Here is a 288,358-nt window from a genome sequence, read left to right as displayed (position 1 = left end):
AAGATTACTGTCCTTACCTACCTATATAGCTACCTGCATAAGACATACAAGACATTCAAAAAAAGAGAAGGCAGCTTAAAGACTGCTGTCTACCCAAGATCTGCCGTAATATTTTAACTTAACTTATGTTGATTGTACATTTGGATTAGTTTGCAAATAAAACAACTGCAAGGAAAATTTTTGGCGTATAATATAAACTAGGAGTATAGGACTATGGTAGAAACTTGACATAGGACTGAAGAGGTAAGTGAGGGTCCATAAATACAATATGTCCTGTAGTAGAGGTCAGCTATTTTATGCATACTGAGTAATACTAACCAATCCTAAAACATGAGGAAACATCCAATTTAGATGATTTACCCCATAAGATGTCGTCACCTGTTAGGTCAGATCCTTTTGATAATGTTACAAGAACAGATCTATTTTTACCCAGCTCTGTTCAAATATCATTCACTAGCTCTGCAAGTGCTTTGGTCCAAAGCCTGAATGAACAGGTGTAAGAACATTATCTGACCAAATATGAACTCATGTATTTTCTATATTGTACATGCTCACACTTTTATTTATAAAATGAGTTCACCGTCCCTGGCATTTTACTTGCACCGTTTCTGTCTCATCTGTTGAAATTCAAATGAAAGAAAGCAGCACCAGTATCTTCTAAACTTTCATGATGAACTGGCAGAAGTAAAAACTAAGTGAAAGATTAGAGGTTTTGTCCTCCTAGCTGATTTAGTGAAGGTACATAAAGTTTAGTTTAGTTTTCGATTACTTCAGGAGTGAACCAAAATAATTATTCACAAGTTTTAGTTTTGGTCTATCTTGCATCTTGGGATTTTATTTTAAAGTTTTTGCCTACCAAAACTACAGAGAGGTATAAGAAAACTCGTTTAAATTCTCTGTAATGTACTTTCTAAAGAGAAAGTAGAATACCTCTGCTTGAGGTGGAAAACTTTGACAAATAGCAGCCAAGTGACCGAACCATTTCTGAAAGGAAGGTTAAGGGAAGAATATGTTGCTTTATTCCTTTAAAAATATTCTTGAAAGCTTGTCTCTGCAGTGTTGTAGTTTGGCCTGGGAGCTGGGGGGAATGGGGAAAGGAATGGGAGGCAGCTGGATGATGAACAGGAGGGAGGCATGGAGATGGTGCAAGAAGAGGGGGCGAGTGAGGAGGGAAGCTGGGGCTGGAGAGAAAAACAACTGAGAAGGTTGTAAGCTGGGATTTAGGTGGGCAAAAAGGAGGACTGGTAGCCATGGGGATGTAGAAGAGAGTTCACAAGTCAAGGTCAAGGATGGAGACTGCTTGGGAGGAACACTGAAAGAGAGGCAGATTGGGCAGGGTCATTGAAGACAAGGCAGGGATGAGGTAACTGGTATACATCTGAGCAAGAAACTGGGATGATGTGTCAACCTGGGAGTTGTTGGGAGACTGACACTCAAGCAGTGATCTTGGAGGGAAGGCAAAGGGAGAGACTGGGACTGATATAAGAGGCTTGCTGGAGAAAGAGGAGGACACAGATGGATAAGCAAAAGGCATGGGCCTCCGACCAGGAGCTGCTATTACAGAAACCCTTATGCATCGATAGGGACAGATAGGAAAGGCCGGGTATTGTGAATAAAATCCAAGAAGAGTGGGTGGGAGTTTTAACTGCCCAAACACATTCTTCTTCCGTGACAGAACCTGCTATCCCTGAATTACCTTTCCCATCAGCCAATAACGGTAGTAAGTGTTACCTGACAAAGTAAATAGCTTGCAATCTCTTCTGCTGGTTCACTGGCAGGAAGGCAACTTGTCTGGCTCAGGGACAGAGACCTGTGCCTTGGGTACGGAAGTCTTGGCTTGTGGACGCATGGTAGGCACCTGTGACAGGCACGCAGGAGTTGCTGTAGTGATTTAGTGTGGCATTTCTGTTCTTTTCAGGTTGTGATTTGAGAAGAGTCTAGGAAATTACACACAAAATGATACTTTTAAGACTGCAAAATCAAATGCCTCAAAGTCAGTAAGTAGCTACAAGAGTCTGCCCTGAAATCAGAGTGATTGATTTCCTAATGCACTTCTTTCTCATGTGCATCCCTATTGAATTTATTCCATAATACTTCTGTGACATGATGGGGCTTTTGTACCCTCTCTTTGTTATCCACACTAATTTATGACTGACATACCCAGGAGCTGCTATTTCAGAGTACTCAGTGTTTAGTACTGCAGATACTCAAAGTAAAGCATCCACATAAATCAACTGCAAGCTGACTTTTCAGCTCTGCTACAAATGAGAACCCACAATCTCAAGCCACATATGGGAAGATGAGGAATATGCAATTGCTGAAAAACAGTGAAAAGTGTGATTTAAATGGCTTGGCTGGCACTGCAGAAGAATTCCATGGCAAAAAGCCACATTCATTTGCTTTCGTTATGATACCTTCTGTTTTCTTCAAGTTCACCTTTAATCTCTTGCCAATTTTTGCAACAAATGATATAGAGGGAGGAAAAGAGTGCCCAGAAAGGGCAGCCTCCGTCACTACATTGTCTGGATTTTATCCCAGAGGAAATCCATGTAGTAAACAGAGTAAGGCAAGGGCCCCAAAAAACTGGTATGTAATAATATATAATTATATAATGACCTTAACTTAGCGTACATAGGTAATCCTAAGCACAGCATCGCATCACAAAGTCAGGTGCTTTTGGAGCTTGGCAAATACTTAGAAAAACAGGCTTAGTGTTTTGGCTTCAGAGTTTTGTGATAACCAGGCCATGCCATATAATGTGTGCTGTGATGCTACTGCTGCTGGAGGGTTGGAACAAAAAATAATGACATGAGTCTCTCCTTTTATTTTGCAAGTGCATTTTAAAATATAAATATACTCAGAAAGATGATTGCACCTGACAACAGTTTTCTATATTTATACCTGTTACTCTCATGTCAAGTGTGTTCCATTTACCCAGCCTAATGACTACTGTATCTGCTTCTAATCCAGCAAATTCAACCTGGGCCATACAAAGTTAAAGAATATTCTTACAGGACCATTCCAAGCTGGGTTTTATAAGGGTGGACAAGTGCTGGTAGAGGAGGGGTGTTAGCTTGTGTATTTGCTCCCATGTTCCTCTGGGGATCTGGACTGCCCACATGCTGTTGTTATCTGTGACTCTTTTGACCTGATGGGCCGCATGTGGCTGGGTTGGTGCACGAATAGGAATGGTAGTTCTGCTCAGCACCTGAAGAAAGCATGTTTTTCCTCAGCACATTCCCAAGTCTCACTTCAGCGGGCAATATACTCCTGCCTGTGGCAAGATATTGGCTGTTGGCTTTGTCCTGTAACTTGATGCAGTGGGAGGATCAGCCACCTCTTCCAGCCGGTTCTTGTGGAGGTTAGGTCCAGCCTGGCCACTGTCAGGAACTGTAAATCCTGTGGTCAGAATTGTGGCAGTTGGCCTGTTAGTGTAGGCAGAAGACTAGCAATAAGTTTTCTTCCCTCCAGCTGATTCATCTCTGCCATTCCACCAAAAGCAACACTTGGCTAATGTTAATTAAGTTAGAAAATAACCCCTGAACTCCCTGGAAGCAGACAAGCAGAGTAATCAGGTATGCATGCCATTTTATAGAGTCACTTCAGTGCCTGTAATTGTACTTTAGAAGAGAAACACCTGAGGGAAAGTCATTGAGAAATTACAGTTATGTAGATAAATGTCATGCTTTATTTTTAAATCTAAAAGTGCGACACATGCCAAAGATGTGCTAAATTGCTATATTAGAATGACCAATGCTGTGTCTGCTCAGGGCAGGAAGGTACAGAGAGTTTTTTCAATAGTTAATTGGTAAAAGTTTTGTATTTTTAAAGGAGAGGAGAGGGATTTGAATGTAGAAGGGAATTATTTTTAAGGGGCAGATCAGAGACGGGGGACTGAGCCACAGGAGTAACAGGTCCCAAGAGAGGTGTGAGTGTGGAGTATAAAAACCTCAGGAGAGTGAACAAGGGGAGAACTCAGGAATTTTACTCTTTTCTGATTTACGGACACTCTGCCTTTTTCTCTCCTGGAGGTGTGGAGCCCTGGTTGGTGTTTCTGAGACTATTGACAATAGATTGTCTTTACAGCTACCTTCCTCAGACTCTCCAGCAATGGTACCTAAACCTCCTGGGACCTGTAGCCCTCTTGCTGGAAATTACTGGTTTGCATAAAGAGGGGAAGGGTTCAATGTTAACAGCAGCACTTTGCTGTGGGTGGAGGAGCGTAAGCCAGGTATCAAAACAACATTCTGTCTTGAAGGAAAGAAACTGACCTTCACTTTTACCTCTCCTGCCTGCAGGTACCATATTTCAGGCCAGTGTTTGCATACAGCTTTGGGATGCATGAAGTATATAGGTTAAAACATATTCCCAAGGCATAGCTTTTCATCATAATGATAAGAAAACGTAGAGCCAGAGCTGCTTCAATAAAGCAACACCAAATAGAGAATTACCTCTGTTATCTTTCACCGAAGTCCCTGTACTGGGAGGGATTTGATCATTTGCCTAGAAGGTGCTTCCTCTGTAATTGTTTCCCAACCATTGAACTTTTGGGTGGGAATTTACCCTATCAATGTGTTTTTATGCCAGATGCCACATTACATTTTTAAAAGGCAAACACCTGTATCCTTAACAGGGTGGGTTGCTGCTTCATTGCCCTTCCTGTCACTGACATGTGATCCTTGCTGTTCCTCTGTCTTTCCATGTGTTGTGGTTTAACCCCAGCTGGCAGCTAAGCCCCACACAGCCGCTCACTCACTCCCACCCAGTGGGGATGGGGGACAGAATCAGAAAAGTGAGAAAACTCGTGGGTTGAAATAAAGACAGTTTAATAGGTAAAGCAAAAGCCATGCATGCAAGCAAAGCAAACCAAGGAATTCATCCACTACTTCCCATCGGCAGGCAGGTGTTCAGCCATCTCCAGGAAAGCAGGGCTCCATCACGCGTAACAGTTCCTTGGGAAGACAAATGCCATCACTCCAAACATCCCCCCCTTCCTTCTTCTTCCCCCAGCTTTATATGCCAAGCATGACGTCACATGGTGTGGAATATCCCTTTGGTCAGCTGGGGTCAGCTGTCCCAGCTGTGTCCCCTCCCAGCTTCTTGTGCACCCCCAGCCTCCTCGCTGGTGGGGTGGGGTGAGAGGCAGAAAAGGCCTTGACTCTGTGTGAGCGCTGCTCAGCAGTAACGAAAACATCCCTGTGTTATCAACACTGTTTTCGGCACAAATCCAAAACACAGCCCCATCCTAGCTACTATGAAGCAAATTAACTCTATCCAGCCAAAACCAGCACACCATGGTTTAAGAAAGACCTGCCCCTTTAAGAAAGACCATGCACAAAGACCACATTTTAGAAAAGCAGGTAATCAAATAAACAAGTACCCAGTAGAGGACAATGATATTTCTTTCTTTAGCTATTATTTTAGTATTTTCTTCTTCATTGGGAATTTTACTCCGTTGTCATTTTAAAAGAAGCTTGTAGGAATGAACAGAGGCTTAGGATGTCCCACAGGCATTCTGCCTGACTATGTGAAGAATGTTCACTATCAGTCAAGTAGTTGAAAATAAAAGGAAACCTTGTACTGAACCTCATTAATGTGTAATAAAATGGACTAGCTTGTTATCTTGGAGATACAAACCACTCTACTCTGTAATAGAGAACATCTGCAAAACAGAAAGAGAAAAACTGTGTGCTTGTAGGAGCAGCATTTGCTCCTACAAATAATAATAATCCTGGTTATTTGCCATAACCAGGATTGCTCCGAGGCAGCGGTGCCTGTGCTTTCAGCCTGGGCAGTCACATAGCTTCTGATCGCTATGTGATAAGGAAAGGCATGGCCCTTCCCCTGTCAGGTCAGTGGCCGTGGCTATGTCACGTTCTCAGAACCTACCTGCCCTGTCATCTAGCTGCCACACGTCGAGGTACCTGTGAAATGAGTCATCTCACTGGAGGCTGCGTGTGTGCCCTGTTATGTGGCTAATGCAGGTGACTCTGTCCTGTGATCACCGCACAGTGTGTCATATGGCCAGAGGTTGCACATCTATCCTGGCAGACATGCGTACACAGTCCCGCCTTGTGTCTTTCTGATGGTGGTGGGACCTGCCTTCAGGCTGTAGGGGAGATGAAGGCGAGCGGTGGAAAGACTGTGAGGTCCTTAGAAGAAATGGCTGGTGCAGGCTGCCCAAGTCGTCACCTGGTTTGTGGCTTGCTGCTTGTCCACATTTCAGGGACGCTCTGGAAGATGGTGTTAAGACTGGGCTGTGGCCTGGATGAACTGCTTGGCATGCTGCATTCAGCTCATGAGCTCAGCACCCCTGCACTAAAAACACTGACTCACTAGCTAGAATTTCATCCATTAGTGTAATTAAAAAGTAAAGAGAAATGAAGCAAGGCTAATGAGCCTTCTTTAATAATCTCAGTGGATATCTCTAAAACAGAAATACAGGAATCATTTTGGTTTAGAATAATTAAACTTTAAGTCATTGACGTTTCAAAAGTGACTATGTTTTGCAAGTGTAACAAGCTGGGTTTAACCAAATTCCAAATTCCAAAGCAGAGGTCACGACTTGTTATCAAACACATAAAGTCTCAACATTTTTTCTCATGTTAGGAGTGCAAACAGATGTTTTGAAGGAGTAATACATTCAAGTTGTTTTGTAAGCAGGAGACTGGAAAGGGAATGCCTGTCTGGTTTTGCTTTGTGTCTTCTGAGGAGGGAAGGTAGGCCAGCAAATGGAACAATGTTCAGATTTTCCTGAAATGGGGACTGACATGAGTAGGAAAATCAAAGTATATATGTGATTTTCTTAGTTTGCTTTTCCTCTATATTTTTCCTCAGGTTTCTGCTTGGATACATAAGCAGCCTGCTTTTTACTGATCTAAATCTCAAATTTCACTTTGTTGTTATGCAAAAAGGCTACAAGTATATCAAAACCTGAAAAGCATACTGGGTTTGTGCTGATGTGTAGGTGCCGGACTCTCCCGTTTTTATCTGAATCATGTTGGAAAATAATGTATCAGAAACTGGGAAAGACACACTTATTTAGTACACTTTAGCAGGAAACCTCATCAGCAGACAGGTTCAGCTGGGAAACTATCACCCAGAGTCAGGCATTGGTTAGGAACTAGCACAGTGCCTCATCTGTAGTCCTGGAAAAGCTTCAGGCTCTTACCCCTTCCCCCAAACTATAGGTCCATTCAGTAGCTGAGGATGGCTCAGCTCTAGGACCATGCCTACTGCAACAGTAACTATAATAAAGTGCTTGAAATCGTGGAACTGCCTGCTTAAACGTGATTAGCTCTAGGAATGGTTGGATGGGTTTGCATGAGATAAGAATAGCAAGAAACTTTGTAAACGCGTCAGTTCCCTTTTTTATTTTATTACAAAGTGTACATATCTGGACTTCCAATTCCGCTTGGGAGAAAAGGCCAGGTGTTTTTTAGGCTGTCCAGTGTTACTGGAATTGGATGCCTTGGGTGGGGATCTGCTGCCATACTGCTTCCAAAAGGGTCTGCTGATTTTCTCTCTCCTGCTCCTGGCTGCATGGTGCTGCTTCTTCCCTTATGTGGACTCTGGTGCTTAGCTGCCTTTATGCTGATTCAACTCACTGGAGCAGCAGAAAAAAAATCTGCTTTTGTCTTTTATTTTTTAGATTAATTTTCTGCCTCTTTAGTAAGATGAATTGATTCATTGAAAGGCAGCACAAGGTGAGAAGGAGGACCAGATGACTGAGAATGGTATGAGAAATTGCTGAGACCCCCCTCCTCTGGTTGCTGCAAGGTGTTAGATATACTCAGCTTGCCTTGTCTTGGGAATTTCCCTATAAATATGATCTGTGTGAGTATAAATACCTTGTATGTTGATGTGGAGAAGGTGGTTCTTATTGATTCTCCTGAAAACTGCCATGTGCCTAACTGCACATGCTGCTTTTCCCTCAGTCCCTTGGTTCTGTGGGGACTACTCAGGGTAGCACGAATCCTTAGAACACCGTGTGTGTATGTGGAGAAGGAGATGTGGGTTAACAGGATGATTTTAACAGACCTGAGTGCAGAGCATGTACAGCTAAGCAGGCAGGAAGGAATGGGAACCTCAGCTGGGGGATAGAGAGGTGAGGGCAGGAACCTTTCAACCAGAGCATTAGCTTTGATCAGAGCCCAAACTTTTGTAGATGGACAAAGGTGACGTAATATTCCCAGGAGCTGGAAATTACTTCATCATAAACACTCCTCTGAGTTTGACTCACAGAGAAAATGACTTTAGGTGAAATATATTTTGAAAACATTAGGGGGAGGATTTGGATTTTATCACTTCTTCTATTTAAAAGCCATAAATCCAAAACTTATTTCTGGCACTCCAGAAAAACCAGTTTGCTTCCATAATGTCACAGAAGTGATGTAGGAGATTGCCTCTGGATATCTGTTCTGTAGAAGTAAGCACTAGCATTAGAGTTTAAAAAGCATGGTCTCCTTTCCTAAAAGGCCCATTTTAAGAGCTTGATAGGTATTGCTATGTGATGGCTTCAAGGGACTGCCATCGTAAAAGGCAAGGAATCCTTGTCTCAGCTGAATCTGGGGACGGAGGGCTGGCCCAACAGGTGCTCAGTGCTCTCTCCTCGCTGAGAAACAGGTACAAGAAGTGCTATAGGAGCAGAGTGTGGCAGTGTGCCCTGGCAGGCAGGTTGTGTCTTGTAAGGATGCTGCTCCCTAACTCTACAGGATGACGGCCATCAGTGGCTAACGCTGGACGTTAAGTGGCAGAGAAACCCGATATTTGTCTGAACTTTCACACAAGATGGGATAATACATTAAGTGATTTATTTGTATTTCTGCCCATTTAAAGTAGTGTGTAAGTATGGCAAAGAGCTAAGAAGTTGAACTTTATCAATAATAAACCCTCCTCTAGCACAGATACTTAAGCTTTTTCTGTAGAAGTGGGAAGTAGGGCTGATGAGTGCAATCAGGGCTGAGGCGATAGCCTGAGCTGTGGAGTGTTTCAGAGGAAAGCAATGGAGCTGGCTGTAGCAATGACAAATTAATTTCCACCCTCTGGAAAGAATCACTGACTTCCCCTCTGTGTCTCTGGGCCAGGAAAAAGTACCCAGAACAATGAGATTAGAAACAGATGGAACCACTGTTATGCTAGGAGTTGAAAATTCTGTTTTTTCAGAGTTTTAGGAAGAGGGATCAAACATTTTTCAAGTTCATTGCACATGCAAGGTTGCAGTGCTATGCACAGCTGATGCACATAAGCCTTTCCCAAATACTATAGACATTAACAACAGCTCTCCAGTAACTGAAAGAGGATACAACTTTAGCGAGACTGTCAAGCATTTGTAGAAGCAGACAGTTTGAAAACACAGCAGCTTTGCCTCGCCAGGTGGCTAAGTTTGCTTGATTGCGTTGACAAGAGAGTAAAGCGGTATGATGCACTGCATAGTTTGTTCCAGTTACCAGATGGGACTGGTTGGTACTGGCTGAACAGGCTCGGCTGTTATTGCACCTTTCCTCTCACCAACTTTTATCTTCATTCATCCAATTTTTCCTTGCTTTATAAATAGCAGGAAATGGCTCCCTTAAACAGCTCCTTTCTACCTCTAACTGTGCTCTGAAATACTATGATCTTGCAATGACTATGAAGCTACTGTATTATACAGTGCAAGCGCTACCATCTGTCAATAAAACCAGAAGAGTGGAGCAGCCAGAACCTAACAGCAGGGACAGGACATGCAGGTAAGGCTTAGAAAAGCTGTCCAGCAGAAAGTGGAACAAGGACTTTAAATCTGAGAGCTCGAAGGGAAAGAGAAGCAGGGCCATCTGACATAGGAGGCACTGCTAATTGCAGTGGAATTGCTAACAGTGGAAACATCCTCTGCACTTTGGTAGAGTCAGGATGAAAAAGGTGTCAGGGAACAGGCAAGCAGGCAAGGAAGATGTGGCCATTTTCCTGTCTGCACCTCACCTCTTTTGGCCTGACCTGTGCATGCAGAATTCTGCACAGCTTCCTTCCTTTATTGAAGGTGTCTAGGAGAGCAATGGAGGGGCCTGTGCCACTCTCCCAAATGCTCCATGTCATGTTCAGAATAGGCAGTTCAATTGCTTTTGGGGGTCAAAACCTTTCTTGCCATCATGCATATGACCCGGGCCCTTGTTCATCCTCTGTCTGCCTAGTTCTTGAATGTAAGTAACAGAGCATGTGGGACACTGCTGCTGAGTCTGTGGGCTCAGAGAGAGATCAGGTGGGGACATGAACTGAAACAGCAAACCAAAATAATCTCAGAAGAGTGGGCAGCAAGCGTCAGTTAAGCTGATGGTGGAAGTATCCACCCACCGCAGGTGAACTGGAGAAGAAAGAGAGGAACTGCAGAAAAAATGTGAGGAGTGCTCGTCCAAGGCAGTGGCTGCCAAAGTGAGTCGTGATGTCCAAATTTTTTTCTGGGTCATATCTTCCACAGTGTAATACTAGCTACGTGTCAGTGGGGAATAAGGCATTAATATTATGACCTCTTTTTAACTTCTGGTAATCTCAGTATCTTCTCTGCATTGATAGGGTTTGTGTGCATTGTCTAGCAGAGTGCTTGACAGCCAAGATCTTCCTTCATCTACACTAGATTTTTACTAATAAAAGGTGATGATCCTTTTATGGTGTGCCAGCCCTCCTCAGCATATTGCTGTCTGATGCCACTGAACTGGGCTTTCCGCAGTAATGATTGGACTGGGCTTGATTCCTGTTTCTAGCCTGTTTTATTATTATTTTATTGGTTTTCAAATTAATTGCAGAAAGTGCCTGCAGATTTGTTCTTGCACAGTCTGGGCACTCTGAATACAGTGAGCAGAGACTCACTGGTAGTGCTGAGAGAGGAATCAAACCCGTTGTTTATCTCTCTTGGGAGAAAGACAAAGCAGAGGAATATATGTGAGGGGAGAGGGATAATGAGGGGGAAGGGGACAAAACAACAGTCTGAGCAGTGTGTGCTGACTTCCAATTGTTGGAAACATCCTGCTCAGGTGGCATATGCATTTGATGAGGTCTGTGCTTGCAAATGCTGTAACTACCTGTGCATATCAACTTAGTGTAATCTTTTGTGGGGTTAATAGCAGTAAATGATCAACTTAGATTTTCCAGATTGTCTGGAGGTTAAATTTCTTTAAATCCCTTTGAGTGGAGGTAAAGCAAGTGCCTAGCTTGGGCTCTGTGCTGTGACCTGTAACAGGATCTTGCTGGAATACACTAGCATGGGTGGCCTTCAGGAAGGAAGGCAGATGTTTATTGATTTGAGGGGAGTGCAAGGGGGGGTAGAGGGAAGTTTAAAAATTAACAGAAAAAACCCCAGCTTTATAATTCCAAATAAGACCTTTCAGCTGTGACTATCAGCAAGCAAATGAAGAACAGACCTGCCACAAACCATGTGAAAAGCACATGAAGAGAAGTGATACTGGAGCATCCTGAAGTCTGAGCAAGTTTGCATGCTCTAAATTACAATACACTTACACTACTAATATGTGTGAGGTAGGTGTAGCACAAGAGTTGTGCAACCCAACAACAACAGTGGGTGCTTGGAGGCACCTCTCAGGTGGGCACGGTGATGGCCTGGGGAACAGTGTGTCTGGCCGTCACAGGTGAGGTGGCAGTCGGATACAGATCATCAGGTGTTCCTTATTAAGTGCTGCCAGAAGCCGAAGGAGTGGAGACGGGAGGCTGCCAAGGGCAGATCAGCATCAGAGAAGTTTTGCTAAACGGAGAGTAACATTAGTAAGTGAGAAACTGGAAGAGCGCAGGCCCTGGAGCAAGGCAGGTAAGCAGGGTCGGACAGGCAGTGCAGAGCCCAGCCAGCTCACCTGCTGACAGGGACTCCCTCAGTCCCCTCCCTCCTCACACCCCTTTGCCGTTGCAGCTGGTATCTCCATCTCGCGCAGCGCTGCCAGGTTTCTCCTGCTCCATGACTCTGCACAGGCGGTCAGTTTGAGCATTATCTGCTTGCAGGCTGTATTTGCCATGTGGGAGTTGCAGGGGAAAAAGCCCATGGGATATGCATCTCCAAACCAAGGACTGTGTGTGCTCCTTGTTTTCCGCGCACCCCCATCCCGTATGCCAGTCTCCCATGCCGCTGTCTGCCCTTTCTCCCCAATGCTGTCAATGCTCTGCATTCCCTCTCCTCCAGCCAGTGGCTCTGTGAGCTCCTCCAGCCCCCTTGGCTGCTCCAGCAGTGATGCTGTGCATCTCTCCCGTTGTCTTCTCCCCAGGCATTCTCTCCTTTCTTTTCTCCCAACCTGCACTCCAAGTTGTCTCTTCAAGGATGGGCAAGACTTGCAAAGCTGAGCTAGCTCAGCTGCAGTGAGATTGAGATGGCATTAAGGATAGGGGGTGTTAATGGCTCCCTTGAAGAATCCTGGAATATCATGGTAATGTGGAAGTGAAAAAAAACTCAGGCCAGCAGATGTAGCCTCTGTTTTCTTGCTTTCTTTTCACATTTTCAGCCAGTAAGAATGAAATGTTCCTCTAAAATGTGAGGATTGATCAGAAGAGATGTCCAAAAGTTGCAGCTTTATATACAGACAGGCAGAGAATTGCTGTTGAGCAGAGTACTAAGTCTTGCTTTCCTTGCCTAAGATGTTTTGGATTTTTTTTATGTAGCTGGCAGATGCTCTTTACTTGCACTCAGCTCTTAAAGTAAAGCTGGTGTCTTTCCATCTTGCACAGAACTATTACTAACACAAGCTTGGAAGCGGAGCGGATTTGATACACCATGAAAAGTTGTGCAAATCCCTGTTTTTCTGTGTAGGGAAGCTGAGGCACAGACAGGGTCAGTACTAAAGGTTACACAGTGAATCATGTAGCAGAACTAAAATTAAATGTGAATTTCCGATTTCAAGTTTTCTGCTTGCCTTTTAGCTCATACTGCTGTTTTGCAATGCTGATAACACCGTTGTGATGGTTTTTTTGCTGGTTAGAGCTGAGGTATATGCATTTCTGTGGTTACTTCAACCTGATATACTTACCAAAGTTGAGTTGCTTGGATTATTCATATCTTCTGCACAGGTTGATGTAAGATTAATATGGTTACTAATCTTATAGGAAGTTTGTGTCCTTGTGCACAGAATTTTATAGGATGCTTTTTAGTCATTTGCAGGCTACAGCCTTTTTTCCAATATATGGTAAACCTCTTAAATAAAAAGGTCTTCTGCAGCTAAGAGTATCAGAAGGAATCAGTGTTCTCAGCAGAAGAGATGCTATCCAAAATAGTTATATCAGAAGCTAGGAGGAATAAGACTTAGAGAATCTTATTTAAAAGAATTTGTCATGTAAATCAAACTTACTGGATATGCATATACAGGCTGGATCCCTAGCTAGAAAATGTATTTTGGTCAGCTGAAATGTTGACAAAAATAATCATCGTGATGAAGTTTCTTGTGCACTATGTGTCCTTAATTTCAAATAGTTTTAATCAACATTTTTATTTCTGGAATGGATCTTTCATATAGTGCCTGTGCTACCATTTGCAATCGGCCCTGCAATTGTGATAACAATCTTAATAATAATAACTCTCAGATAATGTAATCTGAGATGGATAGGTAAGTTTGTATGTAAGTGTCCTGTACTTGATTTTAGTGAGGCTTCAGGACAGTACTTAGGCACATGTGTAAACACTTTAAAATACTGTTTAGACATCACAGTCAGTATGGTGGCATATACACTTTTTTGGAATGTATTTTGGTTTCTTTCTCAGACATTCTGTGCACTGCATACACCCTGTGCGTCTAGTAAGAGACAGCATCTAAGAAAAGAAATCAGTCTTCCTTAATACAATGAGAATAGCATCTGGTAAGTATTAAAGAAGCTGTCTTCTAGTTCACAGAAATTAGAGATAAGAAAGAACAGTTAGTTGTTTCTGACAAAAGAGGTTTGTCCTATAATGGATTTTTTGGTGCTTCAGAACAGAATTCAAGTGGTTGGTAACAGCATTTAGCAGAAGCTTCTTGTGGATTAATTTCTTCTCAAAATTCACAGTTTTCTCATTATTTTCAGTAACTACGTAATTGTTGTGTACAATACATGGGATCTCAGAGCTGTCTCATGGGGACTAGATCAGTTTTCAGTTCTCCAAGTACACAATGGTAGTATGATGTCTGAGCTATGGGACCACTGTAGTGTCCTTCAGAAAGCATGTTTTAAATGTAGTTAAGCCAGCTTGGGTGTCAATTAATTTTGTAATTTAGATTACACAAAAGAGTGATTTTACAGAGTGGGGAAGCCAGATGTCGAAATCTCATTGACTTTCAGAGAAAAGTTGTGAACATAACTTCCCTTTGTGCTCTTTTACAAACCTAAGTGTGGAGTTCATGTAGTTTTGCTTTCTTTCCCCCTTGCTCATATGATCTCTTTCTGGTGCTAATCAGAACTATTGTTCTCACATGGGCTGGTCCTGCAGGGTGGTGAGTTGTTAATTGAACGGTGCATGTTGTCTGCTTTAAACCGTGTACAGTATTCCAGGGGTAACCAGGGATAAGTGCTCTGAAGTCGTTTTCCTGTTATCGTCCCTATTTTATGAAATGGACAGCCTCCTAAGCCTGTCCAAATAAACAGAATTGAAAAAGAAAAATACTTGTTTTGATGGCTGGGTGTTGGAGATACATGTACCAGTGCTTGTTTTTCTTTCCCTGGGCATGATGAAACAGTACATGGTAGCCACCTTATTTTGCTTGGCTGTGCTCCTTAGTTTCTCTTATGTGGATGCAAAATAATAAAAAAGAACTTAAGTCAGATCATGTTTGTGAACTTTTCATTTAAAACATGTCCCAGTGCACAGATTTGTGCCACGCAGTAGAAAATATGAATTACAGCTAGTTTAGTTGTTTTGATATAAGGTTCCACAGAAAATACTCTCACAGTGAGTTTTCCTTGAGGTCTTGCATACCTTTTTGGCTTCCTTTTCTTTCAAGCATTGTTTTCAGTCCAGTTGCTTTTGTTGAACCAATTTTCAGTTCAACATAGAAACAGTTTGATCAGCACAGTTGAGGGACAGGCAAAACAGCTGCTGGAGGGACAGGGACTTCCTAAGTCAGCCTCACTACTAGATCTGATGTGTTGTAAGATTGGGATCAACGTCATAGACCAACGTGGCCACACAAATACAGGTACTGTCTTATCCTTGTGTCATTCCGTGTATTTCTTAAGTGCCACTGTCAACTTAATCAACTGGTCCCAGCTTCCCATTCATGTCCATGCTGTGCTTCTTCCATCGTGCTGTCAGATCTGTTTAGGCACTTGGCACACATAACAGGACTGGGAATGGATCCATCTGAAAATAACCATTTATTTTGCTGGGTTGTTTTACAGATGGATCAGCTCTCTGATCCAAAGTTCATTGCTTGGTTGCTCAAACAGCTTGGCTGGCAGAGCAGAGAGGGAGCTAAGATGGAGAAGTTGTTCAAACCAGCTGAAATAGTGCTGTTGCCAGACACAAAACCCATCTCTTACGGCTCTGCCGTGAACTGCTTGTTTTATACCCTCTGCATCTGATGGACCATAGACATATCTTGCTGTCCTTTTGCCTAGATCATTCAGTCTTGCATAATGTTGACTGAGGAAAAAAATCCTGGTGTATGTTTTTTAAGAACATTGTTTCATCTCCTCCCCCAAAGAACCCTGAGGACTTTTTCACAGTCCTCTTAAATGAAAGGTGAAGTGATGTCCAAGAGATTCAAGCCAGCTTCCCGCACTTGCTGTTAGCAGAGGAATCCAGCCACAAGTGATGAAGCAGCATTATTGGCAGAGGAGCTACTGGACGGTATTGATGAATCTGCTTGGATGCAGTTTCTGAATTTTGTGGCAAGTGATAACATGCTGAATGGCAAAATTCTCCGTTATTCCTTGGTTTCTCTTGTCTGGCTATTTTTTTTTTCACAGTAGGCAGAACTGAAGGCACTTCAGTAATAGCCGTTTGACACTGGAGGATATTTAAAGCTGTAGGCTTGATTTCCCTCTGACCCATAATCATTATTGGAACTGAAGAAGGTGGTAGATAGAGGGTATCTTCCAACATCAGAAATATGTTTAATCATTCAGGTCTGTGGTAAGGAGTTTAAAGATGTGATTACAGTTAGAAACTACAAAAATTGAGTTATGCTAAAGGGAGAGCATAAAAGATGCATTTTAGTAGCTTACAATAAATGGAATAGGAAGATGGAAGATTTTCTCAAATTTTCATTGCCTTCATTGCTCATCAAATAAGGTAGAAGTATTTGATTTAATTTAAATAATTCTATGGGACCTGATGAGATGCACCCCAGAGTCCTGAGGGAATTGGCTGATGTAGTTGCCAAGCCACTCTCCATGATATTTGAAAAATCATGGCAGTCAGGTGAAGTCCCTGGGGACTGGAAGACGGGGAATGTTGTGCCCATTTTTAAAAAGGGAAGAAAGGAGGACCCTGGGAATTACTGACCTGTCAGCCTCACCTCTATGCCTGGGAAGATCATGGAGCAGATCCTCCTAGAAGCTCTGCTCAAGCACATGGAAGACAGAGGGATGATTTGAGACAGCCAGCACGGCTTCACCAAGGGCAAGTCCTGCCTGACCAACCTAGTGGCTTTCTATGAAGGAGTGACTGCATCAGTGGACAAGGGAAAAGCAACCCATGTCATCTATTTGGACTTCTGTAAAGTATTCAACACAGCCCCCACAACATCCTTCTCTCTAAATTGAGGAGATATGGATTTGATGGGTGGACTGTTCGATGGATAAGGAATTGGCTGGATGGTCGCATCCAGAGGGTCGTGGTCAATGGCTTGATGCCCACATGGAGACCAGTAACAAGTGGTGTCCCTCAGGGGTCCATACTGGGGCCGGTGCTGTTTAACATCTCCATCAGTGACATAGACAGTGGGATCGAGTGCACCCTCAGCAAGTTTGCAGATGACCCCAAGCTGAGTGGTGCGGTTAACATGCCAGAAGGATGAGATGTCATCCAAAGGGAGCTGGACAATCTGGAGAGGTGGGCCTGTGTGAACCTCATGAGGTCCAACAAGGCCAAGTGCAAGGTCCTGCGCCTGGGACAGGGCAACCCCCGATATCAATACAGGCTGGGGGATGAAGGCATTGAGAGCAGCCCTGCGGAGAAGGACTTGGGGGTACTGGTGGGTGAAAAGCTGGACATGAGCCATCAATGTGCGCTTGCAGCCCAGAAAGCCAACCGTGTCCTGGTCTGCATCAAAAGCAGCGTGGCCAGCAGGTCGAGGGAGGGGATTCTGCCCCTCTGCTCTGCTCTGGTGAGACCTCACCTGGAGCACTGCGTCCAGCTCTGGGGCCCTCAGCACAAGAAGGGCATGGAGCTGCTGGAGCGGGTCCAGAGGAGGGCCACAAAAATGATCTGAGGACTGGAGCACCTCTCCTACGAGGCCAGGCTGAGAGTTGGGGTTGTTCAGCCTGGAGAAGAGGAGGCTGCGGGGAGACCTTATTGTGGCCTTCCAATACTTAAAGGGGGCCAGCCTATAGGAAGGATGGGGAGAATCTTTTTAGCAAGGCCTGTTGTGGCAGGACAAGGAATAATGGATTTAAACTAAAGAAGAATAGATTTAGACTAGACCTAAGAAAGACATTTTTTACAGTGAGGGTGGTGAAGCACTGGAACAGGTTGCCCAGAGAGGCAGTGGAGGCCCCATCCCTGGCAACATTCAAGGTGAGGTTGGACGGGGCTCTGAGCAACCTGATGGAGTTAAAGCTGTCCCTGCTCACTGCAGGGGTTGGGCTAGATGACCTCTAAAGGTCCCTTCCAACCCAAAACATTCTATGATTCATTTTATGATTCTATGAATGTGAGTCTTGTATTCTTGGAAGAGTTTGGCATTTGCACGGTGTGGGTCCAGTGCTCTTAAGTTCTCAATACAATGCATTGGCTTCTCAGAAATAAGCTGACGAGCTGAAAAGGGAGAAAAGTGGTTCATGCACAAGCTGGCAGGTGTAATTTTGCTCCTATTAACCCTGAAATGACACCTTATGTTTATAATTGATTTTTTTAAGAAGTGGTCTTCAGTTTCTTGTTCCCTTTTAAATTACCTGACCTATTGCAGGTCTATCTAGACGCCTGTGTCAGCATGCAGTTTTAAGACAAATAGTGGCTGCCTAAGATTATCCACACTGTTGAGGATGAACTTGAAACAGTTCTGGGGTTCTTTATATGATGGCAATGGATCGCTTCATGTTCAGTATGTGGTTTCCTATACTCCCAGGTTTTGTTCAGAATTTCTGCCCACTATGTCTTTGTGCACTTAATTCTCCCTGAGTGTAGTACTTTGAACGTATCATTTCTGAATTGCGTCCTACCTGTTCTGTGTTTTTTCAAGGCCGTTTGGAAGTCTGTTTGTTTCCACTGTGGTGCTTGCAACACTTTGCAGCTTGTTATCATTTGAAAGGTGTCTTCGCTACGTTATCAGCCAAGACAGTAATGAAAACACAGAATAAGACCAATGCACCTCTCTAACATGAAACTCTAGGTATGTAAGGTACTTTTAGAGTGTGAAATTACTTATACTAATCTTCTAGTGAAAATTTCTCTTTGAATACAGTTTTCCAACTTGTTTCGCGGTCAGCACACAAAATCCGTAACTTGACAATATTCCCATGTTTGATTATGGGAATGTTGTGCGAGATGGTATCAAAATCCTTAAAGCAACCGCTGTATCATCTCCATGGTACCTCCTACAGCCACAGGGTTTTTTTCCTTCTAACCACCCTAAGAAAGGGCTATTTGCTATGTGCTTGTTGTTCAGTTAAGCAGGCTATTTATTGAAAATAGAAGTATCGACGCAAGCAGGTTTTGCTAGAATGAACAAAATGTAAGGATTCCTTCAAAGCACATTTTTTTTTTAATAAAAAAAATTAGGAACCAGTCAAATAGTTGGGTAAATAAAATTCTTCTGCATAATCTCGCCTGCCCTCAAAGCCTGTGGTGCTTTAAAATACAGATCTCTCCTGCAATTACATACTTGGAACTTTGAGGTTTCTGAGAAGAGAATACTGGTTGTTTCCTACCAAACTGGAAGGAAGTTACAGCTTTAATGACTGTGTCTGGATTACAGGATGTAACAAGAAAAGTCTAAGTAATTATAAATTCCCTGCTTCAGAGGCATCTTGGAAGATCTCTGAATAAAGACGTAGTTTGCAGCAGCTGCCAGAATTGTATTTCTCCTTTTGTTTTTTTTTTTTTTTTTTTAAATTTCAGTTTGTAGAAGTAGAAGGTCAGTGTGTCTGACTGTCAGGTAGCTATGTGAGGAGTTCTGCGTATATGCAACTTCAAAACCAAACGCATATCCCTATTAATTGAACTCAATGTATTCTGCAATACAGATTGAGCCATGAAATATCAGTGGCAATGCATTGTCTTCAGTAATATGAGATATATCTTCTGTTTCTCTCCTAGAGTAAGTTGATCTTTCTTTTAGCTTAGTAGCACCAATAAACAACATGGTGAAAAACTGTCCGTTGTAAACAAGGTCACCTTCATGGTGACGGGCTGTTTCAGTTCCTACCTCAGCACAAATACTCTGACTTTGCCACCTTATTTCCTTTTATTTATTTTCTTTTTTAACCCCTCTCCAGTCTTATGGTGATAGATTCACAGTTAGCTCTTCCTGACTTCACGTTTTCATGGGTTAAAAGACATTCTAAACATTTTCATTTGCAGTACACTCAAAGCATTAGATCCTTGTATCTCTTTCTCTTCCACTGAAGGTCCTTTGCCAGAAGACCTTGATTTGGTGCTACAGCAGTGCAGGATCATGGAGTTGCTTTTACAAAATCCAGGAAGGTCTGTTTCACAGGATAGTTTTGATTTCTGCAAAGCTTGTTTGGTGGTAAAATTAGAGCTCACTTAAGGCTGTTGCTGCAGTGGTGCAGCACAGTGATATATCAGTTGCAACATTTCCTTAGACTAAGATTAACTTAATGGTTAACTTGAATGCAACAAAAATGATCAGAAGTCTCAAAAGCACAATCTGTGGTGAAACACTGAGAGGAACAGGTTTGTTTAGCTTAGCGAGGAGAAGACTGAGGGGAAGTATGATGACATGGCCATCCAGCCACCAAGCCAGGAAACACGAAATTGTTACTCTACCCTTAACTGGTTTAGTGGTGGACTTGGTAATGTTAGGTTAATGGTTGGACTGGATGATCTTAAAGGTCTTTTCCAACCTAAATGATTCTACAATTCTGTGATTCTTTGAATAGTCTTCAAATACGTGAAAGGTGACTGCAAAGAGGAAGAGGATGAGCCTTTGCTTGTATCATACTTCTTGGCTTTTGAACCCAGTCCGGCAAGGTCACCACATTTAAGATTTATATTATGACTAGTGCTGCTGTGAAGTTACTGGTACTGCTGTCAGTCCCTGAGCCAGTGGAGCTATCAGAGTGTGTTTTGCCAGCTAAAGCTGAATTCTTATCTGCAAGCTGTTGCCTTCTAAGTGAGTGAATGCAGGAACCTCAGCCTGCTGCTTGGCTTGGCCGCTGAAGGCAGGTTCTGCTATCACACTTGATTAATCTTTTCCTTTCACCTCTCTCTTCTTTCAGTGTGCTTTGGGAAACAACTAGTGTTAGCTGAGCTGCAGTTGAGGTTTGGGTTTTTTTTTTTTCTTTTCCATGGTCAGTTGCCCACTAGAATTTGGTCTGTTCAGTCACAAAAGCTAGTTAACTTTTAGTGAAAAATGAGAGGAGAAAATAGTGTAGGAAAGTACTGTGGCTGTGCCCGTAAGGTATAGATTCAGGTGCAGTTGACAGTTACCAGCTTGTGCTAGAACTCATTTGATGGCTTTCTGCCTGGAGAGATTGCAAAACTGCCTAAGTTTTGCACAGCTGATCAGTAGTAGTCTTCTTTATTGCTAAAATAAAGAATGAGGCAACAGAGGGGGGCTGATAACCTCTGCTTTTGTGCACAGGTGAGGAAAATCTTCCTGTTGGGTGGCACCCTCTAATATTTATTTTTCCTCAGGTTCTAGGAGGTAGAGGCACATGCCTCTACTTAAGCCTCCTGGCCCTCATTCAGTGACCTGGCAGTTCTTATTCTGGTGAAAAATTCTGACACAGTAGGTAAACTGTAGAGTCCTGTAGGACTTGCACCCTGGCTCCCTGTTTACTGTTATTTCTCCTTGCTAACCCTGAGGGGTCCCAGAGTTCAGCAGCTGAATAGTTGCAATGCGTTCAAAGTTAGAAGGGCTGATATTTTTTTTTTTTTAAATCCAATATTTTGAAAAAGATATTTTGAATGTTCTGAGAAAGCTTGAGCAATTGTTGTTTTTCCTTACGGTATCCTTTTCCAGAGTATCCCCACTCTGAAGTCTGCAATGACCATCAGGTTGCCCATTTAATTAACCCAGTGGGTCTTCTGACCAATTAGTGATTTGGTACATGTCTGGCAATATGCCAGAGTTTCAGATCAATGGGGTTTAAGACAGGGTGAGCCTGCCATTATTAGATATATTTACAGAAAGAAGCAGTCAGCCTTTCTTAAAATTCCAAATAATTTCCTTGCAGTGGAAGAGTAAGTTGCAATTCTACTGTAAATCTTGTAGGCTATTTTTGGTGTTCAGACATCTGCCATAGATTCAGGTATGGTTTCACAGCGAGCTTAAGACCACGCTGCTGTTGAAAATAGTGGTTCTGCCCTGCAAATACATTGGTAAGTTTTCATGTGGATCATCCAGTTGTTCCGAGTTAGCCCCTGGCTGGATGAGTGCTACAGCTGATGTAAGGGCAGGAGCAGACAGGGAGGGAAGAGCCAGTGGAACCTGTGGAGGACACAGTTCACGCCTTCTCATGGCAGCTGAGTGTGAAACTTCAGGCTCAGGACCAGGCTTAGGTCAGGCAGCAGGATCTGTGCCAGCACTATGTGCTTTGTCCAGTTCCTGCCTTCAACTGGCAGTGCTGTTTGTCCTGTTTGCCTAACGTGTTGTGAACTGTTTCTTTCATAAGATCATGGGAACTTGTCGCCTTCATGTTTTCAAATTCCCATTACCTAGGCTAGATGAGTGAATGGCTTTACTGTCTCTCTTCTCTTTGCTTTTGGATTGACTCCTCTGTCAGCCTTGAAGAATTATGTTGTTCTGCAGCAATGCATTCACTTTGCCCTTGCTAATTCTCAGTGCTGTGACATGCCAGGTTGATTGAGGTCTCCTGGATGGTCTTCTCTATCAGCATACCAGGATTTTTTTCCCTTGCTTTTGCTCTTTCTGGTTTTTAGAGAGAGAGATCAGAGCATTAAAAAAAGCCAAGAGTGGTGGGTCACCTTCTCTGGCTTCATGCAAATTGTGTCTCCTCACAGCCTTTTCTATAGCTGACTTTAGTGGATTATCTGATTGTCTCTGCTGACAGGAATCATGTTAATTACAAGTGACTCTGAGCGATAAGGTTCCGCAGGTATCTATTGTCAGACTGGGCAATCACATTAAGAAATCATCAGATTAACTGGAAGTGACTGGAGTGAACATGAGAAGCAATTTATTTGTTTGTGGGTTGCTACTTCAATCCATTACATTCTTGCTGTGTATACATTTACAACAAACAAGTGGCTGCATATCTACAGCTAAGGAGGACAGCTCTAGGGCCCACAGGACTGTAATTCCATGGACACATACTAGCTAAGCCAGTCTTAAGCGGAGTGAGTCCTGTGGCTCCCTGTCCTCAGGCACTGACTCGTGCCCTGAAGTTTGTACATGTGGGGAGAAATAGGTGGAAGATGTATCTCTTGGGATCTGACTTGAGCAAAACAAAAGCAAAATCTGTCTTTCAGCTGGGTAAGTTGCCTAGTCCTGCTTATTGTAAAACTGCAAAAAATATCTGTGTCTGCCAAAAGGAAATGGAGACATGGGATGGGAGAGAGCGGGTGGACCCAGGAGGTGAAGGACTACTTCTTTCAGAGGTGGAGCCAGCTGATGATAAAACAAAGTGTTTGTTGAACAATGAATTAAGGCAAGTGGTGTCAAGTCTGTCCTAAATACCTTCTGGGCACCAGCCCCATCTTTCAAGCAGCTTATTCTAATTCCTAAGTCTCCCAGTCTGCTGTTTGTGCAGTTGGGGAACTGACCCACCTGAAAAAAAGCAGGGTTTAGGTGGGGATTGGGTGTACAGTCAGTTTGGAACCTGTTCATCCTGGGACCTCCCAAACATCTGCCCTCATGAAGCAGAGAACAGGATCAAACTGCTTGTGGTGGGAAGAAGGTGGGAGTTGTTTAAGCTAGCATTGCCACTAAAGAAAGAGATCAGTAAACCGAAGGAGACACCCGTTTGTTCATATGAGAAGGGCAGTTACTGTTATAAACACTCTGGGGGTTGTTTTTGTTGGGTTGTTCTTTTTTTTTAACAATTGGCTTAAAATTCTGTATCTTGAAAAGATTTCTCTTTTTCCAGTGTGAAAGCCAAAGAATCCATTCACATGTGCTGAGAGTCTGTTTCATAACTCACATTTTCAGTCACTGGGTTTGTCTTTACTATTTTTAATTTTCTTCTATAGCTGCTGTGTTTCTTCTGACTCTCTCTACTTAGTCATATGAGTCTATTTTTTCTACTTATTCTATTTTTTTCTACTTTGTTTCATTCACTGGAGCGCATGATATGTTCTGTTTCATCCTTGCACTAGAATGATTGGGTTCTGTTAATCTTACAGGGTAAAAAAAGAAAAGGAACAAGAAAAAGGCTATGATTTGGAAAGTGAGGTTTATGCTCTAATATTTGGCTCTTTACATGTGTGAAATTCTCTTTGCTGGTAATGGACCCGTCATCATATAATGGAAGAAGTAGACTGAGATCAAGATCAGATAAGAGAATAGTTCCCTAATTACTCTTCTCAGTACTTCTCTGTAGTAGATAATCCAACTGTTTTCTTTTTCAGGAGGATGAACTGTCTTTGCTTTTCATGGTGGTATTCGTGAGGCGTGGTGGTAATGGTAATGGCATGATAATGACTTGCCATATGACCTCTTGCCTTGCAGTGGTAGAAGAGGAAATAGGGCCAAGAATTCCTGGTCCCCAGCCCTTGATTTAAACTTCTCCATCTTTAAGCATATTTCTAGGCTCTGTCTTGGAGTTATTTTGCTTGCTATTGATGCCACTGGTTAAAATGACAGAAAGTGAATGTTGGAAGTATGGGGGATGTTTACAGTCAAATGGGATACAAGTTGGTACCCTAATCAGTGCACTTACACTTGCTACCCACAAAGTAATTTTTCTTTTGATATCCTGTGTGAGGGATTGATTTACACATACTACACAATTCTGGTCAGCTGAGCAGTTTCCTGTAATGGTGAAGAAGCCAAAATTGACACCATTCAATGTGGATCCATCATGTGACACACTCTTACCTATCATGAGACCTATCCGCGCAAAATAGATATCTGGTGTAACCATATACTGCTGTGAGCTGTGCAGAACTGGTGTCACACTCTGAAGTCATCCATTATTTTCAGAAGGCTTTGCTTGTCCCATCTGCCTAGGCTCTCAAAAATAGGTTTGTATTAATAACTTTATGGTAGGCATTTTGTGTTGAAATACATTCCTACTATGTTGGGATTTTCGTCCATCCAATAAATGTCCACCATGATAAGCAATAGAACACAGTGCTCACTAAATTTAGAGGAGAGATTCTTAGTCTTAAATTATTCACCAAAATCTTATTTATTTTGTCAGTATCAGCTAGCTTCTAAGTAGTAAATGAATTGCTGAGTAGATCTTAAGAAGAGCCTGTCAAGTGATCGGTATTTGAATTCAATAGCTTCATCAAGAACGAGATTCCAGCAGAAATGAAGGAAGTCTTTCTTCATTTGTCAGTCTTTATAACTGAGACTGAAGCAGAGTTATAAATTACATCTTTCCTCTGGTGGGAGCTACTCATGGTGGATAAGTGTTTGTTACGCTATGGCGTTATCCCTGCTATTGATGTTTTTTCATGCTCACTCACTTAGTCAGACTTCCTGTGCTGCTGATTTTAATTCCATACGGACGTACAATGGCATAAGAAGTCACCTGTGCTGGCGCAATGAGAAATCTCTTATGAATGGATTATGACAAAGTTGTACTTTTATAGCAACTAGAGAAGTTATGAAATTAACAATTGATTGCCTCGCATTTTAATTAGTCTTTGCACTGTGACAGGAATATTACTGCTCTAATTCTCTGCCTTGCTAATGAGAGAAGACTCAGCTACTGGGAGAGATTCTAGCATCAGGTCCTATCTTCATTACTAAGTGCTAATTCTGTATTTAACCTGGGTTTTCCCCTTCAACATGGGCTGCATTGTTGAATCTAAAGCAACTGTCAGAGCCATACATGAGAGCTCTGTCATAAGCTACCTTGGTGGCTTTTTATCAGCTGCTAGTGCCATGCAGATTCACTGAATGCGTGTATGCATACAAAGAAGTAATCAGTCTTTTAACACCTACCTGGAAGCCTTCTGGGCACTCATTCCCATATACTACTTACCTGTGCTGGCTCACTCTTTGCATCATTGGCCTGCAATGGGGGACATAAAACCTTTTCTTAATATCTATTATCACAACCTGCCTATGATCTCTTAATTTTTATTCATCTCTACATTTTAAGCAGCAAAACAGTGGGCCCTCAGAAACCCAAAAGTCTTTATACCAATTGCTTGACTGCAGGAACACATCAGATGCTTGTTGTCAGTCTGAGCTGGAGAGCGCAAAACCTGCTACTTTAATAATGAAGGAGGAACACCGAACATCAAGCTGCTGGTGTTTGACCAGAACATTGGGGATCTGAAGATCAGTGTAGAGAAGAGATAAAGGGGCTGAGGGATAGTGGCTGGAAATCCAGTGGTAAAAATTCCAGTGATGAAATGGGCTGTACACTGGCACCCCTGGGAGCATGGGGCAAGTGCAAAGTTATCTGTGTTTAACATGGCATCTGCAAGACTGATCTACCCAGGCAGCCAGCAAAGGGATGGGGGGTGGAAAGAAGGGGAGGTAAGTGGCCTTACCCTGCTCTGGATAAAAGGTCAACTTTGATTTACAAGATGTATGTCACACAAAGAATATGAGCAGCACAGATTAGGACTCAGCATCTCAGCACAGGAAGATGGAGGCAGTTGTCTTTATTCCTGTTTCAAAGGACGGTTTGAAACATAAGGAGTGTGCTTCATCTTGAAAGCTCGCCTTCAGCTTTCTGTTTGGAGGTAACACCATTGCTCATTTGCCAATGGATTTCCCGCTTTCTTCTTCCTTCATCCTGATCACACTGTTCAGACTGTTTGGCTCAGGTATGAAGGGGCAGAAAAGGCAAGCAGGACTTTATTGTTGGGTAGGTTTTCCATGTGACCACAGTTGTAGCTCTAAGTTGGTAAAGTGGTTTTTCTGGGGTTGTAAATGCAACTTCCCTCTACTAATTTCCGGGATCCCTTTTTCATTTGTGAACTTCAGAATAGCTGGCAAATGGAGAAAAAAGAGGAAATTTAGCACGTCACACCAGGTGAATTAGTTGACTTCTTCCAAATGAGAAACATTATAGACAGACTTAAAACGTTGTGTCCACCTCTTCATCAAATCTAAACTGCCAGGTGTTTGCATGCTTCCCTACCTGTTCAAACCACTTGCCTGTTTAGACAGCCTGTAGGTTATCACATACCAGACTATTGCCTACCTGATTTAATTTCTTTCTGGAGAGGAATAAGACAGAATTTTTCAACCGCTAAGACTTCCAGACAGTAATTCTTTTGTAAGAAAAACATCTCTTGTCTGCCTCTGTAGTTTGCAGTCCCTGTACCATCACTTGATTACTTGAGCTCCTTCAGTGCAAGATAGAGAAAAATTTCGGTGGTACAAATGGAAGGTGTCACCTCATACATTGTAGATAAACTGGTTTTTTTCTTCCATTGTAGTATGTAAGGTTGAGGTCTCATAGTATAGCACAGCAGATCTAAAGGTCACTGTCACGTGAAAAAGCTAGTTTCTCTCATTTCTCCCTCTATTACCTTCTTCCTACTCTTCCTCCTGTCACCAGCTGCACAATTCTCCCCTTCTTTCCCAGCACTCCTCTTGCCCTTGGTGGGCTAGTTCAGTTCACTGAACCCACAAAAAACTATCTCAACACAAGCAAGTGAATATTCTTCTGAGGATTTAGTGAGCCAGATCAGCTCAGCTGAGCTGCCAAGCCACACAAGGGATGGAACAGGATGGACGGAAAGGAATGGCGGAGGAGGCAGCCCACCCCTTGTAGCAGCAAGATCTGGCTCTTAGGTCTGGCCAGCTGCAATGTGAAACCTTACCTGAATGGAAGCTTGCAGAAAAGGGCACAGCATAACCACCGCTGCTATTGTGACTTCTACTAACTGGCCTACCCACCTCCTTTACTTCAACAACTGTTTTGAATAATTAGAAGTTAAATTTAACTCCGAATTTCTTCCCTGGGGATAAGTCCCTCTAAGAATAATTCTCACCAGACAGAAGATTAATGGCAGAATGAGCAAACAACAGGAGCCAGTGGACCTCAAAAAGAACAAAGATGGGACCAATGTGTCTTCTAATCCTTAGGAGTGGGTCCTTCTCTCTATTATGTTTGCACATACTTTGACCAAATTAGGGCAGCTACTTTTTTAGCATCAAGGATTTTTAGTGCATGTTAAAAAAAAAGAATGTTTATTTTTGTAACATGCACATCAGGATTGTATCTGCATACAAAGCAACAACCCCAGTGCACCATACCACAGCCCAAACATGTGACTTTGTCTTACTTTCCAGGTACTCTGAGTGTGTTAGGGAAATTGTGTTCCTCACCATCTTTGCTCTGGCAGCTGTATTGCTTGCTGTGGCTATGTAGAGCCTCAGGACAGGCGGGAAACATGACGGAAGTGTGCTAATGTTGCGAGTGTGACCATACCGTAGTAAGGTAGGCTAGCACATGTGGATAAGGTCTGCTTAATTACCTCTGGGATTCGCAAAAGTTAAGACAAGGGTTTTTTGCATTGCACAGCAGGTACGTTATTTCTCTGCCTGACAAGTGATGCTGGGAGGATAAATCATTTGTGTAGCGCTTTGTTGCTACAGTTACTATATCTTGAACTGACTAACTCGTCAGGGTGAGCTACCAAAGGGGTGAGTATGGGCATAGTTGCCTTTCCATACAGAGGTAGCTTTTCCAAGCTGGAAGTGGGGGAGGTGGTGTGCAGTTTGAAGGTGTTTGTATTGTAATCTGTCCCTGCCACACTGCTGATGTCCTTGCTGTTTCTGTGAATAGACTTCAGCACATTCCTGTATCAAAACAAAAAGTGCTCATTTAACAGTTAAAATCAACTGTGTTTTATTATCTTCTGTAGCACTGTTCTGCTTCCAGCCTGATGCCCTTGGAGGATACTGCTTTAGGCGCATTTTAACTACAGGCATTTCTCCTCTGCTAGATTCTCAGCAGGCAGGGATTAGGATGCGGTACTTGGCTGAAGCTGTCCTGCTGACAGATCGCAGTGACCTTGCTGTGACTTCTGTTCTGATCTCACTGGCACTGCTGGAATTTGACACACTAGAACATGAGATACTGGCTCCATTATGCCACTAATTGGTATCCAGAGCATTGTGTTCCTGCCTCCTTCACCATCTGATGTAGGTGGCAGATAGTTCTAATTTATATTTGCCATGTAATTTAGGAGGCTTAAGTCTCTATCATCAGGCAGTTGATGCCCTTATCCTTTCATGTGGCTGTCTTTATCATATGCAGGTGTAGAGCTTGACACAGGCTTGCATTGTAAACATGGTTGGTCTCCTTATTGCTGGGTGCTCTTCTGGAATGGAAGGAAATTGTTTGTTTACTGAACATGGATAAAACACACTAACTATGTTTCTCATGCATCTTCAGAGGTAGATCTTAAAATATTTTCTTTATTTGTCAAATGTACAATAACATAATTTTTTTTAATTTTTATATTAATTTTATTTTTACAAGGTTATTTAATTTTTGGCCTGCATAGATTGGCTTTTATTTTTGTCCAGCAGTAGTGTGGAAGATAACACAGTAGGAAAATTCATATCCTTAAGCAAAATACTTCAGGGTTTGCTCTGAATGGCAGTTTTTGCTTTTATAATGACTTCTTTTTGTCCAATAGTTGCAAAGCTGGGCAAAAAGATCAACAAACTGAAACAGAAAACAACTCAACATGAGATGATATCTATAGTACTTTTTTTTTTCCCCATGGACAAAAAAAAAAAAAAGACAGTAGTTTTTCAAAGTCGAGTTTTGTCAGTCCTACAAGTTGGAATTTCATGCTGTTAATTTAATCATTAGGGAAGTTTATGACCCTGAAGAATATGACTTGCAAATGGCTTGGTATCAAGAGGGAACAAATAACAAATCTGGCCTGGAGGGAGCACAGGGAGTAGTTGTAAGCAGCAAACTACCTGACACAATTAACAGAAAAATAAGTTGTGGATTTATTACTGCAGCTCTGCCAGCTGAAAGTAATATTTATTTCTGGCACTGATTAGACACCAATGACTAAATCTACAGGGGGACTGCAGCATTGTCAAAGTGGCACATACCTTGCAGGGTCTCGGCTCCCTGTGTGGAATTCACAGCCTGCTGTTAGACCCCGTGGCTCCAGGCAATCCGTGGAAAGGCAGGTCTCTCACAGTAAGATGCAAAGCAGTCTGCAGCTACCTAAAATATCAAACATAAAGTGCTGAATTGCACAGCAAGTTTGAACCACACTTTTTTCTCCTGGCTCATCCTAGGCTGTAGGAACATGCCTAGGTTAAATGAGAATCCATATCCTCTTTTTAGGTACCTAAGTGCACCCTTTAAAAATGGGGTAGATGACCAGTGGTGCGTAGAAGTTAGAGCATGGATAGGCTGTGGATGGCTGGGGACAATTCCCTGCTGGGGAGGCTCTTTCTCATCCTTGATTCAAGGACTGTTCATACATTTTACACTAGCCTGCCCACAAGACTCAGTCCTCCATCTGAAGAGTCCTGTGTGGGCACAAGAATTTCCAAATCTCGGAAACAGGGTAAGGGCAACTGATAGGAGAGCTTGCAGGGCAAACCACAGAGCAATTGTCAGCATAGGTATGAATGCAACTCACATCCCTGAATTGGTTTATTATAACTGTGCCACATTTCTCCTTTCTCTGAACAGGGAATAATTGGCAAGCTATAGAAGAGAACTTCTGATAATATTGACAAGGTGAATTAATGACTCATAAACTGTACTAATGAGGCTATTCCAGAGTGGAGTTCAAGCCAGAATGTTCAAAAAGAGTTTAATGCACAGGACATGTTAAGGACCAAGCTCTCTCTTATACACTTTCATCTCACTGATTATTTTTAATGGCCTACAAAACCTGGCAGATCTGAACAAGCATATACTCTTTATTGGGAAACACTGAAGATTGATTTCCTGATTTTATTGGCTCCCTTTTTGAGTACAGGTGCACACCACTAAAGGCAGATCTATTTCTTCAATAAAGATGTGGCAGAGGTAGGCTGGTAAAAATAATCTCTTTTCCTTGACCTCAGTCACATGACCTAAATTGGGGTTAGAAAATCCCACAGCAGTGGTTATCGTCTGCTGAGTACAGCAGTTACAGTTCACAGTGCTTTTTTATAATGATCATACAGCTGAATTTAAAGCTTTAGGCAACAATGTTGAATGATGATAAACTACTACCCAGTAGTTTGGTGACTTAAGAAAGGACTATACATGCAGTTTACCTACTTGTTTTTCCTAGATCATATTACGGTTGAAGAGCATGTTGGTCACTATGCTGGTTTCCTGAAGAACAACTAGTTGCTTTATGACTTTTTGTTATTGTTACTTATTGAAACAAACTTACTTAGGTATCTTTATGGTCCCCTTTTCTATTGTGTCCAAGCTTCTGTATCTGTTGAATTCTCCTCACAATTTCCTTGGCATTTCTCACATCATCATAAGTATTGGTAATATAGAGGAGAGAAAGCTCCTTTTTTTTTTTCCACAAAAGAAGAGTCTTAATCAAGAGACAGTTGCCAAAATCATTATAAATTGAAGGATTCTTTACCAGGCAACATGTACACAGCAGTGTTTAGTAGTTCAGCAAGGTGCTACATTCAAACCTATCAAGACATCACAAGATGGCCTGATTTTTTTCTCAGAGGCTGGTTAGACTTTTTTTCGAAGAGATTAGACCTCTCAGAGGTTAGGACCTCAGGCTGTGGTTCCACAGTATGAGGCATCTGGTGGCAGTGCCAGACAAAGGGGTTCCTGCTTTCTTCCCCTGCCTCCACATACTCTTTCCTTCCCCTGCACTGCAAGGATCTAGCCCCTCAATCAGCCAACACAGAAGTCATGAAACAGATCGAGGAACTAATCCATGTTAAAAAATAACCTCCTTTTTTTTTTTTTTTTTTTTTTTAACTCAGGCTGGCTCCTTTGTGGAGTTCACGGCAAGGTCTCAGGAGTGGTGTTTCACAGTGCAGCTGTGAAGGACCTGCTTGGCTAATGGGAGGAGAAGGTAGAGCTCCAGGACAGGATGTTTCTGCCAAAAAATTATTACTGTGGAACTATGGTCTCAGATTTCCCATCTTCCCTAGAAAGAGCAAAGCCTTTTTCTTGCCTCCTTACTGCCTCTTTGGCCTTACTTAAAAGGGACCTGACACCTGCACAACTACTATTTAACCATTTTTTTCAATAAGGCCACTGTGAGAGCATTCAAGGTTCACTCTGTGAGCAGACTATTTTATTCCACTATCGACCACTTAGGTCTTGAAAGCACACAGATTATTCCCTACTTCCTACCTTCAGTTGTTGCTGAAACAGTCATTTTTATTGAATTGCTTAAGCATAGCATGGCCAAAGGTTGGGAAAGCTATAAAACCACAGGTAGCTAAAAATTCTCCAACCTAAAGACATGTTTGAGGAGTGATAACCTATCATCAATAGCTTTTCAAGTGGAATGACAGGTTCTGTTAATCATTGTGAACAGTCTGTTCTGAAGAGTTCAGATATTGTCACCAAGGAGTGGTCCACCCCTCATTAGGGTGATGAAACTGCCTTACTTCAGAGGGCTGAGGCCAAACCTTCAAGGTACAACCAGTTAGCCTGCATTGCTGGGGTGTGGGACCTTCCCTGCACCCTAGGGAGGAGAGCAAACCAAAGGTGGTGCTGTCTAGAAAAGCACAAGTTGCCTCACCAAATGGCAGTTTCCACAGACCCAATTATAATCCCATGATCCAGGGGAGAATCCCCCACTTCTGTATGGACTGTAAATTCATAGAATCATAGAACAATAGAATGCTTTGGGTTGGAAGGGACCATTAGAGATCATCTAGCCCAATCCCCCTGCAGTGAGCAGGGACAGCTTTAACTAGATCAGGTTGCTCAGAGCCCTGTCCAACCTGACCTTGAAGGTTTCTAGGGATGGGGCCTCCATTACCTCTCTTAAGTACTGATCATAGAATGATCATAGAATCATAGAATGGTTTGGTGTGGAAGGGACCTTAAAGATCATCTAGTTCCAACACCCCTGCCATGGGCAGGGACACCTTCCACTAGACCAGGTTGCTCAAAGCCCCATCTAACCCGGCCTTGAACACTTCCAGGGATGGGGCATCCACAGCTTCTCTGGGAAACCTGTTCCAGTACCTCACCAGCCTCATAGTGAAGAATTTCTTCCTTATATCTAATCTAAATCTACCCTCTTTCAGTTTAAAGCCGTTACCCCTTGTCCTATCACTACACACCCTTGTAAAAAGTCCCTCTCCAGCTTTCTTGTAGGCCTCCTTCAGGTACTGAAAGGCTGCTATAAAGTCTGCCTGAAGCTTTCTCTTCTCCAGGCTGAACCACCCCATGTCTCTCAGCCTGCCTTCATAGGACAGGTGCTCCAGCCCTCTGATCATCTTTGTAGCCCTTCTCTGGACTTGCTCCAACAGGTCCATGTCATTCTTATGTTTGGGGCCCCAGAGCTGAATGCAGTACTCCAGGTGGGGTCCCACGAGAGCAGAGTAGAGGGGCAGAATAGCCTCCCTCGACCCGCTGGTCATGCTTCTTTTGATGCAGCCCAGGATACAATTGGCTTTCTGGGCTGCAAGAGCACATTGCTGGCTCATGTTGAGCTTCTCATCAACCAACACCCCCAAGTCCTTCTCCTCAGGGCTGCTCTCAATCCATTCTCCGCTCAGCCTGTATTTGTGCTTGGGATTGCCCCGACCCACGTACAGGACCTTGCACTTGACCTTATTGAACATCATGAGGTTCGCCTGGGCCCACCTCTCAAACCTGTCAAGGTCCCTCCGGATGGCATCCCTTCACTCCAGTGTGTTGACCGCACCACACAGCTTGGTGTCGTCGGCAAACTTACTGAAGGTGCACTCAATCCCACTGTCCGTGTCGCCAACAAAGATGTTAAACAGCTCCGGTCCCAATACTGACCCCTGAGGAACACCACTCATCACTGCTCTCCACTTGGATATTGAGCTGTTGACCACAACTCTTTGAGCGTGACCATCCAGCTAATTCCTTACCCACTGAGTGGTCCATCTGTCAAATCCATGTCTCCCCAATTTAGAGATAAGGATGTCGTGTGGGGCTGTCAAATGCTTTGCACAAATCCAGGTAGATGACATCAGTTGCTGTTCCCTTGTTCACTAATGCTGTAACCCCATCATAGAAGGCTACCAAATTTGTCAGGCACAATTTGCCTTTAGTGAAGCTATGTTGGCTGTCACCAATCACCTCCTTATTTTCCATGTGCCTTAGTGTAGTTTCCAGGAAGATCTGCTCCATGATCTTGCAGGGCACAGAGGTGAGACTGACTGGCCTGTAGTTCCCTAGGTCATCCTTTTTTCCCTTTTTAAAAATGGGGGTTATGTTCCCCCTTTTCCAGTCAGTGGGAACTTCACTGGACTGCCATGGCTTCTCAAAGATGATGGATAGTGGCTTAGCAACTTCATCCGCCAGTTCCCTCAGGACCCACGGATGCATCTCATCAGGTCCCATGGACTTGTGCACCTTCAGGTTCCTTAGATGGTCTTGAACCTGGCCTTCTCCTACAGTGGGCGGTTCTTCATTCTCCCACTCCCTGCCTTAGCCTTCTGTGACTTGGATGGTGTGGCTTGAGGACTTGCAGGTGAGGACTGAGGCAAAAAAGCTGTTGAGTACCTCAGCCTTCTCCATATCCCGGGTAACCAGGTCTCCCATGTCTTTCCAGAGAGGACCCGCATTTTCCCTAGTCTTCCTTTTATCACTGATGTACCTATAGAAGCTTTTCTTGTTGCCCTTGACATCCCTGGCCAGATTTAATTCTGTCAGGTCTTTAGCTTTCCTAACCTGATCCCTGGCTGCTCAGACAATTTCTCTATATTCCTCCCAGGCTACATGTCCTTGCTTCCACCCTCTGTAGGCTTCCTTTTTGTGTTTGAGTGTGTCCAGGAGCTCCTTGTTCACCCATGCAGGCCTCCTGGTGTTTTTGCCTGACTTCCTCTTTGTTGGGATGCATCACTCCTGAGCCTGAAGGAGGTGATCCTTTAATATTAACAGGCTTTCTTGGGTTCCTCTTCCCCTTCCCATGGTACTCTAACAAGGAGATCCCTGAAGAGGCCAAAGTCTGCTCTCCTGAAGTCCAGGGTAGTGAGCTTGCTGTGCGCCCTCCTTGGTGCCCTAAGGATCTTGAACTCCACCATTTCCTGGTCACTGCAGCCAAGGCTGCTCTTGAGCTTCACATTCCCCACCACTCCCTCCTTGTTGGTGAGAACAAGGTCAAGCATAGCACCTCTCCTCATTGTCTCCTCTATCACTGTCTATAGAGGGCCGCAATCTGCTCTGTCTTCCTGGTTGGGTGGCCTGTAGCAGACGCCCACTATAATGTCACCTGTCCCTGCCCTCCCTTTAATCCTGACCCATAAGCTCTTGGTTGGCTCCTCATCCATTCCCAGGTGGAGCTCCATGCACTCAAGCTGGTCACTGACATAGAGGGCAGCATCCCCCCCTTGTCTCCCCTGCCTGTCCTTCCTAAAGAGCCTATATCCTTCCATTCCAACACTCCAGTCATAAAAGCCATCCCACCGCGTCCCTGTGATGCCAGTAAGATCATAGCCCTGCAGGCGTGCGCACATCTCTAACTCCTCTTGTTTATTCCCCATGCTATGTGCATTTGCATAGAGACATTTAAGTTGGCCCCCAATTAAGCTGACTTACTGGCTGGAGTGGCTGGAATTCCTTTGTGCTGCTATTCAGGTGCTCTCTTGCTGACCTGTGATCCTTCTCCAGGCTCTGGGCATCTATTACTGGCACTGGTATTAAACTGGTAGGCGTGGGATGGATCGAGGTTCCCCTCCGCTGGCAACTTCAGTTTAAAGCCCTCTTCACCAGCTTGGCTTGACTGAAGATGGTCTTTCACTTCTCTGAGAGATGGACCCCATCAGTCCCTACTAGACCAGGTTTCTCAAAGTGAGTGCCATGGTCTAAGTATAACCCCTGGCTGTGGCACCAGTCCCATAACCATTTGTTGATTCAGCAGCTCCATCTGGGTGGAGGCATCGGCCACTGCCGGGGTAGATGGTACAGACCCCCCAGCGGAGCTGCAGCCTTTGCTCTCAGATGAGTGCCCACCATTCTGTCTTGAGGGTCAGGCAGGATGAGTGCCCTTGACCTGTGCCGATGGTCACAGAACGGTGCCCGGTTGCTGGGTTATGTGCACTTCAAATCTCCCACTCAGCCAGTGGAACGCTCCTCCTTGGCAGAAGGGCATCCTCGCCCTGCGCGCCCTCCTGCACAAACTGCTGTGCCATGCCCTGGTCGCAGTGCTGCCTGGGGCTGCCTTTTGTGGGAGCAGGGCGTGCCCACTGTTACTCCTGGCCCTGCCGACGCCTCGTCAGCTGCTCTCATGAGAGCTGCCAGCTCCTGGCAGGTCTCTGCACTCCCCTGGGGTTTCCTTGGCTCAGAAAACCCCCCTGTATGCTGCGATCCCCCGCTCTGCTGTGGAACGTACCTGCACCGGAGCTGATCACCTCTGGGAGTGACCAGGCCTTGGTACCATGACTGTTCCTGCCCAACATACCCCCTCCTGGGTCACCCAGCAGTACAAACCTGAGCCAGGTGATGGACAGGCACATAATCACATTTCTGTTGAACGCATTCTGGTGTGGATATTGGCTTTGTGTGTTTATTCAGGCTTTACAGTGGCCATGCAAAGATGGGCAGTGCTTGATCTGGCATAAAATCTGCCAGTGCAAAATTAATCCATCGAAAGTGCTTTATTGCATTTGAACCAGCAAAGTGAATTTATACTGGATGAATGCCTAATGTGCCATGGCCATGGCACTGCCGGGTCCATTTTCTGTTGCCTTAGAGGAGAATTTACCATACTGTTGAAGATTTGTAGACCAGAGAGAGTGGGACCAGGTGAATTTGGGTCAAGAAGCACTGTGGACAATTCTCGGATAGGTGGAAAGGAGCTGGTTTTGGAGCTGATAGTCAAGAAGCTTCATGAAAACTATGCTGTGGGGAACAATACAGAACAAGAGATCTCCAGATTCAAAAAGTCAGCTGCGGGAAGGCCTCTTATGAAAGCAGAATGAAAGCAGAAGTTGGGTCTGTCTTGTATTACAGAGTGCTCCCTGCTGTTGAACAGCTATGTCCCAGAGTAACTTCTCTAAGGGATACTGCTTAAAACACCCTACTTCATTGGTTTTATCAGGTCAGGGGTGATGTAGCCCATTACTGTTATTTGAGTAAAGAGGCGTGTGCATCCGTGTGTACGAACGCAGGCAAGACTGTGTCATCGTCTGAGAAACTTAATACCTAAGTCTAGACAGGCATGATCTATACTTTGAAGGTTCAAACAAGAAGCACTACTAACCAAAAGAGTTTAATTACTATCCTTGGAGCCTGGTTCTCACCCAGCACTGCCTGGTATCAGCAGCTATCTGCTGTCTACCATTCCCTACTCTCTAAAAATAGACTGAGATAGAGACCATATAAACTGGAGGCATTAAAAGGCAGGATTATTTTTTTTTCAGGGGAAAAAAGCAAAGGTGTAGCTTAAAATGCAGACACAGGAGCAGAGAGTTTGGCATGTTACCTTTAGAGGAAAACATTATTAAACATTTACTCAGGCCCTAGAGGTTCCCAGAGACATTTATCTAGAAAAGGAAGATAAATTAAAAAATAAAGTCAGGAATAATTTTGTAAGTAAGCTAAGTATCTCACAAAATTACTCAACTTGCCTGGAAAATGTTGCAATCTCCACTTCAGGCTGGCCTGCTCCTCCCTCCTCGCAGGTGAATGCTCTTGGGAGTGGTGATTTGACCAGCTCTTTTGCTGGGTAAGCAAGGAGCAGCTTGGCTGAGAAAATATTATTTCTAATGCTCTGTTTGTAACCTTGAGAAGATCTCCACGGCAACAGAAGTTGCTGAATAGAGTTGGTCATGACATTTTGACAGAAGAAGTTTTCCACTAGAAAATGCTGTTTTAATGCAGAAGTGATGGGGAGAAAGATTTGATGTTGACAATATTTTGATCTGAAAAAAATTGGGGAAAATCTGAAAAATGTCTGGGAAGGAAGAGTTTTTTTCTTTTTTAAGCCTGCTGCCTTCCCTTCTGAGACCTTTTGTGTCAGGAAACAAGGCTGCCATCTCTTCCTTTCCTATTTTGGGACTAGTGGTTGAATTCCCAGTTCATCTTCTGTTTTTGACTCTTTATTGTTAATGCTTTTATGAAAAGGTTCTAAACAAAACAGGAGATGAGAGAAGCTGTAAATCTTCAGATATCTAAAGTATTGGGTTTTTTGAAGTTCTATTTTAGGAAGGAGAAATTCTGAAATAAAAGAAAAATAATACAGTCGAAAAGTGTACTATAATTACTTGCCTATTCTGTTTCAAATAGTTGATTTTATACCATATGGCCTAAAACCTCAGATTAAAACTGTCTTCTTTGCTCTTCATGAGTTATCTTCATCCCTTCTCTCTACTTCTAGACCTGAACTGCTGGATGTAGTGATGGCCAGAGACGTGTCACTGCACATCATATCCTCTCACAATATTAGTTTCACTGAGGAAAGGTCTTGGGACCTGTAAGCACCAACCTAGTGATTTGTCTCTTTTCCCAGTGACGGCTTCTTAGGAAACCAGTGCAGAAAATGGTATGGGTAATAAATGTTTCTGTAGAGGCAGTTTTCACAGTTGTTCTGCTTCATGACTCCTTCCTTGCCCATTCAGTATTAAGAATATGAATAAAAATGAAACCATTAATTCTTTGCAGTCAGAAAAGACAGGGAAATAGACACCTGTCTCCCTCACTGTCTACAGCAAGAATGTTATTTTTAAGAGCTTCCCATAGGATTTTTGGAAATGAATTCGCCATTTGAGATCACTAGTCAAATTTGCTGATTAGTTCAGTCACTTGACTGCCTGCTCTCACTAGCTGCCGTATCAATACCACCCCTCCACACACTGCTGTCTGCTGCTGAGATTACATTAGCCTTCCCCTGCGCCTTCCTCTTCTTCTCCCACACTTGCTATATCTCTTTGAGGATTGTCTTTTTCAGGGTTTCACAGTTGAACATGGGAGTATAGCTGCACCATGCAGGTCCAGGTGATGCCTGCACTCCTGGGTTAGTGTCGGATGAGTTCGCTCTGGGCTCACAAGTCTGATGAGGTGGTACAGGGACAGACTGCTGCTGGAAACACGGCAGGTCTTCCTCCACAGCAGCGGACTGTTTTACAAACATGTACTGGTTCAGTCAGCTGTAGTAGGTGTCCCCCGGCTGGAAGCTGCTAGCAGTACTGCAGCTATGTTGAAGTGGTACATACAACAAAATCCATCCTGACGTCTTTATCCTGGAGAAGATGGGAAGCAGATATTTTGGCAGCTGTCAGACACCCAGATACCTACTCCTGCACCTGCCTGTTGGCCAGCACAGTCAGGAACCGCTGCTGCTGCTGCCAGGGAAGAACACAACTCCCTTTCCAGGAGTCAGCCAACACCAGCAAACTATACACATTTGCACGGTGTGGGCTCGTCTTATGTAAATTTGCTATGCAGGAATGTGCCAAGTCTCTGGAGGTGATCATACCGTGTAAAAAATGCTGGGAATGGTAACACAATTTGTCAAATAAGATATCTGGAGAAAGTGTTAAGTTTCTAACTGGAATAGCTAAGATGAACAAAAGGATGGAGGTGAGCAGAGAGAGAAATAGCTCAAGGTCATACAGCATGTTAGTAGCAGAGCTGGGCTGAGCGTCCAGCATCCTAATTATCAGGCCATTTTCCTATCACCTAATCCATAGACTCATGCTTTAGATTCAGGGGGCTTACGTCTGCTTTGGATACATTTTTCCTGGAAAACATCATCTCTACTTACCTCAAACTACATCACACCCCAGTGTTTGCACTTGCTGTGCTGGCTGCTCAGCATCCTGACTGGTGTTAAAACTGGCAAAGGGGCAGACGATACCCCCTTTGTTAAGGCTGACTGACGGAAAAAGGCACAAAGCCAACATCGAATGCCAACTCTGATAGGAGACTGACGTAAAAGAGGCTGAGGAACCATATAGGACTGCTGCCCTGCTTATATAACCTGCAATATTTTTTTGTAAATGCTCAAACTGATGTGCATTGTGTTTTGGCATGTGTTTGTCAGTGCCCTTGTTTTACAGCCTTGCTGAAGACTCATTGACAGATGGCACTCAAGAGAGTGCTTTTTATAGGTGCCAGTGTCCAACTCAGCTACAGTTTCTGAAAGCAAAAGGTGTTTGGGGGTGGAGGGATCTGACACACTGCAAAAGCATTTTGTAACAGGTGCTTTAATGGTACTTCATACTCTTCAAAAAGGGGAGGTATGTGGGAGATGAATGAAGAACATTGACTCTCATGGACGTTGAGTCACCAGATGATTCTGGTAAAAGGTGAACAACATTTATGAAATAGAAGAAAGGGGAGGCAGGATTTGGGCAGTGCCTATCTAACCTGGTATTCTGGAGAATGATTTCTTGTCACAGCTTGACCCAGTTCTTACCTGGAGACTAAGTGTATTATAAGTGAACCCAAATGTAGGCTATCTAGTGCTTCATAGGACCTTTCTCCTTTGTGGGACAGGGACCTTGGGGGCTGACAGTTACCCCAGTGCATGCTGTGCCCTAACCGATGGGGTGCTTTCCCATGGGGGCCAAACATGGTGGGCAGAGCTGGGTGCTGGTAACAGGCTCCATCGACAGTCCCAGACCGGGTTAGTGATGACCCAGGTCCAGGATCCATCCAGGGTGTCCATCTGGGAACAAAAGGAGACGGGGCCAGAGACAGGGTTGGAGACAAGGCTGCAGTGTGGATCTGAAGTCCATGCAGGAGGCAGGGCTAGAGGCTGGCGCTCCTATGGCATCGCTAGCGCAGAGACTGATGGCTCTGGACTGAGCTGAAATGGGGTCCTGGACCATGGGCAGGGCAGCAGGAGAGGCCCCAGGTGAGGTTCATCAACACCAGTAAGGCTTCTTGGTACACTTAGGACCCTGACACTTACAGAAGAAGGTGTGGTTTTGCTACAGGATGACTCACGTGCAGTGACTGTCCAGTTTTACCAGAGGGTGGAAACAGAGGTGGTTTCAGCTGCAGGAAATGCAGAGTACTTTATCTCTACTTATGACTTTGCAGTTAGATAGATAAAAGTAAACAATGCATTCCTTATTCTGATGTCATTAAACCCTTTATTCAGTAGAAGTATCTGGATCTCAGCGTACTGTTTCTCGCTCTGGGGCTAAAGGATTTGCAGGCTCTGACTCCGTCCCACATTTTTGGGAGCCAGGACATGGCAGTCCAGCCATCTCTGATTCCCAGTCTTCTGTCTGGCATGTATTCTGGGTAGTGGGATTCAGGCTTCCAGTTGAGGTGTCTGGGGACAAGTGTTCTGGTTTCAGCTGGGATAGAGTTAATTTTCTTCCTAGTAGCTGGCATAGTGCTGTGTTTTGGATTTAGTATGAGAATAATGCTGATAACACACTGATGTTTTAGTTGTTGCTAAGTACTGCTTATGCTAGTCAAGGACTTTTCAGCTTCCCATGCTCTGCTAGGTACACAAGAAGCTGGGAGGGGGCACAGCCAGGATAGTTGATCCAAACTGACTAAAGGGCTATTCCATACCATATGATGTCATGCTTAGTATATAATCTGGGGGGAGTTGGCTGGGGGGCAGCGATTGCTGCTTGGGGACAGGCTGGGTATCAGTTGGCGAGTGGTGAGCAATTGCATCACTTGTTTTTCCTGGGTTTGTTCCTTTTCTGTTGTTGTTGTTATTTTCCTTTTCACTACAATTTATCATCATTATCATTATTATAATATTTTATTTTATTTCAATTATTAAACTGTTCTTATCTCAACCCATGAGTTTCCTCACTTTTGCCTTTCCGATTCTCTACCCCATCCCACCGGGGTGGGAGAGGGTGAGCGAGCAGCTGTATGGTGCTTGGTTGCCAGCTGGGGTTAAACCATGACAACAAGATGGCAGGCAGGCTGAAAAACAAGCATAGTCAAGGGATTTATTAACGACAGGCACTTTGCTCTTTACATGTACTACGGAGCTATACATATCCCTGAAACAATGCAGGTCCATAAAGTACCTTTTGTGGAAGTCTGTGGCAGAAACAAATATAGAATCCATGTATTCTTGGAAGTGTTCAGCTGTGGAATGATCCTTTCTCTTCTGGAAGATATAAATCTATTTTACCACACAGTTTACAACTTCTGCAGCAAAAGAACCAAGGCTGAAGAGCCAATAGTCTTCTGTGGAAGGCACCTCTGAGTAGGATCTTGTGTGCACTGAATGAGGTACAGGGTCTTTGCAAACCAATGGTGTGTATTCCTGCAGTGAAAGATTATACTGTAGAGCAAATATATCATAAAGCAGGGGAGATGAAGACAAGGTAATGCAAGCAACTGCGCCATTTCCTAATTCTTTTCTGCAGCCTCAGAATTTTTTTTTTGTTTCCTATGACAGGTTTGTTGTGTGCCACTTTACAGGGCTTAAAAGGCAAATAGAAAATGCTTCACAGTATGAGGCCTACTTTATTAGATTTTTAAACACTAAGAAGTGACTTCACCAACATGGCAATGATATTGATGCCCTGTGTAAGCCATTTGAGGCCTTTAGATTAATTGGATGTATTTCCATCCTTCCTGTCCCCCCTCGCCAGAGTGGAGGGGGTTAGTTTGCCCATGTCGTGTTTGCTGCAGCAGGAGAATGGTGAGGTGCCTCCTCTGAAGGGCACCATGTCCTAGAGGGCTTCAATCCTTCTGCCTTTGTAGACAGCTTTTCCCTGTGCACCCTAACCTTTTTTTCTCTGTTCTGAAATTCAATCCTTAAGATTCCTGTCCCAGGCTACCCTCCTCCCCATCTCCTCTCCTCCCGTGTACGTGAGAAAAAGGTATTTTCTTACACCAGGCTACTCCCTGCTAAGCTTCAAACTTCTGTCCCTAAATATGGGGATATAAAGGTTTCCAAAGAAAAAGTTTACCTGCATTTTTTAACATGAGTTAAATGTGAGCAAAGCTGGCTTTTCTTTGGATTCATTCTTACACATTGTTGCACCATTTTGACTGATATTTTCTTAAAGCAGATGTCCAGCTGGAAAATTTAAGCTATGGGGATGGAGATCTGGCAAAGTATTCTGAACTAAAAAAACACCATGGAATGGGAATTGTCAGACAATGCTAATTATAGGTGTGGCAAGCAGCTGTAACAACCAACCTGGCAATTTCTGCTGTCTCTCTCTCTCTGTTTTGCAATTTAATGCTCTTACACTCTGTTGCCTAATTTTAGAGCAAATGCACACTAGCAATTCACAACCAGGTAATGCTTGTAACCATCTGGAACAGAGATTATCTTAAAATGGGAAGTAGAGGAAACACTTTTCCATGTGGTTGTGACGCTGTCTGTTCCTGACCTCTCTAACGACTGGAATTTAGGGAAAGCAATCATTAGAGGGAGGAGAGGAAGGAAACGCAGGGGGAGAAGGTGGAGCGGGACAGAGTGCCAGAGCATCAGAGCCAGCAGTCAGTAGGTGCACAGACAAAAGTAGGACCAAAGATTTACAGTGAGAGAGAGGCAGAGTCAGTGTGTGGATAAAACCAGTATAGGGGAGTGTAAGGAGGACTAGGAAGGGAGGAGAATGCAAAAGATTACTTTGAAGAAGCAAAAATTCCAAGAATGGGTAAAAGAGAATAAATAAAGGCTATGATTTGAGACTAACAAAAAGCACCAACAAACATGCACGGTAGTCCAGTCCTGTTAAGAGAAGCTGCTATCTGTCCCTGAAATTATGACAAGGAAGATCAGCTGCTACTTTTGAATTAGAATAATAAGTATTTTTTCTGAATAAAGAGCAGGTGGAGGAAGTCTCTCCACAAAGTATTGGACTGAAATCTATGCTCTTTGTACAAAAAGAAGAAAGATAATTTGCATTTTTGTAGCTTTTTTTTGGTCCATTAGTACATGAATCTTGCCCAGTGCTTTTACTCAGCCCATCTTACCTGTGTCTACTTTCTGCATATGAAATCTGTGAGGAGGTTCTGCAGGGTTTTTGGTGAGAAGAGTCTTCAGAGCTCAAAGATGCTTTGTGTAGCAGCTCAGAAACGCCTAACTATGCAAGTTTTAGGATGTGGCAACAGGTTTAACAATTTACTATAACTTCATTGTTTTTAGTATGGTCCCATAATGAGAGAAGTATTATCAGACTGACCAGCCTGAATGATAACGACAGGCATAGTTTTGTGTCAACTGTCATTAACAGTTGTTCATTCACTTTAATGTCAACCCACTTCCAGATACCGTAAAAATAGGTTACATTACATCTGGATGGAGTAAATAGCATGACAAAAATTTGTGTTGATGTGTTGTGTGACAGTCACTCTCAAGACACTATCATAGTTCATCACAGTAGTAAGGTAAAGCAACAGCATGATTTGGAGTGGTTTGAGGAGAGGAGAGGAGAGCAGAGAGGAAGAGGAAAGGGAGGGGAAGGGAAGGGAAAAGGAAAAGAAAGGGATATATTGTAATAATAGTTACATTTCCTTCAGAAGCTACACTGAATTTTGTAGATAATGTTTTGCATGGCAGAAAATCACCAAGTCTCTCTTGAATATGAAAACCATAAAAGTTCCTTTAACAATGTTCATATTCACAGCAGAACCAGGAATGAAGTTAGGCAGGACTATGTGGGAACCCACCTGGGGTCATGGGCACTGGTGGCCTCAGAAATGATGGGGTTATGCTTGTAACTAGAGGAAACACACCATTTAGAACAGAAGTTTGTATCTCTCACTTCATTAGAAAAGGGCAAATTTAATCGTATGGCAGAACTATGCATTATAACACTGTTTTTGAAATATGTCAGAAAAGAATGTCTTGCAAATCTGAAAAAGTTCTGAACAATGGAAGTCTTGGAGAGGAACAATACATGATTGGCTTGGCTGCAGTATTACACGAGCCGTATGCTGGTTGGGGTGTAACTCTCCTGCTGTGAAGTTAAACCATGTTTAATACCCTGCTTGCTCACAGCATTGTTTTTCAGTCCCAGGAAAATAATTTAAATCAACTTTTATGATTCTGGAAAAAAATCTGATATTTAGATTGGCTGAGCAAATGGAGATATTTTTGAACTGGCTTCAATAACTTTCTGTAAGATAACAGTTGGCTTCCAACAGATAAAGCTGCGTAATTAGTCATGACTGAAATCAGAACTATATAGCTGAAACCTGTTGTTTAATTAACATTCTCCCACATTTGGAACTATCATAGTTCTGACTCTTCATGAAAAAAATAATGGCTGAATACCTGTAAAATCCATTATGTAATAATAGAAGTGCTGCTAGCATTACATTAGCAAATTTGGAGAGCTAGCTTTGCCAGTCCTTTCTGGATTTTCTTGGGAACTTTTCGTCTCAGGCATCTCAGGCATCTCCAGCTGTAAATTTTACTGACGATTTTGCTCCCACAGCATGTTGTAGCTTTCATCTCAGTGGATTCACTGAAATGAATTAAGTGCCATATTTAAGAGATTGGCTTTCTGTTCTTAAAATATTTGAGTTTTGGACAGATTGTCTACTATGTTTAGGGAGTTCTGACCTTTTTTTCCCACTTCAGACTCTTATATAAGGAGCTTGCATTGCTTCCTTCGCAGCTGAAGATGCATCATGTAAGGCATTTCTCTGAAAGCAAAGCCAATGCCTTTACTGCGGAGCATGCTCCTGATTTAACAAAGAACAAAGGTGCCTGGTCACACACTTACCACTCATCTTTCATGTCTTGAAATAAGGACAGTATCTTTGGTTGTCATCTAACCAGTTTTCTGAATTAGCTAGAATGGCATTTCCTAAATGCTCATGAAAACTTCATTTAGGATCATGCACTTCTGAATAATATGTTGCTATAAGTCTAGGTGATTTCCAAAATCAATGGGTCTGTGTTCCTCATGGTTCCTCCTGGTGCAGTCTTGTTGTTGCTCCAGACACTAAAGCTGTTGTCTGAGCCACCATCATACCCTTGTTTCTGATTGTTGCTCAGCCATATGTTGCAGGCGTAGAAGTTATGATTTCTGTTATCTCATTTCAGGGAACTGGATTTGTGAGTGTTTTGGTCTCTTTTTTTTAGTAATTCTGAAACTTTAGAATTATTTAATTACTTGTTAATCAAATAAAACCTCACTCTGTTTTAGATACTTAAAAATTAAATATCCAATTCTAAACTGGCCTTCCTGGGCTTTCTTTGCAGTCAAAAGAGAGGGAGTTTGACATCCAGGGAGCAATGAATGTAGTCACAAGCTAGGGCAAGATGGCTACTTGTCTTGAAGAGGTACTCAGTATATTCATTGACTATACATAGAGTCAGGAATGACCACCCTACACTTCAGCATCTGAGTTTTAAACTCCTGGATTAGAAAAGATGAATTCTATCCTTCCTGTCACAAATAGGTTGGGGTTTTTTTGTTTGTTTGTTTTTTGTGGTGATGCAAATATCTTGATGCTTCTTGTATTTGTTATTTTTCAGTGAGAAAAACATAGTTGGAGTGGAAATTCCAAGTCTTGGTTAAATTCAATACATGTATGGCAATTGTGCATCTGTATAACTGGAGTACTCCATCACTCTCTTCAGACTAATCAAAACAGGAAAAATCATTCAACTAGGATGAAAAGAGAGATCATATTTCACCAGGTTATGTGCTAAGAAAATAATACATTACGGTGGGTAAAGTATCTCAGAAATGTGAATAAAATGAGGTATTTGGTTTCTGGAGCAGGCAATGGAACAGAGAGTACAGTATGACAACAGAAGTTGATCTATTTGCTGCTGGGAATGTAGGATTTTTCTTCTTCAGTCAGCTGTTTAATTGGTTTTAACACTTTAAAAATGCAACTTCTGATTGTGTTTTGAGCTGTGTTTAACTTTGAATGGCATAAGATTAGGGAGCTGAAACACCTGTAGGTCTCTGAGGCAAACATCTAGCTCACACGCTGGTCACTGCAGCCTTTGTGGAGCAGTCTGGAGTTGGCAGAGCGAAGAGAGAATACCCCTGCCGTGGTTTAGCCCCAGCCAGCAACTAAGCACCACGCAGCCGCTCGCTCACTCCCCCTGCCCCGGTGGGATGGGGGAGAGAATCGGAGGAGTAAGAGTGAGAAACACTCCTGGGTTGAGATAAGAACAGTTTAATAATTGAAATAAAGTAAAATAGTAATGCTAATAGTAACAGTATAATAATGATAATAACAATAATAACATACAAAGCAAGTGATGTACAATGCAGTTGCTCACCACCCGCCGACCGATACCCAGACAGTTCCCGAGCAGCGATCGCTGCTCCCCGGCCAACACCCCCCAGTTTATATTTTGAGCATGACATCATATGGTATGGAATAGCCCTTTGGTCAGTTTGGATCAACTATTCTGGCTGTGCCCCCTCCCAGTTTCTTGTGCACCTGGCAGAGCATGGGAAGCTGAAAAGTCCTTGACTAGCATGAGCAGTACTTAGCAACAACTAAAACATCAGTGTGTTATCAACATTCTTCTACTAAATCCAAAACAGAGAACTATGCCTGCTACTAGGAAGAAAATTAACTCTGTCCCAGCCGAAACCAGGACAAGCCCATGCCAGACTCCTTATCACACTGGAAACAATCTGGTTTTCTGTTTAGTAACTGAAAACCATCAGTTCCTCTTTCTTCCAGGTTCCTGAGAAGTGAAATAAAAATCAAGGAGTAGCTGGAGGCGCACTGGCCTTGAGAAAGCTGGAAGTGCAAAAGGGCTGTTGAGTCTCTGGTCATTTTGTGGATTTGTGGGGATCACTCACTGGGCTGGGATAATGAAAAAAGAAAGAGAAGTGCTAGCAGAGAATCTACCCAAGAGGAGAGGTGGGATCTGGATCTGCCCCAGATGGCAGGGTTCAGAGATGGTCATCCTAGGGCAGGAATGAGAATGAGAAACCTCTGTGAGAGGAGGAGGAACAAAGGACTCCTGGTGACTTAAAACCAGTAGGAGAACAACAAGAGGACTTCACGTAGAAGCACAGGGTATGTCTTCACAGAATAAGCGTTCCCTTCACAACCAGGGAAGAAAAGAGCTAGACCTTCCTGCAGAGGAATTCCTCAGCTTAGAGGTATTTAACATTACTTGATCATTCTTCATGGGGAAAGAGAAGGTCTTGAAACTGTTGACAGCATTACAGAAACACATGCCTCTTACACTGAAAAAGTGGGTATGTATAGACTGCAACCATAGGTGTGATGATGAGTCAGGTAGCCATACCTGGGGGAGCTGAACTCCAGCTACCTTGTGTAAAATCGCAGCAATGGTAGGGGCTTCACTACAGGGTGGGAGGGCCAGCCTACTCCATGAACCTGAGCTGGGCTGTAGCAACACCTTAGGGAGCCTCTGCCATGAGACACTCACCATCACAGGAGGGATGACCCTGACCAGATCCTATCACTGCAGTGGAGACATAAGTAAATTCCTAAGGGACCAGCCCAGATATAACGACCAGCCCAGCTATAATAGGTAAACAGTGGACACTAGCTATTAGCTTACTATTTTTTAACTACATCACCCCTTCTTCTGAGCTAGTAAGGAAAGCTATCTACACCCCCTGTCTTTACAGACTTTGATAAAAAGGTGATGGTGCTTGTAGAAAAGACTGAAGGATCCCAACAAAAAATGTAGTAATGTGGAGAAAGCGAGGAAAAGGAGCTGGATCTAGGGAGTTGTCACAGTGAAAGATTGTGGGTTTTTTTCTCTTCAGTTTTTGTTACATGCAGGAGAAAATTTAATATGTGCAAGCTATGTCTTTTGACTGAGTTACTATAGGTCATGTAAATTCTTTCTTTCAAATAATAAATTATTCAAGATTGGGATTTGGAAAGTCCTGGGTATGGTATTTGCCTCTTTCTCCAGTGGCAGAGGCCGGCTACAGGCACTTTAAAATACCACAGAATTTTTTTGCACTGGACATTTTTTCAGAGCAGTGTACTTCTAACCAGCCCAGATCCCAGTGGGATGCAGTTGTGCTTAAATGGGAATGCTTACACTGACATACCTTATTCTGGTCTGAGAAGAAAAAACCCTCTCCCTGTATAGAGCTCTTTGATGCTATACATGGGGTCCATCTTCCCAAATTTAGGCACATATAAATTAGTCGGGTGTCCTGGGCTTCCTTTTAGTCAATGGGAGAAATAGTACCTTCAGTATACGTGTGTAAAATGTCTAAGACAAATCAGAGAAATCACCTTGGAGGTGTTAGTCCCTCTCCATTGACTGTACAGGGTACTTAACACAAATCAGATTTCAACATACAACTTTCAAATGTCTAAATCGGAATGAGATAAACCTGACCATATATGTATCTGCACTGGAACTTGAATCCTTGCAGCCACACCGGTGCAAAATCATGTATTCAACCAGCAGAGTTGTATGGGTATGACTTTCCCTCGCTAATGTAAACCAAAGCTTACACTTAAGGCACATGACAGAGCTTTCATATGCTGTAGGTAGGGACTTTGCTACACTGTAGGAACAGCAGGCTGCATACTGATGTAGGTGGGTTTGCTAACTGTGTGGTAGAAATATTACTGTGATAAGTATCTGGTCGCTTTTTAGTGCACATCCAAAATACAACAGCTGATAACGTGTGTTTGAGCTAGTGGTATAGAATTAGAAGCTGCCGAGATAATGCTGCTGATAGTTAAGCTTGCCAAACACGTTCCTCTATAAAAGCAGCAGTATGTTTCATCCCAGTGTAAGTACAGTTGATTCTTGACTTGAGTGAAAATGTTCTGATTTTTATGGAATACAGAATAGTGAATTTATAAAAAAAAAACCCATGGGCTTTCCAAGAGAACCTCACTCCACCTCTGCCACCCCAAATAGTGAAGAGGTGGTTTACAAGAAGTGTTCACCATAGATTAATTTTCTGTGGCTTTGGGAAAAGCCTAGGCTTGATTTTGGGGAGGCATGTCCATTCTTTGTGTTTGGGAGGGGCTTTCATATAGAAAGCTGTTTGCAGTGCACTCAGGCTTTGGAGGTGGCCTTCACTTGGTGGAAAAAGAGCAGTGTGGATCTCATGGATTTTGGCCGCAGTGCAGGCAGTGTAGAGGGCATTGGAGAGCTGTGTGTTGAGGCAGGTATACACAGCAGCCTTCACCTATAGCGCAAGGTGCTCTCTGGGAGGAAGAGTCTTTCACACTGTGTGGAGAACGTACTGTGCCGTTCTGAGCTGGTGCTCTGGGCAGAGGCCCCAGAGTGCCTGTGCGTTATAAAAGATGATTTAAGTGAGTGGGCTGTTCACCTTTGATGGTAATAATTAGGAATACTGTTTGAGATACATATCTAAATATGTTCTCAGTATTATTTCTTTATCAGTAATCTAAAATTTTAAAATGAGCTCTACAGCTTGGTGAAAACCGAAGTGCAGTTTTAACCCTGAAGTGAACGTCTATCCCAAAGTTAATAGTATTAACAACCTTGTAGCTGTATATCAACCCTTTATATCCTACTAGTCCAGTTTATAAATGGTTACTTGCATGGCTCAATATGAATACTATTTGTGTCTGTAGTCAGTTCCTGAAGTGTCAGCACATGGTTGGGTTACAAGGGCTTGAAAAGATGCCCCTGAGCTAGTAAAGCTTTTCTGAGCTTTACTAACTGTTGGTATTTGTCCACATGTGCGAACTTAGACCACTGCAGTTGCAAGGTGATGTGACTTAGGTGAAGCCTCCATGAAAGACATTTAAGTAGGCCACACTACCTCATATTTGGGGTAGTCCGAGAGCATGCCCATGGATAGCTGGCATGGTTAATCTGACAGGCTTTAACTTGTTAAGGTGCCATAATTTGTTCATATGACTGAGACCAAAATGTTTGGCCTGACATAGGCCTAGGTTGACACCCTGCCTTTGAGATAGGGTCAGTGTACTCTTCCTTGAAATGGCAGAGAAGATCCCTTCCCATGTGTATGTGCAGTTTTTCTGGTCCTTTTTATTTCTGGGTGTGTGTATGTGGTCATCACAGCACACACTATCCGGTGCACGTCCATGCGACTGCATCTTAAGGGAGCTCTTCTCTCAGCCTGGACAACATGGAGAGTTTCCCAGGGAGCACTGGTACAAAACAGGTAGGCAGGAGGGAGTCCTGGCTGTGGCTGATGTGGCAGAAAGTTGGCATGTGGACAAAAAATTAATTATGTTGTTGCCTGTAACTTTGTAGAGTGATTATTCCTTTAAAGATGTGCAAAATCATGGTTAAGCACCATTATGAGGGACGAATCTTATTATTTGATTTCTTTTAAGGTTTCTTGAAAGGTCTAAATGGGAGCACTTGGTGGACCGCATTGTGATGCTCTCCCACTCTGCCTGCCTACATTTTCTTCTTGTAGAAAATAGAGTTTATGGTGGAAAAAGGATGAGAAAACAATCTGTACACTTTTCTTTCCTTGCAAGCTGGATGCCAACAAGTGGCCCTGAGTCTTGATACGCCCCAGGTCAAGACAAGACATGCCAGATATGCATACACCTGAGATTTGCAAAACACTGCCGGTTCCCACAGTATAGACACATCTTGAGAGAATTCTCTGAGCAGATTGCTGAGGTAGCACAAGCGCCAGAAGTAGCATATTTATCTGGACTGAATAGGAGCAATCAAGGGCTGGGGAAATAAAAATTATTATACAGTGAGTGTATTGTAATAGCAGAAACTCCTTCAGTTCCTTCCTTTTATCTGCTTAGATCAAGCTGTCTGGAAGTGTTTCATGTCTTTTGTTGCATCACATGAGGAAAAAGATGAAAAGAAGAGAAGAATGCTGTGCTCAACTCTTGCTCACTGGGTTTATGTTGAACTCACTAGGATCTGATGCAGAACTCTTTTTTTTAAAGTATACAGACCCTGAAATACAGTGGAAGTTATGCTTCTAAAATTCTCAGCAAAAGGCTGGGCTTATTTATGCCTTTTTCCAAGGTGTTGTGCAAATATACAAGTTTACTGATAATTATCGTGGTTAGGTTTTTAGTGAATGCTTAGTTCTTACTGGTCAAGAACAAAAAGACTCAATTATGTTTACAGATCAGGCTGCTGGTGACCTCCGCTTTCCGTTTTGTCACGTTTAACATGCAGTTTCAATGTTTTGAATTTTTGCTTAGCAGGCTGAGAGCTGCACCGTAACTCTTTTTAAAATAGTCTTCATAGCTTAAATGTTGATCAGAGTTTCTGTTGGGGAGGTTGAGATTAAATTCTGCCAATATAGCTTTACATGGAGCAAAGTAAGAATTAGGACAATGTGAAATATGTCCTGGCGTTGCATCAAAATGAAAATACAGAGTGCTACCAAAGCTAGACTTGTGTGGGGCACCACAGAAGTGTGTGTTGCGTAGTATCCAAGGAGTAAGATTGTTACCTTGCAAGGCAGAAGACAATTGAATAAAACCCACATCAATCCACATTCACTATTTCCCGTTAGGAATCACTGGATACTGCTTTTCTTAGCCACACTTTATGAAGCACATGTTATGATAATTGTCAAGTGCTGTGATACTTCTTCTTATTTGGTAAACCTTGTACATGTGGATGAGATACTGTTTTTCCATGGATATGTTTATACGAATTGCAGCCAGTGCCTCTACCTAGAAAACTATGTCAATGTAATGCAACGTTATGTAAGTTTTGTTTAGGTTCTTGTATGCTGCATGTCACAGTGTTGAATGTCTTCCAGAAGTGTTGGGATTGTCATCTGCTACATATGGTTTTCTCTCTCCCATTCTTTCCAAAGGTGACTTTTGTGGTCTTTTTATTTTCAGTATCTTTTAAAATAGTTATTACATTATCTGTACACAGTTCTGTATGTATTTATGTGACTCGCATTCAGAGAAGATAGTGAGCTTTGTGCGGGGGATAATTCCAGTGGGAACTCATCCAAAAGTCTGAGGCTGGCCTGAGAGAGCTCTGTTTTCTGCAGAGCTTTTCTTTGGAGATGGATAATCCCGCTGCACCTGCAAGATGAAGCTGCTGTCTATTTTTCCTCATTCTGTCTCTCTCTGTAGGTGACCTTTCACATAAGTATCAAGGGTCCCAAACTTCTCCAGTCCCTTAGGGATAAGGATACAACACTGAAAGTAACACTGCAAATTAAATACAGGTCTTAGACCTGCACCCATTCAGGAGTGGTTCTCACAGCAGCTGTATCTTGTCCTTGCACATTTGCAGTGAGGATTCTCTGAAATATACAGTGGTGAGGGGGAGAGCAGAACCCAGGTTAGAGTGCTCCCAGGAGGACCCTGCATTGGAAAGAGTGTTGCTGTGGGACATTTCTCTTCTCCTTTCTTTCATTCTTTCCAGCTTTTTCAGGCTGAAGTCTAACACTGGGTCTTCAAATTTGTGTGTTAAGGCTGAAGCAGTGGCTGATATGTTTCACACAAGTGATTACTAGAATAGTGCAAGCCCTTTTGACCAGGTATTACTGATGTGTAGTGTTTTGTCTTTGGGATTTTTCCCCAGCTGGATATTGCTTTTGAACTGAAATGATCTGCATGACTCTTAGGAGCTGAGCTGTCTGGAAAATGTTTTGATCAAATTCCAACACAGTTTTTCCAAGTGTGTTTCTTTTGCTAGCTACTTCCTGATGCTGTTTATCCAAAACACCACCTGCTGTCAAGGGCAATGCTGGCCATTTGAAACGTCTCCATGTCCATGAAGCAGCTGTACCTATCAGGCTTAATTTCTGCAATGAATTACCAAGTGTATGTAATTTAAAACCCAGTCGTCTTCTCTGCCCTCCTACCACCACCAGTCATCTCGTTTCATCTGCAAGCAGTGATGGAATTAGGTTGCCAAGAACCTGGAAGGTTTGCTTTCTCTATACCAAATTTAACATAATATATGTATGGCTTATGCAAGAAGGACAGTTTTTCTGTTTTCCTGCCATATCATATAACCCTGGAATCTGCTCTCTTCATGAATAGCAACATTAACTATTTATTTCAGTTTATTTGGAGAAGAAGAAAAAAAGGGAAATTAAGACTAAGCTTGGGAGGTGTGTGATAGGAAGATACAATTCTCTAATAAATATTTTAAAATTCCAAGAGAGTCTGAACTGGGGACTGATATGCAAGAAAACACACAAGATTTACATATGGTGTGGATGTCCAAGAAGTCTGAATCAAAGTGAAACTGAGAATATAGTTTTGCATTACAGTGGTCTGTGCTATATTTGGATCAAGCAGAGAGGGAAGGGAAGAGAAACTTCATTATCTGAAAGTACAAGAAAGTACAAGTGGGTTCCAACATCATAATAATTCCTGAAATAATTCTTTTTCTTTCTTTTTTTTTGTTCAGGAGATCCTCAAGTACTGTGGAGTAATGGAAGAGTGTCAATAGTGGAATTGAACATAAGCTGCCAGCAAGCTGGATGAATGGTGTGACTGTCACATCCACTGAATGTTCTGGAGCTTTCCTGACAAGGTTTTAATTTTCTGCTAGTGCAGATTGATTTTATTTTGATTTTTTTTTTTTGAGACGTTAGAAAATTTTTAGCCGCTAAGCTGTATCAGCAACCGAAAAGATCTGTGAGGACTAATGTAACTATTTGTTCCAAACAACCTACGTAGCTCTTTTTTTTCTCATTTTGGCAAGTATCCATGAACATATTTAAGTTTTAGAACACCTTGAAGTAATCATTACAGCTGTATTTGACCAATGGATTGCATGGACTGCTGACCATCTGTAAGTGATGACATCTTTTCAGTACAGACAGCCCAATCACTGTAATGTTAACAGTTTGACCCTCCAAAGAATCCTGACACTAGCTTAAAAATCATGAGACTGGGAAATTTAGGGGACAGCATTTTTAAGTTGTATTTTATAAGTCATATTGTCACTGTCTTCTGATCAAATATGACCATCTTTATAAACCCATTTTTCCCCTTCCATTCTTCTCTCCATGTTCCTATATCTCTTGTCAACCAAGTTTGTGAAACAGCTTTTTGCAGAATTCTGTTAGAACAGAGTATTGGGTCTTGGAATATTTCTGAACAACTCTTAATGGAGAGATTAAGTACTGAATTTGGTAAGGCTGTTTCAAGAAGGTTTTTACATTATTTGAACAGCTCCAAGACTTGCTAACCTGGCTCCCTTGCAACAAAACACTTGATTTTTAATATTTTCTGGGGTTACCACTAGATATTACATCTGGTGTCAAAGTCTGTGACACTTGCTTAGGTCTGTGAAAATCTCTGAACTTCACTTAAATAAACACTTAACAAAAATATACATTGCATACTTGGCAGTGGAGAGATGCCACAGTTAGATGTCAGAGCCACCCTATGAAAAGGGACTCACCATGCATTCCCAAGGGGCACATCTTATTAAAATAAAATACAAGGAAAACCAGAACATATCAAGAATAGTGGTCTGTGTATTTCAAAGGCAACAAGATATGCCAAGAAAAACATTGTAGTCATGCTTCCAGCTTAAAACAACATTTGAGAAACATTTTAAAAAGCTTTCTACTTCAGTTTCAGTTTGGTGCCAGTGTGGGTTTTCAGGCTTACAGAACCTTTTTTTTTTTTTAAATCTAGACACAATATAGAAACTACAGAATTAAGAAAAAACATTCCTAATATTGGAACCCGTTTGTTATCCAGTCCAAAAAGACGTAAAAAAATAGGATGTCCTGGAAGGGAGAGAAAGAAGAAAGTCCTAGAAAATAGCTTAAAAACCCAGAGCATCTACATTGGATGCATTTATATGCAATAACAGATAATGTATTTATCCAACTGGTATTTGTCGAAAACGTAAACAAGAAATTAGTCTTTCTTGCAATAGCAATAGCTAAATGGTAAGCTGGTGATGAAAACCCTTGTTTTAGTTACCTGAGATCAGGCATAACACTCTAAGCTGCAGTGGAACATACACTGTCTCTTTAACAACATTACACAGCAGCTTCTGCTGGCTACATACTCTATAAAATCTGTTCTGCTAAATATTGTTCCTTGGAGCAATTATTAGCAGAATAGGAATGGCACAGAGTTGGAAAAAACAAATGAAAATAAATGTTTTTTTCAGACCACATCGTTACAGATAATCAGTGAAAACTGTGTGAACAGTAAGGGAATGGGTGTGAAGAGTAAAAGGGACAGGAGTAATGCTATCTGGCTTTAGGTGACACCTGGCAAAAGGTGACACCCAGAAAACATAGCTGATTTGGACAGGAATGAACTACAAACCAGCCAAACTGAGTAGTGCTCCGAAGGGAATATAAAGGCTAGGGTTTCTGATCAGTCCTGTGTTGCCATCTGTCCCTGCTCTAAAGAGCATAGCAACCCTTAGTGCCTCTACACGGCTGCCTGCTTAGGCCATTACCTGAGCATCTGGTTTGTTCTGCTGGATTTCAGTATCCCCACCAACGAGGGGGAGTACGGAGCTCTAGAAAGTGAATCTGTATAAATTAAAAGAGTACCCTAACCCAGCTGTCAAGCAGGAGGGGAAGGAGGGACGCTGCACTGTTACTGCTCCTGTGCAATGTGCTGTCCACCTGGGCCCTCTTGACCTCTCCAGTTTTCTTCTCTTTCCCCTTTGGCTGCATTTATCTTGCGGCAGCACATTTTGTTTCTTTAGCTGTCTCTGTGTGATAGTTCAAGCTACAAAACTGGACATTATTCTATGCAGTTGGTTCCATATACTTCCAAAGACTAGAGGATTGTGCTTCTGGGTTTTAGATAGTGACATTTGTGATGGGCTGGGAGACATGGGTTAGAGCTGTGTGTTCAGCCCCAGTGGAGCAGAAAGCCTAGGACACTCCAGACCAGCCAGCTTCAATAGAATAAAACTAGCTTGTCCTATCTCTACCAGGTTTTTTTGATGTGTTAGATAAAACAACCAAACCAAAGCTTTGGAAGGGGTCAGGAAATGGAATTTCTATAGGAAGTTCTATAACCAAACTAAAACTTTCTGAAAAATAATGAGTTAAACACATTTCAGGAAATTATTTAGCTCTTAAAAAAATGACATCACATTTGGTCTTCCTTTCTTTGGAAAGTGTCTGGAGTTTCTTAAGCTGCCTAACGGGAAGCAGTAAAAGCCTAAGATCGTGTAGGCTGCTATGTCAGGGAAAAATGTAACTGCCCTTTAAAGACGTATTTCATCCTGCCTCTCATATTACTAGGCTGTTTTCTGCACTGGGTATTTGTAAGTTACATTGATCTTCAGAAAACAAAACCCCCAAACAACCGCAAAGAAAAACAGCTGAGTTAATTTCAAAACCTTTTATTTGAGAAATAATGTATGAATAATACAACGAGTGTCATATGAATGCAGTATCAGGTAAGGGAGGGAAAGCACATTTCCCCAGCATTAGATACTTAAGGCAGGCATCCATCTTAGCCAGCCCAGCTGTTGAATCCTGTGGCCTCAGTCCCCACATCAGCCAGCCAGGCTCCCTAGGCTTCCTCTGTAGGTGGCAGAGAGAGAGACACCTGGACAAGGCAACAGAGAACACCTGAGTTAAGGGAGTCCCTATTAGGAACCTCTCCCTCTCTGCTGGATATTAGGAAAAATTTCTTCACAGAAGGGGTACTCAAACATTGGAACAGGCTGCCCAGAGAGGTGGTGGAGTCACCATCCCTGGAAGTGTTCAAAAAATGGGTAGACATGGCACTTTGGGACATGGTTTAGTGGGCATGGTGGTGTTGGGTTGATGATTGGAATTATGATCTTAAAGATCCTTTCCAATCTTAATGATTCCTAGTTTTTACTTTCATTATAAATGATCCAGCCACCAAGCCAGGAAACATGAAATTGCTACTCTACCCTTAACTGGTTTAGTGACGGACTTGGTAATGTTAAGTTAATGGTTGGACTGGATGATCTTAAAGGTCTTTTCCGCCCTAAACAATTCTATGATTCTATGATTCTATATGGTGAGAATTGCTTGCTTGGGAGGTGCCTAAAATTGGGTGATGCTAATTATCCTTTCTATATAAATTTTTAAACAACTAATACATTGCTTGAAGTCTTCTATGAAATATCACAGAGACACTTACTTTCTGTTGGTTTCATTTCGCAGGAGTATATTTTTATTTATTTCATTCTCCTAAATTGTCCTTGCCTAGTTTTCACATCCCATTCCTTGCACCATTATGTTATGATCATCGGAACAACACTTTGTGATTTGGTCTTATCATAGGTGAATCAAAACTGATGTACAGTGGCAAATAGTGCTTACTAAATTTAAACATCAAGGTGAACTGTTACTTACAGGCAAGACAGCTTTTTTGTTATGATCATTTATTTATTGCACTTCTGGTGTACTGGGAGCTTTGCAGCACATATTGCTAGGTGTGCTCTCTGCCCTTTGAATACTGATATTTTGGAATTCTCCTGAGAATGAAAGGCTGGTTGATGTACTCTTGAAGCTTGACAGATGATATTCTTATTTATCTTTTTAAACTGAGAAAACAAAATGTAATCACCATTCTTTCTGAGCATCTGGAAAAATGTGTATAGCAGACATAAGCAGTTGCAATTCCCTTCCTCTGTTAATCTCACTGGGTAGGAATATTTACAGGTTTTATGATCTGATTGCCTTCTTCATGCAATGTAGTTCACCACCACAGGTGGGGATAAATAATGCAGGGAAGGTACCGTGAAAGGTAAAGTATACCTTCTTCTTCAAGGTGGTGTGTTTATCTGTGTAATAAACCTGGTTCACAGCTTCCAACAGCTATAGCCAGCCATTAATAATGTAATTTATGTCATCCCATGGGGGACTCATAGCAGAGCAATTAGGACACCTGGCTGCAGAGCCAGAGTCATGAGCACAGGCTGTGCTCCATATGTGTGCTGACAGTGGTTCCCAAGGGATCCTGCTTTAAATGAAGGCTTAGTCACTCAGGCTGGCAAGTGGAAGGTGGACACGGGTGATGCCAACAGGCTCATGCCTGTCCTTGCTGTTTTCTGCAGAAGTGGGCATGCTTTTAACTCTACCCAGGTCTCATCCCAAGATTCGGGGGGATGGTGGATGTGTTGTAGGTGCATATCACTGCCCTCTTATGGATGGAGTCAGTGGTGATCGGGAATGTATTCTCAGTCCCCCACAGCAAGGTGCATGGTATGCTTCAGATTTAGAAAGCCCCTGTACATCAAATAGTGGCAGCCCTAGCTTTCACAGCAGTAAGATGTAAGAGCAATATGTGCTGTTGCTCTGCCATTCTGGAAGCGGGACAAGCACACCAAATCACACAATCGCTACACATTTATTATAGAACAGTCATTATAATTTGGCAGAACACTAGTCCAAAGCTAACAACAATTCTTAATGTGCCTCAGGATATTCTGTTGGGCCCCACTGGATGCAAGGGCATCCGGTCAACAAATAATGTCTTTACCATGTTCTGCTGCACAGACCCAAAGCTTTGTCTTGCTGAAGATGGCCACCTGGTACCCCCTAATTCAAATGCACAAGCTGTCCTTGAAGCATGTTATGAAAGCAAAATAGATTAGGAAAATGGTATTATTTGCAAGCAAACCAAATAGCAGTATCAAATCTGGTGGGGTAGCACTGTGCAGTCAATTAAAACCAGGATTTAATAATTTCTGTGTTAAGGGAGAGAGAGAGTGTATTCTTCTTAGCTGGCAGTAAACTTCCCTGTCTATATTTTTGGGCTGCTGCAGTTTCAGTCTCTTTTTTAAAATAAAGTATTATCAAGCTCCAGCTCCATTATACTGTTTGCGAACTCTTTGTCAATCTCTTGGAGTCTGTTGGAGCTCTGGTGTCTGTGCTGGATCAGGCCTTGACCACCACTCCTTGCGATAAACAGCTGCTGTTTTTCTCTGTACCTGTGCGCTGCTACCTAAGGTGCCCATCAGTCAAGGGCAGTTACGTGCTGTAGCTCCCAGTCTGGCAAATTACTGACGCTGAAGAGGGGAGATCCTGCTGCTCTCCCCTGCTCTGTTCCTCCCGCTTCAGGCTGCATAGTTCTGGCTGTCCTCTGCACTGTCTCTAGGATTTATCTAACTGTACAGTGGCCTCACTCAACTTGGCAGCGCTGAAACAACCTCAACACAAAGTATAACTTTTTGCTGCTTAGCAAGTTGAATTGGCTTTATTGTGCAGATAGAGCATCAGAAGTAACACAAGAGAGGAGCTGAGGCTGTGTGGTTGGGAATGGGGATACAGACAAGGAAGAGGGAGAAGGAAAGTGGAGGAGCAGGACCATTGCATCTTAAGGCAACCAGCTGTTAAATCTCTTCCGCTACACATCTGGCTGTACTCACAGCATCTCAGTACCTCTCTTTCTCTCTCACCAGGCTACCTTATGCCATGCCCGTGGAGTAACAGTGGTCTGCTATTGCTGTTTTACAGAAGACACAGAGACAATCAGTGGGTCTCCCAACACTATGCAGATTAGCTGAGGCATGGCAAGGAATTGAAGTCAGGTGTCACAAACCAGAGGTGAGTGTCGGAACCGCTGGCTATTCCTCCTTACCAGAAGGTGCAACTAATCTTTCTTCCTGCCTCTTTATTCCTGCTCTTATATAGTAACTCTACTTCTGCTTATGAGCATACAGGGGTATTTTAATACTCCACTGCAAAGGCAGAGCTTTGGTATCTTTCTTCTGTCCTTTTATCCATGATCTATTGCAAATAATCTGCTAGCTAGGGAGTAAAATGGAAGTTGCCTTCCATTTGTTGCTGCCCTGCTGTAGCCGGACTAGTTTGCTGCCAGAATCTTCTAATTTCTAAGCTACATGTGCTAGCACTTGGAATTCAAAGCGTAAAACCATGTTCAGCTTATTTGTATCCAGGAGTGCTTCTAATTGGAGTTTTTATTAAATTTTTCTTTGTAGTCAAGATTGGAAACATGAAAATATATTATACCTTTCGAAAGCCTCAAGCTAACATGCACCAAAGATTAGCTTGTTTCTACAGAATAATCATGTGACACTGAAAAGTCACTGTGCAAACTGTACATGACACTCAGGGACATGTTTAAAAACAGTGTAATCAGCTTTCAGTCTGGTCTTTCACTTTGCATGCTTTTAGAGTAAGTCAGACAGAAATATTCTACTCACGGGTCTTGCTGAGATCTCTAACTACCCACTTGCAAAATCTTTTAGTAGCATGGTACAAAGGCTCCAACAGCTCATATAGTGTCTTGAAAATGAAGAAACGCACTGGAGCTGAAAGCTTCTGAATAATGACATATTAATGTTATTTCATATTAGTCCCAAATATTTTTTTTTATTGGCTGCATTTCACTCAGTGAACGTAACCTCTTCTGCTTGTGGAGTTCGTACAGACAGACTGCGCTTTCCTTGTTCATATTCCGTGAGTATGTTTGCAGTATGGAGTACTTGGTATCCACCATACAAGCTGTGCTATTTTGCTGCGATTAGTTACTTAAGTCATTTGTTATTATTTCCATGACCTAATTGGGGGAGAAGAATTCATAATTAGCAGGGTGAGTTCGGCTTTCTGAATAAGGCAGTAATTTGTGGGATGGGATTTAGCAGGGAAGCAGAATTAGGACATTTTCCCTTTTCTTAATTATACAGGTCTTGTCCATAGAATCAATCCTAGAAAACTAAGTTACTCTTAACACTTTAGGAAGGGAACATAATAATTTTAAATACTGTATTCTATTTAAAAAGGAATGCAACTGTGCTCTTGATATTAACTGTGAGAAATACTGTCAGTACAGAGTTTGGTTTATGTCAGTCCGTATACAACATGTGTATTGTGTCTATTATGTACTCAGATATCTTTGATCTGTGGGCTGTGGCTCTCCTAGACAGCCTTCAGTTTGAACCTGTAATCAGTGATATAGCTGTGGGCAGAGGCTAAAGGTTCGGTACAGGGTTCTAGTTAGAGCCACTCCTTGCTGTTAAGGCAGCTTTTCTGTATTACTTCTGTGGTACATGTGCTGAAATGAATTAGGAATTTTGACAGGAGCCAGGAGCTTATTCCTACTTCCACATTTGGTAGGACTGGAAGTCTTTACAGGGATACATTTAATGTTAAATTCATGGTAACAATGAGAGTCAGGACTAGTTGGAGGCCTCAGCTTCTGCTGAATCTATATGGGAATATTATACTCTGGTTGGGAGTATTATCCTTAAATCTACGCAGATCAGTGTCAATCATGTAGTTTTAAAAATAAGCTCAAGCTTCAGTATTGGGTTGATTTTAATAAGCGTAGTCTCTGGCAACTCAAGTTTTATTTCAATCTGTATTTGGCATTCAAATTGCGTTTTGAACTCTGGCCAGTAGAAATGAGAGACTGAGACTGGACTCAAAAGTGACAGGGCAGTGTGTCTAGCCTCTCACTGGTCGGTGATGAGCATCGGGGTTTGAGTAGGGCTTGCAGGGCAGTCTTGACCTCTGATGGGCTTATACAGAAACAGTAAGTTAGACGTCAGGATGAATTATCTTCAGGGGGTGTTTGTTGCTCTTCATGGGCTACACACAGAGACTAGTGTGATCTGGCTTCCAACTCAGATGTCTGCATTAAATACCTACTGCTAGATGGGATGAATCAGGTCTTTTTTGCATGTTGGCAGTAGCACTAATGAGGATCAATTGCCTGAATTTTCAGCACATCAGTAGTACTCTAGTACTACTCTGGAATTTACTCAGATTATTTTGATCAGTGGTTGCTCTCCTTGTCAGTTATTTTGAATAACATTTTGAATCCTTTTGACAAATATGGAAATACTGTGAAAATGGGAAAGCTGGAGCCAAGGTAGGTGAGTTCATTCCAGCTTTGTTCAGGCTTGATCTAATCCTGAAGAAAGTGCCTTTCCACAAGATGTTGGGTGGAGACACCCCAGGTTCTGTAGCTCAGCCAGTCTGGCTATTTCAGTTGGAAAATTTTATTTCTTTTATACTTCTGTTCAGGCCAACTTTATGCTTGCTTCTCCTTTCTAACAGATGTACAGGTTCACCTGGTTCCTATACATTTGGTAGAGTTTTTCCAATAAGTTCAGTGGATGTGAAAATAGTTAATAAGCAATACCTATCATGCCTTTCATCTTTCATCTGCATACTCTGAAGTCAGCCACCTCCCTCTTGTACAGAAGAGGAAATTGTAGTTGTGAAGGGGCTTGAACAGGAATTGAGTCTTGCTTCTCTGAGGGTTGGGCTTGGCACAGAATTCATTAATCTGCAGCTCTGGCTCAGGCAGGCATTTTCCTCGCTCTTTCCTCCTCCTTTCCCTTCCTCCTCTTGGCTGCTTATCCTTGTCTGGCTCTCCCTCCACCATGCTAGCACAGTTGTGAGTAGGACTGCAGAATAAGTTGGACTGGGGAACAGTTCCATCTTAAAAAATTATTATCGTCTTGGAGGTACAGATTATATTTCAGCTGAATCACTTCCTTAGGAGTCTACATAAATGTTTGTGCTGGGAGGACAATGCGAGAACCAGGATTGGAGGGGAGGTAGGAATGGCTTCAGCTGGCAAAAGCATCATGGCTGCCAAAGCCTCTGTCCCAGGAAAGTGCTCTGAGAGCAAGGGCAAACCTGACCAAGTGACCTGGCGATGGACCTGCTTTGAGCAGGGGATTGGATTAGCTGAGCTCCAGAGATCCCTTCCAATCTCAGTTAACCTGTGGTTCTATGACTCAAGCTTAAAAGTTGTTTCAGGCATCCTTTGACTCTGTCATGCTGTTGCACACATTTCTTCAAGAGCGTGAATACAAAGCTAAGATCAAAGCTGTCCAACAGAGATAGAGGCCCTCTGACCATCTGGTATGCTCAACATAGTAAAAGCCAGATCACATCCACCCAATTTTTATTTAGTAAGAAGAACACTATTACAACTTTTCTTTATTCTTTTCTGCTTTGTCCTAAATAAGAATTGCAAATGTGGCACTGTGTAAAGACTGTTGTATTTTGATTTGTTACAGCTTAATTATAAATGATGGGAAAGCTGAAAGGATGATGTCTAGATAGAAACACTAGACAACCTCATACCTGCACCACTGTCAAACTCTCTGTGATGCCCATGCTACTGAGCCCGTTCTTCCGTAGCCAGTGGCAAAGCAGGCAGTGCCTTCTGTGGTGCAGGACTATCTCTGCACAATTTCAATTAAAAAAAAAATTCTTTTTAGAATTCATGAAAGTATAGGTGGGAGACCTAATTCTAAAGTTTTGCTATGTTTAAGTGAGAATCAACTCCAACTATGCAAATGAAACAGGAATAAATCAGCTCCAACCTAATATAAATGTACCCAAGTGGGTATTTGTAAGAAATGGTGCAAGCAAATACAGCTCCACTTGTTTGACATGTAGAATGGGATTCATTGATGGATTCAATGGTGTGGAATAAATACTTTGCAATACATGAGTCATCCCATTCTAAGGTAGATATAAAAATTAATTCAGACGAGTTGTACTCCAGAAGTGCTTCTTCACTACAATAAAACCGTTGTCTAGACAACTAGCTCAGTTTTGCATGTTTACATTAAAGCCATCAAAAGTTTTAGTGAGATGAATCTCATCCCTTGTTTACTACAGGCCTCACTTGTGTCCACGTTTAACATAGGGATCTGAGAGCTTCATCCTATTACTGACATGAGCATGTTTAGCTCTGCCTGGATCTGATCTGTACTGAAGAGAGGGGCTTGTGGTGAGGAAGGACAGAAGCATACTGACATGTAGAGCCATGGCCAGAGCCAGGCCAATGGGCACATCAGCCACGCAGGGGCTTCGTGGAGGGTGTCATAACTTGGGGAGCATACAGCCAGGGTGACATGTCAGGGCGTGCCAGTAGCTCTTGCTGCCCAGACACAGGGCCTGCAGGTCCCTGGTGGCAACTGGTGGGAGTGTGAAAGGCAGGAAGAAGCTCCACGGTAGGATGGTCTAGGAGAGGGATGCTCCCAAATCTTCTTGTGACATCTCTGCCCGCACTTCTCGCATGCCAGCAAGCATTACATATGACACAGGGAGAGGCATGTAAGTTGCATTCCTTACAAGGTGACAGCAAATTATTATCTGCAGCATGTGAGAGAGATTTTAGAGAAACTGTAATTCAGAGAACTATAGTGGAGGGTCAAGACTTCTTGGGCAGCTCAGGGACGTAGTTGCAAGAATTCCCTGGTGGCAGACCTGATCCCAGCTGAGATCTCAAGACAGATGGCCCTTTTCTCCATGCCAACACAGCTGTTCATATCACCGTGTGAGAGTCTGGGCTGGGAAACTGATGCCACTGAAATATAATGTGTTCTTTATTATTTTGCAGTGTGGTTTGCTGCCTTATGTGGCTCTGCTGCTGGATGTCTGTGGTGAGGTTCACACAGCAACCCTTGCGCAGAGCTGCTTTTTAAAGGCTCAGCATAGTCTACTGCGTAGTCTCTTAGATTTCTGTTTATGTCCTGTCAAGCAGCTCTCGCTAGTGGCACAAGTCTTCACACATGTCCTTGACTACCCTTCGGCCGGTCCTCAGAGAAGACCCTACGTAAGGAGCAGCCCCTGTCTCCTTTGAGTGCGGTGAGCCAGGCTGGGGTCACAGCACCTTTGCTTGTTGTCAGCGACCTCACTGGCGAGACAAATCAATCCTGAAGGAGGCCTTGCTCTTTTAAAGGAAGTCAGTGAGCCTTTGCACATTACAGGTTGGCGTGATACATATTGGTTATTTGAACTAGGGAGGGAAAAATCCCTTGGGCCTGTTGCCCAGGCTTTATGAGTTTATTTGGGGATGGCTGACAGCTTGCTGTCCCCAGCTCTGTGCCTCACCCTGGACGTGCAAGGTGCCTCTGAGTCAGCTGCTGCATCACCTCGGTTTACATCATGGTTATGGTCTGTGGTATAATAGGGCTGATTCATGTTGATTCATCAGCAGCTCAAATGTCCGTGTGGTCTGAGCTAGGCACAAGGCCGGGGCATTATTTTTCTCCTTTTGTCCTATCTATCTAAGGCATTCCTGCTCTTCACCGCAGCCCTTAGCCAAGCTTGAGGATGAGGAGGTTCACTGTTCTGCAGAGCGTTGCTAGGAATCCTTCCTTCTCCCTCCAGCACCCTCTTGCAGGGGCTTTCTTCGGTGTTCACTTTAGTTGCAGAAACATACTGTCCGACGTGTCCTCCCTCGCTGTGCTGCCAACCTGTGCCCGTCTGCAGGGTGCTGCTGCCTTCGGGTTCTTGATGGCCCATTGAGGCAAATGCTTGAGAATTTTCCTTCCCTTGCTTTCCTTTTCACCTCAACAACAGGGTCCTAACCTGTTCCTGTCCCTTTTAACCAGTCATGCAGAACTGGAGAAAGCTCTGACACAACACCGTTAAAAATATTGCAAAATGTTCCTGCATGTTCTATACAGCAGCTGCAGACAAAGCTCACAAAATGCCGTGTTGTTATGTCCTGCAAGGAAAAACATTTCCTGTTGTACACTGACTGCTTCCTTACTGCCAAGAAAGCTCCTTCCTGACCCACCGGCGTTCTCCGCAGGGCGCGGATACCCTCAGCGGTTCTCGGCCTCACCCTACCGCTTTCCTCCTTCACCCGATGCTCAGCCTTCCATTCCCATCCCCGCTTCATCCCCCCGGCCCTGCCTCTGCGACTGCATGCCAGGCAGCAGATTGAACCCTATCACTGAAGTGATCAAAGCTGAAAGGAACTTTCTTTCTGAGGGTTGTTTTTACTCCTGATCGCTGCAGCGATATAGTCAGCAGCACAGACCCATCATGTGGTTAGCAGGCAGTGCCCGGCAGAGAAAGCGTCTCTGGCTGGACAGGAATCTCTCTGGTGGCTTTGCCTTGCAGAAGACAAAGTTTTGTGGAACAGCTCCTGCCTGACAGGTGTCTGTCAAAGGGGCTTCAGTGTAAGAAGAGTGGGAGATCCAGGGGATCTGCTCAGTGAGGCCTTAAGGAGGTGGTGGAGCGGGGTGAGAAGAACAAGAAAGGTGGAAATGAATGTCTGAAAACGTGGTGGGTCCAGACAAGACTGGGAGTGCTGTCAGAATAGAGATGGGGTAAGAGGAGGCTTTACTGGAGAGAGAACTGAGCATCAGATCAAGGAGAGGGGTGTTGAAGGGAGGTGTCATATCTTCTCCTAGACAGATAGAGCTAGAAAAAGCCCAGACACATTTCTAGGCACGCTGACTTTTCAGTGACATGGAGATGGGCTTGTGTGCCTGAAAATCTGTCTGGTTCTCCCCCTACCCCAGATACACAATTTAATAGAAACTAGGACCTGTCCTTACAAATATTGCCTTGGTTATATCCTGAGACCATCACAGCCCCAACAGCCACACTTTTACAGCCAGAAGTAGAGACAGAATGAAATGTGGGGAACCAGCAGCTGGAGGCAAAAATCAACGGTAGCTCTTCTTGCTGGCTTTCTCAAGGTTATGTTAAAAACAGGCCTCCTTATGCAGTCTCTGCCCAGCAGTAGATTTTACATTCTTTAGGGTTCCTGGAGTTCAAAACAGTTTAATGTCTAAAAACGCTTACCTATTTGTAGCATAGCCAAGTCCTGCTCAGCTTTCTCCAAAATCAGTAGAACTACCCAAATAGTAGAGATGAGCAGGATCACTCCCTTCCTGTTACCTTTGTGCACAATTTACCCCGATCTTTACTGGATAAACTGCCTCAAGCTCAATATGTCCATCAACGCATGTGTCAGAGCTCTATCCCCAAGCTTGCCACGGCACAGACACTGTGTGAAGGAAGTCCCCTAGCATATGATAACATACTGCCTTCGTGTTTCTAGTTTGGTGAAGGGTAAGCAATGGTATATGATTTCAGGAAAGACTGCTGATTTGGAATCTCTTCAGCAAATTGTAATGTTCCCTTAGACACTATCCTTAGTCTGAATACATTAAGCCCACTGGCGAAAAGATAGCCACAATTTAAGTTAATTGTACCGTTGCTGGAAACAAAAAACGAAGAAAAGAGTTCTCTTTGTAGTCAGTCCTCCCACTCATGGGATCAGCTAGTTTCATATCCTCACTATCTCACACCACAAACCAGCAGGGAGAAAACAGTAATTCTTGACTCTCTTTTATTGAAGTGGAGGAGGCAAGGGAAGGACATTTTTGTGTTCTGTACAGCTTTATTCAGCAGCAAGCTTGCATTTAACTCAAGTGTCTCACAAAAGATTATCGCACGTATCCTGAGAAATATCGGCAGTGGAACAGCCCCTTTATTGTGAAGAAAAAAAATGAGGCAAAAAGAAATGAAAATGAGGGAATTAGTGTCAGGATGTTCTGGCTCTAGTTTTAGGCTTAGTTTATTAGAAACTGTTAAATGGGGAGGTGAGCTGTTTTCAAAAGGCTTTTTGATAAAATGCAATCAAATGGTAAAGCTTCCAGACTTTTCCCTCCCATTTACAACATAGGGCTGTGGAATAGGTAACCAGGCAGTATTCAGTCTCATCAGTCCTCAAATCTGGAGAAAGTGAGAGAAGGAGAAATAGGCTGTTTGCCTCTGAAGTGCTAGCAGTTGATTCCAAAGTATCCCTGAGTTTGTTGTTGACAGGAGAAAGCTCTTCTTCAGGTGTAAGGACAATGTCTTGGGCATTATGGACTTCACCTCAAATGCAGGCAAGAATTAGATATTACTGTGCAAAGAACTTTTCCCTGGGCGTTCAGGAGGAATCTTCAGTAGCTCTGTGCCTATTTACTCCCAAAACAGGGGTTTCTGTGTGCTTTCTGGGGACAAATGCTGGTGAAAGCAAATGCCAAACCATGGCACCACATTAAGGCCAGTAGAGCTGCTTAAAAAAGCAGGCTGTTCCCCCTTCCTTCTCTCCGTCAGTCATTCGTGTCCTTACAGAAACCTCCTTATAATTGCAGCACAAGCATTTGTATGACCTTGTGGGGAACTATATTGGAAAAATTGCATATTTTTTTTCCCAGGGGCTGTTTTTCAGCTGGATCAGTTCCCTGATCTGGTTCACCATGTAGCCACACAAATATTTATGATGGCACAGTACAACAGGATGATCTGGGAGAAGATGTGGGAGTAAGAGAAAGTGGGGACTGCTTTATTGGCAATCGTGTTCACTTAAAAGAATACCAAACTGTAGCTTAAAGAAGGAAGGAATAGCAGTGGGATGACACATCTGAGAAGGGAGTTGAGGCATGTGCATTATTCCCCAGAAATGAAAACACAGCTTCAAATGTCAAATGGTTCAATTACAGGGGGTGAAGATCAGCTAACACAGCCATTTCCAAATGATGCAATCTGCAGGGTGGGAGATTTTCAGTATTTCAGTCACTCTGAAACTTCACTTTGAGGGAGCTGGGAAGTGGAAGATGCAGATGGTAGATCAAAACAGCTGCAAAAGCAGTAGATCTGCATGTGGATGACCCTCTACTCCCACATGAGCTGCAAGATCTGAAGTGAGATCCTATGTGAGATTGCTTTGGATAAATAAATATGCTGGTGTCTGTGTGTTTGTGTGTGTGCATGGGTACAGGTTGGGATTCTGTGAGGGGTTCTTATGTGGTTTTCTTCTCTTGAAGGTGCTTGTTGTGGGTTTCTTTTGAAAAGGGTTGTCACTAGAAGGGGAATATAACCCACAGATTTATTTACCACTATTATCTTACTAGGCTGTGCTACTTGCAGCAGCCTTCTGGGCCCTGCATGCTGCAATGGCACAATAACCTGGCCAAGACCTCACAGAAAGATGACGTGGGGCTCCCTGTCCCATGTTGCCGGTATTCACCCTGACTTCTGTCACCTGGCACTGGGGCTTGTCTGGCCTTGGGACAAGTGTCCTGTCTGTACCTGCCCACACCCCCCAAAACTGACTTTGCTGCGCCTTTGATGGGCTCTGGCATTTGCTTTAATATGTCTGGTTTTTATGCCAAAACATCCTAGTTCCAATGCATCCAGGTGGAGGGGAGAGAAACTGAATAACTTGTTCTCTGCTTCCTGAGGCTCTACTGCATTCCATAAAACCCTTCAGAGATAACTCCCAGTGCAGAAGGAAGCTCACAACATGCTTCACCACTATTAAGTTAATGCAGTTGCCAAGTCTATTCAGAGTCTTACAGCTACACGTGTGCTGAAACGCTTTGCTGGACAGGGGTCTAAAAATGCTGGGCTATGTCTCTGCTGCAGTCTCAGGCACCAGCTCATATCTGCTCTTTTTCTCCAGGACTCAAGAAATAACTTAGTCACATCAAGCTAATTTTGAACTTGTTACCTCAGCTGCCTACAGCAGTCTAGCTAGAGGGGCAAGGAGCTCACCAAGAATTTCCTGTCAGAAAATCAAGGTAAATTAGGCAGCGCTGAGCTCCATGGTGCTGCAGGTTGATGGCTGTCTCTGCCCCAAAAGACCACGGTTTGGGCCTTTCACACTGTACAGTATTCTTGGGGTAGTCATACCATTATGTTGTAACGGGCTGTGCTTCTTACATACTACTGAGATAAGTTTTCCCTGTTTACACCTCACCTGTCTTTTAAAAGATTTTCTACCTCACGATTGCATACAGTCTCATAGTTATACACGAGGTAAGGTAAGGGCATTTCTGCTCTGCAGTCGGTGTTGCGGGAGGATGGCCTATGTGCAAGTACTTTGATTCTAGACTAAATGCCAAGTCTGATGTGGCATGGCGGTTCTTATATTAGCATTCCCAGGGACACATGAACCAGTTCCTTTCAGAGATGTTTTTTAATGAATGAAGTTCTGAATATCCAAGTGACTCTTAATTATTCACTGGTACTTTATTTCAGTAGTTGCAGTTTCAGTCAGTGTCTCCCTAGCTTTTAAGTGAATGATGTTGTTATACCTCCACTTCTTCAGAGGCTCTCAGGATCTGCGGTGAGATCAAAGATGTCAACCACTCTGTGATCTTCATTAAAAGGGAAAGATGACAGGGAGAGGGCTGGCTCAGGCAGTGAAAAGATCTTTTAAAAATCTTTGTCTCTTCAGACTGTAACAAGGGCACAATGATCCTCGCTCAGTTAAAGGATGCAGGGTAAGAAGCAGAACAGCGCTGGAATCAGACAATTTGGTAGTTTCCTTCTTTTGCGTGTGGGAAGGTCCTTTCCAGAGCATTTACAACTTCTTTGTTTCCCCTGCATTTAACAACATTGTAGGAAACATGATGGGAAGGAATGACCTTGGGAATGGGTTTACAGTTCTAGCTGCTGCAAATTTAAGGACAGGATTGCTGGAATAATAAAGCTATGAGTGAAAAGGAAGCAAACATGTTATCTTCATCAATTCCAGGAGCAGAAGGACCAGGAACTTTTTCTTAATGATTCTGCACCTCTGCATGTCAGTGTCGGTGTCCTGTGGGCAACCCTAGCCCTGAATGCATCTGCCCAGCCCCCTGGGGCTCCCCCCACCCTGCCCACAGCCCAGGACCCCATTTCAGCCCCCTGGGACTGTTGGTCCCTGCTCCTGTGATGCTGCAGCAGGGATGGTCTCTAGCTCCCCACAGCCCTGCCCAGCCATGGGTCCCACCCCCGAGCTGGGTCCACCGATGGGTCCATGTCCCCATCGCCAGGAAGGTGCCCAATGCCCGGGGCTGGGGCTGCCTTGGGTGTCCCAGTGCCCTCCTGGGAGCCCTGTCCTGGGCTCTGCTCTGCCAGCCTCCCATGGGGAGCCCCCAGAACCCTGGTCCCAGGGAGCCCCCGGCCCTCATGGGGAGCTGACAGTCGGATTTCTTTTGCTGGAATTCAGCCAGTGCCTTTCTGACGACTTTTTCCTGGTGCTTTCTCAGATACATGAATACATCTGAGCTGACTAAAAATATTCTTATCTATTATTCAATAATCTCTTCATCTTTCACCTTGCTGCTGGGTTGCTTTGTAAAACTTTAACAATAAGCTCATTTGATTGAAGTGGAGATAAGGAGTCAGCTCATATGTGTAGATTTTTGCTGGAGAACAGTTTGTGAAACCCATGTGTATTTGGTCTGTCTGCTTGTTTCAAGACCTATAGACAATACTGTAAGAAGAGGTTGCTTGTTTGTTTCCACAGACATTTCGAGCACGTAACGTAAGACAAACATGTTCTTTAACCTTTATTTAAAAATATCTATTGCAAAAGCACTGAGCTCGACTCTAATACCCAGGAATAGCAAATGAGCTGTTCACTAATGTGAAGCAATGCTCAAAAGAGAGTGTTTTCATTACTGTATTTTTTTTCATTTGAATGATTCTTTTTCACCAGTGTCAGAATGTTTGGTGAATGCATTTGACAATATTCCCTTAAAGAGTTTATGACAGCCACGTGTTTGAGGCTGGAAGAGGAGGAGGAAGGGGGGAGTTGCCTAATGTGAGAAGAAAGAGCAGACCGCAACAACCCCCTGCCCTTCTTATCCCGTTTTGGATATTGCAACACAGTTCTGGTTTTAGAAATATGCAATTTCATTTTTTGCCCCTGAAAAAAAAGGGAATGCGTTTTTCAACGTGATTGTGAGGAGGAACTGTCGTTCTCCAGCCTGCGCAGCCTGTGCGTGCTCTGAGCACAGGCATTGTGAGAATGTCCATCTCGTGAAGATACTGGTTCAGGAGCGATAAGGGAAGCCTAACTCTAACCCAGGGCATGGTAGTATGTATGCTCTGAAATGTGAGTCTACCTATGGTAGGAAATTTCCCTACGAAGTATCTATCTGAGTGGTTGCCCTAGTAGAAATAGGTGGATACCTGTCACCTTCTGCTGCTTTCGCCATGGAGGTGGTAGGTGCGATAGCAGTGGCTTCTCCATGCTTGCCAAAGAATCTCTTTCACTTGAGATATCCCTCCAAGTTTCCTGTGTAAGCAGGACTGAAAAGTAAACCATCTCTTTTCCTAGTCCTTCCCTGAATCACAGTCCTGAAGGAAGGGAAGGTTAAAGGCATTTAAAAAAAAGTCTTGTTAATTAAAAATGAATTAAAAGTATCTTATTAAGCCTCTTTGGCCTTAACTATACTGAGAAAATATACTGATTTAGCATGTAACTTGCACAAAACACAGTTGTGTTTAATAACACGGTAGCTTGTCACAAATTTCTGCCCTTGCTCATTCCAAGGACAAAATGAAGTTTAACAGTGGGATAGTTAGAAAACATTTTACCTCATACATTTTAACACTGCATTTTCCCTGTATAGTGTTGAGCTTAGTTATTCTAATTTTATCTTCAGTAATGGGTTCCTAATTTTATTGTTGTGGCTGTTGTTCCCTCAGGGCATTTGGAAATTAGATTCAGCATTTAAAAAAAACCTTATCCGTAACAGACTTTTAATAATGAAATAAATGAAAAGAGTATTTGTAACTATAAATCCTGAATACTTTGACATGGATACGTGAAGAGTTGCTACCATTTGTTCAGTGCTGAGTTTTCGAGCCCTGTTGCATTTAACCACTTCTTTGTCCCAGGGATATTCCGCACAGATCTGGAAATCTCCATTCAGAAGAGCCAGTGGATGACATGTTTTCCACCCAAGCATTTGCCAGATGTGGTAGAGTCCACAGGAAACATTTCAAAACACAAGAGAACTGTGTAGCCAGTGCAGCGTTACAGCATTATGAACTGTTTTAGCTTCAAAACAACAGGAGACATTTCCTCTGAGATAGAAATAGGTGCAATTTTTCTTTCATTTATATGGAAAAGTTGGCTGCTGCAGATCTGGAAGGAGGCACGTCTATGGCTAGGTAGGGCTCTGTGGGTTTCCAGCAGCTGCTCTTCTTCACCTGTGTAAAAAGGTGATCGGTGTCTCGCTATGTGTGCGTTCCCAAGAGATGGGCTTTTCTCTTAGGGAAACTCTTCTCTGTGTCTCATCACTGACTGTGGCTTGTCTGCTCTGCCCTGTGCCTCCCCAGCATTTTTATCTGAACCATTCAGGGCATCTGGAGGCAAAAGGAAAGCCCCAGAGCAAGTGCTTTGGGATGGCTGGGTGCTCACTTCCCCTGATACCCATAGCATCAGCAGAGAAGAATCAGCAAAGTGTCAGCGGGGCCCACACTTGCAGACTTCTTGATTTACATGTCTGTAGATTACTCAAATAGGATAATGTGTTTAAAAAAGTACTATCTTGCTGGGTCTTGTTTGCCAAATATCAGCCTGGAGCAAGTTTTTACAGCTGAGATACAAGGCCCGATAGCAATGTTTATGATAGAAATTCTGCCAGCTATTTAGTGCCAGCAACACACTGGCCACTTAGTCACCAGAAGACTTTGTTGTCAAAATGACTCTTTCTTTTGCAAGCGGGAATGCGTTTGGGGGATGCTGCTTGGTGCTTCTAAGAGTAAAGACTCCACGCTGGGTAGTGGTTAGCCAAGCCCGCAGGCGCTGCGTGCAAACGTCCCCACGCAGCTGTGCCAGTAACAATAACGGCTGGCGCTTACGCTGCACTTTTCATCTTCAGACTGGTTCGCAGAGGGGGTGGGACCCGCTCCTCACAAGCTGGGGTTGCTGCCGGCTGCAGAACTGCGATGGCAGCTCTCCCGCAGCTCGGGGCAGGAAGGGTTGCAGCGGTACGTGGGACACATGCTGCCCGTCACTCCCACGTGTTGCTCGGAGAAAAAGCAGCGTGTGCCCTAAGACAGGGTGCGCAGCACAGCTCAGGCGCTCATCGCTTGCCGGGGCTACCATGGCATGCCTGCCTGGAGATAGGACTCCTCCACCAGGCTAAATAGACAAGGATCTCTTTATTAGAATATTTTTGCTGGGAAACATGCCCATGAAGCACTAGGGCACTATGGCTTCCTAAACTCTTTTGACTACCCTGTGTGTCACTGGGCGGGTTTTTGTTTCTCTTAAGGCAAACACTTTTTGATCCTGATCTCATTTCCCAGACTTAGATAACTTCTTGGTAAAGAATACCAAATATACAAAATTACATAGTATTTCTACAGTGGCGTTGCTAAGTACCATTCAAGCCCCTTGTGCAAAAAAAGTTGATGGGGCAAGCTCATGACAGGGGACTTTGCCCTCATGGAACTGCAGGATAACCTTTCTGCGGGTATGCCCTTGGGACTTACTCAGAAACAGTGGTCTCGTGTTGGTATGGACAAAAGCTGCCTAGAATAAAAAGGAAAATGTATTTGCTGAGCCATTCTTGGTAACACAACAGCTTGTACAGTAATGTATTTGTTGTCATTGGCCTGGTTTGAGCAGCAGGGTATGTTCAGCTCATATTCAATCATATAAAAAAACATGAAAAATGACATTGTGATCCAAGACCACTGAGTTTCAGCTTACATGGTACATCGCCTGCTTCCAGTTAGGCTCAATTCGAAGAAAATTATTGCCAGTTGTGTTTCATTAGTGTACCGAAAAAAGGGCTGCATTTTTGTTTTCCAGAAAGTTGCTGAATCACATCACTGCAGAATATATTCCTCAAATGGCCTCTCTCGAATGATGCAAAAAAAAAAAAAAAAGGCAAACCTGTGTCAAAAGATGAAACATGTTGTATGGGTTAGCTAAGGAAAAGGAATATTATCTTTTTTTAATGCCTCGTGCTGCAGGGCCTGGGAATTGAAGGGCATAGAGTGTTCTTTTTCTCTCTTACTGCTGCATGACCTGTGCTTAACTATTTATGTTGCAAACCTAAAACCTGCTCTTGCTCCCCAGGAGACAAACGCTGAAGTATTATTAGACCTTAGTGCATGGGGGGAAGAGCTCTTAGTATAATTTTAATGTATAAATATTGTATGCTTTATGCCAGTTCTTATTTTTTTACAGAAATGTAAGTTAGCTGGTGCACACTCTGGTGGCCAGTCTTTCTACAAAGAGAACTCACAGGTGCAACGTGGTAAATAATGCATATGTATTTGCCATGTGTTGTGCACCACTTTTCCATGTGTAATTGTTCTTTTTAAGTTGAGAACACATACACTACTCAGTCAAGCATCTTACGGAAGTCCTTGCTCCCAAACAGGTATTTTTTAGTTGCTACTCTTTTGACCTCAAAGGCTGAATCTGGGTTTGTTTGATAAGATCCAGTTTCCGTTAAACTTTTTTGGTCGCAGCTCCGTATCTGTTTTAGAAAGAAAAAGAATAAGAAAAAAAATCTTACCCTCTCTTTTGCTGGACTGTAATAAACATGGTAAGGCAAAGGCTGTTGGTACAGATTCGTGTCATGCTCAGCAAAAGCAATTCTGACTAGGGCAGGCCTTCTGGGCTTTACAGTTGTACAAATAACTACCAGCTTTCTGGACCTACGATACAGGTATACATGGGTTAAAGATTTTTAGAAATTTTTGTGTATGCATGTGTAAATTAGAATAAACATAATGTTCGATTTAGGTACGTAACCTCTACTGACAATAACTAACTCGTCAATAGTTCTGTATATTCTGTCTTCTGAATGAGGTTTTAATATTGGTTCGGCTTAATACTGCTTCTCTTCTGTTGTCTGTGACATACAGTTATACATTTTCAAGTTATTCTTTTTGTTCGAGAGGAAATCCCGGGATTTTCTTAGCGCGCGCTTCCCTTACTTCTAGGCAGTGCTCTGTTACTTCAGACGTTGGAAGATTAAATTCCGCTCAATTTCTAAACAAGCAAATCTCCATCCTGCAATGTGCTGAAGTGCCAGGCCACCCCAGTGACTGCAGAAAGGGGAAAGACACCGAGAGATTCTTGACCCCTGTGGGGCTGAGGTGTGAAGCTGAAGAAGAGGAAAGGAGGAGAAGACGGTAGATGTGGCTCTGCAGCCCTCTTGCCCATGCCTTGGGAGGCAGGTGCTACTGCGGCTCCCCATTGGCAGGGTCACTCTCTCTGGTCCTTGGGATTGCTCCCTAAAACATGCTAATCCTCTGCCTTTGTCCCTCCTTTCTCTCAGGATTCTCACTTAAGGTTGAAAACTCCTGTCACTCAGGAAAAGAAGGCGACCTGCTCCCTCTATAGGCTTTCCTGGTTGTTGCTTTCATGAACCGGCCGTCCAGGGGATCAGAGCTGCATGCAGGCTTTGAAGGCTGGCAAAAACTCTGAAGTGAGACATATTTTGCATTTCTTTTAAATTTAGAGATAAATTTTCAGTATGAATAAGTATATGTGTGTGTACGCACGCGCGCGTGTACATACACACATTCTCCAACACTTATATGTTTGCAGCTACTTTTCCTGCACAAGTCACATACCAAGCCATTTCTACTGTTTGGTCTTAGTCGTTTTTAAACCAATGCATGATCCTTTTGTGTGTGAACTTTCTGTTTGTTAAAGGTGTATGATAACACCCTTCTGGCTGCATTCTACCCTTATTAGTGGAAGAGGCACCCTCTGAGCCGGCAGTTCCATGAACGCCGGCATGCTTCCTCCCCAGCGCCCGCTATCCTGACTGCTTTCTGTCCCAGGGCCCTGCCTCCTCAGTTGCCCCAGCACTGCGGTGCCTGGCATCGTTCTGGTAAGAAAAGCAACCTGTATTAAGAACAACCCTGTAAATAAAAAAGATTATTCGTAACTGGGACCAGCACAGTGACCTGCTTTACAGCACAGCCCCAACAACAGTTGCAGAGCAGCAGGAGTGTGAAGAAGCAGCTGGAGGCAAGGCAGGGATGGGAGACGGACGTTCCCAAGCCGCTCTTGCAGCTGAAGTCCCCCTTTGTGAAACTGCAGCTGCCAGCGTACCTTTGCTCTGGCACGGATATCAGAGGGAATTCCCCTGCAGTGGCTGAAGTAACACTTTAGGGAAGAACTGACACATCGGTGGGTTATATATTAACCGTTATAGATGACCTTTCAGAGAGTGGCAGAGTAACAATCTCACTGAATTACTGATAAAGAAAAATGGCAATTTTTCCATTATGCAGAGCCCAGGTATTAACTCCTAGGAAAAGACTGCCCAGCTCTTTACACTAAATTACACTGTTTTCAGTTCTTCCATGCTTCCTTAAATGTGAATAGATTGTTCAGATGTTTTCAATGCTAAATAAATGCCTCTGGCTGTTTCTTGTGGGGAGCTGAGGGGAGAAGGCAGGAAATGTTTTAGCTAAAATGATGCAGCCATTTCCAAGGAAGCATCAGAAGAACAACATACAAGTTTGCTTGAGTTACAGAAAAAATAATCTTAGCAGTCATTCAGCACTGTGCTCACTTTTCCTTCCCAAGGTCTGACCTTGCTCTGTGTTCAGCATTATCAGAGATCTACTGCAATGAAGTTTATGTACTTATGTCACTTAGGACACAAATTGCTTTAAGTTAAGCTTAAAAGCAAAACCCTGCCAGAGATGACACAAATATGAGTACTATATACCACCAGTTAAATGACTAATGATTTATTTGTCTTTGAAACTTCTGATGAAAGCTGAAGCATAATGGTGAAAGAAACAAATAATGTAAGTTACGTAACACCTCACATATGGAACTGATAATGCTCTGTTTTTATATGGAATAAATTGCTCTTCAGTGGTTATATACATAAATATAATGAGGATGATTTCATTTGGTGTCCAATATGTGCTGTGCATATATTCAGGAGATTCAGGAGATTTAAACTTTTTGACTGAAGATGAGATTTTCACAGAAGATCCTTCTTTTGGTCGATATATTCCAGCATTTAATGAAGAGAAACCCTGGCCATGTTTCAATTCAATTGTTTGGTTTTCAAGAGACATTTTTTGGACCTTCAAAACCACAAAAAATATCCTTGTTTTAGGCCAAAATATCATCTTTTTGAATTGCAAAAAAATCTTAATTTTTTTTTTTTTTGTCAAAGAACTTCTTACTTCAGTAGTAATACATTTGCTTCAAATTGTACATTTGGAATTTTATGTATGGAATTTATGTAGCCAAGGCTTTAAGCGCCCTTACATAATTAACAATAGAAACCAAAATCCCTGTGGTCTTTCTATGAGGAACTCAGCTAGACAGGCACCTACAGAGACTGTTTTCTACTCCATCATTATGGGAAGCATGCTTTGCACTCGACAAGGTGGAATAAGAAGGGATTCAGGTAACAAAAGGCCAGTAATAAATACCAGCCAGCACAGGAGATTTGAGGGTAGGCCACGTTCAGGGAAGGATATCAGTCAAGTGTGTTTGGGGAAGGAAGGACTGGCAGGGGTTGCTTATCCACCCCTTAGAGCTGCTACCGCTTCACGTGGGTTGTCCTCGGATGTGGAAGCTGTATCTCCTTTCGTCCCACCCAGACATCTTCAAGAAAAGAGAGGCACGAGGAGGGGAGAAGATGAATCATTTTGCTTAAATAGCTGGCCCTGTGGCAGCCAAGGAGCCAACCGGTGACAGAGGAGAAGAGAGGTGAAAGGCAAAAAGGGGTAGCGAGGATTAGGTCAAAAGAAAGACTAAGCAAAAGCAGAGAGAGAAACACTGAGACAAAGGCTTGGCCCAGGGACGAGTGATACAGCGTTTCTATGAAATTGGTAGAATCCAGGATATAAGTGTGCTTAGGAATAGTGTGGTGGTTATGTTTGGATGCAAGGGCATTGTATGTATACCTAGCATTGCAGATATTGAACATCTTTAAGCTGGTGCCAGAAGTCTGTCACATATGTCAATCTTGGAACTGCTGCCAGTTTTCCGAGTACAGCGTGTCCAAATGATTATTACATGAGACTGCAGTTAGAAGCATGCAAAATGAGTTGCATGTAAGTTATACTTCTATCTGATATTTGGGCTCTAAGAAAATGGGAAAGAGATGTAAGTCTTGCATGTGACAGTTTTGATCAGTCTCTTCAGAAAAAAAATTGCTTTGTACTTGCCCATAAATTAAACTCACGTCATGATGAAACATCCATTTGATGGATCCATTTGATGACAGCAACATCCATTTCCACTTGTTGGAAATGTTTTGCATGCAGGCTTTGGCAACATCATTTCTCCTCACAGGAAGAAGACTGTAAGAAATCCCAGTTACCTTTCAGATGGTTATGCCATCACGCTACTGTATTGCACCACAAGAGTGTTGCAAAGAATGCCTTAAAACGTGGAGCTACCCAAACCTAAAAAGGCTTGGGAGTGGCATATTCTTTACTGTATGCATGACCTCATCTTAAAAAGAAAGATTATTGTTAGCAAACTTAAAATAATGGAAAGTTGAGAGGAGTTGTTATAAACTTCATTTCAGCAACAATATGGTTCAAATAAGAAAAAATACCTTATTGTCATTGTCCTCTTTGCCAGTTCTACCTGTAACTGTTCTTTTTTATTTCAGAAGAGGCAATCACCACAAAAATCAGGACAAACAAATTTCCCACGTATGTGCCAGGGCAACATCAGAAAGTGTGCAGAGCAGCTGGTATTGCTATTCTGGCTGCTCGGCACGGCCGTGAAGGACATGCTCCCGGCTGGATGCAGGCGCCTGTGACTGCAGGACAGGAGGGAGCTGCCAGCAGCTGCCAGCAGACAGCTCTGGTGTCAGACTTATGCAAAGTATGACTAAAACAATGTCACTGCTGAATAAAAAATTCCCCCATTTCTTTCTTGCTTTAATGAGAAGAGCACTGCAGATGTGGGGACAGGGACAAAAGTAGCCAGTATTTCCTCTCTTTCTACATGCTAATCAGCCATGCTCATGGGGCACTGGCTAATCCCTCTGGCTTCTGAACTGAGAAACGAAGATGCTCCTCTTCCAAGTAGCTAATGAATCACCCCTTTTAGTACATAGCATGCATGACTGCATTGTTAAAAGCAGTCTTAATCACTTACTGAGAAAAATGATATCGATCATTTCTCCTTTTTAGTTAACTGGAAGCCTCAGGAGTTGTGACTCACAGCCTGTGTGCTGCAACAAGCCCAGAAAGACTTCAGCAGTTTTTTAGCTAGTTATAGGAGCCCGCTGCATCTTACACCTCACATCTTCCTAATATGGCTATAATTTGGAAAAATTATAGATTTCTTGGTTACGTACCTTTCTAGGAATCACCGTTCTGTAGATGGATTTGGCCTGAATGACACCAAAGTTCAAAGAAGAGAAGCATTTTTGGTAGGCAACTGAATTTTAGCAGGGGATAGGGCAAAACAACTCCTGTGCTGGAGGAATCCACTGTCCATTTTGCCTTTAGCTCTGTAGCGGTGTTGTGCTGGTTTTGGCTGGGATAGTTTTCTCACTTTTACCCTTCTGATTCTCTTCCCCTTCCCCACCGGGGGTGGGAAGTGAGCGAGTGGCTGTGTGGTGCTTAGTTGCCAGCTGGGGTTAAGCTGTGACAGTCCTTTTCAGTGCCCAGTGTGGGGCTCAAAGGCTTCAAGATAACGGCAGATTTGATTGGAATGTGCTAGATCAGATTTATAGCTGTTATTGCTGTTTAGCTATTAATTGACAGGCTTCTGTGCTTGCCATGGGGCTTGCTTGCCCTTAGAGTATATTAGAGTCTAGTGCTCATTACTGGCTGCTTTTTGCTTTTGCTGCTTGCTGTAGTGCTGTACTGCTTATCATCTTACTCTGCTGTGCCTGGGAACATTGTGATAAGAGCAGTGGCCACGCGCCTGGGCTGGCAGAGGACCAGGGTATCACTACTGTTTCTGTGCTGCTGTAATGGACAGGCTGGAACTCCAGTGTGAACTCGAGCCCAAGCGACTGTGACCTCTGGATGAGTCCACATGGGAGCAGGACACCCTGAAGCACCTGTGGCCCAAGGATAAGTCCACACTGGAGAAGGGACACCTTGAAGCATCAGTGGCTGTTCATGAAGTCATGCTGGAGCACCTCAACACATGTGGCAGTGGATCATAGATAAGCCCACGACAGAGCAGGTACTCCCCTGGAGGGACTGCAGCCATGGGTAAGGCCATGTTGGAGCAGGTTTAGTTCTGAAGGGACTGTGGCTGTGGGTAAGGCCACGCTGGAGCAGGTAGATCTCTGAAGGCATTGTGGCCCATGGAGAAGGCCACGCTGGAACAGGTGCCCTTCAAAGCAACTCTTGCTGTGGATAAGTCTATACTGCAGCAGATATACCCCTGGAGAGACTGTGGCTCATAGATAAGGCTCCACTTGGAGCAGGTACACCCCTGTGGGACTGCAGTCTGTGGATAAGTCCAAGCCAGAGCAGGGGCAAGGAGAGGAGTTCATTGCAATGTTAAACCAAAGGGGCCAGGGGTGGAGATTGTAATGGACATACCTTTACATTGCTGTAACAGGGGATTTGAGTTGCATGTTATGCGAATTACTATAGCAGGAACCACCTGAACCAATGGAGGATAAGCCTTACAAGAAGCAGTGCAAGTGCAGCAGTGACCTGACCTGAGCTGGCTTTGGTGCCCAATATCTCCATGCAACACACCACCTCTCCTGTCCTGAGTGACCACCGTAACTGATGGAGCCCAAAGTCATGGACTAAATGAACTCAATGGACATTTTGTGGACATTTTAAGGACATTTATGGACATTTTACAGATATTTCACAGGGGTCATCCATAGACTAAGGGAATGATATCTGTGTATTATATCAAAGGATGGGAAGGGTGGTGGTGGGTAATAAGAATGTGTTGGATAGTGTGAGACCTGAGCATGATGTAAATGGTATGAACGGTATGAAGGGGTGGATACTGTACTGGTTTTGGCTGGGATAGAGTTAATTTTCTTCATAGCAGCTAGGTTGGGGCTATGTTTTGGATTTGTGCTGAAAACAGTGTTGATAACACAGGGATGTTTTCGTTACTGCTGAGCAGTGCTTACATGGAGTCAAGGCCTTTTCTGCCTCTCACCGCACCCCACCAGCGAGGAGGCTGGGGGTGCACAAGAAGCTGGGAGGGGACACAGCCGGGACAGCTGACCCCAGCTGACCAAAGGGATATCCCATACCATATGACGTCACTCTCAGCATATAAAGCTGGGGGAAGAAGAAGGAAGGGTGGACGTTCGGAGTGATGGCATTTGTCTTCCCAAGGAACTGTTACGCGTGATGGAGCCCTGCTTTCCTGGAGATGGCTGAACACCTGCCTGCCGATGGGAAGCAGTGAATGAATTCCTTGTTTTGCTTTGCTTGCGTGCACAGCTTTTGTTTTACCTATTCAACTGTCTTTATCTCAACCCATGAGTTTTCTCACTTTTACTTTTCTGATTCTGTCCCCCATCCCCACCAGGTGGGAGTGAGCAAGTGGCTGTGTGGGACTTAGCTGCCGGCTGGGGTTGAACCACAAGAGGTGTTGGACAAGCCGCACATACAGGAGTTCACCCTGGTTTACGAGCATAGGACTGTGTGTCAACGGGACAGTGGAATAAGGACAAAGAAATAATAGGAATAAATTTGAAGGTTTTTGACAGCTTCCTGGAAAGAGGGTGAATGGGTCTGAGGTGAGAAATAAATTCTGTTGTTGACTAGGAATTGCCAAAGGCAGAGCAAAATGAATAGATAAAAAGTTTTCAGCATGACATGGGAAAAAATGTATCTGTAGTTGTTTCAAATGTAGACAGATATACTGATAGATGTACTTGTGTATTAATTGCTTAAAAAATACTAGACTGAAAGATTGTTACCAACGCTGAATAGTCAAGTTTTCAACTGGTGGAGAATGCCAAAGTTAAGACATCCTATAGCCCCTTAAATCAGTCCTTCTGTGTATGTATGTGTATTGTAAGAGTATACTCTTACAGCTGTATTATAATATGGCTGAATTTTGTTATTACATTCAACTTATTTAATTGGATCAGGCTCTCAACTTATTAATTGCCTGACAAATGCAAAAGAAGCTATGGGGCCTCCATGGAGGAGGATGTGTAAGGAAAATTCTGTTAGTGAGTAATTGAAGCATGTTTGTTGCTATTTGTGTCTTCTGCTATTTCCCCTAAGTAGCCCTTCTCATTCACTCTGTGCGGAGACCTTCCCCACATGCTCCTTCAGTTTGGACACTACATGACATGTTACTGGTCAGCAGGTCCTCTGCTGTCCCACCACAGCCTTCCTTAGCTGCTGGAAAATGGAATTAGCTTCTGCTGCGAGCAAACACTTAGGAGGCAGGGGGAAGAGGGGAAAAAAAATCACCCAATGAACTTGCAATTTCTTGTGTAACGATTGCTTAATGATGCTAAACACACATGCATTACAAGACTTCATCATGTTTGAATGTAGCTGAGAACAAAGGTGATATAAAACAACGCTGACATGCTGAATGGTCAGGGTGGAGAGAGGGAAACTCTTTGCCAGGAGATGCCTGAATGCTGAACATGATGCGTCCTCGCCTTGCCTACGTCTGCTAAGCTGAGGTTGGTGACATGACATCTCAGTGATTTGTTGGGTACTGTTCAGCCATCACAGCTTTTTGTAACAGAAGGCATAATATCCTCAGTCTCCTGAAGTCCGCAGCAAACAGGTCTCTTCAAAGAGGCCAAGTTCATCCACAGTGGCTAATGATCTTTTCTTTCCTCAGCAGGCACTTCTGGCAGCTCAAGCTCCATTCTTGGGGGGAAAGGACAGAAAACACCATCCAGGACTGGTTCAGTGTAGGATTAGGATCCACTTGCATGCATTCCAGATGCAGTTAAGTATTTTTTATTTGCTGCTGTGAAACATCAGCCATAAAAATACATGTAGTCTACTCATTAAATGCAAATTGCTAAGGACAATGGAGATCAACAACAACAACAACAACAACAAAATCTCCAGATAAATGGTATACTAAAACATGCTTTAAAAAGGCAGTAGTGATCATGTGATCTGCCCTTTGGGCTGTGCTGTAGAGGTGGAAGGGTGGGATGGCCCAGAGGTCCTGTGCTTTAGCAGGAACTGCTGGGACACGGTTGCTCCATCAGATGATAATAGTTTTCTTTCAGCATCTTTGCCTGGCATTGGATGATGGGCTTTTTGTTTCTTGGGCTGCCATTGCTGCAAAAAGTTTTGCCGTTGCTGTAGGTCTTAGAAATATCCTTTGGTATAGGGAAAGGAAACGGGATTTATTTTGTGACAGAATCTTACTCCCCTGATGGGTTGCTTGGTAGACGTGGTCATTTGATGGAGGCATGCTGCCATGGGGGGACAGCACCTGGGATCTGCCCCTGTGTCAGCTCAGCTCTCAGAGAAAGATGTAAACCACTGTGGAGGAAGCAGATGTTCCCAGTGGTATCACAAAGTAAGTACAGACAGGAACAGATTTGGGAAGAAATGCACGCTAAAGATCCCAGCAAATCTGCATTTGGTGTGTTCAAGGGAGGATTTGGTGAGAGCAGAGATGAAGAGGGAGCCTTGCTGGGGGATAGCGATGGAGCAAAGCAGAGAAGCTCCAGAGGCCTCCCCAGCCACCACAGGCTGTCAGGGGGATTCAAGTTTTGTGTGATGACCCCAAGGATGCAGAGGAGTGTAACTCGTAGAGCCGCAAATCCCAGCTGTGCTCTGCACTAAAGGGTCAGTGAGAAATACCAAATAGTAACCGTACAAAGTTCTAGCCTTTACATGGTTTTGCCTCAGTAGGAAATAACCTGGCCCTTGGCAACTAAAAATGGGCAGACCTGTTATAATCATCTGTAAATGTTTTCATGATGCAGAGATAGTTAGAGAAGCCAGCACTTGTTCTTTGTAAGTAGGGTAGCAGACATCAGGAAACCAACATCTTTAATAACAAGCTGCAATTTGAATTCCTGAGTACAGCTTCAGTTTAAAATGTCTTTAATACTCTCAAAATATGTTTCAGGTTAGTAACCTCATTCAGCATCAATTTCCGCTCAGATCTGAGAATACTTTTTAGTATTTGCTGTTTGTTACATTCATAAGAATAGTACTTAAACATCAATGGGTCCTTTATAAACATAAGACTCTTGGATCACTTCAGTAAATTACCTACTACAACTAATTGCGCACCACTTCACAAAACCCCTTTCTGTTTCAGGGCCCTTTCTTGCAAACCCCCAGTGAGGTTGAGATCGCTCCATATCTAGGATCCCAATACTTAAAAGTATAAGACTGTGACTCCCAATACATTTTTTTTTCTCTCCTAGATCCCATGTATGTCTATAGGCAGGCACAGGTCTCCTTGTGAGACCTCAGAGCAGGGCCCTTGCATTGTGCAGCCAAGGGATTCGCTCTGGTTCCCACACTCAACCAGGTCCACTGCTGTGGCCTCACACACCTCTCTGACAGGCTCATGTACATGTCACCCTCCTTTCCGTGTCAACGGAGTCCCAAGCGGGGTGTCTGCTTAACAGGGACACCGGTCCTTAATGGAAATCAAAAGTCATCCTGACCAGAAAAGCCCTGCTCAGTCATGAACCGCATTCTTCTCTTTCCTTCGTGTAGATTGGAATATTGATTTCAATGCCTCACTGACGTCAGCAGTAAAACTCCCGCTGTCTGCAAGGGAGCCAAGAGTCCAGCCTTCAATATCTTTGACTGTCTTGAAATGAAATGCTGAATGCCTGCTCATTTATTTTTCTGCCTTGGGCCAGGCTATAAAATGAATGTCCTGTACAAATTGGCTGTGGACATCATGTTGCTGGACAGCTGAGAAATGATGTAGCAGCAGATGACCCTCGCCTCCTTCCTAAAGACAAATGACATTTTTAACCTTATATTTTTGCTATTACACTGCTAAGGTCTGTAATTATGCTACACAGGCTTAAAAAAGGAAGGATTTTTATACAAATCAGAATTGTCCAATTGCCTACCAAAGAAGGCTTTATTATTCATTATGGGAAATCTCTGTTTGATCGGAAATGTCTAATATGAATAAAATATGCCAACTTCAAACAATACACCTGATTTTCCATTTCTTCCTCATCCAAATCACCTGCAAACTCATCAAGAGATTTTGGTGTACTAAACACATATTCTAGCCAAGTAGTTAAACCACCACTGAGACATTTTGCAGGTTGGATGGTTTTAATCAGTTTTGTAATCTTTAATTTTAAAAATATCTTTTTTTAGAAGATGCTGCTGCTTGCTTATTTGGTTCAAAAACTTTTTGAGGCAGAGATGACCCATACTATAGGCTTCTACAATAACATCCAGTTTTGGAGGAGCCATTTCAGTATCATTATAATACCAAGCAGGAAATGAGGAGTGAACACTTATTTTCTGAGCATATGCATCACTGGCATTGCTTTTACCATTACAGCTAATGAACATCTAAGACAAGACAGGTATAGAGGCAAGGCTGTGGTTACACAGCTTGGTAAATCTGGTTTCAGAGTACTTAACAGTGGATCAGAAAAGTTACCAGCACAAACAGTAAAACTGCAGGTCTGGTGCAAACTTATCCTACCTAATAAAATGCGTTAGCATTGTTTTAAAGCGATAGCTTTCTTCTGGCCAGCTTTATAATGGATTTGATGAAGGGGGTTTTGCCTGCAGTCCACTTATAGTCAACAGATTATATAAAACTGCTTTAACACTATATCCCACGCTCTTGTTAGTTCAGAAGAAACAGAAATACCGTGGTGCACGTGCATTTGATCCAGATTAAAATTGTATTGCCAGTTGACCCAGTAATGCCTGTAGCTGACATTAATGAAATGGAAACCTCAGCTGTCGAAGGGCTGATTCTTGAGAACCGAGTAACCATGTAGCATTTCATCATCCTACAGGAAATGCATTTGTTACTTTTTTGTTCATTGATTCCCAGTGCCTGTTTGCCCTAGGCTTTAGTATACACATTTTATTTTCCATTTACAAATTAGCATTTTTTTTTGTTTGCAAACTTTATCTAGTGTTTTATGAAATCACAAATCTTACTGGCTCTATATGAGGAAAGGAAGATGATGAATGAAAGGTCTCACTCATTATTCTTTTAGTGTGGACATTTTAACATTAAAAAAAAAAGGTTTAACTGAGAGAGATTTGTAACCCTCCTTTGCTTATTCCCAAGATTCTTCCTCATGTCTAAATCATTATTACAATTGCTACATAGACAGGTTTGGCTAGTACTGCAAGAAAATCAAGGGCTGGCCAGCAGGGCATTTAGCAGTGTAATACTGTACAGCTTAAAAATAGCATTTTGGATCCTAGGTTCAGTAAATTTCTAATATTAAAATACAAATCTGGAAGACTTTGAGAGGTTAAGTTTATAATAACAGATGCCATTAAACTTTGTGTGATTACTCTAAAGCTACAGGAGTATTTATTTACTGTTTTAATAAAGCCTGTCAGCGTCCTTTTATAGTTAAAATTTGTCCTCTTTATTTAGCAGCCTCTATTCTGACCATTTAAAAATGTTTAACTGAATTGCTGATGCAACACATGTACACAATGACTCCCAACAAAGTCAACATTTATTGCATCTGCTTGCATACAAAGCCATGAACAAATACTGAATTAATTTTCAGAGACAGGACAGTGTTTGAATCACTGCTGTATGGACCTTCATATATTTAAAAAAAAAACAAAACAAAACCTTGTTACTACATTTGGTTAGAATTGTGTTTGAAAAAAAACCCACAGACCTTCAGCTTTTTTTCAGTTATTCAGAATGGTGATCAAAACAATGCCCATAATTCTATTATCACTAAATCTTCATACATGACATTGAAAATCCATCTTAGGTTTCCACTGTAACTAAGAGAATCCTAATAAGATTAATTTAAATGATCAGTACTACTGGCATCCCCTACAACCTGCATAACTAAGGGCTCCCCTGCTTATTTCATTTGGCATTTTAAGCATTTTGCTGAAATAACTTTGCAAAAGCCTCAAATGTGCCGAGACTGATGAAGATGAATAAGTTTGTGTCTAAGTCCCAAAGAAAGAGAAGCTACATATGTATATTAGCACATACCAAAGTGAGCAGATAAGTAACCCCAAAGAATGTGTTCTTTAAAATATTTGAATTTTACTCTGCAGTGGGACTCCACCAATCCCCTGTCTTCTTCCTATTTACCCATTTTCTGTGCCATTTTCTGGAAAGTGTCTAGGAAACTTGCCAGCAAGAGCTGACGTCTCTGAAGTAACGGGATCAGAATGGCCACGGTATTGCCACAGATTTTTAGGGTGATATTTGAAAGTGTTTGTTTTGTGGCAGGCTTTCAACTTTATGCAGAATAATTTCTTAGCTGAGACATCAGTGAGTGCTCTGCATGACTCAGCAGCAGATCTCCTCCATCTCAGATTTTGGTTATATTAATATCAGGTTTATTTTTTACATGAACTCATACATATTTATGACTTAAGCTCTCTTGCATGCTGCTGGGCTTTCTCTAGTTACAGTTCCTGTCTCTCCAGCTACTCCAGCAAAGCTACGTGGCATACTCCACACAGTGATTCAGTCTTGGGGTGGGTGGAAAAAAAAACAGTCACTGGAGCATTTTTTTGTTGCTAATAGAGAGAATTCTTTTATTTCTGTCTTTAATTGGGGTTACCTGAGGGGAGCTGTGCAAATCCTACAACATTCGGGTCCTGTAACACTAGATAGAAGCCATGACTTTGAGCTCTTGGATTTGGTATTAATGCTAGCCAAGCAACCTTTATTAGTACACATGCTCGTTACTCATGCAAGTAATTGCACTGACTTGAAAGAGGCTTTCTGTAGCGCAGGAGCTGGCCTCCAGTTGTCAGCTCTTTGTTACAGACATCATCACAGAGTCAGCCTGGTTCTAAAGTAGCTGAGAAAACACACTCCCCTAATACATGCAGGGCGACGTACTGGTGCTCTGACCAACCTCTTCAGTACCTCGAGTGAAGAATTGAAGAGCTGTTTCTCTGTATTGAGAAGGGAGTGGGTCAGGAAAGATTGGTGACTAGTTCAAACATAGACTAAAACCACGCTACGGGTTTTGCCCAGCTCCTTAGGGAAGCAGAGGTGACCTCTTGTCTCTTTCAACGTCCTTCCCCTCTGCTCCCCACCACATACGTTTTGAACCCATGGGGCAATTTAAGTCTAAACAGAAAGAGGCGTAGATGTCTCAAGGGTAATTACATTTCTTGGGTTTCTGACAAAATTGATGACTGGGTAGAGGTAAAAGATCCACACTTATGCTACTGGAAAGCTCAGTGAGCCAAGCTGATGTACAGGAACTCCTCTGTAGCTCTGGACTGACCACAGCACGTCCTGTCTCCTGTGTGGTGGGGCTCTGAGGGGCCTTGGAGAGACAGAAGATGGAGTTTCTGTAAAGGTGAAGCTGCGGGATATGTTCTTCATGGGAAAGTAGACTTCATTGCTTTCACTGCTCATAAATCATTTGGTTGTCACCACCTAATTGATTGCCAATACATTTACATTAGTAGTAGCATTTGACTCTTCTGTAATGCTTTTCATCACAAGATTCCAATTTCTTTTCACAATAGAGAGGTATCAGTATTTTCTTTTTTATAGGTGGGGAGTGTTACTCAGAGGACTAGTTTTGGGCTGCGTACAAAATTATAGGCAATCTCTCAAGTCTTACGACTAGCGCCCAAGCCACTGGATAATCTTGATTTGCTAACACCAGTTTAAAACCACCCTAACTGTTTTTCCAGGCTAAACTATTTGTTTCCCCTAATAAATCTGAGGGGGAGCCAAATGGTAAACAATGAAATACTGAGAGTTCAGTCCAAACTGTCAAACTCTTTTGAAGGCAAGATAGATGCTGTCATTTTAGTACTTAGGCATTGACCATTTTAAAGTATATTCCTACATAAATAGTAAGATCAGTAACAAATACAGATTTTTATATTTTGAGAACTCTGAGAAGCCTTTTAGCTGTTCTTAATTGGATACCTTAGTTCAGTTATGGCTATTGTGGAGCAGATGTGCCCTATACATACAGGTGGCAGGCAGGGAGGGACTGGCAGCTGCCTGCCTTAGCACTGTCTGGCAAGGTCCCTGTACCCCCATTATATGGCAGTGGCCCATCTGTGCTGCTAAGCAGCCCCGCCTTCAGTTGAAAATGCATTTGTGCCCAAATCCGTACTTCAGAAAGCTTCCAAATTTTGTCACATGCTCTTATGACTTTTTGTCCTTGTAAGTCTACAGATTGAAACAAAATGTGGAATTACTGTACTTTCCAATCTTTTCCACCTTTTTGACTTTTTGCTGTTATGTGTCACTTTTAAAAATATTTTTTCTTGATGTACTGTGAGTCTCACTGATGTCTCATCTCATCTAACACTTATTTCTCCGTATCACTAGTTTCACCAAGAGCTTCTCTTTTATCAAGTGTTTTCTGCCATTGGCCTCTTCAAGCTTATTGGTGCTGCCTGCAAGAATGACAAATTTCAGTTGTAGTTTCTCAGCAAAATGGAGAAAACATGAATTTAAACTGCACTCTGCATATTTTATTTACAAATATTTTTGAGGGACGAGAGTATCAATAGCTGAAACATTCTTCTTCAAGGTAGTTTTTCCTTCACAAATTTTCATTTGTCCAGCCATGTTCTTCTTAAATGACAATTCCTAGTATGCATTTTGATGAAATGCTGCTTTGATTTAGGAGCACCCAAATCCCCAATTTTCTGTGAAATACATGGTTATAAGCCACCTGGAGGAATTTGAAAATCCCAGGTGTGTGTTTTCTCTTGGTTTCAGCAATGTTGTAACATAATGCTGTACTAATTACTTATGAATTGCACTTTTGCACTTACAATACCTTGTTTCTTTTTCTTGTCACAAATTTACTAACTTAATCTGTTTATGAAAGATTATGTGCTTTACCATCATTTTAGAATCCAAACTCCAGGTGGCAGGTTTTCTAAATCATTGAGGACTGAACAGGAGATGATGGCCATAATCTTTCTATTCACTCCTTGGCTGCCATTTCATAAATATGCGCAGTAGTAGTTGTACGAATATTATAAGCAATTTTCAAGAGCTAACAAATTTTCTGTGCTTGTATGAAGTATTTTAAGATAAAATACTTCTTTTGATCAATAATTTCCACATGGTAAGTTGTATCATTTCTTGGGGGTTGAGGGGTGTGTGTGTCATATTTAAATTGTGTGTAGAAACCAGTTTTCTCCAATACCTCAAATATGGGTTTGTTGGAGGAGCTTGGCTGAGGAGATAAAGGGGAGTTTATGGAAAGTTTAATCTTTGAAGACAGATGGTCACAACTTTTTAATACTCTTTAATCTTATTATTTCTCTTTGTCTGTTCCATGGTTTGTGATGTGCATTTTTAACATGGTATTATTTTTACCTGCTAGTTATTATGGTTTTTTAGCATACAAATCCTTCAAACAAACTGTGTTCAACTGAGTTTCATAGAGTTCAACTCGAAAGGAGAGAGCCTCAGAAAAATGGGTAAGTTTGAAAGCTACTTGCTGAAACTATATGAGCAGCATATAGTGACAGTCAAAAACGTATAGTTAAAGAGCTAGAAAAAAACAATCAACCAGAGGCTGATGCCTTTTATAAATAGGATACTTAAAAGCAACATCTTGAAAAAAATGGGATATTTTTCCAGTGCAGCACATCATGAACCCAAGGAGCTTGTGACCAAGAGATTTTGCGGTCACGAACTTAACATGACTGAAAATAATCATCTGTATAAACACTGAAAACATGTAGGACAGTAGCCCAGAATCTTTGTAAATTTATAGGCCACATGTCTAAGTGAGCATATGTGCTGTGGACATACCATACATTATTTTCGCTGCCATTTTGTACCAAGTGATGGTGATTCCTTGTGGCCCTCAGTCATGGCAGAAGATTGCATGGGCACTGATTCCTGTGAGCCATGGTCCAGGTATCATTGCTTTTATTTGGCTATATGCATAGCTATTAAAAAAAAAAAAAAGGCAGTTATCTGTTGGAAGGTCTGAGAGTTGTTGGTGCATGCTGGGCCATCCCGAATACTGCTTGTACAGTCACAAGACTGATATCAGTTCTCTACTGAAATAAAGGCATGCTGGCTTCTGCAGGTATGCAAGAGGTTGTTGTAGTTCAGACTTTCAGCCTTTGGCTTCCATTTAGAGGATGAAATACCGGCTTCCAGCTGGATCTGGGAAAGTCTTTGCCATGATTGTGGTCTGAGACTTTCTGCCACCAATGGACTCCATAGAAAGGCACCTTTCAACCCTCCTGTCACGAAACCCCTCACAGAATTTATGAGGTTGGATGAAATGAAAATTTACAACTCCCATGCCTGAGGACATCAACTATATTCTAACAGCCTGAGATTTTAATATTAAGGCAGCACATGATATGAATTAATAGGCATTACCATACACACAATAATTAAAACCAAGGACTTCCACTGGAAATGGGACTGATTTAATCTTTTTTTTCCCTAGATCTCTGCCCCAAGGGTGAATTTTTATGTGCATTCTCTGGTATTTAGCAAAGGCAGTCACACTGCAGTCTTTCCTGTACAGGCAGGAATCAATAGGATCTCTCTCCTCTCCCTGGCCACTTATTTAAATTTGTAGGAACTTAATATCTTTGAGCCTTATCTGGCTCTGTTGTATTTGATTGAAATTGGCCGATGGATTCATAAGTTACTGAGGGAATGATGGATGGACAGGGAGACAGACGCATATGTTCACTCAAACATCCACACAAATAAAGGATCATGCATTTCCTTGCAAGACTTGTCTAAGAAAATCCTCCTTTGATGTAGGACTTCTAACCAGTGTCCTCAAATCTCTATCATCTTCCTCAGAGCACCGAGGAATTGCTAACCTGGGGCAATAAAAAATGAGTTGCAAAGATGGGCTGCTTAATTCACCTGGGCAAGGCAAATGGAGCATTCCAGCAGTTCATCGTCTAGGCTGTCAATCGTTCCTGTTGAAATATCTGGTAAAGGGAGTGAGATACTAAAATTTGCAGTAATTTTGATTAGATTTGGAGTAAATGTCTATAGCCTGCCTAGATATTTAAGGAAGTGTACAGCCATACAAGAACAATCCTTTTCCCATTGTTAATCCCATGTACAAAATTCAGAAACAAACCTCATTACTGCTATACAGTATGCCAAATTTCAAAGCCATTTTGTACTATGGACCCGTAAATGAAAATGATGTAATGGATGTGACCAAAGATGTCACTGGTCATCAGCTGAAGCCATTACCAACTGCATGTGTGCTCTTAACCTGCCCCAGTTGTGGACTAAATGACATTAGCATGAAACATGCTGGAGCCTGTAGCTGGACTAAACCGAGTTCAAACACATACCGCTGCTGTGCCCCAAGCCCTAAGCTGCTGCAGCGGAATCCTTCTGGTCATGTGCTCGTAACTCACACTAAATCTGAGGATTTTAGAGCGCTTAGAAATGTCAGCCTCTGAGTGGAAAAAATGTCAAGCTTTACAGCACAACTGGTGCTCTGCTATATTTGCACTACTCTGCACAATTAGTCATTGGACAGGTTTGTTATTTACTCATGACCCTTTGTCTTGCATCCAATATGTAAAAGTTGCAGCTTTAGAGAACAGGGAACTGTAGCATGTTGAATTACGTATTATAGAGGCTACTGGTATTCTACCAACTCCCTGTCAGGGTTTTTGCCTCAGTACCTACAGACATAGATTCTTTCTCGGTCGAACTGATGTTTTGGGGCTGTACTTTTTTTGAAGGTAGGTGTGTGCCTGTGAGAGCAAAATGTTCTTTCCTGATACTTAAAAACCACCTAATGGGTCCTGCCACAAGGTCGCCTTTTCCGTTCAGGGCTTGAAGGAAGCAACTGCTCCTTCAGTCAGTGAATTACCCAAACCAGTATGCCGTAACAATAGTCCTTTAGCGTGCATTCCTCAGGACTTTCAATACCGCACGACTAACGAAAATACACACGGAGCCGCGTTTGCGCTTTGCCTCGTTCGGTGAGCCCGCAGCTGCGAGTTCAGACTACAGCGTTGCCTTCCCTCGGCCAGGCCCTGGTGCCGGAGAAGTGACAGCGGCGAGGGCGGCCCGCAGCTGCCGGGCGCCTGGGGCAGCCCCTGAGGGCGGAGGGCCGTGCTGCCGGGGGACGGCCAACCCGCCCGGCCTCCGCCCGCCTGCGGGCTGCGCCGGCACTGCAGGCCGGGCGGGCAGGGGACGAGGGCCGCGGGGAGGCACGGCCGTGCTCCCTTCTCCCCCGGCCCTGCCCTCGCAGCCGCGACGTCTCCCGGGCGGCAGAGACAGGAGGCGGAGGGCAGGCGGCGCGCCCAGAGCTGCGGTGCTGGGCCCGGCGCGGCGGGAGGGAGCCCGGCCCGGGCCGCCGCGGAGGCGATCGGGGCGCAGACCCCGCGCCGCCACAGCCGCCCGCACCCGAGGGGCAGCCCCCGCCGGCCCGGCGTCCCCCGCCCCGGCACCCTCCGTCCTCTCTCCCCCGTTTCGCCTTCCCCCGGCTCCCCGCGGGCGGGCGGCTGCCGCCCCCTCTCCGCCGGGCCCGTCCCTCCCCGGGGCGGTGCGGTGCGGTGCCGGTCCCGCCCCGGCGCGGCGGCTGTCCCGCCTCCCCGGCCGCGGCGGCTGTCACGGGGCGAGCGGGCCGCGCCGGGCTCCTGCGGGGCGGGGGCGGCGCTGCGCGGGGCCCCGCGGCTTCCCCCTCGGCCGGGCCGCGGCCACCCGGCGGCATCCGTGCTCCGCCACCATGTTCAGGCGGATTCTCCAGCGGGTAAGGCAGCGAGACCCGCCCCGGCGGCGAGGGCGGCGTGCCGTGCCGTGCCGTGCCGTGCCGTGCCGTGGCGTGGCGTGGCGGGGAGGTGCCGCTTCCTGGTGCCGGCCGCGCTCAGGGCCGGGCTCCCCGCGGCGGGGCCGGAGCCCCCGGCCCGCCCTGCGGCGCAGGGGAGGGGGTAGGCCCGTGGCGGCCACGGAGGCCGTGAGCGTGTCCGCCCGCCGCCCGCCCCCTCGCCCGCCGCGGGGGACGGCCCGAGCCCCGGCGGGGCGGGCCGGGCCGGGCCCGCGGCGGCGTCCCCCGAGCGGGGCGGGGGTGCCGGCGGCGGGCGGGCCCCCGCGGGCGGGCGAGGGGCCTGTCGGTGGGGCGAGGGGCGGCCCTGCCCCGGCGTGGCTCCTTTCCGCAGCGCGACGGCGTCTCCGCCCGCCCTCCCGCCCGCCTTCGCTCGCCGCCGCGGCAGCGGGCCGCCCGCGCTTGGGGCAGGCTGAAGGGAAGCCCAGCCTGGGGAGAGCCGCCGCGGGGACCGGGGTTGTTCCCCGGGGGGCCGGCTGGCAAACAGGCTCCTAACGCCGGAAGGCAGCCCGGCGGCCACCGGCCAGCTGCCTCCCTTACTTTAGGAACCGGCTTTTCCGGCAGCTCAGGCTGGTTTGAAGAGCCAAGTTGTGACACTCGTTTATGAAACCCTTCTCGCCTTCCAAAATCCTCGCGTATCTTCCGCGGCGGTGCCGGCCGCCGTGCGCTTGGCTGGTGGCGCTGGTGTCAGGGCGGTGCTGGCGAAGGGCAGGTGTCGGCGTGGCTCAGGGCTCCGCGAGTCCCGCATCGCTGGCGCTGGGCTGGAGCATCCACCGAAAAGGGTTGAGTCACGCCGGCGCTGGGAAGGCAGCGCTCCAGATCCCGCACCGCAAGAGCGCGGGGTCGGTGTTGTGCAGAAGGTGCTCACGGATAGAGGGGAAACCAGCTGCCCTCCCTGTTTTGTCTGGTGTTTCTTTCGAAGCGCGCTGTCTGCGTAAGCCCTCCGTGAAAGGGTGTTTTACTGGAAATGCTGGCATGCTTTTCTTACCTGCCATGCAAAGAATTGTTGTTACAAGAATGAGAGGTAACAGAGGGGAAGAAACTACGTTGGTATGCATACAACCAACTTTTTCAGTGTAAAGCGTACCTAAAATTGTTTTTCAGTCACAGACCCTGAGCAGGTGAAGATCACTCTTCGTCTCTTTGGAGCTTTGTGTTTACAGGCAAGAACTTCCTTCCTGAAGTTTGATGGGAAGCCGTGCTAACAAGCAGGGAAACGTAGTATGGATCTAATTAAATATTGGCAGCATTTAACTGGGTGTTTATTGATTCTGAGAAATAACAGGCCGTCAAGGAGAGCTTCTGTGATATAGGAAAAAGCTTGATGCAGTGCCAAAGGAAGCTTGCCCCCAAGTATGTTCAGTTAAACACTTCCTATAAAAATCTAAAGTCAGTGCAAAAGGGGTTTTTTTGTGTTAGAAACAGCCGTCTTCTCTGAAAAGTTTAAACAAATAACTGTTCCCCAGTGGCTCCCCAAAATTACAGGATTACAGCAGAGCTAATTGCCAACAGAGGTGAAACAGATTTCTTCCTGCCCAAAAAATGAGAAATGCCAAGATTTTTAAAGGTATTAGTCTTTTAATTGGTGCAAATAATTATGCTTTTAAAAATCCACTTCTTCATAAGAGGCCTAAAGCCCTTTTAATAAAGTAGTGATTGTATGCACAACCTCATACATAGCTTTTTCACTTACAATCTGTGGTTGGCAAAGTATGAAAAAGACTTCTGATGTACTTCGGTGTTAGCAGTGAGCCTTAGCTTGCTGTCAAATTTGTACATAAAGAGCATAAGTATTAAAATCTTTCACATCTCTGAGGCAGTAATTTGAAGGCCAAGGAACCTCCTCTTGACCCTTTTCTTGTGCATCATTAATGTAGCTGGCAAAAAACCCCACCTTCCAGTTCTGAAACATAGTTTCTTGTATTTCTATTTGGTTTATTATTTGATTATAAGTGATGCCATCCTTTCTAGCTGGATGGCTAGTCATTACTGGTGATATAACTTGAATTATGAAAGCATCTTTATAAAAAAAAAAGGAATTCTGTATTACAGTCCTTTTTTTTTTTGTAACTTAGCTGCCCATCAAGCTACAAAGAAGACAAAAACTACAAAGATATGGTTTACAGGTTTAGTCACTTATTTGAAATTCTGGTTCCTGAAGTTTTGAGACATCAGATGTTTCTTTTTTATACTTCTGTTCCCTGATCACCTTTTTATTTCTTCCACAGTTGTAATTTCTGTTTTTAAAAGCATCTTCATGGTGACTTTGGCATATTTTCAAAATGGAAAGTATTATATACTTGTTACTACTGAACATTGCTCATTTAGTTTTTGAAGTTAGTATCTCCATGTTGTCTTCAGCTAGGTCCTCGTTTTAGGCCCTTTCCCTGCAAGCTATTTCTAAATTTTACGTGTGTTTCAGTGTGATATCTCAGGGATCTGCCTGTTCTGTGTGTTTGCACCGTAAAACTCCCTGTCATTCATTCTTGCCACTTTTCAGTTTCATGCATTGTTTGTTGTGCTGATCTAGAAAAAGGTAGCCATTCCCAGAAGACATCTGTGTGGAATGTCTGAGACACAACTTTCCTGCCCAGATATTTTTATTTTTGTCAGAGTATTCTTTAGAGAGCTGTCTCTTCTTTTTGTGTTCAACTCTGAAGCCCCTTTGTAGCCATTGTGTCCCCTCTCTGTTGTTCGTCTGCTAGTGGGAGAGTGGCTGTTGCCTCTGGTCTGTTAAAGCAGAGGTCACTACTTATATTTGCAAGATACCAAAACTTGAAAAAAAAGAAAAAAAAACACTTTTTGTAAGGAGGAGGCATTTATTTTCAGCTGGTAGAAAATTGATTACTTTGACCTTCTTCTGAGCCTTCTTCCCATCGCTCATGTTTTGTAGTGAAGGACTCATCTGTTGGGGCAGTGTGACTACTGTTTACATTAGTTTTTTTCTTCATTCTTTGTGTTTAACTGGCTGTCTACAACTGTTAGCCGTTGTACTGTATTTGGGTGGTGAGATCCCATCACTCTGTTTTTAACAATGCATGAGTTCTTGGTGTTGAGATCTTGGGGTCTAGGTGGAGAACAGGGCTTTGCAGGCATTTCTGTAGCTCGAGTAGTACAGTCTCCTTTTCTCTTACTCCAAGCTCAGGAGCAGAGATGCTTACTTGTCTGGGATGCATTGCATGTCATGCCTTACCTATAATTTTCTTTTTTACGTTTATAATTGCAGGGCTTGCTAGATAGCGTATTTACTCGGATGGATGCTGAACTGCAGCTGTGCTTGTGCCCTCCCTATGGGGTTGGAGGGAGCGTGTGTGCCTCTTCCTGGGCACAAAGTCTGCTTGTGTGGGACCGGTGGCATGATGAGAAAGAAAGGTTTTAAGCCCTATGAAGTCAGGAGTCATTTCATTTTACAGAGTCATAAAATAGCTGTCACACTTTTTTTGGAAGTAAACAATATTACTGTTCTGTATTGCACTGTGCTCTGTTTCTAGCACTAAGAGTTGTTTGGTAACAAGAGCTTTGGCCTTCTCATTCTTGTGTCTTGTTTGTTGCTTCAGGACCTTAATATGTTTGGACAATAGTGCCCTTCTGTAGTATTTAAAGCTGTGCTGGGAAAACTGTACACATCCATATTTGTTCAGACTTTCTCAAGGCTTAACATATTTTTCAAAGGTTTAATTTATTCTGAATTTAAAACTGCTGAAAAGAGTATCATAACTGAATGGAGTGTAGCTATAGGCAGATAAATGACTATGCAAAAATGACACAGTAGTGATCCATATTTACACTGTCATTTTAATGCATTAGCTCAACTCATTCATTATATAATTTTCTATTCCTTTTCAGAAAACAAGCTGCAATCGTTGTCGTCCTTTTTGTTGTTAATGATGTTGCTTTATAATAGCTTGCAGTTTTGAGAAAACACAGAGGACAACATTATGAAGTTTAGCATATTACTTCTACAACTCTGGTGCTAGTAGTAGAAACATATGCTTCTCTGCAAAGTAAACAAATACAACTCTGACAGCTAGGAAAGAAATGCGCTGGGTGAGAGACTAATTTTGCATCAGTCTTTCAACTCCAGGTATGCCTTTAAGGGTCAAATGTTAGTTATGTAAAAATACATATGCAGAAGCCTGTATGAAAAATTACTTTTCCTATGGGATTCATAAGTCATTCTTTTGCTCCCCTGTATAGTCCAACTGAAAGCAAAGGGCATCATTCTAAATCTTTCCTTAGTTCACGAAGTCTGAGTTGTTCAGTGTGTTGTGATTTATTATTTTTATGGAACATGATATAACAGTGGTCTGGGAGCCTAACTTAAACATGAGTGTGAGCCTATTTGATCATGCAATGATCAATTAAAAATCCCCCATTCTTTTATTTGGCTGGTGAAGGATGTTTAAATTATATTACAGCCTTGAACGATAAGTTAATTGCATTTATGATCTCAGTTTCTATAACATCCTTCCAGATTTGTATTAAATTTTTCTTTCTAGTCTGTGTTACTTTGCAAATGGATGCTATGGGGTGTTTCTCCCACTCTTGAAAGTTACTTAATGACCTCTTTCCTTCCCACCCTTCTTCCCTGTGCATGCCACTCACCGGAAAATGCCACCTATTTGTACTGAGCTTTCTAAATCTAGCTTGGAATTATCTTTTTCTTTAAAAGAGAGCACATTGTTTTTTGAAAGATTAAAAGGGTTTTACCAGATACTGTTTAATAATATCTGTCTTGTGTATTGTGTGTAGTAAGACATGCCATGCAGTGCGTTTTAGTGTGATTATAGCATGTCTGGAGTGTTTCATAAAGCAAATACTTTAATCAACCACGTAGTAATAACACTGTACCTTTAATACAAGAGCTTTCATCCTGGAGGTTGTAATAATCTCCAATTTGTAGTGCTAGAACTAGCAGAAGTTACTATGCAAATCTCCTTGTGAAATGCAGCCAGCTCTGGGGTGAAAAGTGATGGGCAATTAACAATGCACAGTAGCGTTGTATAAGAAGTTATGATATAAGGTGAAGAAAATACTGTGTTAATTGTCACAGAAGATTCTTGGTTTTGGTTCATGAGGTATGCTGAAAGCTTACGCTCAGGTATTGCAAAAGTGGAGGTATATGCTGCCTGTCTAAACAGCCGGTTGGACCATCTCTTACTGCCATTGCCCAGGCTATCAAGTTTTGTTTATGTTCTGCCTCTGGTCTCGTGTCTTTCTGTCCAAGGCTACATGAAGGCATATTCTTCAGTTTTTGGAGCTGAAGAGTGGAACACAAGGCTTTCCTTTCTTGTAAAGGATTAGTAAAGAAGAGCATATCTGTTAATGCTGACGCTTTCTCCATTTCAAAACATCCCATTTCTACTTGTGGATGTAGATTCTGGGACAGCTAGAAGTCCAAGTTCTCAAGCTTTCTAGAACAGAACAGCTGCCATAGCTAACTGCCATACAAAAGCTTTTTTATCATGTTCAGATTTCTAAAGCCTTTTTAAAAATTCCTCTCAATAAGAAATAGATTCATATATCATGAAAGTTCAGCTCCTTTATGGAAGAAAGCTTTGACACCTGACCTTTTCATGTTCCCTTATGTAGACATATGTGTATATACATCTTCTTTGGATTGTTTGTTTTCGCACAAAATGGATTCACGAGTGAGCCTTACCTCTGGGTTGCATGATTGTGATTTATGGATTGCATGGAAAGGAACTTTTGAACAATATAAACCAAAGAAAACTGTTTATAACATTAGATACAGTATTCTAACTTATCTGCCTTACTGAGGAACTTGGCTACACCTTATAAATTGTTTTAGATATTATTCCTCCAACTGTCAATGCACACAATCCACATCTTCATTGAGGGAGTTACTAAACTTTCAGAGCTCTGCTGCAGGACGTGTGTTTCTGCAGGGCAGTGCTTCAGAGATCCCAGAACAATTTGGGTGGGAAGGGAGCTCAGGGGCTCGCTGGTCTGAGCTCCTGCTGCAAGCAGGACCAGCTCGGAGGTCAGGAGCAGGCTGCTCATGTATGGCCTCACGCTGGAGAAGCTTTTCCATACATAGAGTGGGAACCTCTCTTGTTTCAGTTTTCGTGTCTTGTCCTCCGACTGTGCGCTGCCAGGAGCAGCCTGGCTTCCTCTTTTTGATGACCTCCTCGTAGGTGGTAGTGGGGCTGCTGTTAGGCCCTCCCAAAGCTGTCTCTGCTCCAGGCTGAGCCAGCCCCGGTCCCTCAGCTTCTCCCCACAGGGCAGGTGCTCCAGCCCCAGCTGTCTTGGTGGCCTTTTGCTGAACTCACTTTGGTTTATCAGTGTCCTCCCTGGACTGGGAGAGCCAAAACTGGATGCAGTGTCTCAATGTGGTCCAACAGATGCTGGCCAGTGGGGGATGATCACTTCCCTTGGTTGGTTGGCTGGGTTCCTGCTGATATAATCCAGGATGCCGGTGGCCCTCTCTGCTGCCAGGGCACACTGCTGGCTCCTGTTTGACTTCCTGTCTGATGCAAGCCCCAGGTCCTTTTCAGCAGAGCAGCCTGTGTTGCTGCCAGGGGTTTTCCTTCCCAGGCACAGGACTCCGCATTTGTCCCTGTTGGATTGCATGAGGTTCCCATTGGCCCATTCCTCTGGCCCATTCCTCCAGCGCATCTAGGTCCGTCTGAATGGCAGTCCTGCCCTTTAGTGTATCAACTGGTCCTCCCAGTTTGATGTCATATGAAAACTTGGTGAGCGTGTACCTGTGGTCCATGCTGGGATGTGCCTTGTTTACTGTATGTATCAGTGACCTGGAGGAGAAGTACTAATGCCTTCACTTTGATGTGCTTTGCATGTGCATTGTATTCTTTGCTTATTTGAGGCTTTTTTGCCTCTCCTGTTGTTAACTTGGAGAGCTTGCATCGCCTTGCCTATTGCTTTTGTATGCTGTACTAGGAGGAAACTACACTGTATTTTTATTTTCTTTAGAAACATAAAAAAGTAAAACTTAAACAGCTAAAATAAAAAAGGCACGGGAGTAGGAAAGCCAGTGTATGTTGATCACTTAACTGATGACCCCAGAGAAGGCTGGAATGAGGAGAGATGGTCCTCTCCTCTCTCCTGCACTTACTGTTGCCAGCCCTGATAGCTCGCTGCTTCACCCCTCCTCACTTCTCTTTGGCCAATCTTCAGGGCCTTTCTAAAATTGAACTCTATGTCACTGGGAATTAAGTCCTTAATCAGTAAACTTGATATTTTTATGACATACTTTTTAAATTTGATTAGACATAAAAGGCTGTAATGTTTATGAAAGTTGGAAATAGAACATTCTTTACAAAACAAAGCAGGAAAATATACTTAATTTTTGAAGTATGGAAAAGCCTGCGTGCTGCAGATATCTTATAAAAGGTTATATAGCTGATTTGTGTGGAAAAAAAAAAGGAGGATATATTTGAGAAAAAAAATTCTAAACCAGGTAAGATTTTGGAGACACCAAGATCTAGAAACTAAAATTATGCACTTCTGTCCCTCTCTCAGTAGATTTCAATCTATATATTTAAAAGTCTATATCTTTAATCCCTCTATATTAAATTCGAAAATCCTTTATAACATTACAAGTATTTCTAGATGGGCTAAAATACTGCAGTAGCATTACTTCATCCTATTTGCAATTGTCATCATGGAATTGGATAATGAACTTTTATTCTTTGTTGAAACTAAGATTGCATATCAGTATTAAGATAACTTCTTTACTGATGTTTGCTTTGAGAGTGCTAACTCTTCTGCCATCAGTCAAGTAGTGGTGTTATGGAGATGAGTAAGAGAAGTTAAATCAAATCTAAATCAAAGTTAGGGTTAAGAAAAGGATTATAAGTTGTGATCCATCCATCCAGATTTTGAATCAAGTAGTGTTTCAAATTTATTTGCTTACTTTCTCTAAACCTGTACTTTGAAATCAGTACTGTTGTTTTGATTTCCAGCGTATTCATAGGATTTTATTTTTATAGGTTGTCTTACTGATTAACATGGTTTAACTTTACCACAGGCTTGACACTTGATTTTTATTTTTATTTTTTCCAAATCAAGGCAGTGTACCTGCTTGTGTGCTTATTGTATCAACAGGGTTCTCACTCTTTAGTTTTCCGTCTTTCCAATATGTAAAAGCTTGTTCAGATTGTAGACAAGTTATCAAGAAAGTAGTGTGATAGTAGTTTACTACTTTGGAAACTGTTTAGATTGTAATTTCTAGTGTTTTCCGATTTGATAAAGCGTCCTCATTTAACATCAGAGTGAGTGATGTAAGGGCAGAGTTTGGCCTAATTCTTTGTTTTGTGTTGAGCGTTCATGAGAGGAAGTGGTTTAAAATTCTGGCCTTTGCTTCTGGTGTCTGCTTGTTCTTTGATGCATGGAGAGTCTTGGATAAAAGCTTTTGTTGAAGTGTTGCACTGAAAATTATGTAATTGCTAGTTAGCTTGTTCACTTCATTACTCTTGTGGAGGGAAAATACTTCTGTATTCCAGCAAGTAGAAGAGAGGCCTTTGCATAGGATATGTACCATGCTTTATTAAATGCAGTCTGTAGACACTCAGTTTTCTGTCCCTCCTGTCTTTCAGACTCCAGGTAGAGGTGGGTCTCAGAGCTCAGATTCGGATTCATCTGCCACACCAGGAAATGCCGTGGACGTGAACAACGAAGGCTCCTCCGAGGTACTGTGCACCGTACATGGGACTGGAGTCTTAAACCTTGGGTGCTGTTTCTCTGATCCATGAAGCTGTTGGGAGTAACTTTTGGTGCCCTACCTACATAACAGCTGTACTAAAGAACTGGTTGTTATTTTCTTTTCTAAGAATTGGTTGTTATTTAAATAAAAATAGGGGTGTCTAAGCCCATAAATATGTAGCTGTTAATTAGGCTTGTCTGTCTAAATGGTCACAAGCAATCCTTCCTGTAATCCTGCAGATGAATTATTAAAGTTAAAAACAACGAGACACAAGCTTAAGACTCCTCATTAATAAATCATTTATGAGAGTTCCAAAAAATGGAGCTTAACATTTTATCACACTTGTAGTCCCTTTTCACCTTTCTTCTGCTAAGCTATAATTTATACTGGAAACCACCTCCTCCTCGTAAAATGCCAAACGTGTTGGGTTTTGTTTGGTGTTGGTGTGTAAATCTACCATGTCTAAATTCTATCCATTTTTTATGTGCTGTATGCCATACTTAACCATCAGAATAAGTTGTTATTCTTGCTTCAATCCCATATTACAATGTCTTTGGATTTACAGTGTTGTCAAATATTAACTCTGAAAAATGCAAACTGACTTCAATGGCTGTTGAAGCTAGTTTGTGCTAATGTAGCCTGATTACCTAGCTTGAAAATGTTTCAAGCTTAGCATACAAATGTAGTGCAAGGTTAATTACTCCTATTACAGCATCAAAGGGAGCAAAGTGCCCTTTCTTACACTGAATAAAGTGTATGATGATTCAAATACTCCAGTGTTTGCTATGATAAGAGATAAGAGACCTTTTCACTGTGCTGTTAAAAATCCTAATTGCCTTCCATCTGTGCATCTGCTTATTTCTTATTTCTTGAAACCTTATTACAGTCAGTATAATCAGATATTCCTTATTATTTTGCTGCATGTTGTATGTCACGCATTTGTGAGCCCAAATCTGGTTTGTATGTATAGTTACACTGTCCCTGAAGCAAGTAAATATTCTAAAATCTCATTACATTTGTAGTTAATTAAGGCATAAAAATATGCAATGAGATAATTGCTTCTTTCCAAAGTTTGGCTAAAATTGCACAGTTCTGTTAACATGAGTGCAATATCACTGACTGTACAGCTGGTGGATGTCACAAGGTACCTCAATACTAATGTAGTAGTATTTTCTTGACATAGGATGAGCTTTCAAAGCGGTGGTGTGCCTGCACTATTGCACCATTGGCTTTTCTTGCTACTGAGTTGAAACTGGGTCAGACCAAAGGCTGCTGTGTCACTTTTGGTTGATACTGTATAACGTGAAAAAGTATCTTTTTACTTGTCAGTAATTTCACCATCTGTTGAATTAGTTACAAGTGGGGTGCTCTTCTTAGCTTATAGTTTCAAAACCTGTTTGAAACTGCCCTCTGAAACTGGTGATGGGTTTTTACTCTCCTGAGGTTCACGCGTTACAGCACGCTACTTGAGCCTTTCTGTTGGTCCTCCTTTTCCTGTGCAGCTGGCCTGAGGTGTTGTCTCTCTGAGAACTTCTCTCCAGGAGCACCGTAGCCAGACTTTGTGGAATGTTTGCTCTCCATTTTATCCTTCCCACCTGGTTCTCCAGTATTACATAAAGTCAGAAATCCAGTTGACTTGGTTTTACTCCAGGTTCTTGGCTAGATCTTCTGATTTGTATTGCTGCAAGATTCAAATGGAGAATAATTATTAAATCTGTGCAGATTAATCTGTTTCCTACCTCCTCAAGCCTAGTTGAAATCAATCCTGATTTTTGAGAATTGTAGTATGAAACAAAAGGAGTGGGGAAGTCTGAATTCAAACTGTTCCTTGCTCAAGGAGAGGTGAAAATCTGTTTTAGTCCCATCTGTGGCCATGTCAGCATTTCTGATCACATGTGGACCTGTAATCAAGTTGGGTTAATGGTTGGACTGGATGATCTTAAAGGTCTTTTCCAACCTAAATGATTCTATGAATCTACGATTCTGTGATATGTCTTTTATTCACTGTGCAGTCTGCCAAAGGAGGAAATGTTTGAGCCTATACTACCTTTGTAGCTTAGGTCCCAGTGCAACTCTGTCTGCAGTACAGGGTTGCCAAATACTCCATGCTTGCAGTGAGTCCACCAGCGTGCTTACGCTTTCATTAGTGTAAGGTGGCTGCGTTGGCTGGACAGGTTTGCCTCGGACATCCTTTTTGGAAGGGGCCTTAACCTTTCCATGCATGCACGGAGGGCTGTGTTCAGTCTGCTCTGCCTGCCTCTGTAGCGCTCTGCCATGGAGGTGCAGGCATCCCCCAGCCAGCAGCGTGGACAGAGGCCCAGAGCACTTTACTCTCCGCCCTGCTTTTTCCCGGTGTTTAAGCATGTGGTGTGTGTCTTGAAGATGTAAAGCTGTTGTTCTTCAGAAACTGATTTAACTTTTGGCTTTTGTAAATCTCTGGTGAGCATGCTTAGGGGTTTGTTTTTTTTTTTTTTTTTTTTAAATTCTACCAAGGAAGGTGCGTATTTTTCCCTAAGTGAGCAGGCCAGCCAGGTGTGCGGCTGTGCTGGCGCCTAGGCCTCTCCTGCTGCCACAAACTTGCTTATTAATTTACAGGGGTATTTCTGCAATCTCACCGCAACCACTCTTGTCTCTCTCTGTGAAACACCAGAACACCCTTATGGGAAACTGCGTGATGGATCTGATGTCGTGCCTTATAACGGTCCATTCACAATTTGTTATGCAGCTTATTCCTCTGTCACATGAAGGGGGTACCAAGAGTGTCTGGAAGATACATAGTAGTATGCAGCATGGTGCTAGCTTTTAAAGTGTATTTTAGATTTGTTTATTTTAATGTTCTTAATAACTGTTCCTTCTTGCCTTCTCCATGGTATTGATATGTGGTTTGCAAAAACTATCTTTCCAAAAGGAAAACAGACTTTGCTTTTGGTGATTGTAGAGAACTTTCAGCATAAGAATTTGAACAGCGTTTGATTCCAAATCTGCTTTTTTCTTTATTAGTTTCTTAAAAACAAATATACATTTCACAGGGCTTCATCTGTCCACTGTGTATGAAAGTGTGTGTAACTCCCACTGATCTGTCTGAACATTACCAGAATGAGCACGCTGGGACAGAAGGAAGACAGGAGCTTCGTGACCTCCCAGCTGTTACTGTGGGTCTTGTTTATTTTGTTTCAATAGCTTTGGTAATGGGCTGCTTTAAATGAACATACATCTTTTCTCGTGGCTTGGGTGTCAGCTTTTAAAATTGTTTCTTCTGATTCCTTGCTGAAACATAATTTGATCTGTTATGCATGATTCCGATGTATACATTCAGCAGAAGAATTAACCTATGTCTAGCCTTCTGGTTTGCAGTTGTGTCTCACATGAAACATTTGCAGTATTGGGAGACTTGTAGTCACCGATGTATTCTTTTTGAACAGCTTTTGATTGATTTTAGTGTAAATAAGACTATTACATTGTTTGATTTACCTCTCTTCTGACTCAGTGTAGTCATAAATGCAGTATCGGATCTGGTACATCCTTTGTGAAAAGAAATGTTTCCAGCTCTTATTAGCTAACTATTTTTAAAGCAGATTTCTAGTGGGAGGTAGGTACATTGGGTAAAAGATGGAACAGAGGACAGGAATATAAAAAATTTAGAAGCTTCTCTTCTTGAACACGTGTAGGAGCCTTATATATTGCAGCAACATTATAAAAATAATTATAAAACCAATTTTTTATATAGAATTTTACTGGAATTTCTCTATGCCCCCGACAAAATGCAAAGGCTGTTTCAGTTAATAGACATTATAAATAGTAGTGCATTTCTAACTTCTTCCAGTTGTGGAGTGTAAAACTGCACAATTAAAACAAAGTGTGCAGTTTTACACTCCTCAGTTGGAAGGATTTAGATTCTGTAAGGTAACAGCCTCCAGCTGCACAAGGCTATCTGAATTTTTTTCTGCTGTGAAACTTCAGAGAGTAGATTTGACTTCTGGGGGCAGGCAGCTTGCCATGCCCTAAATGGGTTTGTGTGGAGGTGAAGTTTTGCATTCTTTCTGTCAACATTACATTGTGGAATTTTGGAATCAAAGTGTTTATTCTAGGCTGTGTGAGAGGTGTGATTTTATTGTGTTTGTTGCTGTATGCATTTGCTAAGGAGCGCTTTTTTCCTTTCCTACACTTGATGTGTATTTACACTTTATTTTTGAAGGGAAAACTTCAAATTGTGGGAAGTTATTCCCAAAGATGATGAAAGCCATCAATACACTGATTATCCAAGAGTTACTTGAGATCTCTTTTCAAGGGTGAAGCGTCACCTGTTAATGTGAGCAAGATCTGTGGTAAAGCTGGCCTGTGCTGCTCTCCTGGAGTACGGGGGGACCTCCTGTGCTCTTTTCGTGGTCAAGTCAACGTTTTAGTTCTTTATTATCTGGTCACAATGCAAGTACCTTACTTGAATAAGCTGTGACTTACCAGTGACAGAATATGGCATTCCTGATGCAATGATATCAGTAGATTGTGGGATGTGAGCCGTCAGAGGTGGTTTGGTTACCTGAAGTTACCCTCTTATTTAAGCTGGGTTGTGTTTAACATAGTTTCATGGAGTTGACTGCAGGTTCTTGCCCACTTTGAGTTTTTGTTTTTCCACCATCAGATATTTGTCAGTACTTTTTACTTGTCAATAGCTGATTGCAACTTTTTAACGTGATAAAACTTGTGTATTGAGTGTAGCACATGAAATGGAAATTCAAGTGTTTTTAGCTGTTGCTGTTTCCTGTTGCTAAAGCTGTGTTTCTGGGTACAATGATTCAGTAACTGGAAGAGGTGAGAAAGAAAGAATGCTAATATAGAGAGGTTTTTTTTTTTTTCCAGTTTGATCTTTTATTACATCAGCATGCATCGAAGCATTGAAAAAGTGGGGAAATCTGTTAATCATTATCATCAATACTAATATGTAAAGTTTAAAATACTTGACTACTGAGAAGCTGATGGTTTGCGTTTGTTGATGGAAAATGGTAGCGTGCATTTGCAACAAGCACATTGTGATCGTGAAGCAGCAACACAACCAGGTTGTCACCATTTGTTCCACCTTTGCCATTCCCGAGTCAGCATTATGAGAGTAATATAAGATGACATTGGTAACAGATTATGTAGCAGACATTATGAAACATTGCTGAGTTTGGCTTACTTAGGCTGGTGTTTGGCTTTTTGTTGCTTGTGGATACTACTGTGAAAAGTTAAATACATTTTGTTGGAAACAATGCTGAAGAAGTTCCGAGTTCAGTTTTTTTGCCAGTGCATTCTCCTCAAATACGGAGATAGGACATGTTGCAAGAGCAGTGTTTGGTCACACTTTGTGAGACCTGAAAAATGGTCATTTGATTGACAAAAGCATTAGTACCTTGCTTTTAATTTTGCCTATAGCTTTCTTCACTAACCTGTCTTCCACTGATACACCCTCCAGGCTGATAAAAATTTTCATAAGTCAGGTCATTTGCCCCTCTGTTCTCCTTGCCCTTCCCTCCTCTCCGTCCTTCATGAAGTGAGGGTTTTCTTGTTCTTCAGTCACAGGCATCCACTCCTGCAGTTCCTGAAGGTGTCTGATGCCCTATTGTGGGAAGGGATCCTTGCCGCTTGCCTACAGCCTTATTTGTGGTCTTCCCCTGAACCAGCTCTCTGTGCAGCCCTCATTTTTCAAACTAGGGATTGTACCATATGATAACTGGTGAAAATGACAGTAAAATACTTTCCCCTGCCCCTCAAACACTGATGAAAGCTTACTTTAAAAGACAAAGGCTTATTCAGCTGCAGAAACAACCACCAAAATGTTGGCAAGTGTCTCTGTCCATATATAGCCAACTCAGCCAAACAAATGCCGTACGGAAGTCACATGCATCGCCACATTCCCAAACAGGGACATTGTTCCCCAACTTTCATGTGTACAGTGGTGTCACTAACAAAAGCTGTGTGGCTGCTTCTGTTTTGTTTTCTTTTTCCTAAAGGAATGATACATTCCTAAACCGTGTCCAGCATTTCCTGACTGTCTCCTGACTGTTGGATGTTCAGGACATCTAAACAGTGAGTCAGTTAGAGAGGCTTAGTTTCAGACCTCCCTTCCTGGTTTCTCCTGAGGCATCAAAAAAACCCACTGTACGGTACCCCTGCAATGTTTAGAATATAGTGGCTGTTAATATCTATTGTCTTATCTACAACTAGGCTAAATCTAAGGCAGTCTTTAAACAGTTCTTTTGAGTAGTCCATAACTTTCCAGATATTTAGTAAATATGTATTTCTTAGCTAATACAAGGAAGATATGACCCTGATGTTTTCTGAATAGGCTTTTCATAGCAGGATTGCCTAGAGTCTAAATTGGCATACTAGTTGTGCAAAAATGTGAGGTTTTTTTTTCTGTCTGTCTTTGAAAATATCTCATTTTTTATGGTGGTTTTTTTCCTATTTGCCTCCTGTTGTAGATGCAATTGATTGCATCTTCTGTTTTTATGGATGCCCTTGGAATGTTGCAGACTGGTTTTGCACAGAACGTCATGTCAATGCTTTAATGCTAATATTTTATTCTCTTTGGCTGCTCTTTCAGTTGTTTCTCAAATTAGGTTGTGGCGGCTGATTTCACCTCAGAGGTACTTGCCTGCTTTGCACAGGAACAAAAATTGTTGGTTGAGCTACACTGGTAATTAATTTGCTGCAACATCTGAACAATACTAAGAGAATGAAGAATTAGAGATACTGGTTTGATTTGACTGGGCCATGTGATGCAACTTTTCTTTAAGAAAAAGAATCCACTGGATTAGAATTTCTAATTTGTGACAAAATTGTAGTCTGTAGGTTGTGTCAGAATTGTAGTCTTACTCATCAATAGTAATAAAAACAGAACAGAACTGAACTAGAAATTATGTTGGTTCTATTATTCCCAGGAAAAATGCAGCTTCTTTTCTGGGAAGACATCAAGTTTGCAGTCTGGTATAACATAAACTGTAGCGAGACATCTTTTTTCTTTTTGTCCAGAAAATTAAATACTTACTTGTAAAATTGAAATGGACCGCAGGTCTTAATTGTATGAAACATGACCTTTTTACCTACTTTTCTAATAATTAAATAGAGTTGTTATCTGAGGAAGCCACTGTCATCTTATTGTTTTTTGTAAACACATAGGAAAGGGCTTTTTTTGGTGGAAGGCATGGAAAATATGTCAACTGTATTTTCCTTTTAACAAGATATAAAAGGAGTGACCTAATTTATTTATTCTTTAACTTAAAATATCTCATGATTTTTTTTTTTAATCAGTATGTAAGACTTCTGAAATAAATTACAAAACGTGGTCTTGCCCTTGCTGTATAGGCAGACAGTTTAATCTGCCTCTGAGAACTTCCTGAGGATTCAGTTAATTGCTTTGATATATATTTGGGAAATAAAGCATAGAAACTACTTGATACATCTTTCAGCTCTGAAACATCAGTATATTTCTGTCCTCTGGTTAAGTATATACAATTCCAAATCTTCTGTCCTGTAAAATGTTTCAGCCTTTAAATCACTGTGTAACTGGAGAATATATGAGCTTTAGCCTAGACTTACTATTTAAATGCTGGTGAAACGTGTATCTCGTATCAGGGAAGGTTGCAGAGGTTCACCTGCAGTGGAAAAACATGAATGGTGAAATTAGAATTTTTCCAAATACTCATTACACACAAAAACTAAAATCAACTCCAGAAAAGTGTTTATGCCTCTGAGCATGTGAACATGCCATACAGCTCTTGAACTTGCTTTCAATTTTTAAATGTGCTGGACTTCATTCACAGCATACAGCTTATCGTACAAATACAGCTGTGAAAGAGTTGTTAATGTAAGTCTGGATTCTGAGACATGGGCAAACATAGGTCATGGCTGGAAGGTGTTACAACCCTGGGCTTGAATCACAGCTATTACTTTTTGTTCATGTGGCTTACTGGAAACAGGCTGTAGGCTTGTGTGCTGGCCCAGTATTTCTGGAAGGTGAAAGATGAAGTCCAGAAACTCAGATTTATTTAAATGTAAAGCCTGGTCATGTGAATGCCAAGTATGTTAAAGTGCATACTGGATTGGGCTAAGCTGTCCTATGGCATGTATATGGTAGAATAGTCACTCATCTTTTCCATATGGTAAAAGTATCAGTTATACTGAAATTCTGTGGGGGCTGGGTTTTTTTTGTGTGGGGTGGGGTTTTTTTTTGTGTTCACCACAGTACTTAAATATTTTCCAAGAAGAGTGTTTGTGGAATAAAATTGACTTCTCAGTGGAAAACAGCGAAGTTTCTTGGTTCTTTAAGCTTGACTCATGACATAATTGGTGGAATAAAAATTCAAGATGTTGCAGAAGCTCTGTTTTTATTAGCAAATAGAGCTCTGGGCACGCTATCCGTGCTATATGGCTCTCTACCACATACAGCTGTAGATCAACGACAATCATAGCAGCCAAAATGGGACCACTTGTTCAGTTCTATGGAGTATTAAAGTGGGATTGGAGAATAGACTAGGCAGTCATTAGATATTTCAAGAAAATGCTAAGGAAGCTGGGTAGCTATAGCTGTGACTTTCAAACTTAAATAGGGTACTTTTTTTCTTGGACTCCAACTGTACAAGCGAATCTGAATTCCATCCTGTAAAAACTGTTTTGCCCATGGGACTGTCCTTCAAGAAGTGTCATTGTCTTTCTGCCAGATAACTCCAGTTTTAACTTGTGAAAAAGGAGCTTTGAATAAAGTAAGCTGTGCTTTCACTCATTAATTACTTAAGATTTCATATTAGCTCTACAAAGACCTTTTCATTAAAGCTCTGGGGAAAAAAGAGCAGTTGGCAGATGAAGACAGATTTAATGCAAATATATGTAGGTGTCAAGCTCCAGTTATCGGTGATGGAGCAGAGTGAGCTGTTATGCTAACCCTACATATGGTATACACATTTGTTAGGTCAGCTGACTAGTTTCTTCCTCCATTAACTGTGTTGAATAGCTCTCCATTGGTGGTGATGAGGAATAGACACCTACATGTAAATGTCTGATTATTTTTTTAACCCTCAGGTGGGAGCCTTCAGCCTGTTGAGGGAATATCTTTGAAAATCTTCAATTTTCTTTGCTAGTGAGTAAGGAAAATAGTTCTTTTCAAAATGTCACACTACACAACTTCATTAGATCAGGTTTGTGCAGAATGGTGAGGAAAAAAAGCCATTACAAGTAAGATGATATTCTGAGAAGGCTGAAATTTTCAGAAATATATTTTTATACAACTACTCTACTCCTCCCCCAGTCCTACAGAGTAATACAAGGAGAAGCGAGAGAAACAGAATCCATTCAGTCCTATACGTTTTCCTGTTACGTAAACTATTTCTGAATCGGTTTTAAAATAGTCTGAGGATTAGGAGGGCTCTATGGTAACCTGCAGTCAGCCTGGTTGTGTCTGTGGGTCTGCGCCCCTGCTCTTGCTGGGCAGTGTGTTTCGATGTGGGAGGCCAAAGTTCTTCCAACAGTTAATAGCCCTGTAAATTATATGGGTACAATAAAAATAAATATGGTAGTTCTTGTGGTGAGAGTTTCCTTCCAGTGTTGCTTTTAGCATCCTGGTGTACTTCCCAAAGAATACTGTATTAATGGTTTGTACGAATATTAATGTTACCCGAAAGGAATCATTTACCTCATATGCCTTTTAGGAGAGAGCGCACTGAGAAGCTTAACTTTATCAGGCCTGAAAGTAAATCTTAGCTATCGGGGGGAAAAATAGCTGCAAATGTTCTTCTCCAGGCTTATTCATAAGTCTGTCTTGAAAAAGGCAAGTAAAGAAGCCTCTGGTGCTTCGATGGAGTCCGAGACCTTTGGTGGAATTTGGCATTATAACTCAAGCTGAGGCAAGACACTTTCCTACAAGACTTCTATGTAGCAATTTCTGTTCTGGTCCGAGTGAAACCGGTATGTTTTGGAGTCTTTGCGCCAAGGAAGGCCTGTCCCGCCGTGAACAGCGTGGTGCTTGGAGGTGCTGGGTGCTAGGCATGGCTCACAGACGTCCACCTGAAAGAGAAACATTTTCCTTGGGATCAGAGAATTGGGATTTGAAGTTTAGCACTTCTCTCATTTTCATTGGAATGCCTTGACCGCTGGGCCAGGGGCTATTTTGAACTTTAATTTGTGTGCTGGCTCCTAGGGGTTTGTTTGTGCATGTATATGGGGTTTTGGTTTGGACTCCTTTTCTTTTTTACTGTTCCTGCTCTGTCTTGCTTCAGCAATTCTCTGGTGATCTTAAGACCTCTTTCCTGATAAAAAACTTGCGCATGTGGTGGTTGTGGTTTTATTTTTATTTTCTGTTAACTGACAGGCGTCTGTAAAAAGCTTTGGATTCAATAAATTGTCATTTCCTGGTGGAAAGATTCTGTATTTATAAAAACAAAACCCAGCTAATTATCCTTTAACTTCTTTTGGGCTCTTTTCTCCCTGTGTAAAGCAAAAGATAAAGCCCAATTAGAAACATCAATTAGGGAGTTATGACTTACAGTGCAGCACTGCAGGGGCTGTAAGTGATGTCTTTGCTTTCATTAAATGAAGAATATGAATTGCCTTCTACTTCTCTATGGCTGTGCTTTATGCAGAGCCACTCCTGAGTTTTAAAATGAAACCTACCAAGTGTCTCTTGGAAAATACAGCCTTTTGAAAAGTATAACTGTGCATGTTTTATATGGTAGGCTCCTTCTTCAAACACAAGAACATTGCTGTCATACTTGCTGCTTCTGTAAAGGAGTCTGTTAGTTAAGGGAGCCAAGTGCAGACTTACTGGAAAGGACATCTCAGCTCCCCCAGGTTGCGGTGACCAGTGTTACATCTCATGGTTGTAACCATGCAATCTCCTCTTTATCCAGGGGAGACATGGTCCCAATATAGGAATATCTTGCCCTTGATATAAATTCCTGCAAACTAACAAAAATGCTTACAAGATTTAAGCATCTCAGACCATCAGGTTTCTTCCCCTCTTCCTTCTTCTCACACATTTGTCTTTAGATTAGTAAAACACACTTTTTGCATATATTTTCAAAATTAATCTCAAGATGATGCTGAGAGATATTTTTATGACTCTGTTTACATTTTTTTTCTTAAAAAAAGGAGATAAAGCGAGACACCCACCAACCCAAGTCCCCGAACAAGATTCTCACCTGAGGCTAATAGTTGCAGGCCCAGGAAACCTTTACACTTCTGTCTGTTACTGTCTGGTGCCCAGGAAGATACTGATGATTCTGATTTTCTTGCTCTGAAGAGAACTGAATTTAATGCTGCTGACATCGGAGTCGACATCTGAATATTCTGCGAGACGCAGCCAGCTCCTGTGTTTGTGCAGTTTAAGGCTCTGATGTGCGAGCGGTGGTGCCTGCAGCTGCAGGAGCTGGTGTTCCTGCCCATCCCAGCTCTGCGCAGGAAGGATGCCATTTTCCCTGGCGAGGATGCCCCGTTGCAGAAGGGTGGCATCTTACTCTGTCAGAGCTTGTGCGTCAGACCTCTAGGAAACGTTGTATTAGAGTAAGGATGCATGTGAAAGCTGTAACCCAGCGCTGACTCCAACAACGCTAGGTCCCTCAAAAGTGAGACCAGCCATGGTCACAGCAGTGCCGGTGGAGAGGCTGGGGCTGGCGGGTGATGCACTTTTTACCCCTGCCCATATGAGAAGAAAGTGGTTTCTACCATAACGAGGAGGTTTTGTCCATGCTTCCCTCCTCTGCCAGTGACAGCATGCCTGCCTACCCAGAGCTCCTGTCCACCCCGTGGGCTCTCAGCCGCAGCACGTTCCCTTGGCTCTGTAGCTCTCCTCTGCCTCTGGCCTCATCCTTGCAGCCACTACCTTCGGATCTGCCTGCCTGGGAAATCTTGGGCTGGCTTTGCCTAATAATTAAGATAAATGATTGATTGCTGTCCCCTCGGGCTAATTGCACATATAATCTATTTTTTCCTCTTCCCCAGGGCTTCTCTTTCCACAGAGTAAACCCAACCACAAAAAAAATGCAAAAAAGCAAGCAAAGAAACAGACTTGGCCGTTTAAATGGGAAGAAATAAAGGGCAAAAAGAAGGAGAGGCCAGAGCAATTTTCTACACTTGTTCTTTCCAGATGCACTGACTGGTGCTATGAGAAACATTTGTTTTTCTCTGTGAACAGCAGACCTTCCCATCACTGGGAAACTAAACTAAATGTTGAGAACCGCTTGGTAGCATTTCATCCCAAAAGGATGCTATTGCAGCATTGCTGTATGATACTGACTGCTTTCACCTACTAGGAAAAATAAACCCCTTGCTTTTTGACCCCTCCTACAGTTCACTGCCATTGCTATTTGCCAGGAATCTCCCTCTGGTTCTTTTGTTCAGAGTGACTGTCACTGCCATCATATAATTATATGCTAATTGTATCAGATAAACATTACTAGGTTAAACCAGTAGTTTAACCAATTTTCTGTACCCATTTTGGCACGTATATGTACATATGAGTTAACTTGGTTTAATCTGGAGTGAAACTATGCTGATCAATTCTGGAAATAAATAAGTGGTTGTTAACGGTAAATACCTGTTGTCTGCTTAGGAAGGAGTATACTATTTTGTTTAATCTAGTTGTGCTGAAATTAATCTTCAATATGATATGTGGTGGGTTTGGCAAGCAACTGTATTTAGTTATTTATTTCTGAAACACTGAACAAGTAATGGCACTTATGAAGTCCCTGTTCAGTGCTCTGGTCCGGCCGTGTGTGAGTAGCTGAACGTGATGGTTCTCCCAGGTTAAATCCATGTAGGTGTTTGGTTGTTGAATTCTTAGTGACTAGTGAAACAAAATACTATGAATATCAAGTTAGAAAATGAGTGCTATTGTGGTTCTCAACATACACACTCAGTATGTTAATTTTGTGCTAGTATTTAAAGTTTTGTGGCTTGTCTGGTAACATCCAACCGCAAAGTTAAGAGAAGAAAAGGAGTGTCAAAACTCTTCATATGTCCTTCAGAAATCATACGGGAGCATATGTTACGTGAAGTGTGATAATCCCACAGGAGTACTGTCATCTTGGATACTGGAGAGCCTTGGTTTAGCGTTGGAGTGCGCTGCAATTTGTGCTGGCATAAGGGACTTAAGGGTAACATAAATATGCAAAAGTGTATTTGAAATTCATTTAAGAAATGGGGTGCCTTAATCTCACTTACACAAGGTTTTCTCTGCACAGCTTGGAATTACAGGGACCCTTTAACGTGAGACTAAATTGTTTCCTCTCACTCTGAAATGTCTCTGTTTTGCCATCGTGGTGCGTATGGGCTGTAGCATAAATGGGAATAGGGCTCAGAGTTGGCATGATAACCAAATGAGTGAAGAACCAATATGAAGTCCAGCACTTAAAAGCAGGTATAATAGGTTGCTAGATAAAATGAGATGCATGGTACTTCTGATAAATGGCAGTTTGGACACTCCACAGATGTGTAGAGGTACATGATATTTACTGTTTTCATTTGTGTGTGGGTTAATGGGTAGAATGAGGGCATTGTTCTGCTAAATTTTTACTCTGGTAAGCTTGCAGTAAATATGCTGGAATGAAAATGGATGATTTCTGATTCTTTAGGCTGTAGAGATCTGATTTTTTTGAGGTAATGTTTCTCTGAATTGCATTTACTAATTAATTATATGCAAGGTAAAAAGTGGCTCTTAATCTTCTGGCCCATATTAAATTCAGTAGCTTAAATGTGGTAGTAATTGATGTATGAATAGCTGTGCTTTAGAGTGGGTTTTTGTACCTCCTTTTTTTAAGACCAAACTCCAAACCCTACCTCCTCTTTGGAAGAAGAATCTGATTCTTTGAAAAGTTGTATAGAAAATTCTTTTCTTGGGGGGGGAAGAAGTTGCAGAGTGGTCCTTCTGAAACGATTTCTTATTTTCCTAAATACAGGTTTTGTTGATAGTATGTAATGCTGTTGGGAAAAAAAACACTGAGTAATGGAATATGACTTTTGTGGACATTTTCTAACTTTTTAATTGCCAAAAGTGTTATCAGAGCATGAAATAATTAGCATGAATCTTAACAATCGTATTTGCTACCTTTTATGATGAAAAAAAAAATTACTTCTCACCTCTTTTTTTTTTTTTTTTCCTTTTCCTTTTTATAATAGGGCTTTATTTGTCCTCTCTGTATGAAATCTCATGGATCAGCTGAGGAGCTGTTCAAGCACTATGAAGCAGTTCATAATTCTGGCATTGATTCAACTCATGGAGGGGAAGGTCATCTGTCACCGGAAAGGTGCAACAGTACTCATTTGTGCATATGCTTTTGTGTCAATGTTGGGCTGCTTCTAATTACACTGAAGGCTGTATTAATTTGAACACTTAATTATGTAGTAAGGTATTTAAATGTTCATGCCCCATTTCCAACTACAGTTAAAAAGCAGCTTGAAACTTACATTGGCTGATACTGATCTGACAATAAATGAAAATCAGATACGCATGTTTATATTGTTAATTAAATCACCTGTTTCTCATGCAGCTGACAATGAAATATTACACACTGGAATGATTTTTAGGAGTGTAGCAGGAAAAACACAGGTTCCTCCTCATTTCTGGCATAGAGCTGAAATTTCAGCTTTTGAGGGTGAGGGAGGACAACCCTGAAGATAGAGAAGAAACCTGATTTGGGCCCTGGGTAGTTAGGGTACTTACTGGGTAATTACAACATCAGTATTTGCCTAAATAGGTTCCCGTATTACCTAGTTATTTGCAAATCTGAGAAGTTTCTGTCTGTGACACTAATTCTCCTTCTGTGTTCCAGAAACTCCATCCTGATCTTCAGAAATCTTCTCTAATTTATTTTATTTAACTGTTTGGTCAAAACTGTATTGTTAAATATATTCCTAGGAAACATATCAGGTTGTTTTATTTTTGAGAGCAGCGGTATGTGGCAGGAACTGATAATGGGAAACTTTGGAAAAGTTTAACAGAGTAGTCTGCCTGTGTTGGACTAATCCCTAGTGTTGGTTTGGGGAGCTTTTTCATAGGGCTAAAATTTACGTAGGTTTCCTTTTGCTTCCTGCTCATTCTTTTTCAGTTCAGTGTTTATTTTTGACTGTTATAAATGACAGTCCATGCTGCTGTTTTGTCACAGTTCCTCAGACTCTTTTGGTTTGTACACAGCAGTGTCAGTAAGCACCCTGCGGGTGGTCACCTGCTAACGGAGCTGGCTTCTGCCGGTGCTGGGAAGTAAATGGTTCCAATGTTTTGTCACTAGTAGAACTGTGATCCAAAGTGATAAATAATTACACTGAAATACATACATGTATTTATGTAACTAACTCAAGAGAGGGTGGTTCTTCGGTGAGAAAAGAGTGTGGAAGGGAACATATTTCAGTTGTTATCTGAATGAAGATCCGTATCTCCCCAGTATTCTGCAGAGCTGGCAAGGCAGTAAGAGCCAGCACTAGCAGAGGTTGTGTCTCCACGCACAGACAGGCCCTTCCTTGTGGATAGCTGCCTTCTCTCCCAGCTGCTGCTTTATATAGGAGAAAGTGGTAGGGTACTAGTGGAGTTGTATTGGGTTTCCTATGTGCACATTTATTCAAGAATGAGTATCTCTTCTCTGTCTGATTTAAGCCTTTTCGGAGTGATATAACTTCGACCTGAAATTATATTCTTAGTAGAATAATAGCATTCACATGGGGGAATTATTGGTCATAACTATATTGTTTATATAGTTTATGAAAGATTTATTTTTATGCCTGCAAGTTTCCAATGTCAACCAGATGTTGGCTGGTAAAATTTATTTTTTTTTTTTCCTGGCTCTTGACAGTTTAAGGACAAGTAGTTTTGTTTTCTCTCATGTAATTGAAAAAGTGGACAAGGTCAGGGAGTTTGGATGGAGTGAAGGGAGTCTGGTAGGAGCTGTTGTGTAACATGAGCTTTTTCTTCCTATTAGTGTGGCATTCTTTAATGTTTCTCAGTTGCATGCTTGCTTGAGAAAATTCTCATTCAACATAAACATGTTTTTCCAAGACTTGGAATACAGCATTAAAGAAATATTGCAGCCTGCAGCAGGGAGCCACTCTGTTAGCGGTCTAGGAGTGAAGCTTACATGTAATTCATAGGACCAAGATCGGGAGGTGAAGTTCCTTATTTAGTCAACAGAGAAAGCTAGGTAGTACAAATTACATTTTGCCCTCTTCCCCCCACCCACCCAATAAACTACCATAATTAAGTGCCAAGAGTAAATCGTGTAGCTCTCCCCAGTGCGATTTATCAAGGCCATTGGTACTTGGTGCTAGGATGGAGGCACCGGCATTACAGGTGGGGAATGGAGGGGAGCATAAGGAAAAGGTAGCAAGAATTTGCCAGATGGTGAGGCTGAGGAGATGTGCTGAGAGGAGGGATTGTAACAGCCCTAGCAGAAAGAGAGATTTGGTGAGGATTTGGATGACGGTAAGAAAAACAAAGTTACAGTTTCTAGAGGGATCCCTTACACTCCCCGCTCCCCTTCATTGTCCACTGGTCAGTTTCATCTTATTATTGTTAATTTAGGTTTCATCTTAAAACTGTCAAGCAAAACTGTGTTGGGAATATCGAGGCAACTACTGTAGAGAGGTCCTTACATTATAAACTCTCTCTCTCGTCCCCTTCTCCTACAAACTATTTTTATACAGCTCAAAACCTCTTATCTGCCATGAAGATCAGAACATCTTAAATGCTTTAGTACTGCAGATCTGGTATATGTTCAGGCCCAACTTCAATATAGTTAACTGTTGCACCTGCCTGAGATTTCATTTATAATCTTAGATGTGAACATTAGCTGATTTACTCATACTGGTGAGAAAGCAGCTCCCTCTTCTCTACCCACAACCGATGTATGGGTTTTGGATTACAGCTACACCTGTCTCAGTAAAGTTGTATTTGCAAACGTCCAGTGAATGTCTCACACAGGGAGAATAATGTGTAAATAGGAGAAAATCTTCCTCTGAAAAAAATTAGCCTCCCAATATCCCATGTTTGTTTTGCCATTAAAATTGATCCACCTTGGAGATCTTGCTTCACTGGTTCAAGTGCATGTGTTTCACTTGCTTCTTGATGACCCTGACCTGATGTTAATATGCTAATGTAGGTTGAATCTATTCCTTCCCAGTTTAGCTAAAGAGTATCTTGCTTCGGTCTTTTTTTTTTCTCCTGGGATAATTTAAAAGAACATCTGTGGAGGAGGGGATAATGCAGCACAGCAGCAATAAAATTGTGTGGTATAAAACTGAGAGAATGTGTTGGCATTGGCACCCACATATATATATTCTGTATACTCCTCAGTGTTGCCACTGTACAAACAATAAGAAAAGATATCTTTGCATTATTTTAATGACCTGTGTATTCTACATTTGGAGTGGCTGTATCTCAGTAATGCAACAGTATTCTTGTATGTATAGTTGTGCAATTCTGTAAGGAGAACTGCGATTTAGAAGGGTGCTGTCTGAATCAATTAGTGACAATTTTAGCCTTGGATCTTGTGTTCTTGCATGGCTGGAGGCTTGAGCACGAAATTCGAGAATTTAAAATCCCAAGGCTTTAAACACTCAGACCATTAAGTGAGTGTATCTTTGGGGCATACTGAATTGCTGTGTGGATGAAAAATTATGTAACTGCATATTTCAAAGGGAGTAAGATAGAAGGCTGTCTCTTAGCAGTGTTCCTTTAAATGATACGGAAAGTGAAGGAGAACAGACCTGTCCTTTTCATAAAAAGGCATACAAAACAGTTAAATGCCCCAATGCACGGCTTTGCCATTCTGAACTCATGTGGTTGAGCCAATGCATTGATTTAGATTTACATTCTGTTTTCATGAGACTTTTTGCATATCTATTTCTTTGCTTACCTAATTAATGTTTAACAGTTTTCAAGTGATGTGCAAAGTGAACTTATAAGTATCTGTTAATCAGGTTTGTTTCAAGTTTCAAAACATCCAAAAATAACTATTTATAATTGTGTAAATTATATCTATGCAGTACATGATTATCACTCCAGTTATTTAACACACATTATAACCTGTATGTAATTGACAAAATATAACCACTGCGTATTAATTTTCTCCACTCCATGGATATATTTATTCAGAGATGAAGTATCACTGCTCCGACAAGAAGTCCAAGACTTGCAAGCTTCGCTGAAGGTTGGAAATGTATTTTACTTGCACTTGGTTCTTTGTTTCAAATTGCAAAGTGTTCCACTGTCTTAAGCAACCAAATCTCCTTTTTTTTTTTTGTTTTTTTTTTTTTTTTCCTCCTAGGAGGAGAGGTGGTATTCAGAAGAACTGAAGAAAGAACTAGAGAAATTGCAGGGGCAGCGGCAGCAAGTAATTGCTTTAAAATACTTGAAGCAGGTTTATCATCAGCATTGACATTGAAGATTAATACCTTTTTTGTAAGGCACGTGGCCTGATTTAGTTAGTTCCATAATTTGAATATTGACATGTTCTTGAAAACAAAGCTAGTTATCTCTCCACAATATAACTGTATATATAAACCTGAAGAACAAAGTCAGAGTAGATAATGATTCTTCCATACTGAACTACAAGTTCAGTTCAGACTTTTCCTTCTCTTGGGCTTATTCAGAACCTGGTTTATTGAAGAAAATAAATTAAATGTGGTGTTTCATCTGTTACGAGAAAGGACAATGGGGTCTTTCTTGTAAGAACTTTTGGAGAATAGTAGTATGATTTCACAGATGTCCAGATGAACTGAACAAACAAGGCAAGAGAAATTGTGGTGTGTTGTGCCCTAAGGAAGCTCTCACTTCTTTTATTACTATGAGCCACTTAGATACTGGATTGTTACAAACCTCAGAAACTGCTTTCTGACAGAATGCCTTCTCAGAATGTATTTAGTGATGTCTGTAACCTGTTTTTAGGGCAGATTTCAATATTGAGGAGAGGGAGGGGGAGGGGATTGTTACTGGAGTCTTGCAAGTCTGGAAGCCTCATAGTGTAGTGATACATGAAATGGAAAATAATCTCTTGGCCTTTTCCAGTCTTCCAGCTATAAGTGTTTGAAATCTGGTATTTTTATACTGCTGTGCAGTATTTGAGCTCGGAAGTCTTTATTTCCCTGTCTTTTCCAAAAACAGGATGAACTTTAGAAGCAGTAGTTTTTATTCCTACTATCTAATGATGCATTTATTCTGTTTTCTTAAGGATTCTAAGTCTGATGGATTGACAACGGCTACATCTACAGGTGGCTAACGTTTTATTATATTAATTTCTGCACTGCCCTGGAATTTCTGAAATTTTTTTCAGTGTAGCTTTTAGGTTTATGAAAAAGCACTTTTGGTCAATTAAAGAGCTAGAAAGCTGGAATGGTACAATTACTGGAAAAAAGTTCATTGTAAATGCTTAAGATAGATAGCTTTTGATAGCTATAGTCTGGGGAAATGTTCCAGAGACTCGGGGCTTGTAATTTCTAGAAGTGAGACAGGAGTTCTCCTGACTCTGAAAGCAGTTCTCATGAGTAGTTTTGAACATTTTTTAAATCATTTCATATATTCAAGCATTCAGTATGAGTCTTTTGCTGAGAAAGACCGTGATTGTTGATATTTAAACTATAGCATCTGTCAGTGCTGGTTTTATTTAGTGTTTTTCTGTACTCGTTGCTAGCAAAGAAAACAATGAATTTTTTTGTCTCTTGTTTTTCAGACCAATAATTTTTGCTCTATGTTTTTCTCCATGAGGCACTCATGGAATAGAATTTTCCATACGTGTGCATAAAGTATCTGACTGATCATGATTAAAAAGCTCTTAATTGCAGTTCAGCAGCATGTTGCAGTGATCTGAAGGGCTATTTGTGACCAGTGAAAACCAATATGTACTTAATCCTGCAGAGTACTCAACTAGTGACAGGTTCCAGCATCATGCTTGAGATATTTAACTTCAGTAAAGTTGTTCACTTTGCTAAGCTAATTGGATGTTAAGTGAATTTGTATTGCTTATTCACCTGCTGAGGTTCGTTATGGGTGTGAGTAACTGTATTGTCCTAGATCTTCCAGAAAATAATATTGTTCTTTTTATGGAAATAGAATCGTTAGAACGGCAACTAGAAGAGATCCAAGTAGAAAATTTTAACATTAAGCAAATGAAAGACTTGTTTGAGCAAAAAGCAGCACAACTGGCCACTGAAATTGTGGGTAAGTATATTAACATGAGGTCTGATTCCGTTCTCTACTTGTGCAACTTGTGCAAGTGATCATATATTCATCTTCCTTCTTATTAGATCTTAAATCAAAGTATGATGAAGAAATCAGCCTTCGGGAAGGTGCAGAACAGAAAGTGACAAACCTGATGCAAGAACTGCAGAAGGAGAGAAGTACAGTGGAAGACTTAAAAACAGAGCTGGTATTCACATCACACTAATGTTTTTGTTATTTTCAAGTCAAGGGAGGGATACACTTAAATGCTTGCAAATGCAGTTTTAACACAGTCAAACTGTTGAAGTTGGAGATGTCTGCTTGTGGGCTGAAAAGTTCAGAACACCATTGTTTCTGATCTGTTTTGTTGACCTACATTTTCAGTGTTTTTCCAGTGTGGAAATACATGTTGTTTCTGACTTACATATTAAAATTTACCCTACATTATATTATAGTCTGCTTGTTTGATGCTCTACCCTTCAGCAATTTTGCAGGGTATTACACATATAGATGTGCTGCGCACACCTGTACTTGGAGCATGACATTGCTGACTTCCACAGCTGTCTTTAGATCACCCTTTTTCTGTGAGGTGCTACGCTCTGACTGTCCCTGGACAACTGCATTCATAAGCGCTCAGAGAGGTGTTTTGTGACATGGTGGCTGAAAGGCTGGCAGCTGTCATCACCATACCTATGTTAATGTTGTCCCTCTTGTGCTTGGCTGATAACACCAATGTGTGTGTATTCCAGGATTTGGCTCCTGGTGACTTTATATACAGCTATGGTTCCAGGGAGCAATCCCAGTGACTCAGCAGTCATGCTGCTTCTAAAGCAGTCATGAAGGGGACTTCCTAGTTTCTCTCTCTCAACCACTGCTTAGACTCTGGAGGAAAGTAGGACTCTTTTATCCCCCTTCTTCCCTGTAGCTGGCTGCCCTGAAGGGCCCATGAGTCCCTCTTGGCCCTGCCTAGCCACTGGACCTATCCATTCCTCTCTATCTGTTTAGTTGTTCTTGTCTACCTTTCTCTTTCTGCATTCTTACCCTTTTCCTGTACCTTTTCTCTTCCAGATGCCAGCACTTCCTTTTCTCACTTTCTTCAGTCCCCAGTATTGCCTTTCCCCTCCCTTTTCCCTCCATAGCTTTTTGCTTTGAGGGACATTACGGTACTTTAGATGGAATTACCAACAGATTTTACCTGTGGGTCTGGTATGAGGCATGCCTGATGGTTCCTTCAAGAAGTTTCCTTCAGCTGCCCGTTTTCGTCTGTTCTTGTGGTTTTCTGAAATAGTTCTTGAAGACAGAGGCAGTATCATTATAAAAATCTGTGTTGTACTGGATTGTTATGTGTCTCAGTCCTGAGAGGGGCTAGCGAGTATTTCAGCAGTAAACTATATACAGTAATCCCTTCTGTAGAGTAGTGAAGTCAATATAGCCTACTTCTCAGGGAATTGTGACTTCAGATAAATTTCTTGCACGGATTCCCTGTCACTGTAGTGTTTTCTTGCAGGGAAGGTCTCCCTCCTGTACCTAGTCATCTACCTACATGAAAATTACAGAAATTTAATCTTTGAGACCTCATCCCATTTGTCAGGTTTGGTTGAAATCAATCAACAAGTTCAAAGTTTGGTAGGCAGGAACAGACAACCAGCCATTAAATCCTGGGAATGATACATACTTTTCTGTAGGTTTGGTGGGTTTTTTTTTGGGGGGGTGGGGTGGGGTTTTTTAATCTTTTTTTTTTTTTCCATAGTTGTAATACTGTATATGTCACCTTGTCTAAAAATTGGTGATCTGAAACATTTTTAGAGATGACATTGACAGTGGAAGCATGTCTGCGAACAGCACGTTGCTCATTGCTACTCTTTTACTTTTCAGCTACAAAGGCCTGGTGTGGAAGATGTGGCTGTCCTGAAAAAGGAGCTGGTCCAAGTTCAGACGCTGATGGACAAAATGACGCTGGAACGTGAGAGAGAATCTGAAAAGCTGAAAGACGAGTGCAAGCACTTGCAGGCAGAGCAGGCTAACTCAGAGGTAATAGTCATACCTAGAGAGGTGTGTGTTAGCCTTGCCATGATTTTCATATGAAAATGGAAAATATTAATTCATCATAATGAAAAAGCCTCGTTGTTAACCGAATCTTCTAATTTATGTAATAGACATGCTTCTTCATTACAGTAAACTGTGTAATTCTGTCAATATCGACCCTCCAAAAGCCCCCAAGCTTTTCATTGCAAAACCTTTCCTTGACATAAAAAGTTATTATAAGAGCCCAACAGCAGAGGAAAAAGCCACCTTGCAGATCTGTGCTCTTTCTGTTGGGAGAGAGAAATAGAACAATATCTATGTGATTCAAAGACTTGTTTCCCTTATTGAGCTATGTGTGGTTAAAAACAGCTGTTACTGAAAATGATTGTTTTCGTTAATATTTGAGTTGATGTGTCTGAAAATGGATGCTACAGTATTAAAATATATAAGAACAAATTATTAAGGCAAAGTAGATAATAATTTGAATATACTTATAGGACATTTGATTCTTGAACTTACGCAAGACTTAAAAATCTCAGTGGATATTGTAAACAGGTTTTCATTTTTGTTTCGTCTAGTTTTTACTGTCAAATGGGAAGCCTTTTTACACCTATTATTTATTTTAGGAGTATTTTGTGTGTAAGGTACAAATCTGTTCTGCTTACATGCACACCCCCCACGTCAATCCACTGCATAATGGCCTCCAAGTGTTGCTTGTTATCCACTAGAGCAGAAAGTGAGTGACTACCAGGCCTCACCATGTCTTAAGGTCAAGATGTCAGGATGTCACCTGTAATCTGTTTCGAGGCAACAGCACCTTGATTTTCCTCTCTTTGTTGTTGCAGTCTAAAGTAGAAAATAAAATCTATTGTTCTCATGTTGACCAGCCAGGTTAGTTCAGTTGGTTAGAGCATGGTGCTAATAACGCCAAGTTCACAGGTTCAATCCCTGCTTACTGCAGGGGGGTTGGGCTCGATGATCTCTCAAGGTCCCTTCCAACCCAAAGCATTCTATGATTCTATGTTAGTTGCCTTTTTTTTTTTTTTTTTTTTTTTTACATTTTGTCTCCTTTTTTTTCTGGATTTGAACCTTTTAAATTCAACCTATTTAAAAGAGACCTCACCGTCTACTTGAGTAGCAGAATATGCTGGTTTCTGCAGAAGTACTTTGTGAAGCCTTGCCTCTGCTTTGGCTGAGTCAGTAGAAGAAGCTTTAGATTGCTGATGGGAGATTTGAAAACATATAGAATTGACGATAACTCTGTGTTTAAGGAAGCAAAACTAACTGCCTCTCCCACAGCAAATACTCGGTTTTCTTGGTTTTGGTTCCTCTGTTTTCCTGCCAGTGAGCACTTCCACTTCCATGCAAGATGGAGAAAAAGGGATATAACAGCTCTTCCTTGGATCTTTAAGAGGGAACCTTACTCCTCAAACTGTCTCAGATCCCTCCTGGCTAAAGCCTGTTTGATGTTGTCTGCCATGACTGAGGGAAATCTCTGGCAGAGATAATGGCAAGAAATCCTAATAAAAAACCAGTACCACTGAAAAGGCTTTTGTCTAATGTATAATTTATTCTAATGAGCAGTTGGTGAATCCATACCTGCAGAAGAATACTCTTACTGGGTGTTGTTGCATCTCACTAGTGGGTTGGCTGGTATAGTTTTGCTGATGGATGACTTGACAGTATAACGATCTTCACTGAAGACTGTCAGCTGTGTTTGAGACCTTTTAATTTTGCCCTCCCCCTTTTCTGTTGTCCCCCACCAATGCAGCAATGCCAGCAAAACTTGTCAACACAGAGCTGTGGTCCCTAGTGAAGTGGGGTCCTTGGAGAATTCCCCAGCTTACATGAGGGAATGCCTAGAGTTTCTGTAAGACTCCTAGTATCCTCTGTCCTGTTGACATTTGTGGATGTGAAGGATTCCTGACATCTTGTTATTCTGGGGTTTCATGTGCCCTAGATTTCAGAACTGCAGTTTTAACTTTCTATTTCTTCATTTGCACTGCAGAGCTTTAGAGAAGTGCTGCCTGGTATTCTAAACTCCTTAGGGCTTTCCCTCCTGCCTCCCCCTGCAACAGATATGTTGATCTCCAGGAATTGTGCAAGGGTACAGTATTGTACTAAACATGAATCTACCATTGTTTTCAAGTTAAAATTGTGTATGCCAAGAGCTTCATCAGATGTGAAAAAAAGGAATATCACAGTTGGAGTTATGAATATAATGTGGTTATGTGGCCATGTTAGTTGCTGCATAATTGTAATTTGGTTTTAACTGTGAGATACCACAACTATGCTGCAGAATTTAAATTTCATTTCAAAGTACTGTCTCTGTAGCCTTTTGTGGTTTTGGATATTTAGTTTTCATCTGAAGATAAAATGGCATAGTGACATGAGCATAACAAAAATCTTTCATCTGAAAACATTCTCACAGAAGCATGAATTGCTCCTGTTCCCCCAAATTTGGTATGTTTAAGTTATGAAAGTGTATCCTTTAACAGGAAAAAAGACAAATGAAGAAGGTTTTTTCAGTCCTCCTGGAAGTAATGGCAGATGGGGGAGAAGGCTGCATGATGCCCTTAGCTGTTACTATGTGTTCATATAAGAAGTCTTACATGTATAGGAGGATTATAAAATACATTGCAGCAATTATAATAATATCGGATGTCTGTGTAGTATCATCAGTATGTAGGATGAACCAGAGAAGACTGAGTTGCTGCGTGGCAGAACAGTGGCAGTCTGGTTCTTCTCATAATCGTTGCTGTCTGCTCTGCTTAATTCCAACATATGGCAACAACGGCCCAAGATGTATTCAAAAGAAAAGCTTTTCTGTCAATGTAAAGTGACAGATCAGACTCTTCAAAAAAATAAAAATTACTCAAAGTCATAGTGGTGAAAACGTCTCTACTTTTGTTAAAAAAACCACAATTGTGAAAAGTGTTAGCCATAAGAAAACAAGAAATGGAAGTCCTTCATTGGAAGTCCTTCATTCTGGCCATAAAAGTTTGGTGATGTTTCATCTCAGCTTTGCTCTTTAAGGCCACCTCAAGGGCTGAAAGAGTAAAGTGGTTCTTACACCACCCTTGGCTATTTTGCTGAGCTGACTGAAGATACATATATTCATATTGGTTTCCAAAGTGGTTTATAGCCTGGGTGAAGAGAATAACAAAGATCATCTTACACCCTATATAAGCATCTTCAAATGCTGCAGGAGAGGGAAAATGTGTTCTGTATAGCTCTACAATTGTCACCTAAATGTATTCATTGTTTTCTTTTCTTTTTTTCTTGGGTGTTATGCCTTATTTCAGAGTTGCATCTGAAACTCTTGTGTCTAGATCTCTCAGATAAAGGTTCATTCTGAGCTACTCCTTCCATGTTTAGTTTTCACTATAGTTACTCCTGCGTAGTAAACACATTATGGAAACAGCTGCACTGCTGTGGAGATAAGCATTTCTATGAATCTCTGCAGACTGGGATTTGTTTCAGTGTCTGATAAATCTTCATAAAATACAGGGCCTAGACTTGATTGTTAGGTTGAGTGCCCACAGAATTAAACAAGATTAGTAGATTAAATTATGGGTACATTTAATAAAGCCAGGACTGGTTTTTTTCCCACTAAGTAAAGGCATTAAAAACACTGGAATATTTGAAAATAAATTTGAGGAAGTGTGTCTGCTAACAGCTTTTGTGACTGCTTATTTCCATCTTTCGTCCATCCATTTTATTTTTTCTGCTTTCTAACAGAGATGCTTAAATTTGAGGTAAATTTTTTTTGAAAGCTTTTTATTCTTATAGTAAATCTCTGTTATATGAAGATAATTTCAAGAGGTTGTTAAACAGATGCATTCCTGTTTGCTTATTGGTTCATTAATCATAGAGACACATCAGCCAGACAATATCAGGAATGAATATTCATCCATGATATATTTCCATGTTAAGAATGAAATGTGGGACAGGCTTATTGAATTGTGAATGAGAGAAATGTATCTTTATGCATATAAATTGCAATTTAGTTTGAAAGGCTGCAGTGGTGTCCTTAGCAAGCTTCTGCACGTTTTCTGCATTATATTACATCAGTAGTGAAATATCCATACTCTGTTTTCTGAGAACATCCTGGAATGTTTGTCTGCCAAAGACAGATCCCAGAATGTGTTTTAGCTAACAGCTCAGTAAGGAAACAGCCTTGTAAAGCATAGCATTACAGTAAGTCAGAATTAATAACACTTTGTAGACATATACTGTGTTCCTATGTTCTCTTTGGTCTTCCTTTTTCTGTAGGAAGATTGCAAATAGTATGTTTATTGTCTCCTACTTCCGTTCTACTGCTTTAGTTCATTCCTAAATTCAGTATTTATACCTTTGTGCTGAAATCTGTGGTTACGAGAGCAATAGGAAAGAAAACTTCTTTAAAAAGGTCGCTATTATATAGTGTATTCAAAGTGAGTGCATTCATACACAGCATGCTTTAGGGCAGACATTGTTACCCCTCTAAAGTGCTTTTCTTGTTTGCTTTCATTACTGTATTCAAATACTGTACAGTCATTGATATATTCTGTTTTGTACTGATCCTTTTTAATGGGATAGTACTGTTACTCTGATTATGCTGACCTGCAGGGCTGATGTGTCCAAAAGTCACACACCAAGTTTGCATCAGATGCCAGACTCACTTCTAGTGCCTTTTCCAGTACATTTCCCGTACCAGGGAGGCAAAGCTTTTGGACGTGTAACTGCAATGACTTGGGAGGGTTTCACCTTGAGCTAGCACTGTAATAATGATTAATGGCTAATCTGTTGTGATTTTCATGTGTTGTGGGCTCAACCTGGCATTTTCTATTGGACTGGGGCAAATTTATGTCTTCTGAAATAGGACATGAATGAATCTCAGCTGGGAAATTATGCTCAGTGGTACTTCTGTAGCTGATGGTGCACTGAGATGAGTTTGCAGGTGATTTTTATCTTAAGCTGTTTATTTGTATACAAGATGCTTTTTATTTTGCCACCAGACATCTTGCTTTTGTCTGGGTTACACATGCAAAGCTTTGTTTTAAATTTGGATTTTTCTCTCTGTCTGTTCAGGCTACCATTAACCAGTTAAGAGCTGAACTTGCCAAGGGACCTCAGGAGGTAGCTGTGTATGTTCAAGAGCTGCAAAAACTTCAAAGTTCAGTGAAAGAGCTAGAACAGAAAAACCAGGTGAGAATGCTGTTATTTCCTATGCTTGTCAGTTCACATTAAAATGGAAACACATCACACATTGCCTTGGGAAGTGCTGAAGACTAACAAAACACTTCCTGGTGTTGCAGAAGTTGAGAATTCCTTTGCCATTTTGCTTAACATGAGGGATATCGTAACGTACAAGCAAACACTATTTTAACGATCATCAGTACGTTGCAACTGAAATCCTCAGTGGTGTTATGATTGCAGATTTCTAATTGCTGCAGTTTATGCTTACCTGTCATTAAGCAGTATAGACATCTCACACATTAAAAGAAAAAAGCAGTACCCTTTGAAATACTACAGTGTTTGCCTAATAATCATAACTCAGAAGACATTTTGAGCTCTCTTCATTGGTGTTCCAGTTTCTTAGCTTTTAGATTGCACTCCTGTCACACTTTCTGGCCTTTTGTCAGAGTCATGAATGGTAGAAAATTGAAATAAACTCCAGAAGCTTCTCAGCTTCTAAGTATTCCTTGAGAGCTTTTATCAAAGCCCTTTGAGCTTGCTGCATTTTGTGTTTGCATTAAGAAATCATGCATTGTGGGGTAATAAATGGAGGTAAGAGAGGAAAGAAAACAAGGAGAAAGGTGCATGCTGCTTTTTGTTGCGTGTACGTATGACACTGTATATGAACTGTGCACGTTACATGTGTAATACATATGTGTAATATATGTTACCAGCAACCTTGTCTTTTCCAATCTTGGAAAATAGGAAAGGACAAAGACCGAACAGTGTGTATTTAATGTAATCATATTAAAGCAGCATTTGCAAAGAATATAAGAAGGTGCAATTAAAATTTGGTAAATTAAACTTACCTTTAGAAGGATGACTCTTGGTTTGGCTCATTAAATCAGGTGCAGAACTGAGATGGTGAGAATTGTCGTGCTGTACTTTTTCACAGACCAGAAACACTGAATCAACCTTTTGGCAAAATTATTGTCACACAGTATAGAGCCCTTGCCTGAATGTATTGCTATTCCATTAACAACGTCGAGTGAAACAGATTGATGCATAGTTTACTTTAAGAAAGAGTACTCTGCTATGTGAGGTTAATGCCAAACACCACTTGAGGAATAGGAAGAAGAGAAGTGGCAGCGAGCTACTTTTTCTCTTTCAGTTTCAGTGACTTAAAGCAGTTTACAGCCACCTCTTTATGCAGCTTGTTGAAAGGCGATATACGTAAGAATGGTATGCTAGCCAAGGGATCTTGGCCCTGGAGGATATGGACCTAGAACTGGAGAAGGTAAGACTAGCTTCCCAAATGACAGAAATTGCTCCCCCTTCGAACAGTTTGCACTCCTTGAAGAAGCTGTCAGGGAGTGAAGAGGAGCCATTAATGCAGGATAGAATATGTTGCATTTTGCTGCGTACATCCTTTTATAATTCCATTGCAATGCGGGAAGATATTTCCGTGCATTGACACAGAGTTTTTCAAGCTCATGTACAACCTCAAGCAAGCAAGCAAGCTGTTTCTTACATTTTCAGGAGCTATACTGAGAAGAGCAGATGACAAGTAGATAAGATCAGTTCTCTGAGATCAGCAGGAACTGCCTTTCCTTCATTTATAAAGCACTGTAATTATGGGGCTTGGCTTGCCTTGCAGAGGCCAGTAATGGCCTGTAGCCCAGAAGAGACCTAATGTTTGAAAAACCAGTGGTTTCCCTGAAGTATAAGACTTGTAATTTCAAACCCATTGCATGTGGGGTTTTTTGTTTGTTTTCTTTTGGAAAAATTGTGGTGCATTATCTACAGGGAAGAATGCTTAGTTTCCAACCTTCTACTGATGTAACTATTCTGAAATTTGGTCAGTGACCACAGAGTTCATTCTTTAATGTCTGGCCGCTGTCACTACTAATATGTATTACATGTTTGGTTTTTTTTTTTTCCCCATGGAGCAGTTGTAAAAGAAGGGATCAGTGTGGTGTTCCCAGTTGTATCTTGTGAGCTTTGAAGGCTCAGGGCTCTTTGTTGAGCATTGGAACATACTGTCATTCCCTCTTTCTCTTCTGTGGAAATCAATGCTCAGGGAAGAGAGGTGGCTGATGCGTGCCCATGTATCCCTTTACGCACCTGGGATGCAGCTGGCACATGCAGCCAGATAGGAAACACTGCAGGGTGCACTGATGTAATCTGAACGACCATAGCTTGGCAGCTCTGTGGCCTTCAGTCTGCTCATGGGCTTCAGGCACGCGCAGAGGTAGCAGGCTGTCAGGCAAACGCAGCTCTTCTCTCGTGAAAGCAGCAGCAGCTGTTTGTGGCTCTGTCCGGCCATTCATGACTGCAGAAGGTGTTCAGCTGTCGGGCAGCGGCTTTAAACACTGGTATTCATTGTTTTATTGCTCATCAGACCAGGGAGGAAGAAAGAAGAGTAGCACAGAATGTGGAGCAGCATCTCCAACCATGTGTAGCTGCTGCTTTTGGCTGTCCTTCGGATAGCTTGTAAGGTGATGGTGAAGAACATTTGCTGCTCTTGGCTGTCCCGTGGATAGCTTGTGAGGTGATGGTGACAAGGCTTTGCTTCTTTTTTGTTTTACATAGCATTCCTGAAACCTTCCCAGAATCTCAGTCTGCTTCAAGACAACGTTAACTGTTTCTTTCTCTTTTTTCCTTCCTGCCCCCCCCCGCCCCACTTTACTTGAAAATTTAAGTTAGTGCCCTGCACTGACTCTTCACAAAGTAGGTCATAGCAGTTCTACATGTGACGTGTGGATCTAGTTATGAAGTGGTAGTAATATTAATGCCTTAGTTCTAACTTGCCCAGCTATGGTGAAAAAGGTGCTGTAGTGTGTTGGTATTTCAGGAACATGATTTAGTGTGAATGTTAATGATCCTGCCTGGCCATTTCTCTTTAATGAAAAGGGAAGTGCAACTTTATTTTACGTTCTGAGGGGGAAGTTTTCTAAAAGCAGTGGGAGCCTTGCCACTGGCTTTAGGAGGATAAGGATGACACCTGACCTCAGTATGTTCTTTATGTACTCTATTCCTGCATTTTATATATGCATATATAAAAACTTCTGCATGCCTGTAACAGCAACAAGTTGTTTTATTTTTCAAGAAACATTTCAAAATATACTACTTCAGGGCTAGAATTCAATAGCCAAACATTTGCCTTGAGCCAGAATTTTTGGCAAAGTTGTGTGCTTTAGAAAGTATGTATTTTTTTAAATGGATACATAGGGCATTAATTATATTTGTTCTCACATGGGTTGCTGGACTGCTAGAGTTGTCATTTGCAAGATTGCTTGTTTTCTAACCTCTCTTTTTTTAATAGAGTCTTCTGTCTATTTTATCACGTTTGTAAAATAGAAGTGTCTGTGTATGGTTTATAACGACCAATATAGTCATCTTTTGTTAAAATCTGTATAGAACAAAACTGTTCAACTTATTTGAATAATTTTACAACCTTTTCTTCTGGCAAAACAGGTTTCATCCCTGGATACTGTGCAGAAGTGCGCTTTTAAGACATAGCTAGAATTGCAACACTATCTTATCTTTGGAACAGTGTTATTCCAAAGTTGCAGAACTCTCTGATGTTTTGATACATAAGGCTGATCTCAGTGTTGGCATTTTTTCAGGCTGACATACTAGAAGTGTTCTTTATTTTTCTCTATTTTAATTGAAAGGGTCACTAGGGAATACCTTAGTCACTGAAACTGCAGGAAGAACACAGGCATTTAAAAGGTGTGCATAGTAATGCTCCATTGAGATAGATATCACTAACATGCTGCAATAAATGGAACCTGCTGGCACATTTCAAGAAGATGGAATGAATTACCTGGGTTGGTCGATGACCAGGGCTTCCCTGCAACTGCATTTCTGTGCTTCAAAAAGTGCCACTGGAAAACTGAAATGGTTCTCATGGCTTCTTTGTCCTGCTTGAAATTCTAGTTAGTGCCTCAGCTAAGCTTGGGGGAAAACCTAAACTTTCTGTAATTATATCTTGTCCATTAAGATATTTAATTTCTATCTAAATGTATTTTTGATTAGTTCATGAAATTTGATAAAAAGCATTAAGGTAATAGCTGAAAATTATCTGTAAATATTTTTTTTTTCAGTATTTGTCTCAGCATGTAAATTTGATAGTATGACCTTAGACCCTGCAATATTTACTGTTGTTAATGTGGTAAGAAAAATCTGATGCTCAGCGATGTTCATGTCTTTCTTTAGGGAATCCCAATTTTTAGTGTTTTCAAACTGAAAGCAACCATCCTCTTTGAGCTGATTTGTATGCAAGGAAATGAGATTGTATGAATTAAAATGTAAAAACATTTTGAAAATGAGTGTTAAATCATGAGTATTTCATTCTGTGAGTTATCAACATCACAAATTTTATTAGTTTTCACAGGTTCTCTTTCATAATTTGGATAGCAAATCATGCTGTAAGTATAGTGACAGGGCAAAATTAGGATACTTCTAAAAATGACCAGCATGACGACTGCACAGGATTAGACAGGAATTAAAACACAAATATTGTTGCTTAGGGAATTGTGTGAAGGACAGTGATACTTGAAAACTTTTTCTGTGTACTAATAACTCAAATTACTATTTCAGCTTTTCCCCAAGCAAATGCAGTTGTAATAACCTAGAATTTGAATGATCAGGGAAAGCAAATTAGTCTTCAGGATACAGAAATAGAGTTTGTGTGGTGTTCTCAGTATGTGGAAGTGTATTTATGTGAGAATATGAAAAAAAGTGTTTCCAGTTGAAACTGCGTGTTCTGTGGGCTCCAGAATTAATTGTGTGATATGAAATAGAGGTCAATATTTCCTTTAATAATGTTTTTGAGCAAGTTCTTCACCGTTCAGCATCAGCACTTGAAAATTTGAATAATGCATTGAACAGCTGTAAGCAGAATTGCAATTAAATTGCTGTGTAACTCTCTCTATAGAGTCTGACTGAAAAGCTGCTGAAGAAAGAACAGGACTACACCCAGCTAGAAGAAAAACACAATGAAGTATCTGTGAGTAAGAAGAACGCGCTGGCAAGCTTTCACCAGAAGGACCTGGACTGCCAACAGCTTCAGGCAAAGCTGTCTGCATCTGAAGCCTCAATACAGAGATTACAGGCAGAGCTAGGTGAGAAGGGGGAAGCAAGCCAGAAACTTAAAGAAGAGCTGTCCGAAGTAGAGACAAAGTACCAGCATCTCAAGGCAGAATGTAAACAGCTGCAGCAGCAGAGGGAGGAAAAAGAGCAGTATGGCCTACAACTCCAAAGTGAGCTCAGTCAGGTAAGGTTCCTTAAGCCTCCTAGACCATCCTATTGGGATGGTTCCTTGAACCATCCCATTAGGGTTTTTTAAACTGTGCGTGCATATTTTTCATGCGCATGCATGTGCATTTCCTTATTGAAGGGGAGTAACTCACCAGTACTTGTATTTGAATAAATGTAAAGCATTCTTCCTGACACTGCAGAGAATGAGATACAATCACCTCTTCCCCTTAGAGAAGTAAAGAAAAGAACAGGCAAAAAGAAGAGGCTGTGATAAGAGTGCAGAAATTATTTGGTATTTTTTTGTTGTTAGGTCTGAATCTTTTTAGTAGGTCCAAACCCTTGTCAGGGGTGAATGAGGATAGTTGTAACCCCTGCGTCACAATCAAACTCAGCAAGATCTACAATTATAACCACCCTTCCACATTTTTATTTCTGGGAAGGGTAATGTAATACCTGTCTGTAGTATAATTCCCCTTTTCCTGAAAGGGAAACATCTTACTAATTCTGTTCTATCTGGATCTCTTCTTAAAACTATCTTTATAATTTCAGTTTTGAAGATTAAGATTGAATGAGCATAAACATTGTAGCTTATTTCTCATGTTCTGATTTGACTTTTTTTGTTACTTGAATAAAAAAGGCTTTAGCTGATCTCAGACGGGTTATTTGTCCACTCTTTTTCTCTTGCAGTGTTAAACGAACTCTTCTTTCATCCTACAGTTTTTCCCCTCTCCTTTTTTTGTTGATGCATTCCCTGAAATAAGGGAAGCATTGTCAAATGAGAGGACAACCCAGAATATTGAGTTTCCATGACAAATATGGTAATAGACAAACTGTAAGAAGTCAGCAAGGTTATTTATTCTGGTTCAGTAAGGTAGCTGAAGCTCTAATGAATTCAGGTTATGAGAAAAACAAATTCAGGTAGACTATCAGAAGTAGTTTCACTTCTAGTTGTAATTTTACTACTCTATAGGAAATTTGAGAAAAGCGAGTCTTCGTTTTACATTAGAACTGAACGATGCTTGATTTGCTTTAAAATTGAATAGTGAATACTGTAGGGAATACTTAGTGTGAAAAGCAGGGATAATGCAAAGTCTCCATGAACAACTTCTGTTTATGTTGCTGATTGCTATGAGAACACCCAGAGCATACGTCCCCCCACCGTTTACGTATTGTTCTGCTGAGTCCAATCAGTTATGGAAGCAAGACTTTCATATAACATTGAGCATACTGAAATTTGAGGCTGGTTGAACTCTGTTTTATCTAGTGTCTTGGGGGGTAATGTGTTACACTGGAGAAATATTTGTGCATCAGGAATCATGTCCAGTCCTAAGATGGAAAAAATCATCTGTTTTTTTGTTAGTATGACATACTTCATTTTAATCTCTCACTAAAGCTTTATAGTTTTAAAGTGAGTGTTTCTCAATTTCCAACCCTTTGTCACGTCTGAAACAGATTAAGTTGCAAGCTGTGCGTGTATAGTTTATCTTGGAAGAACTGCGGCTTGGCAAAACTTCATTTATGTATGTATTACATCCCCAGAATGACTTTCCTTCTCCCATCAGTCTTCTGTCAGGGGGAGGGGAGATAATTATATTAGTTACCTGCTTAGGAATCCTCACTTGGTAAAACTGCCTCAGTCTGCCCAGGCAACATGTATGCAAGCTTCAGAAGCACAGCCAAGAGGTTGAGCTGTAATCTGGCTTCAGCCCAAGAGGGCATTTTCAGGAAGGACTTTTGGGTTGGGAAAATGAAGGAGGAGAAAGGTGAATAATGCATTGCTGAACGAATTCCTATGAAAGGAAATGGAGGCATTGCACATTCTCTGGTGATACCATTGGGAAGGAAGACAGTCTACGCATGAAAACCTGACCAAGCTGCTGGATCTCAGGATGTGTTTTAGAATTGTATTGTAAAAGAATAGTGGAGGGAAAAAAGCCCTTCGTACATGGTATAACATAAAATTAAAGTCAAGCTTTAAAAAATTCTCTTCCTCTCTCTCCCTCCAAACAAGAGTTCAGTTACTATTGTCATGAAAAGACTAAATTTCTTGTATTTTTTCACTTTAATGGAATTGGCTTTTTATGCATGTAGTCCAATAGCTTATGTTGACACAATGAATGCTGCCTATGAAGGTATGTGTATAGTTGTTTAGTCAAACCAGGTTTTCAAAGAATCCTTGCCATCTTCTCAGAATTCTTTTGAACAGATGCATGACTGGTTAAGTTTGTATATTTTAGAATTTGGGTGATGTGAAGGAGGTGATCTTCACAGTGGAAGGAAACTTCAGTGGTAATGTTGGTTCCAACACAGCAATAGGAAGAGCATAACAAGAAAATATGGACTCCTTCAGTCTTGAAGAAATGTTAATTGCTAATAAATACTGTTGTTGTTGAGAAAATTTGAATGTACTTGGTTGTATCTTTCAAAGTCTAAACATTTTTTTATGATTGTTGTATTCTGTAACATAGGTTAATCCTGGATTTTATGATTCTGTTTAATTAAAGTCAGTCTTAAAATCCTTCAAAAATACCTAACTGTTCCTGTAATAAAAGTGACTTTTGTAAAACATTGTTTGCTGATTTTGCCCTTTTCAAATACTCTCTCCCAGTATTAACACAGCCATGAATAGTTACAATAGTTACCTTGTTGCACCCTTTCTTCATGAGATTTTTTTCCTCCAGCTCTTGTTCATATTTTTAGTGAGGAGGAAGTATTAATAATTTAATGATTCCTGTGGAAAAAGACAAATGTTCTTCATTACTGGAGGAGAGATTATGGTCTCCTTCCTCACCCTGTCCTCCCTCTTCTCCCGTCTCTCTCTTAACTGTGCAGCCACAGTTAGCAATCAGCATCTCAGCCATGTGCCGAACAGCTTTTCATTCACAGTATTTGTGGTTGTGGACATATAAACAAAAAATTTAGCTTGGTTTCCTGAGAAAATAAGGCATAAACACATTTGTTTCCCTGTCTCTGTCCCCTGTAACTTTTGCATTGTTTGATAACTTCAGCCAGATTTTGACAGATGGCCCAAAGGTCTTCAGCATTAGGTTCTTCAGTGTTAAATTCTTGGGGAAACCGGCAGCTGGGTAAGAGAGCCTCACCTCCTCAATGCCTGGGGGGAAGATTTAGTGTTATCAAAACCACCTTTTTCTGTCCCGCTAGGCATCCAGCTGGTCAGCAAGTGGTAGCTTGCGGTGAGCAACAAGATTGTGCTGCCTTTTGCCTAGATATTAGTAGGAATTTGAGGAAAGCTTGAGCAAAGTTTAGTGACATTGAAGGGAGGACCTGGAGTTAAAAGGTGAATGGTTCAAGAGTCTTGGACATAAATTCATAGGGAAGCAAGCTTCATTCATCCTGATACCTGTAGAAAGTTCTTGCTGTGCTGCAAGGCCTGATCCATTCTCTGTTTTTCCATTGAGTTGAAAGTTCATTTGTGTATCCATGAATGTGTTCATGTAGAAGTAGGCAGGAGGTAACCCAGGACCTATAGTGACAGTTTCAAATAGAAGAACAACTGATTTTGTGGAGAGCGCTTGTTATAACAGTGAATAGTAAAAGGCTGCCCTTGCACTTTGAAGATGGTGCAGTACTGCTTTTGATGACTGAAAAAAATATGAGGCAGGCTTATGTCCAGCTGGAAGAGTGCATCCCCCTACTTACTCTCTGCTGCTGCGAGATGCTGGACTGTAAGCCACCAAAGTTACTGTGTACCCTACATCAAAGGTTCATGTACCTCTTCTCTGCAGAGAATGAATGCCATTAATGTAGCCAGGTCAAGCTAAAAATTATGCTCTTACTAGTCTAGCAATGTAGAACAGTATATTGTGGGAGGCAGTGGAGTGGGTAAAGGCATGGTGCTTCAGCCACTGGATCTACAGGGTATGCGCTATATCAGATGAGATTGCTCTAAGCATCACTATTTCACGCCTTTGAAGGATTTGTGTTTCTGTTAAATCTCTGTAACTCATATTGAAGGGCATCTGTAGAGAAATGAGGATGTTTCTGAGTCCCTCCAACCTACTTTTTTGAATATTTGTTCATGCTTGTGCAGGCGATGCTGTTCTTTATCATGATTTGTGTTTCTGAGGTGTACGATGTACATACATGACTTCAGGAGCTCATGTAGTTGTTTTACTCTGGGTTATGAAAACTTAGGGTAAACACTGCACAAAGCGAGTCTAAAATACAGTGCTGTTGGCTAAAGAATGACTAAAAAAATGGATTATTTTGGTTTTTTTGCAGTTGCACAGTAAACTTCTAGAAACAGAGCGCCAGCTAGGGGAAGCGCACGGGCGGCTCAAGGAACAGAGGCAGCTGTCTAGTGAGAAGCTGATGGACAAAGAGCAGCAGGTGGCTGATCTGCAATTAAAACTTTCTCGTGCTGAAGAGCAGGTAGGGGCTTTTACAGAGACTCGTTTGCTCTGGTTCTGATAGTAGCCTGTATACACTTGTGATGTTTATAAAGTTTGTCCTTACGGGAATTTCATTTGGCTAATACTGTTAAAGTCTTACAGTAAAATTGTCAAAATTGGCCAAAATGCTGCTTGCATTACAGGTTTTGTAAGGCTAAATGCTTATCAGATGCGTGGATGTTCATGGTGCTTTACAGATGAACAAAAGATGCGCTTTTTGCACTTAGGAGCTTTGTCTAAGGATCTTGTGAAAAAAAGGCTTAGGTGCACCTAAACTCATATGGGTAAACTTTTGTGTGTAGATATTTTTGTGAGAGAAAGCCCTACATGAAGAAAAAGTGAATATGACACAGCAGGTCATTGAGTGTTAATAACCTGCGTGGGGTGGGTGGGCAGAAATCACTTGTTTTATTAATTTTTATTTGTTTTAATGAGCATCTTGTATATGTTGCTGATTTTCTGCTGCCTGTATGTGGAATGGCCAAATATCTGAATGGTATGTTGTCAAAGCTTTAAAGCTTTTCTGTAGCTAATTTGCAAAGCCTTGACCAGTATAGAAGTAGGGAGATTGCTAAACTGAAGTTGCTACTAAAAGTGCTAATAATAGTAATAATAATGTTGTTTTACAGGTATCTATATTATCAGTCATGTTACATCTTAACAACTGTTGGAAAAAACATACTAAAAATCTCTTATGTTTTAGATTTTTGAGAGCTAAAATACATATATGTCTGATAGTTGTTTTATAGTTCTCACTTGTGACATAGAATCTCACCTATTAATAGTAATGAATGCTTTGGTTAGATTTTGATTTTTTAACTAGCATCACGCGCTTTTATACCAGTTTTCAAATATTTGCATTTAGAGTCAAATCTTTTAGCATTAGAATGAACATTGACCACTATTGGCATACTGAAGGGTGCTTGTTCATTCATTAGTCTGTTTTGTTTGGTTGTTTGGTTGTTTTTTTCAGCTAAAGGAAAAAGCAGCAAATTCCACAGAACTGCAACATCAATTAGATAAGGCAAAACAACAGCACCAGGAACAACAGACACTTCAGCAAAATACTACAGCAAAACTACGAGAAGCCCAGGTAACATAGCTATGTATCCTCATGTGAAAGTATATTTCAGGATTTCATTAGTTTAAATATGTTTTCTCTGTAAAAATGACTTGCATGACTTATACTAGTTTCAATAAATTAACTTGTAAATCTAGAACAGAATATACAGAGTGTTTAATAAATTTATCCAACATTTTATGCATTAGGAATAACTTCTAAGGTCCCTATAATTAAGGAAGCTATTATGCGATTTTCTAGAATGATTTGGAGCAAGTACTACGACAAATTGGAGATAAGGACCAAAAAATTCAAAATCTTGAGGCTTTGCTTCAAAAAAGCAAAGAAAATATCTCTCTGCTAGAAAAGGAAAGAGAGGACTTATATGCAAAAATTCAAGCTGGTGAAGGAGAAACTGCAGTTCTTAACCAGCTACAAGAGAAAAACCATGCATTGCAAATACAGGTGAGAACTCAGAGACTTGTTTCTTTTCTCTCATTCTCATTATTGAATTGTGTTTCCTTTTTTCCTGTCTCATCAGAGATGACATTAATCTTTTCTGTACTTCGCTGTTTCTTTGATACTTACTTTAAAGATCTTACTGTAAATTTCACAAGACTTGTGTTTTGGTGACTTCCTTGCTATCAGCATAGGGGAAGGAATTCCTAGATGTTTCCTATGTACATATGCTAGTAATATGTGCTTACAAACAATTTTTGGATACATATACATGTTTGTTTCTCTTATTTTAAAAAGAGGTTTAATTCCTGCTTTCAACACCAAAATTCAGTTTAGCCTGCATCTGTTGTCTCCTTGGTATTTTGGTTTCGCTACAGTAAGGCCAAATTGACAAATCCGTTTTGCTTCCATTTAACTGGTAACCTGTTTAAACTCTGGTAGCGTGTACAGTATAGCTTTACTGTAATAGTTCAGAAAAAGAAATGTGATAGTGTTGAGTCTCCAAAGCCATGACAAGACATGCTAAAATGCAAAAGATTTATGACTTCCTTGGACATGCTGTTCCAGATTTCTCTTCTAATTACCTCCTTTTTTTTTTTACTGCAGGTAACTCAGCTGACAGAGAAGCTGAAGAATCAATCAGAAAGTCATAAACAAGCCCAAGAAAATTTGCATGAGCAAGTGCAGGAGCAAAAGGCACATCTAAGAGCTGCTCAAGACCGTGTGCTCTCCCTGGAAGCAAACATCACTGAACTAACCAGCCAGCTAAATGAAAGTAAAGAGAAAGTTTCACAACTTGATGTACAGGTAATGGAGCTCTATACTGTCTGGTGATGGTAAATCCTGCTTATGATTTCTGTATTCTCTCCAGAGAACGTACATAGCAATTTTGGAAAAATTGCGTGTTTCTGCTAACAGAGAAATGAAGTAGAATGAGGCAGATAAAACTGAAGAAAATGTAAGTGGATTCAGAATAGCAATAGATGGCAAGTGTTGGGGTTTTTTGTTGTTGTTTTTGTCTATATTGTTTTGGGTTGGGTTTGTTTGTTTGTTTTTTTAATTAAAAAAACCCCAAAGTTCATTACTGAGTTGGGAAAATCTGTCCTCAAGCATCTCTTGTTGTATTTGTAATGATTAGCCATCCAAAACCCTGCTTTTAGCACTCCTGGATTCTCTGCAGCGGAGTGAAAGTCTGTCAGGTCACTAAGATCTTGTTGTCTAGAAATTTCCTGTGCTGGTGACTTTTGTCAAAAACAAAACAAAAAAGCTGTGGGCCACCTTGTTGTCAATTTAATTTACTAAACAAGGAAACTGCCTGGTATATAGACTCAATGTGGACTCTCTTACTTTAGTGCTGCTTAAGTTAAAAGCTGCTAATTATGTTCAGCTGTCTCAAAGAATAAATAACATTTGATCAGAAGTTCGTGCATCAGTACACTTGGAGCAGCTAGTACTGTTGTTGATTAATACACTGTGGTGTCTTTTGAATTAGTGTTACTCAGTTTCCTAACAGGTCTAGGAACTTCTTCTGATGTAGCTTTGCGATGTTTTTACTGGGCTTTGCTACACTATCTGAGCTGTTTTTTCACCAAGACATCAGAGGTAGAACTGAATAATCAGTGGACTGTTGCAACTGCTTTTTAAGGCAATGTGAGTTTCCTTACGGTCTTCAGAGAGGCAGCATTTTTATTAGGGAGAAAAACAGTAAACCACAGTAGCAGGTGACCCTGACTATTGCCTCTTTGCACCAACACCATTCATACCCACCCTCTAAATTTTGTTTGGTGGGTGTTTTGGAAGGAAGGGAGGTTGCCCCTAACAGGCAGATAGGAGCAGAGAAATACAGGCTGCATGTGGAAGCATATTTTTGTTATTATTCTTTTTGCTTTTAAAAATTTTGGAGGCCCTTAAATGTGCATGTAGTTTGAGGTTATCAAGGTATGCATGGATGTGAATGCAGTAAGTCTATCCCATTGTTCCTTGTTAGTAAGTAAAAATATTTTCCTAAAATAGAACATGAGTGGGACTGGTGGGGGTTTTTTTGTTTCTCTGGCTTTTTAGCTCAAAGTAAGAACTAACTGTAGCTTAAAATCCTGATATTTTTCTAAACCTTGAAAATCTTTCTTCCTCTTTTTTTACACTAGCACATGAAAACTACTGATTTTACTGTTAAACTTACTGATAAGTATATAAAAAAAAAAAAAATAAAATGAGCTATGGTAAAATGGGTGTTTTAGTGAAATACAAATTGTCTTTCAGGTAAAAGCCAAGACTGAATTGCTACTTTCAGCAGAAGCATCAAAAGCTGCTCAAAGAGCGGATCTTCAGAATCATCTGGACACTGCCCAGCATGCACTGCAAGATAAGCAACAGGTTATAAGCAACATATAAACATAAAGTTTCTATGTTACCTAAAAAAACTACTTAAAAACCCAAGAATAGTCTGTTTACAAACTAAATAAACATGTGAATATGCATTTGGAAATCACCATTTAGGGTATTTTAACCATGTGACGTATTCAGTTCTTTTTGCTGTAATCTGAGCCAGATATATTTTGCAGTGTAAAGAATTTACTTAGGAATCCACTCCTTGCTGTAGGATTATGGTTCAGAATCTAAGCCATCCTATTGGGATGTAATTCAATTCTCACCTGTATGTTATGAAGAAAAGATTGTAGAATGCACTGGGTACAAGTGAAAACTCTGAACTCTTATTGCAGATTCAGGTAAATTCAGAATCAGATGCCTGTATTCAGAAATAATTATCTGCGTGCCAACTGACACAAAAAGCCAAAAGACTGTTGTTAAAATTGCATGGTTTTAGTATGTGTTAATCCTAGTGAAGCATTCCACTGGCTGCTGAATCAAGTATTTACATTGTTAGAATCAGTGCTGCTGTGGTCTTCATGGAAACATCCAGCAGATGCTAAATTAGCACCATTTTTTAGGGTGGGAATGTAATTAATTGCTATAAACAGGAGACCTTTTTTTTTGCATCTATTAAATAATTAATTAATAATTAAATAAATCAGCTTGGTTGGAAAGCAATGAGCTTTGATGTAGCTGTCATCATAGTGGTTACTAGGTGAATGTGTTCACGTCTCTTGTGGAAATTATGTTGTTTTGTGTTGAACCAAATGGTTTGAAATAATCTCTGGTATGTGGAGAACTGACTGTTTTCATGGTATTGGCTTTCCTCTTTGGTGGTGCTTAATTTCATGAAGACAGCAAAAATTTTCTCTAAGGTTTTGTAGCGTTGCTTTCTAGTTACTGTTGTACCAACTGCAGGTTCTAGTGCATTTATTACCTGCAATTCCTCTTCCATTTATAACTTAAAACACCTTTGTGAAGATTTAGCCCACAGCCTGTAAATTTGAGAGGAATATTGAGGCTTTAAAAGAAATTCATCACTTTAACAGAGAGAGTTTGTGCACATGTTTGTGTTTCCGCTCTCAATTTCCTGCCCCTCAGAATAAAAAAAGAAACATTATTTTCCTTTTTAATTTGAACACATTAGATCATTTAAAGCATATGTGACATTAGTCATTTTTGGAAGTTACTTAAAAACTAACAACGCTCGTATTTTTATTTTACCTCAGGAATTAAATAAGGTCAGCGTTCAGTTGGATCAGGTTACAGCTAAGCTGAATGACAAGCAGGAATACTGTACTCAGCTGGAAGCCAATCTTAAAGAGTACAAAGAGAAATGTCTTTATTTAGAACAGAAAACTGAAGAGCTAGAGGGACAGCTTAAGGTTTGTATTGAACACAGTATCTGAGCTTACAGAAAGTGATGTTCTCTGCTGTTTGGTAGTATGTGATAAAAGCTGTGCTCAAATTATGGGGAAGGGATTATATCAATACCACTTTTGTAGGTTTTCTTTTTCACTAGTGTTTTCTGATCCACCTTTTAAACCTATTCTCCTCTTCTTCCATGCTAGCATATCACACTAAGAAGATAAGCTTAGGACATTGCCACTATACTGTGATTTTCCTGTATGTGTGCTTCTACCAACCTCTGTGTTACCTGGAAAGAGTTATGAGAGGGAACATGAATACTTCCCGAAATTAGAGTCTTCAAGCTCAGCCTTATACACTTCACAAGTGGTAGCAGGGAGTATGTGTTACGTTGGTTAGCCCAAGTTAACACTACCTGTCTGGTTTAATTTATTTCTAAAGCCTTTCAGTAGGCTTCTACAGAGGCTTTTTATCAGGATTTTTTTACCAATGTTTTTCTCTAACTTGATCTTGAGTTTTGCATTCCATTTCTTGAATCATTTTTTCTCTTAAAATACACACAATTCTGGCAGAAGGTTTGCAGAAGCTTTTGGTGTCTTGAGATACTAATATTTTCAGTTAAGGATATGAATTAGTCCTAATGCTCCTAATGAGAGCGTTTAAATTTGGACTTTAACTATTGTTCAATATTTGTTAAGCATTGTTGGTGGTCAAAATTCATGATACATAAAAACATATGATACAGGGATCTTAGGAAAAATGCTGAATTGGTTTTGCAGGGTTGTCTGTCTGTTTTGAGGGAGGTTAGCAGTCTTTATGCTCAAGACTGAGTGGGGTGTTTTTCCTAGCTTATGTGCTCTATAGAAGAGAAGGAAGGTTGTTTTCCCTGTATAAAATTTTAAATTTTAAATCAAATGCTATTAAAAAATAAAGCAGTCATACTTTGCATTATTAACATAATTATTTTGTGCTTCCATCTCTCTTCTTTTGCACACTGTTGTTTTTCTGCCTGCTTTCATTTCTGGTTTTATTTTTCATCCTTTTGCTAAAGTTTCACAAGTAACCAACAGACACAAATGCTTGGGAAGGATTCAGTACTTGCTTGCACAAGATTTTATGAGGTGCCTGGTAGCTGAAGTGTGAAACTGAGCAGGGTTGTTGATGCTGTCAACAGGAATGCAATTCTGTGTAAAATCTTGATGTCATCGCCATTCTTTGGGATTATTCCAGTTGAATGCATGATATTTAAAAAAAAATTTTAAAAAAGTAGAAAAAAAAAAACCCTCAGGAATTTTCTCAGAGAAACTTGGCCATTTTGTTTTATGGCCACTGCATGAAAGCAGAAGTGCCTGTAAAACAGCCAGTATGTTGAAGAGTCTAAGCAGTGCCCATTTGCTGAAGACTACAGGAGTCTTTATACTCCATGTAAATGAACAAATACCTTGAGAAAAAAAAAAACAAACAAGAAAAACCTCTTCCAGGCAAGCACAGGATTTATTCACAGCTGTAGTTTGTCTTTGTTTTTGTTATAAAGAATGGCAGAGTTCTTGGGATATGTAAATCAGCAGTCATTTGAAACTGCTGAAACTACTCTGTGGTGGCTGAGAACCTGGCCCCAAAGCTGAGCACTATGTATGGCCTTTTTTTTGTATAGGTGTTTTGGATAGACTCTTGAAAGATTTCTGCTTTTTATCTATTACTTTACAGTAAAATGTCTGCTTGGCCTTTAATTTAAAGATGATTTCAGAATGTTTTACCAAAACAGTTCAGTTCTGGAAGAGCAAGAGATTTGCAGGAACTGAGTAATGAAAGATAAAGAGCAAACTAATGAAATAGGTAGATGGTATGTGAGAATTGTGACTGCTTTCTACAGTAAATGCTACTCACAGACTAGATGATTTCTGGTTTTTATTAGTATTTTTATTTTGTTGGTTGTGTTCTGATGGCTCTAAGTTTTTATTTTTCTATCTCAGAAACTTGAAGCTGACATTCTTGATGCTAAAGCAAGCAAAGAACAATCTCTTCAGGAGTTACAGCAGCAGCGACAGCAATCTACAGAATTAGACCTCCGAACAGCAGAACTGAGTAAACAACTTGAAGCAGCAAGAGAAGCGTATGCATTTCCCATGTTATAGTACTTTTCAGTCAGACGTAAAACTAGAATCGTTTGGACTAGAGTTGAAATTTTGTTCTTCTCTCCTGTGATTTCTTAAAATCATAGATAAGTGCTGTGTTCCCCTCTGCTACGAGAACTGAATTTTATCCCACCTGTTTTCTTTCACTCTATATGCCATGCAGACTCCATTTGCCATGTTGTCTTATGTGAATCACTGACTGCTGTGATTCAATACACTTCAGTGTATTCACTGTGCTTGTTGTCAGCTAAATATCTGAACAGTTTGATGTAGTGAGGTCCATCTTTAAAAATCCATAGCTCTGTAACTTTTTTCAGACTAATTTGCAATTTATGCATAAGCAGCAAAGGGGTAGTTTCTCTTCATTATAGTTGAGAAAGAAAAATCCATCTCAAAGTTGTTTTTAGAGTTGCTGGTATGTCCTCATTGGAGAGACAAAATGCCCATGCTCTGCATGAAAAAGGTATGCTTTGAAGTAGTTCTACAGTTAATACATTAAATAATAGAGGCATTTAATGATACAAAAGAACCTGTGAAGAAGAATTTTTAAAAAAATATTATTTTTCTCTTTGTATTTGCAGGATGGCTAATGCTAAATTGGATTTGCAGAAGAAATCTGAGGCCCTTGAACAAGCGAAGCAGCAAATTTCAAAGCAGGAGGAGGAAAAGGCCAGCCTCAAACAAAACCTTGAGAAATCAAATCAAGATACAAGTAAACAACTCAAGGAATTAGACTGTAAAATGCAAGCAGCAACATCGGAGCTGCAACAAGTGAAATTAGAGAAGGATGCTCTACTAAAGGACCTTACAGCTACCAAAGACAAGCTCTCAAAAAGTTCTGAATCCTTCAAAAAAAGAAAGGAGGAATTGGAAAAAGAAATACAAAGAGGAAAAGCAGCTGTGGCAGAAATGGTTAGTAGTTTCTTTAGACATTATTTGGTGTATTTACAGCCTGATGAAATGTCTTTGCTTTCTGTCTGAAAACAGTGTACATACAGTGACAATGCATGGAAATTGGTTGCCTTAAGGAAAAACAAATTGTGATTTTTTTAGTAGTTCATACATGTGTCCTACCTTGAGGTTTTGTCTAGATGTTCACAGTAGTGAACATCAGTCATATCACACAACAGGATCCCTTTTTCTTGCTGCGTGCCTTTGATACAGTGAAGAAACTAAATGGAGACACGTGGTAAAACAATTTGATGGGAAATGTCCCCATTTTTAAAAACGCATCGGCCTTTTTATAACACCACAAAGTTATAAAACCTTTGCTGAAGTGCCACCATGATGAAGAAGATGTTAAAAGAGGCTGTTTTAGTTTCCTTTCTGGAGTCTTTGTATATAGAACCTTCCTGTGCACTTGTCTGGACACGCTGGAAGGCTGCGTACTGCAGGCAGAGTAACGTCGTCTGTCATTTGGGGAGATGCCTAGCTTAAGGTATTATCAGAGTACTAGAAATATTTGAGTTTCAGAAAGGTCTCACAAGTGGTGGTATAACAGCAAGTGCTTGACCACCAGAGCAACCTATTACGGTAAAGAAAGTGAATTTTCACTAGCCTTAAAATACACCTTTTTCTTCCCTCTTTTGCTTTGTTGGTAACATGAATGGGCACTGTTTGAACATGTTTTATAGATTTTCTTACACAGTTCTTCTGACACCCCTGCCTCAGACATGGTAGGGGTGTCTTTCTCATTCCCGTCTCATCTTACATGTCACCATTTTCCAGAACCCGTTCAGAGCTGCTTTTATTCTGATCTAAAAAAAATTCTGCTCCTAGTTAAAAATAACATTTTTTCCTTTACTCTTTCACCTTTTTAAGATAAGCCTTTTTGTTTGCTTTACTTAGTTACTGCTGTTTAAATATTTGTTTTTCCTAAAAACTTGAGGGATTTTCTCCCCAATTTAGACTTAAAGACAGGAGTCCAGATTCTGCTTCTAGTTCCGTAGTCATTTGGAGGCTCGCCACTGTCTTAAGTGCATAGTATTTGGGCTTAAAATGTGGTTGTATTTGGATACAAGTCCCGCAAAGGTACTCGCTCGTGAGTTTTAGAACATCAGGAAATTTTGGATCCTGAGGAGGGCGATGAGCCTACTGCTTCCCGCAAGAAGGAGAAGGGCTGCCAACAGCAGCTTCAAACAGGGAGACTATCCCTAATCAGAAAAACTCTTTGGCACATGGCCGCGTTTGTTAGTACAGGGTGCTGTGTTCAGCTTAGATTTACCACTGTTAAAGTTTTGAGAAGTTTTGAGCTGAAAATATGTCTGCAGCTGAGAAGGAAAGCTTTTTCACTGAAAAGGAAAGCATTATTTTTCAAGGTTTTGTAGGTCCTGCAAAAATACCTGGTACCCAGCCTTAGCAGCTCACAGGAATATTCCTTTGTCTTATGTTTTTTAGGAAAAATCTTGCCAAGAAGTAAAGCACCAGCTCCAGGTACAAACAGAGTCTGTAGCTAAAGAGAGGAATGAATTGAAAAACTCACTGGAAAAAAAGGAGGGGGTAAGCTGTCCTCTTACTTTCAGAAATCTAGAAACCAATAATAATAAATGTTTGAAAGCTTCATTTTCAGTCTCACATGCTGGGACTGATGCTCTCAGTCAGAGGTTGCGGTTCTCAAATTGTAACCTACCTGGGGTACTGAAATAAGGCAATACTAAAAATTTTCTAGATGTTAATATGAAGCTTCAAAATAACAGATTCTACTCCTGCCTTTTTGTGCCCCACATACCTTAGCAGGGGATTTTAGCCCTTCAGGTTTTTTCATTAGTGAAACAGTTACTTGGTATTACCATGTCCTCATTTTTTTCATACTTTCATACGGTAAAAGTTGTTATCTTGTATCCTGAAATCTGCTTTAGTCTCAGGCCTAATCAGTATGTTCTCTGTGTGGTTGACAGGACATTTCCAGATATCCTTGAAGGATTTAGTTGCTTTTGCAAACTTGTGTCAGTCACTTGCCTGTGACTGCATAAGGGCCAAATGTACTTTTTTTTTAAAGATGAGCATTCAGACTGGAAAATCGTGTAGTCCAGCTGGCAGCCCGAAGACCAAATCCACTTTCATGGTTTTCTTTACCCAAGCTGTCACCTGTTCCCTAAAGGAATCAGAAAAGATATGATCAGCGGACACAGTTTGATGGACTGTGATGGACTCTTACTGCCTGAAAGAGGGTTTGTGGGTGTGCAGGCATGATAGTAATTGCTCTGTTGACTACTGCTGCTACTCCCCTGGCTCCTCTCTCATTCGGCAGAAGCACTATGGTGCTCTGTGGCAAGTACAGGAGGATGAGTTTGGTGTCTGCTGCAGTTGGCAGCAGGAAAGCTCAGACCACTGCTGGCTTGAGAAGAGTTGCCTGCTCTCAATTTTGAATGGTGAAAAAAGACTGCAGTTGCTCTACGTGTAGGAAATTGGGAATAACGGATGACTTCAATGTGTTATGGTAGCTCTTAAAATCTACTTACCCGTGTTTGACCCCCTAGCTCTGAAGCAGAAGGTAGCGGCAGTGGCACTGTGGGATGGTCTGGTTCTGTGTGCAAGAAATAACAGTAGCGTACTTGGAAACTGTTTCCTGCAAATAATCGGCAGCTCTTTGTAAAAACATGAGCAGGCATACTGGATCAGAAGAGAGTCTCTGGTCTGTGGCAGAGGAAAGTAGCAGATGCCTAGAGAAAAGTAGAGTAGGTCAAGCCTTTCAGATTCCTACAATCAGGGGGTTCTCCCCAACTTCTAGGTGTCTTTTGGGAGCTGATTTCCTGAAGCTGTATCTTCAGCTTTACCAGCTTTGACCAGTTTTTCATCTATAAAACTGTCTGTTTGCTTTTTGAACTACGTAATTTGTCATCCACACAGTTCAATAGGCAGTTTCACATACTACAGCATGTACAAATAATGATTTAAATTAAAATTATATACAGTTATTTAATATTTTTGAATATAGATTTCTAAGCAGTTGTCGATAGAACTTGATTCAGCACGAGAGCAAGTACTGGAAATTCAGGGTCTTCTGAAGGAGAAAGAAAAAAGTGAGCAACAACTCCAGGCAAAGCTGAGAGAGTTAAAGGAGTCTTTTGAGCAGAAGAAAAAACACAGTGAGATACTACAAGCTGAATTAAAAACTGCCCTTTTAGAAAAGGTAAGACTGGCCTCTCTTACTCCTTTAAGAAAATGAATGTAAATTTCTCTGATAAAGGCTGCAGCTTTTATGTTAATATCTTTGTGATAAACAGCTGTTTCCTGCAGTCTTGTTGGAAATTATAAGGTCAGGATGTGGGACCAAGTTCTTCAGATGCTGTTGGAGGTAGAAACAACAACATCAACAACAACATTAATAAAGTAAAAAGCACCAGTGCTGAAATATGCATTCTGTAGGAACTGAGTTTCAATGAAGTGATAAAAATGGCTCGATTGAATGTGTTTATTTTGTTACAGGAGGCAAGAGCTGCCATTTTCTTGTGAAGCAGTAGAATTTTGTGAGAGTAGTTTAGACAAATACTGCAATGTTTTGGAACATCCATGGCAGTTTTAAACCAGGTCTTCTCTTATTATACCAAAAGAATTTCTCTGAGTGACAGCATGAAACTCATAAACCATAACAGAAAGAGTTCAAATGTCTTACAACATTAGGGAATGTTGTGTTGTGTGCCATGCACTGTTAAATGTTGCTCCATCTTTGGCTGCCCTATGCTACATGGACCTATTTGTGTTTTAGTCAGTCTGTGGAAACTTTGGGACTTGGAAACTTTATTTAGATTTTTAATGTTTGGTCTTAATGTGTTTCACTTAGTCTTTTGACACGAATTGAATTTTGTTGTTAAATTAGTTACAAAATATTATTGTAAAATCACAAGCATCAGATTACTGAACTGCTATTTTGTAAGTGGAAAAACAAATCTCATCTTGCAGTAGAAATGCAGTTTATTTAAATGATTAAGCTTACTTTACTGTCTGTAACTTTAATTGAAACTTCCTGCGCTTATGTTTCAGGCAGAACTGGAGAATAAACTGCAACAGCAATCTATTTTGTCAGCACAGGAGCTTAAAGCAGAGAAAGTCAGGCTAGCAGACTTACAGAAGACCCATGAAAAACATAAGGAAAACATGGAGAAGCTGCAGCTGGACCTTTATGGGAAAGAGTCTGAGCTGTTGGCAACCAGGCAAGACCTTAAGGTACTTACAGTCATGTTAATGTCATATGTGACTTAGTAGATCTGTTTATATCCATTTTGAAGACCAAGAAACAGTGCAAGAACTGTATAGGCAGAAAAAAAGCTCTTCTGCTTTATATAGAATTCAGTGCTGTTCAATTCCTTCCCCTGGGACAAAGGACATCCTGAAACTAATTTAAAGCCAAGGGTATTTGCCAGTTTACCTGAAATACCCTTGCATTTGTGCAGCAGCAAAGTGAAAGATTACTTATTTTTGTATTCTTTTAAGAGTTAATGTTTCATGTTACTTTTTCTTGTTATATATTGTAGCTTTCAGCTGATTTAAACAGCATAGCTAATTAGTTCAAAGTCTCTGCCAGCATGTGAGTAACCGCTATCTTCTAGATGATTTAACTAGAATTTTAGTTGTCAGTCTTTTCCCACATCCTTGCCCCTTCTGCTTCCTCCGGCTGATTGTAGATGTTCAGAGATGTCAAACTAACAGAAACAGTAGGTTTAGGGACCTGCCTGGAATACAAGTGTCTGAACTTAGTCCTTGAAGTTTTTGCTATTCCTAAGCTGAATTTATCTGGTTTGGTATTAGGGTGTAGTACCTTCAAACAGGTATTGCCGGGAGTTGAGTCAGTCAGCAAAGGTGTTTTTTGCCCTTTTCTTCTGCCCCCTTCCTTCATGTCAGTGCTAAGCCAATGCTCCAGTTATTCCCAGGATATACTGTGCTGCAGAGACTGGTTGTCTACTGGCAAGATGTGTAGCTTTGGCACTTTGCCCTTCAGATGAGTCCCACTGCAGCTTTGTCTGTGTCTGTCTGATACTGTTGTTGTAGGATCTTCTGAAGTTTATGAAGAGAAGTAGGCACTTTGGGAGGACAGATCATCTGATATGTTCTCGGTGTCAGCTTCTGTTTGCTTCATTATGTATAAAGGGAGCCTTTGGTGACTGCTTAGATTTCATCGCTCTCTTCCACCTGTCCCAGTGGAGGCCTTTCAGTCCCACTACTGAAATTGTTAAAGGTCTTGTGTCCATTTCAGATAGGCCCATGTGAACTGTGGACCCCTAGCCAAACTACAGGTTCAGGGTTATTTTAATAAAAAGAGAAATAGCTCCTTTACATATAGGCCATTGGAAATCTATTAATCTTACTCCTCCTCTGTAGCATTAGATTACCTGTGACATTTCCCTGCAGGTTACAGACACTTTACTTTCAGTGCAGCTTGGTTGAATCGCTATGTTAAATTGTGAAGAACTTCAGCATGATTAACAAGCAATGGTGGTTTAAACATACTCTTTCTCATGATTAGTTGCTATAGCACATGTACCTCTCTGAGTTAATTTCCTGCAATGCATTTAGATCAACATTTGGCAATGCAGTGACCTGTAAAAGCATTGGATGTGCTCAGTAACTGGGTTTTTTTGGTATAGTTTTCATTTAAATATCGCTTGTTGCAAAAATAGCTCTGAACAAGTATTATTAAACCGGCTTGATGACCCCTAGTTCTGGCAAGTGTAAAATAGGACAGTAGGTGTCCCACATGCTTTTAAACCTGAATGGGGATGGTAGCAAGAGAGAAAGAGAACATCCATGCAAAAAGGTAAAATAAGGTGATGGCAATGGGAAAAAATGGTTTTCAAGAAGAGCAGTCAGGTAACCTAATTCATTATGTAAGTCTCTGTGGAGCCTAGAGAGCCTGAGGAAGATTGGGGTCCTCAGTACTAAAGTGATGTACCAGCTTGGAGGCTGTTTGCTCGATTTAAAAAAAAACCTAAAAAAACCCCATATATTAGGATTAGTAAACATATATTAATTAGGATTAGTGAGGTCTGCTTGCCACCACTTTTTTCCGTAAAATGTAGAAGAGGGAAAAGATGGGGAGCTGATCTTTAATCATGGATGTGCTGCTTCATTGCAGTGTTAACCTAAAGAAGCCGTCATAACTTGTCTTAGAAGACCGCAAAGGAAAAAGCATGTTCAGAAAGCCTCAGCGTGATAATGTTAGTCTTGAGAGCTGAATATCAAAATGCCACTCAAATCAGAACTTTATGGTAGAGTTTCACAGTCCAGTTCAAAGTCAGTTGTCTGGATTATGTTTTGCCTTAGGCGTATTACTTAATAAAAGTAGATGATCTGAGTCAGAGCTACGGGTTTTGATTAAAGTTTGGAACCGAAGCTGATGGGTGGGGTTTGGATTGGTCTTAATCTTATTAGTCAGCAGTAGTAGAAGTTTTTAAAACTTGTATGTAAGGTGAGCTTGGGTGTCTTTCCGTGCAGGATTTTTAGTAGAGATACAAACTCCCTGCGCAGCTGCATTGAGTCAGCATGGTTTGAAGCCCAGCATTGGCCGGGCCGTGTTGTGAGATCCTAGCAGTGCTAGGTTTTCTTTAGTGAAAAATACTACAAGGGAAAACTTAAATATTCTCACGTGGTGTAGCACCATGCTATTGGTGAGGCCAAGGTTTCAGGTGGGGGAACAGATCATAAGAGGCCGTAGAGCATATGGGTGACAGGAGTAGGGTGGTAGGTCTGGTTCCTGGGAGGGGGTGGCGGGAGTTGGGCCGTACACAGAGCACCATCTGCTGGCATCTGCTCGGAATATCCCTGCTGGGATTGCTGGCTCATCTCCGGAGACTGAGGTGTGATTGAAAAATGAGCAAACGCTTCAGCGAAGTTTTGCAGTTGGAGATACACTGCATGAGAGAGAGCCGCCGAGCGGGCAGCTGCTCTCTGGAGTGCCATCAGCATGGCTGGATCCTAGTTTCTGGTTCAATAACAGAAGATCCTAGCTATGTCGCTGTAGCTGGATGCAAACTTAGAAGCTGTAGGGCTTGCAGAGGAAAAGTGAGAAGTGTTGTAACAAAATCGGAAGTGAGAACGTAGTTATAATTTTATGGATACTATTTGCTGCAAATTTACTTTGGTTCAAAAATGCACCATCTATAACAGTAACTACACTCATACATTTTTGTCTCTGTGACCGGAAAAAGAAATTGGGTAGGATTTGAGCGCTTGTAAAAGCTACAGGTTTTGATAAAAAAGAATATTTATAATAAAAAAAGAACACCAGTAAATATTTTTTGTGTATACACACACACACGCACACACATGCAAATATGTATGTGTGTATATATAATAGATAAGTGTTTTTTGTATACACACACGCACAAAATACTTTTTTTTTTTTGTGTGGAAAAGGCATTTTTCATATAGAAGAGTTAATAAAACTGCAGAACTGTTATTTTTGCCTGGAGTTAGTGCAAACATACTTTGTGTGAATCCTGCTCTCCTGAGCTCTGCCAAGTATCCTTCAGTCTTGGCACTTGCGCTTTTTGCAGTCAATACTGGTTTCCTCTGTGTTCGCAAAAGAATGTTTCTTTGCCTCCAATATTGGCATCGCTGTCAGTGTATCTTCAGTGAACATTCTGGGACAATATTCATGCTGCCAAACCTCAGGTCTTTAAGTCAGAGGAGAGAGATCAGGTTAGCATCTGTGAATAATTTCACGTCTCTCCTTGTGGACTGGGATCAGGGAGCACACAGACTAAAATGCTCATTTGTGCACCTCACTTAGGTGGAATGAATCCAGGTCCTACCACCCAGCTAGGACCAGTTCTGCTGTTGGCATTATTATTTGCACTGCAACAGCCCAAGTTGTAGTGAATCAAACTGTGATATCTTATCTTTTTATTTATTTATTTAAACTACACCAGTCATCCTAGCATGTTTTTATTTACAAAAATAAGTACAGATTGATGTCTTTTGTTCTGTATCTTTTCCTTGCATTTGGTTTTGTCTGTCATCCTAAAGAGCAATCTCATGACTGAGGGTATCTTGTTGGGAGAACACCTGTCATATTCTGGGAGCAATGGCAAAACTGAATGGTAATTAAATAAGGAAAATGGCATCAAATGTTTTGAGAGGTGATTTTATGTTAAAGATGTGAGCTCCTCAGCAGTCCAAAAGAATCGGGCTGAATTACGGTCTCAGTGAGACTGGGCCAAGAACAAGGGTAATAACTAGAATGTTTAGCCATGTGCCAGAATATTTCTGCTCATTTCCAAAGGATGCTGTGAGGGACTTCTGAGCAAAGCAGAAAGAAAGGCATAAATAGATAAGAAGGTTGATTTACTGTTAAAATCATATTGAATGGTTTCCCAGTTAAGGTAGGTAGCATCATTATTAATCGCAGCACAATTAAGAGGCACTTGTATATGTAAGCTATAGTATGCTAAATTGTATGCAAAACTCCAAGTCTCTTGTGCTACAGACTACTTAATCACAGAAATGTTTGTGCATAATACGGTGCAGAGTAGACTGAATACTCGCTGCCCTTACAAGAATGTTTACATTGTCTTAGCATAAGACACAATGAAATAACCTGTCCAGTGTAGACACCTGAGAGGGGGTGTGAGGCAGGAGTATCCCCTATGTGAGACTTTCAGTTTGGGTGCCACTATCCACTTCATCAAATTTCATCATCCTCTGCTAACAAATAGGATGTAACCACATTTCTTCTACTGGAAACAAATTTGAATAAAAGCTGTGGCTTCATTATGTTTCTATCTAAAACTGCAGAGACTTGGGTTTTCCTGTGAAGATGTTATATGATGATGCTACACTTCCCATCCTTTCTCACTGTTAGGAAAACATGGTACGCCACTGCCCACAGTGGAGCAAAGAGGGGTAATTTTGCTTTCTGAAAGACCCACCCTGCTGAAAGCTTGGAATTGCAAAAGCGCCTCCTATTTTGCTTAAAAAAGTTTCTGAGTTAACACCTTGCTAAGTGTTAAGTAGTAAACTCTAATAGCTCAGGAAGCAAATAAAATAATGTCTACAAATTAATTTTAAAAGTCAGTGTGAGTTTTTTAAGAGCCACTGGGGTTGTTGAAAATGCCATTGAATCAGCAGTGTTCCATCATTGGTGTTTCAAACTTAAAGTCTGACTCTACAAGCAAAATACTTTAGACATTACGAGGGAGGGTTAAGAGGCATCAGAAATCAATTTGTTTTTAAATCAGCATGGGAATGGTTAAAGCATATGCATAATTAAGTGACATCAAAGTTATGCTTATTGTTCCTTTTAAAATTACTAACCTTCAACAGAGGTTTGATTAGGATTTAAGTAAGATCTTCATAAAGAATTTACCAGACACTTTATCTTGAAAGAATTTAAGTCCTTGCTGGTGCACTGAAGGTAATAAACTTATTACTAATAATAAATCTCCTCACCTCACATTCTGTATCTTAGCATCAAAAATTTCCATGAAATACCGATATTTTGGAGGAGTGGAGGATGAGTTTGGTATTTTTCTTTCTCATTGGTTCTTTGTGAAAGAACGTGCTTCTAAGTGGAGCTAGTCCTTGAGTAAGCCGAAGGCTTTAAAAAAAATAACCTCCAGAATACTAACTCAAGAAAAAACCCAAAGTTTGATTTTGCAGTGAACAAACAGAATGAGCCTTGGGTGCGAGTTCTAGGTTGTTCCTTGGGTTTCTGCAACCTGTTGTAGACAGATAAGTCCACGTTCTTTTTCTAGGTAATGAGGAGAGTTGGAGGCAAATTAAAATATAATCTGTAGTAGATTTTGAATGGAAGTTCAAATTTTGTGTTTAAAATGCAGATGCAGCTGAGACTGTGAAATGTTTTGTCCTGTTATTAGCATTTTTAGGCTGTACATTTCACTTTAGGATTTTAAAAAATTTTACAATTATCCTAGCACTAGCTTCATTAAGTCATTGGTAAAAAATAGCATTGAACGACTTTTGAAATAGCTTCATTGCATCTTAAGAAACAGCTGTCTGGAGTTACAGAGCAGTTGATTTGCCCAGAGAATAAAAAAAATTTCTGTAAGCAAATTCAAGTTCATTCTCTTTTCATCAGTCACCTTTCATTCTCTGCCCTTTTTTGTGTTTTCACCTTTTCTCTGTGGAAATATGCAAGCTGGAATACATACAGTAAGGTATTGCTGCTGGAAATGGTACTGGGGTGGTTTCTTTTTACTTAGGGTAACTTCCTAACCTAGAAGTTTCTGTAACTGTCCTTTGTCAACATTTGAAGCTAAGTGTTGCATGCTAGATAACGATTTTTCCATGTGGAAAGTGTTTAAGTGACTGCTGAGTATCTGAAGCTCTTATACTGACAAATAATTTGCAGAACTGTCTTTGTAATTAGTCCACAGAAGAAAAACTTGCTCTAGCTCAAGAAGAGTTAGTTTCCAGCAGAAATCGAATTGCTAGCAATAATCAGCAGATTCAAGAACTGAAGAAAGCAAAGTCTACACTGGAGCAGGATGCATCAAAGAAGGAGCAGCAGCTGGGCGAGAAGACCAAAATGTTACAGGATCTTCAGAATGACAGGGTAAATGCTTTTGTCTTTTGAAATCTTCACACAGACCCATCCACCCCACGCAGGCACCCTTTATTAATTTGTTACGTCTCTAAACAAGGCGTATCTTTGAGGGCATAGCACTGTTGTAGTGCATAGCAATGGCAGTTTTACTGAACCTCTGGTGCAAAGACTTTTAAAAGACAGTTGAAGTGAATTTGGTTTGAAATAGGCTGTTAATTTGTTCTAAGTGGCTAGACAGGTAGAAAAACATTATTAGTTTTAAGTCTAAAACTGCAAACGTGCTGCTAATTGTTTGCACTACAAACTGGATAGAGATATGTGGCAGTTGTTTCCCCTTTACTACAAAGCCTCCAAGTAGGTTTTGGGCCCTGGATATTTTTTGTTTGCTGGGTTTTTTTTATTTTGTGAACTTGGAAGAAGTAACTTTTCTAGTACTCTTTATTTTTCTTCAAGATTTTGAAAGAAAAAGACTTGGCTAATGAAAAATGTAAAACAACAGAGCTCCAGGAAATAAGGAATAGACTTGAAAAAGAAAGTGCCAAGCTGGGTGAAGAGCTTAGAGCCTGCAAGCAAGAATTTGAGAAGGTATATTGAGACAAACTGAGTCTTCATGTGGTTGGTTATCTGATAAGAAATATGTGCCTACTCAGTAGGTGTTATCTGGAATGACTTTGCAAAGGTGTTATTGCTGTAAATATCAGTATTACAGGGAAGGGAACCAAAGCATAGATTTCATTGAGGTTCCTGAGCAATGCTGACATGATTAGTGATAATCATGGAGCACCAGTGCCCAGCGTTCTTCGCCAGGTGGACCACATAACTCGTCTTAGCTTCAGGATGGGTTGTATGTCCTGGCTTTTCTTCTATTCCATTGTAGATTCACTGTGCATACCCTTGCTTTTGACTATTCTGAAGTGCAGAAAAGATGCCCAAAAGTGTCATGAATGTGAAGTTTCCCAGATATTCTGGGCACATCTGGTACTTCTCAAGGATGTGTGGTAGAGTTGAAACTCTCTTGATGTACTGTGGTTTCTTAAAATGTCTTAAAAAGTCACAGTCAGGGAAGAAACAATGTCAGGAGCCTCGTAAAAGACTAACTCTCTTCCAAAATCATAACAATCAAATGAGCTTTCTAAAGGGTAAAAGTTTGGAGGCTTTAATTAAATAATTCTTAGTCTCCAGTAAAATGAACTATTTCTTGCCACATTCTACGTATTTCATTTTTTAGTCTCTGTAGAAACAAACACTCTAAAAGGCCATAGTTTGTGTTTTCCCTATTATAGTATTAGTAGTTCTATTTGCATCTGTTAAGCACACAGGGTTTAAGTTGCTGCACAAGTATAAATGAAGGTACAGTCCCTATACGCTAATAAAAAGAAAGTAACGTGATATCTTATGAGTTTCAGATGTTCTTTTGTTCTCCAGTGTTTAGAAAATGGTCTCTTATTTTTAGATAGAAGTCTGTACTTTGTTTCTGTCAAGCGATCTATGCCCAGTACTTTCTTGGATTCTGGGGAAAGGTTATTATAATTCTCATCACTCCTAAAATTTCTATTCTAAAGAAGGAAATTTATAAAGATGTATATAAAATGTGTGCACACCAATGGCAGCTTAACAGTCATCTCTCGATCTCTGTACAAGCAATCAGACTGAACCAGAAATTGTCTCCTAAAGGCTTATACTCTGTTTCCCATCCCCGACCAAGGCATGGATAGATATGCATCTATAGGGCATCCCCTTGTCCTCAGGATATGTTCTCTAGCTGTCTTTGGTTTGGTTTTAATTTGTGATGTGAATTTTGATTTATGGAAAACTGGCAACCCCTATTAGTCTGTTAATAGCTGCATGCTTGGCTGTGTAATTTTGAAGGAAAATTATTCCTATAAATTTAACTAACTAGTCTACTTCAGGATTTTTTGTTTTACTACAGGAGAACAAGTAAAACTAATATTTAAACCCAAATGTTATCATTCTACCTGCTTAAAACATAGTGTAATTATTTATACATTTAAGACTAATAGAAACTATTTCTTCCATCAGTGTTTGGTTTTTACATTGTAATTATGACGCTTTTAACCTCATTATTGCAACCAGAGAACAATGTGAAGTAAATTTTAGAACAGACTCTAGAAAATTATGATGGACATATCTTTTCAAAGAACTGTAGAAAATAATCAAACAGAGCTTCCACTGCTTTAGTAGAAACATACATTAAATTTATTTTAAAAATTGAACATTGTTCATAAAATACGCATAAGTTTAAAATCTTTGATCATGAAAATCACTGATACTTTGCTCTATAAAATCATCCTTTCTTCCAGTGATAAAAGTAAAAATTATTGCTGTCCTCTCTCCTTGGAAAGAATTACAGTAGTTTTGAATTTAAATTATTTACACTTTCAATGTTGCTACTTTAACTTTGAGCTCTGTATCCTAACAGGAGGTGGCAAATCTCAAGGATGCAAAACAGCTATTGATTCAACAGAAATTAGAGCTGCAAGGCAGAATAGATAATATGTATTCAGCTCTGGAACAGGAGAAAAAAAACCATCAAGCTGTCAAAGATCAACTGAAAAAGAGAGAAGAGGAGTTGAAGAAAGAATGTGCTGAAATTGAAGCTAAACTGGTTAGTATGTTGGAGAGTATAAGACTGTTGTTTTGTGAACACGCCTTTGGATTCTTTCAGGGATGGAGAGGAAGCAAAGAATTGACTTTAGTTTCCCATTACATTAATTTTTAAATGACAGGGCCAGAAATCTTTGAGGCATTTAATGGTGTAGCAAAATTCAGTGGGATGACAGCCTTGTCTAATAGAATTTGTTGATCAAAAGTAGTGATTCTAGTACAGTAAGGTTCTTTGTCTCGGTTAAATGTAGGGAATAGGGAAAGAATGCTTGGAAGGTTGTTTTTCATTGTTCCCTTGTTTTCTCAGCATGCAGAGAAAAAAGAGAAAGAAGAAGAAAAACGGAAACATGAGGAAAAGGAGACCAAGCTCACCATGCAGGTCACAGCTCTGAATGAAAATCTGGCTACAATGAAGAAAGAGTGGCAAAGCAGTCAGCGGCGAGTGAGCGAGCTGGAGAAACAGACAGACGATTTACGTGGGGACATTGCCGTCTTGGAAGCAACAGTGCAGAATAATCAGGATGAGAGAAGAGCATTGCTGGAGAGGTAAGCTGTGGCCATGATGATGTGGAAGTGTGGTTTGGGAAATGGATAGCCTCACACTGAAAACTTGTTGCAGTTGATTCAGGATTCTATATGCATGCTTTATTTAAATCCATGTTTGTTCATAGTGCCTCTGGGCTGTGGGTAAAGTTTCCAGAGTGCAACCTTCTGTCATCCCTGCCAAAGCACAGCAAGGGGTGTTGGGGACAAACTGTGCTCTTTGTGGACTTTGACAGGGTGACTGTTTTGTAGAAAATCAGGCAGGCTTATCAGGACCTTACTTATCACCAAAACCACAGCTCTGTGCTTGTGGTCAAAGATTTATGCCCATCTGTAAGAGCCTTTTAAATCCATTGGGCTCCTCTGAACTTCGAGGTGTGTAGGTTGTGGCTTCTCATCTCATCTGTTGTGTGAACCTTGCAAGGCCTGGCAGTGAGAGCTTCTCTTACTCAACTATCCTTCTCCATCACTCTGAGGATCCCCTGCCTTGGCTCAATCAGAGTAGATGCACTAGTCATCCAGAAGCCTGGAAGAGACTCCTTAGTGCCTCCAGTAACATAGAATTTGCTTAGGGATTTCTAGGTACGCCCGCTGCTCAATATTAGGAGATTGAACGTGTAATCGGATTAGATAGGCTAAGGTTCGCACAAGAGGCGTTTTCTTCCTCCTGAAGACCTACAGTCTTCTTTTCTTCAGTTCTACTATTGTCTCTACAATATATTTAAATCTTAGGTAAGCAGAGCGCCTTTCAGGCAGCAGGAGGTATGCAAGGCAGTGGGAGTTACCTGAAAGCGGCAATTACAAGGGTAGAAGAAACACCTGTGAGACAGGGAACTTTCTTCGTCCTTGTTTTCTGACATGTTTGCTGAAGGCAGAGCGGAAAACTTTTTTTGATACTGTCAAGCTTGCTGGTTTGGTTTTTGAGCAGACCTTGGGAAAGGATGGGATCAATTCAAGTGAGATCCTCTGTCTTTGACAATCCCTTGCCACACTGTGCTGAATTCATCCAGTAGCTGTTTATGGCTTGGCAGAAAAACACCCTTTGAAATTTGGCTTTCAACAGTTAACTGAATTTCAGCTGATGGGAGGTGGCCTTGCTAAAAGAAAAAGCTTTCTTTTCTGCTCCTTTGTCTGACCTGATCTACTGCAGCTGGTTTGCAAGAGTGTCCTGTTGCACAGGGCTACTTATCAGGGCTTGCTGTTGATGGACTGCATTCAGTACTGTCCCTGGTTTTGGGAATCACTCCAGGTATTAATAAGCCACAGATATTTGAGAGCAATGCCAGATAATCTTAAACAGATTATTACAACAGAACATTTTTCCAGTCAAGGCATCCAAGAACTTTTCACAGCAAGGATGTTTTTGGCTGGATTTTACGAGAGTAACTTCTCAGAGATGACAACCTGCCCAAAGGAGGCAGTGTACATTTGCCGTATGTGCTTTGAGCTGACTATTTACTATTTTTCCTCAGGTGTATAAAAAGTGAGGGAGAAATTGAAAAGCTTCAAGCCAAACTCGTAGAAATGAAGAAAAAGCTGGACAACACTACTGCTGCAATGCAGGAACTTGGCCGAGAAAACCAGTCATTACAGGTATAACTTGATTTGAAGGAATTAAACCTGTTGATTCTCTGTGTGGAAACTTATGAGAATTTCAAGTTTGTATTGGATTGGTGGTGGGTTACCTTTCCAGATTAAGATGTTATGCTTGTGGTGTACGAGGGCCATGTTGCTGTCTGTGGGTTCTTAAATCTGCTCATACTTTTGAAACTTGGAAGATTTTCTCTCTGAACAAATAAAAGGTCTCAGTATCATGGCAGAGTTGGTGCTTTTATACCACACTGGGTAGTGTGTACAGTGAAAATAGAGGTGATTAGTAGGAATTAGACTTGCATTTAAAAAATAACCTTTTTTTTTTATATCTTCTATATAGATCAAACACACCCAAGCTCTCAACAGGAAGTGGGCAGAAGACAATGAGGTACAGAATTGTATGGCCTGTGGAAAAGGCTTTTCAGTGACAGTGAGAAGGGTAGGTGTGTTTTACTGTGTGTCTGTGGGGATTTTCTTTTTCTATTGTTTTCAAACTCTTAGATGGGATACAAACTTCAGAAAATGGCCTTAATAGTGCTGTGATGCTCAGGACGTCTCAGAACATAGTTATTGCTTGCAATGCCTTAAATATTAAAATTAAAGTTTGTAGAGCTTACTTTATTCATGATTCTTTTGCTGTTTTAACAGCATCAGTTTATATGCAGTGTTAAAATAGTTAATCCCGTAAGTGAGCAAGCAAAATTACACTGTTTTAAGGGTATTTACAGTAAACTTATTTATAACCAGTCTGAGCTGGATTTAGAGGTATAAAAGGAATGTAAATTTCTTGAAATTAGATATATGTGAAAATATGAGGCATCAACATGATCTGGTGCTTTGTGACTATACATTTCTAAACACTAACTAGACATGGAACAGAAGAAATAACTGGATGTGTTTTAGGTATGTAGTCCAACCTTCTTTGTAAAAACAGCTGCGGTCAGAGAAGATGTTAGCATCCCTCAATTGGTAGGGTCTGCCCTTCATCCAGAGATTACCATCCCTCCAACAATTGACTTGGCAATGAAGTAGGTGAGGGATATTCATGAGGTTCATTTTGCAGTGCTTCCTGACTTGGTATTAGGTGGCTCTCCCTGTCCTACATTATTTCAGTGATGTTCTTTGGGTAGTCTTTCAACAAAGGCTACTGGATCCTTTCATTCAAGGATACTTCTCAATGTGAAAGCAGGTAGTTCCATGTAAGAAGAACGTGTTTTATGTGACCAGAACAAGTTTAAGAAGGGAAGTTCAAGAGGAGGATGAACTTCAACCAGTTCATTTCTCAAGCTGGTATAGTCTCCAGACTCAGTGAAGCACTTCTGAATATTTTACTCCTATACCCTTTAGAAAAGATTTACTCCTATGCAATTCTGTGTGCTATGTAACTGCTATTTAAAAAGTCAAACTAACTTCTGAAACATGAGAGTTGACTTGATATGATAGTGATCTCTGTTAGTGATCAATGCCGTCATTGATGTTCAGCATGTACGTTTCTTCTCTTTCACAGCATCACTGTAGACAGTGTGGAAATATCTTTTGTGCCGAGTGCTCAGCAAAGAATGCCTTAACTCCTTCTTCTAAGAAGCCTGTCCGAGTCTGTGATACTTGCTTTAATGACTTGCAAGGATAACTGGCTATCGTGAGTGACAAAGAAATGTTACACTAAAATTTATAATTTCTGTTGATGCACTTCGTTCAGCACTCAGACTACTATTCAGTTTGGACAATGATTGTAACACTTGGCAAAATTTAGTATATTTTAAAATGTTTATTGATACCAAGTAAAACTATTGTATTTTTTGTGAGACATGGGCTCAGATCATCCATAGCTTATTGCTGTTTATCCTGGAAAGAGCTTCTATGTCTAGATTAGAAATACCCAGTTATTTGTAAATAAAGTTTAAACAGAGGAGTAACAATGTATTTTTTTATCTTTTATTTTTTTGTTCAAGAGAAACAGCGTTTATGTGATATTGCAGTTTATTCTTGTTTCCTTCAAAGAAAAAGGAAGGTGCAAAAACTTGTGAGGATTTTATGTGTCAAATATTGCTGTACAAGCATAACTAATTGTTGCATTTGATTGCATATCTGATGTTCTTTATAACCCCTTGTGATTTTGTTTTCTTTCTGTCTCTCTGGTTCTTGGACTTTTCTCTCTAAAGTTCGAAATCCACAGTGAGGGTAGGGGCTGGACTCAACTCCAACTCAATTTTGTTTGCCCACTTAGAACTTGTTGTAGTATCAGCACCTGAGTCCTTATCCAACTACAGCGCTTCGATACTGGAACATCTTTACACATACTGTATTGCATAGTTTGTGTGTGTGTGTGCGTGTGTGTCTGAGAGAGAGTATGTGTGAACAAATGATGAGACAAAGTTTAGCTGGCATTGTAGGAATATTACATGGTACATTACAATATTCCATCCCATATTGATTGATTTCACTTTTACGTATTTGGTTGATGGATTTTAATGTTCCAGAAACCCTTGTATGTGGGTTTTAAAAGGCAAACAAACAATACTGGTAGTAGCTTGTAGTGCATCTCTTCCCTTGCCCGTACCCTGGAAGCCCTGAGAGGTCCTTCTGGTTCTAAATGACATTCAGACCTTCCACGCTAGGTATCCTACTAAGAAAAAGTCTTTTTTGAGAGTGCTGCAGTTTATCTGACCTTTTCTTCTGTCCCTTCCCTCAGCTTTTGGTGGAAGAAGCTGAACTCCTGCTACACCTAACAAACCTCAGTTTTCCATTGCTCCATCTGACCCTCATTACCAGGGGGTCTTCAATGTTATGCTGGTTATATGATTTAGTCTGCTCAGAATGGTGGTGTGAATCTCCTGCTACTGGCTTAGTTATAAGCCAAACATCTCTAAACAAGAGGCCATATATGTCTTTAGATGTCTGTTCATATTTGCTTTCCTTACTTGCAACAGAGGTTTCTTATAGAGTTCATGTAGGCTCCAAACTTCTTTTTTGTTGTTATTTTATTTATACCTGTTTGTTCTTGCCTGCCTGTGTCTAATTTTTCTTCCCTTTGTATCTGGTATTTCAAAACCGTTAAGATTATTTCTTCTGAGCGGGGGTTATGCCTTCCGATATTTAGGGACCCTTTGTCTTAAATACCCTAATAAATTCTCCACACCCCAAGCCCTTCTGTGTCTTACAAAATTTTGCCAGCTGTTCAGAGAAAAGGACTGTGTCCTGAATTCCTCTACTTCTTGCCCGAGGTAAGGAATCAAATTCTGTCACAATGATGGAATCTTAGCCATCATTAGGCAGGCTTGTTTGCTTTTATCTATTGACAGCTCTATATGTGAATGAAGAAGAGTCTCTTCTATGAAAAATGTCTAGTCCTGATTAACTCTCGAGTGAAAAACTTCTTAATTCCTCTTCTCCATCTATATGTTTCATATCCCTTCTTAGCTTACCTGTCTAGTTCTACATTTGCAGCCTCAAGGAGTCTTCCTCAAGGAGTTTTCTTAAAATTAAATTCTTATTTCCCAAAAGCCAGCTGAATTATGTAACTCGTTCTCCTTGCTGTAAAAAGGTTTGGGATACAACCGTGGTTTATGTGAAGTACTGACCTGCTTTTCTGGTTCAAACTTGAGAATTGCTTGCTCAAAAGAAACAATTGCTGCAATGATTCCATCTGAACAGAGCCTCTGGACTCGCTGTTTCTCCTTGTCAGCGTAGCTGTTTGGCATAAGAATCTTTTGAATAGAAAATACAAACAGAATCTTTGCCTCCAGGAATTTTTTTTTATACTTACTTACTTATTGAGAGAATCCAAAAAGTTTGCTTTTGAGCCTTTCTTTGTCTCACACGTGACTTCAGAAATGTGGGATGAGTAAAGATGTGACAGTTCTGCTGCAGCCTCGATGCACTCTGCCCTGTTGTGTAATGCACGGAGCCTTGTGCTGCTCTCAGAGTGAAGGATGACCACGTGGAGCAGAAGGGATTTTGAGAGGGAAGAGAGAAGCTTCCTGCGACTGCACAAGGACAAAATGCATGAGGCAGAGGAAGATGGAAATCTCTCGGTGGGAGCTAGGAAAATGGTTAAAAGACTCGTGTTCAGGCATTTTCCTTTTGAATGGGAACGTGTGAAAGCTGAGGAGAGAGCTCTGCAGTAAAGAAGGAAGTGGTAGAAGCTCTAGCAGGGTTATTCTTAATTCAGCCTTTTGGGATGCCTTTGTGTAAAGACAAGTAGAGTCACCTCACTCAGTTGGCTGCTGAAGCAGTGTGGTTGGTTGACCGCAGATCAGACCTTGGTCTGGAGCTCCTCAGCCTCAGGAGCAAAACGAGCTCAATTTCTGAAGGTTGCTTTTTGCTGACCAGTTTATATGACCAACTTCTTGAGGGGATGGAGATGCTTTTCAAATACACATTTGTAGAAAGGGAATGTTAAAATCTGGAGGATCAGTGATGGCATAGAAGCTTTCATGCTTAAGCTTTGAGTCTGCAGCAATAGGTCAGGATTTCTACAGCTTTTCACTGGAGTAAATTTATGACTCCACTGCTAAATCTTATGCTCCTTCTTTGTGCTTATGATTCTTAGTGCTGGTCTGTATTTGTTGACAAGTTGGTGGTATAATAGACCTCTCTCAGCCTCACTGCCAGGTTGAAAGTTGTGCTCAAGCTCAGTAAAATGACCTATGAGATACATAATAAGGGAAACTGGAGGGTGAAAAGCGCTGTATTTATAAATCTGCTTGCAGAGTTGGACTGTTTTGATGGGCATGTTTCAGTAGGAATGTGGGTTTTGTGTTGCACTGCTTTAAAACATAAATAATAGGAAAACCTAGTAAAAAGCCTGGCAACTTTTACCATACTGAGTTAAAGGATTCCAGACAAAATAGTTTAATCCCCTGATTTTTCAGACTGCAAACACAGGAACAGAGGGAACAACTAATAAAATGGCAGAAGAAACTAGAGCCTTGGAACCGGAGGATACACAGTGATGTGTTTTAACAACCTCTAGCAAGAACCATATTGCTCTGATTCACTGAGGAGAGGCCATTATAGAGCAAGACATGGAAATAATGGTAAAACCAGCACTCAGACCAGTAGGTGTGTTGGATCCTCAAGCTGCCTTTGATTATTAGCCATTACCATGGCATCAGGAATGGGACAGTGAAGTGTGGGGTTTGTTCCTGAAACTGTTGCCTCTGCAGGACAGTCCATCCACATTCAGAACTGCTGGGGGAGCGGAATGCGAGAGACCAGCTGCTACGTGGGCAGAGACAAGCTACGGAGGCAATTGGAAAAGTGTAAAGGATAGTCTTGTTAAGGGTGGGGAGAGGTTCTTTCACTTCCTGGAGACATCACCTCTCTTCCCAGTCAAAGAACCACAATCCCTTGCATTGTTGCCTCCAAAATGCCAAATCCTACTGTTCTACTCCAGCTTCATGTCAGCAATACATACTTCATACTTCCGTCCTGCAACCCCTCTGGAGGCAGGTAGCGTTGCAGAGGTTAGTGGCAGGCTTTTGATCTTAGCTGGCTGTGCTTCACTGTTATTTATTTCTTCTCCCCATGTATTCCTTCCCTCCAGTAATCTTCCCCTTTCTGCAAAGGTTGAACAAAGAGGATAAAATTAATGAGTCACAGTAGGAAAAGTTGCGGTCTGCAGATGAAGAGACAAAAAGAATTTTCTGCTGCAGCTTCCAACAGAGGCAAGAGTTTTAGAGGGATCTTGTTTTTCAGCTGGCTTCACTCTTTGGCACAAGAGTCAAAGGCTCTAGGGTAGAGTGTGGGTTTTTTCCTCTGTTTTGGGAAGGTGTCAAGTAACCAAGTTGGCATGGAGCACTAGGTACACAACAACAGTGAATAACTATTTTTGTTGGGTTTGGGACGATTAGGATTATTTGTGAATCCTCACTGGAAAAGCTTTCTTAGTGAACCAAGAAGGGATTTGGGAGCAGAAGCATGAAGTAAACTTGCTATGTTTTTATTACATTAGCAAGAACAATTGAGTCTCTCATGCTAGATGTAAGAGAAGTGACATTCCTAAAGAAGGGACCTGGAAAACTCAAGTACTTTTCTGGATTGTTAAACATCAGTTAAATGCGAAGTGGGAACAAATGCTTGTTGCAAAACTTAAAAAATTTATGACCAGTACTCAGTGGTAGACAGAAAACTGCTGGAGCTTAAGTTCAAACAGAAAATAAACTATGCCAAGAAGAATGATATCATGGTTTGAGTATGTTGAAACTGATAAATTTTTCCTCCAAGTACCACCCCTCCCACTCTCATATTCTTGGAGGACTAGGAAACAACACTGTTGTTTGCACTATGCACTTTTTGCTGTCTAACTGAATATAATCTACAGTAAGTGGAATGGCATAATTTGCATTGCATGTGTTAGCTGTAATCAATGGACAGAAGGTTTATCTTCAGCTGGACTTTTCACTGTATTACATTTGGCCCCTTGCTATGTAAGGAGAATTGCACTCATAATTCCTTTGTACCAAAAATGCAATCATCATCTGAGAGCACATGTAACAACAAAAACTATGTAGTCACGCACACATTGTCTTTGTAGAGCTTCATTTTAAGATTATAAAATGAGAAATCGTGAATTTTATGTATTTTTAAGGGTCTTGCCGGTTGTCCAGTTCTTAATTTTTGAAGTCTTGTCCTCAGCACCCCTTCTAGGATAAGTTTAAAATTATTGTCCAACCACAGCCTCTCCAAAAGCACTAAGTGGTGTACTTTTCAAAACCAGCAATAATTGGATAGTAAAGTCTCTCCACAGAAACTCAGTTTTGGGGGTATTTTGGGTTTTGTTTTGTTTTGTTTTTTTTTAAAGGGGCACTGAATAAAGAGGTTTGCCTCTTTAGAGAGAACATTAGATGCCACTTAAGATCACAATAATGAAGAGGATAGGTACTAGTTAATGTAATAAACTCTGCCTTTTGTCTGTAGCTCACCATGTACTATGCACTCACTGTGCAGCAGATACAGGAGTATCTGCTCATTTGAAGATTACTGAAGCCCTGCTAACCCTTTTGGATCAACGTTACTATGAAAGCAGAAGCCTGGTAGGCATGTTTTCCAATTTTTCCTCCCCTATGACCTAAACTAAAACCAAATTCATCTGTATTTCCTGCCTTTTTTGGGTAAAGAGGGCTGGGAAAGGGTGTTCATTGTTATATGTCAACAGGCCAGTGCTGGCAGGTCCAGGCTCCTGCTGTTGGCTTTATGGCAAAGTACTCCGCTGTATCATGCTAAAGCTTGATTCCTGGCACAAAAGGGATGTTTGAAAGAATGTCTTGCTGGGTTAGCAAATACCAGAACTTTTTATAGTAATGTGTCCAAAATGCTGCTTGTATAGGATTTGTCACTTTTGTAAGAAAAGAAAAAAAAAATCACAAAAAAAAATCGTAAAACCCCACCATTTGATGCCGTTACATAAGATTTCATTTAAACTACCTCTCAGAGTGAAATTCAAACATTAGGTAAGTTTAATAAGGTTTGCTCACTGTTGTGTTATGTAAAAGTTATAGTGAATGCCAAAATTGCAAAAGTTTTATCACCAAAAAGGAAAAAAGTTAAGTCTTTTTTTTTTTTTTTTTTAATGTGTTTGAAAGTATCCAATAGTTTCAAGTTATTGTAAACTCTGTTGTATTCTTTTAACTTCTGTACTTTCAGTCTTGCAAACTCTAGCTGCTGGACAGGAAATAAATCATAACCGCAAGCTTTCATAATCACGGTCTGCTGGGTAAAAACAATTTTGTATGCAGCTTTGTCATTTGGCTATAGATAACCTCATTCACCAAATGCACCATTAATTTAATCTTTTTTTTCTTCAGTACTTGAGATGTGAACTTGATGAATGGTATTCTGTAATGGATGCGTGCCACAAATTACATTGTCTTGTTTGCCTCTTTTCTGAATTTTAATGATCAGTTTATTATTGCGGATGTGAATATTGCTCATACAGCTTAATTTCTGTATAAATGTATAAAATATAAATGGAAAAAGTTTTAAGTTCCTACCCAGTATTTAGAGGTAATGTATTATAATAGCCTTATGTTGCAGTTTTACCTAGAGTCCTGCACATCTTTTAAACTGGATCATACCATCTTGGTAGGTGTAGATAGATTATTTGCATGAGTGTGTTTTGGTTTTGTTTCTTTCTAATTGAAGTTTGATTCTCTTAAGTTCTGTTTTCAGTGTTTGTGTTTACTACTTGTGATCATGTAGTTGTGCCTTACATTGTGAAAGAATTTAGTCCAGCGTGCACTGTAATTCCTAAAGTCTGCGATTCGGAAGGCGGCTGTGGATTTGGATGAGAAGATGATACCATGGATCAACCAGTTCTGTATAAACTATGATGAAATGTTATTGAAATGTCATTTTTTGTTTTCTAACCTGTAAAGGAATGATTAATGACAATAAAAAAAAAAAAATCAGACCTTTCTGATAGACCAGTTCTGTCATTCAAATCTACCTTGCCCCATTTCAGACAGCAAAGCATTTTACAAATGAACTGTTGGGAAGCCACACATCTAAGAACAATCTAAACACTCCATTTTCTTAGACCTGTGGGGAGCTGCAACAAAAGCTTTCACATTCCTGAGGAGGCAGTGATAATGAGTGTTTTTCAAATCTGTTTTTTCACAGGTTAAATTCAGAGTAGTTTTTCCATTCGCAATAACTGCACAAGGCTGCTGGGTATCCCGCATTCAGTTAAAGTCCTTCTGTCGCTGGCTGTGTTCAGACATCATATTCAATGCAGTCGGACAACTGGCATAACTGGAAGACTCGGAAGTAGCACTTGTTTTAGTTCTTCAGACTAACGAAGGGCTTGCTTGTCAGACGGAAACCTTTCAGGGTGGAGCTGTGTTGCAGAGAGAAGCCAGGTGACTGATGTGTGTGTATCAGTCCCATGAGAAAGCCACTGTTGAATTGTGGGGGTATTTGCAAAAAAATGTGTTTAGCTATTGAAGCAGATCTTCCTAGCGGCTCTGTGTAGACAGTGGAGAAAGAGGGAGAGAAGAGATCTCCTCTGAAAGGCAATTTGAGTTGGGAAGTTAATTTCTGCCTCGACTGCTTTCTGAGGCATCTTTCTCTCCAGACCACATAAGAACCTGTTGAGCTTACGTCTCCCTAAAGACACCCTGTGTGCGGGTGATTCCTTCTCCTGGGGTGTCCTCCAGGGAGATGTGCTGGCCTCCAGGAAATACTGAATCTCTGGGACTCCTTAGTTGCCTGGTAAACTGAGCAGACCTGGCTTAAGGTCATTTTGGCAAAAATACAACAGAGATGCAAAATACCCCCTCGCTTCTGCCAGCGCAGGAAGCGCAGAGCTTAGTCTGTCAGGTGTGACTTCTCTGGGCTTGAAATATCTTTCGGTGCTATCAGCATTGGTTTCGAGATACTGTGAGGTTCTGGTGAGGCACCAGGGGTGGAAGGGGCAGGGTGTGATGCAGCGTGCAGCTGAGCTTGGGGTTGGGGACATGGAGCACAGCTGTGTGAGCCAAGTTGCGGCTAAGTGGTTGCAGCTTGCGTGGTGTCCCGGAGCAGATCTGTTGTCTCCGCTTTATTCTGCTCTTCTGCCTTACACATTCACCCCTTGGCATGGAGCCTGAGGGGCGGTTGCTTTCCCAGGAGGCTGTGACAAAAGCTTGCCCGTCACAGGCACAGGGCGGGGAGAGCAGGAATGTGTACTGCAGCTACCTAGGCTGCATCTGGAGGGTGCTGAACCAGGTAAGTGCATACATATATACAGCCTCCAGACGGTAGCTTGTATGTACAGGTGAACCAGCTCACGTGGATAAAATGTACCACCGCATCCTCATGGGTGGAGCTGGGGAGGAGCGGGGTTAGGGTCAACGCTTGAACTCGAGCCTAATTTGATTGTGGAGCAGAGGTGAATGTGAAGTGAACGCTGACTTCCCTGTGAATAATACAAACAACTGGCATGGCCCTCCTACGTTCTTCAGCACAGTCCTCATCTGTGTGGCTTCTCTCTTTGGTTCCCCCTGAGGGAATTTCTGGCACTGGGGATATTCTAAGGGCTAACTTTTCTGCTGAGGGAGACTAGCTGATTGGGGACAGAAAGCGGGAGAAGTGACAGAGTCACTTAGAGTGGCTTTAGGGAAGTCTCCCATTCTCTCTTGACTATAGCTAATCTCAGGGGATTAGCCAAGGCTAACCTGGTGTGAGCACTCCCTCCCTTCATGTTAGTGAACCTGCATGACTGTTGTGGGAAGCAGTTTCAGGCAGTTCTGTGTGGGTCTTTTCCAGTACCTCAAAAAGAGGGAAAAATACATTGATTAACAGGGGCACGCTTCTGCTATGTGGACCACGGATCTAGGATAGCAGTGAAGTATTGAATGATTTAATGCAAAAGGAACACTCAGGTTTGTGAAGTAAACTTGAACTCTAAAGGCTGCAGTGGGTGTAAACAATGCATGATGACAGATCTGCTGTTATAAAGTAGTGAAAAACCTCAGGTAAAAAAAAATCCCAATAAAGCAGGGCAGCATTGCACTTTTGTTCTTTCTTTTTATATATTCTGTAGTATCTCTAGTTTAACTGAATGTTGTAAGTAATTATGACCTTTTTCGAAGAACTTAAATAATGTCATTTTAAAAATTAGTGGGGAGTCAACACAACATATGCTTCTCCTGATCTGCCTCCACAAGCCCAATGTTAATGCAAAAAACTTCTTGTGATATTATAGTTTAGTAGGTAGAGAGGCATAACTATCAGGAGCTGTGGCTACACAATTTTCATTTCATGACATTTATTAATGCAGTTTGAATGATCTTGGAATAACCCTTCTAGACTTTTTTGGTGAATGAGTTCTCCTCACCAACATATGTTTTTTCCCCTGTCCCGCTTTCTAGGAAATGACAAGCTGTGTTAAAGCTTCCCTGGATGGCAAGAGCCTTCTCCTAGCTGAAGCAAAGAAGCATCTAAGACCAATACATGTATTGCAGAGCTTATTTTCCCCCTCCAGTTTATTCCTACATCCCGTGGTCAAAACTTCTCACTTCTGTCTCATCAAGTCAGAAATCTGTTAGCTTCAGAAAGTTAAGGCATGCTGGAAGAAATAGCTGTGTTATCACCACAAGTCTTCCACTGGCTCTGTCAGTGCTGTGCTGACATTAAATTTCAGAGGATTCAGCTGGGAAGCGGAAAGCAGCAGCGTTCTTGGTTTCATGTTGCGTGGTATAATTGGAGATTGCCTTTTCTATCTGTGACATCCATGTTTTCTGTAACAAGAAAAAATAATTTGTAAACCAAGACAATCTAAAAAAGTTGCAGTAATTCAGCTACATAAACACCCAGAGCCTTTAGTTTCATTCAGCCTTTCTTCAGGCCCATGCTCATAATTCCTGAAGTGAACATGAATTATCCCAGAACTGAGACTCTCCCAGTTGCTCAGGCTGCTACATGCTGCTGGAGTCTATGTCTGGGGGCAGGGTTTTCCAGTGAAGGTTTCGTTTTTGGTTGTAAGGTAGGATTTTAATGCTCTGTTTACTTGTAAAGGTGAAGTTTGCTGCAGGCTATTTCACCCATTTTGTGTAAGTTTTTAGTAGTTTAGTGCTGTCCCTGCAGTTTGGGCTCCCTGTTCCTCTGATTAAGACAGCCCCAATGCTATCAGCATCACAAGTTCTGTCCCCTTCCGAAACTTGTCGTGTGCTGCCACATGAATTTCAGTTTCTAGCATCGCGCTGACAGCATTCAGCTCTATATCTGCTGTCATCCAGGTATGAGGGCAGGGGGTGATGGCTGGAGAGATCAATTTAGAATAAGTAACTTCCTTCTCTCTGTGCTACTCCAGATGGTCTGGGTCGCAGAAGCTGGGTTGTCTCTGAATTGCTATGATTAGACATTACAAATTAGTTGGCAGCAATACAAGCTTAAGGTCTAGCTGTGCTTCTCCCACCCCAGGGTTTTTATTTTGCCTAGTCAGGAGCTGCCCTTCCTGCTGTAATGCATGTAGAGACACTGAGATTGGATGCAAAGAGTAGAAATGCATGAGAAGGGGCAGCCTGTTCTACTTCACGCTATGCTGGGACTCATAAATTTTGTTATTGACCCATCTGGTTGTTTCTCGTGCACGTTTACACCCTGAATGAGTTAAAAACATCTCTTTGGAAAATAGAAAGCTGGAGCGAGAAATTGGATGACCTGCAGGTCGAAGGAGTCCCAGCAGGGGATGCGAGAAGAGTCTGCATGTGCAAGCTGTACGTGCGTGGCAGAGCACGGAGCCCGGCTTTGGCATAGGGCGGTTGCTCTGGCCCCTCTGGAGCTGCTGGCGGAGGAGGGTCCGATGCGCAGGGTGGTGGTGGTGGTGGTGGTTACACAGGGCTTTGCCAGGCAGTAGTGGACCCGGACGAGGCAGGATTTAAACTGTTGAGCTTTTCAAGGCACGGGGAGGAGAGCCGGGGACAGGGGGGAAGAGAACAGAGGGCAGGACGGTGGTATGGGTGGGATGAGCAACAGCAGCGTATTTCAGGTCTGTGTTTTCATGGCTCTGCTGAGTATTGGGTCTCTGAGAGAGAGGTGGGAGCGGGGTAAGGGATTCACTGCATCTCCGTTCAGTGCATCGCGTGCGCTCGCCGTGCAGTCGGGAGAGCGCAGTATGGGAGCGAGAGGCAGGTGGACCGGGTGAATCTGGGCCTCGCAAGAGAGCCGGAGGCCGAGGCAGGCACTTCACAAAAATCAGATCTAAGAGGCAGCTTGCGACATAATAGCCCTCTGTTAGGGACGAGTCAATGGGAATATGGCACGTACGGCTTCATTCATTTTGCTGTCTCCCTTTTGATATAGCTTAGCTAGCTCGAGCCCCTGGTCTAACGGTCCTCACCAGTATCAATCTTATCCAGGTCATCTTCCTTTCTGCCTTGCAGAATCATGTCAGCTAAACCCATGAGCTCATCTTGGCTAGAAAAGTTTCTTTAAAAAATATACTGATCATGCTGAGATTGGGCTTCTTCAGAGCTGAAACAAGGTAGTTCATTCGACCCGTGCTGGAAGAAAGTCTGCCTTTCCTAGGGCTCAGAGCCCCCAAAGTCAACAAAATGCGGCAATGCCACCACATCCAAGTGAAAAGAACCTTTCACTGCAGGGCTTTCTCCTTTGATGAACTGCACGTGGGAGATGTTGAGAAGATGGTAGCCAGCTGGAGTGAAGGCAGCTTTGGAAGGGAAAGGTAGTATTTCAATAGCAGGAGAAGGTAACGACCTCTTGAGCAGATACCTATAGTAGATACCTACTCCAAGTACCAACCAGTGACTTGGAAATGGAGAGAATTCACTCATTGCTTTTCCCTGAGAAAACCCATCTACTGTGATTTACTTTTAAGAATTAGTATTAGTGGTAGTCAAAATTCTGTGCATTAGGTATTTGAGAATGAAATTCAACTTACAGGAGAAAAAAAAATACTTCTGTGAAGTGCCTACCACACTTTCAGATGTTATGCACAGTGCTGTTACTAGAAATGTGATGTGGTGTGAAAATGAGGGGTAAATTTATGTAATGGTGGAATTAATCATACCATCTGTTCAGTCTCAGATTGCAAGATGTGTGCCGTGAGTAGATGAGCATGATACAGTTTTCTGATCTGAGTACTACTGCATATGAGTTGGGTGTGGGGGGTTGTTTTGGTGTTGACTTCTCTGGAGGGGCCGACCGTCTTCATTTCTGTGACACAGGAAATAGCTTTTTTTTTTTTTTTAGCAATCAGAAATGATAATATTTTTCAACAGGAATACAACCTGCTATCAACCCTGATATAAAATTGGTACATGTTCAACAGCAAAAATTCTGTAACAAATGTGTGAGCGAGAGCGCTGGGGTGTTATTTTGTTTTGGTTGGGTTTTGGTCAAATGTCACAACTGTAATAGATTCTTAGCACAGTATGGCCACTTTTATGCTGAGATCCTCCTTTAGGGAAAGTGTAGTTGTGTAATTAGAGAGGAAAAAATAAAAGGTGTGCTACTTACCTTGGAAGCCTCTGTCTGAGCTTGTAGCAAAAAGACTGCTATGCACTGACGGTACCTATTTTCATGCTGTATTAGGAAAGCATTTCGCAGGCTGAAGACTGGAAAAAAATATGGAGAAAAGGTATAAATTTCCTCACGCAGCTGTCAGTCCCATTTTATATCACATGGATTATAATTGAAGAAATAATATATGTAATCTTTTCTGATTCTTAATAGGGCAATGCACCCTGATATGGTTAGGTTTTTGTTGTGTGGGGAGCTTTGTTATTTCAAAAAATTAATTCTGCTTGCATTTGTTTTATTTTGAATTACTTTTACCATTGTGCAGCTAAGGTGCTTTTCAGTCTAGCTGAGGACCATTACTAGAAGTTTCCATTCAAAGTGGACTAAATCATAACTGAAGTTAGAGAAAAAAAAAATCAAAAATTAAAGAGAAAGGCCCCATTTTAGTTTTATTTCAAACAGGTCCGTACGATGGCTGCTACGCAGGGAAGTGGCTGCACTTGGGCTGATGGTGGGTTTGGGCTCTCCCTGGGGCACGTGCATGAGCCAGTGCTGCTGCCCGGGATGCCCCTGGTCAGCTGCAGGCAGCAATGTCTCCCAGGGCTGGGCATGTTGCCGGCAGCCCTTTGGTTCCTGCCAAACTTCTGCAGACGTTAATGGGTGACTCCGGGTGTGACAGCAGCCTGGGTCCTGCAGGTGACTGCGGGCGTTATGGGGCAGGTTTCCCTGCAAGCGGACAAATCGGCATCAACATCACATGTCTGGAGTGAAGGGGTGGCTTAAGTCTGCTACGAAGCAAGCTTCAGGGAAGAGGAGGGGAAAACATCTTCAGGTAGCCAAAATCCTGCAGCAGACTGCAAGCGTGCTTGGGTGGGCTGGTTGTGGTGGGGAGGAGGGGACTGTAACCTGTTATAATGCACTGGATTCAGATGGCGTTGCTTATTTTTTTGCTGGAGTTGATGTTGCTGTAAACGAAGCAATGGTGAGCAAGGTGCGTGATTGCCTCCCTGTGAGTGGTGGCCCTAAGTGGAGCCCTGCTCCTGAATCCATGCAGCCTGAGGAGAGCGCAGATCTCAAGCAGCCAAGACAAGGCAGCATTTTTCTGAGTCTACTACAGTTGACATATCTTTTTGATAAACGTCTCTAGTTCACATAGTTTGCTCTGAAGCCTTGTGCTACATAGAATATCTTGCTGCTGTGTAATGCTTCTTGGCCAAGCATTTCCAAGTCCTCTACAGTCAGACCTCAAAATGTTTCTGGAAGATAAAGTGTCCTATGATCCTAGTTTTATAGAAAAGGAAGGTGGAGCACAGACTGGTTAAACTACTGCAGTGAATCAGTTACAGCGGCAATTTGTAGCAACAGAGCATGTATGCTTCAGAACTCATGCCTTCTGTCTGTGGTCAATCGGAAATACAACTTTACAGTTCTAAAAATGAATTTTCTGGGCAATGCTCAGCATCAGGCTCTCAGTAATGTTTTTCTAAAAGAAATTCTGTACCTGTAAAGATTACCAGTCATTGATATAGCAACATACTAGTGGGTCTGGCCCCTTCAAACTTGGTGTAAAGCATTATTAGTGGAGCAGTAATAAGTAATTGCAAAGATTAAATTCAGAGCCAAATGTTAAAAGGAAAGCAATTTCCTAATCAGAAAGTATGTTGCTGCTTATGACCTTCAGAGATGGGTTCCTACTATTACACTCAGATGTAAAGTTACATCTCTTGTATAACGTCCTGGCATTTGCAGATAGTTCCGCTTTTAGGGTAGCTTCCCAGTGTTATGAGCACACCATTATATCTCTTATCCCTTCACTGATATGTAGCAGGCTTTGGGCTAGAATTATCCCACATAATTATCAGCCTCCTGTCTGCTGCCAAAAGGGTATTTCTATGATATTGCAATATATATATATTTTTCTAGTCCTTGTATTGAGGTACATTTCTTTCCAAAGTGAGATCAACCCTCAGCAAACTAATGGATGCAAAAGTACTTGTTAGATCAAAAATCAGGGTTTCATTTTTGATTCATGTGATGGATCACTGCAGGTCACATGCTGCCCCTTCTGAGAACATGCTAACTAATCTTTTACTGCCACCAGGAGTAAAAGTCTCCTTGAGACTGCAAATAAATTAGCAACATTCCCCAAGGTCGCACGTTCCTGACAATATTACATGTTTGGGGTTTGGTTTGTTTTTTTTTTTTTTTCTCCTGCAAAGGGACATTTTCCATTGACACTGGAAGTTTTGCTTCTTGTTTTACACAAAATGGTGGAAATCTGAACTGCAAGCTCCCTATAGTAATTTTTCTCACTATTTTTGTTGTACCCCACTCCAAGGGGTCCTGTATTAGGGTGGGGCTTCCATGGTGTTACAAGACTGCTGGTAAGTAACAGAGACTGCCATAGCTACAGCTGTAATAAAACTGGTAGGAATAGATGGGAGAGAAGTCAGGCGCTGAGGTCCAGAGTGCAGGGAAGGGCCATAACCAGTGGCCAGAGCCTGGGCTGGGATGCAGCAGGTAACTTTGTCTGTTCTGCTGGTTGCAGCTGGATCACGGGGATAGAAAGACCTTGGTTAGAAATCTCTGAATGTCGGAAACGCTGGCTTGGGAAAAAACCCAAAGATCTTACTCCCATCTCCTTTATGGCTTTTATGCCCAATCTTGTATGTGCAAACCGGGGAGTGGCTGCACTGCCCTCTCCAGCACCCAGAAGCTGTTGATCTTGCACCTAGATGTGGGTTTAGGCAGGAACGTGGGGTGCCCTCCCCTCCACCCTGCAGGCGAGAGGTGGCCGCTGTGTTTGCTTCGTTTCTACTGGGTTGGTAAGGAGACTCGTTAGGCAGACAGACGGCGCACATTTGAAAAAAGGTTATTCTTCTCTGTGTTCATCCCCTTAGCTCATCTTTAGTCATTTGCCTTTTATTGCCTACCTTTATTTCCTATCAGCATCGATGCTGAATGCTAATTACTCTGGGTGAATATATTTCAAAGTTATCATAAATTTTACAGGCTCTAGGTTTATTTTCCATATCTATTGATTTCCTACAGAGCACCCCCGCTCCCTGAGCTTTTTCTCCCAGTCTTTAGGGTTAGGATGGCTGACAGGCCTCCTCACCCAGAGATTTGCATTTCTCTTGTTCCTCTTTGATACAGGAGGCTCCTGGGATCTGGGAGGGCCTGAGTGAGCAGCTCAGACCAAGGGGAGGCCTGATTTTTCATGCCTGCTCCTTCACCCAAGCTCTGATTTGGTGACTCCAGGGATGTTGTTTTGGCACGGTAAGGCTGGTCACTCTCTGTGGAGGTCAGTCCTCCTCCCCTCCTCACCCAAGGACACAGCAGCAGATGTTATTGGGGTAGTTTCCCCTGGCAATGGATTTGGATGTCTGTGAGCAAGGAAGCATGGACGTATGCTGGATGATTTCCATCCTCTCAATAGCTGTGGGGAGGTGAGTAGGAGCAGCAGCAGGAGGTAAATCTCCTCTCCAGCCTCCTTACCTCCGGGTAAATCTCCTCCTTGAGAACTACTGCTGCTGTGTACGTGTGGGGACACCAAAGAGAGCAGTGCACTGGAGTGTTGGGCAGTGGGACAACTGAAAAAATGCTGCATAACTACTACAGCATTGAAAATGTACTTGGGAAAGAGGCCTGGGGTTTGACAGAGCGTGTTAGGGCAGTTAGGGCAAGGAAATACTTGGTTTGTGAGAAAGAAGTCATCCGAGTCTTGATACATCCTTTGGGGTGAGAATCTGACAGTCATTGGTGCATATGTGAAAGTCACTGTTAAAGGCAGGGGGACATGGCGTGTAGTGTCTGTTTAGCACGTCACGCCTTGCAGTAAGAGCAGAGCTGTGAAGCCAAACAGTGCTGAGGCACCGGTGTTTGCACTCCAGGCATCTGGGAGTGGTTTGTGGGCAAACAGCATCTTATCCTTACCCCGCTGCGTACGCAATGCATTGAGGTGGTATTTATGAAGACGTTCAAATGCACGTGGGCACGTACCTGTAATGTGGATGGGGTCAACGTTTTTCAGTATCAGTCTGTCTAGCGGGATGGGCTGGTCTAGGACTGTGCAAACCCCACCCTCTCTTATGAAGGACTGCAGCTCAGGAGTGAGGGAAGGGCAGACAGGGATTAAGCTGGTGTCTGAGCCCCCGTATTTCTGGGAATAGAAAATGAAGTTGGTTAGCTGTTTGTCTGCCATCTGCTCATGAAGTATAGGCACTAAACAGCCCTAAATTATGTGTTTTCTCTTATCAAAGGTACTCGGACAGCTTATTTGCCTGAGGAACCTCAGAAAAACTCTTTGGTACCTGGAGTTCTCCTGCAAGGTCACACCTTGTACTAAAAAACCACAGTAGAAACACAATACAAATTCACAGGCAGAAAACAGTCAGAAGTGTTCAAAGGTCTTTTTTCCGCCCTCCTCTTCCCCTTCCCCCTCCCCTCTTCTTTTAATAGCAGAACTTTTTCTCTGTTCCTTGGAGGTGCGTATCCCCGTCTCTCCTTGCATGCTTGCAGAACACACAATTGCTGGGGCTCCAGATGGGTCACAGCCCCTCACAGAAGGTTCACCAACACATGTACATGGGGAAACCCTCAAAGAGTCTTGCCTGTGGGCACCAGGCCCCTTGAATTGCTGCTCCCTTCATTCTCCACTGTGCTATGGGATGGTGCTGCTATTCTACCATCTCTCACTGTTCTACCTTCTCTATCTCCTACAAAGGCAGAATGGGTACTTCTTAAAAAAAAAAAAAAAACCCAACCAAACAAACAAAAAAGAAGTTTTTAAATCGGACACAAAATTTTTGAGATTTAGTACAGGTCTGCTTAGCCTTCATTTACATCATCTTCATAGCCTTAATTTACATCCTCTTCATAAACTTAATTAGCTAGATATACTCCTACACTGAAGCTTTAGGAATTTCAGGTCATCCAGTGCCTTTTTTTGAAGGCTAAATACAGATATTTATCATCTATACAACTCTCTATAGCATCTTTCATCAATAAAAATTTTCTTAAGAAGAGTAATTATATCTCCATTTTAAACTAGGGGAAATCAAGACGAAAAGAGGACACATACAACAGGCTCTGTTGGAACTGAGAATAAAGCCAACCTTCCATCTATTTTAGCATTTCCGTTTTCTTCCTTTTTTTTTTTTTTTACTTCTTTCCAACAGTTCTGATATCTCTGGGATGAAAATTTTTCAGGTTGCTGGACTGAGTCATGAGGGGAGCATTAGAAAACTTCTTACATTCTTGAAACTTTTCTGAGCTTTAGGAATCCAGCACATCCGAACAACACCAGGAGAATATTAAGGTCTTGTAATGTAAATTCTGCCTGTCACAGTATTTCTGTAACATACAGAGCCTAGAAGCAGGGTTTTGTATTGGTGTTATGGTTTGCTATTAGCATAAGGAAGTGTCACCCATCCTTCATGCTGGTTAGTCATCTTGTATTTTTATCGTTAGATCAATCTTCCAAAGTACATTCAAAATATTTACCAAGCTAAAAACCATAACAACCGCAACCATGTATATCTCTATCCCTTATTACCTTTTTGTTACGTTTAATTTTGGTAATTAATAGGAAATCATCGAATAGGAAGAGGTAGACGTCAAGGAGTCTTGTGCTTTCTAAGGAGGAAAACAAAAAAATCAATTTGGTGGTGTGGTTATTTTAAGGAATTGCTACGTCTAAGATAAGCCATGTCTATGAATCACTGCATCTTAAAAAATGCTTTTAACAAAGAAGCATGGTTTCCAACATAGTACACAACTACTCATCCCCTAGTCTGTACTCTCAAATGCAGTGCTTAAAAAAAATCATATGTCTCTTGATGATTTTGGCTACTAATACTTGTACCTTGTAACAGCTACGTTGTTATGAAAAAACAACTACATGTCTGCCAGGGAAAGTGACCTGGATCACCTGGAGTACCTACAAATACAACAATCAGCATGCTATAAATTAGCAAATCCTAGCTGGTAAACACTGAACCTTCTGAAAATGTCAGAGATAAAGAAATGGGGAAGTGCCACCTTTTCCTGGTACCTTTAAATACTGGTATACTGCCCTCTTCACAGGCTTTAACAGCAATGAATTGATAGCATCACAAAAGCCTTTCAAAAACTACACAAAATAGTGTTGGCTTCCTAGCTTAGAGGTCATGAGGATGTGAGGAATATAACAACAAATGTCTGTAAGAATGCTTTAAAGTCTTTCAGGTTGATCTCCAAGCCATGTTGAAACTCTTATCATAAATTATAATTATAATAAATAATAGGGAGCAATTTAACAAAAGCAAGAGCAATTTTTTAAGTAACTTCCTGCAGAAAACTTGGACTCTCTACTGGATTTGCAGAGCTTGATCCTTTGACCTCTTCCTTGTTTATGGCTTCTTCTATCCCTTTCCGTGAATCTTTCTTTCATTTCCCTTTTTGGTCCCAACTTGCTGTCCTGTTTCACTTCCAGAATCACCTCCTTTCTCTGCTGTAGTCTTTACCCTTTATAATCTGTCCTCTGGCTACTTTGTACCAATAGGGCATCTCTGGGCATGAAAAGTAGGCATGAAATACCCGGCTACTCTTCACAGCAAATGGGGTTGGTCAGACCTATTGCTTCCAGACAATCTTGCAGGATCGTAAAATACTTTTTTGGGTGTTTGGTTCTGAAAGGTTTGGCTTGAAAACTTCTTGTCTCGTTAATGTTGCACAAAGCAACATCAGTAACTACTGAAAACTAAAATTCTAACTAGGTCATGGATCAGCCAGCTGCATGGACAATAAAGAAACTACCATAAAGACCTTCTTACATATCACTGGAGATTCAGAAGACTACAAACAAGCAAGTTACTGTGTATTAGACATCTTATAAAAACTACCCTTCTGTAAGTTTCTATGAAGTAAAAAACTTTGTAGACGGTTCTCCACAGCATCTCTTGTACAGCAGTAGGCTTTTGTCGGTGTTACACAGAAAAGAATTATTTGTTGTAAACTCTGTCTACTGCTGTGGGCAAACTTTTCTGTTTCTTTGATTTATACTGTGTTCATAGAGTCATTGAATGGCATGAGTTGGAAGGAACCTCTGGAGGTCTCTGGTCCAACCCAGTGCTCCAAGCAGGCCAAACTAGAGCAGGTTGTTCAGTCAAGTTTTAAATATGTCTGAGAAAGGAGAATATGCATCCTCTCTGGTCGTCTGTATCAATATTCGACCACCCTAATTGTTAACAAGCTTTTCCAAATATCTAATGGGGGAATACCCCATGCTGCAACTTGCATTGTTGTGTCTCATCCTTTCTCTGTGCAGCTCCAAGATGCCTTCAGCTCCATCTGCCTTAAACCAGCCATTAGGCAGTTGAAGAAAACAGTAATGTCTTCCCTGCGCCTTCTCTTCCTACATGTGAACAAACCCACTTCTCTCAGCTGCTCCTGTTCTCAATTACAGGATACAAAAACCCCACGCAACTGTGGTCTCAGTGATCTCAGTTTCTTTCAAACAAGTACAGTTCAGCTTAACACCAAATTTGTGTGAGTCTGTTCAGAGTGGTGACTTTAGAACATGCTTCTTTCTATTGAGCGGCATTATTTTTGACTTGTGATTTCATTTTTGTCTTGAAAGGTATTTCATTCAGACAAGTGGCCAAATGCCAGGCACTTTTATATTGCAGATTGCAGACAGCTGGCTGTCTTGGTGGGTAAGAGCTATGTTCATACCTCCTTCTCTAATTGTGTATTACAGAAAGAAATACGGAGCCCCGATGGACACTGTGAGAGACTGAAACAGTTAATGTAAGTTGATGTCTCAAACATTGTGGCGAGACAAGTTAAGGTCTGCATAGTGACACTAAAGCACAAGGGAGAAGTCAGTTGGCACAGAGCGCAGGGAGGTGTGTTGGAGGATGTGACAACTCACCATGCATGGCCAGAGGTCCTACAGAGTTCATTTGAGGAAGGGGCTCACGACCACCTGAAAGACCCCTCGCGACCACCCCCCCCGCAATGGTGCCTGCACAGAAGATCAAAAATGTTCTGGAACAAGAACTATGTAAGGCCTCAAGGGGGTGGGATTGGCGCGACTGAGAGGTGGGGACTAGTCTATAAATGATTGTCCTAGTTTCAGCTGGGATAGAGTTAATTTTCTTCCTAGTAGCAGGCATAGTGCTGTGTTTTGGATTTAGTAGGAGAAGAATGTTGATAACACACTGATGTTTTAGTTGTTGCTAAGTACTGCTTATGCTAGTCAAGGACTTTTCAGCTTCCCATGCTCTGCCAGGTACACAAGAAACTGGGAGGGGGCACAGGCAGGATAGTTGATCCAAACTGACCAAAGGGCTATTCCATACCATATGATGTCATGCTCAGTATATAAACCGGGGGGGGTTGGCCGGGGATCAGCGATCGCTGCTCGGGAACTGTCTGGGTATTGGTCAGCGGGTGGTGAGCAATTGCATTGTGCACCACTTGCTTTGTATATTATTATCATTATTATATTGTTATTATTATCATTAATATTTTACTTTATTTCAATTATTAAACTGTTCTTATCTCAACCCAGGAGTGTTTCTCACTCTTACTCCTCCAATTCTCTCCCCCATCCCATCGGGGTAGGGGGAGTGAGCGAGCGGCTGCGTGGTGCTTAGTTGCTGGCTGGGGCTAAACCACGACAAAGACACAACTCCAAGGAGCCAGGTGCACGCCCATCACCAGAGGATTGCTACATCTGCCATTGTCCTCGTGGGATCCAAGGGTGGTGATAACTCTCTGTCTGTCTCTGCTCCCCTGCCCCCCCCCCCCCCGCCTTTTCCCCTCTTTTTCCTTTCTTCTTATAAGTGTTTCAATTAGAACCCACGTTGCCTACCACTACGCTTTCCAAGTTCATGTTGCCTACTGTTGCATGTGTCAAGTTCAGGTCCTTTCTACAATCAATAAAGCGTTTAATTGATAGTTTGGTGTCGTTTCACCTTAATTTAGCCCAAGGGAATCATGAAACTGCTAAGACCCACCCTGGGCTGCCCAGTCTGGGTCATAACAGGCACCCTTACCTCCTGCCTTAGGGGCTCATGTCTCAGCAAGAGAACAACAAGTGCAGAGGGAAGCATCGGCAGGAGAGGACTCAGTAGCTTGCTTTCTCCTCTGCCTGCCATACCCTAAACATCAGCAGCAACCTTTTCTTCCACTCTCCATGTCCCTGATGTTGTGCCGCCTTCTCTGCTAATATAATTCTCCTCACAAGGGAAGGAAACTGAAAACACTGAAAAATGGACTGTGTGCCTTTTGCTGCTCCCATTATAACAGTGACAATGGTGGTGGGAGACAGAAAGTATTGAATCCTTATTCTCTTCACCTCTGTTCCTGAGGAGGTGGTGAAGGAAATGTAAGACTTGGGTGTGCTCATCTCTGTCAAACCATTGCTACAGCCCCGTAGCCACCATGGCACGCAGCTTCCAGCATCTGTTCAGATGATGGTCTTCTCCAAACTGCCCAGGCTCTGCTTCCTGCTCATGCAAAGAGGAAATCCTCCTCTCCTGTACAGGTAGAGATTCTGCAGCAGCTCCCCAGGAAGCAACCTGTGCCCTGCTACAAAATGGTGCCTGTGTGTCTGGACATGTGAGTCTCTGCTCTGCCAGGGTGATAGGCAGCTGTGAGCAGTTTTGCAGAAATCAACACGCTTGCGTGGGATCACTGCTACCTGTGGAGTTAATGGCATGTTGTATGATTGCTCTGTTCATAAAAGGGAAGCACCCAGCAGGATAATACCTTTGTGTTCCAAGGTATCCATCAAAACAGCAGTCTTAGCAGAGATGAACTATGAAATGAAAATAGGAATAACCTCTGGACTTTTCAGTAATTTTCAATGAAACACATAGCGGATAGCCAGAGAGGTGAGGCATATTGACACGGGTCCCCAGGCTTGTGGGGCACCTTGTATAGGACAGTCTAAACTTCCTGTTTTCCTATTGCCACGTTCTTGAACGTGACAGTAAACCACTCCCTTTTAGTGGCAGGCATTGGCCAGTCAAGCTGATTTCATCAGCACCTGGCAGACTGAATATCCAGATGTGACAATAAACAATCACACAGATTACTCATCCTTTTGGCAGTTCGGCTGTTTCTCAGTCTCTCTGGCAAGCTGTACATCAGCTTTTTCTTTCCTGCACCTGCCCAAATACTGTTGCAGAGGTTCATTCTGAACCTGCCATAACAAAATATGGTTCTGTTAAGCTAACTCCTGATACCAGGACATTTAGGGACTTTACCTGCTAGTGTTAGCCTCCCTTCATGAAGGAGAAGTCTGTTCGCTGAAGACAAAATGTTTTCACTGCTGTTTTCTCTTAAGCTTTGCTTCAAACACTTGACCCAAAAAGGAGAGAGAAAGAGAGAATGGGGAATCTTGCATATCTGATGATGAACTGGGAGGCAACGAGCAGTTAAACAAACTGAGCATACGTGTGCTCTTATCTCAGGCTAAATACATCACACAGCTAATAACTGAGCATGACTGTGTTTCTTCAGCAGTGCTATTCCTTAAATGTGTTTACCATTTTGAAATGTTAAGCTGGGTTTTTCTTTTCCAGAGTGAGTTTAATGGTTTTTGCAGCCCTGCATGTGAGCAGACATAATCCTTGAGGTGAGACCCACTTGATGATGTTACCATAATTCTGCTTAAAGTCTGTCTGTACGGGCAAGTGGGTAACCACAGCAGAAAGGTGCACATGTTCCCAGGTATGCTGTGTAATTTTTTGTAATGCTATTTAAATGTACATAAAAATTTCTTCGGCTCAGCTTGAGGAGTGAAAGAGGCAAATAATTTCTACTTCGTATCCTTATAAAAAGGTAGCAATACTTACATCTATCCCATTTCATTCTGCCCCCTAAAAACAAATACTGGAGAGTCCTCCTGGATCATATGATCATACTTTCTTGGATGCTAGCTGAGAGCAACCTATGCTGCCATCCAAGGCACTGTGCACAGCCTGCATGTTCAGCTGCAGTGTTTGCAGTGCTCAGGCTGCAGCTGCTGCTGTTAGAGCAAAGCCATCCCCAGTAACTAGAATATAGACAACCAACCAACTTTAGATGACACTATAAAGATAGATAGGAAACTAAACATTACTCAAAGAAAAATGCCCTTTAAAAAAACTGCTTACCTCTGGGACAAAGAATCTCTTGTCACGAGCCCAGACCTGAGGCCAAATTATGACCTCTTGCAACTGCCTGGACTTCTGAAAGTTGTCCAACCACTTGACTTTACCTTCCAGATCCCCTGAAATATGTGAAACATCAGTTACTGCCAAGGCTGGCAAAACCAGTCCTGTTTCTAGAAGATGCTGAATGCTGATTTCTCCAGTGGAAGCTGAAGTGCCTCACATGCGAAGCCCCAGATGAAATCTTGGCCTCATTGTAAAAAATGCCTAAACTCTTAGGTCAGCAAAGCCAGAATTTCAAACCATGCATTCAAAGGGCTTAAATTCACTGCTAAATGAAAAGGTTGTGTTTACTAATCTGACTGGAGAACAGGGGGAATCATATAAAACTCAATTAAACTGTAATCTTAAAAAGTTCTTTAAAAAAAAATTCCTGCCTTTCTAAACTGTGTGGGGTAGTGAGAGAAAAATAATTTTCATTATATACAACCTGATCAAAAGACTGTTGAAATTAATGAGAATTAATTTTGGGGCAAGTGGTGCCAGAATTGACTGAAGTATTTAACTGGGATGGGGGCTTCTCAGAATGTGAAAAATGGGGACTACATTTTTGCTGATTCAGGGCCATTATGGGGAAAACTTCAATGGACCTGCAACTTAAATTCCAAGTTTTTTGTGTTGAGTGATACTGCAAATAATGGTTTCAGAGACACACATACACACACATATACACCAGAATGGTAATGCTGGGACTGCAGCTGTTCATTATGGCACTGATTCACTGATCAAAAAATGAAGGCAGATCTTTGTCAGGTGTCTGTGAATAAAGAGGGGTCACCCCTCTATCTTCGGTTTCCTTGGCCCAGAGGTATCTAAACTCTGGAAGGACCTATTTCTTTGCCAGTAATATTCCCCAGATATTCCATGGTCTTTTGGGCCATACCTAAAACTGCTGTCCTCCCAGCAGAAGTCCCCAGACTAGTGACAAAACCATCTTATTTTCCTATGGGATCCGTTCTGCGCTGAAAATTGTGCTCCTTGTGTGGTTGTTAGGCTAGACTCCTCATAAGACTTGGCAAGAAGAGAAGGAACCTGAGTCTCTTTCAGGTGGTAATTCTATCATTGGAGTATTTATCCAAGAAGAAGGAGCCCCAGATTTATCTATCTCTAGCAGTCATTAACTCTCTCTCTGCCTCATTTCCCAAGGAGATGTTCAAACCTTCAGCCTCCAGGATGGGGAGAAGGATGGCGGCAGAAAGTGAGCCACCATGCTGGGTAGTTCAAGGCCCTGGTGTGCTGCTGGTGAGGATGAAGTGCTGCCTGGCACCTCTCCCTGCCAAGATTGGCAGGGTATGTGTTTTGCCAATGGACTTGTCTTGTCTTTGATTTCAGTGGGGACTGCATGAGGCCTTTGGGGAATAAACCTGTCTGCTGATGTACTATATGACCGTAAGACACCTAGAGATGCCTTTATAGCTTCCTGAACAAAACTGAATTAATAAATTATTTAGAATTAATAAATTATTTACTTAAAACTAATGCAGGGAAAAAAATAAAAATATTCCTGGACCAAACCTTTCTGTCCCGCAATAGCTAAAGAAAATCTGTAGCTGAGAGAGCTCTTCAGCTACTTTACATGGTAGGACCCTGTCATTTAGTGAAAGGTCACTGATGTAATATTCCCCTTGTGAGTAAAATTTTATCCTATTAAGGGTTAGCCCCAACAAATCCTCCCTAGACATAAATCCAACTCAAAGACTTCTTTGTTTGAGATCTTTCTTTAATTGTTCCAATTTGTGATCTGCTCTTAATTGTTTGCATGTCACTACAGATGATTCTGAGCAAATACAAGTGACTCACTGATTTGGGAGTCCTGTGACCTTGCTCAGAGAGGCTTTAACAGGACAAGGGTGGCACCAATCATTTTCTACGGAATGAGGAAGGGCTCAGGATTGTAGAAAGGCATGCACATCCTCATTGCATCTCTGCAGGGAGACGAGACCATTCACACTCAAAGGATCTGCACAAAAAGGCCACACAACTTGCTAATTGTTAATTGCACACTTGACTTTTAACCTTAGCGACTTACGTATGGACTTTTCCACCTTCTCTTTAAGTGACCAGATAAAGCCTTTCTCTGTTTCAACAGCACTCCTCTTCCAGATGTTGTTAAGGAGGAGGGGGTAGCGTGTCAGTCGATGCAAAGGAGCGACCAGCAGCTCCGGCAGATGCAGCCTCTTGCACTGTTCGTTTTGTTCACACCACTGCCGAAGACAAGGAAAAACCTGCCTTAGGCATCAGCTCGCTCCCTGGCAGGGAGGCAGCAAGCAGTTTTCTGCATCATCAGCTGACTGTAATGAGACAGGGACTAATTAAATATGAACTTCTCACACAGTAAGAGCAAGGGCAGTGTAAAGGCCCACTACAGGGGGAATCACATCGCTCCTCCAGATTCGCTTCCTGCATTTCTGCTTCCTATTTCAGATGCTGTGGCCATGCTAGCAGATCAAGCAGTGCTCTTATTTATCTGCCATTTTAATTTCATCAGAAAAACCTCAGTTACATTTGAGGGCCACCTTATGTTTTAGGGTCACCTGCTACTTCCCAGTGGGGAACTTTTTTGTAGGCATGAGTGTACGAAATCCTTGTCAGGGAGCAAGAGATGTGAAACTCCCAGGCCCTAAAAGCTGCAGTTTGGCTGCTACAAAAGGTGTTCTCCCAGTTTTGGTCTGCCTGTGAGAAAAGCCCACTTCTTCAGGTTTCTCTTTCTAAGCCTTTAATGTTGAAGATCAATCTTAAGGATTTACAAGACACAGTGGTCTGCTAATGATAAGTCAGAAAGAGCAGAGCCCTCTCCCCGGGAGCCCCACTGCTGCACTGGCTGGAGTTGTTGCTTCAGGCAGATGCGGTGTCAGCAAAGAGAGCATCTGCTCTAGTGCTGTAACTTTACAAAGACTGATAGATCTTTCCAGCCGTAGAGGGAGGTAAATGCTCACTTACTGGTGGTGTTTTGATACCACGTTCTACATTTGCTTTATCTATGGTTAAGCAAAACCTGTCAGAAGAGCTAAACCACTGCCATTGCAGAGGGGTTGCTTGCTGTTCTATCCAGGATATTGCTTCCTCCCTGCAGGCACATGGGTCAGCGAATACACGAGTGAGGAAAGCAGCCCAGCATTCTTGCCAGGCTCAGCCAAAACCCACCCTGCTCTCTCATTGCAGGCTCCCAAGACACATGAAAGCACTGACATGCTCCTGGATTTCTAGTCCCCTTGTTTTGATTCGTATCATATACCCCTTTCCTTAAGCAGAAGGAAGCCATCATAAGCTTCTCCAGTTTTGAGGTTTGTGTATGTCACTGCTGATGTGGCATGGCATAGCATAGCGACTAGGCACTGTTTTGTACTTGGGGAATGTGAGCCCTGCCGTCTGCTAAAACACGATACCCTACATACTGTGCTCCCACCCAGCATCTAAACCAAGCTGATATGCAGGACACGTATCAAAGTAAAACGCTTGAGAGAGATTTTACAACGATGTGGCTTGATTTTTTTTCTGTCCCCTCCCCAGTAACTATTTCACTTTGTCAAAGTGGAGGTCACCAAGTCAAGGGATTATGTACGAAACATCTGAATGATAGAGGCTGGCAGTACATATTTTCTGCCCACAAAAATGCAGCCAGTTGTTCCCTCTTGGCTTCCCTCTCTTGCCCGTTCTAAATTACAAGTATGGACTTTCACATGTGCAGGGGAACACACGCTCAGAAGAGTGACTTCATATCTTCGATACCCTCCACAGTTCAGAAAAATCTGTGTAAAATGCTATCTACACAGTTTTGCTTCCAGTGAACTTTCCTAGTCTGCTGTTAAAATCCTGTCATAAGGCAGGAAGGCTGAAGTCAACAACAACAACATCAAAAAAACCATCACTTTACTTTCAGGTAGATGCCAAAATCTTCTCTCTGTCTTAGGTTTTCCAAGTAGAAGACAGCGGAGGTATAATTAAGGCAATAAATCTGGTGTGTCTGGCAGAGGTCACCCTGGAAAAACTGCAGAAAAGGGTTGGAAACTTATCAAGAAAGAAAAATGTCACGACAAATGGAGGAACAACAGTTTTGGTTTTGTCTCATTTTACCTGAGATTTCCTTGTACCTAGGAAAATAGGGGAAGAGGGAAAAGGGGAGTTAAAAAAATAAAGGGCAAGTTAAAAAGGAGCAAAAGTGGTAAAGTAGTAAAAACATGACAGTGCTCAAGCAATGCATGGGAGCACAGTTCTAACAGCTCTGCAGAAGTGTGAAGCTTTCTTAGACTTTGTTCTCATTAGAAATAAATGATGTGAAATTCACGTAGAAGCTGAAGATAAAAACCACTGTCTATGCAACAACTTTGCATGGCCTCATATAGCATGTCATTTTATCTCCAAGTGTATTAGATAGCTCTTAGAAATATTGAATGCCATCCATGATAAAACTCAGTTTTGCCTGGGCTTTTGTCTGTCTCACACAACCATTATCAATAAGAACGCCTGAAGTCAGAGGCAATGAGGGTGAGAAGCCAAGCTCCAGCCTCCCTTTCCCTTTTTAAAATCCTAACCCTGAGGTCGGTTCTGTTTTAGTATTTTCCCCAAAGTTTTCTAATGGCCTCTACTGCTAGGGAAAGTTCAGGTCCATGAATTGATTTTCTGTCTGTATTAATATTTCCAACTTTTCAGTCATTGGGAAGTTGTGCAGGAAATAGAGCCCCTGGAGACTGCTGTTTGGACAAGTGCCTTGTGTACCATGCAGACTGCACGAAAGGGTTGCAGGGCAGTGCTTGGTAGCAGCAGGACAGCTGTGTCTGTGCCTCTCTCTTGCTTAGCAGATGCAGGCCAAAGTACAAGAGGTATTTCAGTCCCATTGAGCTCTTAATTAAACATTTAAATATGCTTGTGGGTCTGGACCATGGACTAAAGGAAGGATCTATGTGATGGAGTGGAAGGAGGCAGGGAACATCCAGCGATGGGGCTGGAGTCTGGTCTCAGGGATACATCTTCCATAGAGCGAGAAGCTCGCCTCTGCTGGTGGCAAAGTCTCCTCGAGGTCTGGGCTACTGTTCCCCAGGAAGGGAAAATCTTTCCATACTTTGTTCCACATACAGAGCACCTTTCCACGACCACTTCAAACATGCCAATAAATAAAAAGAAAAACATCCTACTGACAGGAGGTGCTTGAGGCTGAGACCAAACTGCCTGTGACAGATGGCGTGTCCTTGACTGACTTGATTGCTCTAAAGCACCTGCATGCTATGATAAATGGTCTGCTGCAAGAACCTGCTGATATTAAGCAAGAATACTTCTAATTGTGTTACCTTTCTGAATATGGAGCTGAAATCCATAGGAGAGTCTGACTTGCTAACATGCTCCTTCACAGTTTCAAAAAAAGTTTTCAGAAAATGGAGACTTATCTAAGTAAGGGAAAAAAAAGAGAAATTAGCATCAGTGATCTTCTGAAGTTAAGTTTAAAACAAGCTTATTTCCCATCCTTGGTCTCTTCAAAGGCTCCAAGCCTAATGGGGTGCCTATACTTGCCTCCTTGACATTGCCAGAATTGGCTTCAGAATTACACCCAGAATGCTTTAATTAGTCAGAAGCTAAAACGAATCTATAAAAATGCTACCTTATGTTGTGATAACGCCATATCACAAAAGCTTTGAAACAAGATTAATGTATTGGTTTTGAGTGGCAAGGTTTTGGTAGCAGGGGGGCTATAGGGGTGGCTTCTGTGAGAAGCTGCTAGAAGCTTCCCCTATGTCCGACAGAGCCCATGCCAGCCGGCTCCAAGATGGACCCACCGCTGGCCAAGGCCGAACCAATCAGCGACAGTGGTAGCACCTCTGTGATAACATATTTAAGAAGGAGAAAAAAAAAAACCCACCCAATGGGGCACAAACTGCAGCTGGAGTGATGAGTGAGAACATGTGAGAGGAATGACTCTGCAGACACCCAGGTCAGTGAAGAAGGAGGGGGAGGAGGTGCTCCAGGCACTGGAGCAGAGATTCCCCTGCAGCCCATGGCAAGGCAGGCTGTGCCTCTACAGCCCATGGAGGTCCACAGTGAAGCAGATATTGACTTGCAGCCTGTGTAGGACCCCACTCCGGAGCAGGTGGATGTGCCCAAAGGAGGCTGTGACCCTGTGGGAAGCCCGCACTGGAGCAGGCTCCTGGCAGGACCTGTGGACCCGTGGAAAGAGGAGCCCACGCTGGAGCAGGTTTGCTGGCAGGACTTGTGACCCTGTGGGGGACCCACGCTGGAGCAGTCTGCTCCTGAAGGACTGCACCCCATGGAAGGGCCCCATGCTGGAGCAGTTAATGAAGAACTGTAGCCTGTGGGAAGGACCCACATTGGAGAAGTTCATGGAGTACTGTCTCCCATGGGAGGGACCCTACGCTGGAACAGGGGGAAGAGTATAAGGAGTCCTCCCCTGAGAAGGAAGAAGCAGCAAAGACACACAGCATGTGTGATGAACTGACCGCAACCCCCATTCCCTGTCCCCCTGTGCTGCTTGCGGGGAGGAGGTAGGGAAAATCATGAGCGAAGTTGAGCCTGGGAAAAAGGGAGGGGTGGGGAGAAGGTGTTTTAAGATATGGTTTTATTTCTCATTACCCTACACATGTTCTCACTCCTCTCTTCTACTCAGTTTTGATTGGTAATAAATTAAATTGATTTTCCCCAAGTTTAGTCTGTTTTGCCTGTGGTGGTAATTGCTGAGTGATCTCCCTGTCCTTAGCTTGACCTATGAGCTTTTTTGTTATATTTTCTCTCCCCTGTTCAGTTGAGAAGGGGAGTGATAGAGAGGCTTTGGTGGACACTTGGCATCCAGCCAGGGTCAAACCACCACAACTAGTTATTTCATTTAAACTTATTTTAGGGTAGTAGCTGCATTTAACATGAACTGACATGAAAAATTACAATGGATGAATGGTATCTACTGGAAAACACTGATTGTGTATGACAGAGCTGTGACAAGGAACTTTTCATGGTCATTTGAAGAAGTTACCATCTTTCATAGTTTGAATTTGTTTCATGTTATTGGAGATGAGGGAAATTTCTAGAAAATGCTATAAAAAGTCACATATTCCCTGGAAGTTAACTTTATATGTTTGCACTGGATTCAAGGGTGCCCACACTGTCAGTCATATGTGGGTGAAAGTCTGGTCCTAGGCCCACGCTTGCCCCCTGAACAAACTTAGTTGCACACAAATTCATGACCAGGCTCAGCTTTAGGCCAAATTTTAGGCCAGAAGGGAACATTGTCCTCTGTGATCTATGAACTGTTGTTGTAACTGCACACGCTGCTTTATTTGGTGTATTTATAGGGGCAGGATTGCTTATTCTTTCATTTTGACAAGGGTGCATTTCGCACGTTTTACAACATGCATTTTTTTCATGGATTCAGCCTGCTGCCAAGAAGAAATGCATGCTGTAAAATGCATGAAAAAAAGGCATAAAAGGCATTGAGAGCAGCTACTTTCTCCTACATTTGATCACTATTGGAAGTATGCAAAATAGATGATCATTTATCATCCTCATCAATAATGACAACAAAATTAGAAAACCAAATAGAAAATGTATTAAAGATAATTCTCGCAAGACATGACCAAGCTCCACCCAGCCTCAGAGCTTTTGTGATTGCTAAATAGCACACAGCAGTATACCTCACTCCCTTCTTTGAACAAGAATGAAGGAATAGGCAACCACACATCAGCTGAACTCTAGTAGCTGGCTGCATGTATGGTCTTATCCCACAACAAGCACAAGGTGAAATACCTCAGCTAAAAATCTCTTTCCTTGTATCCCCAAACCTGCTCAGGTGGTCACTCACTGCAGCTCACCTGGTGTGTGGTCAGTCACTGAGCAGAGGTGACTTGCTCATGTATTTGAGCTCTGGCTAATTGTCCCTACTCTGAAGAGCTTTCCTGCTTTTCTTGTTTTGGCTAAAAAGGGAGATGTTAACTGTTAAGGCAAGGGAATTACAATAAGGGAAAGGACTTGAAGTAAGCAACTGGTTTAGGGCTGTGAGCAGTCATTCAACTTATGCAGCTGAATAGCCCCTTCCAAAATTCACTTCACTATTAAGAGTGAGGTGTTCTCTAAAAGAGCTCTTAACTTAAGCAAAACTTCTATTTTGCTTCTAAAGTTATGTAAAAGCTGGTTTGGACTTATGAATTCCTTTAACTTTCAGGAGCTGAAAATGGTCCCCCAGCAACTGGCCACAAGCAGCAAAGAGCTGGAGCACATCACAGCCAAGCCTCGTGGTCTCCCTCCTCCTGGAAGCTGGAGGGTAAGTAGCACGTGAACACAGAGCATCCAGTCTGTGTGGGAGATATCCTGCCACCCACACTGAGGGAAGCCCCAGCTGGAGAGGGGTGGTCATCATTTTCTTTTAACTTGCTCTACTGGAGTGGCATAATAGATAGCGAAGTCTTTGTGCCTATCGGTTTGTGAAAGGAAACTTGTTACTGTAGTTATCTTGCCATGCTTACTGTTTTGCTGTAAAGATTGTGCAGTCAGAGTTTATCTTCACAAATCCTTTTAAAAGGATGCTGCTTATGAGAATTAGTCTCAAACTTGTGTTTATTTCAGAAACAACTGCCAAATGAGCTCCCCTCCTTCTTCAAATGCCTGTTTATCTTTTGCTGGAGGCACATGAGAAGAATTTGCACTGGTGAAATTTGACCCCCAGTGTTATACCAAATAGAAATGAAGGAAAGCCTAATTATTTGAACTAAGGTCCAAATGTAAGCATTGAATCTGAATAGAAACTTTATGGATGGTTTGTCATCCCCTTTTATTGGGCTGGGTGATTTCTGATCTCAGTAAGACTTTTATTTTTTCACTCACCTTGTTTAACTCCTCTAAGTTTGCAAAAAGTCTCCACAAATCCACATCCAAGAGAAATTCATTACTCTGGAGGTATTTTAGAGTATTCATAAATATCTTTAAAACAAAACAAATTCATATTATTTACTATTTGTGCTAATTCAATCTCTCTTTTTTTTTTTTTTTTTTTCCCCTGAAAAGAACAGATTTGCACTGTGATTCTCATGAAATGATCATTTGATTTGGGGAGGGCAGAAGATAATACTCTGAGAAACTTTTCCTGACCTGCCTGAAGGCTAAATATTGGGCTTTGTGCAAGGAGGAGGGTATGAGTGGTGTCTCTGGGGTGTCTCTGCAACTGCCACGGAGACATGTCCCTGCTGTGCTCTCTGGCAGAAGAGGGGCAACTGAGCCTCCTGCAGATCTGTGTGAAGGAATTAATAACATCATACTTACAGATTTCTATGACCTTTCTAAATGCTTTCCTTCCTACCCCAGGCATCTCCTGCTATATAAGTTGTTTAGAGTTACTATGGGAAGAAAAAAAAAAAATGTTGGAATAGCATAAGTAGAGGGCTTGTGAAGGTTTTTCATCCCTTCGGATTGTTTTATTAACCTGTATTGAGTGAAAACTACATGTGAATGTATTAGTTGTTTAAGATTTTATACTATTTAAGCTCTGATGGTGATCTTGGAGCTGTATTGAATCTGACCTAAATCTGAAAAAGGCTTAAGAAATGTAGATTACAGAGTAGAATGTTTTGTATAGGTGTGAAAAGCATTAATGAAAAAACCCATCACCCAGGTGCCAAGACTGAAGAGCTAGTGAGAGTGTTTGCTTAGCCTTGTGTAATTCTTCAGTTGCCATGAACAGTTGACCTGAGAGCTTAAAGGGGATTTACAGTCATAAAGCTCCCTGTGGAGATTCATTAAAACCAGTGGAATATTTCTATACTGGGAAGTACTTAGAATAGCAGGTATCTGTAAAGCTGGCTACCCAAATTCAATGGGTTCTTTCTTTGGCAGGAGAGTTTGTGAAGCTGGCATGGACTGAATAGTTTATCATTCATGGGTCACATAGGGCTGGCTAAGGTTTGTCTGTGGATTCCTACACCAGCTTCACCAAGCTTCTGCATGTCCTCACCCTTTCCAGGATTCACCCATTTTTTTATCTTCTCAGAAGAAAGAGTCTAGAAGGAAGGATACTTCCATCCTGCCTTGGACCTATAGCTGGTCCTGTCGTCCCCTTTCCTCTCACTTCCTGTTCTGCCCCACTAAGGAGGAATTCAACCTACTCTTCTGTTTATTCCCTTTACTTTGCAGTACTTCTTGTATCACCTAGGCTAACTTTTCAGCAACATGTAAAATGTTTCACTAATCTTTTTCTTTTGACTAATAAGAAAACAGAAATTGCCTGTGCAGAATAAGAGAAAAACAATAGGAAGATATTTAGGGAAGCTTCCATCCTTTTAAATGGGTACACTAACTTTTGATGTGTGATGACTGTATATAGCGCAGCTATTCTTGTAACAGTGTGTAGTATTCTTGTCCATATTTCAAAGGTCTTAAAATTCACCAGGATGGAGGCAATTTAGAGTTTTTGGGAGAGGAGTTGCTTTTTAGTTTGCTTATTTTCTTGTAATATTAGAACTACTGGTCTGCTGAATTGTGAGGTTTTCATGCTCTAGTCAGGATAATCTAACCACAGCTCTACAAGAAGTTAAACGAAGAGTATAATGTTACAGACTAGTGGTAGAGAAACATCCAGTATAGTCAACTGGAGAGTGGCTTCAGTTCAGAGTTAGTGAGAGGAACAGTGGAATATCAGCTGAAATTACTGGAAGGATCTGCAATCAGATGGTGTTTACAAAACACTAGAAAGTGCTGTCCAGAAGAGATGCCATCAAGAAGATAAAAAGCAAAGGGAATTGTGGAAACAGGATGAGGCAAGATGGGAGAAAACCAAAGTGCTTGAAGTCATTCACCTGTAGATACCCAACGAGAGGTTACAGCTACACTGACAGCCCGGCAAAAAATGTTTCATTATTTTTGAGAAATGAAATCTGAAGTTACCGTCTTGAGAACCAGCAAATGATCCAGAAAGTAAGTGCATTCACTTGTGAAAAGTTCCCACACTGCTGCTTCTTTTTTCACTTCTAACCGGCTGTCGACATCTTTCTGCTCAGTCTGTTGTGCCGTTATAAATTCATGCCAAGATTTACTCTATTGATTGAAGAAGAAAGAAAACCACTGACTGTTGCATCAACTGCTTCAGACCTTCTGAAAAGAATCTATGATCTATTTGCCCATGTAAAAAGCCCGGCTGCCAGTATTAGTGATTCTTCTTCTGAAAGCTTAAAAGATTCCTTTAAAAAGATTAAGAAACCTGACACTTTCCTCCAAAATATTTATAATATAAACACACTGAATTGAAAGTAACACAGTCTGATAGTCTATGTTTGTAGGATGCTGTATCAAAAAGTAGTGGGCAGCTTGCAAATGATGAGGAATTTAATCCGTTGTGCTGCTGCTGCTACTGGAAAGCAGGGATGGATGAGAGCTTCCTATTTTCCAGATGGTAAAATCGGATACCAAAGGACTAGGTCTTCACAGGTACTTGGATATTGTTTTGTTTAGTTCTAAGGTGGCCGCTATCACCTTCCTGACCCGCTCCAAAGTCAGATGTTCACATATAAGTTAGGCACTGCCAGGATCCCTCAACAACCAAGTCTATGGGGAACTGCATATAACAGCCTGCTGTGAGATGCAGAAAGTTTTTTTTGGAGGGGGGGGGGTGTTGGGTGTGGGTTATCTGAATATCACCCTGGTAGCCCAAGCTTGGCGTTTCTAGGGCTAGGGGGCCCTGGAGGCCAGCAGCCTTGTTTATCTGGCAGACAGACTTTGGTGGGATTTCTGCGGCTGAACCTTGGTGTTGGCGCTGACCTCTGTGTGGCCACCTCTGAACGCACCCCTAAGGCAGCAGTGGGGGTGATCTTGCCCTATTTGGCATCTCTGTGATGCTGCAGTTTCTTTCCCCAGACCCCCAGGCACTGCTGTGAAGGTTGCCTTGATGCCTTTTTCTGAAGGTGGTGTCTCCTTGATCTAGGGCAGTCTGGAAGCCTGGCAAAATCCAAGTGGTTGTGAGGGCCCTTGCTAACCACTTACGACACTCAGTTTCCCCCTCGCACCTCCATTTCAAACAACAAAAATATACCTTATGCTTATGCATTAATTTTGCAGAAAGTTCTCATATGTAGATTAACATAGTGAAAAATGGTAACTGGAAAAGACCACAAAATTTTTATCCCCATCTTTAAGTATCCTTGGTACAGTATACTGAGTATTTTGATACCTTAAAGCAGAAAAAATCATATGTGCTGCAGTCTATGATCTTAACGGTTGAAAGACAGCTTTCCAGATCAGATGCTTGCTTCTGTTTGTCTTTACCCTGTTGAATGATAATAAACCCCCCCCCGATTAATGCAGTGTTTTAAAGACTGGTAAGAAGTTAACCGAGGTCAGTAACCTTGTTCTGATCTGTAAGGAGCTTGCCCTTAACTGAGTGTTTTCCTCATATTTCCAGGCTCTGCTACACAGAGATGAGGCAGTGATGGCAGGTTTATTTGTAGCTATGGGTGGGGTGTGTAGGTGGCTTAGGTGTGGGTGTGTAAGATCTTATTTATGTAACACAGAAGTCTTTGGCAGGGCAAGTCATTGGTATGGCAACAGACAATGGGTTGCCCTCAGCAGGCAGAACAAATAAAGTATTTTGCTTCCTTCAGCACTGTCAGAAGTAGGGGATGACAAACTCGTAGTTGAAATCATCCTCCTGCCATAGGTATACAAAGCTCGCATGTTTGTTTATTTTTACATTTTTTTCTTATTTGAGCTACGTATTGAAAAAACTCCTTTGGTCAGATGCAGAGTAGTGTCTATAAAATGAGCTTTTAGAAAGCTTAAAGAGCAGGAGAGGTTTGTCTGTGTGAGGGATCATGAAATAAAACCAATTGCTTTTGGTTTGGCTTTTTTTTTTTCAGGCTGACAGTGCTGTGTAAAAAGTTTAACCAATGTTTATGAACTCTAATTTAGTGCTGTGAACATAGGCTTATAAGGTGTTTGCCTAAGTTTTATCTGCTCTCTGGAACTGTATATTCATACTTCATGGATTTCTACTGTCTGAACTTTAGGCACTGAACTCAAGCCAATTTTGAAATATGTGTCTGATTATAATATTTGAAATTCAGAGTTTAAGCTCAACTCTTAGTTTTGAAAGATAGCTTGAAATGGAACAGAAACAATAATGCAATTATATATACACACACTTAGCTGATGCACCAGCAAATGAATCTTTATAAATTAAATTTCATGGCATTTAATAGTCTCAGAAATCACTTTTGGCTAAATATCAAATACAGTTTATTGCAAATTTCAAATATTTTGCTGAATTCAAAAATTCTAGTTTTTAGGCCATGCTCCTTCAAATGCTATAGAAATGCTATCAAATGAAGTGGGAACTCTTGTACATCCTAATCGGAGTACTTGCATTGGCTTCACTTGCACAAACTCTTCTTTGCTGGTCGAGATTTAGAAGATACAATGCAGAAAATATTAGGAAGGGACTGTTCACAATTACATGTTTAGGGGTGCAAAGTTATCGAGATACTTGAAAAATATTTTTTGAATGATGAACAACACTCAAAAAGGAAATTCAGATACCATAGTAAGTGAAAATTTTCATAACTGGAAAAGACAAGGAAATGTGTTAGGCAAGGAATTTAACTGAGGGGTGTTGGTGTGTATGCTTTTAGTGGAGAGTGTGAGGTTGCCCATGAGGATGGGAAAGGCCTAAGAAAGCATCTAAAAAGCTACTTTGATAGGTAAAACCTAGATCCCTTCCACATCAGTGGGAGTTAAGCAGATACTCCAGAGCCCTAAAGCTCTACGATCTAGGTTGGCATGCAGAAAATAGAGGATACAGCGTGGGCAAAGCAACGATGCGACTGACTTACCCACTTTGTGCTCTCTTACACCAGGGAGCTGCGCTGCACCTGCTGCTGCCACTGAACACCTTGAATGAGAGCTCCTGCGTTGCCCGCCCCACTCTGCCCTCCTGGTGCCAAGGGCTCCTCTCCTCCCACCACCCATGGGGATGGGGAGCAGCGGTGCTGACTGTTTTCATGTGCATCACGTGCAGCTGCACTGGTGGCTGCACTGGGGCCACCCTACCTTCACTGCAGATTAATGTCCAAGCAGTCCCAGGGTGGGCTGAGACCTCTGAGTTCAGCTCACCTGCTGGCTGCCTTTCTCCAAGGGCAGTCAAATAAGGAAACTCTTTTCACCCAGGTTAGTTGTGGGAGAAGGCAAGGTCAGTGCAAGGAAAAAAAATGTGGTGAAATACTCACGACTCCTCTTTTGGCAAATGGCCACCTCGGCTTTTTGGACTCTAATGGGTAAAACAAATGTGTTATCAGCAAAGAAACAAATAGCTAAAAATAAAACTGTTATTTATATGTTATGTTTTTGGTTTTTTGGGTTTTTTTTTGGTGTTTTTTTGGGGCGGGTCCTTGGGGGGGGGTTTGTTTTTTTGTTTTTTGTTTTGGTGGTTTTTTTTTTTTTACATGAAGCCTGATGTACTATACTCTCTTTGGCTCAGATTTAATACCTGTGTTTAGGCAGTTTGTGCACCAGACTTAAAACCTATTAAGCCTGTTGGGTTCCTCCCAGCAAGAATTATGTCTGTGATGGGATCTTGGATGATGCTAAACACTCCCACTTGCTACAGATGATCAGTATGTGCTTGCCAATTCTTTACATGGGAAAAAACATCATACCTCAGGCCAATTCTTGAAGATATCCATTGTTTTGAAGCAAGAATTAGGCTATGTCTGCTCATTGGTGATATCTTGGAGCTATGCAGGTATTTAAAACTCCTGTGAATAAACAATCCTACAAACCCTAAGCCTCAGATCTGTCATGGGGCTGGCACAGTGGTGCAGGCTGTAATTCATGGTCCCTAGTGAGGCACAGGGAAAGCTGGGGATCTAGACATAGGAATGCACTGGTGAGAGCTGAGGAACGCCTGTATTTGTTCAGCAGGAAATTTGAAAGTTTTCTAAACGTGGCACCTACTTTCAGGCCTGTGTGTGGCTGGGAATCACAGTCAAAACTTTCTCCTTTTGGATTTTGAAGGCCTCAGTCATTCTTTCTGGGAATGGCTGGCTTGTTTGCTTTCATGAAACTGCTGGTTGTGACCTTGACTTACGTATTTTCTGGCAAAATTTTGATCTCTGGTCTCATCTCTGGCAATCACACTGCACGCTATGTTATGCTCCACAATAGATATTTGTGGAAATTGCTTGCAGGTCTACATTTCAGTGTTGGAAGGTCTTGTGAGCAACCTCTAGCCATGAGTTGGCTCTACTACCCTCATGATTGGAGCACTACTGGAAAGGGTGGCATGAGCCACTCTCTTCCCTCTGCTTGAAGATGTGCAGGTAGGAATTTGTAACTCAACTGCTTGCAGATGGAGATCCTGGCCTGGGCTCTGGTTGCTCCTAGCCTGCGGAGGAGGGAGGTGATCTGTGTCCTGCCCCACCATCTACCTCTGACAGTTTGCATCCAACAATAAAATGCAGGGGAAAAAAAAAATAAAAATTGAGGGGCATTTTAAAATTAGGAATGCAGTCCCTTTGGTGTGGGGTAACAGAATCCCCTATGGAGGCTGTGTTGCCTTGCGTGTCATTGTCGCACTGATCCTCCCTCCCCATCCCACATGCACTGGAGTTTTAGTCATGGCTTTTGCTGTGCTCAGACAAGCAAACCCCACCCTGTGTCTGACCTGCTCTTAGCAGCAGGGCCGCGTGGGGCAGGTAGTCCAAGGCACTGTCTGACACCAGGAGGTCTCCAGGGAACACCTCGAGTCCCGGCAGGCTCACTACCACAGAGCTACGCCTGCGCTCGGCTGATCTGTGAGACGCAACAACAACACACGTCACCTCTCTCCGCTTGTGGCTGCAGAGGAAACTTCTGAAGTGCTCCTTGCTGATACAGGAGGAAATGAGCTAAAAAACCAAATCGCAGCATCTGTGACATGATGTGTTAAAGGAACAATGAGTAGAAAGTTTCAGTGATCGACAGCAAATAGCTAATTATCTTTCCAACTCCACATTGTTGCTGAGATCAAGGTGCTTATGGCCATGGCTTGCCTCAGATAACAGGTACTTAGAGAATTTAAATATTGGAAATTCCTAGGTTTTTCTGAGATTAGGCAAAAAGTGAGCGGAGATTTCAGAATCTGTGTTTTGACACTGGAGTCCAAAGAAGCAGTTAAATACCATGTCCCTAGCTGATATGTGGGTTGTCATTACTTTTAACCTTCATATAACTCAGGTGATTTCAAGAAAAGATATCATACTAATGAAACAGTTAAAATGTTGGGTTTTTTTCTTTAATATTTAACCTTTTGGCTAGTTTGTGCTACTTTCTTTCTAAATCTTTATGGCGTTTTTTCTGCCAATTAAAATATTTTGTATTTTGAATATAATATGACTTAGTGGCCCTGCTGGTCAAAAACAAATGGCTCTTTCCAACTATTGTTGTTACTAACAGAGAGCATTGTCCAGGATGTAGATCCATCAAGTGAAGTGACACAGGCATTCTGTATTCAACAGTGTGTTTGTGCCAGAGGCTGCTTGCATTCAAATACAAAAATTATTGATGCACATCAAAAACCTCTTTGGATTTTGCTAATAACTCTCACCAATACTTAATTAATTTTGTTAGTGTACTGCTGCAAAGTGATGGGTATCTGTAGCTTCTGTTCTGCTGTCTTCAACTGATTGATGCATGAAGACTGCATCAGATTTCAAAGGGTCAGTAATTAAGCAGCTGAGGGGAGGAGGCATGAAGTGTTTGTGGATAAACAAAAATCCTTTTTTTTAGTCACCATTTCTTGTGTATGGTATTTTTGGCCAGTTAAGTATAATTCTTATTACTTTTTTTCCTAGGCAGATACCTTACTCTGAATATTTAGCCATTTGCCAACACCTGATGTGTAAACTGGCAGGTATATTTTTCCCCTTAAGTGCATGAATAGTCACTTGACAACTTATCAACCGGCAGATGAGCTCTGAGGTAGAGAACTAGGATTTGATATGTATAGCATGACATGGAGATTATGCTTTTTGTTATGATCTGACAGTGACATTGCTTGCAATTGCCTTAGCTAAACCAGTGGAATTGTATAGATGAAAGGAAAGACTGCTCCTAACAACAGGGAGGGCTGTAGGCTATCAGAAGGGCCAGGCCTGCGACTTTAACATTTGAAACATGGGCATACTGGGGCTGAAAACTAAGAGTTGAGGCATTTACAATGTGCAATATACGAGTTCTCTAAAAAGCTTTTCCTTTTCTGGTAGCCCTACTGAATGGGGAATAGAGGAACTGTTTATTTAACTTTAGGGATTTACAATGAAAATCTGAGGTTTCTCATTAAATTGTACCTAACATGTGGTTTGAGAGCTTTTATGGATGGTGTCTGTTTCTTGGTTGTCTGCAAGCCCATACCAGTGCAAGAGAGACCGCTTCCTGATGAGATGCGGTGAGTGCTACCCAGTGCAAATTTTAAGTGTTGGTAACAATTGTATTAAGATGCCTCTGAAACCTCTAGATTACCATGCAATCTCTTGGGCAGCTGGGTTATCATACAAGCCAGATGCTGCAGTATAATACCAGGATAATTCTAAAAGTTGTCACTCTTGTACTGGTAAATTCAGGAGATTTATTTCAGGGTGGATTCACAATAAAATTTTGCCAATGTATTATTGATTCTTGAAATCATAGAATCGTCTAGGTTGGAAAAGACCTTTAAGATCATCCAGTCCAACCATTAACCTACACTACCAAGCCCACCTAAACCAATCAAGGGCAGACTAGACTAAACCATATCCCGAAGTGCCACATCTACCTGTTTTTTGAACACTTCCAGGGATGGGGACTCCACCACCTCTCTGGGCAGCCTGTTCCAATGCTTGACCACCTTTCCGTCAAGAAATTTTTCCTAATTTCCAACCTAAACCTCCCCTAACACAGATTGAGCCCATTTCCTCTCGTCCTGTCGCTAGCTACTTGGGAGAAGAGACCAACACCCACCTCACTACAACCTCCTTTCAGGTAGTTGTAGAGAGCGATAAGGTCTCCCCTCAGCCTCCTCTTCTCCAGACTAAACAACCCCAGTTCCCTCACCCGCTCCTCATAAGACCTGTGCTCCAGACCCTTCACCAGCCTTGTTGCCCTTCTCTGAACACGCTCCAGCACGGCAATGTCTTTCTTGTATTGAGGGGCCCAAAACTGGACACAGTATTCCAGGTGTGGCCTCACCAGCACCGAGTACAGGGGGACAATCACCTCCCTGCTCCTGCTGGCCACACTATTCCTGATACAGGCCAGGATGCTGTTGGCCTTCTTGGCCACCTGGGCACATTGCTGGCTCATGTTCAGCCGGCTATCTACCAACACCTCCAGATCCTTTTCGGCCAGGCAGCTTTCCAGCCACTCCTCCCCAAGCCTGTAGTGTTGCATGGGGTTGTTGTGACCCAAGTGCAGGACCCGGCAATTGGCCTTGTTGAACCTCATACAGTTGGCCACGGCCCATTGATCCAGCCTGTCCAGGTCCCTCTGCAGGGCCATCCTACCCTCCAGCAGATCGACACTCCCACCCAATTTGGTGTCATCTGCAAACTTACTGAGGGCACACTCGATCCGCTCATCCAGATCATTGATAAAGATATTGAACAAGGCTGGCCCTAAAACAGAGCCCTGGGGAACACCGCTCGTGACCGGCTGCCAACTGGACTTAACACCATTTACCACAACTCTCTGGGCTCGGCCACCCAACCAGTTCTTTACCCAGCAAAGAGTATGCCTGTCCAAGCCGTGAGCTGCCAGCTTCCCGAGGAGGATATTATGCGAGACGGTGTCAAAAGCTTTGCTAAAGTCCAGATAGATGACATCCACAACCTTTCCATCATCTACCAGGCGGGTCACCAGGTCATAGAAGGAGATCAGGTTGGTCAAGCAGGACTTGCCTTTCGTGAACCCATGCTGGCTGGGTCTGATCCCCTGGTTGACCTGTACTTGCCTGTGGAGTTCGCTCAGTATGAACCTCTCCATAATCTTCCCCGGCACCGAGGTCAGGCTGACAGGCCTGTAGTTCCCCGGGTCCTCCTTCCGGCCCTTCTTGTAGATGGGCGTCACATTGGCAAGCCTCCAGTCATCAGGGACCTCCCCTGTTAACCAGGACTGCTGATAGATGATGGAGAGTGGCTTGGCGAGCTCCTCCGCCAGCTCCCTCAGTACTCTCGGGTGGATCCCATCTGGCCCCATAGACTTGTGAGCATCCAGGTGGTGTAGCAGGTTATTAACTGCTTCCTCCTGGACTATGTGGGCTCCATTCTGGTCCCCATTCCTATCCTCTAGCTCAGGGGCCTGAGTACCCTGGGGATGACCGGTCTGGCTATTGAACACAGAGGCAAAGGCGGCGTTAAGTACTTCAGCCTTTTCCTTGTCCTCGGTGACAATGTTCCCCCCCACATCCAGCAAAGAATGGAGATCCTCCTTGGCTCTCCTTTTATTGCTGATGTACTTATAAAAGCATTTTTTATTGTCTTTTACAGCACTGGCCAGATTGAGTTCTAGCTGGGCTTTTGCTTTTCTAATTTCCTCCCTGCAGGACCTGACAAGATCCCTGTACACCTCCTGAGTTGCCCACCCCTTCTTCCAAAGGTGGTAGACTCTCCTTTTTTCCCTGAGTCCCCGCAAAAGCTCCCTATTCAGCCAGGCCGGTCGATTTCCCCGCCGGTTGGTCTTACGACACACGGGGACAACCTGCTCCTGCGCCCTTAAGACTTCCTTCTTGAAGAGGGCCTAGCCTTCCTGGACCCCTTTGACCTTCAGGACCACCTCCCAAGGGACTTTCCCAACCAGGGTCCTGAAGAGGCCAAAGTCTGCCCTCCAGAAGTCCATGGTAATAGTTTTGCTGCCCCTCCGCTTAGCATCACCCAAAATTGAGAACTTTCACCCAAAATTGAGAAATATCTAGCTTACTTCAATTGCAGAGTATTTTGAAGTTGGAGGCTAGTCGCTTATGAAGATTAGGAATGGGAAGCACAGTTTCATTGTAACAGAGGTAAATGGTGTAATTTCCCTAGATCAAAAAGGCCTTGCATTTCAGACACACATGTATCTAAACAAGCTCTTCACATAGGTATGCAAGCCTGTGAAGTGTGGGAGCACTTGGATGTATATCTACAATATACCTTTGCAATCTGACATGCCTGGTCTGATTAATGACTTACATGTCTAAATTATGTACTCATGCTTCACAGATGAAGGTACAGGGACCTGTGATCACCTGGCCTGATGCCTGTAGACATATTAGATACATTAGATGCTCCTCTTGATTTTACCGGAGAAATGAGACTACTGAAGTGCTGTGTGATGTAATTTATCAGTTTTTGAATCTGTATGCAATATTTTACCATCTTTTCAAGCCTGCAGATGCTGTAGCTTTGCCTTTTTCTTTAGTTTTTTTTTTGTTTTTCTCATTAGAGGCAGGGGGCTGAAGTGCTTGAGTGAAATAAATGTTTATACTTCAGGGATGAACTCAAACACCTGAGCAGATATCATCTGCTGTAGTTCCTCCTTTAAATCTACTTGTTTTGTGAAACAAGGTAATGTTACAGGTTTGTATTACAAAGTTATGGAAAATTACTAAAGACACTGAAGCAGCTCATGGTCTGGAAAAACAAATATCCTGGGTATATAGTTCTTTCTAGGGCATGGAGAGTTTCAGTTGATTGCTTTTTAGATGTCTGTATCTTGATATGTTCATAATCTTAGGCTAACTAGACCTTTAGATGTCCCAGGGAATACATGCCTATATAAATCACCTTACTTAAATAACAGATATGTTTTTAAAAGGAATGCCTACTAGATGAGAATAAAAGCAACTGAAGAGGTTACAAGGGTCAACATTATAGGGTAGTCCAGTACTGAGACAGCTGCCAGGTGATGACACTGTTACCCAAGCCACTCAGGGAGTGTATTTGGACTCCCTGCTTCAAAGAGTTAGCATGACACTTTATGGGCATATGAGACACTAAAAGAGGAAGAGGAGCACTTAAAGGTAGATGAGCCCAGCTCCCTCAACTCATTGAAAATGAGCTGCCTTAGCAGTTACTGAGAGGACTTCTCATTAGCTGGTTGTCTTTAGGAAATAGTGCAATCCGGTTTTGCACCCAGTCTCAGATATGCTGAACAGGGCAAGGAGAAAATGAGCTCAGAGTAAACTAAAGGTTTTGTTTTACCAATGTTTCCTTCCACAGGAGTGTTGGCTTTAGCATCTCACCCTGTCTCCACAATGCACACCTCTCTCTGTGCTTCCCCTCTGGTCCTTTTTGTTTATTTTGGCTGGTTATTTTTGTTCAGCATGTTGCCATGCCGACAGAGATGTACTGGCATTCCTGACTGAGGGTTGTGTGTGGGAAGGCTGTTTAAAATGAGCATTGCTGCTTTAAGAAAGGCTTTTGAAAGTACAGCCTGGGAGCGGGGAGGTGTTCATTAAAACTGAAGGATGGAGGTATGTTTAATGGTTGGACTGGATGATCTTAAAGGTCTTTCCCAACCTAACCGATTCTATGATTCTATGTTTTTACTCTGGGTGATATATGTCAGTCTTGAAGGAGGATTGCCAATTGTCCCAATGCACTCTTACATACAGAGAATAATCTGATGTTGCAGCATTTTTCTCTGGCTGTCATAAGAAGGGATTAGCTGTTAAGGAGTTAGACTAATGATTTGGATAAAGGAAGAGCTGACCACAGCCCTTGCCCAAACCTTGGACCAAATTCAACCTGACAAAAAAGTTTAAAGCAGAAACTGGTGATTTTTGTTTTACATTTCTGTACATGCTAATATTGGTCAGGACAAGAAATAAAATCATCATATATCATCCAAACATTGTTTTATCAGTCTTTCCTGCTGGTGGCTGTGGAATAAAGCTTGCATTGTTCCCTGTGTGATTTCTTGATTTTAAAATGTGTCTGGATAGAAGACCAGAGCCAATATCCTAGCTGGCATATAGTGGCTTCCCTCTGAATCTGACAGGCAAGTGGCACCAAGAGAAGGCGTGTACGTTAAGTGTTTGATGTTCTCCTGTTTAGCCATTTGCATTCAGATTCTTCAAATTCGCCCCTGAAGTTTACTATAGATCACACACATCTTCATCTGATCAGTGAGATATGCTTATGTATTATAATTCTGAGTTTGATCAATGCAGATTCTTCCCATAAGAGGTGCAGATCACCTGTTTTCACACCAAGATGCAAAGATCTCTCCCTTCTCTCCTCTCTCCATCTCCCTCTCCCCTTTTCTACTGTAAATTCAAAATGCTAAAGAGTGGGCTGGAAATTGCAACAATTCAGAAAATCTAGGAAACCTTTTCTACTGTGAACATGTAGACACACACACACACACGTCTGTTAAGCCTTGTCTAGGGAACTGCATTGTGTGAAGACTCATAGATTGTATCAGCCTGCTCCAACATACCCGGTCCCAAACACAGACCTGTTTGCAAACTGCTGGTTGTAATAGAGCTTTCACCTGAAAAATAAGTAAACATTGGGAAGAAGAGGAGATACAGATCTACTAATGATGTCTACTGCCTTAAGAAGTGAAACATATTATGGTAGAGACACAAAAGCCAGTGTATTGCCGTTTGTTGTGAGGCTATTTCTGTCTTCCCCAAGCCTTGCTCACCCCTGCTAGTGCTTTTAATATACCTCACTCACCTTCATGCCCCACCTGAAATCTTCAAAGGGCTCATGCAGTGAAGTGAGCACTGCACCATCAGTGAGAGAGGTATGGTTATTAAGGGAGGTACTAGCTCCTACTTCCTTGTTGTTTGGGAAGAAAATAAACTTCGTTTCCCTTCTGTAAACATTTGAACACCTTAAGGAAACAAACATGGCTGAATCAAACTCATTTCTATTCAAGATTTTACTTTCTAATAATTGCTTGTAAGAGCTTGATGCAATTCACTGCACAGATCTACAGTGCACAACACCTTATCTTGCCTGCACTAACTTATAAAATTCAAGTATTCTTCTTAGTTTGTAGGATTAAAAATACCCCCCCCCCTTCCCCCCCCCCTCAAGTAGCAGTCCTGGATCTGCTTTGTTCACGTATGAGAACAATATCGAGCTGTTGTGCTAGCTGCTTTGCTCCATTTTCCCTCCCACAAAGTTCTGAAGAATGTCGCTCAAGATTATGAGATATTTCACATTCTTCAAGCTGAAATTTGACACTGCTAATCCAAACAGCCAGATCTTTTGGCAGTTAGTTCCTAGTGCAGAGCTCTCCAATGGTCCAGCTGAAATATTGTGTGAAATACAGCTAAATGTGTCAGGGAGAGGGTCACGTTTGAAAGAAAATCTCATTTAAAAGTTTAGTTTAACAAGCTGGTGACAGGCATTTCACAAAGCAAATCTACAGATTAAAGCTGAGTTACACATACATGCTTCACTATTCAGTTTTGTCTTAGAGTGAAGCAGATTCATTAAAAATTTATAGAAGTGAAGCTTAGAATAAGGTAAAACAAATACATGCATACCTTTGTATAGGCAATCCACTCTGAAAGAAAGCGAGATATTCTTGTTACTTGGTCAGAAAGCAAGCAAGCAATCTGAGTTTGTGAAAAAAGTACTTATTTGTTAAGAGAAATGTACTACATAGGCTTAGACATTGGCTAATTATTTTAACTATTGTGGAGAAAGGAAGAGAACTCATTTGATATCCTGAATATTTTCTAATTTTGAAGGGGGGCAAAAATAGCTTTTGGTCTGTGGCACAAAACCGACTGGTTAGTTATTTCACACTGTCCACGTTCAGTGAAGTGTGTGTGTAGGTGCTTTGCCTAAGGATGGAGTCAAGCATGCGTCTGAATTTAACTGCTTGTGCAAGTAATGCAGGGTCTTTGAGAGTAGATCTAGTCATAAACCTGGCTAATGCAGTGCTTCTCCTTTTCTCCTTGGGATGAAGTTATGGGGGATAGCTAAATGGTAGTTTGCTGCCAGTGGAAGATGGAGGGCTGGCTCCTCCCTTGCTTATTTCTCTTTTACTGACACTGGCACTCACTGGACCAGTATTTCTATTTTTCAGAAAAGGTTGCACAATTGCCTGCTCATTTATGGAGCTGAACATAAAAATGGAGGGGTCTAGTGAGTGCGTGAGCTAGTTAAGTGGAAGTAAAGAAAAGGAATGGGACCTCTTCCTCTGGTAGCAGCAAACCTTACATTTGGCTCAACCATCTTGGATGAACTAATTCTTGGTTTTGTTTGGGTTAGTAATGCTTTCAGTAAAACAGAATAGAGAACTGCCCTGGCTTAGGGGGAACCCTGCTGAAGGTCCCTGGAAACAAAATAATCTTCTAAAACCCAAACCAGAACTGGATAAATTACTTAGTCTTGTTCTTTCATAGCCCCACAAACAGTTATACTGGCCCACCAGGGTGAATGGATAAAGGTGGGAAAGAGTGGCCATGTGCAGGAGCAGACTAGACCAACCCGGTCACCAAGAGACAAGGCTGGAAACATTGTCTCTTGCTGATTTGGAAGGAAAAACCTCCCTTCCCGATGAGCGTAGAAGTTGGTCTGTTGTATCAAAAGGAACTAGGGCCAGGTTGCAGTTCAAATCAAGAACTGTGGTTTTGCTTATGCTCGGGGCCATGATGGACCAACATTGAATATGCAAGATGGAAAAGGGGGTTGCATCATCCTATTCCTCTTACCTGGACACCCTCCTGTGGTGTAGGGCTGGGGTGGGGAAGTCTCCTAGGCAGTGTAGCAAGGCTGGCTCTCCAAGAGTTTTGGAGTGTCTCATTGTGACTGCCATTGCTGAGAGGATCTTTTTGGCTTGGCAGCTTTGATCTGGGGGTGGCAGACTCTGGATCTGCTATAGTTGTCTCAGACTTGGCTTTGGAAGACAGTAATTTTGCATGGACACAAGGCGGCAATGACAATGAGGAAGTTGTAGTGCAGCGAGGTGGATTCTTACAAATGTGGTGGAGAGAGCCAGTGTATTCCTTTTGATTCCCCAGCTGAGCTGTGTCAAAGCAGTCCTGAAATGACAGTGCTTGTGAGGCAGAGGCCATCCTTACACGCCTTAAAGTTGGAGAAGTGGAAATTCTGGCCAAAGCATGCCGGTCAAACTGAAAAAGTGCATGATGGCTCCCAATGTACTCCTCTGTGGGAAGCTTCAGAATTGAAGACTCTGTATAACCTCGTCTTCGAATATAGTCACCTGGAGGCACGGCAGTGTCTGTACAAACTGATACTGCCTGCGTTTCACAGGGACTGAAGACATCTTCTGGACTGCTGCTTCCAGAGAAAACAACATTTTCTTTATGAAGCTCATCTTCCCTGTTTAGAAGTTCCGTGCTGATGCAGGTTTCTTCGCCCAGGTCCAGAGAATAATCAGAGCTTGGTTGTTGCATTCTTTATTTGCAGCATAAAGATTTATAGCTGCGTACCTAGGATATGTAATCAGAAAAGGTTCTTAGAAACAGCTGTATGGATTTTTATATGGGAGGATATGCAAATGGAAAAAAATCTAAACAAAATAATGTAGATATGTGCACTAATACAGAAACAATTGCCTGCATTTTGGTCCTGCTTAAATGCAGGTTTCAACAGCTTCAGGACCCTATTTCAGCAAGCTGTTTAAACAGCCACCAATTTCAAGTGTGCAAGCAGTGTCAGCATCAGCCAGCAGAACTAATTAGATGGTAAAGACTAACTGTGTAATTAGGAACTCTGCTCATCTGGTACTGCAACCACCTAATTTCCTGTTGCCACTCCCCCATCAATAAATGAGATTGTGATACTGCTGTACATGGGATAAAAATGAAGTCACTAGCTCTCAGGACTCCTACTCGTTGCAAAATCATTTATGCACAAATACAAATTACTTGCTGAATGCTTCAGCAAATACAGTTTAACATTTAAGTAAGGTGAGTCTAATCACTTTTCTTTTTAGTAGGAAAAGTATTTTGTAGTAAATGTTATATATACGTTGTAATCAAATAATGAAGACAACAATTTATCAAAGTAACTTATCTGTTGATTGATCAGTAAATAATCTTATGTTCTGTGATTCCTGAAGCTCTGTTTTAAGGTATTTTGATGACTAGTCTCTCTAAAACTGGACTGACATTTCAATTTATAACTGAAGATGATTAATTCAACCTCTTCTTTAATTCAGCTTCTTTGTTTGCTAAGAGGAATCTTAAAACAGTTCATGATTCCTGGCTTCTTTGGGCACTTTTATTTATTAGAGCTAGTTTATTCAAACATATGTTGACTTTTTCCTTGAGTTATTGAATATGATTTTTGCCTAATTATATAGTCCCATCAGATTGATTTATAAAGTGATTAGAAACAAGCTATTTCATCAAGTTTGCTAGTTCAAAGTATTGCTTTTTACAAACTCTTCAGCCACTAGGAGACAATCATTCAGATGTTTACAGGAAGAAAAAGAACATCTTTATGATGGAAACAGCTTCCTTCACAACTGTAGTGAATAGCCACAAATATATTAGCACCTATTCATTCCTCTTTAATAGATAAAGGCTAATTAACACATATGCTTATTAAAATGGATAAACACTGAAAATCACATTCAAGATACATCATGAATTACAATAATGAGAAATCGTTACTATTTTCCACTTCTAGGCAAAGATATGATTGCATACCATTGCTGTGAGATTTGCTGTTATTGCTTTTTAATCTTTCAAGACTTTTATTTTGTGAAGTGCAATCACATCTAAGCTACGTAATGAAATAAAAAGACTGATCATTGTTTGGCCAGACATTCTCTTTGCTTTTTTTTTGCCTTTTTTTTTGTTTGTTTTTTAATAATCACATCTTCTCCATGACGAATTTTGTAACTCGGCATGGAGCTTCCAGATATTCATGCAAATAGAGTTCTGTTGCAGAAATAAAAAAGATTAAAGACATCTTTTCATGGAAGTCTTATATTAAAAATATGATTTTTTTTCTTTTCAATTTACTAAGCTTTTTTTTAATAAGTGGAAACTTATGAGTTTCTTTATGAGTACTTATGAGTTACTTCTATGAGTAGAATCTCTCAGCAGCAAAATACTTGTAAAGAAAATACATTGTTAAAAAAAAGTGCAGAAATATGCCACAGACATGCAGAAAAATTAGGGTATATGATTAAACTTACCAAGGTAACCAGGTGAAGATTTACCAGCTTCCAGTATGTCACATCCTTTTCATATGCAATTAAGTAAAATTTTCAACAAGTGCTTGATTAACTGATACTAGGCTTGGCTGCAGTGTTTCCTCTTTTAAAGCCTCCTTACTGAATGCTGGTATAGGGAACTAGTTTTTCTTCTTGTAGATTTGTTTCTAGGGGATTTGTTTATCAGGTCAGATGGAAGTGGCTTCAGGATCAATGCCCATTTACAAAAGGTAACATGATCCATATGTTTTATTAAACTGCATCCCCTTTATGATTCCTTTTTTGTACTTTTCACATTGATAAAGTTTGGCAAGAGAGATCTCAGTGAAGTATATAATAAGCTGCAAGAGCAGATGAAATGTCTCCACCCCTCCAATAATCTTTTTTTTTTTTTTTTTTTTTTTTTTTTTTGCTTGTCTTGATTCATTTGGCTGGATCTAACTATGCATTGTTCATCATTCATGGAAGAACAGTAGTGGTATATCCCTTGGTTAGATTATTTACAATCAGATTTTAATTTTAACAAGTGTACTAACTATCTGAATAATTCTGAACACAGATTTTAGTATCAGACTATTTCAGAATTCATCCAAACATTGATAATTCACTATTTTGTTGTGTTGCAGAACTGATTGGACACCATCAGAGTTGGTTTAGGCATTCTTTGGTTGGGTGAATTGAAAGTGAAATTTGGGAAAAGATTGTTTATTTGGTAGATAACTTGTGAGGAAGCACTAACCTCCCCAGATATTCAAATCTATTGTGTAAATAACACATTTTCAGAGGGCTGAGTGAACACTTCAAAATGCAGACAACCTTTGCACTATGACATTTTCATTTTCTGTAAAGACTTCTTTTTTTTTTCCCCATAACTCATCCACAAACCTAAACATGATACCCCAAAACTGGCATAAGTAAGTGCCCTTGATTTTGCTTAATGTTGGATATGACTATGGATTGAGGGAGGATTCTTTCAAGAGAATGACAGAAGAAAACAAACTTGAAGACTTTTTTGCAAGACTGTGACAATATTTATTTCAGTATTCATTGAGTTTGGCTTCTGAGAAAAAGGGATAAGTTTTAGAAAAAACCTGTCTGATAGTCTGATAGTTGATAGTACAAATGTATTTGCTTTAAGTAGGGGTTTTAGGAACATCTGCCTAATTGAAATCTTCTGAATGTGCTTTAAAGGTGTTACTATGATTTTACCTCCACAACTTCTTATATGAAAGTATCTAGGTGGCCCTTTGCAAGCACCAGCCCCCAAATTAATACAGGGTCTGCCAGACCGGACCTTATTCCTGCTGTTCAGCTCATGGAAGCCTCATCCTAAATCTAAATCTAACCCCAAATTCTGGATGCCTAAACATTCAAAAACTGCTATTCTGTTTGCCTACATGCAATTTAGAGGATGACAGAGATGGCTGGGCTAGAAAGAAGGCTGTTGTACATCTCCTAGATACCAATATGCATACCTGGGCCTTGATAGCTGCCATGTGGGATCATTTTAGAAAGAGATAGTTGGGTAAATATTAGTAAGAGAAAGAAGTTAGAGTACTAGCCTGAGATCAGGGCTGGTGTGAACTACTCTCTGACATGTAGTGCTGGGACTGGTTTAGGTGGCTTTGGGCATAGCTAGGCAGAAACTTTGTTTTAAGACCATTTTTTGACCAATTAGGCCTGACTGAGACCTGGAGGTTTTTTGGTTTGTGGTTTGGGGTTTTTTGGGTGTTTTTTTTTGGGTTTTTTTTTTTTTTTTAATTCTAGCTGAGACTTATCCTTAGTGTTATCAGTATACTTATATAAAGCTAGTAGCAATTATATAAACAGAAGTTATTCAATTTCCTTCCCATTTGCTGGTCCTATAAATTGAAAACTATCTCTAACTTCCTTTACCCAGAACTAAAAATATTCTTAAAGGTTTAAGCACTTCTCTGGCTTAACCTGGGGGGCTATTTTTGGCTGTAGGTGAAATCATATTTGCCCTCATTTTGCCCAGAATTCACCTCCACTGCCTAACTTGCCTCTTAGTCCTAACTGTAATAAAGCAGGTACCTCTCTCAGCTTGGACTTGTATGTGTACTTACCTGGCTCCTAACACCACCTCTTCTCAAATTATGTAACCTACTACCTTTCCAAACAAATATGACCCTAGCTCCAACTATAAACTCAATCCTAGACAAACCTTTGCCATAGCATTCATTCCATGAACTGTAATTTTAACCTCAGAAGCAAATGTAGCCAAGTCATTTAACTGCCTAATCTCCAGTTATCTTGCATGTACTTCCTAAAATAAATAATTACATTAGATGAATGGCCTCTTCTGGTCTAAATCCTAACATTCACGCTCAAACCTCAGCTTTTGGTCAACTAACTTTACTCTAAAATACATCTCCAATCTGAAGCTAAAGTTAACCAGATGTCTCTTGTGCATGTTTTCCTGGTAGTCTCCTTTGAGCACAACCAGTGCCCCAGTCTGTTGGCCTTTGCTGACCTGGGCTGTAGTGCTGCTATCAGCCTTAGCCATGGTCTTTTAAACAGTTGCAGTGTTTGCCAGGTGACTCCTCCCAGGGTTTATCTCCAAGTTAGACCTATGCCCCCTTATGGATCAAGATGATACTTCAGGTCAATGATCTCTGCTAACTTTGAACATACCCATGTCTATCCTAAACATTTTCTCCAGCCCTACTTCCCTAGTTGTTCCAGAAATACACATAGCCAGATGTCCTCACCAGCCTCTGCAGTCACCTTCTGAACTAGCATATTACTCATGCTACTAAGCCTCTGGATGCTGAAACCTTATGCTTCATGTTACCTTATTAATGTAGACCAAGAGCTGCTCTAGCCAGCTCCCCTTTTCACCTGGCAAGTCACTTAATGTAGGAGATCCCCAGATTCTGTCTGTAGAACTCCTTATCCTCTCATTTGGTTTAGCCTTAATAGCATTAGATGAGCCTCATTTGTTTGCCAGAGGAGTAACTATAGCCAGGTGGACCAAACCTGTTCTCAGCTTTGCTGCCTTGCCTCTTAAGAGCTAAGCAATTCTTATAGTTTTCTACCTTACCTAACCCAAAACTCAGGCTGAACTGTAGCCTTCAGGCTCATCTTTCTAAATAGGTGTCTAGAGCACAAGTGAAGCTTAGCGTCAGGGCAGAGAAATAAATATGAGTGCAGCATTGTCTAGAAGTGCTTCACAGCTCTGTCATGGACCTCCCTCTAGCTGTAATACATCTAGCTGGCCTTTTGGCTACTGACAACCTCTTTATGGTGGAAGGTTCAGAAATAAAATAATGTGGTCCAGGATTATGTACCTTGAGCAATGTCCCTGCAGGTCCTTCAGAGATATGTAGGCTATCAGAGCTGGCTGGAAAAATCCTCAACTTTCTTCCTGGGTTTTCAAGCATCATTTGTTGCATTTGTTCTTTCTTGTGTTTCCCTGAGGTGTCTCTCTTGTTCTGTATCAGCTCATGTATCAGATGCAACTTGTCTCCTACTGCTGAGAAGTGTAGAAGGTCTCTCACACATTGGCAAGGGCAAACAATATCTCAGCTATACATGGCTGGCTAGGGGCCTGGGTTGCATCCAGGTCATAGAATAGGTTCATAGATGGATCTGTGCTGTATTTTCCACATACCAGAAAATGTCAGGCTGCTGGTTATTTGTTACATCTTGCAAGGTATCTGTGCATCAGCCAAAGGGGCTTTCTATTACAATGCCCCCAACCTTTTGGCCATTTGTCCTCAAAGACTTGCATGCTCTCTACACTGAGGTGAAAAGCTTTCTCTGCTCCACTCTTCTTCCTCCAATCCTCCATTGATGGTCCTGTTTGGAAATGGGCTTTACTGTGTGCCTTTTCAAATAACCTCCAGAATTTGGTGTATCCTGAACATATACATCTAGCTATTACACTCTCTTAGCACTGCTCCAGGTTAGTCCCTTGAATGGATGCTTGCTTCTGAGTTCGTATGACATGTTTATGGCTGTTTGACAGTCCTTCCAAAACAAGAGAAGCAAATGGCATGTCTTTGCAGTCCTGATAATAGCTCTGTGGGGTCTGTGGCAGCTTTGCGGTATGACCTGGCCTTAAAAATCCCACCTCATCTGCTGCACTCTTGTAGGAAAAGACCAAGCAAGGGTTACCAGTACTGGGGCATGGTGTGAGGTTATGGGTTTCCAGCTAGAATGCTAGTCAGTGCCAAGAGCTGCAGGGCAAGCCAGGTATAGTTGGTCCTTAGGTCGGATAGTCTACACCGTGTGTGTGGACATCCTAATGAGGACTTAAAACTTCAGAACATGCTTGGAGTCTTCTCTATCTATCAGTGAGATTCCTCTAGGAGCATTTCTGTGGTGAGAAAGTTGGCAGATGTGATCTCAGTGTGGATGCTTTCACAAGACAGGGTAGAGGTAACCACACCAACTAAAAGTAACTTGGCAAAAATAACTCATTCTTGCTGTCCAAATCAAAACATCTGAGATACTGTTTTCCATATACTTAGCTTTGAATTACTTTTAACAGACCCAGAGCACAGATGCTATTGACTTCAGCTGCAGCTGTAAGTGTTCAGCTCCCTTGGTATTCAGACCTCGGGTCTCAAGTCAAGTACCCAGAGAATAAAGAGTATACACAGAGTGACCCCTGTGAAAAGTTCAGTTTAAATGGCTTGGGCAGCACTGTGAAGAAACTATGCAGTAGATGGAGAGAGAAAATCTATTTTTTCTGGGGAAACATTCACACAAGAACTCCTGTTTCTCTCCCTATGATTGCCAGCATCAGTCACCTCATGCTTCTCAGCTTTTAAACAAATAAAGAGCAATGGTCCAAAGACAGCAGTCTCCTACATGCCTTAGTGCTGATTCATTCCCAGAGCTAGGACATCCTGTACCCTGAGGAAGGGTCTCATTCAACACACAATGTGAACGTGTGATTAAAACCCATCATAATGCCAGAACTGGATGAAATGGGGCAGGGGGCTGTGCAGGTTGTGCAACCATTGCTCCATCATCTGAACTGGAACCACGTCTCATTCCTTCCCCAAAGAGATCAAAACAGGTACCAAAGGGGATTCATGCTCTGGTACTTTCTAATTTCTGAGTGTTTAGCTTTGCAACCAAAATATTGGTCTTCCAAAAGCCTACAGCCTTCCTTTCCCATCCCTAATTAAAGAAAAAAGAAAGGAAACTTCCTGTTTTTGGTTAGAGAGGAAAGTCTTGGCTTGTCCCAGAGCTGCAGCCACAGAGCATGCAAGTTGAGCTGATCCTTTCAGTAAGTGTGGGCAGAAACCTTTTGAAATTTAGTCAGGGAGACACTGTTTGCCATTTTCCCAAGGCTTTACTTTAGACAAATTTTGGCAGATTTCATGGGACCAACATAAATTACACAAAACCCATTTTTCTATTTGCCAGCAAAACTTCAAGTGACTAATCCAAAGCTAGACTTATAAAAGAAGAAATTCCCCTTTTGTTATTATGGCACAAACAGTACATTTTTATCCTCTATATTTGCCCTCAAAAATACAGAACATTTTGCCTGAGAAGTTTCAAAGACTTCAGTTAATGGCAGATACCTATTGTATGAAATGTCTGTCAGATGGTTAAAATCTGGCAAAGCAAATAGGATTTTAATCATAATGAGAGCAAGTATTGGACAATTTTAACATGCACTGCCAGTTCTGCCTTTAATAATAATAACAGTGTTTTTTTAAAAATCAGTAGACAGTAATACATTTACAGAAGTTAACAAGTGATGCAGCAATGATTTCTGTATCAAGCATTAATTTTTGAACTTCCTCTGGAGCAAATGAAAATGTGATTTATGGAAGAAAAACAAAACAAAGCCAAAAAAACCCACAAAACCCCAAACCCCATTATTAATAGAAAAACTTTCTAAAATGCTATGAAAAGCAGAGACCTTTTTCTGTTCTTCAGAACCAACTTCTGTGGAACTTCAGTGGTCACTTTTCTGCTTATCCCAAACTATGGAGGAAAGCCTTTTTCCGTTTAGAAATTGGTGATATCCACAATGTAACTAATAGCCAAAGAGGATAAAAGGCAGAGGAGGAACAGAGTTGCTATTTCTCAAACATGTATCAATTTCTGTATGAAACCATGGTTTGGAATAATCTGTAGGTACTTGTATTAGGGTAATGATATGTAAAGAAATAACGGAGGAGCAGCTTTGTTTTGGGCTGAAGTAGGACAGAAATGACTTGACTGTCTTGGCAAAACTTCCCTCTATCTAACTTTGCTGTGGGTCTAGTGAAGCATTGTTTTGGGTAGGTAATGCTTTTTACCTTAGAAATAGGTTACTTCAAGAGTTGAAATCTTTCCATTTGAAGAGTTACTTAAAAAAAAAAAAAAAAAAAAGAAAAAAAAAAGAAAATCTTTAGAGGAAAGCATTTGTTGAGTATTATTACACATAATATTAGTTACTTCCAAAGTACATAATTCGACAAATCTCTTTTTAAGAAGACTTCAGTCAGATTTATTTATACTCCCTTTTATGGTTCATATTCTCTTCTGAGAGTTTCTTTACTAATTCCTTGGGGGTCCGCTTGAATTTTAGCATCTTGGTCACAACATTGATAGCTCTCAGCGATGTAGGTGATTGCCTTTCCTGTCAGATGCTGCACCTGGTTTTCATCTCTCAGCACCTAATCTAAAAACATGTGGATGTCATGAAGATGAAGCAGAGTTAGGAGGCAACAGCCAAAGGATCAGGTCTGAATCTCACCTGGCAGATCAGAGAGTTGCTGGCCTGCTTTCTCCAATTTCACTTCAAGGTATTTGGGAGAGGGATTAATCTCATCCACATTTAGACAGGCATACATCTAAAGCAGCCATTCTCCAGTCCCTCTGTAGTCAATGCTGATGCCTATTAAGTGTGCAGTGCACTTCAGGGGATAATTAATCTAACCTATATTAGGTATCCATTTTAGGATCCCCAGTAGATATTACTATTTCTCCTTAGTGCTTTAAGTGTGACTATTCCAGATTTATCTATCCATCTTACATGAATCCTTCCCATGGTCTTCAAGCTGTCTGTCCCTCAGCTGCTAATAAGCACGTTTGCTAGCCTGAGTGTTAAGCATGATGCTGTTAGATGCATGAAGTTTGCATAGAGGTTTCCTAACCTTGTCTGCCCATTAAGGAGCAATAAACTTGTGCCTTATCTTGATTTTGTGTTCTGATCCATGAGCATGATTGATGGAGTCTGGTCCCTCTACTGCAGCTCTGCTGGCAGAAAACTGCAGTATATGAGGGCTCTTGTTTGCAAGAAGACCTACAAGAACTTCCCCTGGCTGAAAGTGGCACCAACCAAGATGATGATATGCTGAGCTATGTAGGCCTGCTGCAACCGGTAATGTGCCCAAGGAGGGGGCGAGAGGTTACAAAGCTTGTTGGTGTGCTTGGGAGCCCTGACATAATCTGGGCGATGTGTGAACATTCTTTGTTTCACACAAAGGATGTATTTTAAGGGTCTTGTAAAATATTTTACCTCATTTCACAAGTGACCAACTGGGAAAGTAAATAACCTAGCAACAATTCTATGAGATTTTGTGTCAGACATCTTCATCCCTGAATTCCACACCTCCAAATCAGTGACTTCCGTGCAGCTGCACTTGGTTTCAGACCGAGTGATATTGTCCTTTCTGCAAGTTAATTATTGCAGGAATAGAGGTGTAATGAAGAGAAGAACTGTAGTTTTCTGGCTAAAGGCAAAACAACTTCGAAACAGAGAAAGGAATCAGCTGGCAAATCATCAGTCAGGAATACAGAGCTGAAATCTATGTGATTGAGTGTTGATAAATGAGACAGATTCTTTTACTTTAATGTGGTTCCCAGGACAGCTGTCATTAAATTGAAAGTTGCAGATGTTTTCTCCCAGTGACCCTCATAACCATCTTTTTCACAGCTCAATGTAAAAGCTGTAGGCAGAAGACTAACACCAAACCATAAGAACCCAGCATCCTCATCACCATAAGCCCTATGCAAGGTTGTTATGGTGAAAGATTATTGATTGGCCAGCTATGGGATAAATCACAAGATAAAGTTGTAGGTGAAAATCATAGTTTTACATTAAGTTTCCATTAACTAGCTTTTATCCTAGCCTTAAGGGTTTTTATTTTTTCCTGGCCAGCTCTGTATGGCATACCACCAGGAAACATTTAACACTGGGAAGAAAAAGTTTTGAATTCCCCCTAACACTGTTGTACTTTGAGCATTGCTTTATCCAGACAGTTGGATTCAGTGGACACAGTAGTCCTGCCAACACAAGACATATTGTAAAGAATGACATCTGTTTCTGTTTGCTTATCAGTGGCTTCCCACATGATAATCATAGTGATGAAAATGACAGGATTCCCATCAAATATCTACAAACACTTTTCCACTGGAAAACTTTAAACTCATATCTATTCTTATCAAATTAATTCAAATTTATTGTCTAAATTCAATAAACTACACTTATTTTCCAACTAAAGAACATATCAAGACAGTAGAAGGGCAAGTTAAAGGGAATTTTTGCTGCACTTAGCTGGTTGCCAGATGTTGCTGTTAGTATTAACTGGGCAAAGAGTTTTAACTCATCCTTTTCACAGCTTTGTGACCTTGCTAGCACATATCAGTTCACTCTTTGGATATGCAGACAATGGTTCACTTTTTAAAGGTGGCATTTGAAACATTAAGAGATGAAGTTTGGATGTTAGCAAACAAATGCATGTGAAATGCTAGCTTATGATGGAAATAGAAGGTATGAAGCGCACCATAAAGCTAGCACTGCTTCTTGTACCCCTGTAAGACTGGGTGTTCAAGTGATGTAGTCAGTTCAGTTCAGCAAAATCACTTGAATTACCCTGAGCTATCTTGGCTGAGAATTTGTCCTGTTTATTTGTCTGACTCAATCATAACTGTTAGGTTAATGGTTGGACTGGATCATCTTAAAGGTCTTTTCCAACCTAAACGATTCTATGATTCTATATATTGTATATCTATATCAATGATATATCTTATTATCAAAGTGCAATGCGACTGACCACCCCCTAAAATGGGAAATATTGCTTTAGATTTTAAATGAATTTAAATCGTTATTGACAACATTTTTCAACGAAGGAAGCATATATCACTTTTTCTGATGGATGTTCCTGGGGATGAGAGAAAATTAATCTCTGTTATGAATTGATGAGAGAATGAATCCACTATGAATAACCATGACTACACCCACTTCTATGGCCTGTTTCTTTTAGCATTAGCTTAAGAAGAAAAGATAATGGAGGAATATAGGGATGGTATTTCTTATAAGGAAAACAGAGGTAAACATAAAATAGTTGTGGTAGTTTCTTTTTACTACGTGGTAATTTTCTTACCATCCTCTTTGTAGTGACTTAAAACCACATGGGAATTTAGTACAACAGAACTGACTTCAGAGTCCCTTTTGGTTTTGACAGTCAGTAGGCAGTGATTAGAGTATTAGTTCCCTAGCGATCACCACACAATACAAAGACAAGCAAAAGAAGGCAGCTTTTTGTTGCATTCATCCTCAACATAAAGCAGAGCACCCTTTGACTAAGCCATTAAAAGAGCTACTTCATTTACAACATGAACAGTTTATTGTGTGAACACCTCTAAAAAGCTCCAGTCTGCATCTGTGCATCCTGGAGAACTAATCCAGAGGTGCCGCTGACTGGCTAAGAGCATCACAAAAACAGGCAGTAATTTCCCTAGAGCTGCAAGTAGCTTTCTTGTTTTTATTCTGTGCTGTGCCTTTGCTGTTTAAGAAATAGTTAATGATTTTCCACTACAGTGGAAAAATCCACAGATTCATCATCTCAACATGATATTCATACACATGTCTATATTTTAGATCCTTTGATAGCACACTGTGGTAACACAGGGTTACAGCTACAAACTACTGTGAATAGCAGTCTCTATGGACTTGTGTCAGCTGTTTTGGTAATCAATGCATCTAAGTGATTTATACACCCCTCTCATGAATAAGGCTTGGAATTTTAGCTCTGTTGCTTAGACCAGAATTGCATCCACCCCCTCAGACACACGTTAACCTAAAAGAAAGATTAATAGAGTCACAATCTAAAGATTCTATTAGTATAGTGACAACTCTTTTCTCTTCACTTGCAGCAAGAATTAAATCAGAGCTCAGAATGCCATTTCCTGAATGGGAAAACAACAGTGTAACTGCATTGAGTGACTTTGCTTTTAGTCTGGATTTTTTTTTCTTCAAAAGTTGTGGCAGTTACAAGAAGTATTCCACAACCCTTTAGTGAAGGTTGGAGTTTGCCAGCTGGACCCTTGTTGAGAAAAAAGTACTTAGTGAAAATGTCCAAAGGGATCAGCAGAAAACCAGTACAGATACAGATAGGTGTGTTCCCTGATGGAAGGTATCAGGCAGTACTGAAGACAATTGTTTGTGTGAAAAATAAGTACTTGCAATAAGCAAGTTTACAATCAGTCATCAAAATGGCAAATAGAACTCAGTTGATAAGATATCCCCACTTACAAAGTGTTTAACATACAAATTATGATTTTTCAAAAGAATAATACCTCAAGAGGACAGTTATAGTAGTAAGAAAGAAACATTACTTTTATTTCCAGTTGGAGTTTTGTATATCTGCTCAGAGAAAAAACAGAACTCACAACAAAGTGAAAAGTGACAAGCTTGCTATATGTAGATATTTGTTAAAAAAATGATAAGGATTTTCCTTTTGTTTTAAAATTTGAAATATTCTGATAGATTAATAGGATAGTTGCTGAGTTCTTCTTTTTGAATATTTATTTGCTACCAGTCTTCTCATGGGCTGTTTTCACATTCCCTGTATGAAAAAAGTGATTGATTGTTTTCTGCTATACAAAAGGGGTAAAATCCCCATCTCAGTGATGGTGGCAGTGGTTCTGTCATTAAAATCAGTGAGCTCTGAGATTTTGGGCTCACAATGAGGCCTTAGAGCAAAACTTGCCAGTATAACATAACTTATAAGTTCTGGATGGTTCCCAGTTCCCGCCATCTGCTAAATAAGACCTCTTTTGGGATCCTGTCAGTCATTGCCTCCAAAAAGCACCTTGCTTTATGCCAAGGCTGGAACACTGCATTTGGGGCTAATGAGAGATTGCTGACTACTCATTTCTGGGATTTTCTGCTTTTCCTGAGATGTAGGACTGCACATTGGCTGGGTTTGTATGATCCAAAAGAGTCTAGGCCTTGTGCTTCATTTCTGTGGGAGAATGATCCCAGCTCCACAGACCTGCCAGGCTGGAGGCTCCCTGGCCCAGCTTATTGCTAATATATCGGTCACTAGAATTTCTTATGGCAGTGTCTGCAGATCATTGCATCCTTTATCTTTCAGTTATATTTATTTCATATTTTGCTCTTTCAGCATGTTAACTTTTAACACATAATGTGAACCAATCAAAATTTTGGCATAAGGAAATGATTTTTCATGTTTAGGACTGAAATTTGAAATTCTGAGAAATGTCTTTAAGTGCTTTAAGTTCTCAGAGGCCAGAGCCAGTTATTAAAAAATCATGGAATATGTATTATTTTCACAAACTATTTCTGCATTACTTAACAATCTATCCTGTTAAACAGTTCTTCCTGTATACCTCTTTATTTCAATATAGAAAACAGATGGAAAAATCTCCTGAGTGGGTCATTTCTGAAGAAACCCATCTCTAAAAAGTTACAATAACCTAAAGAAATTCTTGTGAAATTTTCCTTCCAAAGAAAACCTTTCTTCTGCAGAAACAAAGAAGTGCTTTGGTTGAAGAAGGTGGCAAGACAACAGCCTTTAGTAACTTAATCCATGTCATATTTCTATCTTCTTCAAAAGAAAATTTTTTTGAACTTGGCTTTTTGCTTTCTTTAAATATTGCCTAAATGGTACTTGAAATTATCTCCATAAAGTAGACTCATTAATTATCTAACAGTGCCTGAAAGTTGTTTGAAACACTGTTCAGTTCTAGCTCATCTCATGAATAAATTTTCCAGTCGGCAGATGATGCCATCTGCAGCATGCCAGCACCATTTTCATCCCTGTAAAAGAAAAACAAATCATTTAAACTGCCAAAATAATCAGTTAATCTCATAATGGAAAGGATAATAAATAATATGGCATATTATTAAAATGCCTATCTACTAGTATAAGTACATACTACACTAGCCTGTTTAGACAATCCACTGCATTAAAACCATTGCATTTATTTAAAACTGGTGAAATAGCATTGTACTTGAAAATTGGATGGAATCCTTGGAATCCACTGAATTCAAGGAAAAGCTGCTTTTAACCTAAACAGGAGCATAATATTAAGTTCCATTTATTTAGTATGAAATCCAGAGGAACACAACCAGCCTTCTGGACCTTTATAGGTGTATCAAGCCAGGAGACACATATCTCATACCCCAAACAGCAAAGAGAGTCTTATATTTGGGAAAGATTACATGGGAAAGTAGCTCACAAATGGGAGAAAACATCACACTTCCAGGGATCCCACTACTCCATAGTGGCACCTGAAGTATAGTCGGGTCTCAGGATGAGCTGTCAGTGTCAGCCTCACATGCTTTTACTGATTCGCTTGCCCTCACACCTGGATATTTAAGTTATGGTTGTCGGACATAGCCTCAATGTGGAAACCGAAACATCTCACAAGTCAGTCCTTCTCCCTTCTAGTTCAGAGTGTTTCTCAGAGTAGCAGTAGGACTTGCAAGACATGGTGTAGTCAAAGGTTTGGATTGGAACTTGCTTGGTCAGAGTTTACTCGACTCTGTGCTGAACTTTCTTTGTGATCTGGATGAGCCACTTGATCTGTTCATCTCTATAAACAGCCATCAATCCTCTCTCCTTTTGTGCTGTATTTTACTTTTTCCATTTAAAGAAAATATCCCATTCACCCACCTTTGAGGAGTTTGCAAAAAGCTGTCACTAATAGAGTATCTTCTTGTACAAAAGGATGGATTTTTGTGTGCAACAAGTTGCTATTCTGCATGAAGAATGATGGGAGAATTTGTCCTGGAACTTTTTAAACTTTTAAAATTGAAGAATAATTTTGGTTGAAATACACACTTGGTCATCTGGTCCAAACCCTAGCTAAATGTTAAACTAAACCAATATTGACTTAGATCAAGGAATATTACATATCCCATGCTCATTCTGCCTTGTGATATGGACAATTCAATTCTTCCCATTATATCTAGTAAACCTCATGACCCCCTCAAAGTGTCTGTGCAGAGACTATGCATGCATTGATGAGTATAGAAGAAATATATACGTTAATGAAAAAACCATCATTGAATAGCCACACAAGGGTAGAAAGGGCCGGGGGAGTGCTGGGGGTGGGAGAGGAAAAGTAAGAACAATTCCTTCTTTTCTAATGGAGAAAACAGAGGGAGACAACTGCTTTTGTGAGAAAGGCATGGCTAAAACACAATCAAAATAACTGCCTTTTAAAGTAAAAGTAGTATGCAGTAATAGGTAGATATGCTGTTTGAAACCTTCTTTTTATAAAGTCACAGTGAAATCCAGGCTATTGAAACTGGTAGCTTTTACTGTACTGGGTGAGGATTTTACCTTTTTAATTAAATTCCTTGCTCCTTTTTATTCTCTTGCATTTATTGCCCCTCAAACTTTTTCTCCATTTCCTATCATTTGGCTATATACGTAATTATAGCAGTGGGTTTATAAAGCAAGCAGGTGTATTCATCCAAAAGCCAAATGATCACAAGAGGTTCTAGTCTGCAGGATGCAACTGTTTCATACATGCATGACAGTGGAAATTTTGTGAGTGCTCTGGAGGCAAAACCCAGGTTAGCAATATCCATGTACACATCCACAGTTTTCTCTGTGTATCTGTGTGTATCTATGGATACATGCTATAAAGACTAGGGGCACTTTATGGACATAAATATGTTGTTGTCATGATAAGAAGAGAATAATTTCCAGTAATCAAACTGTATTCAGTGGTCCTAATTAGCTCTGTCACTGGGTATCCTTTCCAAGTTATGGGTCACTGTTTCCAAAGACTTTATGATTAAGATTCAGCAGCAATGTCTTATAAAACTGAGTATTACGGAAAATAATTAATAAAGGGGCTGACTGTAGTGCCATAGTTAAAGAAGAGTTGAGGTTTTTATTTAAAGAAATGTTGGGGTTTTTCCCCAGTCTGTTGCATATACTAACTCTTTATGTCATAGCAACGTGTCTTGGAGATGTCACTTTCTGCACTGATTATAGAGAGACTAAAATTTGTTTGGGGAATCATCCCTAAAAACCTGCCCCACAATAAAAAGACTTTTCTGAATCAGGTAGCTGTTCAGATTGTGGACAATATTTTTATTTTGTTAACTTGGCATTCATACAGAGTTTACTGTTTTATGATATCTTTTCTTTTTGATGCATTTCTCCTAAAGAAATAATACTGTGCTTTGAGTTAACTTGGTCACCAACTGACTCGGTTTGTATTGCCAGGAAACAGAAAGTTGTCATGCCTTGGCATAAAATGAGGCTTCTTAGGATGATCACAGTGAATTTTAGGGTCTTCATTTCTAGCCTGAATGGAGAGGGACATAAATGTCTGAGAAAACTGGTAGCTAGAGATCACTCACTGGCCAGGAAGGAGCCCAAAGTGTCTTTAGCTCCCATACTATTATAATAGTCAAAAAGAAAAAAAACACTCCAAAACCCAAGCTCCAACATACTAAATAACCTAGTGGTCAGGCACTTTCCTAGGAAGATGGTTTATTCCTGACTACTGTTTATTTTGTGTATGCCCTCCACTTACAAGCTGTTCTCTCAATCTCTCAAAATGTTCTGCTTTTAATTAATTTCATAAAACATCCCATTCAGACACTTTTGGTTCTCACTGATCTGTCTGTTCAGGTGTGAAAAGGTTTCACCTGAAAGACCTGCTGCTAGAACCTTTTGGTTAGTGCCAACGGTTCATTTCATTTTTCTGTCAAACACTGTCAGTAGATATAATGCAGTATACCCCTGGAGCCTCAGCCTTGTGGGGTCCCTCGTCACTACTCAACTACCACTAATGCAAGGCATTGCTTCTTGTAGTAGTCCCAGCACTTCATAATTGTAATACGGAAGTTACACCTCTGCCATAATTCAGCACCAGAAGTTGTGTAGAAGTAATTGATCTATATGTTTCTGAACCTCTTCAAATCCAGCAACCTCTGAGATGAGTTTTTGCTTTAGAAATGTCATTGTGGCTGTAAGGATGAGGGGAGACAGAGTCACAGAGTACTTCAGACTGCAGGTGACCTCAGAAGGTCTCTAGGCCAAACCCTGCTCAAAGCCAGGTTGGCTCTGGGATCAGACCAGGTTGCTCAGGGCTTCATCCTGTTGGAAACCTCCAAGGATGGAGACTACGCAGACTCTGGATAAACTGTTCCAGTGCTTGAATGACTATACCATATCGCTGCTGTTCTTGGGATAGTGAAATCAGTCTTTTTTTCCCCATTCCTCTGTATCTCACATATGTCTGGGAGATGTTCCCAAGTCCCATACTTATTTAGTTATTGCACGGTTTATAGAGCAGGAAACCAACACATAGGAAAAGGAGGGCAATTTGCCTTGAGCCTTAAATTCTGAGATACTAGACAGAAGCAATGTTCATTGTGTCATAAATCATCCACATGTAAAGAAAGCCAGTGTCATGCTTTTACCTTGGGTCACTGGTGCATTTATCCCTGAGGCATTTAGCTACGTGCAAGATAAAACCAGTATTAATCTGCCAGTCAGCAATACAAAAAGTAATACAAACGAGCACAAGAGTTATACATTTACAGGCTTCTATTGGGTTTTTTTTTTTTTTTTTTAATCAAGACCTCTATTGCTCCTTGCTTTCAGGGACCCCAGCTTAGTAATAATCATTTTACTGTCTAACCCCCTCCCTGGAGTTTTCTATGAAAAGGCAATTGCCTTTGAAAGGTTTTAGAAACATTATTTCAGCTAGTGATACTGGATGGATTAAAAAAACCCCACATATTTACAACTGAAAAGGTACATTATTTTAAAGCATAACAAAAAAACCTAAATATTGGAATTGATATGGAAATAGTCCTCCCTGGACTGCAAGGCACTGTATTTTTGCAAAGGAAACCAGGTTTTAATTGATTAAAATATGAGCATTTGGAAAGCACGGCACTAGAAAAAAAATTAGTTACTATTTTGAAAGAAGTAGTCTGTGCTTACATAGTATAAGCCAAGCTCCCTGAGCTCCAAAACAATTACAAACTAGATAGCATGCAATTTACACACACACACACACACACAAAAGTGAGTCCGGGGAGTAATGAAATATGGTATTCACAATTCATTTATATATTACTTTATTGGCAGCTTAGTTACAGGGAAATAGAATAAAATGATAGGATTGGACTAGCGTTGAGTCAAACACCAACAACAATTGCATGGTTGCTGTGTAATTACTGTCTAAGCAGCATAGCTTTGAAGCAGTAGGGATTAGCTTTTTGAAATGTTATCCTCAAAGGAAAACTGCAAACAAACAACAAATCCAAGGGGAATCAAATACAAAAGTTGACATTAACTCAAGAGTGCATTTACACAGTTAACCACTAAACGTCAGGAAATGCCACAGTTCAGTCTGGCTGTGTGATTGTGCTGCTGCTGTTTTGTGTGCATTATCTCACAGGCTGATTACATGGATGTCTGAAGTCCCTCAGACAGAATCTATCAGATATAATGGCCCCACACAGATATAAACCTATGCATGTGTTCAGTATTCTCAAAGATTTGTCAGTAGCCAGTGACAAATTTGTGGATATGAGGTGGATAGAGGACTCAAACTCCAGTAAAATAAAAGTCAAAGCTCTGTCAAGTGCCCCAAAGACCTCTGTAAGGGGATCCCTAGATGAAATCTGGAATATAACCTGAATATTTCTGTGAAGGAGTACAAAAAAAAATCTCTGGAGACTGCAAGTTAATGCATTGTTTTTCAAAAAAACCTGAGGTCAGAAATTAGCATGACATGCAACTATGAGATCCTGCCTCAGAGACCAGCAGTTGAGGTTTCAGAGGTGGCCTCCAGCTGAGACCATGTGTGAGATTTACAGATAATGTTCACCTGTGACACAGGTCTGTGTCTCTAGTTTTGCAGCCATCATCACCACCTCCTCTTGTGCCGGTCTGTTGCTGTCACATTTGATTTTGGCAGGCTGCAGAAGATCCACTGAGCTGAATCTCTCATCTTTCCCTTTTCTTTGATAAGCCCTCCCAAAACCTGAGCTACAAGACTCAGATAACACACTATAGCAGAAACATTTTGAGTGTGCCTGTGCATGTGTATGATAAAAATCCAAAAGAAAAAGCGAAAATGCCAGGAAAGGCAGCCCTCCTAGGAGAACAAGGGATTATCTCAAGGATGTGGAAGGAGGAAAGGAAAAAGAAATTGGTCAAATTCCCAAGTCAAAAGGGACAAATCTTGTCTTCCCATGACTTTACAGGTAAAGTGACAGATATATCCTCATTTCTAAAATGAGTTTTGGAGCTAGACACAAAATTCTGCTTTACTTGTTGCCTTGTAGTGTTGCCTGACTAAAGAACAAAACAAAATGGCTGCTGTATTTTAACCAACAGTTACAGCGTCCTGGTATGCATTGTAATTTCTAGCTATGCTTTCTACTTATATAGTTTAAATTATTTTTGGATGCTAGAAACTGTCCATAGCACAATCCCTGTTGTGTTCTCTTTTCATCTCTTCTCATTCTGGTCAGGTCAAAGTGGGAGGGATTTTCAGGTGGTTCATGGGGTGTTGTTCCTGGAATGGGGAAGGAGCTCTCCTAACGTGTAGTGGTGAAAGTCACAAGCTTTCTGCTCTCCTCAGCCTTGTTTCTCATGGCTGCATCTGCAGTGAGGCGTGCTTGGTGAGCAGGGACAGCTGAGATGCATATGCGACAGCACCTGGGAGGTGGTAGAGGGAGGTAGCTGAGACATTTTGTAGGACAGTTGTAGTGAGAAGGCAAGGGAGATAATAGCAGTAAATAGACTGGGAACTAGGAGAAACAGGAACTGGTAGGAGCAGTAGCTGTGGTAATCATACATGCTCTGAAGCAAGTTCTGTGCAAACAGCAAAAAACTGCATAGCTTCATACAGTACCCTGTGACTTCTCACCAGACACCTTGTCAAACTTAATATATTGTTTACCATCATTCTCTGTATGTGGTACCACAGCCAGGTTTTTCATTCATGTAACTGGTTTCGGCGTAAGCTAGTGTGAATGAACAGGTGAATAAGACTTCCCAAAGCAGTGTAGAAGTACCTTACTGAAATTTGGATGGAAACTTTCACTGGCAAAATTCTTTCTGGCTTCTAGCTGCTGATAGTACAAAGTTACCGGATTAAATGCAGTTTGCCTGCCTGTGAGGTATTCTGGGTGCTCAGAGTAAGAAGTTGGATGAGCAAATAAGCAATGTATCATAGAATCATAGAATCGTTTAGGTTGGAAAAGACCTTTAAGATCATCCAGTCCAACCATTAACCTAACATTACCAAGTCCACCACTAAACCAATTAAGGGTAGAGTAGCAATTTTGTGTTTCCTGGCTTGGTGGCTGGATTATTTTTAATGAAAGTAAAAACTAGGAATCATTAAGATTGGGAAGGATCTCTAAGATCATCAGTCCAACCATCAACCCAACACCACCATGTCCATTAAACCATGTCCCCAGGTGCCATGTCTACCTGTTTTTTGAACACTTCCAGGGATGGTGACTCCACCACCTCTCTGGGCAGCCTGTTCCAATGCTTGACTACCCTTTCCATGAAAAATTTTTCCTAATATCCAATCTAAATCTCCCCTGGCACAGCTTAAGCTCATTTCCTCTCATCCTATCGCTAAGTATTTGGGAGAAATGTAAAGGCACACAGGTTTTTGGTTCAGTGGGAAGCTTGTGAAGCATGTTTGGAGTAATTCCAGGAATTACTGGAGTGTCGGGTCATTTTCCCCTACCTCCCTTCCTTTCATCCTTTCACACTGCCATGTAGGACTCTATATTTTCCTAGAAGGTTGGTTTTGACCTCAGTTACTTGGACTTCCAGCTGTATCTCCAACCTCCTCCTGTCAGACAGACAGATGTAACATGAAATCTGTGTGTTTTAAAGGGGGGGGGAGGGTCATGCTTAGTAAGACTCTCACTAGAGACAATTGTGGAGGTCTGGTTGATGCAAGCAGTACAAAAATATAGTCAAGGGCTGGAAGCATTCACAGACTGGCTGCTGCAGATGAGAGGTGTGCTCCGTCATGGATGGAGGCAACACACAGAGGAAGTATCAGGGCCAGGAGATACCATCCTCCATTGCTGCAAAGCCTCATCACAGTATTTGGTGGTAAGAAGTACCCTCTTCAGCAGCTTGGTTCTTGCTCCTGGACAGAGTGGGGGAATGGTCCTTCTCATAAGGCATAGGGCTTTTGTGTACTTCACCAGATGCTTTTTTCAGCAAGTCAGGAGCTTGGAGATCTGGGGGTGAATAAATTGCCTGGAAGGATAGGGGAATAAGCCATTTTGGGAACACTATTGAGCAGAGGAGGTACCAGGCCCAAGGGGACTGTTTATATCTTGTTTTATCTCAGTAAGCCAGAGGGAAATGCTTTTTCAAACATGTTAAAATTCATTAAAGCTCTAGAGAGGAAAGCAGGGCCTGGATAACCAGATGTTTGGATGGGGTAAACTCTGGCAGTTGCTAATTAGCTCTTACGGAAGTTGGACAGGAAGAGACAGTCTGGTCACAATAGAAATAATAATATGCTGATCTTTTCTGGTTTTCTGTCCCCCACTCCCCCATGGCTGCCTGCTTGTTCCTCAGAGATATCAAACCATTGGCCACAGCAGTTAGAAATGTGGTTTAAACAGCTGTCATTTTGCATCCTGCTGGCTGCTTGGCTCCCTTTTATCCTTTTGTCCCAGATGCAGGGCTCTCTTTCCATCGATGATTTACTTGCATAGCTCCTCTTTTTGAAATACCGACTGTCCTTCCTGAGCAAGTTCATCCTTGGTGTTATGTAAGACAGACACCCCCCCCCCCCCCCCCCCACCCAACAGTAATTAAATTTATTGTTAAACATTTTTATTTGTTGATGTTTGTTTATAGTTAAATTCTGGCAGCTGAGCAGCCATTGTCCATGATGGTGTGGGTAAATCTGCACAGCACAATGGGCTGCTGTGTGAGCATACATTTTCTCTTGTGTTTTCTTTAGCACGGGCAAGTTAAAACAATATAGCGCTATTTCAGTCACAAACCCTGAACAAGGAATTAAGAATTTAATAAAGAAATCCTTCAAACTCTTGTAAGAAAAAGCAGCTGAACTCTGTTCTTATAATGAAATGGATCACTTCTAACCTTTTGGTTTTACAGACAGAAGTAGGAGAAAATACTGGTCTGGTGAAAGTCACCAATGGCTGCCATCAAACAAGTCTAATTCAAAGACCACCAAAGGCATAGTTCATGTGCTGGAGCTTCCAGACAGGCTTTTCCAGCTGAACACCTTCAAGGCTGTGACACAGTCAAGGGTTTGCTAGGATCAAATGCCAGCAGTTAGATTTCCTGTGGATTTATAATCCCAATCCATACCGTGCAGCCCTGATATTGATGTGTGTTTCACCCATGGAAATGGGTGAGTCTTCTCCCTGCAATGTGGAAGAAAGGGTCATCTTCAGTCTTAAGCAATCATTTTTTTAGTAGGTTTTACTTACACCCACATCCTGCCAGAGGAAAGCATGGCATCTGGATGAGCACCAGTAATTTGACAATGCTACAACAGAAGAGACCGGCTCAATTATTTCTCCTTTACTTTTAAAGAGATTTAAATGCTTGAATCTCTAATTACTTCATGGTATTTGGCCTCACAGATCTTTGTGTTTACACACTAACCACAAGTGTGTTTTTTGCAGGATCTCGACTGAGACCATGAGGCACTTCTGCGAATGTATACATGAAGTAGGTTATGCAGTCTGGGAGAGTCTCATAGAAACATGTTACTATATTAAATATTTAGGAACCCTACAATCAACTGAGATTTTATTAAAGAGTGACAGAATGGAAGTTGTCTTGGGTAACAAAGTCTGAGAAACTCCCCGTTACTGTAACCTTTCTTGCTTATAGCCAGGAGGGGTCTCTGACTTAAGTGACCTTGAACACTTTTGGGACTGAAAAAGGGGTATGTCTATGAAATGAAAGAAAGCAAGACCAGTAACAAATACAGCAGTGGTAAGAGGAGAGCTGCCTTCTAACGTCTCCTTGACCATCAGAAGCAAGACAGGATGATATGACTCTGTTGCCAAAGCTTGAATGACTCCTGAGGAAACAGAAATGGCTCAGAAGAAAGGAGGGTTTGGGGCAGTAAAAGCATTGCTGTGGAAACTAGTGGGAGCCCAACATGGGTACTATAAAAGATCCCTCAAAACTATGAGTCCTAGGCTTTGAAAATTCCTCTCTTAGAAAAGTTCTTAACAGAAAGGAGGATCTAGAGCACAAATACTGTGTTTTCTGCCCCTTTTCTGATTCTCTCATCTCTATTCCTGTCTTTCAGCTATCTTTTTTTTTTTTTTTTTTTTTTTTTTAAATCTTGTGTGTTCAGCAGTCACAGGCAGTGTGATTTGGGTTGTTTGCTTGGATATGAAGCAATCCCCTGTTTTGGGCCTCTCAAGCTATGCCATGACATCTTCTGCAACTCACTACATCTAGACCTCGTTAATATGTTCCCATGACTGCCTAAAGCACAGATTTTCCTAGTTAGAAGTAATAGTAGCAGATCAAGGTTTCTTATAATGAGCAAGGAGTTAACATGGGAGTGGGAAGACATATCCTAGTTACAGACATCAAAACCTAGGTGGTAAGTGGTAATTCATATTATACATATTTAATTATTACTGTTTTATTTTAATTTTTTTTATTGCTGTAGAAGCATGTTCACCAACCCTGCAAATAATGCCTTGAGGACAGACTGCAGTGCCTGAAGTCAGTGAACCCTCGAGAGACAGCTTTGTGCCTCTATCAAGAACATTAAACAAGCTCATTTTTATGACTTGGGGTTAGCAATGGTCATAAATGTCTGAAAAGAGTCTTTATCATCCACACAAAATTAAATAGCTAGTTCATCCATTTATCATACTGCATGAAGCCAGAGAACTTCTGTTCTTTTGTTCTGGGACTAATGGCATCATGGTCACTGACTTTCTAGGAGGTGAAACTTGCATAGCTATAGTCCATTACCATTTCGTAATGCTCACATGAACAGTTTAATGATAATGGAATTAGCTGAACCACTTCTCACTAATCAATATTACTACCCAAGATACTTTCTGATTTACTGAAGACTTGTCTAATAATCATGTTATCTACTGTACTAAAGAAATCCATGGCCATGGTAGCACAACAACCTTGAAAAGCCTCAAGCAGTTTGGCATCATACTAAGCAGTAAAACTGATAGTAACATTTTACTGGTTTCAACAGGTTTGAAGATAAAAGTATGTGGTGTCCTAAAGAAAATGTTGCGATTGTGAGTGGCCCCCAAAGTTTTGAAATCAAATCTGAGTTTTAATTCAGTGCTTTCCCACCTCTTTCAGTTCGTGGATCTTTAAATTTTGGCCAGTGGAGAATAGCCTTTTGAAAACTTTGCATATGTACTTAATTACAAAAGATACGTGCTCTTTTAAAAATGTGCTCTTTTTAAAAAAACTGGTTTTGCAGGCATCTTAGAAATAGTCCACAGGACTTTGAGGGGTCTATAACTACAAGTTGAAAACAACTGATTTAAAGCATAAGGGATGGTGTTCAGTGAGCCATCCCAGTAGGGACGGCATTATCTAGGAATGATGGATGGAGAGCAAACCCATAGTAATGGTATCATCTTTAATACATACTTAACTATGTTCTTTTATCACCATTCTGCAAGGTCAACTATTTGCTGCAGAAGCATTTGCCATCTCTTGGCTTTGTCTGTTCGTGCTTGTGTGTGTGTGCATGTGTTGCTGTGAAGTGATTGCTTCACAAGGAAAACTAATCTCGGTGGAGCTACCAGAGGACAGATTTTCTTTAAGCAATGACTTTGCAAGTTGTTAAAGTGCAAGGACCAATCCTGTCATTGTATATGATTTATCTGGTGGGTGGGAAAGTTGTCTGCAGCATGTGGGTTTATTCTGAACTGTAAGAAGCTACAACACTGTAGGAAGTTTTCATTACTTGGATGTACTGATGTGTGAAAAATGTCTCCAATGTTTGAAAAATAGCCCAAGAGTAGGATAAAAATCTCTCTAGTTTCACAAGAAACACCATTATTTGAGATGTAACTGTAAAAAAAAAATCTACATGGGGAATAAAATCATAGATGTCCACTAATTTTCCCCAGGAAAGCCCTTTTTCAGGCTTTTAACAGCCAAAACAATTAGTGGACATTTGCCACTTGCTTGTGAAGACAAACTTGAAATGAAAATTAAGCATTTTCCTCTTTTTATGAACTCTTAAGCCATTTTTATAATGTTATATATGTATGCACATATTCACACATATCTTTCTGAAAGTTTTCCTTCTTGTTTATTTTCTGAACAGCTTTTTTTTTTTTTTTTTTTTTAATGTCTGTGAAATATGAGCTATTCATACTTTTTGCTCAACACAAGGTGGCAGTAAGACATTGCCCAGTGACATACAACAGCTTGGGCTGCTTGTTTTCCCTCCTGTTTACTTAGCCCTCAGATAACAAAAGCCCTCCTGATGAATGAGCACTGGAAGAAAAAGAGTCTGTAATAAGAACAGTTTAGAAACATGCACAGATAAAGAACATGCTCCAGATAAGATCCCAAATGATTTGTTACATTATAGTAAGCCATGTTGTATAATACTGTGGACAATATCACAAAATGCTGTATTCTCTCTCTTTTTTCCACATGTTGTTATTGGTTCCTTAAGATTTGCACATTAAATAAAGGCTGCTCAGTGCAAAGGTGGAAATTTACTAGGCTTCCAAGTTTTAATTTAGCAATATTCCCAGTATTTGTTCAGATTCTGCATTTTGGAAAGGACAAAGCTTTCTACCTCAGTTCTTTGTTGTCTAGAAAACACTTCAGTGTCACTGCATTGAATAGTAGCTACAGTGATAAACTCTTTTTCAGATACAGTGGGAGGGAGGAATGAAGAGACATGTGCCAGAGTATTCCACTGGCGATGTTAAGAGAGGGTTTTTTCTTGTTCTGGGTAGATATAGATCATATGGTAACAATCCTGAGTGTGGACCAGCAAGTTGCAAATGTAGCTGTTGTTGCTTTTATTATTTATATTCATATTCCATAGAATCATAGAATCGTTTAGGTTGGAAAAGACCTTTAAGATCATCCAGTCCAACCATTAACCTACACTACCAAGTCCACACTAAACCAATCAAGGGTAGACTAGACTAAACCATGTCCCAAAGTGCCACATCTACCCGTTTTTTGAACACTTCCAGGGACGGTGACTCCACCACCTCTCTGGGCAGCCTGTTCCAATGCTTGACCACCCTTTCAGTGAAGAAATTTTTCCTAATTTCCAACCTAAACCTCCCCTAACACAGATTGAGCCCATTTCCTCTTGTCCTATCACTAACTACATGGGAGAAGAGACCAACACCCACCTCACTACAACCTCCTTTCAGGTAGTTGTAGAGAGCGATAAGGTCTCCCCTCAGCCTCCTCTTCTCTAAGCTAAACAATCCCAGTTCCCTCAGCCGCTCCTCATAAGGCCTGTGCTCCAGACCCTTCACCAGCCTTGTTGCCCTTCTCTGAACACGCTCCAGCACCACAATGTCTTTCTTGTATTGAGGGGCCCAAAACTGGACACAGTATTCCAGGTGCGGCCTCACCAGCACCGAGTACAGGGGGACAATCACCTCCCTGCTCCTGCTGGCCACAGCATTCCTGATACAAGCCAGGATGCTGTTGGCCTTCTTGGCCACCTGGGCACACTGCTGGCTCATGTTCAGCCGGCTATCTACCAACACCCCCAGATCCTTTTCGGCCAGGCAGCTTTCCAGCCACTCCTCCCCAAGCCTGTAGTGTTGCATGGGGTTGTTGTGACCGAAGTGCAGGACCCGGCACTTGGCCTTGTTGAACCTCATACAGTTGGCCTTGGCCCATCGATCCAGCCTGTCCAGGTCCCTCTGCAGGGCCATCCTACCCTCCAGCAGATCGACACTCCCACCCAGTTTGGTGTCATCTGCAAACTTACTGAGGGTGCACTCAATCCCCTCGTCCAGATCATCGATAAAGATATTAAACAAGGCTGGCCCCAAAACAGGGCCCTGGGGAACACCGCTCGTGACCGGCTGCCAACTGGACTTAACTCCATTTACCACTACTCTCTGGCTCAGCCACCCAACCAGTTTTTTACCCAGCGAATAGTACGCCCGTCCAAGCCATGAGCAGGCCCAAAGCAGATTCAAAGCACGGCTGGGCTACTGAACATGTTAATATGATTAAAATTCATCCTTATGGGAAAATTTATAGTGTTTTAGGTTCATCTTATTCCCAGGATCCAAGAATACTATGAAGCATTTATGCATCGTGTTTTTGGCTAGCTGAAACAGAGTTTCAGCAGGATGACCCTAACCTCCCAGTGGCCACTTGGTTTGTTTGTAGCCTCTCTACACTCTAACATACTTGATGAGTACCGAACAAAGGTTAGAGATGTCTCAGACAAGCTGATTTAATGGAAACTCTCCCTCCTTGTTTCACAAGTTATACACATGTGGTTTATTTTCCAAGAACTGGTTGGCAGAGATCATGTTATTTTGTTTTCCATCAGAATGATTTACTTATAGCTTATAAAATCCAATATCACTGTTGATACTGTGAACTCCTGTGCAAGTGAATCATACACACAACTTGGAATAAGTATCCCTTAGTATCTGTCAAAAATATAGTTTTCTGATGTCACAATACTGTCAGACAACAATGTAGACCTAGTTCTTCCCTTGCTTACCCCTAACAGTTTTGCCCTTGAATACTTGCCATCTGGAGATGAATTATGAGCTTTGGGACTATGCAAAATAATACAGTTTTCAGAAAGAAAATTCCCAAATCTATGATCTTGATTTTATACCAACGGCTTTTGTCATGATGAATAACCCATACAGAGCACCTTTAAAATGGTATTTGCACTATTCTCAATGTGTGATTCATGCATGAACATAGTGTTTGGATTAAGAAAATGACATACTGTAAAACTCATCAGCTTGATTGACTATATATGATTCCTTGAAATAATAATACAATTGAGGGTCAGAAGGATTCTTCTGGAAATCTTCTTAGGATTCAGCTGTTGTCCAAGAACTCTTTGCTAAATGTTTTGTGTCAGTTCCATGATTTTGAGTGCATCATAAAATCAAAAAATTGTTGAAGTATTGTTATTATTAGAACATGAGGTGCTGAACTAACAGGTTGGGTGTCTTCTTTTTATAGGACTAAAGATAGCAAATGCTACATTACTTTACTACTATGTGATATTTATTTACAGAGAATCAGGGCTTCTGCTTTGATATATACCTGCCACTGCCTTGGATGGAACTCCAACAAATCTGAGACTGTTCAAAATGTGAGTATTCTAAATGTTAAATGGATACTCTTCTATAAAGGAATGTTCTCTGAAAGTCTCCAGGAAAATTGTGAGGTTTCCCTTTCTAAGAGAGTTTTAGGATCTGGTAACATTTCTTTGAAGTTTTTACATTATCTTTATTTTAATCACATGCCACCAACCATGCCATTAATTTAAGTTTGTAAACCTGAAAAAACATTACATTTTTGACACCCTCATATTATACTTGGAATGGCTGAAACACTAGTAAACAGAGCTATTCCATTGAATGTCCAAGGGAGGGACATGGAAAAAAAAAAAACAACCACACGCTCCAAGAAAGAAATCTGAGGTCAAACAGTTTTCATGGGAGAAAAAATACGTGGCTGGGATTATCCTGGCCAATTGTGGGTTACAAAATCTCTCTTGAGGGTTTATCATGGCCAATTGCTGTATTAGCTTTCCACTTCTACATCTGTTTGTGGGTGTGGACAGTGCTCAGAAGCGTTCCTTCTCTTGAAGACTTTCTGTACAAGAAAGCATAGATGAGATGCCAGGACAGGCTCTGTCTGAATGGGCTTGCCATGCTGCTTGTAGGCTTGCTTGCCGTGTTCACATACACAGCAGAGAGGTTCTCATTCTTTAAGCTTCTCCACACAGTGGATAGTTCTCTGGCATGAACCATATTTTTTACGCACATGAGAAACAATATGATCTCCACTGAGAAGCAGGATAACCTCAGGGTTAAAGATACTTTGAGGAATTTGAAAGCAAGTTAAGTTGTCTACATAAACAAGGCCATTTTGTCTGTTCTGAAGTATTTCTTGCTTTCTGTGTCTAATTAATACACTCAGTCATGTCTTTGTCATACAAACACATGATTTCCAACTCTTTTCCCACCCCTACTAAAGCCGATACAGCAACCACTAGTTACAGCTGAGTTCAGACTCGAGCATCTGTCATTAAGAGTGGCTGTGCAGTTTAAGGCAAACCTGTCTGAAAGGATTTCTGTCTTAAATACTAGCAATTTCTGAGACCATATAAAAAGTATACCTCTTTCTTTTTCGAGTATCCAATTAAGTAGCTTATTGTGTGGCACAAATTCTAGACTAGATTATGCCTGTTACATTTACCATGACATTCACTTCTTGTACACAGAGGCAGGACTTCTCTTTTGGAATTCAGGATTGTGGACAACAAGAAGCTGAGTAGTGGGATGACCGTACTTTTTTTGGCAGAGTCACTACTCTGTTTTATAATTCTGGAAAACAAAAAGGATGCAGGTGTTACAGATTCAAGCTTTACTCACAAGATCTCCATGCCTTTATCCATAGAAAAACATTAAAATATTAAGTATATCTTAAATGGAAGCTGGAGAGGTTGTGATAAGTTTTTCTTCTTACAGTAGGTCTTGAAGCCAAATAAAATCCAAACAAGCAGAGAAAAACACAGACTTTGGAGCAATGCAGATCCTAGGATTTGTCATCTCAGGATAACAAAAGGGACTTTGCAAGTGAATTGTAAAAATTTAGCATACTATGAACTGTGTGCTCCCCTTACATCATCAGTTGTTTGTAAGCTCATTTCTCATCCTTGGAGGCTGGACTCCTCATTTTTTTTCTGCAGTGTTCATCCCATGTATTTTAAGAGCATTCAAGTTCATGAAATACATTCTTTCTTTTCTTTCATAGCAGAAAAATCTTAGATAGGCACTGAGTACCATTCCTATCTCATCATTAATAGTGATCTTGACTCTGGCCACAAAGTAAGAGAATTAGATTCCTGTTTCTGTGTTTTTAAGAAAAACTATTTTAAGGTTACATTGTGTATGTTATCCTATACAATTATTGGTTTCATTCCTAACTACATAAACATTCTTGTACAAGTGTGTTGGTAGCACCATCCAGCAAATACTCAGTTCAGAACCACAGAACAGGTTCTCAGATATTCACAAGGGTGGCTTGTGCAATGGTGACACTTCCACCATCTCTGTTCCTTGCTTGGGCCCTGGACTGGCACTGACACCTCTAGCTTAGAAGCCAGTAATTGCTATATACAAAAGTGGAGGTTCAGTTATTTCCAGTTGGGGTTTGGAATGAGCATAGGAAGCAAAGGAGAGCAAAGAAAAATGCTTAAAGTAGCCACAGGAAATGCTGAAGGTAGAGGTGCTGGTATGCCTTGTCCTGTTAACAGATTTAGTTGCCTACCTGCAAGGCCACATCAATGCCTCTGTGAGGGAAGAACGAGACTTCAAAGCTGCTCTGGGACCATGGACACCTAACCCTGTCGCTTCTCTGTTTTCGGGTTCCTAAGAGTGAGTTTTCTTACAGCAGAAAAGGAGAGAGAAGAGAAAATGTGAATGACTTCAGACAGATGACTGGGGTGTTTTCCCAGATGCCAAGGGAATTTCTTGTTTTGGTCTGGATTATAGGCATGCTTCATCCTTCAGTATCTCTGTTTTGAAAAGCAAGAAAGTGTTACTGAATTCTGAGGAAAAAGGTTTGATATGTTTGTTTGCCTGAGACCAAGAAAGTGAAACTTTGCATTTGATTTCATGTAATGATCAAGACTGAAAAGTAGCTTGACACAGAGGCCAGAAGAAATTTGGGGTTTGGTTTGGGAGCAGGCTAAAGAGATGATATTTTCTCAGGTTTTCCTGCCTTTGCCTCTTTCATAGACAAGGAGGTATATGAGGAGAAAAGTTGATTTGTGGCAGGGAAGGAAAATTAATAATAGATTTGACTGAGGTTGCCATTGGTATTTTATATGGAGCCAGATATTTTATATGAGATACCCAAATGTGGGACTAAAATTTCTGTTCTACAGTACAAATCGGTCTTAAATACTTAAAACTATGATCTAGTCCATTAAGGATCTCATGACACGTTCAGGTAAGCTTTTTCCATATTTGGTTCTTTCACCAGGAATTAATGACTGCCATTAATTTGTTTTCTGTCCATGTGACTCCATATTATTTTTTGGTTGTATTTTTTTAGTAGGCAGAGGTCATGAAGTTTGCTTTTTTGCATCACACTATTGTTAAAGAGTTTTTGTTGGCTTTACATAAAGGCCATGCCCACAAGTTGAAAGTCGTGTCATTTTAAATAAAGCAAGAAAACAGAGAGAAAGAACTAAGGCCTCCTATAAAACCCCATCTGCTCAACCTGTTAATTTTCCGGGTACACACGGATGTTATGTCCACGATAGAGAACAAAGCAGCATGGAGTTCTTGTCTCCCCTGGCAGCGGTGCCCCAGAACTTTACCTTTAGTTCTGGCTCATTTACAGTGATTTAAAAAAACATTAAAAAGCTGGCCAAAGCAGAAGCTTTAGGTTTTCTAAAGCTTCAAAGATTTTTTATATTATTGAGACTTCAGTAGTGGCAGCACACAGATTTTTGCAGTTATTATTGGCACTAGAGAGACCACAGAAACACCATGTGAGTCCGTGTGATTAGTCTAGATGGGTCACTGCAACAAAACTTGCCTGTAGTAGGCTTCACCGAGCTCTATGAATGTGTAGTTTTGTTGTCAGTACTCTTGAATAGTTTGAAGCCCTGGTTCAAGAGTTCACTTTTTTCTTGGCTGGAAGGAATGTTAAAAGCCTTCCTCAGGGAAATGATACTACTAGGCAATGAGTTAAAAATACTGATTTTATCACATTCAATACATCAAAAACAAACAGCGAAAATGTATCTATGCCAGATTTAAAGTGCAGGTTTCAAAGTAATGAGGGAGGTGATTTCAGAGGGACATCAGTACCTACCATTTCCAGTTGCCTAGCTCTACATCTTTCACTACACAGAAAGGGGGCCTTCTGGATCTCTATCCTGTAATGCTCCCCATACCTTATATTGGTGACATGAACAGTAAACTGTGGGTTTCAGATCCACAGTGGGGATCTACTGCCTAAAAAGTAGCTGTTGTAGTATCTAACTTGTGCATCTGAATTAACAGAATAGGTAAAGGGGTCTTTTTTTAGGTCCATGGATGTTAAACAACCTCATCAGCCCTTCCAGTCTGGCTGCTGGTCAAGCTGGGTGCTGGCCATCTGCAGGTCCTTGGGTAATGGCCACTGTGTCTCCACAGAATTGAGCTGGTACCAACCCTTGAAAGATGAAAGAAAAAAAATACAAATGCCTTAACTGAGAAGTGCCAGTTACAGAAACATTTTCTGTATCAAATTCTAACTCAAAAGCAGACCTTGGAAGAAAAGTGCATCTTATACTTTGTATTACTCAGGTTACTTTTCTGAATCCGGCATCCTGAAGCTCTCATGGCTAAATTTACAACATGGAGGTTCTACTGGCAGGATGCTTCACTTTTTTTTTTTTTCCTGTTGAGGAGAAACTAAAATATGCTTGCAGTCAGCAGAAACCCTTACAGCTCCAATTCCCTGTAGACTCACAGGGGTGAAAACTAATGTGCAAATGAATGTTACCCTGGCAGGGCTACCTCTCACACTCAAAAATATGATTATGTTGTATCACTACTGAAGTTGTTTGTCTCAGAATGTCTTCTGTTATGCTAGTATGCTAGGTGATGTACAAATGTACCAGGCAAAGATGATCCTATCTGCAGGGAGATCTTAAAGCCTCTGAGAGTGAGAACATCTTTTCCTTACTGCGACAACAGTGTTGAGGGTCAGCTCAAGCTCTTTGCATATGAAGTGCTGCTGAGAACCACATGAAAGAGAATTTTTTAAAATGGTCTCTCTCATATGAGGCACTTCACAATGTCAGCTCAAGTGTCTCTTGCTTTCTGATAAGACTAGCGAGCAATATGCAATACTGAAGAAACAGTGGAAGCAGTACAGCCCTTGATTCAGGCTTTCATGTTAAAATGGAAATAAAATACAAATGTCTACCTTGCTGATGTATAAATGTACTAAACCGCAATGATAACACTGTTGAGCTGAGTAGGAAAGCACTTTATGATGGATTGTATTAATGGAATATGGTACAGGTAGATCAGCTAGACTGATGCATGTTTTTATGAAAACTTGTCAAATTGCCTACCTTCCTTGGAAAACTGTGGGAGACTTTTAGCAGTACTTACAAAATATTTTTTGTAATCTGTTCATACTACATATTAACAAGGTGATCAGTAGTAAGGCTGGGTATTGTGGTGTATTGTAGTGAATTAGGATTCATGTCCCTGCAGTAAAAAGTGCCTTTCAAATGAAGAGATGATTGGACTTGGTATTGACCCCTGGGGTACACTGCTATTTGCTGGTCTCCAACTAAACTTTGTTGTTCCCCACACCCTGGGCCTGGCCATTCAGCCAGTTTTCAATCCACCTCACTGTCTGCTCATCCAGCTCATACTTCATCAGCTTTTCTATGCGGATCTTGAGAGACAGTGTTGAAAGCCTTGCTGAACTACAAGGTAGACAATATCCACTGCTCTCCCCTCATCTACCAACCCATATGAGAGTGCCTCCAGCAGGTGTTACAGCTTTTAGCAACCATGCTTCTGCCTCCCCCTGAAATCCTCAATTCTTCTCTTATCCCCCCCACTTCTAATTTCCCTGTCTTTCAGATAACTTCCTTCCCTCCCTCTTAAACCCTGATCTTCCTCTCTTGAGGCAGTGTCTTCCCTTTCTTGCCATGACAGTCACTAGCAGATAGTCAGCCTATGACAGATGTCCCTGACTTACCATGCTATAAGGAGCCCTTTACATGAAAACAAGCAAACAAACCCAAATCTTCTTCTTTTACCCTGGCTTCCTCTCACCAGTGGAGGGAAGACTTGTGTTTTACTGCTGCAATTCCTCTTCCACCTCCTGTGAAATGCTACCTGCCTCGTAAACAAGTATGCACAGAGACCTCTCTCTGAGAGGCATGGATCAGGGGAAGGTAATAATATAGGCAAGTGAAGGGGAAAGACAAGGGGAGGGATGAGAGTTAGGAAACCAAGGGATCGGGGTGACAGGAACAATCATGTATTGTGAAACACAGGACTACCTAATTTTTGTCAAGTATGGCATGAAAATGTGTGAGGACATCCATGCCATGGTTCCTCGGGGATGTGTGTGGGGACCTTGAGTGCTCTAGAAGTGGCACTCCAAGGCTGGGACCATCCAGGCTTTAGGGGCCACTGGTAGCCCTGTATGAATGAGATGTTCCTGAGGTTCCCCTTCCCCATCTTCAGCCACCCTGTGTTACTCTGGGTATGGTACAGTGGGGACTCCTGAAAACGTGGCCCACACACTGATGCCTGTGGGATGCTGTGGCAGGGGGAGTGATGGCTGTTCTCTAGCTGTAGCTTCCAGCCACCAAATCTTGCTCTGTCACTGCAGGCACAAAGCAGAGGCTGTCAGAAACCTCTTCCCCTTACAGTTACCCATGTATCATGGCAAGATCTCCTCTGACCTTTTCTTTAAAGAATTTCAATCTATTTTGCCTACCACTTTCTCTATAAGACAGACTTTTCTGTTTGGGTAGCCCTCTTCTGAATTCAACATCTTAACAGTATCTGAAGGACAGAACAGTTAAGGACACATTTAATTCATATTTTCTGTTTGTGATTTGGATGTGTGAATCCTTGCAACACTAGAAGTTGTTGTAACCTAATAGCAGCTGGAATATGCCTCTGTGTGTCCACTCTGGCATAGAAGCATTGGCCTGTATTTGCAAAAGCTGGTTAACACTCAAAGGATGAGATTAAAATGCTTGTGTCAGAACCTGAGGAGAACCTTGTAATAACAGCACAAGGGATGTATCCACATATAATGTAACACTTTTTACTAAACAGCTTTCTTTTGTTAAAAACTTTGTGCTCAAGCATGACCTGATTGAAAGGATTAAATAAAATCTCAGAGTCTGCGATTTAATTTTCTTTAGGCACCCTAAGTCACAGCAATGACAGCATCAAACAAACAGATTGATTCAGACCCTCTGAATCATGAGATTTAATAAAGAAAGATCTATTAAATGCAATATTACCTCCCTAAGAGCTTCTCCTAGACTTCAGGCAGCAACTGTCTACCCTTCCTCCCTCAGTTTGGATGGGAATTCAGTACAGATCCAATGTGCAGGCAAACCTGCCTGTGGCTGCCTGAGGGTGGGATGACTGTGCTTGATGTGAAGCTTCAGGAGGGGACTGAACCAATCTGAAGGGGCTGAGCTCAGGAAGACAGCAGTCCCACATCCACTTCCCTGAATCCCAGCTGCTGTAAAGTCATCTTGCCCTGTCTGAGGCCGGTGGTCCAGCCAGAGAACAGACTTAGCTGGGGGAAAAAGGGGAGAGAAAGAGAGTAAGAAAAAAAACTGAGAAAGAAGAAAGGTTGTTTTTCCTATGGTTTAGTGAGCTGAACTGTCTCACTGAGACAATGCCAAGTGCCAGAGCAGGTGGAAAGGAAGAAGAAGTGCTACCCGAAGTGGAGGTCTGGGAAGCAGAACCACTCCCTTGGCAGCAGCAAGCTGTTAGACTGGCGCATTTCTTCTTCCATTTTTGACTCCCTGCTTCATCTCCTACCAGGTCACTTCCTTCCTTGTTGTACCACATTTTCTCACATCTCAATTTGCTTTTTGCCCCCTGCCCTGTCTCCAGTCATGTTCCTTTACCTTCTCCTCCTCCCTGCCAGTTCCTGTGGCTCATACAGGCCAACCAGAAACCTGGTACCTTCAGCTGAGGGCAGTCTGGCTTCATCTGCAGAGGAAATTATGAAAAATGGCAGATGGTTTTGGCAGGGACATTGTTCTCCCAACAACTCAGAAATATTCCGCTGCTGTGACCTACAGTTACCTGAATAATCTTTCCTCGCCTTAGCTGTGCTGCACCTCTGTAGATCTCCTAATTGCTAAAGACCTTTTGCTCCTGATGGATGTGGGTTCGAGTATTCATGTTCACGAGAAACTCAGCACCCAGATTCCTAGTGTTTGTGCAGCATCCTTTGTCACAGCCACAGAATAATCACAGGTGTGCCCTGTCTCCTCCCCAAAGGAATGCTTTGCCATTAAAAGTGTCACCACTTTGACTTCTGCTGGCATGCTGCTGGCTCAGCTGTTTCAACACAAAGGTTGCAATGATCTGGCAATCAGCTCACAGGGGCTGAAGCTTCAAGGGTGAAGGTCCCCATTCTAGGCCATTGGTAAGAATTCAAAGTAAGTAAGAAGTAAATAATGACTTCAAATACAGTACTCTACACTGATTTCACAAAAGAGGATCAGCCGGTACCTCAGCATGCAAATAGAAACTAGATGTGCAATTACACTATCCATTTTAATCTATGTATTGACTTATCTCTACTTGTCCATATCATATACACATGTATTTTTATTCAGCATACACAGAAAAGCAAGCCATGTTTCATGCTGCCAAATCTTTCTCTCTGCAGAATGCCTACTCAAATACAGAATCTCTGGTGAAGAACAACAGCTGGTGAGTGGCAACAAATATACATTGTAGGAAGTGCAGCATAGGTACCCAGTTGTCAGTAGCCCTGACTTTCTCACTGACTGCTCTGCACCCTTCAGTGAGGCAACCCAGCCTGTCTTTACCACAGTTCATCACATAATAAATGACATAATAACCCTTAGCCCCAGTGTAAATAGGTTGATGATTTAAGGATGAAAAATACATAGAATAACATTGTATTGTTTTTACTCTCAAGGATTACGAAGCATTCTGCACATTACAGTATAGTCAACACAAAAAGCTTAAATTTCTAATGGCTCTATTTAAAAGCTTAAAGTACAACACTTGTACAATGCATGACCTATTATTGCAGTCACTAACATTTGGGGAAGTTCTCCCTTCTTTTAACATATAATTTTTGAACTTTGCTTTCTCCAGCTGGAAAATGTCCTAATTAGAGAGTTTGTTTTTCCTTTAACAGTCCCCACAGCATTAAAAAAAAAAAAAAAAACAAACAGGACCAAATGCTCAGACTAGGTTCAAGATGCAAGACTATGTCAGAAGCAGAGGAGGTGATGGCACAGTGCTACCAGTAAGAGAACAGTACATCAGTTACAAAGCAGGGAAAACAAGCAGAAAGCATACCAATTTCGGAGAATTTCTTTGCTATGCCTTCAGTTTCAGGGCCATACATTAGAAAGTGTCTTGGCAATTATTCTGAAACTTCAGGTATGCCTCTTCAAATATCCTCTAAAAGTTCCCTCTTACCTAATAATTCAGAATACATTTTTTTTTTTTTTTTTGTGGTATAAAAGATGCCATGTATAACAAGTACTCCCTCCCTACCTGCTGAATGGAAAGAGCCCTGTGCGTGTTGGATCTGCGCCCTTAGTCCAACACTAGGAAAAACGTTGCACCATTTCTTTCAGTTTATGAAACACATCAGTTCAAAAGCTAGTTCAAGTTGTTTGAGACTGTCCCTTTCTACTTTTTCTCTAGTAAAAATGTGTGAGTTAGGAAAAACATTAGGTGCAAGAGGTGACCTTTCCTTGGCCTATATATTGTTCTTTGTTTCCACATGCCTACTTTTATAAGATAAAGATTGTCAAGTTTTAGAGCTGCTTCCTAACATAAGAACTATTTACATGGGAGTGTAACAAAGCAATCATTGTTTTATTTGCCATTGAGTCCATGCTGTTCTCTATAAAACTCTAAACCATGGTCAGAAACACCACCATATAATGAGGTGAAAAGGCACCCACTGCAAACAGAAAATCTTAAATAAATGGCTTGTTTTCAGCTCACAGACTGACCTGTTTTAATAGGTCTTGTGACAACTACCTGCGAATAATAAGTTGTTATGACCTTGTAGAAGTCTTACCACATAAAAAAGACAACATAAGTTTAGTATTTTATTTTCAGTTATTGTTAATGAGATCCCTAGGTCAGTATTGTGTTACAGGCAGAAGACCAAAGAATGAAACCACTCAGAATATGGCTGATGAGTAAACGGTATGTCCAGCTTTCCAGCATACTGAGGAGCTGTTTTAATGCACTTTTCCAGGTGTTAGTCTCTTGATAAATCTGATCTCTTTATAAACTTGCTCTAAACCTCCTTATTGCTCTTTACAGAAAACTGTAAAAGTATAACCTTTCCTCTGCAATTAGTCACACTATTTCTCCTGCGAATCAGGCTGTGGCATTGTCTGGCAGTGCCCTCTGTGCCCAGATACTCTTCATGGGGAGCTGTTGGCACTTGTGAACCCTTTCACTTGTGCTGCCACCTGTGCCTTTGAACTTGCTCTCTTCTGCCAAAGTTGTAAGCATCCTTCATGCTTATATCTGTGCACCTTCTCACTTTTACTCTGCATCAGCCTTTCTCCAACTGTTGTCACAATCAGCAGGGAGTCATGAAAAGTTTCAGAGGAGGTCATGATAAGATTCAGAGGAAACCACAAAATACTGGAAGATGTAGAGTTGGCAGCAGCTTGGTACTTCGCAGGGTGAGGAAATGAATGCATTGCATCCAGTAATGACAGCCTGTTCTTCCTTTCCAGACCTGAAGGAACTGAGCTTCTGCCAACTCAGGGGGAGCACAGGGACAAAAGGAGGTTCATGGGAAGGCATGTGAGACAGAAAAAGAAGAACCAAAAAATGGAGTGTGGGTGGGGGTGTCACACAAGAAAAACAGCTCAAAGTTTATAGTGCTTTCATGTACCCCAAACTACTGAAAATTCCCTCTCTGCTTATCCCTTCCAAAACAAGGAAAACTCTCACAAATGGGAATCAACGTTAATGAGAAATCGTTTTCTATCTATCACTGATTTCCTTGGTGTACCTTATAGTCTCTCTGCTTGATAAAATAAAGCTCTGCATGGCAGGGTCCAGAGACTGTAATCAAATAGCACTCATAAATCTAATAAATAGCACTAATAAAACAGATCTAAAAAATGGATCAATAAAGCAGAAGTCATCGCAGTGCTCTTGAACTATAGATTTGTGACCTTATGGTTTGAAAGCAGAACAGACTTGCCATGTTCACCAGTGGTCACTCACAAATCCCTGACCATTGGGGAGGTCTATAGATATAGTGATGGGGCAGTGACTGTCTCCCACTCCTTGCATAAATCCCTACAGTATTCTCACAGAAGCAGAGGGAATGTAGAGCAGAGTCAAGTCTACCACCCCTGTTGTTGCCTACAGTGAGATTTCCAGAGCTTTATGCAGCCTTGCTAAGGATCAGCTTTCAAGGCAAGAAAAGTCCTGAAATATTAATTGTCTTCCTGTTAACCATACTATTTCATGGTTTTATCTTTAAATGAACTTCTTTCATTCACTTGGACCTCTCTTTATTAACTTTATTAACAACAACAGTGTAAGCCATCTAGGTACATTACAGAAACATGGATCCCAACATAGACCTTCAACCTTGAATATTACCAAACCGTATCATGTCCTATTTTCTCTTCAAGTTTATCCACCCAGCTCACACTTACATTTCTCAGCTCTGCTGTCTTTTGATTAGTTTCAGGGTGTTTAACTATGGCAAGATCGTATCACAACCTTTTTCCTCGCGTATCTTGAGGTGAGCCACTTGTCAGCATATATTTTGTTGCTAATGTGGCTAAGGAGCTGCTGAAGAGGATCTGGTCTGTGAGCTGCTTGGGTAGAGCTCCAGCAAAGTTGAGATGGGGCTGTTTGTGTAGGTGTGCCTGTGGTCCATCCCTGTGTGCTACAACACCTCAGGGTGGACGTCTGTCCTTGGCTGGTGCCAGTGGCTGCATGAGAGGGCTGGCAAGCCCATGCGGGCTCCTCGAGGAGGCTGAGCCCAAATACTGATCCCCAGTGCTGCTGCTGACAGCCTGCCTGCCAGTGGCACTGAAATATTATCCTCTCCTCTGATCTGAGCTGCACAGACATCCCTGGATTTCTCTACCCACTTCTGTGATAAGCCACCTTACTGCCTTAAATCTCAGTGTAAACAGCATCAAGGTAAGTGTAAGCAAGCCAGAAAAGACAAATGATTAAACGGATTTCCATCACAAGGAGTTGATAGGAAACTCACGCTGAATCCTTATTTCTGAGTTCTGCACCATACATACTTTGGCTTACAGGTAGCGTGTGGGTGAAGATTTACACAGGCAACTGCAGTTATAAATGATGTTCATATCATTTTTTTTTAATCATGATGGCACTTTTCCTTCCCTTTCCCCCTCCAGCCCCCAGTATATTTGGAGAACCTATTTTTACTCTTCCCTGAGCTGTGACAAATACACATGTACCAGCCAGATAACACTTGATTATTATTAATAATGGAATTTGAACATGGGCTCATTATAAAATAATAATTATTTTACTGGTGAAATGAGAAGATAAAAATGGGGCAAAGATAGAAATGCATTATAGTGATTGAGTGATGTATTGAAACAGCAGTTTCAAAACCACCGTATTCATGGGAAATGAAAACTTTAAATTGGATGATGGGTTGTGCAACACCATAGCAGGAAACACTGAAAAAAAGAGAAAAATCATGTGAATGATGAATTGGTACTGGGGTTAATATTTAGGGAATAAATTATTCCTCTAAACCTGAAAGCCTGATTTTCAGAAGTGTGGGGAAAATGTTGGTCCTCATTCAACTGTTGGGAGCTCATACGTCCTAAAAAGCAGATTCTCAGTTCACCACTGAGGCAAATTCTCATTGTCCAAATTAAGGACCAAATGAAATGAAGCAAACTTGCCAAAAAAATCAAGAAAATCTTATAACACTAGCTCAGTATGCATTGTAAATCTAATGTATCCAAGTTAAGTCACTGAATTTATGTTTTAACTGTACATAAATCCCTGGCTCTGCGTAAACAAAAAAGAAACTTGAAGATCACCTTTTTCGGAAAGGAACAGAAAATAAATGATGGCTTTGTTGCTTCCTCATGTCCTTTTCAGCTATCCAGACTATTCTGGCATCATTTGAGTTTGGGCTGAATGTTAACTTATACTGTTGGTAGCCAACTTACCCATATCCAAAATAATACAGTTTATTACAAATACTTGTGTACAGTTTCTTGGGTTCCTGCAAGTTTAGTAAGGAAATATTTCTTTTTCACTGGACTGAGTGCTTGAAGCTGGAATGAATAAAAACAGAAATGCCACTCCTGTGTTAGAAGTTGAAAGGAAGAGATCTAGCTCAGGAAGATAAATTCCCATTGTTATTATATTGCCTTCTTCGGAAACTTATTAACTTAATAAATACTTGAGTGATGGGAGTAAATCTGTATTTCCACAGTATCTGCAGCTTATGAATCAGTGAGAACATTGCTTTCCCAGCTGTGATTTCATCAAAGGCAAAGCAGAGATGAAAACACCTCACTGCAGCTCCCCTGCTGATCCATTAGCGGCAAAACTGCATTTACCTCACCTACGTCCAGCTATTACATCTTTCTCACCAGCAAGCCTTTGTGGTGTTCTTGCCAAATAGAAAGCAGGTATTGTGGCAGCGCACATTGGTGGCCGTCTCTCTCCCCACGGGGACACTATGCCGGGACAGCGTTCTTGTTTGTCTTATGCCATGGGCGAGGCAAGACAGTTCTTGCTGCTCTGCCTGGCTGGCTGAAGGAAAAATGTCTGGAGCACCTTGTTGCTCTGGGAAGTCTGCCTCCAGCGCTCTCCCAGGAGCCCAGCTCCACCCTGAAGCTGGATTCCTCCTTTTTGGGTTGTGGCCAGGGGAAGGAGGCAGGATGCATGCCCAGCTATGTGTGTGCAGTAACACCCAGAGGTCCCACATGGGGACCTGGGCCCTCTTGGGCAGGCACTGCAAAGATGAAGACCAACGTCTTCATTGCAGATCAGGAGGCTGAGGCAGGTGTAAATCATTAGCACTCACCTGTTGCTATCCATGCTGGCAAGTGGCAGGTGTGGACCTCTTGCAGGGTCTCTGGCTGATATAGGGCTGGGCCAGCATCTCCTTGCATCTCACGTGGTGGGGTGGGTTTGATTTCTGTCTGTGCATTGCACATAGTGGCATGTAGTCCGTTTAAAGCTGATGGAAGTGAAAGCATGCATGGCAAGGTAGAGGTAGCAGAATTAGACTCAGTAAAGCTAAGAGCAGCAATGGATGAAGTCTTAGAAACAACAAAAAAGAACAAAATAACATAAAATGACCAAACTGCTGTTTTATGGACTATCTGCCAGGCAATAACAAGGAATGATGTTGTTTATAACAAACTATAAGCTGGCTTTCTCTGAGGCAGCTATTTACAGAAATGCTCCCAAAGTTGGGAAATACATCTCACATGAACACCCAAACATGTTGCTTTGAGGCTTTTTACAAGTCTTCCCTCCTTCAAACTTCAATTCCTCTGTCCCTGCCTATTGCCACAGCTGCAGGATCCCACTGTAAGGAGCACGCTGAATCTTTTCCATTTGCCTTCCCCCATAATTTCATGCTTACTTCTTATCTTGGTTCATTTTCATGTACAAAGTCAGTTTCATCCAAATGGGAGGCTACAAATTAAAAACTAAATTTGTAGTTTTATTTTTGGCATTAATTCTTTTGCAGTAATGCTTACAGAAATAGTTATGAGAGTGTATAAGTTGTACCAAACCTTGAATAGATAGGAACAGGAAAATTAAACATATTGAATGTATTCAATGAGTGTGTTTAATTAAACATTTTAAATAAATATAGCTTGTATTTTAACAATAGACAAATTAGGATGTTTTATTTCCCCAAGACAACCTTTCAGTTTATTTTTCAAAGCTAATGCTTTATATTTCCAGTGCAGGAATAATTTTTGTTAATTTAATGAAGTTATTGTTTAAGGAGGTGCAATGAATTTTTTAAAAAGAAGGAAGCTCCTATACTTATCATGAAGGGAGAGGATTTTGTTCCTGGCTTCATCCATTAAGTTCCAGTGAAATCAATCTCTCCATGTGTGAATCATGCCCTGACTGGTGCCGCTAAACTAGAAATTCCCCATATTGGCATTTATGTAACATTGGTCAAAATGTCTTTGTTACATTGGCATCTTGATTTCAGTGTGGCATATGGTACAGAGGGAAGGAGAAAATATCTTCAGATGTTAAAGAACAGAATGGAAAACTTCCAGATGAGAAAAGCTTTAGACCACTTGAAGAATACGAATGGTCAAGCTCTAGTGCCACACGAGCTTCTTTGTTTGACAGTGGATATAATCCAAAAGCTGCCTGAGGCAGGAAGGCAATCCACTTACCAAGCAGTGGGAGGGAAGGCACTTCTAGGACACGTAATTTTTCCCCCTTGGAGCTAGGGGAAAGGTTTCAATTAAAGATGGGTGAACCTGGTGGTGTGAGGTTTTGCAAACCTCTCCAGCAGATCTATTTTTTGCTTCACAACCATAGCCTGAGTTTCAAACTCTTCTATTATGTAATTTAAGCTCAAAGCTAATTCAATCTAGAAAAACAGGCTACTTTTCTCTCTCTTTTGACAAACATGGAACCTATGTCATTATATACTGTAACTGAGACCAGCAAAACTGGGTGTCTGGTAGATGCCACGTATATATTGGACTTACATTTCAGTTGCATTTTCCTTTCCTCCCTGTCCTTTTGAGATGAGGTTCCCTATTGCCTCTCTCAAAGGTGTAGCACGGAATAAGAAACACAGGGGAAAACTGTGTGTGTGTGAGAGTCATATAGAAGGAGTAAAACCACCTTGATGCCCTCTCAGACAGGTTTCTCTGTGTGTGAGGGCAGCTGTAGAAGTCTCTCTAGATACAGCAGTCCTTCATAGGGGCTGGCTGGACCTCAGGGCTGCCGGAATAATCCCTACCCTGCTGCTCTGGGGCTCAGCCCAGGCTCACTGACCATTGCAAGAGCATCCAGGAGGAGCCTTACGCAGCAGCCTAGCAAAGTGCATCGCCAGGACCTTTTCACAGCCTCAGCTACAACAAACACCCCTAAGTCTCCTTTATTCTGCCCTAATGCTTACCTCACCTGAAGAATCTGGCTCATGGGGAAGAAGGAGGGGGGAAGAGGAAGGACTTTAATTTCCCCTGCTGCCTTCCTTACCTTCCCAGTGTGTGAACCAGAAAGGGAGCCCTGAATTTGAGTGGGAATTCAGCTCTCAGAAACCAGCCTGCCCACCCACCCACTGCTACATCCAGTTTCACTCACGGTAAAAGCAAATGGGAAGTTACTTTGTTTTCTCACTTGTACTAGAAAACTGTTAACTAAGATTTACCGGGCTCTGTGGAAAGTTTTATTGATTCAGGAAACACCCACATTCTTGTCAGCAGTTTCTTCAACATTAATCATTGGGTTAGGTGTTATTTTATAATAGCATTGCCCAATGTTAAGAAACAAATCTTCACTGACGTGGAACAGCTGGATAGAAAATATCTCAGTGTTTGCAGGGTATATTTTATAAACCAGCTTGGAAAATCCTATTTACTGATTTGAGGAGGTGTGGGGAGAAGAAAAGAGAAAGAAAAGGAATGAACCGAACTCTGTATTAGCTGTTGCAGGTCCATCTGCCAAAGCTGTAATGAGATACTTGTAAAGCAGTAATCAGCTGTACCAATGCTAAATTTCATTTAAAGTAGGGATGCATGGTAAAAGAATCTAGAAAGGATTAGAGTGCTAAATTTCTCTGTTAGTTTTCAAAAAGAAGTTCTGGTTGTCATGAGATAATTCAAAACTCATTTAGAATTGCTTTCCCAAAGGAAGTATTAGGTAACATTGGCATGAGTATGTTTTTCTGACTAAAATAGTTTTTGGTTGATGATGAAACATGATCCCCAGGGCTGAACAGCCTCCTCAGAGCTAGGTTCCTGGATGTCAGTGACTCTTTCTGCCTTTCACTTTGCTCCTTTTGCCTTTGGTCTTATTTGTGAGTATGTATAAGTATTTTTTTTAATTTAAGCCCTCCTAATAACTTTCTGAATTAAGACTTTGTCCTGCCCACAGACCCCAGCTGGTCTGTAACGTCACCACAGTTGTTGTCAGCAGTGAGTAGGCTGTGTATCTCACCCCACCTCAGCCCTCTGCAGCCCTTGCTGGCCTACTCCCAGCAACAGTGCAACCTGCCCTGTGGGGTCTGGGCTCCAGGTGGGCATTGCCTCTTCATTCTGTCCAGGTAGATGGAAGCCGCTAAACCATCCTTTTCCACCCTAATCCTTAGTCTTAGATGGTAAGGCTTTCCAAGTGGAATTAAGAGTCTGGAATTCAGATTGTAGTGCGTTTCAAAGCTGCTATGTCTGGCAGGTCTGATCTACTTTGAATCATTTGCTGTACCAAGGTCATGGACGCTAGTTCACTAATAGCCCCTCGGACCCAAAAGATGTTCCACAGTTTGCAACATATTTGCAAACATTTCTATGCAGATCATCTCACTCTACAGCATTTCTTCTAATTATCCCAATTACCACTCCCTGCTGTTCCTCGCACCTTTGTGCTATAATCTCCACTTTCAGGGTGGAGGTAGGAGAGCTACACCATGAAGCTAACCTGCCAGTACATGGAGGTTTTCCTCTGATTTAAGGTTATTCCTCCTCTTATAGGTACTAACAGACCTCTTTCCTAGGTGGCCATAGAAGACACTTCCCTAGGTGAACTCAGATGCAGTTATGAAGATGGGGGGATGACTGAGAACCTACCAGCCCAGTAATGCATCCAGGACATATGATAAAGTAAAAAGTGATAGGACAAGAGGAAACGCCCTCAAGTTGTGCCAGGGGAGGTTTAGGCTGGATATTAGGAAAAATTTCTTCACTAAAAGGGCTGTCAAGCATTGGAGCAGGCTGCCCAGGGAAGTGGTTGAGTCCCCATCCCTGGAGGTATTTAAAAGACGTGTAGACGGGGCCCTTAGGGATGTGGTTTAGTGGTGGACTTGGCAGTGTTAAGTTAACCGTTGGACTTGATGATCTTAAAGGTCTTTTCCAACCTAAACAATTTTATGATTCTATTATTCTATTCGCATAAGGTGTGAAGCAGGGCCACATAGACACACTCGTATGGTGCCAGCATATGCATGTTGCTAAGGCCTTTGCCTGTGTTCACCAAGTAGCCAGTGCAGTGCTTTAGGATGCTGCCATCCCCTTTCCAGCCGTGGCCCCCTCTTCCCTTTCATGAGCTGGCATCTTAACATTTGGCCACAAAAGCTCCCGTGCTGTACTGTGAACCAGTGCAAACCAGGCCCCGCTTTTTGTCTTTCCTACTGTGCATTTACCTCAAGCAGAGAGGCAGAGCAGAGAGCTGGGGACTGCCAACATGGTAAACCACTGCACTTAGCTTCCTCAGGGCCACTAGTCCAGAATAAGAGCATCTTATGTTCTTCAAGGCAGTTTATATCAGCTTGGAAGGAATTAATAACCAAAGAAAGCACTGTAATCCTGGAAAAGGAATGTCCACATTGTGACTTGCATCAGGGAAAGAAATTTACCTTTCCTGTGCATACAAATCTTTCTGGTGTGAACCTTGCTTACTTTAGATTTTAAGAAAATGTGCCAGGGTCCCTTTTACTAAAGGGAGTGTTAGCAAGTGGAACAGAGGGAGTCCCTTGGCAGAAATATTAGCTAAAAGAATCTTTTCCCTGATCCCCAAACTTATTTTTCTTTTTCCTCCCTCCCATGCTCTCCCCCGAGGCACATTTGCAAATCAGATTTCCTCAGAACTTCTTTGTATCTGAGGGCACTTCCCCAAGCCCTGAAGTCCTCCCAGTGGAAACCTCCAGTTCAAGGCTTCCTAGGAACATCCTTTGTTGGTAATGCAGCTAAGCAAGTCTCCATTAATGATACAATCATGTTGATAAAGAAACTAAGAAAAAAGCTGTTTTTCTGACTGTTTTTGCTATTTGAAGTCAAATGCACACAGCTCTTTTTTATGTAGAAAGTATTTTTACATTAATATCTCCAGCATGTGGGAAATTTTTAGCTCTTATGGGAACATTGAACCAATAGCCCTATATAGTGTTAGTGACAGTCTACCGTGATGAATTTTGAAATCAAGCAGATTTAGTAAAGATGCAACGTCATGACTAAAAAGTCTTGGGGCTGTTTCAGTTTTTGTTACCAATTGAAGATGATTCATTGCAGTCTACTTTTCCTCTCCCCAGACTGCTTCAGTTTTTGAAATATGGTGTTAGCATAAAACAGTCCATAGTGTAATGCTGCTGGATGGGCTTTAGTGCTGGAGCAATTCTTATTTCTCCCCTTTGCTCATGAAGGGAGTCAGGTGTGATAAGTCTAGATTTAGATGTCTAAATCCAAGTAAAATTTCTTATTGTGTACATATGTTGTGTCAAAAAATATGTACTGTATGTGTATGTACAAATCTGTGTCTATGCATGTAAATATCTATATACACACACACTTATACACGTGTATGTTCATATAGCCTGTACTCTGTAACTTACATAACCTTTATAACTTTAAAGCTGAGACCTTTTGGCTGAAACCAAAGTCCTCATCTTATACCCTGTTATATTTTCAGTAGGAGAAATTCCCTGCTCAGAATAATTTACAGTCTAAACAAGTACAAAGTGGGAGATTATGCAGAAGCTAAGACAGGTAAAATGAGCCCCGGTCAACACGGTAAGTCTCGGACACTTGAGGCAGTTGGTAGTTTCCCAGTGCAGGTAACTGCATGCTGATGGAGAGACCTTTGCTTGTCTTACCTTCCTGAATGATGTAAACTGAGCAGGCGCAGGCTCTCTCCTGCTGACATCATTGCCCCATGCCCAGGTTTCCCTGGGCTGGAAGCACCCAGGAGCAGCATGAATTCACTGTGCTATGAGCAAGCTAGCTAGGCTGGTAAACTGCAATGTAGACAAGGAGTTGTCCAAGTCAAGTAGGCTCTTCAGGTATGTTTTGCCTAAAGAATTACAAGCTGTACAATTTGAAAATTAGGATCTAAAATCAAAGCCCTACAAGAGTGCCTGTTTGTGGCGAGAGCTGTAAATAGCCAGCCAGCTCAGCAGCCTAAGCAGTCAGGCCAAGTTCTTTCCCAGCAGTGCTGCCCTTATTTTCATAGTCCATTTCAAAGAGTGGAGGAGTCTCTGGCAGCACAGGAGAGCTGTGCTGGGAGCAGTGATGGAATGTCCATATGCTACCAGAGGAGAGGGTCCACAGACCCTTTCCCTGAGTCCCTTGTATAAAGAGAACCTCAAGAGCTGGATGCCAGAAGTGTCAGATGTACTGCAGATGTGTCCCACAACTGTGCGCTAGTGTGTATACCAGAGATTCAGTATCCCATGCAGAGGAGAGAGCCTGAAGCACTGCACATGTGCAGAGCAGCTTCTGTTTATGTGCACATGTAGTACTCCCACATGCTTAAAATCTTAATATAAGCTTGGATCAATCAGGAATATTATTTTATGCAGACCCCAGGCTTTCTTTAAAATAATGAAAGAACCTCATCTTCCTCTGGGCATTTGCTGCAGATCAGGAGTTGCAAGGATATAGATCTACACTAAACAAAAAAAAAAAAAAAGTGTCGGTTCACTCCCAGTAACACCACTGAGTTCAAGGACAAAGTATAGTTCATGGGGACCCGGTCTGGAAGTTTGCCATGAGTTTTGCACTTGGCCCCAAGGAAATGGAAAATCAAGGCAATCTCTAGGATGCATCTTCTGCTCCTCAGTGTAAATATAAGCCCACTGTTGTTTACCACCCAGTGCTGTTTAACATGTTCTCTAGCTGGGGTGTTCAGCTTTTCCCTTTGTTCACACCACCAGGACAGAATGATCTACCTTTGCAGTTCTATAAAGCAATGTACAATTTGAGGTTGAGGGAATACAGATTTCCACAAATCCTGACACAGCTCAAAACAGTATTTCCATTGCTGATCTCCTTTTGCAATACAGTTGAAATACCTCTTCACAGGCAAACCCACTTCCCACATCCTATGCTTGCTCAGTCTCAGAGCCCCATTGTGTGGAGCTACAAGAGGAGGTAGTATACAGTACTTCTGTGAACCACATTGCGAAGGCATCTGGCCACCACACTGAAGTATGGAAGTTGACAGTGTAAGTAATTTTATCAGCAGGTAGATTACAACACAAGGTTTCATTTACGGTGAGCGATAGCGATGGGTGTATTTTTAATTAACAAAATGTCATAACAGACTACTAAACTATTGCACTACAAAGACTTCTGAATTTTTACAGAATTTAAGCATGAAGTTCCTGAGAAATGCTCCAATTGCACCAGCCCATTGGGTTTGCAACCCAATGGTTGCAAGTTATCTGTAACACTATATCATGTATGATATCTCAACAGAGACCTTTATAATATTAGTGTTGAAGTGCTGGTGACCTGAAAGATCTTGTCACTTGGTAAGTTCTTCAGGCTAGGGATTTCCTTGATCGTCTCAAGGTCAAACTCTTCTTCATACAGAGACCTGTCATTATCCTTATCTAACTGAAAATGAAAACTGAAGCTGTGTATCAGGGGAACACTATTAAAATTGAACCTGACATTTTAAGCTGTATAGTGTCTACAGCCTTTGCTTTGTCTTTGCTAAACTTCCTTTCTGTTTTCACCCTACTGAAGAAAGAACCAAACAGGGCATATAAAACCAACCATGGATGGCCATTTAGCTGTTAAGCTGTTTTGCAGCTGGAATTCACATGAACCCTTGGAAGACCTACTGGGAGAGGAATTTAATAAGCAGAGTATGACAATTCTGAAACTGCTTTTTAGATATACAGGAGCCCATTCTTCCTGAACTTTGTGATTCTAGGATTTAAAGGAATGATTAATGGTTCTTAAATACTTCTTTTTTTTAAAAAGGAGTTTTTTTCCTCTTTTCCTCTTCCTTTCTTAGTTGCCAGGTTTTATTTTGGTTATTGCACAGTAACAGAGAAATCAGTTCCTCTGTATACGTTATATGTTCCCTAAGCTTTACCATGAATGATAAACATGGAAGCTTGAGTGATTTCAGATGATCATATTTATTTTTTCCACTGGAAACATTTTTCTGAACAATGTCAGTGACACCTCTCAGTTGCTTCTTTGTGAGTCCCTTGTGCCATCACTCTGTTTCCAACAAACCTTTACTTTTGAGTTGAGGTTGAAAAAGTTCAGATCAAACCAAACAAATCTGTTATGTGAATTCAAGAGTTTTTTATTTTCTACTTTGTTCAACACATTTCAAAACTGAACATCCTTTGCTTTGTAATTTTTTCTGGAGTTATGCCAATCTTCAAAGACCATTGTTTTGACTATGTGTTTGGTGTTTGACTCAATTGTGCTCCCAGATAGAAATAGGCTTTTTTTTTTTTTTTTTTTTTGGCTTAATTGTTCATACAGAGGAGGTCCTCATTAATGGAAAAACATGCAGAATAGCTACCTTTCCTCTCCATGGTAAAAAATATTCTATTTCATGTTCAAAAGATGAATGTGAAGGCAAACCTACAAAAGAAAGCTGGTGTCCATCAGATTGCAGTGCCTATGACCTTTATAACTTCTCAATTAAAAAAAAAATCCTGCTGGACTAGCCATCCCTTCACACTGATTTCTCATGTGTAATAATCTACATCCCTTTGGTGTAGATAATTACATCTCCTGTAGAATTGGATTACTGCCTTGAGAAATGAAAAATAAAACCAAACCCATAGTTGCCTTTGAAATGCCAGGCTAATATTAAAAGCAATACAAAAAGTATTAAAATGTTGAATTGCAAGGCTCTATAAATATACATTTTTATTATCATTTCCTCAAAATAATTTTTCTATTGATCCCAGTACTGGGGTAAGTACTATAACAGTTACTGAAGTCAATGACTTACATTCTACTTTCATTAAGCCAGGCAACTTAATTCATTAGAAATGATTATGCCAAGTAATAAAAAATGAATAATATGATCTGTGTCAGAAAGTTAGTTAATGCATAGCTCTTGATAGTCCCACAAATTTTTGTCGAGTCTAATTTTTACTGTATGTTAGAGATGATACTTGATGGCATATTGACACTACATTGGCTTGTTTATCTTTTTTGTGGTCTCTTAGGTCTGTCATTCTGTGTCCATCAGCCCCTAAAAGCATCCCTCTTGCCAAGCTTGTCTGCCACCTGTAATATATAGGGTGGAAAATTAAACCAAACAGAAGGAATTGGGTTTCTTTTTGTTTTCCTGAGGAAGGTGTTTCAGAAGCTTGGTCCATGCAGTCCTTGGTAGTAAGAATAACTACCCTGACATTTCCAAGGCTTCTACATATCTAGAGGAACACTCTAAAGGAGAAACTGTGGTCTGATTCCAAGTTATTTGGACGATGCACATTGATGTGGGCAGTCTCCTAGTCAAGGTTCCTCTTCAGGCTAACAGAACTTTCTAGGACTCTCTTGATGGCCAGAGGAACAATTCAAGAAGGCAAGTTCAATTTGGACATCAAACTGCCGGCTTGTCCTGAAGCACCTTCTGGTGGCTCTTAGGTGTTCGAGTATGTATGGAGATCAACCTCAGACTCACTCTATGTGTTGTCAAGCACTTATGCAAGCTACAGCTATCTGTGAATAGCTCCTCATTTCTCTTGAGCCATAGCTAAGCATCATTTAAGTCCCCATTCTTTCAACTAAAGTTTAAAACTGCTGAGTTTCTGTCTTATCCCTGTCAGAATGGGGAAAGAAAGTGATTTCCCCCCCCCCGCCCTTCACTTAGAGCATATTTCTGTTGTCTTAGATGTGTAGCCTGGGGTTTGGTAGAGGCAGGCTGTACCTAGTACCATATTTCATGATCACTTCTGATTTTAAGTTAAATATGGATACATTTAGAATTCCAGTCCCTATATTCTTTATTCAGTAAAATCCAGTGAACTGGAAGATTTTCAGGAGTTTGCCTAGATAATCTAACTTTGTCACTCTTAGAGTTTTATGTGACTTTATATCTCTGCTCTTTCTGTTGATTTACAACTATTATCTGCATTTCCATGACAAACCTTTTATTTCTGCCCATTTTTGCCTCACCCCATGAGACACATGGGAGAAACCTGATGAGAGAGAATGTCTGTCCTGCCATCTGTCAGCCAGCAAGGCACTGCCAGAAATTTAGTTATGTCCATTGGTCTGTCTGAAATGTAAAGCTATATTCTATATACACTATCAGGAAAAAGCCCTACAAGTGGACTGTAGGAAGCCCCTACCCGCTGCTAGAATTACTGAATTCCTATGAACATAATAATGTCTGTTGATGGGAAGTGGGGGGAGAAGGGAGAATTTTTCTTTAAGCCTGCAGACAGTATTGAAATATTTAAGTTAATACTATGAAAAGATATCACAGCATACATAAAACATGAAATGCCATACAGGAAAATGTGTAATAATGCAGTAGCTTTGCAAAGGCAGATGGTGTAGCACAGACAAGACATAATATTGCTCAGGCATTTGGTAGCTCACAGTCCTTCCCTAAACAATAAGGTTAGTTTAAAGTCTATTAAAAACAAAGAAAATTCTGCCTGCCTCCTGCCCAGGTTGGAAGGAGCCAGCCACTTCTTTTAAAAATGCCTTGTAGCATATCCTGTGCAAGGTATCTTAATGCCCTCCTTTCAAAAGAGTCAGACCTCAGATTTACCGCTAAACAAGTGCTTTTTTGCAAGCAGCCAAGCAGTCCTCATGAGCTGTATTTCAGATGCCAAAAGGCATTAGTATCTGGCAGGATTTTTCAAAGACAATTCTTTTAAATAAAGCATATAGAACCATATGTTCAAGGCTACTTTGAAAAACCCCTCAAGAGCGCTAAGCCTAATGCTAACGTATGAATCTTTTCTACACAGGAACTTAACATGGTTGTGGGATGGTTTTTTTATTGCTTTCCTTGTGGAGAGGGGGGCTCAGTTCAAACCTTAGCCTTTTCCTTTGTCTTGAAAATGGAATGACTGTTTCTGAAATGAGCAAATATGTCCCAGCTGGATCTTATAGCCTAAATAAACCTGTGTAAATTTATCTTGATGAATGTAAACAGTCAAGTGATAACTTTTTCCATTAACCCAGTCTGGAAAAATGTAAACCAATTTGTGTTATATTTCTGTATTTTCCATTGTAAGGTGTTGCTAGCCGTTCCTCTGATTGCCTGTGCATTTATTAACAAATGAAGGTTGGGCCTGGTGTCTCATATCTCTGTTAACACAAGACCACTTAGATATAGCTAGAAAGAATTTTCCAGCAAAGGATGATCAAGCATCAGTTCTGATAATATTCACTGTCATGAAAACTTCCTGGTCTACATGTATTACATGGAAAAATTGTTCCTTAACAGCAACATCTTGGCTCTCTCTTTCCTCATCACTGCCCACTCGGGGTGTTAATGTCTAGATGAGATGCCAGTTCACTGATATCCTGCCAGAGGAAAAGTCTCAGGGAAAGAAGCTTTCAGCACATTCTGCATTTCTGAAGTGCAAAGGAGTGATGGAGAGGGCTGAGCTGAGGCTGCTGAGGTGCGTTTTAGCAGAGCTAGCTGTTAACAACACAGCTGGGTCCCAGCTCTGCAGCTAAACCTGGTTCGGCAGAGCTCTGCTCCTTTCTGATGTGATTGCCCCTTGGGAGCTGTGCTGCTTAAGCGCTTGGTAGCTGGCTCCTGTCTACCTCCTCCTGTCTGCCACTCTCAGATCCTGATGTCTCTGTCCCCACTCCCAGTCTCTGTCCCTGTCAGGGTTGCTGGTGGTTTCAAAGCGTGCTTGTGGCAGTGGGTACAGGCACAAGCATTTAATTTTTCTACATAAAAATACTCGGGGACTGATGCTCAGCTGTTCTGAACGGCAACAGACTTATGACCATCAATGGCTTTGATGCCAGCCTATGTGCCCAGGTAGACAGCTAAGCCCTTAGTTAGCAGCTGGTTATGAAACAAGTAACAATCCCACTGACATGCCGGCGGGTGCAAGCACACTGAGGCAGCATGTGAGGTTGCGTATCTCTGATGAATGGAGTTTCCCCACTGGCAAGACCAAGGCTCCTGAACTGCAGTGCTCCTGCATTTGCTGGAAGGCACAGTAGCTCTTCCAGGGTGGCTGTCACATGTCCCCAAGGCACTGGGCGATTCCTGCTGGTCATCCCCTCAAAGGAGAGCAACTTCTCTGTCAGAAGAAAGAAAACTGCTGGGACTCGCACTCACACATGCAGGCACCCCTCTTCTTCATTCCTGTCTGCCTTAGTGTGATGCCTATCATAAGCATTGAGCCTTTCATAAAGACATCAATCCACAGCTGCTCATCACCTGCCTCCACCTGGGCAAAGAGCTCAGGCCACCACCCAGCCTCTTGCATGGCCAGCGCTCAGTGCAAGGCCACACGCTTCCCTAGTATGAAAAGCGCAGGGAAGAGCGGCAATTTAAGAAGACTTAGTTGCACTGAAATACACTTTAAATAATGTAATACATTTTCAGAAACCTCATTAAATAGTCATAGTACTTTTCTTTCTTTTCCTTCCCATCGTCACTGAACAATTAGCCATGCATTTGTGCATAAGTGGAAGTGCTATTCTTTCTATAATTACAGAACGCTATAATTATAAATGTCTACAATTCTAATTAGCCTTGGGCAGCCACCTCCAATATCAGCCTTTGCATATGCAACTGTACACAAACCTCAGCACCATGATGTTCAGAGGCATTTTTTTTCCCCTTTAACAAAGTTAACTCACCTTTGTTTTGCTGTTCTTGGGGTTTGTAGGAGAAGATCTATCATGCACAGAGTGTGGGTTGAGGTGATCTTTGATTTGTTTGGTGAAGCTTCGTACATCATCATTGTCTTCCTCTCTCATGGTGAAAAAAATGACTGGGACAGGGAGATGGGATCAAAGAGGTGTGTGTGGGTTCTGCTTTTGACTCTGCAACAGATTTATGGAGTAATTTTGCAAACATTGCATCACCTCTGTGCCACTGTCTGTAAAATAAGGATAATGATTTTTAATGCTTTTATGAAATGCTTTGAGCACTTTGGCTGAAAAATGCATAGCATTGTTAGTGTCAGATGTGGATCAGTGAGGTGAAAAGGGCTGATTAGCAGCAAGTGTTTGTATTTATGCATGTTTGCTAACCTAAACAAGAAAAACAAAATATTAAGTAGATTTATGATAATCTTTTTATTTGATGAAACTTTATATACTGTTTCTTTAAGTGTAGCTGAAATATTTTTAACACTAAGTAAAATCTTGCAATTCATCTAATTTGCCTTAACATGTTAGTAAGATAACTCTACCTTTTCCTGATGGTTTTTCCTCCTGTTTGTCAGTGTGAATTAATCTTAGAAAATGAAAGAAGTAAGCAGTACTTCAAGAGGAAATAGAAACTTTCCAGTAATGACTGTGAGAAAAATTTCCAATTAGATGTACCTATTAGCCATCTCAAATGAATATGTCACTGCAAAAATTGTTCTTGGAGAAAACATTAGAGATGAAAGAATGAAAACAACTTTTGTAAAGAAACATTAAAAGAAAATCTCTGTTCCTATTCCCTCCTCAGTCTCTGTGCGTTTCCTGATACACAGGTGTATTTCACCTATAGCAAGGTCATTTTACAGAGTCTTTAATACAGGAAGATTCTGGCTGGTTAGTTATACTGAAAGATTTCTGTCTCAATGCATTGCAGTACCCAAGCTGAAATCTTTATTGCCAGCTAAAAATCCACTCTCTTTACTCAAATGTCTGCTCTGAAGTCTGTTTGATTAATACCCGTCAGTGAAGCAAAAGGTACAGGTGCAACCTAGGACACCCTGGGAGGGGGTCGATGTGGGTACTGTATTGAAGGGCTCCCTGAAACTAATTAAAAACCTCTGAGAGTGGGAGTGAGAGAAATTATTCTTATGTGTCTAATGCTCACTCTTGGTCTTACAACAGCACCATATGTCCTTAGAAGTTAAGGCTAAAGTAAAAGGATGAGTTACTATAAACTAGCAAGAAAATAATCCTTGCATTTTTCCATACAGTTCCAGCTAGGATAAATCTCTTGAGGTGCTTTCATACTTTTAAAGTCTATAGATAACCCATCCCCAGGACTTTGAGAGTTTCTCTGTGATGAGGCTTGCACTTCCACACATTTGGGAATGGACTGGCTCCTTCACTTGTACTTGGCCTACTCTCTGGTCTGTGATGCAGACACAGAGGTGCCAAAGGAAGTACAGCTCTTTACCTGACCCTGCTGTATTTAGCACAGCGGACATACCCTAAATGAGTGAGCATTTGGATTGCATTGTCCACGAGCTGGGTTTCTGCAACAAGCGCTGTGTTGGGTGATGGGGCAACTTTTAGACTGTCAGTGGCAAATACATATTGATAACATACAGGTAACATGAAGCTCTGGGTGCAGTACTGAGTGACCTGTTTGGCAACTGTGTGAAGTGGCCATTTATCGATTAACTATTTAGACTAATTAAACCTTCTGAAAAAACTTGGAACAAGGATTGGGCAGGAAAAGCTGATCCTGTAGTGGCACGGTAGGTCTGAGACTGTGCCTGGCTGCAGTGTGCCCATTAGGCTCCAGAGCGCTGAAGCCTTGGTGCTGACATCTCATGGACCACGGACAAGTCACCATGAGTTGCGGTGCAGCTCACTTACCAGATGCACACTTTTCTCCCAACCACAGAGGTTTTAGCATAGTTGTTGGTCATGTGGAATACAGCTCAGCTCTATCTGCACTGCACAGAAGAAATAAAGAGAGCAGGCATAAGATCCACAGTCTGCTCCCTCAGGTGGGACCGGATACATGAGGCACTCACTCTTGTAGAAGCCAGCAGCTCACAGTAGTCCTGCACATGCCTTGCCATCAGCACAGCTCCCAGCACCTTTCTCACAATATCAACCAGGGATGGGCCCTAGCTGAAGGCATGGATTAGGGATTGGTACTCAGAAATCAGGGTCTAGGCTGGATCCTGATTCAGGAGAAAGTGGGGTGGAAGTGGCTGTGGCTCTTATACCCCTCAAACTTCTTGTAGTCAGCTTGGACAGATAGGAAACTTACCCAGGTTGCTGCAATATATGGGCGTGTCTATCTGTCACAGATATTTTTGATGATAAAAAAAAAAAAAGCATATATGTAGCATCTTCTTTCCAAAACTATTGAGTAGGTTTCATTATATTCAGAAGAAATGTTATAAGACACTTTTACTGAAAGTTTTCATTAAAAAGCTCACCATTAAGAGCTTCTCTCAGTTTTATTTTCTTTTTTATTTTTATGGTATGTTAGAAAAAACTTTGTTCTCTCTTTCTAGCAGTGACCTCACAGTCCTACTGTACAAGGAAGCAGTTTTAAAGGTGTTTATCTCTATATATATGAGGGTTGAATTGAAACCACTGGAAAATGACCATATTGAAAACATTAGCTGACCTTCAGTTTAACAGAACTAGTTGCTGCTACTTCCCTGAAAAGGCACTGAAAAAAATTCCCTCTTAGACCAGACAAAAATACCCAAAGCCTGTAGGTAGACACTAGAAAAATACTCATTGTATCACAGTTGAATGCTTAAATGAAAGAAAGAATTCAGCTAGTTTTCTTAGGGCATTGGGGAGGGGGGATTATCTGAAACTTATGTATAGATATGTCTTCAGGATGATCAGGAATTTTTTTTGGAAGAGGGCTTGCTTTGTTTTTCTAAGATGTAAATTTGGATGGAGCTGCTTCAGCCTTGTGAACTAGAGTAATTTACTGCTAACCTTGGAACATTTCAGTAATGCATATTTCCACATCAAAGGGGTGAGAATGGAGATATGTGCCTCACAATAGTTTTTGTGGGTCATGGTGAAACAGATACATTCCGAAATAAGAAAACAGAGAACGTGTGGCAATATTCTCCAGTGGCTTCAAGACAGGCAAACTAAACGCTAGAGTTACCTCATTTCTGTAATAATTTTTGTTCATTTTAAAATTTTTGAGTGTATAGGAGAAGGACTGAACCTTGCAGCGTGCCCTGAAATCAGATATTTTGATTCAGAGTAGCAAGAAAACCCTAGATCTACTGAGTCCTAACAAAAAGCAACCCATCTTCTATGTGTAAGACTGCTTTCTCTGCCTTCATAGTATCTATTAACCTCTGGGGTGGAGAAGAGGCCCTTGCACTGAAGTCTGGCTATGTCAGCTCTTTGTATGAGTAGACCAACTCCTTGCATGCTCACAAGCTGCTGGCACAAATCCTGGTTTATCCTGATTGTATTTGCTGTGGAATGTGGCTCAAGAATTGGGCAGCAGCACAGTGAAGCAGCTTCCCTGGGGTGCAGGATGTAGAAGGTACTGTTCTAGGGGATGAAAGCTTGGGTGTCTCTTGAATACACTGCATCTGAAATGATGAATCAAAATCAGAATGAGTCAGAAATTCCACCTCACATATTTGCTATTTGAGAATACTGATCCTACAGTGCTGATATAGTCTGTGGACATAGCTTCATTTCAACACAGGTCTGCTGGAAAACAAGCAAACTCTTGACAGTCCAGCTACTCACTTCCCCAGGAGCCAGCCTCTGCTCTAATGAGTTATTATCCTTGGATCATTTACAGCTCCCGATTTCCTCCTAGGAAAAAGTCTGAGGAAGCATATTTAAAAGGTTACAATTTGCTGTGATCATTAAAATAGTATGTGTTTTAGGAGTACTTTTTAAATAAAAAAAATAAAGTTTTTAAAAAAGCCATTGGCCATTTTAATGGCTTTTCATTACTGCCATTAAGAGGACTTTCTTAAATTCTTTTTGAGGGGAATCCAAACAAGGGAAAGAAAGACTATGAGCATTTTTTTTCTCAGATAACTTGGAGCAGAGGCATCCAAATTTTTCACAAAAGTATTCACACTTTTTCATTAGCTTGAAACTTGCACATAACTCATACAACGGAACATTTTATAGTTGATTTGTTTTTCTCAATATAGCCGCAGAAGTCAGCTTCTGCCATAAATACTGAAAAGGAGATTAAAATGGGTGAAGGAATTGATGCTAGGCACCAGCTTTTCCATAGGGTGAAATTTTGAACTGGATGGGATTGACCGCTACCCATATTATGGATGCTGTACACTGGAACTGGCTAACAGACACACTTTCCTGCCCTTGAATTTGGCACAAGTGTGAAGTGTTAGAAGGGTGTTTCTTACAAGTTGTGTTGATGATGGCCTATATTTTTCCAAAATCTCCTTGAGTCTTCTTGGCATTTCTCAAATGTCAGCAATAAGTCACTACTGTGATATAAATTTGCCAGCCTTACCATTTAACTATACCCTTTCCAATACTGTTGAGTATTAAAAGAAAGCAAATCAAAGCCCCTAACCTGCCCTCTTTGACACTGAGCCCTATTCATCTCTCTGTGACCAAATGGAAAGCGACAAGCGCTTCTTCACAACACGCTGGCTATATGAACAAGTGTTGATAACATGGGTTGAAAGACACAGCCTGGTGCCACCATACCCAGCTGTTTCTTCACTAGCTACCATTGTGCTGCCTCTCTTTCTTTTCAGGTTGGCAAGTGTGTTTCCAGCTAGCCTCACATTTTGTCTCCAGGGTACTGTATCTTTGGTCCTGCTTGCCAGGACAATAGATGAGCCTCTTTCCCAATGCTGAATGCGATGCTTTTGTGTAGACTTAATCTTTGGTGAAACAGGTTTGTCCCTGCTGCTTACAAAATTTGCAGTGCTCAGTGCCAAGAAATGCATCTGCTGTTGGCCCTGTCACTTCACTCTACTGAAACAACACTCGTTTTGTGTTTCTGGACTCTGCTGTCCTGATTTACTAAGTGATGCAGTTTGAGGAGAATAATTTATTTTTATGCTTTGTGATGATGGTACTTACTTAACTTGTTGAATTTTCAGTACACAAAAAAGCAGCTTGATTCCCTGATATAGAGCACTTCCTAATGCAGGGTGTATATCCCCAGTGCTGGTCAAACCAGCATAAATATGTGTCCTTTTCATGCAGTGAGATGGCCAAGGCTTAATCTCTGAATTTTGCTGTGGCCTTCTCTGAATTTACCTGTGGCACCCAGGGCTGCTGTGCCTTGGCTGGCAGGTGTATTCCTGAGACCAGCCTCAAATGTCCCTGTTTCCTCACAGATTCTGACTATGTACAAATCCCTCCTGCTCCTGTAGTGGATATTAGTGGGGCTCCCAGATAATATAATCTGCACAAGCTCAGCCAGGAGATGCCATTGCAATACATGCAGGCAACCAAGGCCTTGTCTCAAGTCCATTCCTGTTGGGACAGCTGGCAAATTTAATTTCATGCTTATCTTGAAGCAACTTGTAAAAGTGGGGTGAATGCTTTCCTGGGGAAGGCATGAACTACCTGCTTCGTTAGAAGACATCCTATCCATACATGTAAATTGCATTCTTTTTTAGATTTCTGGGGTTTTTTAATATCAGTTTGTGTTATACATCATGGTACCTAAATAAACAGATTACATGCACGCTTGTCTTTCATTCACCCGATGCTTGCAATCCATGACTTTCCTGTCAAATGTCTATTTGCACTACATTTTGACTGGCATGAACTATGCTAAAGAAGAGCCATTTGTAGCCACCTTTAGAAGCTCTTCCAAGACAAGAACTCTACATAGCTGTTTCTAAGTCAAAGTTTAACCTTTTTCCAACGAGAGAGAAAAACACTTCAGATACCGTTAACTGACTGTGAGCTCTCCCTTATCTTTAACACATTCAGCACCCACAATCAAGAAAGCCTGAGGTTGATGCCAAATGCTGTGAAGCAGAGAGGATAATATGAGAGGAGAGAATATTTTTGCAGTGAGCTCCACCTAATCTAGGCTCTGACTTTTCATTTGTACCCTGTGTTTCAGTTATAAGCAAGGATAGCCATGTGTTGGCTGTGTTTCAGTCTCTGCCAAGGACAGCGGTCTGAGAGTAGCAGATTACCATCCTAAAATAACAGAAGTCAAAGAGGGAAAAGGTTGCTTGTCAAGTCCAAGCACAGCAGAGTCATCTCCTGCTCCATGCTGTCTGGTGTTTTGTGCAGACTGCTTTTTAAAGCCTCTTGCTCTTGCTGAGTCTCTTGAGAGACAAGTCTTCGCTTTAAAAAATCTCAGCTGAAAACCATCCTAAACTATGACTCCTTGCTTAGCTGTTCTACTTCCACATGCCCCTCCAGTAAATGCTTAAAAGGAAAGCAGATCATATTGAGGGTTTAAAACAGAAAGTGGGATAAACTGGTCCTTATAGTGTAATGGACACTGGTGTCTGAAGCTTTAATGAAGACCTGGTATTTAATGGCATTTCATGTCTCCTCCCTCAGAGTGCAGCTGAAGAAAATTGTTCCTTTGCTGGTCCCTATGACCACAGTATCCCTAAGCAACATGATGCAAAACTAATGGCTCTCCTGAGATACACTTCTGAAATAACTGCGACAGATCTGCCCATTTGCTCGGTTTCCGAGAGGGCCAAACTTTTGGTTTTATTTACTATGTCTGGCTGCAATGAAAGAAAGCCTGAATCAGCTCCTGTTTTAAGCCCTTTCTTGTGGATGGCTGACTCTGAGGGCACAGTCGCAAACAGGATTATGTAGGCTGCCCCCCACTGTCTTCTGATAACCTCCTCAGCCCTGCTCTGGAAGTGCTGGGAGTGCCAAGTCCTCTGTAATGCTGTCTGGAGTTTGAAATTAAAAGCCATGTTCTCCCACTCCAGTAAATATCTGCTTTTCTCTGTTGGCATGTATAGACTAGTGCCATATTTATAGTAATTAAAGTGGGATCAGAAGAACCTTTAGTAATGTTCTTTTTTTTTTTTCCTTCTTTTAATTGAAGTAAAGATTGAAATGCCTCTTTCTCTTGTGATACTGAGTAATTACCATTATCACCATGGACGTAATCTTTCTCATATTTTATCTGTTTTGATTTCCTATCAGCTACCTCTGTAAGTAATGTAATTGTATACAGATCTGGTCTTTCTTCCATACTTTTTCTGGTGCCTTTTCTCCTTATGACATGCTTGTGCTAGCATGTCCCTTCGGATTGTAAGCCTTGCAGGGTAGGGCCTTGTGGGTAGGATTAGTTCTTCCCCAAGTGAACCAGCTAAAAGTTAAGCATCTAGTCTAAACTTATTATCTAGGTTCCCTCTATAGTCAGTAAAGAACAACAGATATCAGCAAGGATGGGCTTATACCTGTCTTACACATCTCAGTGAGGGTGGGCAGACTCACCTCTGTAAAGACGGATTTTTCTCTCTATTGTGTAGCATATCTTCAGATGCTAGAGATCAGGCTCCAAATTTTAGTATCACTCTCTAGATTCTTCTTTGAGGTCTATCAAGTAAGCTAGATCTGGGTAAGTGGGAAGTGCTCTGTCTCTTGGGTCATCAGTAACGCATTTTGGGTAGGAATTTAGAAGTGGGCTGAGCTTTTTTAGTGTGGGGGCTGTATTCAGTAACACACAGTGGTGGAATATAGGAAAGCCTGACAGCGGCTGGTTGACATGTTGACAGGATGATAAACAGGACGCTGTGGGGCAATGATATACTCTATCACAGGGTGCTCCTGGCTGGGGTGTAATGTAAGGTAACAAACTGCCACTCTCCAGCCCATTCCAGTACTTATACTCACCTTCCTAATCTGGCAACTTGATGTTTTTTGCCTGTGATAGTCAGTGATATGCCATGTCTAATTAAGGACAGCTGTGGCCCTTGTACTCCACAGAGCTGCTTTGACACTTTGATGGACTTTTAGCATCTGAACCTCAAATATATCTAATGGTCTAGGAAGGCAGATGGGCTTCCTAATCCTGTGGCCCACATTCTACAGGCAGTGTCCTGCTGACTTCATTAAAGAAGATCTCCCATTGAACTCAGAGTTGTAATAGAATGCAGTCAGGATTAAAGGTTTGGGCTTAACAATTCATCAATCAGCCATTTGATGAAAATGTACTCCCTCATTTCAGATCTCATGCAGGTTTGCTTTTTACCTAGGTGGTCTTTTCCTTTACTTTAGTATTTTTCGTTGGATTACTTCTCTGTCCACCGTAATGCAGGCCAACAAGGAGTCAGACGACTCTGCGCAGCGCTGTTACAGGAGTTAGACAGTAGAGGGTGCAATGTGAGCAATAAATTTATCTTCTAGACATTGTCTCCTTGGTCATGGTCACCTTTCTGACTCACCAACTAAAACGAGTCCACAGTCAATGCCTGAGCAATGGTACCATGAAGATAGACCGTGGCCAGGTCACAAGGCTGATGGAATGCCTAAATGTTCAGGTTTCAGCAGTGTTTTTTGCAAGTAATAAGTTGCATATTCTTTCCACCTCTTACTCAGCACAGTACTTAACATACAACCTCTGAATGCTGATGTGGATAATCTAGATAGAATGTGAAGCCTGGTCGTCCTCCCTTCTTTCCAAATCCTGAACTGTTCCAATATTCAAGTGCTTTTCATAATTCTGGCTGTGGATCAAGGTCATGAATCAACCTGTTCTTGGTTTTGTTAAAGAAGGATCATGAATTATTCATACCCTGGCAAAAGGCACAATGAAATAATTAGGCATTAACTGTGCACTATAAATCAACCATAAGCAGAGAACCTTTCAAGCTGAGGCTATATTTCATAAAGATTTGTATCCATATAGAATACAAATATCTGGCAATTAGTTTGCTGGTTTTCTGAAATAAAAACAAGGTTCATCTTATTGGCAGGTTGTGATGAACTAGAGGTGAAGAATATGGAGAAGTTGTAATGATCCTTACTCTTCATCTTTTCATCTTAACATAGGTCCTTGGGTTAGAGAACATTAGGTTTAGACTGTCTGACAAAATCAAACTCTAATCTGGCAAATTCAAGATAATAACCAAACAGGTAAATTACACTTTAGTGATTAGTTAGTACAAGCACTTGGCAAGGCAACAATTAAACTTTCTCTATGCTTAATAGGAAACATCAATTCATCTGTTAGGCTTCTTTCAGACCAGGTCTCTGAAGGCATCCAGCGTACTGTGGTTCTTTCAGCTAATACAATTAGTGCAGTGTGGCAATACCTGATTATTATTTTATTTCCTCTTTTTTTTTTTTTCTTGGTAGAGTAATGGGGAAAGATACAGTTTAATGAAGATTTACATAGCCATTTGAGGGAATATGTTTTTAAGTTGTTGGTTCTGTGGGCTACAATAAGTTCAGCCTGCAATTCAGTTGTTCAGAGTGCTCTCTGGCATCTGCCATTATTAAATAAAAGATCAATCATGAAAAAAAATTGTAAAAAACCCACAACAAATGCAAACCATGTCTTCCTTATTCCAGAACTTCATGTTCACTTAATAGCTTTATGTAAGGTGGAATAATGGACTGCTGTAATACAGTTTACTTGGGATAGAGAGAGTGAGAAAGATCGGCACATGCAAGGAACTAGGCACGAGGCTGAATCAAAGATGTCGACCCATTCTAAATGCCTTGGAGCAACTAATGTAAGCACCGGTATTTGCTTATTGTACATGTCCAACTTACCAGACATCAAAAAAAGTGATGACCTGTTAAACGCACTCAGACACAAGGCATCCACAACCCAGATACATCACAGCCATTGTTAGACTGAAATCACAGACAGAAGCTTTCTTGTAATAATGCAACTACTTTAAAAAACCCAACAACAGGCTACACAACTGGAAATACACCATTCACAGTTCGTATATTTGGTGAAAGATTAGAAAGGAACACTAAAGAACACCTCCTTGCAGGAGAAGTTTGAACCATCTCCAATGTAAACATAAGAGCACAAAAAGTAAGTGCAGAAATTATGTTATTCTAACAACACAGTTGCATGCTAATGTGAGGAAACACATGCCATATAAACTTATGAGCCCGTGTGTTCTTGGAAGAGTGCTGTAATACCACAAAAACTACCTAGGGCTATAAATTGGGTCATAGCTGTGCTTCATTTGGAAAAAAGTACAACTGTGTTGAAAGGACATGAGAAGGGAAAGCCGTTCACTGCAAGCAGTATTGAAAATGAGCAGCTCCTACTGATAAATTCATAATGGAGTCTGAAAGCGTATCCTTATAAACAGGAAAAGAAAGCTATCATAGGCTAACACAGCCACTGGGGAAAATGGTGCAATCAGAGGATCAAAATGAATGTGTTGTACATTGGTACTGGAATCCAAAGCTGGCCAAAATCTGGGAGGTGTTAGTCTGTTACAGGAACACAAAATGCTTGGAGTTATTCTGCTTTTGCAATCAGACATGGCTTTTTACAGCTACCTCTTCATTACCACATATGTTTCTCATACCATTTGTACTGGTTATCTGGAAGAATACACAGTCTTGATTATTAGTGGCAATAGGTATCAAGCACAGCAGGCTCTCTGCCATTTGTTCAGGATTTTCCTGAAACATGTGTTGACTAGATTTATAGTCAGAGGGGAAGTCAACAGCAAAGCCTTTCCATCGTATATAAATTCAATTTCTAGAGCCATAAGTGTAGACCGAAAGATCAATATTATCTCAGAAATGGCATACTGGCAACATTAGGGTGTTCCAAAAATCTTTGAAATGCCTTGTTTTTGTTTCAGTCACAAGGATCACAGCATTCACCTGTGATTTTTCACAAGGCCATTTATAATCTTTAGACAACGTCATGGGCCTGCAGACTTAACTCTGAATTTTAAGGCACTATTGCAGGTCATTTGCAAGGTATCTAATGATCAGTCCCTAAATATATCAATCAAAGTCTTATGTCCTTATATCTGTAGCAGCTATAATATCCCTTACACATGATTCTGTGGCATTTTCATTTTAATATCAGTGTATATGTTTGTGTTTTGACTGTTCAGTTTGGAAGGTCTGGTCGCTCTTGTCAATTTTTCCTCACAGTCTTCTCTATCATCTAATAGATTTGCATTACTTTATGGCATGACTGACTTTGTTTTTTCTTAGCCCTCACCTCTGAATCCTGGTGAAAGGGATTGTGATTGTGACAAATACCTTCCAATCAGTTATTCAGGAAAAGATGATAACAGGACTCTGCAATTATATGTTGTTGTACGAGTGAGCTAGTATCCCCCTTCTAGAGAAAAGAGTGCTTATAAGAGCAGCATGACTGCAATGATCCTACTAGACAACCAGCCGTTTTGGCATGGGTCTAATGTTGAACTCTGCTAGGGAAGAAACAAGTGCTACCTTCTGCTGTGTTACACTGCTACCCTCAAACCCTCCTGCATGGCCTGGGTGGTCTGCACAAGTGGGTCCAGTGCCAGATCAAGGACCACTGTCCCTGCATTCCCAGGAATCTGCAAATAAGCATCTCCCAAGTGCAATACTGAGATGGTCTCCTCGGTAGGCAGTTTTAGGCTGGACTGTTGAGTCCTACTTTGGTCACATGCATCAATAAGAACTGATGGTGTTAATTCCATAATAATACATGGTAAGGAATCGAGGTGTTTGTAGTTGATGTCAACCCACCTCTGAACTAATTGGTGGTGAATGTTTACATGTGGACTTGCATTCTGTGAGGCTGTCCTGGTCCTGGGCACTGCTGGACAGGAAACAAAACCCAGAGTTTATGGAATAGGAAACCTACCTTGAGTCTGGCCCCATTCATAGGCAGGCTGCAGCCCCAGAGTGGGAGTGCCCAAGCTGGGGGCTCTCTGACTTCTGCCCTCCTGCCCTGGGGAGCTGCTCCTGGCGTGGACACCCCGTCAGCCCGTGTGAAATCAGCTGGCTGTGTTCCCCTGCTCACAGGGGCCTTTAAATGTCCACAGATGCAAATGTGCACATATGCACACACCCCACAAACACTCATCAGAGGGAAAGACAAAGCAGATGAAATAGTGGTAGTTGTCTGCTTTCATTCCTGCTTGTTCTTCCAACATTATGGGCCGTGTCCAGCAAGTGTTTTGTTTACAGCATTCTCTGGGGAGCTACTGGAGGGACTGAGCTTTGGCCATGCCCTTGCCTAGAGACTGAAACACAGTAGTCGGCAGAAATACACTTGCAATGATAAGACCCACTCTGAATTCTCTCTGAGAAGAAAACTCTATACTTGGCTTCATTGTCTAACATCCATGGCCTGCCTTTGGAAATTCACACAGATATAAAGAAAGGGCTTTCAAGGCAGAAGAGAATTATTTGTCATATACTGGTGGCCAGGACTGTGGCTGGGCTTGATGGGTATTTCTTCTTTGGAAAGATTTACATACCCAGTAAACAGCTTTTATTTCTTGGTAATATGAATTGCTCAGGGGAGCACATACCTCCTTACAACAAATGCAGAAAAAGGAAGGTGGAGGTTATCAGAAAATCTGTTGGTTCTGTTTACACAAAGCTTTTATAAATGACAAGGGAGACACACTGAATGCCAAGTTCTCTGCCTAACTGGAAAAAGAAGCAGCGACTGCTCCTTTCTCCCCAGCCCTTGCATGGTGATGGCTCAGCCAGCTCCATGGGCAACTCTCCTGTTTCTAATCTTGTAACAATTGATTTTTACCATCACAAAGCGCACATGTTTCTTGCAGTGGTGAGGAAAATGCCTTAATGCACCGTGATCATTATCTGTTTCTGTGTTTGTTACAGTACTGTCCTGAAGCCTTGGCTTGCACGGAGACCCTTCTCATGCTGAACTCCCCACAAACACAGGTCAGGATATATTCCATGGCCTGGAGGACCAACATCTGAGAAATATTGGATGCATTTGTATAACAGATGAACCTTCTGTCAAAATTCATAAGTACCATAAACTATCTTGCATCCCCACATAGAAGTCTCTGGCTCACTTGGTGCAAATCCACACCTCGGGCTCTGGCTCCCTATAATGTCAGTGAATGTTAAAAAAGAGCCAGGATGTCTTGAGCAGAAGTGACTTATGTCCCAGTTTTTTTGTGGAAAAGGCCGGCAAAAGGCTGCTGCCACCAGGCTGTGAGCTGCGGGGCCGGCTGACAGCTCTCCCTCGCTCAGTGCACCTTAAGGTGGCTGTGGCCCACAGGCACAGGACCTCACATGGGTGGCTGTAGAGTCATGTTGCTGGGGTAAGACATGTCCTTTGGGAGGAGGAGAGCCGTACACCAATATCTCAGTGCTCTCGCAACCCTAATTCAAGAGCGCCTGTCTCCCTTAAGGCAATACCACACGGATGCACTGGCTTAGCACACATGTCCAGGTTGCCTTCCTGTGAAACCAGAGTGCTGGCAATGTGGGAGGGAGGGAACAGCCAGGTGCATATTTGGACTTCACCTAAAATGAAGTCGATACTTGGCTGCAGCCAACAGCTCAGAAGCATCTGTGGGTCCCTCAGTCTGGACTTCACCTCATTCTCTCACTCAGACCAGACCTTGGGGGGAGGAGAAGATAACTGTAATACTTAACATTACTCCTTCCAAACAGAGCAGACTTTATTTAATGCTGATCAATGGCAAGGTCAAGATCTTGTAAGGAATATGTGTGAGGGTTGGCTTTTGCAAGGAAACAAATTTGCAAAGTAGTATAGGGAGACTCCAATATTGTAAGAGTATCAGCTAATGAAAAACACCTGGGAGGTAAAATCAGGGTCACTAGGCTCCATAAGCTCCTGTCCTTAAAGGCAGTTCTTTGTACAGTTAAGTATTTGTGATGGAATAGAGTAGAAGGAGAAACATTTATCTGTGTGGTGTGTACTTCACCAGTGTGTGAAATTTCTGGGTATACCTTCAATGAAGAGATAACTGGGGGAAGGGAAGATGGAAACAGCTGCTTATTTATAGGATCAAATACTTAAACAAATACATAAGAAAGAGAGGACACTTTACCTCTACCTACAAAGGAAAAGATTTTTTCAAAAATGGCTGATGCTAAATATTTTCCTATGCTTGATGCACCAGGAGTGTGCTGGCAGGTGCCATGATGGAAACTGAACAGAGGGTTTTCACATTCAGCACCCCTTTGGGCAGGCACAGGTTCCTCAAGCTCCTGTTTGGGTTCGCTTAGGCTCTTGAGTTGTTTCAGTAGAAAATGCAACCAGTCTTGATGGTCTAAAGAGAGATTTTAATAGATGAAAAAACAGTGGAAGAGCATGTCCAGAGGCTCTGAGCAGCTCTGGAAAGAACCAGATTGGCTGGACTAAACTTAGACAAACAAAAATGTACATTCTCTGTAGCAGAAATAAGGTACCTAGAAGAAAACTTAACATACCACAGAGTACAAGTGGATCACTGTGAAGCTGAAACTAGTACCTCATACTTGCCACAGCAGACAGGAGGGACACAACAGTTTTTGGAGCAGAATATGGGAACATTTATGCCTAATCCAGCTGCCCAAATCAGTGACCTGAAAGCACTATTGTGCAAAGGTATCTAATCAATGTGGGGCATAGTTCTTCAGCAGGTAGGTTTTAAGAAACTAAAGGAGTGCATTCAAGACTTTACAAAAAGGCGACAATAAGGAATGATAATAAAAAGAACTTGTCCCTGGACAACTCAAAGGAGAATACTGTTGCATTGCTCTGAAAGAGCTATTGCCAAAAAAAAAATCCTAACCACCAAACCACCAACAAAAAAAAAGGCAAGTTTTTTGCTTGGGGCCTAAATCCACAGATGTGAAAATGTCACTTTTTGTTTACTTGTTTTGGGAAGAGGTCTACTTTAGCTGAAAATATCTACAAGCTTCTTTTGTCTTTGCCAAAAGGGTCTGGTGAGCCTCTTCCATGGATACAGAGGTTAGGTTTCTTTCAATTATGAACTGAATATGAACTTGAGAGAGACTTGGTTTCAGCAGATAAATGTATTGAAGTTCCTTAGGGAAACTCCTGAGTTATATTTTGACCATGTCAAGTTTATAAATTCCCCTTCAAGTCTCAAACAAATATTATATGAGATGCCATTGAGACAAAGCTCTTCCTGAAAAAACTACCCAGGTGAGTGTATTCCCAGATCTTTTGATCACTTGCATGTTAATACTAGACATGACTTTCTGTTTTGTGCATCTTGTAATTCCCAGTGTGTGACAGAAAAATATGTTAACGCGTCATATGAAAATCATTTAATAATAGGAAAGAGCCATGCGCAGGGCTGGATATATTTTATACTGGTTTCAAAATTACAGTGAGAGCCTGGAAACTATTTATGCTGTCTATGACAGAAATACAGTCCAAATAAAGCAAAGGGGCCTTTTTGTTGGCAAAGGAACTATTGATCTATTGAAAAAAAATAATTTCCAATTTGTTTGTTAGCTAGAGATAAAATGAATGTTGGAGTTGTCCTAAACTGTTCCCAGTTTCCTGAGATACTATTAAGAGGAGGTATTGCCATGCATATCCTATTTTAGGTAGCTAGACAGAGTTTTCAGGAAAAGTTCCTGTCTGACATGAGATTGAGTTTAGGTAATCTGGAAGGAAATACAGCTTTAGACGAGTAACCACTAATTCCTATTATTTTCCATCAAGCAGTTGGAAAATATTATCAAAATAATAAAGGGTCTCATAGAAGAAGATTGCTGAATCAGACTGTGATTTGAGATGGGAACAGCAAAACTGTAGAACAGCACTAATGAATCATGAATTATCACCTGCTGACAATTTTTCAGGAGAAACATAAAGATAAGAACACCTGCCATGTTAGAAACTTATATTGCAGTTGCTGGGGAATTGCAATTATACAGAAAGACAAACAAAGCTGTATGAAAACCCAATATGATGTGGTCCTGGAGCTTCCACAATTTCATGTAAATTGTGCTATGCCTGGCCATGATAGAACTATTGTTCTCAGACAGCAGGTATCTAATCGGCTTTGTGGTTTAATGAAGCTGTGACTCTATTCGTTACACGGTGACATTTCCAGAGGTGGAGGTATAGCTGGAAAAATGGAGATGGGGATGGAAATAAGGATGTTGAGCTAATTGCTTCATCTGAGAATGTCTCTGGCAGGTGGCAATCGTGACAGGCTAAATGGGAGCTGGGAGATGAGGCAAGTGGAGCTGAGAGACGTCCCACTGCCTAACAACGTCCTGATGACATAGAGGAAACCTGCAGGTTTTCCTGATGGTGTAGGACACCCCAGAGAGTAACTGGACACTTCTTGACATTCTATATTGTTCTATAGTGCTCTGTATTACTCTATATTATTATGCAGACATTCTGAACTATGTTAATGTTGATAGAAACTGTTGTTAATTTGGGCTGTAGGAAGGAAGTTGTGGGTAGGAGGTCTCTCAAAAGAGCCATCTAGAAGAGGCTGTTGCTACGTTGTGCTGGGCAGAGGGCTAAAATTACAGACCACAGAGCAGTTTGACCTGCGCCATCCTGTGAAGCAGACCCTGCCAGGCTCTATGGCACTGCGTAACTATCGAACGACACAACGAGAACCTTGTTTTTAGATATTTTTAAAGCTTCAGCACGCTGTTGTTGCTATATAATCAGCGAGTGACTCAGGCCACAGATGCCTGTGTAACAGCCCTGCAGCTTGTCCTAGAGGTCACTGGGTCAATCCCACTCTTGTTCCTATTTAGTGCCCGATGCATCACGTGAGTAACTGGAGACTGTGTGTGCTCAGGGAGTGGGATCCCATCCTCAAAATTAAATGCTTTGTTGGGAATGGTTTTTGTGCTGGGACAGGCTGTAGCTGCATGAATTTACTCTACAATCACTTACTGCTGTATGAATGGCCCTACTGATAAAGCTTTTGTGTTTATGTGCTTGCTAACTTCAAAGGACACTATTGCCTATATGAATTCAGATCAGATTTCAGGAGCTGCATTAAAATCCAGCGAGGGCCAGATGCTGACTGTTTGAAGAAGAACTTTCATGTCTGGCCTTTAAAAAGGAAAAAAACCCACCTCAAACCCATAAACTAATAGCAATGTTAGAATGGCATTTTTGTTTCAATGATTGCTTTCTTTTTGTTTTCTCCTCCCTTCTTGACTAAGTGGTAATTCATACTCCTGAAACTTGTCTCAGCCCCAAATTAAAATCCTTGAAGCATTCTGTGTTTTTTCTTCCTATATATCATGTTTCCTCGGCATTGTCCTTGGGTGGTACTATTTGTGGTTCAGTAAGGACAGAGCTATCCTCTACATGCTGGCAGAAAAAAACGCAACAAATCTTGCCTGGCAGTTTTACTTAGTAAGCTAAATGATCCAAGCTGAATAGACAATGGTACATTGTTGCTGTGAGTGTAGGTCTCATGAGTAGGACTGACATCCCTACCGGCCCTATCACCAGCACAGAGAGACTCCCTCCTGTCCCTTCATCCCTTCCCTGCCACCCTCAAGCTTCAAAAGCTCATGTTTAATAGCACACACTAAGGCATACTGCACTTAAATTTTCACTTGCACAAAACGTTCATTTGAGAACCTCATAAAATAAGCTTAGGTGGTTAAGAAATCTGGAACAGGCAGCCAGTGGAGTGAGGAACTGAAAAGAAAGGATATTAGTCACTTGACTGCTGCTTGGGTGCAGTCAAGTGATGCTGTCAACAGTGATGTTGCGGTTACGAATGTCAGGAACATACATTTTATGGAAATAGGCGTGTTTTGTATTTGGGGCTGGCCATTCTTCTGTGGAAAAATAAAAATAGAATAGAAGCTAATAGGATTCTACAGAAACTTCAGATTACAATAAAAATGACATTAACCTAAAGTATATTGTTTCATTTTAAATCATTTTATAGACAGTTATAGCTAGATTACAGAGAAAACACTGTTTAATTCTACATCTTGTTAAAGAAGTCTTCTGGATTTTTCTAGAGGATTGAGGAAGCAAAGGGTGGAGATGTTAGAAAATGCTCCTGTCACAACTCCTGGCTAGATGTAAGATTTCTGGTATTTTTACTGCTATTTATGTACAGCTGGGTGAGTAGTTCACAATAAATAATTGAGCAGATTCTATTAATTTCTGCATATGGAATTAACCATGAGAAGATACCCATTTTCTTCACCACCCCCAAAAATATTTTTTTGAGATCTTTTTATCAGTTCCAATAGAATAAAATACACACTGTGCTAGAAAAATAAGTCCATTCTTCATAAGATTGTTGTAATAATAAAGTTCAGCAATGACTATAAGGTATACAGATATGATAGAGGGCCAGAAATGTACTTTGCTGCTGCCAAATACACCTCATCTCATGTTAATTACCAGTTTCTCTCAATAGTTGGAATTACTAGGTCTTTTCCCTGGAGAAACTTCAGTGAAGCTACTTTATCTTTTGATATACTTGGATCTGAGTGTATCTCCAGCTGGAAAAAACAAACAAACATTCCAAAGAATGTGTTCAGACTTGTGCATTTTTAAATCAAAATCATATGCAAAGCTTTGGATAAAACATTGGTTTTGCAATGTGGTGTAATTTTGTTCACATTTGCACTTCAAAAGGCTATATGGGGAAATCCAAACCCAACTGTTGATGAAGTTTCTAATAAATCAGAGTCTTGAACATATCCTGGAGTGCTCAGTTACAAAAACTGACTCTGCGCTACTTGGCCAGTCTGTTGATATTTGTATTGCCATGAAATTGCAGACTCAGCAAGATCCAGCATGCTGCTGCTGACCACAAGTTTTGAACTACTGTAATGACCTTGCTCAACAAACACACTTGTTATTTTTGACACAGAAGCAATTTACCAACCAGTCTGTGCACTCTTTGGTTGACATTCCCAGAAGTTATCAT

At 41.5% G+C, this 288,358-nt stretch overlaps 2 protein-coding genes across 3 annotated transcripts; one reads left to right on the top strand and one right to left on the bottom strand.

The window, feature by feature from the left end:
• The first annotated feature begins 94,682 nt into the window (after window positions 1-94,682).
• Window positions 94,683-172,456, top strand: EEA1 (early endosome antigen 1). 2 transcript variants are annotated; one of them, XM_075727731.1, is made up of 30 exons: window positions 94,683-94,714; window positions 103,366-103,458; window positions 106,502-106,624; window positions 117,615-117,742; window positions 121,579-121,633; window positions 121,751-121,816; window positions 122,654-122,693; window positions 123,532-123,639; window positions 123,726-123,847; window positions 125,515-125,670; window positions 130,738-130,854; window positions 135,767-136,105; window positions 140,332-140,481; window positions 141,475-141,594; window positions 141,823-142,026; window positions 142,627-142,827; window positions 144,280-144,393; window positions 145,620-145,775; window positions 147,732-147,871; window positions 148,475-148,805; window positions 150,291-150,392; window positions 151,831-152,025; window positions 152,877-153,059; window positions 159,220-159,405; window positions 159,850-159,981; window positions 161,837-162,022; window positions 162,329-162,567; window positions 164,037-164,157; window positions 164,498-164,596; window positions 165,665-172,456. In XM_075727731.1, exons 1-30 carry the CDS (start codon window positions 94,691-94,693, stop codon window positions 165,785-165,787), a joined length of 4,353 nt encoding a protein of 1,450 aa, XP_075583846.1. In that variant the 5' UTR covers window positions 94,683-94,690; the 3' UTR covers window positions 165,788-172,456. The 2 variants fall into 2 exon arrangements, with proteins under 2 accessions (XP_075583846.1, XP_075583847.1); XM_075727732.1 differs by lacking the exon at window positions 106,502-106,624.
• Window positions 172,457-175,271: 2,815 nt separating this feature from the next.
• PLEKHG7 (pleckstrin homology and RhoGEF domain containing G7) lies at window positions 175,272-214,674 on the bottom strand. Its single transcript, XM_075705000.1, has 16 exons — window positions 213,970-214,674; window positions 212,794-212,813; window positions 204,964-205,091; window positions 203,528-203,568; window positions 201,478-201,573; window positions 200,199-200,348; window positions 198,147-198,242; window positions 194,615-194,710; window positions 193,204-193,317; window positions 191,359-191,533; window positions 189,273-189,388; window positions 188,382-188,475; window positions 183,680-183,759; window positions 182,125-182,284; window positions 178,120-178,217; window positions 175,272-175,379 (listed from the first exon to the last, which is right to left on the bottom strand). Exons 1-16 carry the CDS (start codon window positions 214,672-214,674, stop codon window positions 175,272-175,274), a joined length of 2,277 nt encoding a protein of 758 aa, XP_075561115.1.
• Between the last annotated feature and the right edge of the window lie 73,684 nt (window positions 214,675-288,358).

This window comes from Pelecanus crispus, chromosome 1 (assembly GCF_030463565.1).
Source record: "Pelecanus crispus isolate bPelCri1 chromosome 1, bPelCri1.pri, whole genome shotgun sequence".
Lineage (NCBI taxonomy): Eukaryota > Metazoa > Chordata > Aves > Pelecaniformes > Pelecanidae > Pelecanus > Pelecanus crispus.
The sequence above is the reverse complement of the archived record's forward strand: the minus strand, read 5'-3'. Positions and strand labels throughout refer to the sequence as shown.

What these genes read in the sequence shown, in the direction of transcription:
- EEA1 (XM_075727731.1), top strand. Translation starts at nt 94,691, where the DNA reads ATGTTCAGGCGGATTCTCCAGCGG. An exon ending in AAGCAGCTGTGGCAGAAATG is followed by an intron (nt 148,806 to 150,290) that starts GTTAGTAGTTTC and finishes TATGTTTTTTAG; the next exon opens with GAAAAATCTTGCCAAGAAGT. An exon ending in AGAAGAGCATTGCTGGAGAG is followed by an intron (nt 162,568 to 164,036) that starts GTAAGCTGTGGC and finishes ATTTTTCCTCAG; the next exon opens with GTGTATAAAAAGTGAGGGAG.
- PLEKHG7 (XM_075705000.1), bottom strand. Translation starts at nt 214,674, where the DNA reads ATGCAACAACCAAGCTCTGATTATTCTCTGGACCTGGGCGAAGAAACC. An exon ending in GGCCCTGCTGCTAAGAGCAG is followed by an intron (nt 203,569 to 204,963) that starts GTCAGACACAGG and finishes TTTACCCATTAG; the next exon opens with AGTCCAAAAAGCCGAGGTGG. An exon ending in ATTTGCTGGTTCTCAAGACG is followed by an intron (nt 198,243 to 200,198) that starts GTAACTTCAGAT and finishes TTTGTTTTAAAG; the next exon opens with ATATTTATGAATACTCTAAA.